We start from the raw sequence: 243,793 nt of genomic DNA, 5'->3' as shown, positions 1-243,793 counted from the left end.
AGTACGAAACCACACTGTGGGTTTAAATGAAAATGTTATTCAAAATATACAGCATTGACCTGAGCACAACGATTCCATTGATTTAGGAGCCGAAGGATTCCTTGTTCCCAGAATTCCTATGGCTGTGGCGAGACCCAGTCTTTCACCGCCTCCTTGAGTTCGCCGTCCGAGTTGAAGCGCTTCCCTTTCAGAAGTTTTTTCAGGTAACCATACACATGAACATCGCAGGGTGACATACCCGGGCTGTAGGGCGGATGATCGAGCTGCTCCCACTTGAACTTGGCCAGTTCCGCATGTGTGACCCTAGAGACGTGTGGACGCGTGTTATCATGGAGAAGAAAAACACCCTCCGTGAGTAGCCCCGGTATTTTGTGCTTGATGGACCTGCGTAGTCTTCGGAGTGTCTCACAGTACACATCGGAGTTAATGGTTTTTGCAATGTGAACGAAATCCTATCTTCACATGCGGACGGTGCTCTTTATAAGAGCCTCTGCTCTCTCCTGCGCATGCTCCGATTTACGCCGGAAACTCCAATCGCATCTCTAGATGTATCGCTGCGTTCTCCCATAGCGGCATAGACAAATATGTTAACGATTACGTTGTTACGACGTTTCGTACCTTTTCATTTGAACACCCCTTGTATGTAAATTTCCACTCTCAACGCTAAAATAAATTTGTATTTATTTTGCCTTTGTATTTATTATGCATTCATAAAAGCTTTTGCTTTTCAAAATTATTAATAGCTTTTGAAAAAATAAGCTTTCCATAATTTTTTTTAAATTATCTGATACAGTTTTAGAAGATTTTACAATGTTGGGTACCGTAGATATTTTTTTAAAAAATAAAGATGTCAGGTACAGAAGAGTTTTGGTTATATTAATAATTTATATTAAAAAAAAATTAACCAGAGGGAGCTTGATGTTCCTTTTAACACTGAATTTGATAAACAATCACTTTCCCCATTATTCTTTTGTTATAAGATTGTTATAGGTACTTCACGTTTTGCTAATAAATACAGAAATATGAAAACTGTTTTAATAAAATTTTTAAGATAATTATTTAATAGTATTAATAATTTTTATTTATTAATATTTAATTAATATTTTATGAGTAAAATGCACGAAATGAACTCGTCCTTGTGTAATGCTATCAATTAGTATTACATATATTTTAATTTTCTCCCTTTTGGCGTTTAAAGTATTCCGCTGATAACAGCTGATTTCAAATATCTTGATTGTAACTTTATCTATGTTGTAAGTACAAATTTTGCTCTCCAAATCACAAAGAAGGTTTTAATAAAAATTTCATTAGCTTAGAATTGCATCCGATTAGAAATTTCATCCGTGACTTTATTTGCCCTGAAGAATAATTACAAACATTTTCAGGAAGGAGAATATCTGAACTGAACTCTGAATTACTGAATATTCTGGCTATCTGAATACTCTGAAGAATATTACATTAATTCAGGAAAATCATGATTTTTTCAATAGAAAATTTAAATTTTCTTCTTGGGTTTTTGCTCATAACACGCAGAGTTTCCATTTACATTACTCGGCACTTGCGTATTATGTCACGATATGCTTGAAAAGTATTAGTATCGCAATTCGAAATAATACTTTAAATGTGTGAATAAATAAGAATACTTGTAGTAGATTTTTAAGTACGCGTACGTGGAACACAGTATACTTTTTGTTCCATCCTTTCGAAGCAAGACATATAAGGCAGTTTATACAAAAAAAAAAAAAAAAAAAAAAAAAGGAGAAAAATCTGTTTAAATTCTATTAGATTAAAGAGATATCGGGCTTTGCAACGAATAGAAATTCAGTTCATCTTTAAAAGAAAACTGAAAAGTGGTTTCCACAAATAGATATTATTAAAACACGCAACTTTATTATAGTTACATTTTCCCGACATTTTTTAAATATATTTTTGAATAAAAGTTTCAATTATTTTCGAAATAAATTTTAAATATATTTTTGAATAAAAGTTTCAATTATTTTCGAAATAAATTTTAAATATATTTTTGAATAAAAGTTTCAATTATTTTCGAAATAAATTTTAAATATAATTTATACCCATTTATTAAATAAAATATTGAATAAAGGCCATTGAAGGTGGAGTTTCTTTCAAATATATTTCCTTTTTTATTTCTTTTTTGGGAAGTAGATGGCAACTGAAGAAAGAGAGCAATCATCTAATGCGACGAAACAGATATTTGCTTCAGATATGAGCATTTCTATAACATCCTCACAGTCCCAAAACAACTCAAAGAAAATGTATTTCTTTCTTCTAACAGTAAATGTAAAAGGAGAAGTGGCGTAAGTGGATCTTGAATCTATGCATATTTATCCACTTTATCACTTTGAAAGAATGTCTCAAACCAAGAGATAAGCATTCTTCAAAAATGGTTTCCTACCTTGAGAGAAATGAGTTTCATTGGAGATCGAAAATGGTTGCAACAAGGTGAAACATCCTTTGAATCATTATCTTTTACCCCTCTTTAATTGCTGGCATACGGCGTTTACATTAGACCCATTATTGCGCGGAGACGCCCAATCTCTGCGACTGCTTCTCTATTGTCCTCATGTAAACACTTCGAGGAACGCTATCAATATAATGGCAATAAGTAATTGTATTTAGAAGGGGACTTAGTACTTGACAGAAGTCGTATTTATGATAAGGAAGATGCCTTGCTAGGATTTTTAAATAGGTAACCGCCTAAGGACCGGTCATTTTGAATAAAGGAATGAGGCCTTGAGCTTTTTTTTATGGTACTTTTTGGAATATAAGTTTGTGCTTTCATTTAACCTATTTCGTAAAATGACGAGTATAGCTCGTTATTGAGTTTTCATGCCATATAACACAGTGACGAGCGATACTTGTTATGCAACTGTAGACATTGCTGAAATAATAATACATTTGGTAAAAAAAAATTGTATTGAATTCGGAAACCTTATTATTATTTGTGTTTATATCATGAATCACTATCATATATTGTTTACCGTCAGAATTTCTTGGTACAAAAGGTGGTCAAATGGTCGTTAGTCAGCAGGATTTCATTCTCATGAACATTTAGAGCGTTCGATCCATATGTATTCTTTACCCAATGCAAAACGTGATGGGAACTAAAGACCTCGATGGATAATAACAGTGTAGTCTATGAAGATCAAAGTGATTGGAAAAATTCTGAAGAAATAAGCATACATTTACCTGATACTGGCAATGAAACTAATGATGAATGTTACCAAGAAAACGAAAACGACTCATAAGTAATTCTCGTGAATGCTTTGTAGTAGTAGACACATCATCAGAAGAATGGATTTGAAAGGAAACGGATAATGCAGCTGAAATAAAGAAAATGACGCGAATGCATGGCTCAATGGCTCTGATTTGCCAAAAATTAAGTTTAATCCGAAGTCATTAGAGGCTTTTGAGGAAGCGTTGAATATGAACTTCGAATGACAATTATATCCATATCAATAATCTAATTAACAATATGTAAAAATTATAAAATGAAACACATTTTATTAAATAAAAAATGAAATGGTTATTTCATGCACAATTTTTCATTATTAAATCTTACCGAAAGGGTTTCACTTACAAAAATCGTGCACTCGAAACTTCAAATAGAAATCACGCGTCAAGAATTTTAGAACACTATTCTAATGCTATTTCTAATTAATAATTTTTACTTTATGTCGTTTCAGAAATCGGAAAATTATGGCAGATGATAATGCTAAAAAATGCCTTGTCATAGTTAAATAGTAATTAGATTATGCTAAAAAATGTTGCTCTTTTTTTAAAAAAAAAACTATTTTATACAAGTTATTTTTAAATTTTAATTTTGCATCTTCATATATGCAAGTTATTGAAATCAAATCTATAAAAAATTACCAGTTACTAAATGTTTTACCGTTTCAACTTGTCGAAATTCGCTATTTGAAACTGCTTATCTAGAACTTAAATTGAAATCAATAAAAAAAGAAGCCTTTGGAAGTTGGACGTATCAATAGCTTCAAATTTTTGATATGAAAAGATTTGCTGCCTTTGTTTACACGGGGGGGGGGGGGGAACCACACAGTGAAACTTCTTTTTTCGTCAAAAATTCATAAATACTGATGACATTGTCAGAAGACTCATTGTCGCTGAGAGCTAGCCACCTTGCAAAATATTCAGCTCGTTTTAGATGCAAAAACTTGTTTAATAAGGCCTCTAATTGTTAAAAAGTAAACTCTAATTGCTATTTTTGTAATCTAATCAGCATGTTGACGACATCTGTTATAGGGCAATTCACTGATGACATATTTTCTTGAAACATGCTATCCCGCTGCTATATACTTGGTGTGGACAAGCATTTCTCTTTAAAGATATTTTGCAGCATTTCGAACATTTTTGTAGCAGAAATTGAATTGTGGAACACATTTTAGTGGACAACTTTTTCTCAATTCAATTCACCATTCTGGAAAAACAGAGTTAAAAGTTCTTATCTCACAAAAAGCATTATAACCACACACACACACACACACACACACACACACACACACACACACACACACATGAATGTGCACTTCGGAGCAATTTTTTAAGTTTTAATTAGAATTAAAATTAATTAAACATCAAGCAAAATTTATTCATTTCCAGGCGATAACAAGCGTTAATATTACAGTACAAAAAAGATTTTAATATTTGCTTAAAATTCAAAAACTTATCTTTTCAGAGTTAATTTTTTAGCATATGAATTTATAATTTTAATTTATTTTGTAAAACATTTTAAGCACATTTTTTATCAATTTATTTCACACAAAAAAAAAATACCGCTTAACTGGTACTAGCACGTACGCGTGCATAGAAAAAGAATTAGCTGTTCAAGCTGTTAAAATTAGCTGTTATCAACGTGTTGCCATTACACTGACAAAAGCTTAAATTAAAAAATTAAATGAACTGCAAACTAAACCTAGGAAAGTGAAATTTTCAGTACGTCTGTGAGAAATGAAATGTGATACCTTCTTAGAAAGATAAGTGTAAGGTTTCTGTGAACTTTTAAAGTATCTAGATTATTATTTCAATAATTCTGTTGTTTTTAAGACAAATATTGTTTATATTTGAACAAGTTATTCACTCTAATCAAATCCAAATGCCTTATTTTTAAACAATTAATATTAGGAATATACATCTAATACGAAAAATGTATTGAATGAAGTAAAAAAAAACCTATTTTATACAATTTGAGTCAATAAATATTATATTCTGATAAATAAAGTTTATATATATATACTTTTTATTTTTATACAGGCCTTTGGTCCTATTAGAAATATTTAGTAAGATATTTTTCCGACTCTTAAATAAAAAGAAAGATCCACTCAGTTGCGATTAAAATTGAATGAGTTATGAAAATTTTTTATATCACTATCTTATAAAAATTCGGGATTTTAGACAATTTCAATGATTATCTCACAGAAGATATACCAATGAGCGCCTGGAATTTCCGAAAGGCTGATTAGTCTAAAATTATAAAACTGTTGATTCTCCTAGAATAGTGATATTCGGAACTTCATGACTCGGCCAGATTAGGTCGATGAATAATTATTTTTTGATTTAAAAATTATTTCCTCATGTAGGATGAAATATCATAATTAACAAAATTAAGTTACTTGTTCGTATACCGTAAGACATGCCAATAGATTGGCATTTTAATCTGCAAACTTTGAAATTCGGCATCTGGCATTTGATTTATTTCATCCAGGAGGCATAATTTATACAGGCAATAGGCGATGTCAATTTACAACACTTAAGACGCAAGTGCGAAAGAAACATAAACTTTTCCATTCAGTGATTTTTACGATGATAGGGATTTCCTTTACACGCGTCGACTTGGGAAATGGAATCTTAGGTATCTTAAAAAGCATGTTTAAGGATTAAAGAGTTTTATCCCTTCACTCGAAGAGTAAGAAAATGCTGAAGTCATCAGTTTTCTGGAGCCCTTGTTAAAAATACTCAAATAAGAAGTGTGAATTGGACCAGGAAATAAGAGAACATTTTGGAATGAAGTCAACATGATCTAATTTAAGATAAAGGCAATTAATTAAGATTTGGATTTTAAAATATCACTATGTATATAGATAGATAGATGTAACTGAATGATAGTTTAAAATTAATTAAGAACCTTACCTCATTTAAATCCTTTTCATAGATTTCAGATTCGGTATCAGCTTTAATTCATTCCTAGCTGGTAAGCTTAACTTTTCCTGGCAAAGATTCATACCAATGAGATTAACACTCCACAAGACCATAAGGATTAGATAAAAAACTAACTACCATCGCACCAGCTTAAACTCTACTGAAATTGATCATCATTTTGAACTTATTAATGAAACAACAAAAATTCGCATTCATAAAATATTTATAGACTATTTTCAATAAAAAATCTAGCACCCTGTCTGAGAATGGTGTCCTTTGACTTGCCCGTATTTCCCTGCTCAAATTTGTATTCATTTTTCGTCAGCAATCCAAAGCAATTTTAACGCAATGCTGTTCTCAAACAGACGATTTTTTTTTCCGATTTGGCGGGAGTCGTATAGTCGTTTGACTTTGGATTTTTACATTTAACAATCAAAACAAAGAAGAAAGGTCTGAATAGAGAATAAGCAAACAGAAGAAATCCGCTGACAGATGAACTTTGCAATATGTATGCAGCATATAAAAGTGCAGTGTGTATATATATATATATATATATATATATATATATATATATATATATATATATATATATATATAACAAATGGTTAAATTTGGAGTAAAAATAAAGAAAAATCAACGAAAAATTTCTAAACTGAAAAGTTTCAGAAGCATTTTAAATAAACATACTCAGATTTTTGCCTCAAAAAATTGAGAGTACATCAATAAAAGTTTTGTAATATCTCGCATAGAGAGAAAGTGTCAGTATTTAGTTGCATGTCTTTTGGCTTTTATAATGGCCTCTAAACGTCGTGGTACCGATTTGACCAACTTTTGAATGGTATCTGAAGATATTTTATCCCATTCTTCTTGCAACACTTGTTTTAAATGGGTCCTGTTTCTAATTTTGTGTTTTTGGACCGATGTTTCGAGTGTGGCCAACAGATATTCAATGACAATGATGTCACATATGTTTCAATAGAAAATACTATTTGAATCTTCCTGCTTTTACGCGCGTGATATAATTATAATGATGTATTCAATTCATTTAGATTACTTATATTAACAAAAAGATAAAAATAAAAGTGTCCTGTGAAGTCATTAAAATCATATTCTTTTAGTGATCAGGCGTATAGTTCTAGAGTATTTGTTCCAATTTCGAATTAAATGTCCCATTTATCTTGCCATTATTTGCTTTTATAAGATTAAACGCGATAAGTTTTTTTCTCAGGTTTTTAATATGTCCAGAAAATGTCTTATTTTATTGAATAATCCTAATCAGGAATGATAACTCGTAATTTTTTTTTAAAAAAAGTTGTTTGAAGTTTTTTTAAAATCTAGTTTCTTAATATAAATGGGACGTTTTTAAGAATATGAAACATTTTATCTTTCAGAAATGGATTCCATAAATCGCTTTAAAATATGTTTAAAAATGATTATGGCAGCAAATAACAAAAATGTTTCGTTGTACATTATCTCGTTCTTCATTCATTCTTCGATTTTGAAAGAAATCATATAAAAAAAACCAATTTTATGCATCAAAAGAGGATTTATTTTTATTATTTTTTTCCAGATAAAATAGCAGGCATACTTCTCTTAGATTTGTCCCTTCCACACAGAAGGGCCGCGTTGGTCTGGTAGTAAGGTCCCGGTTTCGGAACCAGAGGGTTTCAGATTCGAGACCCGATTCCACCGAAGACCCATCGTGTAAGCGAGCCCAATGCACGCTAAATCAGTTGGAACCAGCTGGTGTGGTGTGGAAGCCGTCGGGGCTAAACGTCCTTCCGCTGGTGTAGTGTGGAAGCTTGAAGAGAGAGTACCAGCTCAGGTGTCATCTGATCGGGGTTCAAAATGACGTCCCGAAATAGCCCTAGTGTTACTTAAAAGTGGGACGTTAATGCAATGATACTAAAATAAACCCTTCGGTACAGATGCTCTCCAAAAGAAGCGTTCCCGCAGGAAGAGACCGATTGTACGCACAGGCAGGATCAGTTTCTTCGGATAACATTAACGTGTATCATATTTCATAAAAATGTATATAATGATTCGTATAATTAGAAATAATTGATGCTTAACAATAAAAGAAATCACACATTCTATTGTGATTGTTAATACTTAAAGGCGCATCAGGCTATTGATGCTAAATATAAAAGCATAAGAAAAAGTAAATATTTTAAATAAATATTTTTTTTCTAGATACTTCATAAAAATTGTCATAATTAATACTTAATAGCTGTTACCGAATTTAAATTCCTTATACTTTAACAAAAAAAAAAAAAACTGTTATTCAGAATTTACGCAGAAGCTTAATGAGAACAAGAGCGCACGCCTTTTCTCTACGATCAGTCTATATTTACATAAGACATAAGTATTTAATCAAACTGGTTTCACAAACTATTACAGAAGAACTAGTAAAATCAGGTACCAAAATTCGTGACCTTAAAATATTACCGCGAGACATCAAGCTTTAAACCAATGGTTTTCTTTTGAAGTGACTGGATTGAGTGTGACCTTCAAAATGCGTAACTAGAATGACTTTTGAATATTAATGCCTTTTCTGCGGTGTTTTCAAATACCAACCACCTTTCGCTTGTGGCTACTTTCACGCATACGAAGTTTACAAGCAGAAAGTATTGTTTTCCTTAAAAATGCTGACCTCGAAATATAGATGAATTTCCACATTTCAGGTCTCCATGAATTCGAAAAATATATTTTTCGAATTATGTCTGCCTGCCTACCATTATGTCAGTATGTGATCACAAGTGAACCAGTGGTTAGTGGTTTCACCAAATTTTCTCGCATCCTTTCTAATTAAAGTATTATCCATAGAAAAAATTGCATAGCATTACCGTACAACAGTTATGAAGTATTCAACCTTGGCGTGAATTTAACATTTTTACTAAATACATTTTGATTTTTTTTTAAAGATTAATACGGCATTGGACTAAAATTAACCGAAAATCAGATTTGTGCTTTAAACGCATTTTTTCCATCCGACTGAAACAAAAATGAGACACAAAACTGAATTTGTAATCACAAAATCATATCTAAATTTGATATAGCAAGATTATGCAATAACTTACAAAAATACAATGACTTCATATATTTAAGTCATCGCATTTTTGAATTATCGCATACACATGTATCAGAAATTACAGACAGACGGATAGGTAATCCTTGGTTAGATTTGGCGCGAAATTCGATTTGATTTATGCCACAGAAGTTAAACTGTGTACCAAATTTCATCTATTCTAGCTCTCTTCATTTTGTAGTTGCCCTGGTAACTCATATACGAATAATCAGGCTTCCTCAGAATGGGTTTTGCCCAAAATGCGATCGAAATCTACGAATTTGGTATAAAGACAGTATACCAAATATTCTAGCTGAAAGAGTTTTTTATTTATCTTTGTCACAGATCTGTCGAACAGATCTGATTTATCTTCGTCACAGATAGACGGACGGATAGCCATTTTCCAAAAATGTGTTTCAAACTGATGGAGGTCTTAAGTGTGGAGATTCTTCAAATTTTTTTATTGTTACAATACTTTCTCTATGCTACATATACGAAAAAGTAAAAACCTGTTTCCCGGACAGAACTGAAATGAAAAGAGTCATCAGAATCAAGAGGTTGTATTTTTTGGCCCTTGCAATAGTTTTCTCTTTGCATATTTCGTGCAGAAGAATGCAGAAAACCGCCTGCTGAAGGAAGATTGCCACTTGCCTAGCGCAACACTGCGGCGCACACAAGCGCACGAATCGAAATCCTGGAGGGGAAATTCTGTGGGGAAAGACGCAGGCGAGAGATGGAATTGTCTCGGCAGGTGAAATATTCAGAATCCGACAGCTCTTTCTTCCTTGAAGAATAAGAAAATTCCTTCGGTCCTGCGCTCCATCTGTAGGTAGAAATTTTAACTAAAAGTCAAAGTGAAAATTTGTAATCGATTTAGAAAGTTTTACATATTTATATTTAACACGAATAGTTCCAAGTATTTTAAGATAAATTTTGAAATCATTTTTTTTTTACTCATTATTTTATGTGCTGGTTGTTAAATTTCTTAATTCATGTAATCTTGGTACAACGCAGTGTTTTAATACTTCTCAATTTTATTATTTAATTTAATTGACATTTCATAGAAAAGGTTTCATTTCGAAATAAGTTTGAAAAGAAATAGAGATGATTACGATACATTCAGTGATGCTAGATATAAAATTCTTTTCGTTTTATTGTTTTATGTATTAGGTAATGAATTGTAAATAAAAGTCTAAAAACTGGAAAAATATTGAAACAAATAAATATCTAATTTTTCCGACATTAAAAAGTGTGTTTTTAAAAACTATTTTTACTAAATTTATTTTATAATAAAATATTAAACTATAAGCAAAGTATTTTGTCTTGTCTACTTACGGAGGCAAATTTTTGAAAAATCCCTCTGATCAGCTATTTCAGCTCATTTTCTGGATTATAGTGATTGCAAATAATGAAAAATATTGATCTGAAAATTCTGTGTCAGTTGATATTTTGTAAAATGTGTCAGTCTGGGTAAAAAATAGTGAAAATTGCAACAAAAACCAAAACGCTTTACAAAAAATTCTATTGCACATATTCCAATTATTTTTTGCGCAATATACTTACAGCTATGGTGAAGGGACTGAATAAGAATCTAAGAAATATGTGCATTTTCAAAAAAGTTATAACTAATCGAGTATTTCTATAGTGAAAATTTCACAAAATTCTTTGTTGGAAATTACATCAGGCAGCTTTAAAAGAAAAACTATTCAATTCAAAGTTATATGTCTAGTCCATTGCCTTTGGAACAGTTAAGGTAACATATATGCAAAATTTCAAAGTAATATACAGGGTGTTTATAAAGTCCCGGACCCATTTTGATGTTTAATAACTCATAAAATAATAAAGATATAAACAAACTTTTGGCATTTATTGATGGAATAACTCATATATTTTCCTTTTCAGGTTTGAATATTTTTACTTTTGTAAATATCGTCTGCGCTTGTGGTTAATTTCAGATAATTTCATTTTCCAGTCTAAATATCTGTACTTTTCTAAATATTGTCTGCTTATTAATTGCATTTTTCTCTCTTTTGTTTTTGGCAACTATTGCAATGCTATGTTTACTTTTGATGTGTTTGTTCTATGTAGTACTTTTGTATGTGATGTTTTATTCGAGCGGATATTAAGGAGAATGCATACACCACAAGAGAAAGCACAGATTTTATGGTGGTTCATAGAAATGAAATCGATAGTGCAAGCACAGAGAAATTTCAGAAGAATTTATCAAAAAGATCCTCCATCCAAAAACAGCATCTTGAGGTGGAAAAAGAATTTTCTAGAAATTGGAAGTATCGAAGATAAGAAACGTTCCAGACGTCCTTGCGCAAGTGATTTTGATGTTGAGCGTGTCAGAGAGACATTTTTACACAATCCTAGAATATCTGTGAGATCAGCGGCAACAGAATTGGATATCCCAATTTCGACGGTGTACAAGGTTATTAAGAAAAAATTAAGACTGCATGCATACAAAGTTCAAATTGTTCAAGTTTTGGAACCGAACGATAGGCCTAGGAGGATGGCCTTTGCAACAGATATGCTAAGAAGGATAGAAGATGCTGCTGATTTTCTGAAGAGCATAATGTTCTCCGATGAAGCATCCTTTCATGTTTCTGGCATTGTTAATCGCCATAATGTGCGCAAATGGCTCTGTGGATGCCGACATGCTTGTCGCTACCTGGCGTGAAATTGACTATCGACTTGATATTCTCCGTGCGACGAAGTGGGCACACGTGGAAGTTCATTGACAAGGGTCATGAAACTTTTTGAGTCTATTTAACCATTTATGTTATTAATTTAAATCTATCTTTATTATTTTATGAGTTATTAAACATCAAAATGGGTCCAGGACTTTATAAACACCCTGTATTAATAAGTTTTTAAGATATCACGTTTTGCGTATAAAATTTTTTACGAAATCCAAGTTTTTCAAAAAAATCATTTAAAGTTTTTATTTGTTTTGAACTTGAACTTGGATATAAAGAGTGAGGGATATAGTGACAAAGGCTGTTATCCCATAGGAGCGAAAAAGTTACAGTTAATGAATATCAAAATACTAGAGGGCTTGAATAAAAATGCTTAGATTGTGTTTGCTCTTCATTTGTCTTGTACTAAAAATACTTTGTAAAGCATAAACAATGTTCAAAAGCAGATGTAATTGCCAATCCTTTCAGCATAAAAACTACTCAAAATGTATTCTAATACGCGTAGTTTGCTGATCGAACATATCTTAAAATAAATTATAATTCATAGAGACATGCATTTGATAAAATTTTGAAAATCATTCAACTTCCGGTTTCGTTTTCAGCTACAGTGGTTTATAAAACATCACATATCTCGGTTTCTATTTATCGTAGAATTAAAACGAACACAGATTTGGAAACCCAAATAAAGGAGTTTTAAAATAAAACAATAAAAAAAATTGCGAACTATGACCAAAACTGCCTTTTAAACATAGACAGATGCCTTGACATGTATTTATGTTTATGCATATCAAAATTGGACAGATTCGAAAACATTTTAAAACAACCTTTCAATTCTAAGAAAAATGGAAATTAATTTTTTAATCAAAAATTTTAGAGTCAAAATGAAAATCTTAAATTATATGCTGCAGACAATGCGATGAGGAAATAAAGATACAAAACAAGGAAAATTCTTAAACATTCATTAAAAACTGTAATATATTAGAAACATGATGAAGTTTCAGTTCGTTTAAAATATTTCTATCAGTACTTCTTTTTTTATGATTTTAGTTTTTATCTCCAGATTTTTTTTTTAAATTATGTCCTCATTACTTTTTTTATAACATTATCTTTACTGATAAAATCAAGAATTATTTAGTTACAACAATTTTCTTGAAGCGCAATGTGTGCAATGGTAAAGAATATTTTATAATTAAAACATAATTGTTGATGAAAGATGTCTGACATAAGAAGTATATCGTTACGATATCTGTCAAAGGCAAAATGTTATAAGAGTTTAAAAAATGTCATTTAAAAAATTATTTTATGTTTAAAGAATATTTTTTTCTCTAATACGAAAAAAAAAAAAAAAAATCTTGAACAGAATGAATAAATAAATTCAATTTGCTGCACAGAAACATAACACAAAAACTAAAAACAAATTCAATCTATTTGTCTGTTTATCAAATATTTCACAACAAAGCTATGAAACACATAAACTTTCCAGTGAAATACTAATCGTAGAAAAATAATATAATATACTAATTTTAAAAATAGTAAAAAAAAGGACTAAATACAAATGATACAATATGAAAATCAGAAATAATTATCACGAAAATTGCCCATGCTTTGAAAAAACTAATTAAAGCTAAATGATGCCATTCCCCCGTTTGTTTATGATGCGTTGCGGTAGTTGAAAGTAACAAATAAATTGTATTAAGTAATTTTATCACAAATTCGCTATTACTGGAATATTCTGGAAGACGTATGTGTGGTAAAATCCAGTGAATATAATGCAGCTTCATTTTAAAATTATATTCTAATATTTACAACTTTTTTTGGAGAAACACTAACAATTCGAACGAGTGCGGTTAAAGTCTTATAAGTGCGGTTATGAACGAAACGTCTTTAAAGAATAAACATAAGTTGCATTTTACAAGACTGTGATAATTAAACATAACAAAGAAAATATTCAGAAACACCAAATGACATTCTTGCGATTTTCTCTGGAGCACGATTAATTAATTAAAAGTAAACAACCAAACGATAAATTAAAGTTGCTATATGAAAATCTCAGTTAAATAAAAGTAAAAAACCAAACGATTAATTAGTCGCACTTCTGAAAATGACGTCACTTCGTAAAAACGCCGAACAATCTCCCAAATAAATAATTTTAACAAATATTGTTGTTTAAAATGGTAAAATAGAATCAACTAAAAATAAGAGCTCCTGATTTCCTCAATCACTGCTAATTGCTGCTGTCCGGTATCCCGGATGTCAGGTTCGAAGCGATTGATAAAAGCATGTTTTTAAGATCATTCCTCAAAATTTCGCTCTCCGATACGAGTCTATTCTCGGAATACTCATAAAAACCTCAAAACCGAATTCAGGACACTTCCATTCACCATTTTCAGATGCGCAGAGACAATGCGGAAGGACTTTGGAGCGATTCATACCAAATAAGTGAGATAGCTGCATATTAATACACGTTACTTCCGGCTGAAATTCTCTTTCAAGAATAATCAAAGGAGGCCTTTCAAACTTGGTTGATGTGTTTTTATCGTCCCTGATGTCAGCTGAACACACATCGTCACTGAAGATGAAATTTACCCACAATCTTTCTGACTGATCAGATGAATTCATTAAGATTCCATCTTGCTTGTTCTGGACATCAGTGATACCAGTCTTCTGATTGAACTAGCTGAGTGTTTGAACAAGGTTTGCGGTAGTCGGTGTTTGAGCGGAAAAGCCTGGTCTTTGACCCAAAACATTCGCGGTGGTGAGTGTGCCGGTACTCTCTCTCTTGCTTCACTCGGAGATGGGAAGTGTCATGACACTCTCCCTTTTCCTCCTGCCAAGTATGACATTTGCACACATATACTCCATTCTGTCTCTATTGAAAACTGACAGCTTTATGAAACATTCTTTTTCCCTTCTATAAGTCATAACAGGAGTATTATAACGCTTTCTGTTATCTGTCTTGGAGAATGGAGAATGTCTCGGTAGTTTGCCTTTTCTTTCTGTCAGGTATGGTAAATATGCACAGACACGCTAGTTTGTATCTCTGGAAGATGGACAGCGTTACGCAACATTCTCTTTTCCCTCAATTAAACATAGCAGGAGTGCTATAACACTCTCTGTTATCTGTCTTGGAGAATGGAGAATGTCTCGGCACTTCCCTTTTCTTTTTGCCAAGCCCGACGAATGTGCATAGAAACTCTGTTTTGTCTTTCTTGAAGGTAAACAGCGTTTCGCCACAATTCTCTTTCCCTTCTATCTAGTGGAGCAGCAATGCTGGAGCACTTTTTGGAGATGGTAGCTTCTCGGCACTGTCCCTTTTCTTCCTGTCAAGTTGTGCATTGACACTCTACTTTGTCTCTCTTTAAGAAGAACAGCGTTACGCCACGTCCCCTTTCACTTTTCTCAAGCACAGCAAAAGTACTGGTTCCTCTTGGTCTACCGTCACCGTCACTTGGTTCACCGTCTCTGCTTAAGAGATGATGAACTTCTCAGCAAGCTCCCTTTTCCCATCCAGTAAAATAATTTTACATAGACGCTCTGCTTTTTATTTTTCTTTTGCTGCTGTGCTTTTTATTTTGATAAATCTGATTTTTACTCTGTCGTATATGAAGCATGAAGTACCGTAATCATTAAAAAATTCTTATACCCATCAAAGATTTTGATGAATTTCTATGTTTTAGACCTCTCTCAGTTCCAAAAACACTTTTTTGGAAATGCTTATCTGTGAGCTTTGTCCATTTGCTTTGAGCTAGATATATAGGATTTGGTATACGGTTTGTTAAAATATATTTAAATTTATCTCAAATTTTGATCGAAATTCATTCAGTGGAAGTCTTCCTGTCCTGCCATACGAATATATGTTAAGGCGATAATCAGAAAATGAAAAGACCTAAATAGATAAAATTCGGTACATAGATTTAACATCTATATTGTAGACATTTATCGAAGTTTGAATCAAATCCAACAAGGTGTTAACCATCTGTCGGTTTGTACTTTCAGACACTCGTAAACGCGATGAACTAAAACACGGAAGTTTAAATATATCAAATCTGGAATGTAATTTTGTCACTTCAAGTGTATTTTCATGCCAATTTTTTTCAATGGGTTTGGGAAAAGCGCCTCTAAAACAGAAATTTGGTTTTTGGATGCTATTGATTTGATTTGGAGGCTATAAATTCCCGCCAAAATTTAATGTTTTGCAAATATTGTACGGCAAGGCGTTTTCTGGTTTAACACTTTTATTAGAAAGTATAAAAAAAGGATTATGACAGACCTTTCTAGCTGGCTGTAATTTTCTTTATCCTTTTGCTGGGCGTAGTATAGCCAAATATGGTCATTGTGCCATAAAGCCCTCACTTAATTAAACCAGTCTGCAAAAGTGTGTTTTTAGGTTTCTGAGAGGTCTGATTAATGAAGATTCTACAAACTTCTTTGTTCTAATTTTTTGAAGATTGCAATATAGTCTCTTAGTACAGAATTAAAATGGATCTGAAATTATCAAAAAAGATGGCAGTTGTGAGAGCGTTATTTATTTGTATTTCAGTTGAAGTGTTTAAAAGAAAAAATTTTAAGATAAGATTGCTGTTTGGAAATCACTCCAGAAAACAATTGCTTCCGCTGAGATAGGAATAAATCGGCGATATCCCTGTCTGAAAAGAATATAAAACCGCATTTTCATTTAGACACATTTGGGTCATCAAATGTAACTTTTACAAAAGGAAAAGCTTACCTATTGAAACGTTTTAATCTCAAGAAATAAAAAAAAAGATAATTTGGTTCAAGCGCGACGATTTTCAGAAAAAACCATGCTTTCACACAGAGTTTTCCAGAATGTAGTTGAAAATGTTAGAGGATGATAATTATAGGATCACAATTATAGCTTTTAGTTTAAGGAAAGCGAAATATTCAAAAACAAAGTATTGTCAAAAGATCCAACACCAAATATCACTAATATCTTTACACATTTACGTCCCGAGTCTACAAAGACCATTTTTGCAGTTATGTCTGTCAGTGAACAGGATGACATACGAGACGATGCGAGTTAGAAGGATGCAGTTTGGTATGTTGTCTTTTCTCCAAATTTGCAGGTTTATGCCAAATTTTGATTAAAATCCACTAAGAGACAGACTTGTCAAGTTCAGGTGAATGCGATAACTACAAAATATAAAAAGGAAGTAGACATGTGTGATTTAGGGCACAGTTTCAATACCTAAAGTGTACCTCTACATAAAATTTTGAACCAAGTCGTACGTCTGCCGATCTGTGCTTTCGCATGCGCATAAACTCCATAGCTAAAAAACGTTGCGATTCAGAATGAATACAATTAATGAAGCGATTTTACTGCTGAAATGGTATCTCCGGCCCGAAATTTTCGCTTCAATTTGTTTGAGCAAATAATTGCATTCTCGGCTTCGTTTTCGCTCTTCTACGAAACGCAAAGCGCTTAATTGTGAGATTCTGAAATTAAAAATCTGAGCACGTGGCCTTCATGGTCACAGCTCTTAGGCGGGGGTGGGGGGAGGATTACTTTTTAACTAGGAAATATGCGTTAAAGTTCAGGGGAGACATCCTTAGTTCCAGTGGTTTATCATTAGAATCGCATATTTGCCTTAGATTTTTGTTGTTGCTTATGCCCCTTCGATTGAACTCCAATCCAAGGCAAGTCCAAGAGATCGGAGAAAGAAGGGTGCAGTAGCTTCTGAGGGTAGGGACCCCTGAGTACCAGAGGGTAGAAGTCTGACTTTAGCTCATATGAAACTCACATGCTCGCTTGCACAACCCTATTTTACTGGCAAAAGGGGGGGGGGGTTCTTTCACACACTGCGCAGATAGAACTTAGTGAAGAGAACAAGCCTGCTCGAACTAGGACTCGAATCCGGGACACCCAGATCACGGGGAAGACACACTACCCCTAGGCCAAGAAGCCGGTGCCTTAGATTTTGGTAAAAAGTAGCAGCAATCACCCCAAACATGGAAATGGAAGTGATAGCAGCTGAGAGCCAACGATTCGGGACCATTACATTTCTCGCATTACAGAGAACGCCTCGCATGGCATTGGCGTACAATATTTACAAAATATGAAACTTTAGCATTTTTATTAAATTTATCATGTGATTCTTGGTGAGTTTTGCTACTATTAATCCCTGCAATGCGTTTAAAAGTATCGGAAAATAAAATCTTGTTTTAAGACGCGTTCTTCCAAACGGATCGAAGCAAAATTTGACACGGAATTACATTTATAATCACAAAATATGATTCCAAATTTGATTTATTTAAACCGTTTTGCTTTTGAGTCATTGAGTTTACATATTCCTGAAACTACAGTCAGTGCTTTGTTGAATTTGGATCAAATTTTGATATATGACTGCAATATAGATGTTAAAACTGTTTTCCGAATTTTATCTATCTAGCTGTCTTCGTTTTCTAGTTATCGCGTTGAATTGTATTCGGACAACCGGACAGGCAGATTTCCACTGATCGAAATTCGATAGAAATCTATAACAGTGGTGTAAAGCCCGTTTACCAGATTTCATCTGTTTAGCTCAAGGTGTTTTTGAGACAAACTATCTTTGTCACAGACATGCCAAAAATGTGTTTTTTGAACTCAGGTAGGTCTAAAACGTGGAGAGAGATTCGTCAAAATCTCGAGATCGAATTTTTTAACGATGGCACTATTTCACTGCTGTATTTTCTTTTTGCTGTTCTTCATGCATTAGAAAGTGGAGACAATAAGTAGTCATTTAACTTAGAAATTTAAAGTCAATCTTCCTTCCACCCCCCACCCCCCCATCTCTCAGCACAGTGGTTAAATGGTCCCGAATCGTTTGCTCTCAGCTGCTATCACTTCCATTTCCATGTTTGCAAATACTAAAGATGGCTGACATTAAGAGGGAAATGGAATCGCAATGATTGTTCGATTGAGATGCCACGGTGACACTGGAGTGTGGTACGACAGGGAAAATCTGCACTTCACGCTCCGAGGACTGAGTGAACAGGTGGTTTGTTGATAGCTTATCTGATGCCGCTTTAGAAGCATCATTGTACCCGTTAATGAATGAATCAGTCAAAATGCCATGGGTATGCTACAAAATGGAAGTGTCTTTATAGTTTCAAATACAAAGTTGAGAAAGATCTTGGCGGGAATTTGATTTCGCATTTCGCCAATTATCTCAGCGCTTGTAAGTCGTCGCCAAATTCAAATGTCTTGACGGAAAAAAACTGAGTAGATGGATGGAAAATGGATCTTGTAAGAGTTTTCTATTTTTTTTTTTTTTTCAAACTGTATGTGCGTGTAAGCCTCGCTTAAATTTTAGAAATAAGTTTTTTTATGATTTGATTCATTTTTCATCAATTGCTCGTAAGCATGAAAAGTTTCTGTAATGTTTCCTTTTCTATATAAAACATTGTATCAACTTGTTCCTATTAACTCATATAAAATTAGCCACCTTTGGTGAGCAACTAGTTCACCTATATTATTGAATTTTTCGGCTATTAAACCATTCATATAGAATCATACATATTTTTTAAAAAACTTCATCTTGTTACTTGATACGACTGAAGAAGAGGAATTTAGTTGAATCGGTGTACTGCAAATTAAAAAAAAAGAAATAAAAGGGGAAGTGGAAATCCTACTGAGGAAATAATGATTGGCAAAAACACACAATTGATTGTCTTGAGGGATGAGTTTGAATTCACTCTAGAATTAAAAAAATATTGTATCAAATGGGTTTAGTTTAGTTATATTAACATCCCATTCTTAAGCAACATTAGGGCTATATTTGACGGAGCCTGTAATTTCGAACGGCGGTCGGATGACGAAGACGGCAGCTGTACTAGCGCTGCCCTCTCCACACCACACCAGAGGGAGGACGTTTGGCCGGGGCGGATTTAACGTGCCACAGACTAGCTTACATGATGGTTTGTTGGTGGAATTGGGTCACGAACCTGAAACCCTCCGGTTCCGAAGCCGAGACTTTATAATCAGGAAACCGCGGTCCCTTTCGAGTTTGAGAATTTAGGATTTACATAATAAATGTAGACATTGGCTTCTGAAAATGTAGTTCTTAATAAGAAGTAGCTTGCTTTAAAAAATGTGTTTCAATCGTTCTTAATTATAAGAAAATATTTAATTTAATCAATTACGGAAAAACAGTGAGCCTGAGAAAATACAAACGAAGCTGGAAAAAGTAAGAGGTTCTATATTACAATCGCAGTTAACTTCATGTCTAAGTAGAAGTACTAATAATGCAGCTAACAATGGAAATTTAGTAAAATAAAAATTACATAGTCAATTACATAGTCAAGCAAACAGTTAATGAGTTTTAAAAATTTCCATTTTGTTGCTGCCAATCCGTTATAAAATCGACTGTGAATTGAATCAAAAATATTACTAAAATTGTAGGAAACATTGTGTGGAAATGAAATTGATAACATTAATAAGATAATAAAAGGAGCCTTTAAAAGCTTTCAAATAATACAAGGAAAATTTTTGTAGGATAATCGTTTTAGAAAAAATGAACGTCCCTTTCAGTAGCGATACCCATAATCATAGCGATTATCCATGTGACAATGGTGAAGACTGCTTGCGAGGTCGATTAAGCTTTCGATTTGATTGAATGTACTTTTGGATGACACAGCGAACCATTTCCAGAGCATCTATGATAACATTTTGCAGCTCCATTCATTAGCTCAGCGAAGCATTGGATTCAATGTACTTTGGATGCAATAATCTGAGATTCACACATTGGTTTGTATATATACAGTGAGAGAGAGTAGTTTTGTGGCCGAATAGAGAGACATTTTGGAATTTTTTTAAAACTTCGCTTTATTTCATCCTAGGAGGCATGATGTAGGCACAAAAAGAGATGACGAACTGACGTCCTTTCACAAGCGACATAAGAGCAGAAGAGCGAAAGAGCCCCAGAAATATTTATCCCGATGATTATATAGTATGAAATTCTGATAGGGATTTCTTTACACGTGTCCATAGGTATCTTTTAAAAGAATTTCAAAGCGTATGAACGTTTTGTTCTTCGTAGTATACCGAAAAAAATCGAATATTCATTTTGAGCTATTGATTCTTAATGAAGTGAATCAGAAATGTGACACAGAATTGTAGTTTAATTTTTTTTAACAAGGATATACTTCGAATTCTCCCCTTTTTTTAAAAAGTTATTTCGTTTGCATGCATGAAAATGTGCTGACCAATAGTCTTTACACGATTTTGATCCAGCGTTTTGTACAAATCTAAACATGACACTCAAAACGGTGCTCAAAATATTATTTATTTACCTTTATAAGTTTTATAATTATCTATTCACTTGTATTTGGACAACCAGGCAGACAGATTTCCTTTCAATGGATTTCATTCAAAATTTGACAAAATTCAGCAGATATAATGTAACGACAGCATATCCAATTTCAGTTGTGTAGCTCAAAGCGTTTTACTTATCTTTGCCCCAGACAGATGAGACATTTTTCATAATTTTGTTTTTCGAATTCAGGGAAGTTGAAAGCGTGGAAATTCGTCAACATCTCGAATTCGAATGCCTTTTTTTTTTTGATGATGATGATGATGATTAGAATACTTCCTCTACGTTTCGTATAAAAAAAAACCTTGATGAACGAAGTCCAGAGACTGCTGTCATATGCCCGTGAGGTCAATCAGACTCATTCATCCCATTTAGAGCTGACTCTCTTTGAAATACATGTTTACTTATAAACATTCTTTTTTTTAATTTATTTTCTTATTTATTTAGTTTCTTTCTTTCTCGTCATTTTGCGTTCATTTTATTTAATATTTTGTTTAACAAATGATGTAGACTATGCTGTTGTATCTCTTCAATACGCAGGTCTACACAATACAGGTTTTTTTTATTACCTCATGTTTTATTATGCCATCACATGTTTTTATGTCCTATAGGAAAGGAATGTGTCCCACTGGGGAAACCTCGCATAAGGAAGAGAAGCTTTCGGAATGGTGATTGGTTCTCGCCACCCTTCTGGATACAACAAAAGGTGAGGGATCTGACTCCTCCCATCGATGACAGGAACGTACTTCCTTAGGGAAGGGTTGTGCCGTAGCCGGTAATGGCCCTTAGGACTCAACCACAGATCCCGCCAGTGCTGCTTTCCGGTCATTCAAATTTTTCCTTGCGCCTTCCGGAGAGTCTGCGTAGCCACTTTGTGGTTTGGAAAGGAATGCTCCGTTATCTCTAAATTCTAACTTTGTAATCCTTTTAACCGATTGAGTGCGTTCACGTCAATCAAAATCTCCATTTTGGCGCTGTTGACATGTCATTTTTTTTATCTAAAAAAATGAAATCTTATTCGATAGCTATAATTTTTTAGCCAAATTTATTATACAAACATTTGTATTGTATTCGACTTATCGCTTGATTTTCATTCTGTTCCTCGTCAGGGACTTTTCAAAATAAATGATGCTTAATTGGTTTGTTGAGCTTATTCCGGTGTAACGCCATCGCGTTTGAAACTTTATTTCTGACGGCCGCTGAAACTGTTTGAGCAGGAGTCGATCCTCACCTGAGTCGATGACACCGAAACCCCATTTACGGAAGCCCCACCCAGAGCACGGATTTCAAAAACAAACTTTTAAGAGCTTTCTCGGCGTTTGTTTGTTCAGCGCGGCGCTTGTCAGGAGAGCTTCCCTCTCGCTGGAATTATCAGCCGCTGACAGGACAGGGAAAACAACTCTTTGTTTTCCTCACAGCGACAAACTATTTTTATTATTTTCTCGCATACAAAAAAAGTCAAAAAATTCTGACTAATATTTGAGTTTCTGACCACAGTGAGATTGGAAAACTGTGTGTCTATATGGGACAAAGATAACTCAAAAACTCTCCGGGATGGATGGATAAAATTTGATGTACAGTTTCTACATCATATTTGTAGATTTCTATTAAATTTTGTGCAAAATTTGAACTGAAGAAGCCTGTCTGTCCGGTTGTTCGAATATATGTTAAAACGATAACTACAAAACGCAGACAGCTAGATGGATAAAATTCGGTACACAGATTTAACATCTATGACCTTGATACCTATCAAAGTTTGAGCCAATTCCGACTTGGAGCTGACCGTCTGTCTGTCTCTACTTTCAGGTATTTGTAAACTCAATAACTCAAAGCCGCATTGACTTAATATATCAAAATTGGTACGGAATTCCGTGTCTACAAGCGCATTACAATTATGTGTCCTATTTTTGTTTCAATCGGTTGGAAAACAAGCGTCTAAAACACAAATTCTGTTTTCGGATGCTATTAACCAAGTGCCAGGAATGAGTTGTCAAAAAACTCGCCAAGGATGACACGACAGATTCAGTAAAAATATGAAATCCATGCCGAAGGTTAATATTGCGTAATTATTGCATGCCAATGCCATTAAAGGCGTTATCTGCAATGACACCTTCATTTCGGAATATGCAAGAAAGTTTTGGAGCGATCATTCCAGCTGTTTAAAGAATGTCATTTTTCTTGATTGTATCATTAAATCGATTTAAAAAAATCAGATTTACAAACGTATAAACAATAAGTCATATATCTAATGTAACGAAATGTAACTATCAAAAAATTCGAACTCGAACTTCTGACTAATTTTTGTGTTTCTGCCTTCTCCGAATCCCCCCCCCTCACCAAAACATTTTTGAATTTATGCCTATATGTTTGCCTGTGACCTGCAAACTTGATACCTGAAAAAAAAAAATACTTTAAGCGAGACGGATGAAATTTGGTATGTTGTCTTTATTCCAATTTTGTAGATTTTTATCTCATTTTGAATAAAATCTTTTCAGAGAAAATCAGTTCGGCAGTTCATGTACAAGAAATCTTCAAACATTAGATGAATAAAATTCGGCACACTTATTTATCATCTAAAACATACATTTGCATCAGATATTGAACCAGATCCTTCAACAGTTTGGTTACCTGTAGGTCTATTCATTCTCATGCATATAAATTCGAAATCTCAAAAACGCAGCGAGCTACATAAATAATATTTGGTATGTGATGTAATTAAAATTATAATTCTCTCTCTTATTTTGCTTTTAATTAGTAAAACAAGCATTTCAAATTAGTATGCTGTTTTCTTCACTGTAATACAGAACACACACACTCACAAATGAAATCTGCAATCGCAAATTTCAAGCTATCATGTGAGAGCATTACTTTTTTTTATGTTGCATGGTATCAATCCGGCAGAAAAACATCGCTCTCTCACAGGACTCATATTTCGCAATCACCAACATTTAGAAAAGTGTTGGTTTTTGACCACCTCAAAAATCCAACAGCTTTATGATTTCTTCTCAAGGTCAGAAGTTTTTTTTTTGTGAAAAACCAGTTTAAAAAGGTTTTAAACATTCACGTGACTATCAATTTATGCGTGTATCGATATTTAAAAAAATAATAATGTGTTTTTTTTTTTTTTTCCATTTCAAAATCATTTAAGCTTCAAAACTTTATTTCAAAGCTTTTTTTTTTTTTTTTTTTTTTTTTCAAAAATCCGGTTTAAACTGGTTTGGAATGATCACATGATTATTGTATTGCTCGAACATCAACTTATAGAAATGCGATTGTATGCCCCCCCCCCCTCCTATCTCAAAACCGTTCGAGCTCCAAAACTTTTTTGCCAGCAAGAAGAATTGAAAATTTTAATTCCCGTTTTCTTCTCTGTGCTTCTTCGGGCTATAATTTCTTACGATTCTGCCTCTTATTGGCCAGACAGGAAAATCAGGTACATACTGGACATTCGCACCAACGTGCAACTTTTTGTTGGCTATAAGTCACCAAATGTGACAGCTTTCTTTATCATTTTCTAATAACCCTGAAAGCGAAAGATTAATGCCTCAAAAGCGATAAATCGCCAGTTTTCTGCAAGTGCATTTTGAAGTTTCAAAAACCCCAGAGCAAAACCGCATCATATTCTCACATGATTAAAAAAAATATTCTTTATGTGAGGGATATTAAAAATAAAAATCTGAGCACTTCCGACATTCACGACCTGCACTAGGGCTACAGTTCTAATGTGATGGTTGGGAGGGATTTTATTAGTGAGTAAGTGAGAAAATTCAGAGAAAAGAACTGCAGCTGATTGTACAGGGTGAGTACAAATGATGAACCCGCTTTTGAAAACAATATTTTCGAAACTATTTCATATATTACAATAAGTGATACATGACTTTAAAGAGAAATGTACCAAGGTCTTTTTTTTTTTTTTCAGTTACAAATATCCGATGTGTGGCCCTCTTGTTACACGGCAAGCGTCCAATCTGTAATCCAATTCGTTCCAAACATTTTGTGGCATTTTGTTTTGTTTGTTATCTTTGAAATAACCTCACAAAAAGAAATCATTGAGACAAGACATTGTTTATGTATCACCAATGCCGAAAACACTACCAGAACTTAAAGAACGCATTTGTGCAGTATTCAGAACTCTTGACATACTGATGTTAAATAATGTTTGGTTTAGTTTAGTTATATTAACATCCCGTTGTAAAGCAACACTAGGGCTATTTTGGGACGCACCTCGTAATTTTGAGCCACGGTCAGATGACGAGGATGACACCTGAGCTGGCACCCCCCTCACCACACCCCCGGGAGGACGTTTGGCATAACGGATTTAACGTGCAACAGACCGACGGTTACACGACGGTTCTTCGGTGGAATCGGGTCTCGAACCTGGAACCCTACGGCTCACAAGCCGAGACCTTACCACCAGGCCACCGCGGCTTTTACAAAATGATTGGAGCGAACTGGATTATAGATTGGACGTATGCCGTGTAACAAGAGGGTCAAACATCAAACATTTGTAACTGAAAAAAACTTTGGTAATTTCTCTTTAAATTCATGTATCACTTATTGTAATATATGAAATAGTTTCGAAAATATGAGTTTATAGGTATTAGTCAATAATTTAAAAGAAATTTTAATTAACTAATTCTATAAAAATTACATTCTTTAAGTAAACACGGGTTCCTCAAATGCAGACTGAAGAAAAACTCCGGAAATACTCTGTTTCCGGTGTCAGGGGTTGCCAGAATATTCGCTTAAGGCAGAGATCTGTCATCCCATCCGGTGATGCATTACAGTTCTGGTGCTACAAGTTTTTAAAATCGGTCCATCATTTGTTCTCACCCTGTATTTTCTTGAATACGAAATACAACCCGAGAAAGTAATCTCGCGAAACTCTCCAATAAAGGTCTATCTAGAGACCTTAGGTAAAACCACGAATACCTTGCATGGCATTGGTGGTTTCGTTATAGTTTCGAAATATAGATTTTCAGCATGAATCTAGCATTTTTACAGAATATATCAAAATATGCATTTTGGAAGCCTTTTTGCCGGCCGATTGACATGAATATTTGACACAAAACTGCAACTGTAATCACAAGCTAACATACCAAATTTCAGTGATTTAAGTCACTGATGTCATTTATGAATTAAAACTGTTACGAGCGCCTTTGGCTAAAAACTAATTTTAACTTTAATCATACTAGAGCTATAACTTGCTTTTAGAAAACTAATTTTAATTTGCTTAATTCTAACTTGCTAAAGTCAGAATTAATTGCGCGCGAAACCAATGTATGTTTTTGTATATGGCAACTATACAAAGCAAGCAACTAACTATATATATAACATGTAAATAGAATTGTAGTTTAAAGAGAGAGAGAATAAAATGGAGTCAGATTAACAACGAGTGGATTATTTCACATTACGAACCCACATGTTTGAATCTTATTAGCGGAGAAACGACTGAATGAAATGAAATTCAGGTAGTCTCAACAAAAACGTTTACGTTTGTGCCAAACATTGGATTGACAGACGGTTAGTCTATTGAAAAATTTGATAAATATCTTTATTTTGGATAATAAACCAATGTACCAAATTTTATCTACTCAACAGCTTGCGCTGTGTACTCATCGAGTTCACTTGCATTCGAATAGCTTAACAAACAAGCTCCATGTGATTGGATTTCGTCCACAATTTAATACAAATCTACAGATCTGATCGGGATTCCATTCACCAAATTTCATCTATCTAGCTCACATTTTATATATATTTTTTTTATTTATCAGACTTACAGACAGACATAATGTCAAAATTATGTAGATTCTTCAAGACTTCAAGTTCAAATTTTTGGACGATTGTAACGTATACGAGAAAGTAAACAACCGTCAAAAAATTCAACTTTCAGAATCTGAAGAATTTATAAGTTTAGAACATGCTCAGAACTGCAAAAAGCACTCAGTTAGATGAATGAAATTTATTATATGATTTCGAAATGTTTATATCGAGTGAAAATGAAACAATATGCTGCTATGAACAATATTACTGCTTTCTGCTGTCTATTTGCTTGCTTGCTTGTCAGAAAAACCCATCTTCTGAATCACGGCTCTGCGCCTATTTATTTGTCTATGAACATCATAACCCACAGCACAATGAGCTATGAGAATTTGTGTTAATCTTCTTTATTTATAATAAAGATGAATGTGTTTTAGTGTGTGCGTGCGTGTGTGTATTAGTGTTCTATAGGGCCGACCGTTTGACCTAGAGTTACAAAACTTGGCACCTACATATTTTGCGGAATGGAAATATGCGTTTCGGGGCGATATTTTTTTTAAAAATAAATTAATCAAAATTAATCCACGTTTTGGCATCTTTCCACGATAACTTCTTAAAATGTTACAGTACAAAAATAGTTTTTGCATCATCTTTCAGTTCAGAACATTATCTTTTCAATGATACCAATGTTTTAATTTATAAATTAAGGTTCTGTTTTTAATGAATTAAAAAGAATATCTTAACAATATTTTTCTAAAGATTTATTTCGTTCAAAGTAAAAAATAAAAGTTAACTTACTGACTTAACAATTGTCCAAAAGATCGTAAATTTCGGAAAAATTTGTCTATTTGAATTACTTACTTTGTAATTAGGATAGGATTTAAATTGACAATATATTTGATATTAGCTCTCCACATGTGCAGTTCCAAGCGATGAAGGTTCTTAATAGATTTAATTTCTAAGTGACTGGGGGGGGAGGGGGTAAGCAGGTGCGGGCAGGAGAGGCCTTCGAATACCGCTTACCTCCCCCCCCCCCATTGCCGCCACCCCTGCCTGTTTCATAATCTGCAATATATATATATATCCGAAGTAGAATTAAATCACATTAATAATGTTTGGTGTGATTTTTTTGTCAAAGGATGGCGCCACGTACGAAATTATTTCTGCGGAATCGCATCAACTGAGAGGAGCGTTAATTATTTTGTATTTGCAGTATGTACGGACAACTACAGTCAACTCAATTTATTAAATACACAAAAATAACAGCTACGAATAGGATTCGCAACTTTTGGAGGCCATTAAATTCTTCCTGTGGCATTTTCAGTATAAGTTGCATCCGTTCTTTTGTGCAATTTACAAGTAGTGAAACTTAAAACTCGTCCAAATTAAACTCAAACATCGTTTAAATTTTGGAGCATTATTATAACAACATTACTAATTAATTGCCTTTTGTAAATTTATAATATGTAGCTATACAATTTTAAAAATTTATTTTATACCAAGAAGAAAAGAATACCAAGTTTTATTTTATATAATTAATAATTTTAAAGTACCATTATTGTTTAAGAATTTCTCTTTTGTACTTAAATAATATTTTATGTTAAAAAAATTTTATTTTTAAATTTTTTTTATATGCACGAAACTCAACACAAATCTGTTGTAAGGTAACACGCTATTAAATATTTGTTTTTCAGGAATTACTATTTAAAACCGCTTGCACAGAGATTGAATTAAAATGAGGGAAAATTTTATAATTTTAGAAATTGGGGAATTTTCCATTCCACAGAGGTCGAGAGGTGAAGAGAGGTCGATATTTGTTATGTCTAAAAGCCCTTCGAGGACTAAATCTGGCACTATCTGCTTTCTCCTTAATTGACTTTTTAAGCTTTACCCTGTCGAGTTCATAAGCCACTGACAACACATCCATTAAAAAATTTCAAATAAAAATATCCTAAATTATATTGTTTTAAATATATTTACTACTACTGTGATCAATTCGACAAGTTTTAATTCGAATTTGTCAGAAATTCGAATTTCTTTCTGGTTTCTGGAATTTCCTGGAGCTGCGGTGGCTGGTGGTAAGGTCTTGGCTTCGGAAGTGGAGGGTTTCAGGTTCGAGACCCGATTCCACCAAAGAACCGTCGTGTTAGCGGGTCTGGTGCATGCCAAATCCTTCCGGGCCAAACGCCCTCCCTTTGCTATAGTGTGGTGGGGAGTGGTGGGTGCCAGTTCATGCGTTGTCCTCGTCATCTGACCGTGGTTGAAACTTACGGTGTCCGTTCCCGAAATAGACCTAGTGTTGCTTCAAAACAGGACGTTAGTATAACTAAACTAAACTAGTTTTGAAATTCTCATGAACGTAATATTGAATCCTGGTCTGGAATTCAGATATGTTTATTTGATTCATTTCAAGACAAATCCAGAGACTACACATTTTTTTCTTCCTTAAATTATTTTTAAATACTTAAACATCCCTCATACTTAAATATGTCTTTTCGTGAAATTAAATGAATAATATGTTTTAAGTCCCTTCATTCACTTTCTATACAAAATATATTTAAAAAATGGAATAAAAAAACCTCCTCACTTATGAAACCAGTGTCAGTGGTCCCCAAAACACTTTCTGTCTTTAATGAAGATGCTACCCTAGAGAACGCCTTGCATGGCACTGGAATAAAGAAATATTAACTTTTGGCTTGAATTTAGCACTTTTATTGAATCTTTTAAGTGGTTCTTACGAATTTACTGGAAATTAATACCTGGCATGCAGTTAATGGTTCCTGAAAACTGAATTCGTCTCTTAGACACATTTGTCCCAACGATTAAAATAAAAATTTGAAACAGAAATATACTTGTAGCCGCAAAATCCCATAAAAAAATGTGATATTTTTAAATCAATGAGTTTTCGAGTTATCGCGTTCACATGTGTCTAAAAGACAGAGCGACAGACGGTCAGTTCCTTGTTTGGATTTGGCTCAACATTTGAGAGGTGTCTGCACTGGAGAAGTTAAAATTTGTGTGCCAAATTTTGTCCATCTATTCTCTCTCTCTTATTTATTGTGTTAAATTATATTCGAACAGCAGAACAGATGGACTCTCTCTGAATATATTTTACTCAAAATGTGATGGAAATCTGCCAATTTGGCATAAAGCCCGCATACCAAATTTCATCCGTCTAGATCAAAGCGTTTTTGACAACAGCCGGACATTTTCCAAAATGGCTGAACTCTGGAGTTCGAATTTTTTGATGATTCCAATGCTTTCTCTATACTTCATAGATGAGAAAGTGAACTGCTTCGCGATATGAATTAAACTGCTTACTTCCAAGATTCTCTGTCCAATTCTTGTACTTGTATTGAGTTGTATGCTATACGCCTATTGCAATTGAGTGAAAATCATACATTTCCGAATTATTAAACTTTTTAAATTATAATTATAATGATTATCACTTAAATTATAAAACTTTTAATTATAATTATTAATATTTAAATTAATACTATTTGATGTTCATTTATTAATAATGCGCCACTTATCCCAACCACTAATGCAATTGAATGTGAATGCATGTGTGTGTTTGTTTCAAATGCCAAGAGGCCCTGTGATCTTGAGATTATTTTAGGAATTTTTACTAATATTTTTATTTAGTTTAGGAGGTCCATTCACTGGATCTCATTCAATCCTAAATAATTACTTTTCAGCCAGTTTCATAAAAAGTCGTTTCATAATCCAAAGAAAATAGTTTGCTTTATTAAATGAATGCTTAAAAAAATGTCTGGTTGCATATATTGCAGTTTTTATATGATTTGTTTAATTTTTGTAATTTCTTCATTATTTTGTTAAAAATAATAAATAAGTTTCAATTTTGGGTTTTTTTTATCTGCTAATTATTTATGTTAGTTCGTTTGGAAACGACAAGCAATTATTATTACTGGATTTTTATTACTTCCATTTGTCAGTATTTGCTATTGTATAGCTCCTTATAGCAGCGATTCTCAACCTGTGGGGCACGCCCCACTAGGGGGGCGCGAGCACACTAGAGGGGGGGGCGAGAATATCCAAAAGAAAACAAAAGAAAATATTATTTAAAAAATTGATTAACTGATTAAAAGGAAAGCGCACATACACATAAAAAATAAAATGCATTTCGACCCATTTAATAACTTATTCAAGTAAAACAACTTACTAAATCAAAACATAATAAATTTTTTTAAAAATTAAAGTTTATTAGGGATTTCCTTGGGCCTGTCTTGCAGAGCAAAATTTTTTGAAGGAAGGCTTAATATTAGAAATAGCCACTTTCAGTTCTGTTTCTATATTTATCCGGGATCTATGTTTTGTCTTCAAAGAAGCCACAACAGAAAATCCAATTTCACAAAGGTAGGATGTTGATAATGGTAATAGAATGCGAAATGCCCTTGTTTTTAGTGCAGAAAAATCATCCTTTACTCCTCCCCAAAATTCAAATCGTGATTTGTTATTAAATTGTCTATCAATTGTTGTGAAGTCTTTGAATTTTTCTTCCTCATCATTTGAGAGTCCTTCAGGGGTCTTATGAAATGGATCCCTAACCCACTCGTAACTTGCTATCAGTTTATCGTCAGCAAGAAAACACTTTTTAAAAGTCTTTACCAGCATGGCTAAATGATTTTCACACAACAACTCGGTTTGTGGTTACAAAAACAACTTTTACATGTTCTTCATCAGCCTTGTAAGTGTTAGTACAATCATCCTCATTTGCAAACATTATTAGGTTTTTTTGCTTTAAATTTCTGCTCCACAATTCCAGTTTTTAACAAAAAGCATTAACTTTATCACTCGTATCCAACATATGTGTATTTGCTCCTTGGAGCTGAAGATTCAAGTTATTTAATTTCTCCAATATGTCGACCAAGTAGCTCAATTTCATCACAAATAAACCACCGCGAAAATTCTTGGCCTCTGGTCTGTTTTCTTCTTCAAGGAAAATGGCGATTTCTTCTCTTAATTCATTAAGACGTCTCAAAAATTTCCCACGTGATAACCATCTTGCCTCGCAATAAAATAGTAACGCTGAATGTACTGAACCCAAGTCTTACAAAATGCGGAAAAGATTTTGATTTCAGGGGTCTCATTTTTATATAATTTACTACGGTTACAACCGTAGTAAATACAATAATCACACCAGGACTCATTTGTTTCGAAGCCGAAGCTTCTCTATAGATCATACAAGGTGTCCAAACGCACTCAGGCGATTTTTGTTTTACAAGTGCTTGTAACCTTGGAATCTTCCGGACATTGAACAAACACCATCGGTGCATATTCCGACACAGTTTCTCCAATCAATGTTTGCCTCGTTCATAAAATCATTTAAAATAGCAAATAATGCGAGCTCGGATGTTTTGAGTTCTATTGGATTGCAGAAAAGTAGTTCTTCTACTACTGACATATTATTACAAAATCGAACTTAAGCAATTAAATGAGCATCTTTATTACAATCTGTTGCTTCATCAAGCTGTTTTGAAAACAATTTGTCTCGCAACTTCGGGAAAAGCTGACACCATCTTCAGCTGTATGACCAATTCGACGAGCAATAGCATCATTTGAAAGAGGTATGGGCTGCAATTGTTTTGAAAAATTATCTCCAAAGATAGTTTCTACAATCTCAATTGCTGTTGGTAAAACAAATTCTTCACCAATGATGTGAAGTTTTTTACATCTGGTTATTTTATATGAAACTTTGTAAGATGCAATTAAAGCATTTTTATTCACACACAAAGTTTCTTTAAAAAATGATTTTTGCTTTTTATATGATTTTAATTTAAATTCGAAGAATTATCTGGATTTATTGATGTACTCACTATGAAGCGTTTCCAAATGTCGTTTAAGTTTAGGTTTCATTCTGACTGAGGTCAACATTTTTGAGCAAATGATACTCAGGGGCCTTTCTTCTTCATTTACTTCAGTACTGGTAAACCTAAAATTAAGTATTCTTGTGAATATATTCTTGATTTTATATTCGGAATCACACTAGTCTGTGTACTTGTTGATGCTTCACTATCGTCTAATGCTCTCTTACTTCCGCTTAAAAATTTATCCATGTGTCTGCATAAATTTGCTGCAGTGAATGTTTAATATGGAGAATTGCAGTTAACAAGAAAACATGTATAACATACACATTCACGATAGGTTCGATAGCTATAGAAGGATCGATTCGAACGAGGCTGGCTGGAATTGAAACTTGAGTTATCAAACAATTTCTTTCTTCCTATGATAAAACATTTGCTCTGCGCATGCTCGAGACGGCATCGGTCGTGTGGATTCCCTTCCACAAACATTACTTTTTTTTCTTCTCTCTTTTGTTTAGTCATGCTTCTGTTTTATTTCTTTTATTATTCGAAAAAGTGTATTCCCAGTTTCTAAATTTAGCTCTACCCTTCTAGGTAGCTTTTATTAACGAATTTTTCTACTTTCATATTCTTTTAACGTTACCTCTCTGTTTGGCTTTCATTTGAAATATAATATTTAAATTTTCCCCGTTTTCATTAGCTTCATCTGTTCACCGACCGCTTGGTAAAATGCCAGAAGTGGTTTCCCGCCAACGTTGGCGAGATTTTACTCTTGTTTTGGCAGTTAGTTAAAAATAATTTAAAACAGAATGCAAAATACTCAAAATACATTATTGTTGTATACATTTTATTGTAAGCGGGGGGTGCGATCAAAATTATGATTGCAAACTAGGCCACGAATACTGAAAGGTTGAGAAACGCTGCCTTATAGAGCAATTAAATAAAAATCTATTAATCTATTTAACAGGTCCTAAGTACAAATCTGAATCCTGACATCCAGAGTTTTCTTGTATTTTTAAGGTATTTTTTTATGTTAGTATATATACAAATCAGATAATTCTATCGTAAAAATTTTTCATATTCAATTCAAATATCTGTAATATGCTAAAAAAAATACTTAAAATTAATAATTTTTTTATGCCAGCTTCAGTTACAAGCACAAAATTTGCTTTCATCTTTATAAATTGTGTTTTTAGATTAGATATACCATGAAATATTAAACGAAACCTTTTATTCAAATTAGAAGTTATATGTCAACAGACACTCTAAGCATTTGTGTTGTAGTGGTAAGCTTGCACTTGGTTTAAAAATATGTTTTGGAAGTTCGTCAGAAAAAAGGGGGGCGCTAAGACTTGTAATGTTCTTGGGCTTAAATCCGGCCCTGAAGTGTGTGTGTTGATACTTACCGCATAATGAAGGTAGCAAATTTGACACATGTATATCTTGATAAATAATGAATAATAATAAATTTGGCACAGATATATCTTGAAAATGTACTCCTCAGAATGATTTGTTTGAAATTCTTATCAGAATTTTAATAAATTAAAAATTAAGCTGAATGTTAGTATTTTTTTCCCTTATAACTACAGGAAATATTATTGCCCAAAAATCCATACTATTTCAAAATTTAAAAAACTCTCTTTTAATAGTACCAATTTAACAATCGTGCGAATTTTTCCCAAATTTTAGCAATTAAAAAAAAAATTGTCTAGTTTCGAACAATAGATTTGTTTCAGTATTGCGCAGAAATTCAAATCGTTTATGTCGTTTTTTCAAATATTTAATCATGTGAATTTCTAAGGAACAAAATTTATTTTTAATTCTGTGTTAAAACAAGACTGAAAAAGAATACGAATACGGAAAAAAAAAAGAATTTTTGTTATATTTCTTATAATTTTTCATACAATTCTGAAGATAAAACTATATGTACAATTTCACCAAGCTCTTTTGATTTTTGGGCCATTTTACATGCACACTAATGAATATTGACAGACAGAATTCTTACAGACATGTTTCGTTCAAAATTTAATGAAACTCTGCAATGTAATTAAACTACTACCTAAGGTTTCCATATTTTTAGCTGACATGTTTTTAGACTTATAGACAATGTCAAAAATCTATTTTTAAGAATTATGTAAGTCTAAACAATAGAGATTCATCAAAATTTCAAGTTGAAGTTTTCTTTTTTATTGGAGAAAGTTATTATTAATCCAGAAGCAGATTTTAATTTGAAACTTGAAACATTTTAGCAATGAACAACCCCAACAGAGATCTTCTTGTACTAAAAACATGAAAATTTTTTTGTGATATTTCTAAACTGCTAAAAGCAAGCATAAATCATTGGAACCACAATTCAACAGTCATTATTTCCGAACTAAAATATATGTATTGTAAAATAATGTAGTTGTAATTTAAATAGTGCTAGATTCCTTTGACATGAGTGGTGTTGTTTTGGGAAAGGATAAGGAATAAAAAACAGAAAAGGAAAAAGAAAAAAAAAGCAGGGGATCATTTCACTATAAGATATAATTTACAGTTCAAAATGTATATTTACTTTATCTAGATATTAATATCAAGAAATACTGAAATGCCAAAAAGAAATGATGCCGATTCTGCATTTATTATTTTATATTCTATTTTTTTTATCAGAAACTAACGCAAATTATATTGTAATTTAAAATACGAACAGAATGGAAATTTTAAAGTTATTAAAAAGTTATGTTAATTTCATATCTAACAATTTCATTTCTGAGCGAAAATTCCCGCCTTCAGTAAGTATAACGTCAGTCTGACGATTTGGAGTCTGAGCAGATTAGTGCATTTACTGAAAGTAATAAAAGCGGAACCCGAAGAGATGAGTGTATTTGCTGAAAGTAATGAAAGTAGGAAACGATAACAGATCGAGAAGGAATAACAAAGTTGCAATGAATACGATTGAACTAAAGACACAGTCTCAATCTGTCTACAGTTGTCAAATTTGGATGGAAAAAAAAAAAACTTTTGATTGAAACTGAAACTTTTTTGATTCACGTCAAAATTATAACTTCTTCAAATGAAATTGTTTAAGGCCTTGAATAGTTGTTCCTATGCAATCTTAACACATTATTTTTCAATGCTCTGAAGATAACAGAAAAGCGACGAAGAGCAATTAGATGCGTATTTCTTTCATTCGTTTAAGTATCCAGTTTCACAAATAAAACAAAGTAAATTCATAAAGTCTAATTAAATTTAAATTGAACTGAAATTTTTTTTCAACTTGCAGGAAAACTGCTACTGAACTATTTTATTTATTTATTCTTATCGGAAGAATATACAAAATGAAAGAATTGAAATCATCAAAAAAGTTCGACCTCAATGTTTTGATGAGTCTTTACGTTTAAATCTTCCCTGAATCGGAAGACTTCATTTATGGAATACTGTTTGTTTTTCTGTGAATACAAAAACTGAAAAACAAATTAAGCTAAAACGATGGAAGTTGGTTCGCAAAAAAATTCATCGGGCATTGCCAAAATTTACCTTTCAAAACGAACGGAAATTGGCTCTTCAGTAAGATAGTTAACTGCATAAAAATCCTATTGGTGAAAAAGATTTCGATTTCACTATGGTAGTTCAAATTGCCTGATAATTTTTATTTATTTATACTTTTATGATTGTGTTTCATTTTAAATGCATTAAACTTTTCTTGAATTGATATGCAAATGCATATATCTCCAAAAGTAAGGAAGATTCTGAAATTCTGATTCAATTCATTATATAATGTTTTCAAAACGAATATACTTTAGAAACGGAACCGAAACTGTAATGCATTATTCTTTTGTAATTAATTATATCCGTTGCTATGACAACCAGTTTCATAACCGTTGCCAAAGAACAAGAAGACACACGTGAGGGCATCTTCCTCAAATCCTTTCTGGGATTACGAAATTTTAGTTCAGTGTTCAGTTGTAATTCCGAAGTCCACAGTCGTTGATTGTCTAAAGCAAATAAATATTGAATGACATCTTCTATCAAACCCTCTTCAAAGATTAGTATTATTAGATATTTTAATATGTAAGAAAACAAGGATTTTCAAAGTTCATGGCTACCTATTGAATTAATTTTAAAATTAAAAACAAATTCATATTAGAGTTCGGTACGTATATTTTATTTCCTTGTTTTGTGAGATATTTCTCTTTCTAACACGCAACAAATATTCTTTACATTTTTCATTTCAATTTATTACGATGCCGGTATTGTGGTAAACGATACATAAATATGCTTAATATTATGAATAATATCAAAATAAATAAGGTCTATTTTGAAGAAAACCATGCAAGAACTAAAATAAACACTTATCTGTAAGTTGTTGAAAGCTTCTTCAAATTAGGTGCATTGTTTCCATTTTTTTTCATTAATTTTTATTTAATCTGTATTGTCGAAAATGTTCTATTACTGATTGTATTATATATAAATTGTTTTGAGTACATATAGTAATAAGTTTAATTATTATATATTGCTTCTCTATGTAAAGACATAGAGAATTATAAAGAAAACTATACGTATTTGAACAAAAGTTTCTGTTGTAGTTATTCTTCAGTATATAACAAACACAATTTTGTAATCTAAAAGTTTACTTATAAGATTTCTATACGATGAAGTTATTAACATAAATGCACATTTAATAAATACAATGGAAATATTCTTTATAAATATAAGGAATTTTCAATTTAAAAATTGCAAAGTGCATTTTAATACTACATTGCTATGATTTGGTTAAATTTAAACATGCTTTGTTGTTTATATGCACTGTTTTTATAATTTGACTTCTCATAGGTTCATTCTTATATTTTAGCATATAAAATGCTGCAATTAATTAGCTGCTTACTGTATCAGATATTTCAATGAAGTAATGGAAAAAAGTTTGAATTAATTAAATGTGGTGCAATTTTTTAAAGCTTAATTCTAATATTAAAGTATCGATTGCCTAAAGATAAAGCTGGAAAAAATGTATGCAAACTTATTACATAGATAGAAAGTGTGTGTTTTTTAATGATTTTAAATTAGTATCTCGCATTTTAGGAAAAATGTAAATAATTGATAAATTCAATAAAATTTTTTCTCCTTTAACACAAATAAAATAATTCTTTAACAATTAAAATAATATAATAGTTATATAATTATTTTTTCAATACTGACATAATAGTTTGAAATCCTGTAGTTTTGAATTTGTTCTCTATAATTATGTACTTTTTTTCTGACAATGTGTAACTATACAGTTTATTTTAATTTCCTGTATATCAATAGTCATAATATGTAATGGCAACGTTATGTATTTGATGGTTTAGAGTCACCTGTAAGATTTAAAACATAACAAAGTATGAAGTTGACTTTCTTTGTTGTATCATATTTTTAAATGCTTTTAAGTTTAATTGTAAGTGTTGTAACTTAAAGGCAGATAATAAGATGACTTGAAATATCTATTTTGTATTCATTCAATTGGGTTGATGACATTAGAATTTAGATAACTTTGTACTATATATAGAAACAATTTTTAATCAAGAAAAATGAACTATTGAATTAATTGTTACAAAACCTTCATGATGATTTTTAGTATTTATCCTTGGGAAATTTTATTCAGATAAAATCTCCTGGGTTCATAGATTTCTAAAGCACACAAACTTTTATTAATATTTTATTTTATAGTTATTAATTGTTGGAAGTAAACTTTTATTTTTGGAGTCTTAATTGGTGTGGTATTTCATGTTTCTATATTGGATGCTTTAAAACCAAATCAGTGAAAATTTATTTTGTCTTCAAGTTTTTTAGAGAGTTTAATGTAGAATTCATGTCTTTTAATTAAAAGCATGCTTATTTTTATTATACTTTATAAATTATATTTCTTTCTAAATGCTTTCAAGTTTTTAGTAAATTTTTAGAAGAACATGAACACTTTGAAAAGAAGCAATTCTATGAAGTGCACACAATTACTTGATGTTGGTTAGTGAAAATTTTACTCGGATGCAGAGAGTTGAAGTGTTTTGAACTTTGTATCATATAATAAGAATTTAAAAAAATACACATGCTTTTTTACAAGCATTTTTCGATTATGAATTAATACGTTGTAATAGAATTTTTAAAATTTTTATCTATTGTATTCAATTTTTTTTGTAAATGAAACTTTTGCATGATATTTAAATATGTATTATAGTAAGTAGTTGTAATTTTTCTTGTTGGTAAATATTGGGGTTCATTATTGATGAAGGTCAATATCGAAACTGAGCTTATTTCAATGTACCAATTTTAGTCTTTTAAAATTTAGTCAACTTCACTGTTACTGTGTTCTAAGCTTATGTTTTTAATGAATAGATTGGCTGAAAACCTGATTCATAATGAAAGAATTTGTTGACAGAAAGTAAAAATATTATCCTTTATCAGGAACATATTAATTTTATTTTAACGAAAATTTGCTTAAATTGTCTTATTTGAACTCATTCATGAGATTTCTTTCTCATGAAATACCTAAAAACTGACTATTCTTCAATTGAATATTTAACATAGTATTCTAAAATAAGGTCAGTATGGCTAGTGCTATAAGAGCAAAAAAGTGATATATAATAATAATAATAAATATTGAAAAAATGCTGAAACTATTTTATGTTCATTTTGAAGATTCTTTATTATTATTACTTTTCAAAAATTTAACTATCAAAAATGCTGTAATGCTCTTCTATTGGAGCATATGTGATAAATTGATAACTCTGACTTAATTTTTGTAATTTTATTTGAAAGTAAAGACTCTTACTTTTGTTTGTTGCATCAGATTGAAAGGTTCATCTTCCAGAAACCTAAATAAAAGGAAAGAAAACCATTTTTTATCTATATAAATAAAAGTAAAAATTCATAAATTTTTATGCTCTAGATATCTTAACTATTGAATAAGTTATCTTTAAATTCTGCTTACAAATACTCTGAAACTTAAGGAAAATATCTGTTGTAAAAAAAAAATGAATCGCTTGAGTTAAAACTTAATTTCCTGAATTTGTCAGTATCGACCAATATCAGTTGAGTTTTAAGATAATAATATACAATTATGTCAAGCTCCATTCTATTGGTTTGCTGTATTATTGTGGGCAACTTCCATTGGCAATGTTGTGAATTTTTTGATAATTTATTGCTGGGGTCAGAAATATTAACAAGTGTTGAGATTTAATAACTATTATTAATTGGGACTGAAAATCCTAAATTGTCTTAAGGAATGAATATAAGAATTTGAAAACTTTCAATACAAAAATTTATGTATTTTTTTTATGACTATATGTAGCATAAACAAATGCAGGTAGAATTGTGGCTAGAATACTATGTAAAAGTATTAATTTTTAACTTAAAAATGTTAAATATGAATATATTTTCATCTCAAGTAACACTGTTTGTTTTGCCAGTAAATAATAAATTAATATATATTTATGTATAAAAATAAAATATATACTTTAAAATATAAATATATGTTATGTAATGATTATAATAAATATCGAACATTAGCATTCAATATTAAAAGGATTTCAGAAAACAACTTTTCTGAAAATTTTTTTGTTCCTTTGCATATAAATACTACTTTTTCTTAAACAGAATAAAGATATTTGATTTTAAATGGTAATTTAAAGAAATTGAATTATTGTTATTCCCGTAGATATATGCTGTCTGTTAATTTTCTGATAGCAATAATTATAATAAAGAGAATATTTAATGTATTATCTTGAAATATCTATAATATAAAAATTATATGGGAATATACACAGTATAAAAGTTTTTGAAATTGCATACAAGACATTTAACATGAATAATAACTTTAAAACAATTGAACATTTTTTTAAAAGAAAAACTAAAATCTGTTTCATGTAAATACTTATTCTCACTTGTACATGCTTGTTTGATTTCCTTCATACAAAGCTGCAGCATGGCTAAAACTAATCGGCCAGTTGTATATCTGACATTCAATGGCTAGTGGAGAGCTAACTGAATTACTTTAACATAGAGCAGGAACTATTATGATATGAAATCTAGTAGAATTTATATCTTATGATCTCACTCTTACACACAAAAAAATATTATTACAGTAAATTTGATAATAAATAATAGTTTTCTGTATTAAAAATAGTTTTGAAGTTATTATAAATAATTTCAACTTGAGAAAAATATGCATTTTATATTTAACCTTTTTAAAATATTCTAACTGTGAATAGTATTGAACCCATTCACTAAGATTTCTGTACTCATTCAATTTTTCTTTAATATTTTAATTTATTTACTAAAACTTGAGTATTATGAAATAATTAGATAAAAATGTATGATGAACATATTCTATTCTGATATTAACAAATGCTAGTTTTTATCAAAATTTTTGTTTATATTATTTATATTCTCAACTTGTGCTTTGAATTTCAAAATTCAAAAAGTCCTTATTGCTTACAATTAATGTTATGTGTTAAGTGTCAGATATATTAAAAAAAAATACCATAGTTTATTAACTTATCTGATTTTTGAAGCTTTGAAAATATTAATTGAATATATATTATAAACAAACATGAGTATGAAATTAAAAAAAAAAATTGATATATTTTGATGTGAAGGAAAAATAAAATACAAAATAATAACCTTGCAGATATGAAGGATAAAAGGAAGAATGAAAAGATAAAAATAAAATCAGTTTTTAAAGTGCACTTTTGTTGATATTCTAAAAACAAGATTTTTTTCCCCCTTGTAATTAATTTGGACTGTCATTACTTTGTAATTTTTTTTTTTCACATTTACTATTAGATATCTCTGGTATGAAATAAAACTCCAAAAATTTAAAAATATTGCACTTTTATTAAGAATACATAAATGAACAAATTTGGAATTCTAATGTATCAGAAATGAGTGGAAAATTGATTCAATTTCTTCTTCAGAAACATGAAATAATTCAACTAAATGATAAGCTATTAGTTCAAGGTAACTAGTAATTAAGTTCTGTAATTATTAAAATTGCATATTGTCATTAATAATACAAAAGTGAAAAAAATTAGAATTGTCCATCAAAAAATTAATTTTACAATTCCACTTTTGAAAAGATGAAATGAATCAAGTTAAAAGAATAATAAAAGGAAAGGAACTTCCATGTGAACAAATGAGTCTAGACTTAGATGTAAATAATTAGAGCAACAAGGATGTAGGAAATTAGACAACTGTAGAATATTTCCTAAAGCTTCCATCTGTTTGCTACCTATACATCAGTCTTATTTGTCCTTGCACTGTAATTAATACAGCTTAAATATTCTTAAGTTTGATTTTATTCTTTTCTGTATTTTTTTCGGTGAGGATTTTGTTAAAATAAGTGTCAATTCATGCTCACTTTAATCTGTTTATCACCATTTTTGATTTTTTTGCTCGTCTGGTCTAGTGATTAGACTCGTATCTGATCAAGCAAAGGTAACATTTCAAGGTGCTTGTAAATATAATTAAAATAAAAATCTGAAAAACAATTTTTTTCTTCTAAAATTTACTTCAGGCATTTTTCTGTCTTATTTAGTTAATTGATTGTGCTTAGATTAATCTTTTTAAATAATTAAAATCACAATTTATGGCTGGAAGATGCATTTTTGGTTACTTTTTTAAAACTCAGTGTTTTATCTAATTTATTTAAAAAGTGAAATTCAATTTTATGCTTTATTGGATTGCTTGAATCAAAATGTATTGATGAAGTGATGCAACTTTCAAATACACCAAATACTTCCACAAATAAATGTTAAATTTTCTTTTTTAAATTCTTCGACTGTTTGCAAGACCCCACAAAAAAATCTTCCAAAATTTTAGCAATAAACTTACTGAAACTGGCTACATTTTTTTCTTCTTTTTTACGTTTTTAAATGTATATAATATTATAATATATGTGTGTGTGTTATGTATAAGTTAAGACATATATATCAAAAGCATTTATACATCTTTCTTAAAAAAGCATTTTAGATTCATTGCCACTTTTTTCAGTATTAGCTTTTTCAACTAAATAAATTTTTAACGATCTTTTATGCAATAGTTAAGGTGGAAATTGGATTTTATGCTTCTCAGTGCTTAATTCATAGTAATATTTATAATTGACAGATATAGTAATTTGTTTATGAGAATAGTTGACGCCATATTAACCTGAATTGCTATCAGATTTTTGCTGACAGTAATTCAGTGAAATAATAATTCATAAATAAATCATGATTAACATAATTAATTCCTTATGAATTAATAACATAAATAAGCTATATTATGTTAATAAAAATATATGATCCTAAGTATAAAAATGAATTTCATATGTATTAATGACACCCATGTTATGGATCAAATTTTTTTCCTCTGCAGTTCTAAATCAGAAATATGGGAGGGGGGGGGGACTCAGCTTTTACCAACTGTGAATTAACAGAAAATTAAATAAGTAATATAATAACTTTCTTTTAAAATTTTATTCATTAGATAATTTTTGAGAATAAAAGCCAACTACTATAGAGAAATTTCTGAAATTTGTTGAATGAATTTCTCATTCAAATATAAATAGTTCCATTTAAAGCACTTCATGAAATAAAAACTTTTTTGGCATGGTAGAACAAGAGTTTTCATGCAGCCTGGGAATCTTTGATTTTGTTGTTATTAATTTTTTTTATTATTGATTAATTTACCAAATACATGAATAAACTGCTGCTCATCAATTTCTATTCTTTGATTTCTTGTATTTTTGCAAAGGGTTAAAAATAGGTGTAAAAAAAAAATACTAGAAATGTGACCAGTGGGAATTTTTGATTGTTCTCTAGTGTTTGTGATGGTTTTTTTAAAACATATCTTGATGAGTAAATTCATTTTAAGTGTTTTGAATAAAATTTTAATAGTTTTTTTGTATATTTCTTTATTATTTTTAAATTAATTACATTCATAATCTAAATTGGTTAAAACATATGATCAAGAAATTTTTTAGGGTGCCATTCTTTCACTTTGTACATTGAAAGTTTTTATGCATTTAATATTATAGAAACCTAGAATAGAAATGCTTATAGATTAAATTTCAATTCAGCAAAATAAAATTCTAGAATTGTACAGTTTGAAAACAAGAAAATTAATGAATTGTGAAATTTTATATTGGTAATCAAGATATAAAGCATTGCTAATATCCAAAAATATGTGTTGATATAATGATAAATGTCCCAATTTGAGGGAATTCAAATGAAATTTAAAAAAATGTTCATTGACATTTACTAGTTCCAGTTCCTGTTTTTCTTAATTGACAAAAAAGTTTAAATTCCCTTTTGTGAGCTTGTGGTTAAAATGCTGAAGAATTTCATTCAGAAGGTTATCAGTTCTATATTCTGATTTTGCTCTTTACTAGCATTATTTTGAAGCTGTAAACAGATATACGCTTTAGCTTTGTGTTACTTGTTATGGTCGGACTGGCTATTCGATTTTCTTTCCAAGCCAAACATAAATGTAGACCAGTTTCCTCAGAAAGTCTTCCAGATATGTAAACTACCGTATATAAGAAGTTAAAATCAAATTTCAATATCAGGTGACATGTAACTGTACCAAGGTCATATTTGGATCTGAATATTTGACACGTCTCCGTTTTCATAAATCTTTGACTAAAGGTTTTGGCCATTTATGCTAAAAAAAGGGAAAATAATCACAAAAATTTTTACAAATTTTTAAAAATTATTAGAATTAATGTATCTAAACATTTATATGCCAAATTATTTAAATCTATTTTCTTTTTTCTTTCAACAAAAAATTTTAAATTATTAAAATTGATGTATCTCTTATATGGCAGCTTCATTACTTTCTTAACAAAAAAAATTCTGAATTTCAAATCGATTTTCTTCATATGTATGTTTGCATATACAGTGTAACTTTCATTTAATGTCATTCAAGGGATTGAATAGTTTATGAATGCCATATGCGGGAAAGTCATATCACTGACTCTCCGACCCGTCCGAAGGCACACGGATAAAGAATACTGAATGACTAGACCACCGCAACAGCAACATTGGCGGGAATTATGGTTGTCCTAAGGGTCATCACCGGCCACGGTACAACCCTTCCCGAAGGAAGTACGTCCCGTCTTCGATGGAAGGAGCCAGATCCTCCACCTACTTAGGTACCCACCAGGGTGGCGAGATCCAACCAGCATACCGGAAATATCTCATCCTCATTTCGAGGTATCCCCCCCCCCCGGGAGTCATATATGCGGGAAAGCGCTAAATCGGGATATGACAAAAACAAAACATTGATCATGAAACAGAAGCTAATTTTGGTTACATAGCTTTTATATCTTCCTTCATAATCGGTTAGACGTCAGCTTTTAAAATTAGTCTTTCTCTGAAATGAAGGGGGGGGGGGCTCTTTCCTTTCATTAGAATTTGCATTCTCAAATTTGTTATCTCTGACTCCTGAAAATCATCTGTTACTAAAAGACTTGAAATGCATTTATTCCCGATTCGCTCCGGTGCTGAAGTACTCATAAGAAGAGTTTCTAGTAAATCTACCTACTTTTTCTTGTTTTAAATTCTATATTTAGAAAAGTATTTTTCAGAAGCTGGTTTCACTAATGCACTTTAAACGATGAGATAATTCTCAAATCACAAATTTGAGCTTTTTTTGTGTAATGGTGGGGGGGAGGAGCGATTCCACTCAAGATATTTTGCAGCTTTAAATCTACAAAATTGACTGTGCAATGATCAATAAACAAAAGAATCTTGCGTTTGTGTCGGCGTATTTGTCTGTCCAATTTGGCAAGGTAGGTATTCATTTTTTTCTCCCGTCTGAATTGGTGTATAGCGAAACAATGCACTGCAGTTTCGATAGTTTCCCAACATGGCCGCTTTCACCTTTCACTGCGAAAATCCTATCGGGATGAAGATTGAATGGTGCTTTTTTCCCAGGTAGTACGGCATCTACCACAATATCGTACTGTGTTGAACGATTTTATGTTATTCAATATTTAACAATATTATGCAATATTGCGAATATTATTTATCATGCAATATTTTACAACATAAATGGGGCCGCGGTGGTTTGTTGGTAAGGTTGCGCTTTCGGAACAGGAGGGTTTCAGGTTCGAGACACGATTCCCCTGAAGAACCGTCTTGGAAGCGGATCTGGTGCACGTTAAATCTGTCGGGGCCGAACATCCTCCTGCTGGTGTGGTGCAAGCTTAGGCGTCGTCCTCCGAGACCCGCCTGGTATGACGAGGTATGTTCCAAAATAGCCCTAGTGTTGCTTAAACGGGACGTTAATATAACTAGACTTAACTTTGCAATTTAATTGTGCTGCTGGGGTTTTAAAAGGTCTGTCCAACCACACGCTTAGAAATCTTGAATTCTTGTTTTAGAGGCCATTTTTAATCTTCTTTATTAAAACGGGACATTTATAGGAATGTTTGTTGCATGAACATTTTTGATCCATTGAAACAAGAAATTCTTCCAACTCCTCAAATGGTGACAATTTCGTAGTTATTTGTTAACTTTTCCAGGTTTTCCGAATGATCTCCACAGCATCTGCTTGCTTTAAGATCGTTTGTAAATCTGAATATTGAATTCCAAGTCATTTAGCAAAATCGGCTTTACTACTATTGTAAGTTTCGCCATTTTTTGATGAACAGTTTTTCCAATGCAACAACAAGATTTCTCCCTTTCTGATGCCACAATTTCAGAGATAACTTAAAAGACTTGAAAGATTGTCAAGATCTCAACTTCATTAACTTAACACTACGGTATGGGTTAGCCGGGATTCTAAGAATCCGTCCTTTTCCCCCATATAACCAAGGAGATAAGGGGAGATGTGTCACCTTCCCATTTTTACAACAAAGATAAAAACGAAGGGATGGGTATTCCGAATTCTGTATTACACCGGTTGGCAAGTAAGGTTTGCTTTTCGCTCTCGCTCTTTTTCTCCCATCACAGGTTGCTGACGATTTTTAAGAGTATCACTCTTAATTTTTCCTGCTGGAAGAAAAAATTAAATAAGGAAAATATATCAAAGTTATAAAAAATCCAGGAATTTTTAACTTTATAATTGTAGGGTATTATTTAGGACCAATGAATAATGATGTTATATGCGGAAAAACATTAAATGCAAGAAATATTAAACCAAGATTTCGATGTAACGCATTTTTTTATCTGATTAAATGGATTTATTATGCACTTTTGTTTCGTTTGCGTTATGTTTGAGAAGATGGAATTTTTTAATTTCTACGGTTTATATATATATATATATATATATATATATATATATATATATATATATATATATATATATATATATATATATATATATATGCTGAAGCTCTGAAATTTTGGGAACTTTTCTGCATGATGACGCATTTTAATATATTCAGAAAATAGTCAATTTAATTTTGTTTGAATGTCACCATTTGATAGCGAATTTAATTTAAAAATAACTGATTTCAAGATTCCGTAACATTTATAATATAATAAGATAAAAATTATTTTTATTATTTCTTAAAGTAATAAATAATAATAACGCTGATAAACCCGGTTCTAAAAATTGTTTTTATGAAGTCATTTGAAAAGTATATATTATTTTCAGGTTCCAACTGAGGGAAGATGTATCAGTTCACGGTGAGGAATTCCATTGGAAAGTCTTTTCTTTGGCGTAACCTTGTTTACCAACAAATAAGAGGTAGTCATGGCACGGTCCAAGAAATCCATAAGCCCATCAAGAAAATTTTGGTGGCTAACAGAGGTAAATATTTTTTTTTTCTGCTTCTGTATCTGTATATTTTTATCTTGCAATTACTACGAATTTGGCATATTTCATTGTCATTTGATCTCCCCTCCCTTAGTACATTATTGTTGCCAAGATTTAAGTCTCTAAATATAAGTGATAACTTGTCAAATACTAGTAATAACTTCATAATTTCCATCACGATATTAGTGAGGAAATTTCGTCTTATTTGAATATTGCTAGCGTTTGAGCTTAGCTTATTACATTTTTTAAAAAAAAAAAAATTTTAAATGAGCATTTTCATATTCTTTTTATCATTTGATTTTTTTTTCTGTCCGCTTATTTAATTGCATGCTCTGCATGCTGTGATTTTGTGACTACAAGTGTAGTTCTGTTTCAAATTTTTGTTTCAATCGATTTGGGTTCATAGCCGAGTAACAAGACCACTAGACAAAAGTGTACACTCCTGTCCGGAAATTGTTATCTGGCTTATGAAGTTACCACCACAAACGCGTCTAAAATATAAGTTCGATTTCAGAGACCGATTGCCAAAAAAAAAAAAAAAAAAAAATCGCCATGGATGTCATGATAGATTTAGCAAAAATGCTTAAATTGCGCCAAAAGTTAATATTTCGTAAATATTGTACTCCAATACCATGAAAGATGTTCTCTAAAAATTACATTTTTATTAGAGAGTATGCGAGAAACTTTGCGGAGACAATTCCTTCTGGTTCTTATTTACATAATTTAAGCTTTTGAAGTCAGAATTTTTATTTGTTTGGCATTTTATCTTATTTCAAGACTACATTTATGTATTTTTTTTAGTGCAGCGTTTGTGATTGCAGAAAGAATTTTACATGTTGGAAATTTTCATTGAAATATAATTTTCTCTTTCAGGGGAAATCGCCATCCGCGTTTTCCGAGCATGCACTGAACTTGGCATCCGATCTGTTGCTGTGTATTCCGAGCAGGACAAAATGCACATGCACCGTCAAAAAGCAGATGAATCGTACTTGATTGGAAAAGGCCTACCTCCTGTTCAAGCGTATCTAAATATTCCAGAAATAATTAAAATCGCCCAGGTTCGATATTTTCCACTTCATCTTTCGTATTTAATGGAAGACTTGATGTTAAATTTGGTATAATGAATTATATTTAAATTGTATATATTGACATTAGTCAAAATCATGAATAATATTTAATTGAAAAAAAGCTTACCTTCTTCTCAAACGCACTTTAATAATCTTGAAATAATTAAAAGTGCCTAGGTTTGATTCATTTTCTATAATCTTTCTTCGCCAGCTTATCGACTTTCCAGGTTGTTAAAGGATTGATTTATTTGACACAACTGGAAAACATGAATTCTGTCCATATACTGCAAATTAAAAAAAATTGTACATGTTACAAAATGAAAGTGGAAGTGAAAATTCTATTATTGAGTTAATAACTTCTAAAAACACGCGACTGAATATTTTGATGTACAGTTTGAATTCCTTCATAGCATTTAAAAGCATTTTTTTCTGATCATGTATCAAATTGAATTAAAAATATTATTTCTTTTAAAAGTGGAAATGGTGCAGAAATGAAATGGATATCATTAAAAAGATAATTTTTTGAGTCTTTAGATTATACAAAGATAATTTTCTGTAAGATAATTGTTTTAGAAAATTTGAATATCAATTTCTATAGGGCAGTCATAACGATATAGCTAGACTTAAATTTATTGTACGGTCACCAAAAGTGAAAAGCGATTTGACGCCAATTTTTTTGTAATCTCTGTTGTTGTTGCTAATCTCCATGGCCTGACTTAGTGAGACCAAATCCAAAAATCCGTTGACAAGAAGAAAGTCAAAAACGAGGAAGGGAGAAGAATAAATTTCTCCCCAAAGAAGTCCTAAACAGTCTAGAATATGTTCAGCAGAGGCCTGATGTTGGCAGCATTTCGGGCAAAGAGGGTAAAATTTTTCACCCTGAGAAAAGAGAAGACAATTTTTAAGGTGGCCACTAGCAAGGCGCGACAGGCAAGATACCAATCATGAGTAGGGGGAACCATCCAATTCTTCTTATTTAGGAATTTCGCCTTTTCAAAGTGGATCTTTAATTATAACCACCCTGTATTTTGTGTAGTTTCGACCTTTTCTTTATCTTTCAAATAAACTTAAAATTAGATTGTAAGCTTCCGACTGATGAAAACAGAATATCTGAAGACTAATCTGTGATAACTCCCAAAGGGCTAATCCGCGTCGAAAGTTCATTGTGTATTCTATTCACAGAATTTAGTTTTGTTTTGGTTGCATTACCAAGAACACGTTTTGATAAAACCCGCCCATAAAAACCACCTGTAGATCTTTCTGTCCGTATCTATCCATTAGAATCGTGGGGAATGAGCATCAGTTTGCAGAAAAAAGATTTTGCAATTTCTCTTGTTCCTCATCTCATTTTCGTAGATTGAATGAAGGCTGGAAGCCAACATTGAAAAGTCGTTTTGTTTTCTTGTGAAAATATTAATTAAAAAAAATTAATCTTAATATTAACACATTTTTTTTCTCTATAAAACTGTTTGCAATTTCTTTTCATTTTTTGGTGAAGTTACATTGATTGTTATATTTGCCTTTGTATATGCCTTAATACTGTTTTACATCTTTAAAAGCCATTTTCTCAAATTCTAATATATGAGAAATTTCTTATGGAAAAACCTCATAAATTAAAATCTAAGGCACATTTTTGTGTAAAAATTTGGCATGATTATTTTTCAGTACGTTCTGCAGTTCCTGAACAAGAGAATAAATAATCGAGTCATTCAGAAATGTTCTACAGCATTTTTAATATTTCACAATGCTTAAAAAAAATGAAAATTTCTTATTATTTTATCAGTCGAATCCCAAAATTATAAAGTGGATATAATACTACTTTTCACTTTTTTTAATGCAAAAATTAAAAAATATAACTATTTTAGTGTGTTTTTCAAAACATTTATTTTGAACGCAGTCACATACTTTAAATAACAGCTTACCATTTGATAAATCTGCCTTCTCACAAATAATTCTAAATGGATTCTAAAAAGTAGATAACCTTTTAAATCTTCTCAGAATTCGAAAGTATCTGTATCGTGTAACGTGGATACAAGTTAAGTTTAGGGCAGATTATTCTCATTGGAAATGGCATTCTCGAATGAAGTTTCGTTTATTCATTTTTCTATTTTATTTTACGTGTATTTCTGTATTCTTTAAGTAACTAGTATTATTAGATAATTATTCATGTGACTTTTATACGTTTTTTCGAAAGTTCCCGCCTTTTCCTTCAAGATGTAAAAGCAAATTCTTTGAGATCTCTTTTTTCCTTATGCATTAACGACTCATTTTCTTAGCATCTTGGCGCTGGCTTTTCTTAGCATCTTGGCGCTGGCTTTTCTTAGCAAAATGGCGCTGTATGCAGTATTGACAAACAAAATGAGACATGAAGACATCGGTTTAAAATGTGTTTAATAGTTTCTGAAACGTGTTAAAAAGCACGTTCAAGGTGTGTTATCGCAAAAAGCACTATTTATGGTGATAATCTAAACAATTTGGCGGAATTGAAAGGCGGTACACCGACATGTGCGTAACATTCTTCCTGATAGGCTAAGAGCTACTGTTGAGAATGCAGTAAAGCGATTTCACTTGCTTTCAGAAAATAGTGGACGCCACATTGAAAACATGCTTTGTAACACGCTTCAGAAACGATTAAACACATTTTAAACCGATGTCTTCATGTCGTATTTTGCTTAACAGTATTGCATACTGCGCCATTTCACCCCTGGTGGTGAGTTTTTGAACTTTTTTGGTGGAAAAGAAATTTCCATGACCTCTTTTAAACTATTACCAAGTTAGATAACATTTGGTCCAGTAGTTCTCCTTTTATGACCATTTCAAAGTGGAATTTTAATTATAATCGCCCTGTATATAAATGTGGGAGATCGAAAATGTGCACCTCGGAGCGATTCTTTTTGAAATTTTAATTAATTAAAAATTAAGTTGAATTTTGTCATTTTTCTGCGATAACAACCGAAAATATTATTGCGTAAAAATGCGTCTTGCACCATTTCAAGGTTTAAAAAAATTCTTTTTGATACCAATTTAATAAAGTTGAAAATTTTTGGTTGAATTTTAGCAATTTTTAAAGAGTTTTTTTTTCCTCCTAATTTTCAACAATGTATTACTTTGTTGCTCTGAAGTTCAAATAATTTTCATTGCTTAATCAACTTTGTGATTGCTAGCTTTTCTTCCATTATCGGAAGTTAAAGAAGGATTTATTTAAAATCTGTAATTTACGAGATGCATGAAAAAAAAAAAAAATGAAGTTACAAAATCATGAAATTTAGAAGATAGATGAATCGAATATTTGCGCTTAAAATAGGGTTATGACATTATGGTACTTTCATGTACACAATAAATAAAATTGAAGTAAGACAATTAAAAGAACGACATTAATGTCAATTTATTTGGGCGAAATCATGGACATGACGTTATATCTAAGCGGGTTATCTGAAAAGAAATATTACCAATAATTCTGGCGAACCAACTGGTCGCCTGAGGTGGCTGGTTTATTAATAGTTCTGAAATATGACCATCTTATGACCCAGCAACAGAAATATCAATGAAGTGTTCTCATCAGCCTTTCTTTTCTTTCTTTACCTTAAGTTTTCCGGGCCGCGGTGGCCTGGTGGTAAGATCTGGGCTCGTGAGCCGTAGGGTTTCGGGTTCGAGACCCGATTCTACCCAAGGACCGTCGTGTAAGGGGGTCTGTTGCACGTTAAATCTGCCAGGGCCAAATGTCCTCCTGCTGGTGTGGTGTTGAGAGCTTGGTACAAGCTTAGGCGTCGTTCTCCTCATCTGACCACGGTTCAAAATGACAAGGTACGTCCCAAAATAGCCCCTAGTGTTGTTTTAAAACGGGACGTTAATATGTAACTAAACTAAAAACCTTAAGTTTCCCCCTTATAATTATTAATTTTTGTTGAATGAATATCCTATCCTATTTTGCTGAATGCATTTCCTAACCTTCCAGAATTTTTATTGAATTCAGGTGAAAACTTTCGGAAGTGAGTGTTTTGAAAAACGGCGCATCCAATGTTAAAGGAATCGTATGAATGAACGATGATATTTTGAAAATTATGTATTTCATAACATTTTTCCGTTGATCAAAAAATTTTATTGCATAAAAATCAAGAAGTCAGTTCAAAATTTTTTTACGAATATTTAAATCTGATTGTGAAAACAAAAAAAAAACAGGTTTGTTACATAGTAGAATTTTTGTATAAGAGCAGAACTTATGCACTAAAATGCCGGAATTCTAAACGTTTTGCGCATAACTGTTATCATTTCAGAAATATTTATAAAACCCAAAACTTTCACGCATACTATTCTCTAATATACCAGAGAATGCCTTGCGTGGCACTGACATACAATCGTTACGAAATATTAATCTTTGGCATAAATGTAGCATTGTTGCTGATCGTATACTTCGTTTGCGAGAAGGTAAAAAACAGAAGAATTATAGCGGTGTTCCGATAACCCCTGTTTTTTGAGGGGCAGTAATCATCTATTTTATTTATTGATCACGATAGTTAATAGTTATTAGAGAATTGCTTTTGAGAAAATATTTTTATTTGCTTGATCAGATGGTTTTAACCCTCCCCCCCCCTAACAAAAAAAAATGCCCAATAAAGCACTCAAACAACGCCTATTGTCTTACTTCAATACTTTTATCATCAATAAAAGTATATTTCTTTCATACATTTTTTTATCCGGATATAAAATTTATAGACGCTAGTCGAGTGAACCTTTCATTGGAAGAAGTGGAAAAATGTTGTGGAATTATGAATCCATAATGATGCATGAAATGAAGAAGCTTAATATTTATTGCATAATGGTTTTATTTTTCGGGAGATTTTATTGCGTACTTCCTGTACACGTGATGATATATTAAGAAACTGTTTACGTTTCTATTTTCTTATATACGCAATATATAAAAAATATTGTAATCGTCAAAAAAAAAAAAAAAAAAAAAAAAAAAAAATCGAACTGGACATTTTCACGATTTTCCTAGTTTTAGACTTTTCCGAGTTCGAAAAACACATCTTTGGAAAATGTCTGCCTGAGGCAAAGATAACTCAAACGCAATTTTTATACGGTCTTTGCACCAAATGTGTTGATTTCTACAAAATTTTGAACAAAATCTGTTCAGAGAAAGTATGTCTATCCTGTTGTATACATCTAACTTAACATGATAACTACTAAACGAAGAGAACTAATTGATAAAATTCAGACCACAGTTTTAGTATCTTTTAGGGTAGACAATGATCAAATTTTGAGCCAAATCCAACGAGCGGTCTGTACTTTTAGAAGCATGTAAAGGCGACCACTCAAGCGCAATGCCTTCAATATATGAAATTTGGTTTGTGATTTTGAGACTACAGGTGTCATTCTCTCTCAGGTTTTTGTTTTATTCTGTCGGGAATAACGCCTGTGAAGCGCAAATTCGTTTTTTTAAATACCATTCATTGCAAGTCGGAGACGAATCGCCAAATAACTCGCCAATGATGACACGATAGAATCAGTAAAAATGCTATATTCATTCTGTATGACGTGTGACGTGTATCAATATAAAATTTCTGAATCTGCATATATATATATATATATATATATATATATATATATATATATATATATATATAATATAATAATGCTAATGTACGTGGCACAGAAATAACTTGCCGAATGACAAAAGTCAAATGTCAACCAGTCTCTATGCGAACGTTTCTGGCTGCTTTATTGAATGCCTTTACAACTGCTTTTAATGAACGCTTCGCTAATGAATGCAGCCTATTAGTGACAAATGCTCCGGATAAGGTTAGCTAATAACTCGGTTCACTCAGTGGAAAGAGATGTAAAAGAAATCAATAGACCTCACAGTTAGGGATTGCAATACCGGTATACCGGGATACCGAATACCGGTATTTTGAGCCATTTGTACAATTTTGTAATACCGGTATTCACAAGTTTAAATACCGGTTTTTCGGTATTTATTAGAAATTTTTAAAATTGTCTCCACTATATGTTCAGGTATTGCGAACATAGCAATATAGTATACGTTTTTGTTTTTAGGTCTCCCTAACGGGCGAAATTAATTAGCTAATGAATGGCTTAATTAATTGCTTAAATCTAAAGTAGCGAAACATGGATTATCCCTGAAAGAAAATATTGTATCCATAACGACTGATGGAGCAACAATTATGAAGAAAGTTGGAAAGTTGATTGGTACAAATCAGCAGTTGTGCTTTAGGAATTCAATTAGGAGTAATAGATGTATTATACCAAAAATATAAAGAAGAATCCAAATACTGTGAATATAGAAACTTCGGATTCCAACTATAATAAATTGAAAAATCGCACAGAAGAAAGGCATACCGAAATAGAAAAGGTCTTATGGTATTTACATAATTCTAATGATTTTAAAAATGAAAATGAAAAGAAGAAGAAAAAATAACCAATTCAAATCTGATTAAGTTAGAGTAAAGTTTCTAAAAAACTTTTTCCCACAAACCTATCCACATTCAGAATTCGGTTCAATTATCGAAGATTATGATGTCACTACTGTGGATAGTGAAAAGGAATTGTCTCTTGAACCAAAATTAGAATTAGCAATAAATAAAAAAAATTTCAACGAACCAAAATCCAATACAGAAATCAGCTATATCCAAAACCATCCGAAGAGAAATTGATTTATTTGAAGATGAGGGATTTAGAGGTAAATACTTGGAAAAAGTATATTGCGCATTGCTAACAGTACCACCAACTAGCGTAGATGCCGAAAGAGCGTTTTCGGCAGCTGATAATTTTTACACAAAATTACTTTTCAGGCTTAATGACAGTACAATTGATGCATTACGTTTTTTTAGATCACATTTCAAAAATTTGTAATAGTACCACAAACTGAATAGTGATATTTACACTTTTTTTGTGATTTAAATAAATAAGATGTTTCTTTACTTTTTTGTGATTATATACTGTTATAATTTATAAGTTACAAATTATTTTTTGTGATATTTACACTCTCTAACAAAACTGGCAAATAAAAAAAAAAAACACCTGTGTTTTCTTTCTTTTTCCAAAATTTCCAATACCGGTATTAAAACCGGTATCCCGGTATTAAGATTTAAAAAATACCGAATACAGGTATTGAAATTTTGGTCCGGTATTGCAATCCCTACTCACAGTTCAATCGGGCGCAGAAATGCGCTTAACCATTGCGGTAGGTAACCTCCACGACTTACCTGTGGATACTGATAAACGTATCTCCCAAAACTATTATCTCCTAAAAATGGTTTTTATATTCTTAAAATTTAAATGATCTATTGAACAACATCGATTTCATTTCTATATGATATTGTATTGATTTTAAATAAATTTTGAAATGCAATACGCAATTTGTTACAGTTTTTAAAAGTTAAGAAATTCAAACGCATTTACAAAACATTCAGTCTCGTTTTTTTTTTTTTTTTTTTTTTTTTTTTGCAAATACTGAAATTAAGATTGAAAAATGCTTTTTTTTTGTTTGTTCATTCTGAAATAAAATGATTACTTCTGCTTAATTTCAATAAAAATTCCAACATATACACTATTTAATCTGCATGCGTTACAATTTTTTTGGACTTTTTCATGTTTTTTTTATCTTATCAAATGAAAAGGTGATTTTTTTAAATGTGCATTCCACATTAATATTTGACGAGGCGAAAAATCAGTGTTGACTCATCTGGCGAGTTGGGAGTGGTGCCAATGAAAACGACTTTCAGTTTTTATTTTTAATGCTTCCTCTCTATTTTTTTTTTAATTCATGTATCGAGTTGACTTTTGTATTCCATTCAGTCGCTGAAAAGGCCTGATTCTGAATAGCTTATGATTCGTCCCAATCTTTAATATGTTAGAATCCAAAGCTGTCATTCTTAGGCATCATCGTTACATGAAATGCTTCAAATAACTTGTGAGGCCTGCCTTATTTGCGTCTGTTTCAAATTTATCTTCGGAATGAGGTGAGTAAATTTTAATTATTTCTTAGTCGTTAGTTCTACAGTCAGTAATCTGGTGAACAAACGTGTCACCATAGACGGCTAATGAATCAATAAAACTCAATAAATCTTTTTTCCTGTCATTTATTTTATTATAAGAAATCTTGATTAGGTGATTCATTTATAGACGCCCTGTATATTGCCAAGTTTTTAACTTCGAAATTCCAAACAATCCTAACACAAATGCGTCTAACATTGAGTCTAAAAATGTCGTTTATTCCAAAGTTTAGATTGCTAGTTAATGAGGACTGTGGATTATGAAACCACTTAAGAGTTTTGAATATAAGAACTCGAACCACTGCAGGACATTTTGCTTTTTCTTACTTGTAGAATAAAATACATTCAAAGCCATTTGTTCACGTACTCGTCTTTGCTGAAATTTATCGCTTGGAAAATAGCACCATATGATTTATTTAATTTTTTTTAGAAAATTGATCTTTTCGAAAATGATTTCCGAGTTGTTATTATTACTTCGAGTTATTATTTGTATTTAATCTCTCTCTTTCTCTCTTTTCATTGTTGAAAAAAGCTTGTATAGTATTTTATCATCATTTGATGAACATTTTACGACGGTCATTGATGTTTCATCTGTTTCTGTTAGATCCGAAAAGCTTGTCAGTTATTTAAGATGAATAGTAGGCTATTTTTTTTAGTTATTATGCGTCAGTGCTCGTTTAAGTATAAGTTACTGTACAAACTGTACTATTACTGTTCTTTTACATATTGTTACAAGCCCCCCCCCCTTCTCTTGTCAACAGTGTTATAAAAGCAAATTTAGCTTCCATGTAAAATATTTTCTAAAATGTACCCTCTTGATATCCTGTAAGGTTTTGCCATTGCGGTGAAATGTTTGGCATACTGGATGCGCCTTAATTTTTCAATAGCAGATTTTTATTTCATTTATAATATACCATTTGCAAAAGCACACAGTACACGCGAAGGAAAAAAAAAATTAGTCAAATATAATTATTCTTAATTCCATCTGAAGGGTTAATGTTGCAAAAAGTAATAAGAATTTGGGAAAAAGTTAATTTTGAAAAAAATTATTTAGAATCATGAGAGAAAGAAAGGTTAATAGAAATATTTTTTATCAGTTTGGAATTTTGACCACAATCCTGATGTATTTAAATTTGAACAATAAGATTTGATCGAATTTGAATCATCGTTATTTACCGTTAATTATCGTTATTTTGAATTATCGTATTATTTGATCATCGAAACATGATCGGATAATATTTTCTTGGAAAACTGACAGTAAGTTTGAGATTTAAATTCAGATAACTTTATAAAATTCCTTATATTTTCCATCGATCAAAAGACTGCGTACGTTAGATAATTGTAGAGAACATATATTTATAGGGGAAAACGGAAGAAGAGAAATAGATATCGAAAACTTATGTAGCTATACATTATTTATTTATTACAAATGAAGATTGGCTATGACGCCACTAGATCCCAAACCTTCCGATATTTCTGAAATTTACAGTTTAAAAACACAAGTGCAGAGCACGAGTTAAGATGAGTAGCATCAAAAAAGTTGATGTCCGCACAGAGGGGGAGTCGCAAAGGCCGAGCCAATACAAGTACGCGGGCAAACAGTCATGGCCTGTATTAAGGTGGAAAAGTGTCACAACTGCACTGCTAGGAGAATCTGGTATCAACTGTGTATCCTCAAACCCATGGCTTACAGCAGAGTCACACAGTGCTCTATGCTTTATCCTGGAGGCATATCTTCTTTGTATCAAGAGTTTGACTGAATGAAATGAGAGGCTTTTCAAAAGTCTCCGGAGGATTCTTGCACCCCTTTCGTCATGTGAGAGGCCGCCAGCATTCCACTGAAGCAGTCTCAAAATTTGACACTACATGCAAAAATTCTCCGTAAAATGTCAACGACACAAGGAAGGAGACAAAGCCGTAGTAGATTTAGTATTGACCAGAGTGCACCGCGTGGGAGGTCCGCTACATTACACCCAGCTATATATTATAGAGCCGGGATAGCCTGGTTGGTAGAGCATCGGATTCGCGTCCCTTAGGTTGCGAGTTCGAACCCCGCCGGCCAAAATTCCCCGCGTGCTTTGTGGCTGACGCGCGTTAAATCTGTCTTGTTCACAAAGTCCTCCATGTCGAGAGTAATACCACAGGGGGTACTGGATCAGTGGTGATCGTTCTCTGATTCCCCCGTAAAAAGGATTGTGACGTGTGTGTAGCTAAGTCGTTCTCTTGACCTTAGATTGCGCTACTATAGAAACAAGAGGCGCTCCCCCTCAGGCTAAAATCGGCTGTCTTCGAACAGCGGGCTTGTCCATGGAAAGTGCCATAAGAAACAACAACAACATATATTATAGAAAAAATCGTAATTTCAAGAAAAATGAGAATCGGGAATTTAATAATTGATTGAAGTCACAAAAGCAGTCATTTAACTGCTCTGTTACGTTTCGTGTTAATACTAAATTGCAGCGCTTTTCGCTTTTACGATTTTCCTTTTGACTCTTAGATTTTTTATTAAAAAAAAAATTGGTTCTCACTTTTTCTACAAAAGTTTTTCTTTTTTAAACTTCTTTTAGTATGGCCTATTATGATACGCATAAAATAAATGTAATTTTAATATATAATTATAAAAATAATTAAATTAATACTTGTTAATAGTAGCATATTATTATAAAAAGTTATACAGCATTCTTTTTTCCAAATTATGCGCCTTATAAAAAAATATGATTTAAGATGTGAATTTAATTATACTTTCTTTTTAAAATTTCTGGATCTTGAAATCTAGAATGATTTTTAGCATGAAGTAATAATTTGTCAATATCTACCCAGGCATTAAAAAAAAAAAATGTTTAAAATTTGTAAATTTATTCGATTTTGTTCTTCACATTTTTGGTATAAATCGTTATACTTTTTTTCTTTTATTAATGCTGCAATAAAATATTGCAATGATATTATGTACTCATATATTTAAAATATTTTTGGGTTATTTTTATCATTCTTTCTTCTAATATTATAAATAATAATTTTTTATTTTCAATTTTTTTTGTAAACCGTGATTAGAATAGTTCAGTAATCCATATCAACAATAAAGTTATAATTTCAGGTTAGAAAACATTAACTGTTCTTAAATATTATAAATTTAGAAAAGGAATATTTTTTATTTTTAAATTAAAAAAAAATATTTTAAATCATCTATATTCATATTAATAAATGCGTTTTGAATATAATGAACTTTTCTTATTCAATTTTTTTAACCGAATCAAGGGCTGTTATGGATTTGAAATAATGATTTGTGTAATTTTGCATTGATAATTGATAATTAATTGCTCTTATTTGAATGAGTTGATGATGTATCTAAAGTTGTTTTGGAATGGAAATATTTTCATGCCTGTTTAATAAAAATATATACATTATTTTAATCTTAAAAATACCTTTCATATATATTGTAGTATAAAACAAGAAATCTATGATTAGCAATTTTATGTTTAATTAAAACAAGAATATTAATTACATTAAACATTTTGTTTTTATTTCTGAATGGAGTAGCATTTGGGAAAATGCTAGGTTGTACTGATTATTACAAGTTGTCAAAAATTAAACTTTGCGATGAGTTTTTAATAATTTTTAGAGAATGGTTCAAAATTCCATTAAATATTGTTTGTGACATCTTCGAAAGCAAATAAATATAATAATTTAAAATATCTGCAGTGTTTTTAATCAGTAGGATCCATAACATTAAAAATAAAATAATCTTTCCAATCCATTGGAATCATGATTTTTAATCATTAAAAAATTGTTAACTCTGTAAACTATTTTGAAACTTTCACTAAATTCATAGAATTTTGAATTACAATCTAATGAACATTTTTGTTTTTATAGCATCCAAATGGTTTATAAATATTATTTTTATTTGTAGAGATTTAATGAAAGATGTGTGTTGATTTGCAGGAAAACAGCATTGATGCTATCCATCCTGGATATGGCTTTCTGTCTGAAAGGGCAGATTTTGCTCAAGCTTGTTTGGCAGCTGGTATTCGATTTATTGGCCCGTCTCCTGTGGTTATGGAAAAGATGGGGGATAAAGTTTCAGCTCGGAAATCTGCTATAGCTGCTGGTAGGTGCTCTGAAAACTGTTGTTGCACTTTTCTTACACACATTTATAAGTGCTTGTTGCATTGCCTTAATTGTATGCCTTTGGCGAATTTTAGATTTAATCGCATGTCAATTGATTAACAAAGTCAATACGTTAATACAATGTATTCGGCGTATTTTCAACGATTAATCAGTGGTTGCAGTAAAGATAGTATCGTTGAAGATTAGCCGATGGTATACGTGGTTAATACACAAGTAACCATTTATTTAACTTGACTTTTTTATTTTTTATTTTTCTAAAGACATAATTTTATAATCATGTTCTAATTCATCTTATGGGCTACTATTCTAAAATATACTCCTATGTGTTTTCATTGACAATATACAATTTCAAATTATCTGAAATTTACCATCAGTTAATGGATTACTTAATTTTATTCGGTGCGAGAGATGTCTTCTGATGGTGAATTTTTTTAAAATATTGAATTTTAAGATATTATTTTTATTATAAATTTATATTTATAAAACTGAAAATCTGTTTGTTTGAAACCTATGCAATTACATATTCTTTAACAAATTCAAGCAAAATTTGGCACACATATTCTTTAACACTTAGAAACAATAATCATAGTATTAAAAAGTCTCTGCTACTTTCTAAAAGGGATGAAATAGGAATTGAATGTTCTTATGTTCTGCTAAAAGTTTTGTAGAAAGCGCCTCACAGTAAAATGTCTTCATATTATCTTGGAATTAAAAAATTAGCTTTTTAGTGATATCAATTTCATTCCTGAACTATTGATTTTTAATCATTTTGTCAATGAATTTAAACATAATTTTTATGAGTTTCATTTTTTAAAAACTTATTTCTCTGTTTAAACTCATATATCATCTGTTAAGTTGCTTTCTGCAGACATTTTTATTTTAAATTTATTACATAGAGTAAAATAACATACTAATATTTTTTAAATATATTTATTACATAGAGTAAAAGCAAAAATTTTAATATGCATGTGTGGTAATTAAACACTATCATTTAAAACTGAGGTAATTTCTTTAACTATTTCACTTAATTTTGTCTCGTATGTTAGCATTTTTAAGATTTTAACGTTCCTGACTGACATATTGTATACCTTTTTTACTATTTTTTATTAAATTTGAGTTTATTGAATAAATTCACTTCAGTTTTTTTTACATTATTATGCGAACTTGAAAGCCATACTTTTTAAAATGTGTTAAAAATAATTTCTTTTTTAAGTTTTCATTTTCTAATTGCAAACGTTTGGATTTTCTTTAATATCTGGAGTCTGGATTTTTTTTTGATTGTTCTTATCATTGCTGCCATATCATCTGACTCGAAATCTAAGTATTGAGTTTTGATCATTTGATTACACATTATTGAAAATTAAAATGACAAATCTCTTGAAATTGACCGGTTAAGAATACAGATCCTAAATTCTACTCCTAGTCAAAAATATTTCAGCAAAAATAAATAAGCATAATCAATATTATTTTCTAAATACATATTCTTTTATATATGAATTGGTATTCTTGAGTGCTCATATTGTATTTTACTCCATGTAAATTATTTACTTGCACGCTATCTGAAATTATAGTTGTTGGAATTCTCTTTTTAGTAGCAATATATATTAAGATATATTTACATGTATTATAACATTAAGTATTAACTCATGGACTATTATCTCATATCTAAGAGCTTGTAGGTTGTCTTTTCTTAACCTTTTTAATCTCTTAAAATGAAATTTAATCTCAAACTATGTTATTGCCACAGCCAATTATATACTATTAGCTCCAGACAATCTTTATATACAGATGCACTAAACATGAGGTTGATAATGTTAATAGAAATCTTTAGTTTGCTATTATGCTGAATTGAATATCTTAGAATTTTTGAAGGTGTTTAACATAAAATTGTTCAACTTTAAAGTATTAGTATTTTACTTTTTCCTTCTGTCTCTCGAGATAATGAAAAATTGCAAGTGAAACCTGGGCTAGTGATACTGCAGCTAGTGATTTTAAGAATTGGAGAGCAAAAATTGGCAAAAATTTCAAAAAAAAAAAAAAAAAAATGTACCTTTTGTTGCACTAATAAATATTTTAAATTGTTTTTATTGAAATTATTTTTGATTGTAGGATATTTAATTGAATAATTTTTACAATATGCAGTCCATAGAATTATCATATCAACTAGATAAAGTAACAGGAAGGGCATATCAGTAAAATTATTACTTATGGTTATAAAAGAAATGCGAGGAATTCTATTTTCTGGGCCAAGATTTTAATGGTGAACTTTTATTTATATTTGTATTATGTTTGAATAATTTGTTGTAATTACTCTCTACTAATTCTATCTTCTGCATACTAGATTTGTATCATATCTGCCAGTTATGCAGTAAAAAAAGTATAAATAGAAAGGCTGAATGAATTTGTCAGAAAATTATATGCATTCACTTTGATTAATTGAAATTTTAAACTGTTTTTATTTACCTTAGCAATTTTCATATTTGGAATGGTTTAAAATGTAATTTTGTAATCCATTTTTTATCCACTTTCCATGTGGATAGATCATTGAAATCTTATACATTTGTGTTTGCTCAATGATGATGCACTATTTAAATATTTTCAGAATGAACTGTCACTTAATGGATTGCTTATAATCTTATTTATGGATGGTGTCATTTCATAAGGAATTCAAGGAAAAATGAAACAGTAGAAGATCTCAAATTATGTAGAATATTGAGTTATGATTTGAGAATTAGAAAATAAAAATGAATTAAAATAAAATGCTTTTTAGTTTTTTTTTTATAAAAGAATGTTATTCAATTGTTTTTATTAAATGTGTTTCAGATGTAAAAGTAGTTCCTGGTACTGATACTCCTATCATAGATTTGAAAGATGCCACCAACTTTGTTGAGCAGCATGGACTTCCTATTATCTTGAAAGCTGCTTATGGCGGTGGTGGGAGAGGGATGCGTGTAGTGAAGAATATGGCGGTTTGTTAGAACTTTAAAATACTTCATTATTTAAAATATTATATGCAGTGTGTTGTGTATTTATTATAAAATAAGGGTTCTCAGCTTTAAAAAATTTTTGTGCCTCATTAAAAAGTAGAAATTTTTGTACCAAAAAACATCTTTCAATTTAAAAAAAAATCAATCCATCCTAAATGAAGTTTTTATTGTCTTAGAATAAAATGTTACAAATTATATTCTTTTATATTAATAAATAAAACTTATATAATTGAAAATGCAAATATACTATTTATAAATACCAGTTAACTGTAAATAATATTAAATATTAGTGAATTTTAAGCTTTTGTATTGACGAGTGTAAATGCAATGTTTAAATTTGTTTTATTACAACTAAGGCCTGTTGGGTTGAGCTTTACTTTTATTAATATCAAATGTAATTAAGATTCAGTTTGACACCATGTTCTGTATTTATCATTAAATGCATTATTGAAAATTATTTTGCTACCAAAAATTATATTAGTTATCACTTTTGAACTTTCATAATATTTTTGTCATGTCAAATGTATTTGAAAAGCTGACTCTTTAAGTTTCTAACAATAGAAAACAATACCTTTTATTCAATCTTCTTTTTCTAAATTTTCCAGAAAATTGGAATAAATCTTGATCTTAAGTCTTGCATAGTATTTTCCAGTAGTTTTTCAATGATAGTTTAATTTCCGTAGGATTTTTTTTTTTTGCTTCATAATGCTGTTTTCTTGTCTCTATGTCTTTAATTATGTTTTTTGTTTATTTTTTCCCCTGCTGAATTTATCTTGTCATGTATTGCAAGTGTAGCCTAGCAAAATTATCTTAATTATCCATTATTGATTTTAGTATTAATCCTAGAACTGTAATAATCCAATGCCAATATATATGTTGTTATAGGTACTAATCTAGTTGGGGGGGGGGGGGTGCTAGGTAAACAGAAAAATTCTGCAAATATTTTAGTAATTAGACTATAACCAAAATGTTAAAATGGGTGCCATTTTTTGTTAATCTTAAACATTTATTTAGATCTATCTGTTGCATAAAAATTGTGCCATCAAAAACAATGGAATATAATATCAGTATTGTGTATGAATCATATGTTGAGAACCTTTTCTGTTGCGAATAAATATGCTCATTGGTTGCAAAATGGAATAATTTAATACTGAAAATGCTATTTAGCACTAATATTCCTATTAGTAGTATAGACATAGTAAAAATCAAGCTAATACCTCTCTATATAAAAATTGCACCATTGAAAACAGTGGAATATTACATTTGTGGTATATAAACCATTGTTTGAGAACCTCCTCTGTCTAGGATAAATATGAAGACATTTCTTGATTGTAAAAAAAAAAAAAAAAATCCTTGAAGTGCTATTTAGCTTCAATATTCCTATTAGTTGTACTGATATACTAAGAATCAAGTTAGTATCTCAAGAAATCAAATTACTCTTAATATTTTTATGGGAATAGTTCTATTTCATCTTCTTCATTGTGATTACTATTAACAAATCTCTAGTAAAACTTTCAGCTATTTCAAATTCAGTTTAAATTATATATATATATATATATATATATATATATATATATATATATATATATATATATATATATATCCCCCCCGCGGGTTGATTTGTAATACTTTTGAGAATCGCCAACAAATAAAACTTCAATAAACAAGTCAAAATACATGCTGTACATTTTACTCAGGACTCATTTACAATTTGTAGCATAAACTTACAATTAAAAAAATGTTTTAAATGATGTAAATAATTACAATTTATGTTGTTTGACTCAATATTTAATAAACTGCAGAAAAATTATGATGTATAAATTTTTATGCAATTCTCCTGGCTTTGTTATTTATTTTAGTCAAATATTTAAGACATGGTTGGATTAAAAAAAAAAGTTCTCCTTTGGTCCCTAGCTAATTAAATTTTGAAGGTTTTAATTTTCTCACTTTTGGCCTATCAATGATCTCATTGAGGAAACATCTCATTGAGGATTATCTGTTGATTGGATTTCTTCCATGATTTAATCATTGAAAAGGTTCATAATAGTGGTAACTAAAGCTTCAGAAAAATGAATCTCTCTCTCTTTTTCATTTTGTCTTGCATGTTGTTTCTCAGAAATATTTTGCTAAGTGTAACCAATGTGACTGAGGTTATATGTAAAAAATTTGTATCATAATTTTTTCAGTTCTATTTATTTACTCAAACAACATATAATTTTTTTCATTATTTGGAAAATATATATATATATATATATATATATATATATATATATATATATATATATATATATATTCTCATTTTTATATTTCCAACTGGAAGTATATCCCTATCTCTAAGAATTTAGAATTTATCTATTAAACTAGGATGAAAGTGGACACTTTAAATAAACATCCTTTTGAATTCATCCTTTTCTGTTTGAAAATGTGCATCAAATTGAAGCACTACATAAAAATTATCAAAGACAATGTTACTGAATAGTTAAAAAGCATTGAAATTATTGCCTTTCCCTTTATTGTTTTAAAGGATCCTCTTTCAAAAGGTTATAAAAAAAAATTAAACTTTCTTTTTACTCGCAATAAATTTTAACTATGCTTCTTTTTCAATCGTAGAATTCATTTAAAAAAATGATATATTTTAATATGCTTTAAATGATTTAAGTAAAACAAACGTTTTGAAATATGACCTTAATCTGAATTATTAGGATACTCTTTTAATGAATATAAATAGTTTTATATTTGTAAAGATGTTTTTTTGTTGTTTGTTTTCCATTTATTTCCTAATGTGCTAGATTTTTCATATTTTATTCATTTCTTTATTTTAATAGAACATACTAGCTTAGTATTTTCAAAATAATATATCGGTTACTAATCAGATTAATTGAATTTTGATCTATGTCTCGAACATCCATTACCTAATAGTGAATTGAAGAAAACATAGTTTAATATTTATAACTATCAATAAATTAAATGAAATTATTCTGAATTAATTTCTGTACAGGATTTAGAATACTATAAACTAATAAAAATGTTTTTAAAAACAGATTTTATTGAATTTATTATTATAAATTTTTTTGCATTTTTATATTTAAATTGTTTATTTTGCTTTTTCATACTTGTGTGTGCTTTTGCTTTTCTGATAGGAATTTGAAGAGCTTTTTAACCGTGCTGTCTCTGAAGCTACAGCTGCTTTTGGCAATGGATCTGTGTTTATCGAAAAATTTATAGAAAAACCACGTCATATAGAGGTTCAGATATTAGGTACGATTTCCTTATTATTTGGAAACCTAATAATAGAAACAGAGTCCCATTTAATTTTTATCTTTTCCTGTTTTGTCTGTTGCACATGTTTGATTTCATAACATTTTTACAATTGGCAATTAATACTAAATGGCAATAAAACAACATTTGTATTAAGGTAGCAGAATACCAACTTAACATTTTGCTTTATTTCCGATATTTTTAATCAGATTTTAATTATGTGTATTTTATGTAAGTTAACATTTTATTTATCAACCACAAAATATTTTAGATTTATTGTAAAATATTTCTAAAATTTTGTTGGACTTTTTAAAAATTCTTAAGATTTTTTTTTTAAATATGCATATTTTTTACAATTTTTTTTTCTCCAAATACCTAATAATATAATAACATGAAACTTAGTATGAGTTTTTTTTCTTCTGCTGCTTATATTTATTTTGTTATAAAAAAATTCTTAAATTTGATTTTAAATAAAAAATATCATTTATCTTAGAGTGAATTTCATATCTATTTCTATAAAACGTGCATTTTAGAACATTCATAAACATTTTTATACCTTTATTTCAAATTTTTAAAAAGCCTTAATGTTTCAAAAAATAATATATGAAAAAATACAACATAAGGAGACATTAATTTAAAGTGTAATGACATTATATAAAACCATTTAACTCACCAATAACATACATTAATTAGCTTATAACTTTTAAGAAGTGTTGATAAACTTATTTTAAACTGCTTACCATAAAAATAGCGAACAATTGGGGGAAGTAGAATATTATATTTTATGTGTATATGTTTTATAAATATATTTTTATGAATGTATAAATGAAAAGAAAAGATCAAAATTTCCTAAATACTAATCTTAACAGTTATATAAAAAATAAATATGTACCCTAGTAAAATGTATAAATGAAAAGAAAAGATCAAAATTTCCTAAATACTAATCTTAACAGTTATATAAAAAAATAAATATGTACCCTAGTAAAATGTATAAATGAAAAGAAAAGATCAAAATTTCCTAAATACTAATCTTAACAAATATATATATATATATAAAAAATATGTATCCTAGAGTTGATTTCATGTGCAGTTCTGCTTCTATGATAAATTTACATAATTGGCAAACATATTTACATTTTTATTCCCGTTATTTTTAGAGTTAAATTGAGCATAATTAAATCATACATAAATCCTTAGTTTAAAACTTTTATTCTAATTGAAAATGAAACATTTGAATGGAAAATATAAAAAAAAAATTGAAAAATTCGAACCATAAATTTATTTAAATTAATATCTTTAAAAATTTTATGAATAATTGTGTCTTAAAGTTAAATTTATATCAGATTTTTTTAGCGAAAACATAAAAAGTGGTATGCCGACATTATTTATTCTTCTGTCATGAATCATTGATAGTTAAATAACTAAATAAAAAATACACATCTCTAGAATTATAGCATGTTGCGAATGAAACAAATATGAGCGATTAAATATTATTATAATTTAAAAGTTTATTTTACTAAAATTTAATTTTGCATACCTAAAACTTATTTTAAATAAATATGTAGAAATTGATTCAACAATTTTTATAAATTTATTACAATTTTATATAATATTTGAAATAGATCTAAATTAAAATATCAACTATTTTATTTCATTAATATTTTATCATTCATTTAATGCATGATGAGTTGGATTTAGTTTATTACACAGAAAAGAATATTTCTTAGTCTGAAACAATGATGCTTGTTCATTTTGGATGATGAAATAAGTTTCTAAAACTTATTTGTTTATATACATTGCAATTTAAAATAGCTGCAATGATTACAAATGAATTACTTGTAAACAACAAAACATATTGGAGGAATATTAAAATTATAATAATTGTTCTATGTGACTTAGTCAGATGGGTAATATCTGTGCAGTTATCCATTTCATATCAAATACTTCAAAGCCTGTGCACTGCCATTGATGTGCAATTGATGTACTGCATGCGACTGTCTAAATATTCTGAAATTTCTCTCTTTGCCCTCCAATTTTATTGGCTGATGTAATACCTACTTTGGTTGTATCAGTTAGCAAATTAAAAGTTTTTATAGAGAATGCTTTACCTTATTAGAGGAATGAATTGTTGCATTTCTTGTATGACCAAGGAAATTCACATAAGAAAATTATTGATATGCGAACAAAATTTTAATCTTCCTTTTGTAAGGATTTCATCCTCCCATATCATTTCTTACAATAGAAATTATGCTGTAATCAGTGCAATGGTTTTGAATTTCCCAGTTAAATGCAAATATAGTTTAATTTTCAATAAATAAATAAATGAGGAGAAACAGAAAATAAGTGAAATTGTTAATTAAACGATTCTTAATTTTTTAAATGTATCAGTTTTTGTAAGAATATTTATAATTCAAACTCGGAGATTTTTATTATTTTGAGCTAAAATAATTTATAATTTATCAGTAGGTTTTTAGTTCATAATTTCTTGCATTGATGCTTTGTTCATTATTTTTTAGTCCTGTTTTTTAGAGACTCATACTTTTTTTTGCATAATAGGTGATAATTATGGCAATGTTGTGCATCTGTTTGAAAGAGACTGCTCAGTTCAAAGAAGGCATCAAAAAGTTGTCGAAATTGCACCTGCTCCTAATTTTAGTGCATCAGTAAGTTTATATTTATTTATACTAAGTATTTTTTTTTAAATATTTGAATTTTGTTGCCTATTGCATGGTTGAAATAATAAAAATAAAAGAATTAGCAGTGAGATTAAAGCCTTAGTACTCATATATTTGGCCAATCCTTGAATTTTTGAACTACTTAGCATGATACCATGCACTTTTCATGTTGACAATAGTATAAAGCAAATCTGATCAGACATTTCAACATAAAAAAGTTGTAAAGATGAAAAGAATTTTTTGGAAGTAATGTTTTACCACTTTATTTATGGTTTTACTGATTATTCTACATTTTATTTATTAATACATAATATTTTTTTAAATATAAATAATTTATATATGTAAAATTCAGGCAATTTCAACTAGTTTTTGTTTTATTCTGTGATGGTTCTAAAGGTAGTCAACTGTTCATATATAAGTGAAGTACCTGAGTACTATAACCTTAGTTAGTTCCTTAACTTAGTTGATAGCTTAGTTCTAAGTACCTTAACTTAGTTAACTAACGCATAGTTTAGAAATTATTTTAAAAGTATGGCATGCATAAAAGCATTTAAAGAAGATATAAAAATAATAAATTACAATTACTTATATTAAAAATTGTTTATAAAAACAGATTTCATCATAGAATTACTTGCATATTATATTACTTGTAGTATTTCATTTAGAATAATGGAATGTTACACCATTCCATTTTTGTTTCTTTATAAAAATATTTATTTGCTTGGTGTAAATAATAAATATTTTTTTCTGAGAAGTATTGTTCATGCATTGATGTCTGACTTTTTTTCCTTCATTGTGAAATTATCAAATCCGAGTATAACTTTTTTTAACTGTTGGTAAGAAGCTTTAGACAAAAACAATATTGGGCTGATTACTAGTTTTTGTATTAATGGTACTTATAATTACATTGAGTTTTAAATTAAACATTACTATTTGGAGTGATGTGAATGTTGAACATATGCTTTTCTTATATTAAAGTTTTTATTTATTGACTAACTTTTTCATCGATTTGAAGGGTGTGGGATCTTTCATTCTAATTGGACTGGAAACATCAAAATCCTAGGGAGGGAGGGAGGGAGGGTATGAGTGCTCTAATTTTAATTTCTGTGTAATACATCAAAATTATTTGTAAAATATTTAAATGATGGGTTAAATTCAAAATTTCTAACAAATAAGGTTTCATACACATTTCATGCAAATGGTTATTGCTTGTAATTAACAAGAAAAAAAAAATCAAAAATAATTAGTGTGTTCAAAATTTTTTCTGATTACAAAATCTTAGCAGCAAATGAAATGACCCTGTAGATACATAGAAATGACAATATTTGAAGCAAAGTGAATATGATGAACATGAAATATTGTAAGGATTACTGCAAAGTTGCTTTATTAACAGGAATACAAATAGTTTTATAATGTATAAATTATTAATATTTGATCATTATTAACTAAAATATTTAGGAGAGTGTATTGAATAAAAAAAATATGATGGTTTGTAAAAACATTCACAAAAAGAAAGGTATAAATAGCTACAAGAGAATGATTCTATATTTATTTTAATGATGAAAAAAGGGCATAACACAATTGAAACAAGGAATCTGAAGAATTGCCAACAAAGATAGTATAAAATAAAAGAAAAGAAAACTGAATTACAACACCAAATTTATTGGCAAGATTTTAATAGAAATTGAAAATTAATTGAAATTGAGAACAAAATAGGAAGAACAAATGCAAGAAACAATAAAGAGCTACTAATTAAATAGGTGTGATGCCCCTAATGGTTCATGATAATGAATCATTTAAGTCTTATATAATGTTATATGCTGTGTTGCAAAACAACTGTTGGTCAATATTTAACATTATTCTACAATTTCAATTTCAGTTTTGTATTTATTCAGATTTTTCCCATTTTTACCCTATTTTATAGATCCGACAGAAAATGACTGATGATGCCATTAGGTTAGCCAAATCAGTTGGCTATCAGAATGCTGGAACAGTTGAATTCCTTTTGGATGAAAAAGGAGATCACTATTTTATTGAAGTGAATGCCCGATTGCAAGTGGAGCATACAGTTAGTGAAGAAATTACTGGGTAAGCATTTTTTGATTCTAGAAAAGATAAATTTATAAATTGTTTTATTAATTTGTTTTTATAATTTTAACTATAATTTAAATTTTGCTTCTTTTTAGTTTAGTTAAAAGTTTTTATATTTAATGACTTTTGGTGTAATAGTTCAAATATTATTTGATTTTGTCTGTAAATTACAATTAATAGGAACAGTTTTAAAAACATGGAAGTATAGTAATCAATTCTCAACCTTTTTAAATTTTATACTGTGTAGATGAGAATAAAATGATCTCTGTGCTGTTACAAAAGCATTTCTAAATTAATGCATGCTAAATGGAGTGTTTGTAATCAAAGGGTAAAACATTTAAAATTTGTATTAAATATAATTTGTAAATTAAACTTTTACAGTATATTAAAATCTAAATATATTGTGTATAGTGGTAAACAATGCAGTAAATATTGGTATTAATAGTTGATGAGAATTAATTTTGATAATTTTTCATTGTAGCCAGTTTTAAAATGATGGCTTTATATTCATACATTTCAAGTGTAACTCAGGTATAAATTGTAACCATATCAAGTATTTGTTTAATTTAGCTATTGCTGAAAATACAATTTTACAAAATGTATTGAGCTATATTTTTTTAAAAAATGATGCATTGAGAAACATAAAAAAAATTAAATGCTTTGTGAGAAAAATATTTATATTTTTTGTTTATTTTCAGTCAAAAATTGCATTACTTATTGTTTTTAATTGTAAAAATTATAGATATTAAATATTTCTGACATGAAATATTTAAAATCCAATGTCTTTTTGAATTTGAACATTATCTAGAGGCAATGTCATGGCATATGACTGTGGTCAGTGCTTCCTTTCCTCTCATTCCTAACTGAAAAAGTTAATATGAAGCTGATAACTTAAATATCATAACTATAAAATAACTAAACAAATTTGTTTCAAATACATCAATACCTTTCAAAAGAATATGTTAATCACTATTATTAACATATTCCATATTCGCCCAAGCACATATACACACTTTTTTATTATAAATAGAAATAGTTTGGTTTAAAAATTACAATACCTTAATTTTTATGGAATTCTCATTCAATAATCATGTTTAGGAGAAGTGAGTATTAGGAAAATCACAAGTCACTTTGTTCAAAATTTGTCAGTTGTATATTAAATTTGATATTAATAGATTGCAACTGAAACATTTATTTACTATCATTTCTTCCTTAATATTGTTTTTGATGATTTACCATCTTAAGAATAAATTTGAATTAAATTCTACTTTCAAGTGAAATAAAAAATTAATAATAATAGGTTGTTTTTTTTTGTATTAAACATTATTTAAGACAAAAAAAAAAAAAAAATGTGCATGCAAACATGTTTGTTCATACATATGCATACCCATTCACATATAGACACATTTGCCCAAGCACATGCACACACATATACACACCTTTTTATTATAAATAGAAATAGTTTGATTCAAAAATTACAATACCTGAATTTTTATGGAATTCTCATTCAATAATCATGTTTAATAAAACATTCTAATGTACACATTCTTCTAATGTAATTTTACTCCACAGGATCGATTTAGTACAGTCCCAGATTAAGTTATGTGAGGGCTACAGTTTGCCTGAATTAGGAATGCAGCAAGACCATATTCACATGAAAGGCTGTGCAATTCAATGTAGAGTTACTACAGAAGATCCAGCTAAAAACTTTCAGCCTGACACAGGACGTATTGAGGTTGGTCAATTATGCCGCATGAATAACATTTCCTTCCTTCCTTTCTTTCCAATAGTTCTTCCTTTTTGCCTAAAATTAGAAGTTGACTTTCTGAAGAAAAAACTAGTCTGATTTATTTCTTTTGAATTGCGTCTAAACAATGTATGTGTCCCCTTGGCAGCTTAAACTGTTAGAGATAGGCACATATCTCTAATTGGAAAAATGAGTAATATAAAGAAATACTTTGTGAATAATATTTATCAAAGTCAGTAAATATAATCCTGAACAAATACATCTATTAAGAAAATTTTTATGCAGTTCTAGAGTCCTATTATCAGGTATCCAAAAAAGTTCATGCTACTGAAGGAAAAAGTAAAATTCAAATAACAGGTGTCAATGACTTTGCTGTAATGGCATCAAAAGCTTGACATGTCCCTTCAATCGCCAGTCAGGGCCTATATATATCGGTGTTAATGAATGTTTTATGGAACCTTTCCTTTATAAGTTGATGATGAAGTCGTGTTCATGTTACTATGGAAAGGGGGTGCAGTAGCTTCTGAGGGTAAGTTTCCCTGAGCATCCTAGGGCAGAAGTCTGACTTCTAGTTCATATGAAGATGACAATCACACACTCTCTTGCACAACCCCTTTTTACAAGGAGGCTCTTTCACATACCTCACAGATAGAACACAGGGTGAAGAACAACCATGCCCGAACCAAGACTCGAACCCAGGACATCCAGATCACTGGGAAGATGCACTATCCTTAGGCCAGGATTTATATGGCATTTCCTTTATAAATTGAAATTGGACAACAAAGTTGCTAAATTAGCTGAAAAATATTCTTTACATTTTGAGGGACATCATTGAGTGACTGTATAATGTAAAAGTAGATTCTCTTTAAAAAAATAGTCTCCATGATAAGCCAGAAGATTCATTATTATTGGGGCCATGCTCGAAATTGACATGAATACAATCCTCATCAAAAGTGCAAAAAGCTTGTATCAAAGTGTGGAATAATGGAACAAACTGTCTGATTGCATCTTCGTAATTTTGGAAAGACTTCCAAGCACAGTAAATAAGCTTGTTATGATTTATTCTTCATTACCTCCACATTATAAAAAAACTTCATTCCCTAAAATAATAGGAATAAAAATAGGTATTGTACCTTAAACTCAAAATAAAATACAATTCATTGTCTCCTAATATTTTAAATTTGCTGCCAAATGAAGAGCAGGAATATCTTTTGTTAATGAATGTATTTCATCCACATAAGATATTGCTGTGTGTCTGGTGGACCAATGCTTGTCTTCTGCACATTGAATTTCTTTAGTGTGGCAAAACCATTACAACCTAGATATACCTGTTCCAGTTACAGGAAGTCGGAAGTAAAAAGTACTAGAAGTCAGAAAGTACTGGCCACAAGAAAGCTTCAGTCCTGTACCAGATATTAACATTTGATGAAAAATGATTGTTATGCAATAAATTCAAAAGAAAATACCATTTATCGTTTCATGTTTGCTGCCATTTGCAAGCATTCATCAACATATGGTACTGCTTTGTGCTTAGTGAATCAATGCTGGTCTTTTATATGGTGAATTCCTTAAGCATAGCAAAATTGTCACAACCTAGATGCAATTTGCAGGATGTCAGAAGCAAACTGTATTAGTTAATAGACAAATGAAAAATATTTTCTGAAGACAGAGTATTTCATCTTCTTTGGCAAAAATCCCTCATCGGCCTTTATGTGCAAACTTTCAACTCATTTATTCTTTACTCTGGTTATTATTTTTATCTGTTTATCACATGTTCTTGAACCTATATAACCAGCTACAGAAAGCAACAATTCTGCAAACAAAATGATCTCATACATGCAATTATTCAGTCTTTTAGCTGTAGGGACAAAAATGTTTGAAAAGGCAAATTATATGTTTATGACTCGTTATAAGCATGCAATTCAAGCTACTGGAGCTTACTTTATTAATTGAAATTAATTTGATTGAAATGTTTAAATCAATACTTATCACTGACAACAATGGTATAGACTTTTTGATACTTAGCTGTCATATTGAATAAAAATATTTTGATACAATAAAATTTAAAAAAAAAATTCTACATTTCACCACATTTAAAATTTACTAACGTATGAAGCCTAGAAATTCGTCATTTTAAATGAATTCAAAAACTGCTGTGAGAGAGATTTGCTTATTCACAGATTCTACTTCTTTGAGGTGACCATTTATTGAACTAAAATAGTGAAATTCGAAATTTCATTTATTATTTAGCTTTGATTACTGTAAAATGAAACTTTAGCTCGGAGCTTAAAAATACTTTACTAAATACAACTAATAGGATTGGAGAACAGTTCAAAAATTTTGTCTGCATATTTTTTTATTCATTGACTTAAGCAGTATTTTTTTTTAACATTATTTCCAATTATAAGTATATGCCTGTCTCTAAAGTTTTAGAAAGTAGCTATTGGACTGCGATTAGAATGGACATTTAATAATAGAGATGATCATTTTTTTTTCATGTGAGGTTTTGATTGAATTAAGTTTATTCCTATATACTATAATATCTAAATTATTTTCAATATTTTTGTTTATAGTGTAATCATTTTTTTTTTCATTTGATGGTTTGATGTAATTCAGTGTATTCCTATATACTGTGATATCTAAATTAGTTTGAAATATTTTGTACATAGTTTAATAATTTTTTTTCCTGTGATGTTTTGTTGTAATTTGTTTTATTTCTATATTTAAATTAATTTCAAATATTCTGTACATAGAGATAATCAATTTTTTAATGTGATATTCTGATATGATTCAGTTTATTACTAAATCAGTTTGTAATATTGTTACTTTTTAAATTGCTTAATTGATGTTTTTCTTTAGGTTTTCCGCAGTGGCGAAGGTTTTGGTATTCGATTGGATGGAGCTTCTGCTTTTGCAGGGGCTGTGATTTCTCCCTATTACGATTCTCTTCTAGTGAAAGTAATTGCACATGCAAAAGATCTGACTGCCACTGCTTCCAAAATGAACCGAGCTCTCAGGGAATTTCGTATCAGAGGAGTCAAAGTGAGTCTTGAATTGTTCTTTTTTTTTCTTTACAAATTTGTCTTGTCTCATGTTTATATTGAATCTTTATCTTGAACGTTTAACATTTGAAACCTTGTACATTTGCTATTTTCTCGTATACGAAGTAAAGAGAAAATATTGTAAGCATAAAAAAATTCAAACTCAACATTTTGACGAATCTCCATGCTTTACTCTCTCTCCCCTTAAATTCAAAGAACACATTTTTGAAAAATGTACTGTTTTGTGATAAAGACAACTCAAAAATCCTTTGAGCTAAATGGATGAAATTTCGTATGGTCATTACATCAAATTTGTAGATTTCTGTTAAATTTTGAGCAATATCCATTCAGTGGAAAGTTAACATATTAACTACAAAACAAAGGGAGTTAGATGGATAAAATTTAGTGCATAGATTTAACATCTGTTGTATAGATACCTGACAAATTTTTGTCAATCTTTACTTTCAAAAGCATTAAGTGCTGTCACTCAAAAATACAATGACTTAAATAGGTCAAATTTGGTGAGTAATTTTCTGCCCATGAGTGTAGTTCTATATCAATTTTTTGTTTTAGTTGGTGGGTAAAAAACATTTCTACAATACAAATTCAATTTTTGGATTTTGGATTTTTTTTTAACTGCCTGTTAGAGATTAATTGCCAAAAACCTTATGAAAGATCACTCTTTAGATTTAGTAAAAATGCTAAATTTACGCAAAGATTAATATTTTGTAACTATTGTCATGCAAAGCATTCTCTGGGATGACACTTTTATCAAAGAGTTTGCGAGAATTATTCTTGCTGGTGTATTAGCAATGATTGTATATCATTTTATGTTTTTGATTTTAATTATCAATTTAGTTGATTAATATATCATTTAATTATCCTGTGCATGTTCTTAACTAAATGCAGTTTCAATATCATTCTGATTTTTTATGTGTATTTTACTAGTTAACTCTTATGAAGAGTTAAAAATTATTTACTACACAAACTCATATTTCCATAAATATTCAAATTGTTTACTTTGAATTTATTATAATGCTATACTGATCTATTGTTATTTTGTAAGTTTTGCACAATTTGGTTAAAAACAGAATGTCAGTAAGGGGAAAAAAAAAACCAGCATGGAAAAGTTTGCAATATTTTTTTTATATTGTTGAATATACATACTGTTTTTATGAAAATGCATGTAAGTATTGGACACACCAAACAAAATTATTGATAAAAGGGCCAAATTACTTTATTTCATTTTTGACCCAATCCTTTAAATACCCTCATAATTAAAACTTCAATGTAAAATATGACTTAAAGCATATTCAAAATTCAAAAGCAATTTGTCTGACTGTTCTGGAGTAATTTTAAGAAACATGTAAAGCTGAAAAATTCTGGATACTTTTGATTTATAGTATGGATACACAATACTGAAATGTGAACGAATTTGTTGAATTAATGTCGATTCTGATTAAATTTGTTTATTTTTATAATTAGTAGCATTTGTAATATATTGACACTTCTTTACATTTAATTCTAAACTTTGGATTCACAACTCAATTTAAAATCTTCTCATTTTTAGTTTTCAAATAAATTAATTGTAAGTACCTTAATTAATCACACTTTAATCATTAACTTGGTATTGATGTAAAGATTTCAGATAACTGAATTTATTTTAAATTAAATTAAAATATACATATATAAATATTTTTTATCTCATATTTCATTTTATAGTGTCAATAACTGTTCAGCAAGATGTGATATACTCATTTATCTTATAACATGTTTATTATTATTTCTATATAAATACATTCAAATATGCACCTACAAATTTCCTTCTTAATTATTTTATCAACCTTTCAATTTAATTTTGCTTAGTTTATTTGTAGTAACCTGAATATAACAACACTTGTAATGCCAGACCTATGCATATCTTCTTGATTAAAAAATCTCATATCTGCAGCTATTTTTCAAAACTTTTAAATTTTCTTGCAAGATTTAGTACATAATTGAAATTAAACAAGTTCTATTAACTATATTCAACAATAAAAGTAATTTTCTTATTTGAAAGTAGCTGCCTTCAACAACCAGTCCAGACAAACAAGTCCAGATTGATTTTATAGGCGATTAATATTTAATGCATTTTTAAATTCTAAATTTTCATCTTGTTATCTGATATGACTGAAAGACCTAATTTTATTTGAATCAGTCTATTATAAATTACTATGGGTGTGAATTTAAGTGTATATGCATCAGAACAGAAGTGAAGCTGAAAATTTTATTTCAGGGTTAATGTCAAAAACAGCAATTTTTTAAATATTAATTTAAGCATTCGCAAAAACATGCGATTGAGTTATGTGATGGATGAGTTTGAATTTCATCACAGCATTAAGAACAATCTGTACACTAAATTATATTTTTAAAAAAATCTACAGGAATGAAATTGATATCACAGCATTAAGAACAATCTGTACACTAAATTATATTTTTAAAAAAATCTACAGGAATGAAATTGATATCACAGCATTAAGAACAATCTGTACACTAAATTATATTTTTAAAAAAATCTACAGGAATGAAATTGATTAAAATGGCAATATTTTGAATTTCAAAATCCATTTTTATGAAATAATATTTTTAGAAAATGTGAATGTCAATTTCCATAAACAATTTATAGCAATTATTAACCTATCGGCTGTTAAGCCTATTTTAAATTCGTTAAATATTGTTTGTTGCCTGTTTCAAGTAATTTTTATTTCTTTTACATTTTCCCCCCTCTCTGACTGAATGAAGTTTTTGGTGACAGGGTGAGTTGATAAAATGGCCAAGTCTTCAGAAAATTTCAAATGATATTTTATAGCTCCATTAATTAGCTGAATGAAGTTTAAATTAAATGCAGCTTTAAAAACGTTCAGTGATGAGCTTGAAATGGTTATGGATCGTTGTTAACATATTCAATTTATCAATCACATAAAAAATAAAATTTTTCATTTAAAAAAGGCATTAAGAAAAAGTTTTTACTAGTTAATTGAAAATATATCAAAAATATACTGGTGAACACAGAAACATACAGTTGGCAGGTGCATCGTATGATCAATCCATTGGCATGAGCACCCAGTTAACTGTGAAGTCATCTTGATGAAAGCAGGATCACCATAAGATAGTTTGTTTACATTTAAATTACAAGAGATGAATGGTTATTACACCTCCAGATTCGCAATAATCTGAGTTCACCCTGTTACTAAATGTAAACATCTCTTTTCATCTTTTCTCTCCCCTATTTTGATGAAATCCTGGTGCATGTGAAAAGCACGGAGGGTTTTTAAATCCGAGAATGAAGAATAATAAGAACGATTTCTGTGCCATGTATCTTAGCATTGTGTGTGTGTGTGTGTGTGTAATTATAACATGATTGATTATTATGTTTAACAAATTCTTGCTCATAATTAGTTTGGCTAACTGTCATATCTTTTCAGACAAATATTCCCTTCCTCCTGAATGTTCTGGAAAATCCCAAATTTTTAAGTGGCACCATTGACACCAACTTCATCGATGAAAATCCTCTTCTATTCCAATTCGAAGCCACACAGAACAGAGCCCAAAAATTACTTCGATACATCGGAGAAGTGATGGTGAACGGACCAACCACACCTCTTTCGACGAACTTGAAACCTTCGGACTTGGATCCGCATGTCCCAGAAATACCTGCAGGTATTTTATACTTATAATACATTTTGTTTTTCTGTCAAATTTTATTTTTTTCTGCTAAATTTTATCCCTTGTTTGATTGTGTAATATCTTATTCTAAAGAGTTTTCATAATTAAATATTCAAAAAACAATGGAGTTTGTATAATACTATTTTATGTATGTTTATCTTCAAAACTCTGAGTTTTTGATTTAGAAAATTAATTATTGTATTAAGATTGCTGAAATATAATGAACTTTTTTGTTTTGCATTATAAATCATATAAAGAAATAAAATCTTTGTTGTAACCTATGAGGAGGGGTTAATATATTACATGCAAGGTGCCCTCAATTGAATATGGTGCAGTGGTGTTATGCTATTATTCCATATGTTAAAGCTTTATGGTATTTTTGGTATATGTGGCTGTGTATATAAGGGGAAAAAACTGTTATGAAACAGTATCAATGTGTCATTAAATGAAATATAAAACAAATTATGTCATGTGACGAATACCCCAAAACAGATTGTCATCAGATTCCTGTTGATAGATATGGAGGAAGTCTTTTACAGTGGAATGAAGAATGCATATGGGATTGAGTGCATATCGCAAAGTACAGTTTTCCAATGGCGGATAATGGGTTTTAATCATACAAACTCAACCGATCTCCAAGTCCAGTTTAAACTTTCTATAAACTATGCAAGTTTTGAAACTCTCTTTTCACTTTTGGATATTCAAAACCAGTTATTCTTTGTTTTCAGTTTAATCTGTATGTAAGCAGTTTTTAAATAATGGATATTGTGGTATATTGAAGTCACAAAACATCCTTCATTTTAGTTTCAATATCTTGCATATTAAAATATTTTAATTTAAATGGAATTTTTTTTATTAATTGTAAGAGTTATTTTTAGTCTTGAATAAACTGTAAGAAAGTAATTTAAGGAAAGTAGAGAAAATAATTTAAATTTTTAAGTTAATTTTTAATAAATAATACAAAATTTAACTTTTTTTGATGTAATTGAAATAAGATTTTTATAATAAAATTTTTCTTGTGGTTTTTATGTGGAAGTTATTCAGCCAGCTGGAAGAGCGAAAAAAAGAATGATTTTTAAGCATACAATAATATGAAAAGTTCCAAGATTTGTGTCTTAAACTTTAAATGATACTTAAGTTCTATTTGAGTGTGCTCATTATACTTGTAAATGAAATGAAAATACAAAATGAAATTAGCCTTGAAAATATTGGAGGAAGGGGGAATCAAAGTCTTGGGGGCCCCATTGTGCTTATTTGATAATCATACCCATACACTTTGGGTATAAATTACTAGACCATGGAAAAATTGGGCAGCATGACATGTATTTATCTCCATCATGATCGCATTAAATTCTGTAATGATCTGTTGGCATTGCGAATTTCGGGGACCTCTTTCCTCTGCAATCTTCTAAAACCAGATATTTTTTAATTGATTTTAATTTATTTATGCATGCAGTTTATAAGAAAAAATATTATGAACAAAATGAAATAATGAAACAGCTCATTCCAGTCTATTTTCATAAATGTTGATTTCAATATATCATGCGCGCGCACACATATACGCACGCACGCACAAAAAAAAAAAAAAAAAAAAAAAAAAAAATGTATTCCAAATGCAAATTTTATTAGAATTTGGCTAACACTGATCTGCAAGCAAATTTGGAAACTTCAGAACTAAATATTAAAAAGAATATTCTGAATTTGAAACAAATTTAGATATATTTGAGAAGAACATAGCTGTTGCATATACAGTGGAATCTCGCTTAATTCATTCCCGAATATTACTCGTAATGCGAAACGATTTTGTGCCTAGGAATCAACGTTAAATGGAATAATTAATGTGTTGCATTCTGAAACAAATTTATAATAATACAATTTATAATTAATAATAAATGCATTTTTTGCAAAAAAAAAAAAAAAAAAAAAAAAAAAACATTTGTATTTGGTTACATCTTGAGACCACTAATAGCCTCAGCGAGCGTCAACATGGGTTTAGGGAAGGTAAATCTGTAGACACAGCCACCCATGAGCTGATAAACAAAATTCAAGCTGCAAGAAGAGAGTGCAAGCATGTCTTAGTGCTCTCTATTGATATAAAAGGAGCCTTTGACAACTTGCAACACAAAGAAATTCTCAAAAGTCTGGATGAAAGTCCCTGTCCTTTAAACATCATTTGCCTCTTTCACAGTCTCCTCCAAAACAGGAAAGTGACCCTAATGACTCCAGAAGGTAGGGCCATGAAAGATCAGAAACAAGGCTGCCCTCAAGGATCATGCAGCGGTCCCGCTTTCTGGAATCTCGCAGCCAACGAAATTCTCAAGCAGGTCTGGCCAGAAAATGTACACATCCAAGCCTTTGCAGATGATTTTATACTGGTTATCGAAGCGGACACAAAAAATAGCCTGGAAAGAGAAACTGAACTTGCAATAGCCAAATTTAACTCCTGGTGCTCAAATAATCAACTTTCCATCTCCACGGAAAAAAACAACCCATATTTTATTCAGCAAAATGGCGAGAGGCCCCAGAATCATGTGGAATGGTGACATCATTAAGAGAAACAAATCTATTAAATATCTAGGAGTCCACATTGATGACCAATTAAACTGGCTGGAACACATAGAAAAACAAGGAGAAAAGGCCATTAAAATGCACGAAAACCTCAAAAGAATCGCTGGCAGCACATGGGGAATCTCTCAGGAACACAAAAGAGTTCTTTACAAGACAGTAGTTGAGAGAATGCTCGCCCATGGTTCATCAGCGTGGTGTCTAAACCCAACATATAGAATGAAGAGGAAGCTCTTCACTATTCAGAGACCATTTCTTCTCTACATTTCAGGTGCTTACCGCACAACTCCAACAGCAGCGCTACAAACCATTCTCGGCATTCCACCCCTGCACCTGCAATTACAGTTTGAAGCCAGACTAACGACAATATATCGCCTAAGAATCCCTCTTCCGCATAATATAACAGAAATACAACCAGAAGATCTTGAGAAGAAAGCAACTGGTTGGTCTACTCACCCTTCACAGCATCTCAATCCCAACCAAATTTCATTGGAAGATGAAGGAATAAATTTATCTCAAATAAACAATATCAATATCTTCACAGATGGCTCAAAAACAGAACATGGAGTTGGAGCTGCGTTTTGTGTTCTGTTCAATGATTCCTGGGCCTACCACTGGTCTGCCAAATTAAATGACAACAATACCGTTTTCCAAGCTGAACTCACTGCATTTCATGAAGCAGTAAAATATACATCTTAGTTTTCAAACAACAATACTTTTAAAATACATGTTGACAATAGAGCTAGTATCATGGCATCTTCAAATCCAAAGAGCACAAACCAAAAAGCAAGAGAAATTTTTGGTCTCCTGCTTTCAAAACTAACAATAAAAATTTCATGGGTTAAAGCACATGCGGGCAATATAGGCAATGAAAAAGCAGATCAACTGGCAAAGGACGCAACGTAAAATGGGCAATTTTATATGCAAACAAAGATACCAAAACCACATATAAAAGCTCTCCTCCGGAAAGACATGCTTGAGGAATGGCAAGGATATTGGAGCAATGGTGTCACAGGCAGAAAATTTTTTAACATCCAGCCTTCAGTCAACCTTAATCCCACTACTGGAACAGAGAGGAAATTATTTTCTTCTCCGAACACACCCCTTTTCCTGCCTACCTCAAAAGGTTCAATCTGTCTGAGAGTGACCAGTGCAGTTGTGGTGGGATAGGCACCGCACTTCATTATGCTACGGAATGCATCCTTACTATCTCCTGCCATATGAAAAAACCATCACCAAGCCATGAACAGGAGTGTCGGAAAAGAGTCGCCGGCAACTTCCTTTCCAGGCAAAAAATCCACAGTATAATCAAATTTATAAGTGGAAATAGAGACCTATTCTTGCCTCCATAGCTGTCAACATCAAGTCTCATACCAAAAAAGACTAAGGGAAAAAACAAGCACTGCAGTCTCCTGTCACACACTTCAATGAAACAGAGATTGTCTTCATTTCCATTTCTCAAATTATTTTCCATCTGATTTTTTTTAACTGCATCCTGATCTACTATATCATAAAAAATAAGTGAACACAGGTTATATGTATATTTTTACAAATGTTATCTCTCAATCTGCATTATATTTCTAAGTTTATTACTACAAATTATATTTCTAAGTTGAAAAATTATGTAAACGGTCTCATCAATATATAAATTCTTATATAATTGTAAATTCTGTAAATAGTTATTTTTGTTTCGTTTTCCTACTGTAAATATTTTGTTAATTAAATAAAATTCCCGTAACATGTCTACCAAACCGTTCAGTGACCAGAATGGTCACTTATACGGGGGTATGAGACGGCGTTCTGTTCTGTATTTGGTTACATTTCAAAATTTTGCGAAAATGAGACATAACATTATCGCTAAATGGATTTGTATCGTGCATAGCCGTTACATTAACAAAATGTATGCTTCTCAACGTACAATTCGAAAATTTCGCATGTTTTCAGGAAGGCTGCTGTTGCTGTGTTGCATCTCATTTCTTTCTGTCCTAACCTTATCTTCTCTGCAACTTTTTGCCGTGACACAGAATACAGCTTCATAATCTCTTCTCTTGTTCTGGCTCTGTTCTTCCACCAGCTCATCGATGGCGTTATCCACCTATAGCCCCATAATCTTGGCAAGACTCCACAGGAACTTGCTGAAACCCCTCGGAGTCGCGTTCGACAACGCTATCCGACAAAAAGTTTTTTTTTTTCAAGTAAATATGAGAGTTCTTATTTGGCTAGCGTTCATTTCAGACTGATACAGATCATTCCAGAATGTGCTGTCATGGTGTCCCCTCGTTACTCGTTCTGCTGAACGTCGCACGATAAGCGAGTCATTTTTACATTTCGTTTTCCAAATCATTCATTATATAAGGTACTCTTTCAGTGAGGCTTGACTGTTCTTAAGTTCATAATATTTATAACATTAAATTATAAATGATGTAAAATAATACTAAAAAGTAGAAAATCATTAAAAATCATCAGATAATATTTTTTATTACTTTGTTCAGGTTTCAAGCCATCGAAAGGTTTTCGAGATATCCTACTACGAGAAGGCCCGGAGGCATTCAGTAAAGCTGTGCGCAATCACAAAGGCCTGCTGTTGATGGACACTACATTCCGGGACGCTCATCAGTCGCTGTTAGCCACAAGAGTTCGTTCTTTTGATCTATTGAAAATATCGCCCTACGTGGCTCACAGTTTCAACAATTTTTACAGTCTTGAAAACTGGGGAGGTAAGTAAATTTTTTTCTTTCTGTCTCTCCTGCGCGTTTCTTTGCTGGAAAAGCGTGTTTAAAAATTTAAATATTCATGTGTTGAAGTGGGGAATGGTCTACCAACAACTTCCCCGTATACTCTCCACTAGAGACGTTATCTGGCGCAAAAAAGGATGGTCTTTGGGTAAGGCAGAGAACGTCGTGCGTAGCATTGTTTTACAATAATTGCGAATTATCAACTTTAAGCAGACTTTATCATTTTTACTGAATCTTTCGTGTTATCCTACGGAGAGTTTTAATTCCTGCCAAGCGATTAATGGTATCTCAAGATGGAATTTGTATTTCAGACGCATTTTTTTCGCAGCTTATTAAAACAAAAACTTGATCTAGAACTGTATTAGCAGTAACAAAATCACATTCCAAATGGATATATTTAACTCTTTGCATTTTTTAATTATCGCGTTTACATGCTTCTGAAAGTATAAACTGACAGGCATTCAACCCCTGTCAACCATTTTTACTGAATCTATCGTGTCATCCTTGGCGAATTTTTGGGCGATTCATTCCTGACATGCAGTTAATGGTATCTAAGAAACGAATTTGTTTTAGAGTGAATGTGGTGGGTTTTTTTTTTCTTCCAACCAACTGAAACAAAAATTGGACACAGAATTGCACTTGTAGTCTCAAAGTCATTTTTCATAAATTTAAGCCAAGATAAGTAAGTAAAGTTCAAATTTGATATATTTAAGTCATTGCATTTTTGAGCTATCGTTTTTTCGTGCTTCTGATAATACTGGTCGACAGACTGTCAACCCCTTGTTGCATTTGGCTCAAAATTTGATAGGTGTCTGCACTATAGATGTTAACTATGCGTACCGAATTTTATCCATCTAGCTCTCTTCCGTTTGTAATTATTGTGTCAGCTTATTTTCAAAGGACTGGATACGCAAACTTCCACTGAATGGAGATTGCTGAAAATTTGATAGAAATCTACCAATTTGATGTAACGACCATATACCAAATTTCATCCATGTAGCTGAAAGCGGTTTTCAGTTATCTTTGTCAGAGACAGACGAACTTTCGCCAAAATTGATTTTTCGAGCTCAGGATGGTCTTAAACTTGGAGATTCCCAAAATCTCGAATTCGAATTTTTGACGATCACAATACTTTCTCTATACTACACATACGATTAAAAAAGTAAAGAAGAAAAAAAAAAAAAAAAAAAAAAAAACCACGCTACAACTGCAAAAGTGAAACTTTTTTTAAAAGAGTACAAATATGATACTTTCTTTCCAATTAGATACCAGTTACCACATGTCTCTTAGTTCACTTTTTTTTTCTTTTCTTGAGGGGGAAAAAGTGGTTTTTAATTAGTTTGGCAAATATCTGAGCTAGGGATTACCAGATTAATGAAAGTGAGAGATTTTTAAAAGTTCATTCTACAGCAAAATCCGAGCGTATTATTCAAAAGTGTTCAGCAAATTATATAGGATAAATATTTCAAAATATGATTTAAAATCTGAGAAGCAGACTATTATTCAAATAGTCTGCTGCATCCATTGACTTGTTTCTCCAATCATGGCAGATTGCATAGCGATCATTACAATTCTTTTTTTTTTTTTTAAATTATGTGTTAATACATTTTAATTTCACATTAGTATTCCTTACTTTATATTACAGCTTTCTATTGAAATGAAAGAAAAAAAAAAAAAAACACGCAGCTCGAGATTTAATTTATATTTAGTTTATCTGAATTAGCTACATTCACCAGCCAAATTGATTCACTCTGTTTTTAAATTTTTGTGTTTGAAGGTCCTGGCACTTGCTATACTTCTAAATTTTTATATTCTTTAACAATGAGGATCAAAATCCTTTTAATGAATTATTTTAATTGGGAATTGAAAAACATTATTTCTGAAGCATATATATTTAACTCCGTATATCGGTTGTCCCAAAAATAGCCGATAGATTTCGAAAATCAGGGGAAAAAGAAATGTTTGCAACCCTACACTTGGTAGCATGAAACGGAATTACTAAAAATTCAACCACTTAAATATATCGAATTTGGCATGGGATTTCGTGACTACAATTGCAGGAAAACGTATCTAAAATATAAATTCGATTTTCGGGTACTCTTAATCGTGTGCAAGGATTAATCGCCAAATAAAACGAATCAAGGATCTCACGATAGATTCAGTGAAGATGCCAAATTCACGCCAACATATATTTTGTATTGGCTCACTGGCATAACATCTTTATTAGAGAGTATCGGAAAAAATTCCATGACAACGTCCATCTTGTTTTTTGCTCTGCATTTATTGTTCTTTTAAATTGGAACTCTGCAGGTGCGACGTTTGATGTTGCCATGCGTTTCCTGCATGAATGCCCCTGGGAGAGACTCCAGGCCATGCGGAATCTCATTCCTAACATTCCTTTCCAAATGCTGCTGAGGGGAGCCAATGCCGTGGGCTACACTTCATACCCAGACAATGTTGTCTTTAAGTGAGTCGCTTCCTGTTCTCTTTTGTAATTGTGCATGTGTGCGTTGAAGCTTCCGAGTATCCGGTTCGCGACTATCCGGCCTAGTTTTCTTTTATCGTAATTAAATAGGAAGGCAAGACGCTGCAGTGGCAACATTGTTTATGCGTCCGGAATTTAAGTGAGGCTTTACAGAATTTATATTAAAATGTGAATAGTTTATATCCTTTTTCTCTAATAAATTCTTGAAACGTGCCCCAGTATGAAAAGTTCCCTGTATATAAATTATAAATATATATAAATTACCAGTACAGAGCCCTCTACTTTAACTGTACACGTTATCGTCAACGGCTTCTATGATTCATCAGGTCGTGGTCACGTTCACATTCCACGTGGCTTGCGATAAATGGAGGACTTAGTATATATTAAGAAGTGCGAAAATATGTATTATATCAGTGAGATTTGGTATAATTACTTGGTCTTCTGGTATTGTTTTTGTTGGGGCAAAGAAATGAATTCATAGAACTCCGACCTATTCGTCTTTTTTGTAATCCGGCTTACCCTTCCACCACATTAGATCGGATACTCATGAGTGTACTGTATTACTAATTTTGGCAGATATGCTTCGTAGAATAAAAGTCAAGTGCTTTAAAATAATTTTTTGAAATTATAATTGAAAATGAAAAAAAAAGGTTTTTCAGTTTTTGCCATTGACTTTCAAAAACATTATCATACAAAAAGAATGTAGCTACAAGTTTTATTATTAATATCATTAAAACTATCTGTACAATTTTGTCTTTAAGTGAGTTTCTAAATCAGGTTGTCACGCCACCGGGAAAACTGGGAAAACACAGGAAATTTAAAAATCGTCTAAAAAAACAGAAAAATGCAGGGAAATTTGAAATTTTTTATAAAAACTGGGAAAATAGAGGGAATTTTAAGTTTCTTAGTTATTTTTTTCCCATCTAAAAATGCGATCTCTTAAGATGTAAAAATAAAAGTTCGCAGTCATAACTTCTAAAAACGAAATATCATTCACGATTGTGAAATCTGTAAACTCGCCCCTTTTCTACCTTTTTATGCTCATATCTTCCAAAATAATTGTCTTAAAATGATTTTAAGACTCAAAAAGTTACTTTTTTATGATATTCCGTTTCATTTCAGTACAATTTTCCGCTTTATTTTACTATTTTTTATTCATTCTTATGCACAATCTGTAACAGTGTTTTTAAATGCTATAATGGAATTCAAACTCATTCATCCAAACATTCAATCGCACATTTTTTGTCAATCATTAGATCCATAGTTTGAGTTTTCACTTCCATTTTTATTTCATAATGTATAAATACTTTTTAATTTGCATTGAATGGATTCAATTGAATTCACGTTTCTGAGTCGTATCAAATAACAAGGGGAAATTTTTTAAAAAATGCATTTCATATTATTCATTTGATAGCCTAAAAAGCCCTATTATCTGGATGGACAAATTAGTCAGTATAAAATGTCAGTATTAAACTCATTCTTTATCTCTGACTATCCAGCTGGTTCCTGTTAGTTACTAGTATTATATAATCTTTATAAAATAGTCATTTTTCTTTTACATCTTGAGATGGATGGTATTTTAAAAAATTCAATTATACTCACTGATCATTTAATTCCCCTCCCCTTTCATGTAGGTTCTGTGAGATGGCTAAACAGTGTGGGATGGATATATTCCGGGTGTTTGATTCCTTAAACTATGTCCCTAACCTTCTTCTTGGAATGGAGGCTGCTGGAAATGCAGGTAAAAGGCAATCTTTTTCAGTCCTTTGCACTTTTTTAATTGTATGTTGGATATTCATCGTTAAATGGCGCCATGCAACCATCATCATGAACATAGCAACCATCACCATTCGGCCAATTTTATTAATACTGATAAAAGTAGTCGTTTGATTGTAATTTTGTTAATATTAATAAAACAGATGTTAGATTGTAATTTTGTTAATACTGATAAAAGCAGATGCTTAGTTGTAATTTTATTAATGCTCTTAAAATTATGGGCTGTGATTGTATCTGTAACTGTGTTCCTTTGTTTTTTTTAACTGTGGATGAAAAGTTTCTGGTATGGTGGTTTGGTTCTCACCACCCAGGTGGGAATGAAAATAGTGTGGGGGTCGGCTACCCTCTATCGATGATGGGATGTTCTTCCCACGAAAAAGGGTTGTACCGTTACCGGTGATGACCCTCAGGACTCAACCTCATTTCATGGCGGGTCTGAGTAATCAGCTTGTGATATTTGCTCTTTTGAACTTCATTAAATAAAATCTACATTATATCGCCATTTTAATTGAAGCAATTTAGCCGTCTTTGTTATGCACATTTTCTATTTTGTTTCAGCTAATAGTAAAATTTAATTTTTGAAAATCGAAGAAATTTTATTTACTGCTATTCATAAAACAGATTACTCAAATTTTTAAAATCCTGTTATCCCTTTCATTCTGCCTATAGAGACAATCACCTCTATTTTTCACTTATTCGCTTATCATAAATAATGCTCTCCAAAATCTTTGCAAAAAGCTTTAGGATATATCAGAAGAAGCCGATTTTAAAGTTGTAATAATTTGATTTAAATTTAATAATTTTTTTTGTGTGTTTTTCATCCACCAGGTGGTGTTGTTGAAGCTGCTATCTCTTACACTGGAGATGTTTCTAATCCTAAACGTACAAAGTATGATCTGAATTATTATCTAAATTTGTCTGATGAATTAGTGAAAGCTGGTACGCACATCTTATGCATCAAGGTAGGTTTTATGTGAGCATTCTTCTTGCCATATTACTTTGGTTGCCAGCTGCCACATTTGGTGACCAGCTGGAATATCGGTTGCATTTGGTCTCAATTGAATTTCTTACGTGTAACTTGATATTCCTGGTTACCTTCAGATGGATATAAATATTTCAGTGTCACTTCCATTTCTTAAATGTATGACTCTTTTTAAAGGAATCAAATTACATATCAAAATCTACATCCCTTAGTATCTAGTTGCTGCATCATCTTGCACATTGCTGATACTTGATTTTCATGTCTCTAATGCACTGTTAATCCCAAGATTCCGTTACTTGTATACAGTTTGCATGTATTATCAGATTAAAAAAAATGTAAGAATACCAAGTACAGTAATTTATTATATAATATCTGCCTTTATTTCCTAATCTACTGATTGTGGGCTTTGTTTATGTTCAGCAAAAACTAGCATAAAATAAAACCTTTAAACAATACTTCATAATAGGTATAGTGCATTCGGATAAAAATATAAACAGAATCTTCATTCTTTGGCTTTCAATAATGGCAGAAAAACATGCAATTAAATATTTGATGAAACTGATTTATTAACAATTTAGAAATTTGAATTTCATTTGAAAAAAATAAAAGTGTTGCTGCAAATTATGCACAAAATATTTTATAAATTACCACATTTTGAAGAAAAAAATGGTATAAAAGTTTTTAAAATGCTCTAAAAATTATTTTTCTGTGATACAATTTTTGCGTTATGGGAAAGAAAAAACTTTCAAAACTACTATTAATTTTTAATTAATTAAAATTCTAATACGATTTTAAAAATGATTCTTAGGTTAATTTACCCATCTTTTGAACTTTATTTGTATCAAATTTGTTAGTTCTAGATCAAAACAACCTTTCTTGTAGAATGTGGACATTCTCATTATTATTGAGAAAGACCATAAAAAAATGATTAAATAACTTCTCTTCATTTGTTTAACCATCCTTTTATGCATATAAAAAACTATTGCTTAATATTTTTAAATCTGTATATATATATATATATATATATATATATATATATAGTATAATATCTATTCCTTCTCTTTTAGTCTTTTGTAATCCATACACAAAAAATATTTTAAAAAAGAATTTTTTTTTAATAAAGAATCTTTATATATCTATTTGTAATAAAGAAGAATTTGTGCAGCTCTACAAACCAAACTATTTGATTTAGAGTACCAAATTTTTTCACAAATGCACCTGGAAGAGATTTTTTGGAAGGGGAAGCTTTGAAAATTAATCAAGATGTAAATGATCTTTTGAAACTATTGTAATGCAAATTTAATTTTACACCATTCTGAAATTACTATAAAATTCAAACCCTTTTCATTTTTTCCCTATATTTAATTGTAAGATTTTTTTTCTGTCTTTGAGAACTAGAAAGATAAGTTTTGTTTACTATACAGTTTGCACGAGGAATAAAAAAGTGAGGTATATACATGCATCATGAAAGACAATGTTGCAATTAGAAGACAGATTATTCAAACAGTTATGTTTCAGTTGCACTATGATGTTTTGTGGACTCCACATCATGGAAATTTCTTGTTCACACTAACCATAGCAAGAATGTTGAGTGTTCATATCACGTCCGAGTCACCAATGTACAAGTTTGAGGTTCAAATTCGCTACGTGAGGGTTCATAGCCGAGTAACAAAGCCACTAGACAAAAATGTACATTCCTTTCTGGAGGTTGTTATCTGGCTTATGAAGTTACCACCATAATTTTTTGTATAATAGTAAATAATGTATATAGTAAAAGGAAACAGATTTGATTTTGTGTTACATCTCAATGTCTAAATAAACTTTTCTGTGGGAATTATGAGCATTAAATTATGCATAAGAAATTTAATAAAGAAACCAGTGCTCCCAGTGAAACAGCTGGTTGCCAAAGGCAGCTTGCTCAAAAGCCAAATGTAAACTTTTTAATGATACAACAAATTTTTAGTAGTATTTTTCAAGAACATTTTAATTTTCTGAATTCTGTTTAAAAAGTTTATACTGTATAGTTAAAACTGTTACTGTATTTATTAATTTTATTTGTATTCTAATGAAAATTTTCAGATCTACATTTCCTGTTTATTTTTAATTTCATGAACACATTTGAACTTCACTTAACAAGCGCAATTCCTTCTCGAATCATATTCATAATATGAAATAATCATTAATTGAAGCAGTTTTATTCTATAGAAATCCATGTAAATTAGAACAATGTGTTCCATTTTGACAAAAATGCTCAAGCAGATTTATAATAATTTAATTCATTATTTATAATGCATGCTTCTTTCACGGGAAAATTGTTTAAAGACACTTGTCTTTGGCTTTACATCAAAATTTGTTGAAATGAAATCCAGCATAACTCTGAAATGAATTTGTTGCATAAATAGCTATTACCTTATCAGGGTGATGTTTCTGACATAGTATAAAATAATTTCCAATGCCCTCTGCATCTCCCTTATTTCACTGGAAGATTATTATTTCTTATTCTCTTGATCAAATCTTTTCCGTAGCTTTTAGTTATGACACAGAATGCATAACTGGAATGCTTCATAAATTCTTCAGTAGTTCTGGCTCTGTTCTTCCACTTGCTCATCAATGGTGTTGCTGTCCACTTCTAGTCCCATGATCTCGACCAGAGACAAAATTTCGTGTCTTAAGACTCCACATGCCCTTTCTGAAATCTTCGTGTGACAATGCTATCCAGTTGAAATTCTATGTAATTACAAGGCTTCAAACAAGCATTCAACACTGACTGATAAAAACCAATCAGGCATGTGATATCAAGGTATTTCTTCACCATTCGTTATGCGAAATATCGTTCGTTAAGCGAGTTTGTATTTTGTTTAACTTATTAAACGGGGTTTGACTATTTATAGAAAACTTTTAATGATGGTAAAAAAAAAAGTTCCCCGCTTTGATTGTTTGTGAATGTATTTAATGCTTGGTTTTCAATCTTGCTTGGTCAGGACATGGCAGGTCTTTTGAAACCCCAGGCTGCGAAACTGCTGGTGACCGCCCTCCGAGATCGCCACCCTGATATTCCTATTCACATTCACACCCACGACACGGCCGGAGCAGGAGTTGCCTGCATGCTGGCCTGCGCAGAGGCTTCTGCAGATGTTGTAGACGTGGCAGTTGACTCTATGTCTGGCATGACTTCTCAACCCAGTATGGGAGCTATTGTGGCTTGTTTGGATGGTACAGATCGCGATACTGGTGAGTAAAGTCATCGTTATTTTCTACTAATTAATATATTCTGTGTTATTTTGAGATGAATTTTTTGTGTGCTTTTTACTGATAAAGAATTATTATTTAATTGATCGCCACAAAACTGTAACTAAAATTTCCCTAATCCATTTATATTTACAAGCAAAATTTGAAATACTCGCATATTCTTGTAAATTCCTAATATTTTTGTAATTATTATTGCAACTTATGTTGATATATATGTAAGAAAGCAAAAATATATTTAATATTAGCATTTGGCAGAATGTCAGTATGCTCGTAAATAAGAGAATTCTTGTATAATATTTTTGCGTAAACAATTTATTTATATACATAAAACTAACTTACAGGGCACAGAAATCGCTCTTATTACAGCCGAATGGCAACAGTCATATAGTAAACAAATAAATATGAGTAATTTAGACGACTTCACAAAATATTTTTTACAACTGCACATAATTCAACGCTTCGTTAATAAATGAAGCTGAAAAATTCCCTGGATAAGGCTAATCAAAAACTCTATTCACTTAAAGAAAGGAAGGCATAAAAGAAATCAATAAATATGCATCAAATAAAGTTTAATCGAAGGAGAGTAGGCTTAAACATTGCTAGATGGATAATCACTATGACATACCAATGGCATACCATATCTTCTAAAACTACTCTCTTCCTCAAACGGTTTTTGTATCATCTGAGAGCCCTTTTACTGATATCAATTCCATTTCTATGCAGTGTTTTTAATAATTTTTTAAAAAAGTAATACACAGTTTGTTACAATTTTTAACATTAAGATGAAATTCAAACTCATTCATAAAAACATGCAAGCACATGCTTTTCCCATTGCTACAGTAGGTTTTTTATATCCGTTTTTATTTCGTACTAGCCGCCTTTGGCGACCAGCCGGTTCGCCAATCTTAATGTTCGTTTAAATTTTAATAATTAAATAGGTTGAACCGGAGTTTAACCCCCTTCTTCGCCAAAGTTGCGATAACGCTCCAAAGCTGGCAATCTTTATTATGCACTATAATTGAACATCTGCTCCTTTGCTTTTGAACATTTCGCAAGGTCGTTGTTGGCGATTTTTAAAAATTGCTCCAAGCAGGAGGTTAAACTCCGGTCGTACCATTAAATATTTTACGCAATTCCAAATTTAATAGATTCTTCATCAAAATATTTTAAAACTTCAAATTTTGAGCGTCATATAATTCACTCATAATATTATAAGGGCCTTCAGTCATAGCCTGATATGTATCTCTCTAATTTTCTGTTACCCCTCGTAAAAATTATGCTTTAAATTAAAGTGTAAATGATTAATCTGCAATTAAAATAATAATATTTTTTACTGAAACAAAGCATTTTTTTAATAATATGATTACTGATAATTGAGTCACTGAGCGTTTAGACTTTATGGGCACTAAAGAATATCTTTCTTAATTTATGTAATGTCTCAAGAATTTGTCAACAAAAATTTCTCAGATTCATCATGAACAGATCGATTCATTAACAATGTTTCATTTTAAATGCATCAAACACTAAAAAAATAAAATAAATCGTTTAAAATAATCGGTCGAAAACAGGTTTAAAAAAATACTTAAAAAACGATGTACTTAAAACTATAAGCATATACAAAAAAGTATATAACTAACATAAATATAATTTAATTACAAAAGCATCCAATTAACCTAAAAATAATTTAAATCATTGAAAATAGGTTAAAAAAAAACTACTTAAAAAACGATGTACTTAAAACTATAAGCTTATACAAAAAATATATAACTAACATAAATACAATTTACTTAAAAAAGCATGCAACTAACCTAAAAATAATTTAAATCATCCGTTGGTTGCCATGTCAACAGTCAGAAAACAATGCGCATGCGTGAATTTTCTTCGCCAGTTACGTTAACGCAAGTGCGTGAATTTTTCTACGCCAGTTGGGGTAACGCTATGCAGATTATACATTTTTAATTTCCTTTATTCTGTGTTATTTTAATTCAAAAGTACTTCAGAATGAATGTGAAACATTAATTAATTAACAATGTTTAATTTTAAATGCATAAAACATTAAGAAAATAAACAGAATCGTTTGAAATAATCCGCCGAAAAATGTTAACCCTAGCCTCAATTCTGTTGGGAGAAAAAAATAACTGAAAGTTGGCGGTGGGGAAAATGGAAGATTTTTTTGGCGGGAAAGTTAGTTTTTAACTAATAATTAAAATTCTAATTAAAATTTCAAAAAAAGGGACCCCAGGTGCACATTCCCGACCTCTAAGGTATACATGTACCAAATTTGATAGCTGTATGTCAAATGACCTGGCCTGTAGAGCGCCAACACACACACACACACACACACATTGAGCTTTATTATAAGTATAGACTACACTTTGTAATTTGAAATTAACTGATTCAATTTAATACATATTTTTGAATTGCATCAAATAACCAGTCGTTTTTTTTTTTTTTTTTTTTTTCTCTCTGAATTATTTTTGAGCCAAAAAGAGTCAAATATTAGTGAAGAAATTAATTGCCAAAGATGACCTGCAAGTTAATTTTTTTTAAACTATAATTTTTAAAGCCGACCCAAAATTTAATTGAACTTGGCCACATATTGATGGCTAATAAAATGGTTTAAAATACCCATTCCTATCAATAGAAAAAATAAAAATAATTATGTGTTATTAAATAATTTTTAATGAAATCATAATTTTTTGTGAGTAAAATTTAAAGTGAGTTCTGTAGTTTGGACTTCTGTACAAGTTATTTGAGTTTTTATTTACATATGATTATGTTCATGCTTTCATAGGGAAAGAATTTAAATGTATCATCATTTACAATCTGAATCTTTTTGAATATGCTGCTATACAACTGAAAATATTTTTCAACTTTAAAAGAATTTTATTTTAAAATATGACAAAATTATGTGCCTTTTCAGTCATTTTTTTCATTGAACCGTAAAAATAAACTCGATTCCCCCCTCCTCCCTTCCATAATTTGACATCGATTTTGTTGAAAAGAACCATGATTGTAGATTTTTATAATATTTTCATTCTTTTCTTCGTCCTTAACTTTTTGTATGATCCATTTGTAGGTGGGGATGACCCTCCTATTTTAAAATATGTAAGAAATAAGTCTATAAACATCGTATTGTTGCAGGCATTGCCCTCGAAAAGGTGTCTCAGTACTCCGCATTCTGGGAGCAGACCCGCACCCTGTACGCACCATTCGAGTGCACCGTGACCATGAAGAGTGGGAACGCCGACGTGTACGAGAACGAGATACCCGGCGGACAGTACACCAATCTGCAGTTCCAGGCGTTCAGTCTGGGCCTGGGAGAGCACTTCGAAAAGATAAAAAAAGCGTACGCAGAAGCGAACAAGCTTCTTGGAGATCTCATTAAGGTAAATTATGTGTGAAGTCATAAAGGGGGAAAAAACAACAAAAAACAATACATAACGAAATTTATAAAAATCGGGATGTATTTTTTTATACTTATATATTACTAAAACTTTTACTTAATAATAATGCTCTTAAATCTTTATTTTTTCAAACTATTTTTTCCGAATATTTTTTTAATGGATGATGTATGATGATATTTTAATACGTTGAATGCCATGGGGGGGGGTGCTCACTAGTGACCGGTGAAGCCAAAATTACTAGAAACGTATTGCTGGAGTAAATTTTCGATTTTTTAAATTTTTCAGTATTATCTCCTATGTTGTGAAGAAATGAATGCAATATAGAACCCATAAAAATAATTTTATCTCTCTCTCTATATATATAACATGTAAACTTAAATATTGTGCACATATTTGCTATGTATTGAAAGGTGAACTAATGCAATCATTATAGTATGTCTATTACTATAGTTTTTGCATTTAGGTATCTACCACGAAATATTAGATCTAGTTATGTAATGAACAACTGCATTTCAGCGCCATAGGAACCACCGGTGGCATCAGTAAAAAAGTACTTTACAAGTGATTACATAAATTAACTTGTAATTAATATTTCACCAAAATGTTCAATGCATAACGAGAAATTCTTGTTGGCCAGACAGGCAAGTCGTGTAAAATTAGCTTGACATTCAATGTGTTGATGCGTTACTAAAAGTATCTTTTCTAACACCTAATTAAGACAATAAATCGCAACACGAGTTTTTCGTCATTTTTTATAGATTTGTGCGCAGATTGCCGTCGTTTAAAGTGAAAAATAAACTGAACATGCTCCTAAAAAAAGTTATTCACTAAAAAAAAACTTAAAAAAAAAAAAAAAAAAAAAACTGTTTACGTTAATAATCGAATTCTACATAACATTTCTATTAGTGGAATAGATTCTGAGTAGAAATAGACTGAAATGAGTTATTTTTCTTATTTTTGTTGCTCATACTTTTTCAAATTTCAATATTTGATTTGAATAAGTTTCAGTTGATTAATTTGAATAAATGGACTCTTTTCTTAATGGGAGATTAAATATTGTTTTGAAAACAAAAATTTGATAAATATTTATTAACAACACTTGAGATCATTTTCTACAAAAGGGGCAATTATATTTTATTCATGCAAGGATTCCTAAACTCTTATCTTTCAATAATGCCTACGTCCACAAATTTGAGGCTCGAAAATAAAATTGCTGAATTTAATGCCTTTTAATTATCAGTAACTAATTATAGAAATTGAATAATTTTACTGTTATCTCTATTAATAACTTATGTCTATGTGTGTGTGTGTGTGTGTGTGTGTGTGTTGGCACTCAGTAGGATGGAACTTTTGACTTGGAGTTATCAAATTTGGTACATATATATTTTAAAGACTGGAAATGAAATTTTTTTGATTGAATTAAATTAGATGAATAATTTGATATTAACTTTCAAATTGTGACATGTAATAGCGTGACTTGGCTGCTTTATTGCATTCTTATTGTGTCTTGCACACATTGGATTCCATGTATACAACATCCCTATTGTCTGATTTCAAATCTATTTTAATTTTTCATTGAATATTGAATTATGTGATTTTCTCCTAATGTTGAAAGATAAGGAAATGTACTGCTTATTATATTATTAATGTTTACGTGGAATTAGAAAATTAAATTTTAGCACCAAGAAAGACCGCCTGTAATTAGAAGATAGATTAAATATTGTTTCATTTTTAATGCCATAGAACTCTCCTTGGGAGGTTCATGTGCACAATAAGCATAAAATATGTAAGGGTATTTAAAATAATTCGACTTTAGTGTTTGTCACAGATGTCTAAAAATTGTTGAGGAAGTTATGAACATTGAGATTTATTGGAGGTTTGAAAGAATTATAGTTCCATGTATCAGGTGTATGTTATTTAAAGTACAGTTATACAGTGAAACCTTGCTTAACGAGCGAGACACATTGCAGAATGAGTGGCGTGAAGACGCCATACGAGATTGGCCTGTATCGGTCATTGTCGAGCGCCTGTTTGAAGGGTGCACTTATGTTTACATGGATGGAATTTTAGCCGGATAGCATTGTAGAGTACGATTTTGATGAATTTGAGCAAGTGCCTGCAATGCCTTTTTTTACGAGATTACGTCTCTCGCCAAGAATTATAGGGCTATATTTCGGTCGTTCAGCTGATAGAAGAACGTAACCGAAACTACTGAAAAAAAATAACGCAAGAATTTTCTAGCGAAATATGCTGAAACTATTGCATCGTGTGATGAAAAGTGTCACCCTAATAAGGCACTAACTGTGCGCATTACAAATTCGTTTAATAGTAACGATGTGCCTAATTTCGAAACGTAACCAAAGATCAATGCGTATAGACAATTTCCTTGTTAAAAGGATGCGCATTATAAATAATTTATCAAAATATTATAAATTTGTTTCAATATTTTTTTTTCTTTCGGAATAGTACACTATGTTTAACGAGTGCTTCATATTATGAGTGAAATTTGGGAACCATTCATGCTCGTTAAGCGAGATTCCGCTGTGTATTTCCCTAATTGAATGCTTCCGTTGGAAATATGAAACCACCGTACTTGCAATGAATTGTCTCTTTCTTCTCTAGGTGACGCCCACTTCGAAAGTCGTCGGCGACCTGGCGCAGTTCATGGTGCAGAACAAGCTCTCCGCGAAGGAGATCGAGGAGCGGGCCGAGGACCTCAGCTTCCCCAGTTCCGTGATCGAGTTCATGCAAGGTTACATCGGGATACCCCACGGAGGATTCGTCGAACCTCTCCGCTCCAAGGTGAGACTTCCTCACAGAACGCCACTAAAAATACAAAATGACTAAATGCGAATAAAGGTATTGGGCAGATGCATCTCTTTTTCGTATTTAAATCACTGGAGAGCGATTTAAAAACAAAAACCAGCTCCTTCCTTGAATTTCTTGCCCACACAGATAGTCTATCACCTTTTTTCCGCCTCAGTTCGCCCTGGAAATGCTTCGGGGCTGAGGTAGCCATTACCGGAACCCTCTCCCCGATTCAGCACTTCCGGTATGGGAAATAGAGGGTTGTTACGGATTTTATTTCCTCCTTTGGGATTCTTTTAAGATTTGATGGTCGATGCAGAAATAAACAGTTCTTTAGTGACAAATGATGTCGATTAGACACGACGACACTAACACAAGGACGGCGAATACACAGAGACGACAAATATATACAGCCAAGACGAAGGCAGGCAACACACAGCAGCACACTACAACAAACAGTAGCTTACAAGTCATAAACGGTAGTAATAACAGCCACAGCACACAAAGCGGCCAGACAGAATTCAGCAGGAGAGGGAATCTTCATAGCTTCACTCTACGGTTTCTCCAAACGGCTGCAGTTCTCCATTGTCTTCTCGCTTTAGCTGTATCCAGCTACCGACACACTGCTACACGACTGACTACTCATCACAGGACTCGTTGCTGCTTCCACAATAGACACCCGGATTCGGCAGACAATTCAATTCAACAATAGCTTGGGCTCCACAACAAGCTGATTCTTCGTTGGACTATTCCGCCGTTGCTTCGTTATCCTTCCGCCGACTCGTTTCACGACTCCAACTGACTACAATTTCAACTCCGATTCCGATTCATTGCAGCTTGAGACTGCTGTTCTTTTATAGTTCCCGGCAGGCAGGCCGAGAAGGTTCGGGACCAATCAGGAGTATCTTGGTTCCTATTGAGTGGATCGCTAAAATTCTCGAAGTTTCCAATAATATCTATTTGGTCGCCAAGTACTAAGATCACTGACGCGGCATCCGATCAGCATTCAACAGAGCTGATCGTAAAACGGTCTTTTCAGTAATTCAATTAACCATACTGAGAAGCAACTTTATAGTTTTGTAAGAAATATATATATCCAGTCATGCATGTTGTTACATTTAACTTGAAAAGACGATGTGTTTCTCTTTGGAGCCATTCGACCCCTGTGAAGCCTCCCTTACTAGTTAAGGGGAGACCATCTGTGGAGCCCCCGTTACTTGTTAAGGGGAGTAAGGGTTACTTATTATGGAAATCCTCAATCTCGACGTCATACGACGCTGCTAGGTTTCCTAAGTGTCCAACCGAGGACAACTTATAGGTGTTATATCTCAGGAGCCAGAATTTCACCACTCCATTTCGGCCTAGGATACAGAAAAAAAAAAAAAAAAGTCGAGTTTCCAGTTTTTGATATAAAACCCATATTTTGCCCACGTGAGTCAGTACCAGCCCTAAAAAAATCTCCTCTCCTCTTGTTCTTAAAATCAACACTGAAATCAGGTTTTGTGGTCAATTGCTCTTGTGCGGTTCCGCAGCCCCGACGTCATATGACGCGGCTAGACTTCCTTTCCGCCCAACCGAAGGCGTATTAAAGATCTTTTTTCCTAACAAAGCCAAAGTCCACTTCTACTGTTTGGCCCGGGACCACCAAAAACCGAGCCTCCCCTAACAATATCCGATATATTTATGTCGTGTTTTTAAGTTATTGTATTGACATGTTTCTGAAAAGTCAACATCTTGTCACATTTTGACAGGTATCTATCTACATTAAAGATATTAAAACTGTGTACCGAATTTTATCTATATAGTTTTCTCCATTTCATAGCTATCGTTTTAAGATATATTCCGACAGCCGAGAACTGACCAATTTCCTTTGAACGGATTTTGCTCAACATGGGACTGAAATCCTTGTGTAAACACCGTATACCAAATTTCATCTATCTAGTTCAAATAGTTCTTTGAGTTACCTTTGTCGCAGATTGGCAGACATTTTCTGAAAATGTGTTTTTACATGCTCAGGTGGGTCTAAATTTCGAATTCGAATCTTTTGACGACTACAATCCTCTCTCTATGTATATGAGAAAGTAAAAATGTTATCCTGAATCTGAACCTAAAATCTCCATGTTTCTCGCATGGCTAGTTAAATGTAGTCAGATTCGAGAGAGAGATTCAAAGAAATTATTACATTTATCCGTCAAATGCTGACACTAAATTTATTATTTTTTAGCCGGTTCCTTTACGGTAGTATTTAATTAAGGTTTAGGTTAGTAAATAATTAGGGTCTCCCGGTGGACACCCCCGTCCCGTTTTTTTATGCTGATGTTGCGGGCCTGGGTGTGCCTTGTCTACGCTGGTCCGGAATTAGACTACGCCTTGACCGCTTGAATTATTTTAATCTGTTTTTAGCTTTTAGGGGTGTTGATGTTCCCCATTTTAACGCTTTTAAACCTTCGACGGATCCTGCAGGTCAGGTATCTCATGACTTTATTGCACGGCAGCGGTCTAAGGTCGAACAAAGTCTACTCCTGGACAGAAAACTTTTAGATATCAAGATTAAACAGCGGCAGATGTGGTCTGAGCGGCTCTATGCCTCAGTAGATGGCAATGCACTGAGAGCATCAGGTAAGACCGCTGGACAGCACACTTGGGTTTCAAATGGGACATTCCTTGTCTGCGGGAGAGATTACATTAACATGATAAAGGCCCGCATTAATGCTGTCCCCACTCGGACAAGGACGGCTAGGGGGCGCTCTAATAAACCAAGGAACTGTCGGGCCGGGTGCGCCGCCCTGGAAACACCCGCTCATGTGGTCCAGCAGTGTTTTAGAACATATGGCCTGCGAATAAAGCGGCATAATGCTATCTGTACCTATATCAGCTGCTCCCTTCTACAGAAGGGGTTCCAGGTCACAGAGGAACCCATCTATCCTCTGCCTGCTGGTACCCTTAAGCCCGACTTAGTGGCAAATAAGAACAGCACTGCACTCGTCCTCGACGCTCAAATAGTAGGGGACGGAGTGAAGCTGGACTCCGCTCACACCGCCAAATGTTTGAAGTATGATATTAAACCATTAGAACAGACGGTGAAAGTGCAGACAGGCGCCCAAAAAGTTATTTTCTCCAGTATAACACTAAACTGGAGGGGCGTCTGGTCATCTAAGTCGGCACAACATCTATTGCGACTGGATGTTATTAATAAGAAAGACCTATCCGTCCTCGACACACGCGCCATTATCGGCTCTATGGTGTGTCACTGACGGTTCGGATTTAAGAACACCCACCAAGTGGGGGGAAGTGGAGCAGGACGGGTGTTGGGTGACTGGCTGATCCTTTTAACCTTTGGGGTGCTGCCTAGTCTCTTTTATGTATTATTTTAACTAACATCTTTTTGGTTCTTATTATTATAAACCTAGGCACAATTTTCCTATTTCCATCCTCTGTTCCGTCAGGAAGGGAAAAAAAAAACAAAAAAAACCCCTTTTATGGATTGAATATAAAAACTCTACTACTTTGAAGTATATGTGAACTTTGAAGTACGCTTTTTTATTACATCTATACTAAAGAAATGTACATGAATGGAGCTGCTGGTACTGTCTGTCCACGACAAGAACACTGCTAGACAATCATCTATGTTTACGGCGGGCGTTATAGAAACAGGTTTCGGTAGGGACGATCCATTTTGAATGGGTGGAATCGGACAGAAGTTTGGGGGGTATTCTTTTTCTTGGCGTAAATGTGAAGCGATAAAAGAAAACCTATTTCTCATTCGTCTTCTCGTTTTAGTCGCAGTTGTACGTATCTTTATATTCGCTTAGCTTACTTCTTTTATATTTTATTAATCTTTTCTTTGGTTAATATTAACTGAATTACATTATTTAATATTTTTTTTTTGTCTCTTAAATTGAGAGAAAGAAAACCGTTGTTTTAACCTTTTGCTCTTAGTGTTAAATAATAATTATGAGAAATTGTATTTATAGTTTTAAAAGAAAAAATAATTACTTTGAAATTAAAAATAGTGATTTTATTATGCTATATGAAAATATTTAGAGATTAAAACGATTCAATTTCTTTTCTGGAATTGAATGAGCAATTGTTAAGAAGTAATTCTATTAAATTTTTATTGCGAAATATTATTCAACTATATAATAGTATGAAAAAATATTATATTATAGGTAGCGCATTACTTTTTAAAAAATAAAATGAAGAAAAATAGTCATTTATTCAGGCTTGTTTTCTCGCTTCCCTGTTGTTTCAATAGCTTTCCTTCTAAACTATGATTCCAAGAATCTAAAATTGTATGCACATTAATGTGAGTTAGAAGGATTAAAGTATTTAACGAGATTCCTTTCTACTCAGGTGCACTGATTCTGATAATAAAACGGTAGCTGATAAGTATTCTCAAACGGCGTTGATGGGCTTCGAATAGAAATGTGAAGAATTTTCAACCCCGGAATGATAAAATGCATGCAGGAATTTGGATCCTTTATTGCTTCGAGCTCCTGACTACTGATATACATTGAAAGGAAAGGCTCATTTATCACTCTATTATTTGAATTGACAGTTCGTGAGAAAATTTTTCTTTGAAATAATTGTATTTCTTTTTCAAGCAGGTGGGAATGAATAAATGATAATCTGGAATACAAAAACAAACTTTTACCGCGTTTTTCGTAGAAAAATGTAAAGCGATGTTAGGCTTATTTAGTTGGGTTCCTTTAAGTCTCGGACATCTGGCACGTGCATGAATGAACACTTGAATTATCTTCAAATTCAGAATACTTTTGCATATAAACTTTGCGAAATTAATTATGTTGTAAAAAGCTTGTGCATATTGAAAATAAGTTACAAATCAAAGTTTGATTTTTAAAAATCTGAAAATTGATAGTATGGTAATCATTAGTTTTGTGTTTCGGGAAATAGTATATACCATCAAAAACATAACTTGTAAAAAAAACCAAGTCTCGCAGCTCATTTCTTCTATCGTAAAAAGTTGTGAGATCCATGTAATACCAAGTCGGTCAATTTATTCAGTCCCTACTTAAGGGTCCTTCTGTCTTAAGTTATTACATAATTAGCTAACTTAACAACATCGTATAGTAACCATATCAATATTAAAAATCTTTTATGGTTAAAATAAATAGATTGACTTGGCAATCGCACCAAACAATCTAATTTAATATAATATGTTAATGTAATCTAATTTAATGTATAGATACATTGTGATTTCATGCGATGGTGTCTCATCCCGAAGTTCACCGAGAAGCCAAGTCAATCTATGCGATTGCCAAGTCAATCTATTTATTTTAACCATAAAAGATTTTTAATATTGATATGGTTACTATACGATGTTGTTAAGTTAGCTAATTACGTAATAACTTAAGACAGAAGGACCCTTAAGTAGGGACTGAATAAATTGACCGACTTGGTATTACATGGATCTCACAACTTTTTACGATAGAAGAAATGAGCTGCGAGACTTGGTTTTTTTTACAAGTTATGTTTTTGATGGTATCTCATTTCTTTTTGTATGTAGTCTTCCTCTTTTTCTTCTCCGGTACTACTTCTTGAGCTTCAGCTACATTTTTTCTTAAAGCCCACTCCCTGTCTCTATGGGTTTTTCTCGTAAGCTTTGATGTCACAATTTTTGACAAGTCTGGACGGTAAATGCTTCTTAGTCTGTTGTATTCACAAATTGAGGATTCCTGCGCTTTAATGCTTCCAAAGTCGACATTAATTAGATGTAAGCCATCCAAACTTGTAACTCTCGAAAGTGCCACATAAGCTTGACCGGATGTGAATACTGCAGAACCTATATCCATCAGTGCATTATTTAGACTTAGGCCTTGACTTTTGTGTATGGTTATAGCATAGGCTATACATATGGGAAACTGTTCGCGATGAACATAAGCTCTATTAATAATTTCAAATTTAGTTTTGACCTGACTAAGCTCGTAAACATGTTCTTTATTAAATGTGATGTATATTTTCTTAATTATTTTTGTATTTTCCGGATCAACCTTTACTCTTTGCACTATACCGATAGAACCATTAACTAAACCAAGACTCACGTCAATATTTCGCCTTAACATGACTTTTGCTCCTATTTTTATAATTATGTTCTCTTCGAGGCCTGCAGTCATAGAAGCATCGTCTTCATATTTTTTTATGCATTCACAAGCTCTTTTTGTTAGGTATCTGGGGCAATCTATGCTATCTACAGCTGCAAGTTTTATTTCGGGATGTGGAAGAGATTTAAGCATTGCAGTATTTAATTGTTGACACATGTTTTTTGTAGGTAATAAGCAAACGGTATCATCAGGAAATTTCGAGAGGTGTTCAATTATTTCAATTAATCTGTTTTCATTTGAATTGGATTTGAGAGTTGTTAATCTAGTCAAGAGTAAGTCGCGGTCTTTTTCTGTAGTTACACCTAATCTTATTCTATTTAGCATTTCAACAAAGTTAGAATCATTGAGCTGTCGCATGTTAATAGTAAGTTCATCGTATATGAACAGTTCAATCCACAGATTCGGTATAGTGAGGGAACCTAATAACTTGTTAGTTTCAGCAGTTGATAGTTTTTCAAAAGGTGACTTTTCTCTTACCGGCGGAAGCTGTAAGAGATCTCCGAAAACTACAAGATATTTTTTTCCAAACTACCCATTCTGATCGTCTCTTGTGTCGAATATTTCAGATAAGCGTAAGTAAATATATGTTAAACATTGGATATCATCGACACTTCGTCTATTATAAACAACACTACTTCTTTCAAATCTGATCTCAGAAGGAGCACTTCATCAGAAAGTTGTTTGTACTTCGGTATTTGCTTGTGTTCTACAGGCAGTTGCAATAGTCTATGTATAGTCAATCTATTCTATGTATAGTCAGCTATTCCTGTGGGAGCACTAACTGCCACTTTTTTTGTTTAAATAAGTCTTAACCCAAATTTTCAGAGTTTTTATTAAAACGCTCTTTCCAGTGCCACCAGTTCCACTCACAAAACAACGTCAAAAGTCAGCGTTATTATCGGTTGTGTCCATTTTATTTGTGATCATGTCGAAGACTCTTTTTTGATCGACATTAAGTTTTGCGATCATACTTTGAAGATCAGTTTGCTTTCTTCTCCAGATTGATTTTCTGAAAGTCACCCATTGCGTTTGCAGCTTCCACAGCTTCAAATTGAATTATTTCAAATTAGATATTGTTAGAAACCTGTAATTTTGAGATTTAATTAATTTTTCCCAGCGAGAATAGTGTCATCATATGAAAGACCGTTTTACAGTAATCTGTATTGGATGCTGCCGGATGCCGATCCAGTGATACGAGAGCTTGGCGACCATTTGGCGACTTGGCGACGAATTTGCCGACAAAATGGATAATGCTCGAAACTTCGAAAAATTTATCGATCCGTCCATTATTACATGGATATTTTAGTTTTTCCTTGATTTATACACTAAACACTAATTGTATTCTAAATTTGAAGCTTCTATGTCTGCTAGAAGTGCCTTAGAGTTTTGATGATCTGTCAGTCAGTCAGTCAGTGACAAAATTCACAAAATTTGACTAGTTATAATTTTTAAACTACTGGTTCAAATTTAATGAAATTTGAAATATACCATGTTTATATAATGCCTGCTTGGTTACCGAAAATTCAAGCTTCTAGTTTTATCCACAACGAAGTTATAGGGGGTTGAAAATGGCCTGAACTGCTTCGAGAAAAGGATAGTACGGCCGTGCCGCTTGTTTTTGCTCGACTTGGCGGGGGCACTGCCGTGCCCCCAGATACATCAGAAAAATAAATAAATATAAATTTGGAAAGGATTCAAGCATATTTAACAATGAACATTTCACTTTATAACAGAATAAAAGCAACCTTTTATAAAAATTATGAAATAATTACGATTAATTATGTTATAGTTTTTATGTTAAATTAGATTACCTCGCGTTTGCTGCGGAGAAATTGATAATAACTTATATAAATTTAAAACAAATGAAATGAAGACGATGAATGTTTTTTCATGCATGATTTGACTTCTTAATTATCTTTTATCTTCTTGTGCAATCGTTAGACATACAAATAATTATTCAGTTTTTCTATTCGATTTGTTTTGTTCTTTGTATACATATGACAGGAATAACAGATATTTTCAATATTCCGAGTATGCAAAGGATTTTCAGCTTAGTGAATTATTTTTAAAATTTGTTTTCAAGAATTAAATGCAATAATACCAAATATCGCCAATTTGGCGCTAAACGTGGCAACGTAAGAAACTTGAATTCATTTCTACCTCTGCGAAATGAACTCTTCCTACAGTAACCTGTTTCTATAACGCCCGCCGTAAACATAGACGATTGTCTAGCAGTGTTCTTGTCGTGGATAGACAGTAAAGCATATTGATTGTGTAAAGAAATTTTTTTGGCTGAAAGTTGTTGAAATTGGGCTTCACATATTCTCTATTTCTTCTATTTAAAACATTGAAATTTAATCTCGAAATACTGGAATAGAACTACTCTGAAGCGGCCATCAGCAATGACGGATTTCCAATTCGACATCCGTCTAGAGTCGCGAAGCACAGAGGAAGTGGCTAGTAGGTCGATTAAAAATAAGCTTTCATTTCCTAGTTGCCGAAAAAGAAGTTCGTGAACAATTCCCTGCATTATAAAAATTTTTATGATAATATTAACATTTTGTGAAGGGTCATTGATGAGATTCATTATATTTGCAAAATCGAGCATTTCTTTCAATATTATTGTGTGCTTATATGAATTCAGTTTTGAGCTGCAATAGATAAATGAAAACAATTAAATACTCATGAAGTTAATAAAATAAATATATTAAAGCAAAATAAATCTTGAACATGGTTTATTTTACTTTAATATATTTTTGCTGGTTAATGTGCTGGAATATGAAACTAGTTTGACTATCCTATTAAAAGAGGGACCTTTATGCTTCATATACGAGGAAGTAAAAACTAGGTGTTAATCAAGGATACATTCATTATTTGCACACGCTAAAAGATCGTTATCGTACGTTTCAGACGATTCTTATATAGAGATATCCTCATTGAGGCACACCTGATTGGAAAAAATCGTGTTTTACATATCAGAAAATATTAGTATTGATTCCCCGAGTGATTTGTTTGCAGATTCTGAAAGACATGGTCAGAATCGAAGGGCGTCCCGGGGCCAGTCTGCCTGCCCTGGACTTCGACAAACTGAAAGCTGATTTGGAAGACAAGCACGGAATGGCCGTCGACGACCAGGACGTCATGAGCGCCGCCATGTATCCCAAAGTGTGCGATGACTTCTTACAGTTCCGGAACACGTACGGCCCCGTCGACTGCCTCAACACCAGGATTTTTCTCGTCGGACCCAAAGTGGCTGAAGAATTTGAGGTAGGTGCTGGATAATGGGCTGTAGAGCGATTTTGCTTTTTTATTTTGTTGTTGTTGTATTGAAATATTTGTTTGATTTACAAATGCGGAGTAGAAGCCAAACTTTATTGTAATATGAAGTCTTGCTATCATTCTACCACGACGTTTGGAACGTTTTTGCACTTCTTCGTTTATGGTCTCTGAAACTCAAGATCATTCTGATTCAAAAGTTAAATTATGTATTTGTAACATAATTTTTACAGATATGTGGCCGAAAAAAAAAAATACATTTTTTTAGAATAAACATCTAGCCGGCGTCCTGGCATAGGGGTAGCGGGTCTTCCGCGTGATCTGGGCGTCCCGGTCCAGGCATGGTTGTTCTTCTTCTGTGTTTTATCTTGAGGTGTGTGGATATGCCGTCCTGTGGAAAGGAGTTGTGAAAGCGAATGTGACGCGTGAAGTAGCTAAGTCATACTCTTGGCCTTAGTTAGCGCTACTGAAAAAAACAAGAGAAGCTCATTCAGCTTAAATCGCAGGCAGATAACTGTCGGCGGGTGTGTAAAGTGCCATAAGTCACAACAACAGAATAAACATCTTTTTATTTTTCCTCTGGAGATATTGGTTTACACAAGGAAAGAAGCAATGATACGCCTCAGTTGACATCGCCGCATAATTGCAAAGTAAAAGAAGCCTTTCCTTAGTAATTTTACTAAGAATTTCTTTTAGGTATATTTTTTAAACATATCGATTTATGAATGGGAATCTTAGGATAAAGGGAATGCATAGAAGATTCTTTTAGGTATTTTTATCCTTTCACTCGGAACGTGAGATGTGCATTATTTATCAATTATTTTTGGAGTGCCTGCTAGTGATAATTAAATTAAAAAAAAAAAAAAAGGACTTTGGATTAGGAAATGATAGAACATTTTCGAATAAAGTAATATAGGCTAATTTAAAATTGGAAATGAACTGAGATATAAGTTAAGAAATATCATCACGTAATCTAAAGCTTTGATATGAATTCCGTCATAATATTGAAACTACTCTAAACATTATATGAACAGATGCTTTCAATAGTTTATTAAGCTTAAGGGGAAAAGAATTAAACAAGAATTAACTGATATCGTTGAAAATATAGATTTTTTAAACTATTAAAAAGGTGTAAAACTCATCTTTATATTTACACTTTACCTTCCGGAAACATTATATTATTAAAAAAAAAAAAAAAAAACACTCACCAAAATATTGCGTTTTGTTTTCTAGTTTTTAAAAAATTGTTCCAAAGTGCATATTCTCACTTTCCAATTTGTGTAATGTCAACGATCTGCCCTGCAGAGCGCCAACAGACAAACAAATTTTTGTTTGTTTTTGTTTATTATTTTATTGGTGAAACACAATGCAACCAGACTTTTTTGCTACAATAACTCTAGCTAATATATACTTATAAAATAAGTAGTTGTGTATATCATCACTTTGCAGAACAGGACATTATACCTCCATTATTAAATTCTGTACAAAGGTACAATACTGTAGAAATAAGGTGATGTACTGTACAAATAAGGTGAGGTACAAAGTAAAATGTAACAATTTTTTAAAGGTGCCTGTTTAATTCCATTGGACCTTTATGTAAATTATGACGATTATTTTTAAAATATTTACGTAAGTGTCAATAATAGATAGATTTCATTGTTAAAAGTTAAGGAAGAAAGAGTCAACTAATTTTCTGTACAGCTTACTTGAAGAATGAGAAAATAAAATTTCCTTACTGCAATTGGAAATGAACAATAGGTTAATTACTGGGGCATTGAAGTCTTAAAGGCATTACGATGCCGTGACACATCACTGCCGTAAGAAGGCTCATGTACACAGTAAACTGTGTAATTGTACAGCTGTTAAATAATACGGCTTTAATGTCTATCGCATTTGATGTTTGGTGAAAAATATTTCGTTGGGAATTCGTGAATATCAACTATGCATAACAGATTTAATTCAAATTGAATACAACCAATACTCTCCGAATCAGGGAGTTGCCAAAGGCAACTAGTTAAAAAAAAATTTTGATATAACCCAATTTAATTGTAAAGTCTGAAATATATGTAGATTGTGTGAAACGTTGCAGAACAAAAAATATGATCTTTTAATTATTGTAATTTGCAATTTGAGGCCATTTAGAATAAGCACAAACATTTAAAAAAGAAAAACTGAAGAAATCTGGCTATCTTTTACAGAAATTAAATCTTCAAATATCCAACATCATGGATTTTCATTTCTCCTCTGGCAGGTACCAGAGTCAGCGTATGGTGAATTAAGATCCTTTCTATTCCTCATCTCTTACTGGCATATTTTAATAAATAAGTTTGATGATTGGGTTTAAATTCCTCATTCATTCAAATAATCAACCTTTTAACATGGTATTGTTTCCAGACTGTTGCGCCATTCATGATGTAAAAAATAATTCAAAATAGGTACAGAATGAACCTTTCGACCTAGAACTTCGAAATTGGACGCATAAGCATCTAAGATTTCTCGAATAAGTGTCAACATAATAAAGCAATTTTCTTTTTCATCTTCTTTTCTTTATTTTTTTCAAAATTGTAATTAAGAATGAATCGAATTTAATCTCTCTTTTTAATATTGGGATCCTTTTAATAAAAACATTAAAACGTATAGGAACGGAAATGTAAAAATCAGTGTAACTTCCCCCAAAATGGACTGAAAAACAAAATTCAAACAGTTTCTGAACTGTTCATACATTGAGACTAATAAATTAAAAAGAATTTCATATTTTTGCAAAAAATCACCTTTTTTATAGCGTAGTTAACCTAATAACTTCGGACATTTGCCCTACAAGAACCATTTTTTACGTCTTTATTTTTTTACAGCCATTTCTTACAAATTATAAAATGAGCTTTTCAGTGATACCAGTTTAATTCTCTAGTTTTAATCCATTTTAAAATCTGTTTTAACTATTCATATTTTTAGTTATAGCACGCGTGTGCTTGTAGTTATTGCTCTATTTTTAAAATGAATGTGTGAGGAAAGACAAGAGGCTCGACTTCCTTTTTGTTTGCTATCTCTCTCTCATGTGTTTCTCCTTCCTTCAGGTGAATATCGAAAAGGGCAAAACTTTGCACATCAAGACCCTTGCGGTGTCCGAGGAAAAGAACAGCGCCGGCGAAAGAGAAGTGTTCTTCGAGCTGAACGGCCAACTGCGATCCGTGTTTATCCGGGATAAGTCTGTGAAGGAGGTGCGTATTCTTAATGGCTTTTCCTGAAACTGCGGAAGTTTCATTGCAAATCTCGTCTACATTTGTCAGGTGTTCGATAACGGGGAAAATACATAGCTCGGGTGGCAAAAACGGAGCAAACAAAGAAGCGCATTGCAGAGATCAGTTGCACAGGCAGTTAGTTAGATGCCGCAATGCGATTAAAGACTTCAAACAAGAAATGGAAGTGGCGTGTCATTTAACATATCAAATTGCCCCGATGATCTGAAATATCGAATCATCGAGGCGAATCGCCAAAAAACTCACCAAAGATCTCATGGTAGATTCGGTAAAATGCTAAATTCGAGCCAAAGGTCAATATTTTGTGACTGTGGCGCGCCAGTGCCATACAAGGCATTCTGTGGGATAGCATAACACATCCAACACTTTTCGCATACCTTTGTTAGAAAGTATGCGAGAAAGTTTTAAGGTGACCATGCCTGTTGGTTCGATCTGATTTTAAAACCAACTTGTTTGATAACCATGAAAATGAAATTTTGAAAACGATTTTTCTCCCAATTCTTCATGTAGGAAAGTGTTTTTAAATTTTTTACACCTGTGACGGTATGATAATGTTTTTCAAACTTTCAACTATTAGTGAATCGAATAATTTAATTGATTTTTGATTCCTTACGAAAGGTACTGCCTTGAAGTGAGTTTGAAACCAACAAAAAACATGGAGATTTTTTTTATAGTTGATTTTCTCAATATTTGCTCGAACATTGTTTTTACTGAATTAAAATTCTCGATCGATGATCATTGAATTTAACTTCAGAAATACAGTTTTCATAATAATTTAATTCAATTTTTATTAAAACTCCTTTATGCTATAGATTTTATGAACAAAATGCAGATTACCTACAATAGAACAAAAGTTAGTTATCATCAAAAAATCCAGCTAAATATGATAATAATCATTCACAGTGACAATACTGAAGATTCTTGAAAAATTGGCAATAAACTGATTGAATTGAATTGAATTCGTAGTTTTCAGTCTATCAAATAACAAGGAGAATTTTTTTTTTCCAAGTCAAGAATCGGGGCGAACAAAAACGAGTCGCGAAACGCAGCTAGTAAGTAATAGGAGAGATTTCTCAGCCACGTGCGTTATCATTATATATTTTATTAAATTTAATCTCTCCACCTGCAGGAGGTCCACGTGCGCCCTAAAGCAGACAAGACGAAAAAGGGTTCCGTGGGCGCACCCATGCCGGGCACTGTCATCGACGTCAAGGTCGAAGAGGGCAAACAGGTGAACAAGGGTGACGCCATGATCATCCTGAGCGCCATGAAGATGGAGATGGTCGTGCAGGCCCCCGTCTCCGGGAAAGTCAAGAAAGTGCACGCAGCGAAGGACATGAAGGTGGAAGGCAACGATCTGCTGGTGGACATCGAGGAGTGAGGAGTGCACGTCGTCATTCGGATGGATGATTTCTCCTCTGATGGTAGAACGTGCAGCATTTAAAATTCTTGTTGTACATAATTTTTTCGGGATGATCCTATGTAAAATCTTATGGTTTTTTTTTTGGGGGGGGGGGGCGAATCGCTAATTTGCAGCATGACATGATTCATCTATTTGGTTGATAATTATTTGCCTTTTAATTTTAGAATGGGCAGTATTAAAGTTCCTGTTGTATATGTAAATATTATAAAAAAATGGAGGAGAATGTACTCAATTTCAACTAATGAGGTTATTAATTTGTTTTATAAATGATTTATGATAGCTAGAAATATTTCTATTTTGCACTAAAATGAATACAATTGATCTTTTATTTTAATGATTTTCATGAAATGAAAATCTCCAAGTGATCATGCTAAATGCATAGGAATGAAAAAAAGTATATATATATTAGTTTTGTCTTTTATATTAGTATCTGCTGTTTTTCTTTATACTCTTTTTTTATGTATTGTCTTTTATGTTCTTGCTGATTTTATAATTATATTCTTGGTCAAAGTTATTGCATTAAATTTGTGATACCTTTTGTACACTTAAGTGTGTTTGATTTAAAAAGTATTTTGAAAATTTATTTCTTGACATTTTTATTGAACATGTATGTAATCATTTGATAAGTATTATTCCTTGTTTAAAATGATGGTATGGATTTTGAACACAGTGCATCTTGATGCTCATCATCTTTTTGATGGATGAATATCTGTTGACTTGACTTCTGATTTTAGGATGAGCTGCATTAACGAATCTTATGTAAGAAGGCATAGAGATGATGATTCCAAAGTTTTCTTTATCAAAATGTCCTCTTATTTAAAAATGATTCTTCTCTCCTTTTTATAAAAAGATTGTATTGTGTTTTTACAGATATTTTTCCTCTTATTTTGGTTTTCATGATTTTATGAATCTGTACCTTATCTTATGAACTTAGTACCTGCTTTTTATGCGTTATTTTTATTTTAAAACTGATCATAAAAATTTCTTGTCTGGTGAACATTATTAAACTCATATCACTTTTCAGCTGTAAATAATAATTTAAAATTTTCTCTTGATTTTTTAAAATAATTTTTAATTGCTTTGTAAAAAAAACATTGCCTTTCCTTTTAAATGGTTTGAATGTATTTTGCAGATTGATTTTAATTACTGAATTTATTTTGGATTTGAAGTAATTCTTATTTTTGGGAATGTATTTGAGGCACTGAAAACCAGTTCAACTTATCTTTATTACTTTAAGCAATTAAACAATTATTCACTGATGTCATTTTAATGGTGCCAATTCTAGTGCCAATGCTTGCAGAGATCTCGGATTTAGATACAGAATTTTTCGATTTTGTGAGATGTTCAGATAAATCCATTTATAGTCCTTTCATCGATGACTTCACATTTGAATGAAATAGTGCCCTTGTTTCTATAGTCATATTTTGAATGATTATTTTTTTTGTTCCGATTTTCTATATCTAACACATAATTTTATTTTTAATGAAATCATACATTTATTTTATAATGAAATCATTTCTGCTATCTGTAAATACACTGTAGCCCATCTAACTAGTCATTTTTAAATTTTTCATATTTTTTTATAGTCTTATGATGATCCTCACTAAAAGAAGCTGAAAGTATTGCTTTTTAAGCTATAAATGACTCTTTAACCCTTTGAATCATGTTACATTATTAATGGAAGCTGAAAAATTTTCTAACTGAATTCTAACGTTTTATTGCTTCAATGCACGTGAAATTTTCAAACCGTGTTTCAGACAAACTTTTTTTTATGTATTATTATTATTAGGTCTTGTATATGACTATTCATACAGCATCTTACAGTTGAATAATTTTTATGCATTTATATTGTTAATAGAAACACAAATGCAATTTCCAAAAAAGAATAAAGGATAAAAAAAAGTATATTTTTTAATAGGTGTTTGCTATTATTCCTTTTGTGCCAATTATTTTATTTGTATAAAACTTAATATACGTAAAATAAGTAGTTTTCTGATTAAAAATAGATAAAATATATTATTTATAGATTGACACATTTTCTTATGAAACATGAAATGAATTTGAAGTGCCACCACGATCCCAATCCTGAAAAATATTATAAACTTATTGCATAAAAACTGTAAACATAAACCCATTCCAGTTAAAGGGCACAGTTTCAAATTCAGAAACCAAAGAGATGAAGCGCTTCGTTTTCCCATGTCCATTCATGTACAGGATACAACTGCAGCTTGCATTGAATCTTTTAAAAGAAAAACGATATTGATGTGTAATTAAATTAACATATTTGAACTGTACTTTTTTCACAGCTTTGATTTCAGATTTTTAATTATGTATTCCAATTTTTGTTATTCGACTTTTTTCCCCTTATAAAACATGAATGCTTTTTAACTCTTTAAATACCATCCTGTGCCCAAAAATCTTTTGTATTTGACTTCCATTCTTTCGCACAAGAAGCTGCACATTTGGAAAGATGACCGGAATAAGTTTGTAATTAAAAATATGTTAAAATGAAGAAAAAAATAAGCTGCAAAATCTAAATACATAGGTGTATAAAATCCAACGTTATTCAGAGAATGCTAGGAAATAGACATATCTGTTAAAGAAAATAAACACGGTTCGAAAATATGGTTAGTGCACAACACGAAAATGCAGCTGAGAGAAAGAGAGAGAGAAAATAAATGGAATAAAAAAATACACCGCCTGCTTAAATGTGTTTTTGAATGAAAACTGTACATTTTTTTATTATCTTCACAGTAATGTTCCTCCCCTATCCCACCTAAGGAATGGGCATGCCCCAGACCAACTTCTGATTTCATTGCATTCCAAAGTAGTGGCAACAGACATCCAACAAATGAAAGAACTGCTGAGGAAATGAATGCATAGTCTATGAATCTGAAATAGAGAGCATGGCCCAACAGTTAATTTCTAAATCTTTAGAGATAGGCATATAGTTTCAGTTGGTACGTGGTGCAAAGAATTATATTTTACTTTTTTGTTCGTAGATATGAATCTTGATGCAGTCATTTATCTAATTCTTCTTAGCACACACACACATAATTCTGTTTCTGAAATTTTAATATATTAAGTATGTTTAATAAGAAAGGGGGGGGCTGGAAAAATATTTAGATTTCGTAAATTTGCGGTATAACATGAATCGATTCAAAGAGCACAAAACATAAATCTCTGCCATTTCTCCTTTGGAAGTACATGCCCACTTCTAATGGACATCCCAGTTGTGTATTCAAGCGGCAAGTGAATGGTTTCAATGAATCACTGCTGAGAATTCCAAAATCATTTATTGTCAGTGAACTACTGCTTCCAGAACTCCGTCGATACAATAGTTCTTCCAAAATAAATGCAAAATAGAGGAGTAATTTAATTCTGAAAATAAACGTGAGTGATCTCGAAGTCTACTCTGGTTGTTTGTATAGTGTTAAGCATGAAAGTACTTAAGTGTGTTCTTGTATTATAGAAATGATAGGTCGAGATTGAGAATTTTTCTATTTTTGTACTGTCGTTGAATTATTGAAGTTGTTCATGAGCACATTTAGGATTTTTTTTTTTCTTCCCTTTAGCTTTTTGATATATTTTGTACTGAAGTACATATATTTAGTTTACTATATATTGTCAGAATTGTTGTTGCAAATGATGTATTGTTCAAATAAATAATTTTCAACTTCAGTGTTTTTTTCCCCTTTTTTCGATTGGGTGTTCAGATCAAACTAACAGGTGTTATTCGAAAACCTGATACTGATCCCACAACATCTATTAGCAATCAAATTTTTAGTCAACATTATGAGCTAAATAATATCTGCACACAGTTTACTATTACTATATTATATTATACTATACTACAAAACTATATACAATATTATATAATATAAATTAAAAAAAAATATCTCATAAGGATATCAAGAATGCACTTTTCACTAACATTATTCCAACATAAGAAGCTCAATAGAATTAAATGGAATAAAACTATTTGTATATAAAGCAAAATCTAGCTTATTTTGGTCCATAAATTGATAGAAAGAGAAACAATTAATACTTTCTCATGCACGAAATGTAATATTAAATTGAGACCTGCCTTAAAAATAGAAGTTACATCTCCGGCAAGCGCTCTAACGAAGTGTGGTGTGGAAATATGTTCGCAATAGTTTTTCGCACATTTTTCCCGCCTTCAGTTCGAACCTCCCGACACCCAGAGTTTCTCGTCTTTTCTTAGGTATTTTTTATATTAATGTATAAAAAATTCAAATCATTTCGTCGGAATATTTCATTCATATCATTTTTAATATCTTAAGTATATTAGAAAAAATTCTATACAAAGTCAATAATTTTGGGTTGGCGGTAACTCGCGCAAACTTTACCTTTTTCCAATACAGCGTGCTTTTAGAATAGATATACCATGAAATATTGAACAGAGACCTACCTTCAAAATAGAAGTTGCATCTAAGCTATGAGCTCTAATGAATCGCGGTGTGGTGGCATGCTCGCACTTATTATGCATAGATTTTGCGAGCCTTCGGTTCGAATCTGAATCCCGACAACCAGAGTTTCTTGTCTTTTTTTAGGTGTTTTTTATATTAATGTATATGCAATTCAGATAATTTCATCGGAATATTTCATTTCAAATTTCAGAAATATACTACAAAAAATTCAAAATAAAATGAATCATTTATGGATGTCGGTAATGCGCATGCGAAAAACTTCCTTCTTTCCAATACATTATGCTTTTATAATAAATATACCATGAAATATTAATCTTATATCTAAGCTATGAGATCTAAGGAAGCGAAGTGAAAATCATTTCAGATGAGTGTGATAAATGAAATGAGTTCGTGTGTGAACTGAACTCGGAAAATATGTCATCGGATGATTTCAGCAAAATGAACAGAAGAATCACCAGGCGTCTTAGCTTATTCGGGACACATCTGATATTTCACTTTTGAACCCGGCTTAAAACTTTAAAAATAAATAATTCTGAAAATTAGCTTTTGAACTTTTTCCCACCTTAGTTACAAATACAGTTTGAGAGCCCGAATTTGCCTAGAGAACGAAATTCATTTTTACACCTTTTCGTTTCATTTTCTTCATGCAAGTCGGAAAGAGCGCATTTTCGACATACACATTATTTGCGATGCATTAAGAAATGGAAGAAAGACAAGAATAATAAATGGTTTAGCCTGTGATTTTTCTAGAATAAATTGAGAATAAAGTAATGTTCCGGGATAAGGTATTCGTTTTCATATTTAGCTGCAATTTGAGAACTGTTCCTACAATTCTATTTTTACTTACATGTAAATAGTTTATATTTAATACTTTTATTTAATACTTATAGTTTATATTTAATACTTTTTTTTAATACTTAGATACTTTTATGAACGAATTATTTTAGAACTCAGTAGCAGTTCATTTTCATTTCATTTTTTTTAATAATTTTATTTACCTCCCCATAATTATCACCATCAGTAGTTAAGTCACTTGTATCTGCTATGATCATCCATTTTCAATCGTCTATCCCAATAAAACCCCTTAAAATCGAATCCAAAATCTGTCCATTTAGAATACAGGACAAATATCCTCATTATGCGCAGCTCATATTTCATTCTGTGTGTAACGAAAGTTGAACATGAGATTTCTTCAAAAGTCAACCTTAACCCGTAACTAGAAGCAGGAGTCAAAATGACTCCCGCGTTGTTCAACAGCTCTGATTATAACTTAGTATTTTGTCCTGAATACAATAATCTCCTCAGTACCTTCAAGTTACTGTTTCAGCAGTATATTGGCAAAAGTTCAAGTATGAACATGTGCGTATAACAGAGTTATTCTTTTTCAAATTTTGTTGTTATTTATGGAGTCATTGACTCCATGTTCCTGAAACTACTTTTAATTTGAAAAAGGCAAAAAGAATAAAGAAATATTCTTAAAATATTTTTTTTAAATATTGTATTCTTCATTTTAATTCTAACAATTATTAATATTATTTGTGGTGAAAGCTTATAAGCCAGTTAACAACTACGCTGCACGAGCAATTGCTTTTGTGTCATGGTCATGTTGCTGGCCTGCGAGCCTCAACGTCCCAGGTTCTATTCCCGCTCATCCTAATCCACCACATTGGTGACCTCGGATGATGAACCTTCATCCTTCGTACAGCTGTTGTGGCGCCATCTACCCGCAACCAAAGTCGTCAGATTCACTTGACGTAGCAACCACTCACCCTCGCCATAACGCTTGGCGCTACTCAAATCGATTATACTCAATAGCCAATAAATACATCACCACTCAACAGCCATATCGTTCATCTCACTGGAGGAAGAGTCTGTGGTGAAAGTTTATAAGCCAGTTAACAACTACGCTGCACGAGCAATTGCTTTTATATTGTGGTCACGTTACTGGGCTGCGAACCACAAGGTCCCAGGTTCTATCCTCGCTCATCTCAAATCACCACATATTGTAATACCTAAATGAAGTAAATATTAAAAGATTGTTTAGGCTTTTCTTATAATATTATTACAACATTTAACGTTTTTTATATTAATATTTTTGGTAACTACATGATTTCCAGAATGTGTTGTGTTTCAAAAATAAATTCCAATGCTCTTTACAAAAAAAAAAAAAAAAAAATGGAGTCATTTTGACTCCATGCCTGTGGCCGCGTGAGGAAATTCATGCTTCCAGTGATGGGTTAAAAAGGAGTTATGGTAATTTTATATGAAATATTCAAGAATGAAGAAAAATTATTGTATAATCCCGGACAATGGCAGATTTAGGCATTCTGTGACCCCAGACATAATGAGGTTCTCTTTCAATCATCGATCAAATATACAGTTGGTTATCAAAATAAAGGAAAAAACTTAGATTTATAAAGATTCCTGTATTAGTATGGTGTAGGACCGCCTTTGGTATGTAATATAGCTTGGATTTGCTTAGAAATTGATTACAATCATGCATTATGTAGGGCTTATGTAAATTATGTAGGGATTAAATTGAGAATAAGCATTTAATAAGAATAGATAATCTATACAATACAAGAAATACAACACCCTCTAACAAATGTAAAATTAAGACAAAAAAAAAAGTGTATAATATAATAACGGACAACTAGCAATTCTACAGCACAGCTGTTGGCAATCTTTTTTCCGACGAGGAACTACTGTTAGAATCATTTATTAACATAATAATTACGAAGCCACAAATTAATAATTTGAATTATGAAATGATACTTCCTCAAATTCTGCTATTTCATTTAATGCTGTTTAGTAAAAGATAGCAAAAAAAAAAAAGCTTTAACAAAGAAAAATATTATTGAAAATAAAAAGAAACAACAATAAAATGCAACACAGCAGTTGTGAAGAATCTACTGTTCAAAATATTTTTACACACCATGGGTTGAATACGGTGTCAATCAGGTCTAAAAGCACAATGCTAAGAATACGAATAAATTCTGTGCATATGCGTGAAATAGACTCGCAAAATTTCGAATAAATATAGAAATATTTCGATATTAAATTCTATTTTTGACGTATATGATTTGGAATTATTCAATTTATCTCTAGGAATGATGAAGAAAACTGGCTAAAATAAATTAAAAAATATATATATATATAAATATTTGTCGGCTTCGAGCCTCGAACTGAAGACCTGTAAAACTAAGCGCTACACTCTGCCGATCCAGCCACCAAGCCTCGGAACCCGTGGGCTTCTGAAGGGTATATGAGTCTCATTACGACTGTCCAGTAAAATTTTAAATAGGTGTCAATCTATTCTAAAAGCACAATGCTAAGAATACGAATGAATTCTGTGCATGTGCGTGAACTTGACTCGTAATATTTCGAATAAATATAGAAATAATTTGATATTAAATTCTATTTTTGACGTATATGATTTGGAATTATTCAATTTATCTCTAGGAATGATGAAGAAAACTGGCTAAAATAAATTAAAAAATATATATATATATAAATATTTGTCGGCTTCGAGCCTCGAACTGAAGACCTGTAAAACTAAGCGCTACACTCTGCCGATCCAGCCACCAAGCCTCGGAACCCGTGGGCTTCTGAAGGGTCTATGAGTCTCATTACGACTGTCCAGTAAAATTTTAAATAGGTGTCAATCTATTCTAAAAGCACAATGCTAAGAATACGAATGAATTCTGTGCATGTGCGTGAACTTGACTCGTAATATTTCGAATAAATATAGAAATAATTTGATATTAAATTCTATTTTTGACGTATATGATTTGGAATTATTCAATTTATCTCTAGGAATGATGAAGAAAACAGGCTAAAATAAATTAAAATATATATATATATATATAAATATTTGTCGGCTTCGAGCCTCGAACAGAAGACCTGTAAAACTAAGCGCTACACTCTGCCGATCCAGCCACCAAGCCTCGGAACCCGTGGGCTTCTGAAGGGTCTATGAGTCTCATTACGACTGTCCAGTAAAATTTTAAATAGGTGTCAATCTAGTCTAAAAGCACAATGCTAAGAATACGAATGAATTCTGTGCATGTGCATGAACTTGACTCGTAATATTTCGAATAAATATAGAAATAATTTGATATTAAATTCTATTTTTGACGTATATGATTTGGAATTATTCAATTTATCTCTAGGAATGATGAAGAAAACTGGCTAAAATAAATTAAAAAATATATATATATATATAAATATTTGTCGGCTTCGAGCCTCCAACTGAAGACCTGTAAAACTAAGCGCTACACTCTGCCGATCCAGCCACCAAGCCTCTGAACCCGTGGGCTTCTGAAGGGTCTATGAGTCTCATTACGACTGTCCAGTAAAATTTTAAATAGGTGTCAATCTATTCTAAAAGCACAATGCTAAGAATACGAATGAATTCTGTGCATGTGCGTGAACTTGACTCGTAATATTTCGAATAAATATAGAAATAATTTGATATTAAATTCTATTTTTGACGTATATGATTTGGAATTATTCAATTTATCTCTAGGAATGATGAAGAAAACAGGCTAAAATAAATTAAAATATATATATATATATATAAATATTTGTCGGCTTCGAGCCTCGAACAGAAGACCTGTAAAACTAAGCGCTACACTCTGCCGATCCAGCCAAAAAGCCTCGGAACCCGTGGGCTTCTGAAGGGTCTATGAGTCTCATTACGACTGTCCAGTAAAATTTTAAATAGGTGTCAATCTAGTCTAAAAGCACAATGCTAAGAATACGAATGAATTCTGTGCATGTGCGTGAACTTGACTCGTAATATTTCGAATAAATATAGAAATAATTTGATATTAAATTCTATTTTTGACGTATATGATTTGGAATTATTCAATTTATCTCTAGGAATGATGAAGAAAACTGGCTAAAATAAATTAAAATATATATATATATATATAAATATTTGTCGGCTTCGAGCCTCGAACTGAAGACCTGTAAAACTAAGCGCTACACTCTGCCGATCCAGCCACCAAGCCTCGGAACCCGTGGGCTTCTGAAGGGTCTATGAGTCCTATTACGACTGTCCAGTAAAATTTTAAATAGGTGTCAATCTAGTCTAAAAGCACAATGCTAAGAATACGAATGAATTCTGTGCATGTGCGTGAACTTGACTCGTAATATTTCGAATAAATATAGAAATAATTTGATATTAAATTCTATTTTTGACGTATATGATTTGGAATTATTCAATTTATCTCTAGGAATGATGAAGAAAACTGGCTAAAATAAATTAAAATATATATATATATATAAAAATATTTGTCGGCTTCGAGCCTCGAACTGAAGACCTGTAAAACTAAGCGCTACACTCTGCCGATCCAGCCACCAAGCCTCGGAACCCGTGGGCTTCTGAAGGGTCTATGAGTCTCATTACGACTGTCCAGTAAAATTTTAAATAGGTGTCAATCTATTCTAAAAGCACAATTCTAAGAATACGAATGAATTCTGTGCATGTGCGTGAACTTGACTCGTAATATTTCGAATAAATATAGAAATAATTTGATATTAAATTCTATTTTTGACGTATATGATTTGGAATTATTCATTTTATCTCTAGGAATGATGAAGAAAACTGGCTAAAATAAATTAAAAAATATATATATATATATAAATATTTGTCGGCTTCGAGCCTCGAACTGAAGACCTGTAAAACTAAGCGCTACACTCTGCCGATCCAGCCACCAAGCCTCGGAACCCGTGGGCTTCTGAAGGGTCTATGAGTCTCATTACGACTGTCCAGTAAAATTTTAAATAGGTGTCAATCTATTCTAAAAGCACAATGCTAAGAATACGAATGAATTCTGTGCATGTGCGTGAACTTGACTCGTAATATTTCGAATAAATATAGAAATAATTTGATATTAAATTCTATTTTTGACGTATATGATTTGGAATTATTCAATTTATCTCTAGGAATGATGAAGAAAACAGGCTAAAATAAATTAAAATATATATATATATATATAAATATTTGTCGGCTTCGAGCCTCGAACAGAAGACCTGTAAAACTAAGCGCTACACTCTGCCGATCCAGCCACCAAGCCTCGGAACCCGTGGGCTTCTGAAGGGTCTATGAGTCTCATTACGACTGTCCAGTAAAATTTTAAATAGGTGTCAATCTAGTCTAAAAGCACAATGCTAAGAATACGAATGAATTCTGTGCATGTGCATGAACTTGACTCGTAATATTTCGAATAAATATAGAAATAATTTGATATTAAATTCTATTTTTGACGTATATGATTTGGAATTATTCAATTTATCTCTAGGAATGATGAAGAAAACTGGCTAAAATAAATTAAAAAATATATATATATATATAAATATTTGTCGGCTTCGGGCCTCGAACTGAAGACCTGTAAAACTAAGCGCTACACTCTGCCGATCCAGCCACCAAGCCTCGGAACCCGTGGGCTTCTGAAGGGTCTATGAGTCTCATTACGATTGTCCAGTAAAATTTTAAATAGGTGTCAATCTATTCTAAAAGCACAATGCTAAGAATACGAATGAATTCTGTGCATGTGCGTGAACTTGACTCGTAATATTTCGAATAAATATAGAAATAATTTGATATTAAATTCTATTTTTGACGTATATGATTTGGAATTATTCAATTTATCTCTAGGAATGATGAAGAAAACTGGCTAAAATAAATTAAAATATATATATATATATATAAATATTTGTCGGCTTCGAGCCTCGAACTGAATACCTGTAAAACTAAGCGCTACACTCTGCCGATCCAGCCACCAAGCCTCGGAACCCGTGGGCTTCTGAAGGGTCTATGAGTCTCATTACGACTGTCCAGTAAAATTTTAAATAGGTGTCAATCTATTCTAAAAGCACAATGCTAAGAATACGAATGAATTCTGTGCATGTGCGTGAACTTGACTCGTAATATTTCGAAAAAATATAGAAATAATTTGATATTAAATTCTATTTTTGACGTATATGATTTGGAATTATTCAATTTATCTCTAGGAATGATGAAGAAAACAGGCTAAAATAAATTAAAATATATATATATATATATATATATATATATATATATATATATATATATATATATATATATATATATATATATATATATATATATATATATAAATATTTGTCGGCTTCGAGCCTCGAACTGAAGACCTGTAAAACTATGCGCTACACTCTGCCGATCCAGCCACCAAGCCTCGGAACTCGTGGGCTTCTGAAGGGTCTATGAGTCTCATTACGACTGTCCAGTAAAATTTTAAATAGGTGTCAATCTAGTCTAAAAGCACAATGTTAAGAATACGAATGAATTCTGTGCATGTGCGTGAACTTGACTCGTAATATTTCGAATAAATATAGAAATAATTTGATATTAAATTCTATTTTTGACGTATATGATTTGGAATTATTCAATTTATCTCTAGGAATGATGAAGAAAACTGGCTAAAATAAATTAATATATATATATATATATATATAAATATTTGTCGGCTTCGAGCCTCGAACTGAAGACCTGTAAAACTAAGCGCTACACTCTGCCGATCCAGCCACCAAGCCTCGGAACCCGTGGGCTTCTGAAGGGTCTATGAGTCTCATTACGACTGTCCAGTAAAATTTTAAATAGGTGTCAATCTAGTCTAAAAGCACAATGCTAAGAATACGAATGAATTCTGTGCATGTGCGTGAACTTGACTCGTAATATTTCGAATAAATATAGAAATAATTTGATATTAAATTCTATTTTTGACGTATATGATTTGGAATTATTCAATTTATCTCTAGGAATGATGAAGAAAACTGGCTAAAATAAATTAAAATATATATATATATATATAAATATTTGTCGGCTTCGAGCCTCGAACTGAAGACCTGTAAAACTAAGCGCTACACTCTGCCGATCCAGCCACCAAGCCTCGGAACCCGTGGGCTTCTGAAGGGTCTATGAGTCCTATTACGACTGTCCAGTAAAATTTTAAATAGGTGTCAATCTAGTCTAAAAGCACAATGCTAAGAATACGAATGAATTCTGTGCATGTGCGTGAACTTGACTCGTAATATTTCGAATAAATATAGAAATAATTTGATATTAAATTCTATTTTTGACGTATATGATTTGGAATTATTCAATTTATCTCTAGGAATGATGAAGAAAACTGGCTAAAATAAATTAAAATATATATATATATATAAAAATATTTGTCGGCTTCGAGCCTCGAACTGAAGACCTGTAAAACTAAGCGCTACACTCTGCCGATCCAGCCACCAAGCCTCGGAACCCGTGGGCTTCTGAAGGGTCTATGAGTCTCATTACGACTGTCCAGTAAAATTTTAAATAGGTGTCAATCTATTCTAAAAGCACAATTCTAAGAATACGAATGAATTCTGTGCATGTGCGTGAACTTGACTCGTAATATTTCGAATAAATATAGAAATAATTTGATATTAAATTCTATTTTTGACGTATATGATTTGGAATTATTCAATTTATCTCTAGGAATGATGAAGAAAACTGGCTAAAATAAATTAAAAAATATATATATATATATATAAATATTTGTCGGCTTCGAGCCTCGAACTGAAGACCTGTAAAACTAAGCGCTACACTCTGCCGATCCAGCCACCAAGCCTCGGAACCCGTGGGCTTCTGAAGGGTCTATGAGTCTCATTACGACTGTCCAGTAAAATTTTAAATAGGTGTCAATCTATTCTAAAAGCACAATGCTAAGAATACGAATGAATTCTGTGCATGTGCGTGAACTTGACTCGTAATATTTCGAATAAATATAGAAATAATTTGATATTAAATTCTATTTTTGACGTATATGATTTGGAATTATTCAATTTCTCTCTAGGAATGATGAAGAAAACTGGCTAAAATAAATTAAAAAATATATATATATATAAATATTTGTCGGCTTCGAGCCTCGAACTGAAGACCTGTAAAACTAAGCGCTACACTCTGCCGATCCAGCCACCAAGCCTCTGAACCCGTGGGCTTCTGAAGGGTCTATGAGTCTCATTACGACTGTCCAGTAAAATTTTAAATAGGTGTCAATCTATTCTAAAAGCACAATGCTAAGAATACGAATGAATTCTGTGCATGTGCGTGAACTTGACTCGTAATATTTCGAATAAATATAGAAATAATTTGATATTAAATTCTATTTTTGACGTATATGATTTGGAATTATTCAATTTATCTCTAGGAATGATGAAGAAAACTGGCTAAAATAAATTAAAATATATATATATATATAAATATTTGTCGGCTTCGAGCCTCGAACTGAATACCTGTAAAACTAAGCGCTACACTCTGCCGATCCAGCCACCAAGCCTCGGAACCCGTGGGCTTCTGAAGGGTCTATGAGTCTCATTACGACTGTCCAGTAAAATTTTAAATAGGTGTCAATCTATTCTAAAAGCACAATGCTAAGAATACGAATGAATTCTGTGCATGTGCGTGAACTTGACTCGTAATATTTCGAAAAAATATAGAAATAATTTGATATTAAATTCTATTTTTGACGTATATGATTTGGAATTATTCAATTTATCTCTAGGAATGATGAAGAAAACAGGCTAAAATAAATTAAAATATATATATATATATATACTAGCCGCCTTTAGTGACCAGCCGGTTCGCTAATCTTAATGCTCATTAAAATTTTAATAATTAAATATTTTATGCAATTCTTACTTTAATAGCTTTTTCATCAAAATATTTTAAAACTTCAAATTTTGATAGTCATATAATTCACTCATAATATTATAAACGCCTTCAGCCATAACGTAATATGTATCTCTCTCATTTTCTGTTAGTTCCCGTAGAATTTATACTACAAATTAGAGTGAAAAGGATTAATCTGCAATTAATATAATAATATTTTTTACTGAAACAAAGTATTTTTTTGTAATATGATTACTAAAAACAGTCACTGAGCGTTTAAACTTTATGGGCACTAAAGAATATCTCTCCTAATTTATGTAATATTTCAAGAATTTGTCAACAAAATATTCTCAGATTCATCATGACCAGAACGATGTATTAACAATGTTTAATTTTAAATGCATCAAACGCTAAGAAAATAAAACGAATCGTTTAAAATAATCGGTCGGAAACAGGTTAAAAAACTACTTAAAAAACAAAGTATTTAAAATTATAAGCATATACAAAAAATATATAACTAACATAAATACAATTTAATTACAAAAGCATGCAACTAACCTAAAAATAATTTAAATCACGAATCATCGTTGATAATATTGTCAACAATCGGAACACAATGCGCATGCGTGAATATTCCACGCCAGTTACGGTAACGCAAATGCGTGAGTTTTTCTACGCCATTTGGGGTAACGCTATGCAGATTATACATCTTTAATTTCCTTTATTCTGTGTTATTTTAATTCAAAAGTACTTCAGAATGAATCTGAAAGATCGATTCATTAACAATGTTTAATTTTAAATGCATCAAACATTAAGAAAATAAATAGAATCGTTTCAAATAATCACCGAAAAATCTTAAGCCTAGCCTCATGACTGTTGGGGGGGAAAAACTGAAGCCGTACTCATTTGGCGGTGGGGAAAATGAAGATTTTTTTGGCGGGAAAGTTAGTTTTTAATTAATAATTAAAATTCTAATTAAAAATTCAAAAAAAAGAGCTATCCTATCTTTTAAGTTAGATCAAACTGCACACGGTGTGCAAATTTGATTAAAATCGGTTAAGTAGTTTAGGAGTCCATCGCGGACAAACAACGTGACACGTAATTTATATATATTAAGATATATATATATAAATATTTGTCGGCTTCGAGCCTCGAACTGAAGACCTGTAAAACTATGCGCTACACTCTGCCGATCCAGCCACCAAGCCTCGGAACTCGTGGGCTTCTGAAGGGTCTATGAGTCTCATTACGACTGTCCAGTAAAATTTTAAATAGGTGTCAATCTAGTCTAAAAGCACAATGTTAAGAATACGAATGAATTCTGTGCATGTGCGTGAACTTGACTCGTAATATTTCGAATAAATATAGAAATAATTTGATATTAAATTCTATTTTTGACGTATATGATTTGGAATTATTCAATTTATCTCTAGGAATGATGAAGAAAACTGGCTAAAATAAATTAATATATATATATATATATATAAATATTTGTCGGCTTCGAGCCTCGAACTGAAGACCTGTAAAACTAAGCGCTACACTCTGCCGATCCAGCCACCAAGCCTCGGAACCCGTGGGCTTCTGAAGGGTCTATGAGTCTCATTACGACTGTCCAGTAAAATTTTAAATACTAGGTGTCAATCTATTCTAAAAGCACAATGCTAAGAATACGAATGAATTCTGTGCATGTGCGTGAACTTGACTCGTAATATTTCGAATAAATATAGAAATAATTTGATATTAAATTCTATTTTTGACGTATATGATTTGGAATTATTCAATTTATCTCTAGGAATGATGAAGAAAACTGGCTAAAATAAATTAAAATATATATATATATATATAAAAATATTTGTCGGCTTCGAGCCTCGAACTGAAGACCTGTAAAACTAAGCGCTACACTCTGCCGATCCAGCCACCAAGCCTCGGAACCCGTGGGCTTCTGAAGGGTCTATGAGTCTCATTACGACTGTCCAGTAAAATTTTAAATAGGTGTCAATCTAGTGTAAAAGCACAATGCTAAGAATACGAATGAATTCTGTGCATGTGCGTGAACTTGACTCGTAATATTTCGAATAAATATAGAAATAATTTGATATTAAATTCTATTTTTGACGTACATAATTTGGAATTATTCAATTTATCTCTAGGAATAATGAAGAAAACTGGCTAAAATAAATTAAAAAATATATATATATAAAAATATTTGTCGGCTTCGAGCCTCGAACTGAAGACCTGTAAAACTAAGCGCTACACTCTGCCGATCCAGCCACCAAGCCTCGGAACCCGTGGGCTTCTGAAGGGTCTATGAGTCTCATTACGACTGTCCAGTAAAATTTTAAATAGGTGTCAATCTATTCTAAAAGCACAATGCTAAGAATACGAATGAATTCTGTGCATGTGCGTGAACTTGACTCGTAATATTTCGAATAAATATAGAAATAATTTGATATTAAATTCTATTTTTGACGTATATGATTTGGAATTATTCAATTTATCTCTAGGAATGATGAAGAAAACTGGCTAAAATAAATTAAAAAATATATATATATATAAATATTTGTCGGCTTCGAGCCTCGAACTGAAGACCTGTAAAACTAAGCGCTACACTCTGCCGATCCAGCCACCAAGCCTCTGAACCCGTGGGCTTCTGAAGGGTCTATGAGTCTCATTACGACTGTCCAGTAAAATTTTAAATAGGTGTCAATCTATTCTAAAAGCACAATGCTAAGAATACGAATGAATTCTGTGCATGTGCGTGAACTTGACTCGTAATATTTCGAATAAATATAGAAATAATTTGATATTAAATTCTATTTTTGACGTATATGATTTGGAATTATTCAATTTATCTCTAGGAATGATGAAGAAAACTGGCTAAAATAAATTAAAATATATATATATATATATATAAATATTTGTCGGCTTCGAGGCTCGAACTGAAGACCTGTAAAACTAAGCGCTACACTCTGCCGATTAAGCCACCAAGCCTCGTAACCCGTGGGCTTCTGAAGGGTCTATGAGTCTCATTACGACTGTCCAGTAAAATTTTAAATAGGTGTCAATCTAGTCTAAAAGCACAATGCTAAGAATACGAATGAATTCTGTGCATGTGCGTGAACTTGACTCGTAATATTTCGAATAAATATAGAAATAATTTGATATTAAATTCTATTTTTGACGTATATGATTTGGAATTATTCAATTTATCTCTAGGAATGATGAAGAAAACTGGCTAAAATAAATTAAAAAATATATATAAATATTTGTCGGCTTCGAGCCTCGAACTGAAGAGCTGTAAAACTAAGCGCTACACTCTGCCGATCCAGCCGCCAAGCCTCTGAACCCGTGGGCTTCTGAAGGGTCTATGAGTCTCATTACGACTGTCCAGTAAAATTTTAAATAGGTGTCAATCTATTCTAAAAGCACAATGCTAAGAATACGAATGAATTCTGTGCATGTGCGTGAACTTGACTCGTAATATTTCGAATAAATATAGAAATAATTTGATAATAAATTCTATTTTTGACGTATATGATTTGGAATTATTCAATTTATCTCTAGGAATGATGAAGAAAACTGGCTAAAATAAATTAAAATATATATATATATATAAATATTTGTCGGCTTCGAGCCTCGAACTGAAGACCTGTAAAACTAAGCGCTACACTCTGCCGATCCAGCCACCAAGCCTCTGAACCCGTGGGCTTCTGAAGGGTCTATGAGTCTCATTACGACTGTCCAGTAAAATTTTAAATAGGTGTCAATCTATTCTAAAAGCACAATGCTAAGAATACGAATGAATTCTGTGCATGTGCGTGAACTTGACTCGTAATATTTCGAATAAATATAGAAATAATTTGATATTAAATTCTATTTTTGACGTATATGATTTGGAATTATTCAATTTATCTCTAGGAATAATGAAGAAAACTGGCTAAAATAAATTAAAAAATATATATATATAAAAATATTTGTCGGCTTCGAGCCTCGAACTGAAGACCTGTAAAACTTGGAGAAAAATAGCTAAAATAAATTTAAAAAATAAAGTATATAAAACTATTTGCAAAGTTTCGGGAATCGAACTGACGTCCAGCAGAAAGTAGTGTCACACCCTGCCGATCTTGCCACCCTGCCTCGTACCCTGAGAGCGCCTGCAGGGCCTAAGATTCTCATCACGGCAATCCACTGAAAGTTTTAAATACGGAATCAATCTGGTCAAAAGCGCAATGCTAAGAATATTTATAATATCTGCGCATGTGCGTGAACTTGAATCGTAAAATTACGATTAAATATAGAAATATTTTGAGATTAAATTATATTTTTGAGACACATCATTTGGAATAATTCATAGTAACTGTAGGAATATTGGAGAAAAATAGCTAACATAAATTTAAAAAATAAAGTATATAAAACCATTTGCAAAGTTTCGGGAATCGAACTGACGTTCTGCAAAAAGGAGTGTCACATCCTGCCGATCTTGCCACCCAGCCTCGTACCCTGAGAGCGCTGGAAGGGCCTAAGATTCTCATCACGGCAATCCACTGAAAGTTTTAAATACGGAATTAATCTGGTCAAAAGCGCAATGCTAAGAATATTTATAATATCTGCGCATGTGCGTGAACTAGAATCGTAAAATTTCGATTAAATATAGAAATATTTTGAGATTAAATTATATTTTTGAGACACATCATTTGGAATAATTCATAGTAACTGTAGGAATATTGGAGAAAAATAGCTAACATAAATTTAAAAAATAAAGTATATAAAACCATTTGCAAAGTTTCGTGAATCGAACTGTCGTCCTTCAAAAAGGAGTGTCACATCCTGCCGATCTTGCCACCCAGCCTCGTACCCTGAGAGCGCTGGAAGGGCCTAAGATTCTCATCACGGCAATCCACTGAAAGTTTTAAATACGGAATTAATCTGGTCAAAAGCGCAATGCTAAGAATATTTATAATATCTGCGCATGTGCGTGAACTAGAATCGTAAAATTTCGATTAAATATAGAAATATTTTGAGATTAAATATTATTTTTGAGACATATCATTTGGAATAATTCATAGTAACTGTAGTAATATTGGAGAAAAATAGCTAAAATAAATTTAAAAAATAAAGTATATAAAACTATTTGCAAAGTTTCGGGAATCGAACTGACGTCCTGCAAAAAAATATTGTCACTCCCTGCCGATCTTGCCACCAAGCCTCGTACGCTGAGAGCGAAGGAAGGGCCTAAGATTCTCATCACGGCAATCCACTGAAAGTTTTAAATACGGAATCAATCTGGTCAAAAGCACAATGCTAAGAACATTTATAATATCTGCGCATGTGCGTGAACTTGAATCGTAAAATTTCGATTAAATATAGAAATATTTTGAGATTAAATTTTATTTTTGGGACATATCATTTGGAATAATTCATAGTAACTGTAGGAATATTGGAGAAAAATAGCTAAAATAAATTTAAAAAATAAAGTATATAAAACTATTTGCAAAGTTTCGGGAATCGAACTGACGTCCGGGAAAAAGGAGAGTTACACCCTGCCGATCTTGCCACCAAGCCTCGTACGCTGAGAGCGCCGGAAGGGCTAAAGATTCTCATAACGGCAATCCACTGAAAGTTTTAAATACGGAATAAATCTGGTGAAAAGCGCAATGCTAAGAATATTTATAATATCTGCGCATGTGCGTGAACTTGAATCGTAAAATTTCGATTAAATATAGAAATATTTTGAGATTAAATTTTATTTTTGAAACATATCCTTTGGAATTATTCATAGTAACTGTAGGAATATTGGAGAAAAATAGCTAACATAAATTTAAAAAATAAAGTATATAAAACTATTTGCAAAGTTTCGGGAATCGAACTGACGTCCTGCAAAAAGGAGTGTCACACTCAGCTGATCTTGCCACCAATCCTCGTACGCTGAGAGCGAAGGAAGTGCCTAAGATTCTCATCACGGCAATCCACTGAAAGTTTTAAATACGGAATAAATCTGGTCAAAAGCACAATGCTAAGAATATTTATAATATCTGCGCATGTGAGTGAATTTGAATCGTAAAATTTCGATTAAATATAGAAATATTTTGAGATTAAATTTTATTTTTGAGACATATCATTTGGAATAATTCATAGTAACTGTAGGAATATTGTAGAAAATTAACTAACATAAATTTAAAAAATAAAGTATATAAAACCATTTGCAAAGTTTCGGGAATCGAACTGACGTCCTGCAAAAAGGAGTGTCACATCCTGCCGATCTTGCCACCCAGCCTCGTACCCTGAGAGCGCTGGAAGGGCCTAAGATTCTCATCACGGCAATCCACTGAAAGTTTTAAATACTGAATCAATCTGGTCAAAAGCGCAATGCTAAGAATATTTATAATATCTGCGCATGTGCGTGAACTTGAATCGTAAAATTTCGATTAAATATAGAAATATTTTGAGATTAAATTATATTTTTGAGACACATCATTTGGAATAATTCATAGTAACTGTAGGAATATTGGAGAAAAATAGCTAAAATAAATTTAAAAAATAAAGTATATAAAACTATTTGCAAAGTTTCGGGAATCGAACTGACGTCCGGGTAAAAGGAGTGTTACACCCTGACGATCTTGCCACCAAGCCTCGTACGCTGAGAGCGCTGGAAGGGCCTAAGATTCTCATCACGGCAATCCACTGAAAGTTTTAAATACGGAATCAATCTGGTCAAAAGCGCAATGCTAAGAATATTTATAATATCTGCGCATGTGCGTGAACTTGAATCGTAAAATTTCGATTAAATATAGAAATATTTTGAGATTAAATTATATTTTTGAGACATATCATTTGGAATAATTCATAGTAACTGTAGGAATATTGGAGAAAAATAGCTAACATAAATTTAAAAAATAAAGTATATAAAACCATTTGCAAAGTTTCGTGAATCGAACTGACGTCCTTCAAAAAGGAGTGTCACATCCTGCCGATCTTGCCACCCAGCCTCGTACCCTGAGAGCGCTGGAAGGGCCTAAGATTCTCATCACGGCAATCCACTGAAAGTTTTAAATACGGAATCAATCTGGTCAAAAGCGCAATGCTAAGAATATTTATAATATCTGCGCATGTGCGTGAACTTGAATCGTAAAATTTCGATTAAATATAGAAATATTTTGAGATTAAATATTATTTTTGAGACATATCATTTGGAAAAATTCATAGTAACTGTAGTAATATTGGAGAAAAATAGCTAAAATAAATTTAAAAAATAAAGTATATAAAACTTTTTTGCAAAGTTTCGGGAATCGAACTGACGTCCTGCAAAAAAATAGTGTCACTCCCTGCCGATCTTGCCACCAAGCCTCGTACGCTGAGAGCGAAGGAAGGGCCTAAGATTCTCATCACGGCAATCCACTGAAAGTTTTAAATACGGAATCAATCTGGTCAAAAGCACAATGCTAAGAACATTTAAAATATCTGCGCATGTGCGTGAACTTGAATCGTAAAATTTCGATTAAATATAGAAATATTTTGAGATTAAATTTTATTTTTGGGACATATCATTTGGAATAATTCATAGTAACTGTAGGAATATTGGAGAAAAATAGCTAAAATAAATTTAAAAAATAAAGTATATAAAACTATTTGCAAAGTTTCGGGAATCGAACTGACGTCCGGGAAAAAGGAGAGTTACATCCTGCCGATCTTGCCACCAAGCCTCGTACGCTGAGAGCGCCGGAAGGGCTGAAGATTCTCATAACGGCAATCCACTGAAAGTTTTAAATACGGAATAATCCTGGTGAAAAGCGCAATGCTAAGAATATTTATAATATCTGCGCATGTGCGTGAACTTGAATCGTAAAATTTCGATTAAATATAGAAATATTTTGAGATTAAATTTTATTTTTGAAACATATCGTTTGGAATTATTCATAGTAACTGTAGGAATATTGGAGAAAAATAGCTAACATAAATTTAAAAAATAAAGTATATAAAACTATTTGCAAAGTTTCGGGAATCGAACTGACGCCCTGCAAAAAGGAGTGTCACACTCAGCTGATCTTGCCACCAAGCCTCGTACGCTGAGAGCGAAAGAAGGGCCTAAGATTCTCATCACGGCAATCCACTGAAAGTTTTAAATACGGAATAAATCTGGTCAAAAGCACAATGCTAAGAATATTTATAATATCTGCGCATGTGAGTGAATTTGAATCGTAAAATTTCGATTAAATATAGAAATATTTTGAGATTAAATTATATTTTTGAGACACATCATTTGGAATAATTCATAGTAACTGTAGGAATATTGGAGAAAAATAGCTAAAATAAATTTAAAAAATAAAGTATATAAAACTATTTGCAAAGTTTCGGGAATCGAACTGACGTCCGGGTAAAAGGAGTGTTACACCCTGACGATCTTGCCACCAAGCCTCGTACGCTGAGAGCGCTGGAAGGGCCTAAGATTGTCATCACGGCAATCCACTGAAAGTTTTAAATACGGAATCAATCTGGTCAAAAGCGCAATGCTAAGAATATTTATAATATCTGCGCATGTGCGTGAACTTGAATCGTAAAATTTCGATTAAATATAGAAATATTTTGAGATTAAATTATATTTTTGAGACATATCATTTGGAATAATTCATAGTAACTGTAGGAATATTGGAGAAAAATAGCTAACATAAATTTAAAAACTAAAGTATATAAAACCATTTGCAAAGTTTCGTGAATCGAACTGACGTCCTTCAAAAAGGAGTGTCACATCCTGCCGATCTTGCCACCCAGCCTCGTACACTGAGAGCGCTGGAAGGGCCTAAGATTCTCATCACGGCAATCCACTGAAAGTTTTAAATACGGAATCAATCTGGTCAAAAGCGCAATGCTAAGAATATTTATAATATCTGCGCATGTGCGTGAACTTGAATCGTAAAATTTCGATTAAATATAGAAATATTTTGAGATTAAATATTATTTTTGAGACATATCATTTGGAATAATTCATAGTAACTGTAGTAATATTGGAGAAAAATAGCTAAAATAAATTTAAAAAATAAAGTATATAAAACTTTTTGCAAAGTTTCGGGAATCGAACTGACGTCCTGCAAAAAATTAGTGTCACTCCCTGCCGATCTTGCCACCAAGCCTCGTACGCTGAGAGCGAAGGAAGGGCCTAAGATTCTCATCACGGCAATCCACTGAAAGTTTTAAATACGGAATCAATCTGGTCAAAAGCACAATGCTAAGAACATTTTTAATATCTGCGCATGTGCGTGAACTTGAATCGTAAAATTTCGATTAAATATAGAAATATTTTGAGATTAAATTTTATTTTTGGGACATATCTTATGGAATAATTCATAGTAACTGTAGGAATATTGGAGAAAAATAGCTAAAATACATTTAAAAAATAAAGTATAGAAAACTATTTGCAAAGTTTCGGGAATCGAACTGACGTCCGGGAAAAAGGAGAGTTACACCCTGCCGATCTTGCCACCAAGCCTCGTACGCTGAGAGCGCCGGAAGGGCTGAAGATTCTCATAACGGCAATCCACTGAAAGTTTTAAATACGGAATAAATCTGGTGAAAAGCGCAATGCTAAGAATATTTATAATATCTGCGCATGTGCGTGAACTTGAATCGTAAAATTTCGATTAAATATAGAAATATTTTGAGATTAAATTTTATTTTTGAAACATATCCTTTGGAAGTATTCATAGTAACTGTAGGAATATTGGAGAAAAATAGCTAACATAAATTTAAAAAATAAAGTATATAAAACTATTTGCAAAGTTTCGGGAATCGAACTGACGTCCTGCAAAAAGGAGTGTCACACTCAGCTGATCTTGCCGCCAAGCCTCGTACGCTGAGAGCGAAGGAAGGGCCTAAGATTCTCATCACGGCAATCCACTGAAAGTTTTAAATACGGAATAAATCTGGTCAAAAGCACAATGCTAAGAATATTTATAATATCTGCGCATGTGAGTGAATTTGAATCGTAAAATTTCGATTAAATATAGAAATATTTTGAGATTAAATATTATTTTTGAGACATATCATTTGGAATAATTCATAGTAACTGTAGTAATATTGGAGAAAAATAGCTAAAATAAATTTAAAAAATAAAGTATATAAAACTTTTTGCAAAGTTTCGGGAATCGAACTGACGTCCTGCAAAAAAATAGTGTCACTCCCTGCCGATCTTGCCACCAAGCCTCGTACGCTGAGAGCGAAGGAAGGGCCTAAGATTCTCATCACGGCAATCCACTGAAAGTTTTAAATACGGAATCAATCTTTTCAAAAGCACAATGCTAAGAACATTTATAATATCTGCGCATGTGCGTGAACTTGAATCGTAAAATTTCGATTAAATATAGAAATATTTTGAGATTAAATTTTATTTTTGGGACATATCATTTGGAATAATTCATAGTAACTGTAGGAATATTGGAGAAAAATAGCTAAAATAAATTTAAAAAATAAAGTATATAAAACTATTTGCAAAGTTTCGGGAATCGAACTGACGTCCGGGAAAAAGGAGAGTTACACCCTGCCGATCTTGCCACCAAGCCTCGTACGCTGAGAGCGCCGGAAGGGCTGAAGATTCTCATAACGGCAATCCACTGAAAGTTTTAAATACGGAATAAATCTGGTGATAAGCGCAATGCTAAGAATATTTATAATATCTGCGCATGTGCGTGAACTTGAATCGTAAAATTTCGATTAAATATAGAAATATTTTGAGATTAAATTTTATTTTTGAAACATATCCTTTGGAATTATTCATAGTAACTGTAGGAATATTGGAGAAAAATAGCTAACATAAATTTAAAAAATAAAGTATATAAAACTATTTGCAAAGTTTCGGGAATCGAACTGACGCCCTGCAAAAAGGAGTGTCACACTCAGCTGATCTTGCCACCAAGCCTCGTACGCTGAGAGCGAAAGAAGGGCCTAAGATTCTCATCACGGCAATCCACTGAAAGTTTTAAATACGGAATAAATCTGGTCAAAAGCACAATGCTAAGAATATTTATAATATCTGCGCATGTGAGTGAATTTGAATCGTAAAATTTCGATTAAATATAGAAATATTTTGAGATTAAATTATATTTTTGAGACACATCATTTGGAATAATTCATAGTAACTGTAGGAATATTGGAGAAAAATAGCTAAAATAAATTTAAAAAATAAAGTATATAAAACTATTTGCAAAGTTTCGGGAATCGAACTGACGTCCGGGTAAAAGGAGAGTTACACCCTGCCGATCTTGCCACCAAGCCTCGTACGCTGAGAGCGCCGGAAGGGCTGAAGATTCTCATAACGGCAATCCACTGAAAGTTTTAAATACGGAATAAATCTGGTGATAAGCGCAATGCTAAGAATATTTATAATATCTGCGCATGTGCGTGAACTTGAATCGTAAAATTTCGATTAAATATAGAAATATTTTGAGATTAAATTTTATTTTTGAAACATATCCTTTGGAATTATTCATAGTAACTGTAGGAATATTGGAGAAAAATAGCTAACATAAATTTAAAAAATAAAGTATATAAAACTATTTGCAAAGTTTCGGGAATCGAACTGACGCCCTGCAAAAAGGAGTGTCACACTCAGCTGATCTTGCCACCAAGCCTCGTACGCTGAGAGCGAAAGAAGGGCCTAAGATTCTCATCACGGCAATCCACTGAAAGTTTTAAATACGGAATAAATCTGGTCAAAAGCACAATGCTAAGAATATTTATAATATCTGCGCATGTGAGTGAATTTGAATCGTAAAATTTCGATTAAATATAGAAATATTTTGAGATTAAATTATATTTTTGAGACACATCATTTGGAATAATTCATAGTAACTGTAGGAATATTGGAGAAAAATAGCTAAAATAAATTTAAAAAATAAAGTATATAAAACTATTTGCAAAGTTTCGGGAATCGAACTGACGTCCGGGTAAAAGGAGTGTTACACCCCGACGATCTTGCCACCAAGCCTCGTACGCTGAGAGCGCTGGAAGGGCCTAAGATTCTCATCACGGCAATCCACTGAAAGTTTTAAATACGGAATCAATCTGGTCAAAAGCGCAATGCTAAGAATATTTATAATATCTGCGCATGTGCGTGAACTTGAATCGTAAAATTTCGATTAAATATAGAAATATTTTGAGATTAAATTATATTTTTGAGACATATCATTTGGAATAATTCATAGTAACTGTAGGAATATTGGAGAAAAATAGCTAACATAAATTTAAAAAATAAAGTATATAAAACCATTTGCAAAGTTTCGTGAATCGAACTGACGTCCTTCAAAAAGGAGTGTCACATCCTGCCGATCTTGCCACCCAGCCTCGTACACTGAGAGCGCTGGAAGGGCCTAAGATTCTCATCACGGCAATCCACTGAAAGTTTTAAATACGGAATCAATCTAGTCAAAAGCGCAATGCTAAGAATATTTATAATATCTGCGCATGTGCGTGAACTTGAATCGTAAAATTTCGATTAAATATAGAAATATTTTGAGATTAAATTTTATTTTTGGGACATATCATTTGGAATAATTCATAGTAACTGTAGGAATATTGGAGAAAAATAGCTAAAATAAATTTAAAAAATAAAGTATATAAAACTATTTGCAAAGTTTCGGGAATCGAACTGACGTCCTGCAAAAAAATAGTGTCACTCCCTGCCGATCTTGCCACCAAGCCTCGTACGCTGAGAGCGAAGGAAGGGCCTAAGATTCTCATCACGGCAATCCACTGAAAGTTTTAAATACGGAATCAATCTTTTCAAAAGCACAATGCTAAGAACATTTATAATATCTGCGCATGTGCGTGAACTTGAATCGTAAAATTTCGATTAAATATAGAAATATTTTGAGATTAAATTTTATTTTTGGGACATATCATTTGGAATAATTCATAGTAACTGTAGGAATATTGGAGAAAAATAGCTAAAATAAATTTAAAAAATAAAGTATATAAAACTATTTGCAAAGTTTCGGGAATCGAACTGACGTCCGGGAAAAAGGAGAGTTACACCCTGCCGATCTTGCCACCAAGCCTCGTACGCTGAGAGCGCCGGAAGGGCTGAAGATTCTCATAACGGCAATCCACTGAAAGTTTTAAATACGGAATAAATCTGGTGATAAGCGCAATGCTAAGAATATTTATAATATCTGCGCATGTGCGTGAACTTGAATCGTAAAATTTCGATTAAATATAGAAATATTTTGAGATTAAATTTTATTTTTGAAACATATCCTTTGGAATTATTCATAGTAACTGTAGGAATATTGGAGAAAAATAGCTAACATAAATTTAAAAAATAAAGTATATAAAACTATTTGCAAAGTTTCGGGAATCGAACTGACGCCCTGCAAAAAGGAGTGTCACACTCAGCTGATCTTGCCACCAAGCCTCGTACGCTGAGAGCGAAAGAAGGGCCTAAGATTCTCATCACGGCAATCCACTGAAAGTTTTAAATACGGAATAAATCTGGTCAAAAGCACAATGCTAAGAATATTTATAATATCTGCGCATGTGAGTGAATTTGAATCGTAAAATTTCGATTAAATATAGAAATATTTTGAGATTAAATTATATTTTTGAGACACATCATTTGGAATAATTCATAGTAACTGTAGGAATATTGGAGAAAAATAGCTAAAATAAATTTAAAAAATAAAGTATATAAAACTATTTGCAAAGTTTCGGGAATCGAACTGACGTCCGGGTAAAAGGAGTGTTACACCCCGACGATCTTGCCACCAAGCCTCGTACGCTGAGAGCGCTGGAAGGGCCTAAGATTCTCATCACGGCAATCCACTGAAAGTTTTAAATACGGAATCAATCTGGTCAAAAGCGCAATGCTAAGAATATTTATAATATCTGCGCATGTGCGTGAACTTGAATCGTAAAATTTCGATTAAATATAGAAATATTTTGAGATTAAATTTTATTTTTGGGACATATCATTTTTAATAATTCATAGTAACTGTAGGAATATTGGAGAAAAATAGCTAAAATAAATTTAAAAAATAAAGTATATAAAACTATTTGCAAAGTTTCTGGAATCGAACTGTCGTCCGGGAAAAAGGAGAGTTACTCCCTGCCGATCTTGCCACCAGGCCTCGTACGCTGAGAGCGCCGGAAGGGCTGAAGATTCTCATAACGGCAATCCACTGAAAGTTTTAAATACGGAATAAATCTGGTGAAAAGCGCAATGCTAAGAATATTTATAATATCTGCGCATGTGCGTGAACTTGAATCGTAAAATTTCGATTAAATATAGAAATATTTTGAGATTAAATTTTATTTTTGAAACATATCCTTTGGAATTATTCATAGTAACTGTAGGAATATTGGAGAAAAATAGCTAACATAAATTTAAAAAATAAAGTATATAAAACTATTTGCAAAGTTTCGGGAATCGAACTGACGTCCTGCAAAAAGGAGTGTCACACTCAGCTGATCTTGCCACCAAGCCTCGTACGCTGAGAGCGAAGGAAGGGCCTAAGATTCTCATCACGGCAATCCACTGAAAGTTTTAAATACGGAATAAATCTGGTCAAAAGCACAATGCTAAGAATATTTATAATATCTGCGCATGTGAGTGAATTTGAATCGTAAAATTTCGATTAAATATAGAAATATTTTGAGATTAAATATTATTTTTGAGACATATCATTTGGAATAATTCATAGTAACTGTAGTAATATTGGAGAAAAATAGCTAAAATAAATTTAAAAAATAAAGTATATAAAACTTTTTGCAAAGTTTCGGGAATCGAACTGACGTCCTGCAAAAAAATAGTGTCACTCCCTGCCGATCTTGCCACCAAGCCTCGTACGCTGAGAGCGAAGGAAGGGCCTAAGATTCTCATCACGGCAATCCACTGAAAGTTTTAAATACGGAATCAATCTGGTCAAAAGCACAATGCTAAGAACATTTATAATATCTGCGCATGTGCGTGAACTTGAATCGTAAAATTTCGATTAAATATAGAAATATTTTGAGATTAAATTTTATTTTTGGGACATATCATTTGGAATAATTCATAGTAACTGTAGGAATATTGGAGAAAAATAGCTAAAATAAATTTAAAAAATAAAGTATATAAAACTATTTGCAAAGTTTCGGGAATGGAACTGACGTCCGGGAAAAAGGAGAGTTACACCCTGCCGATCTTGCCACCAAGCCTCGTACGCTGAGAGCGCCGGAAGGGCTGAAGATTCTCATAACGGCAATCCACTGAAAGTTTTAAATACGGAATAAATCTGGTGAAAAGCGCAATGCTAAGAATATTTATAATATCTGCGCATGTGCGTGAACTTGAATCGTAAAATTTCGATTAAATATAGAAATATTTTGAGATTAAATTTTATTTTTGAAACATATCCTTTGGAATTATTCATAGTAACTGTAGGAATATTGGAGAAAAATAGCTAACATAAATTTAAAAAATAAAGTATATTAAACTATTTGCAAAGTTTCGGGAATCGAACTGACGTCCTGCAAAAAGGAGTGTCACACTCAGCTGATCTTGCCACCAAGCCTCGTACGCTGAGAGCGAAGGAAGGGCCTAAGATTCTCATCACGGCAATCCACTGAAAGTTTTAAATACGGAATCAATCTAGTCAAAAGCGCAATGCTAAGAATATTTATAATATCTGCGCATGTGCGTGAACTTGAATCGTAAAATTTCGATTAAATATAGAAATATTTTGAGATTAAATATTATTTTTGAGACATATCATTTGGAATAATTCATAGTAACTGTAGGAATATTGGAGAAAAATAGCTAACATAAATTTAAAAAATAAAGTATATAAAACTATTTGCAAAGTTTCGGGAATCGAACTGACGTCCTGCAAAAAAATAGTGTCACTCCCTGCCGATCTTGCCACCAAGCCTCGTACGCTGAGAGCGAAGGAAGGGCCTAAGATTCTCATCACGGCAATCCACTGAAAGTTTTAAATACGGAATCAATCTGGTCAAAAGCACAATGCTAAGAACATTTATGATATCTGCGCATGTGCGTGAACTTGAATCGTAAAATTTCGATTAAATATAGAAATATTTTGAGATTAAATTTTATTTTTGGGACATATCATTTTTAATAATTCATAGTAACTGTAGGAATATTGGAGAAAAATAGCTAAAATAAATTTAAAAAATAAAGTATATAAAACTATTTGCAAAGTTTCTGGAATCGAACTGTCGTCCGGGAAAAAGGAGAGTTACACCCTGCCGATCTTGCCACCAGGCCTCGTACGCTGAGAGCGCCGGAAGGGCTGAAGATTCTCATAACGGCAATCCACTGAAAGTTTTAAATACGGAATAAATCTGGTGAAAAGCGCAATGCTAAGAATATTTATAATATCTGCGCATGTGCGTGAACTTGAATCGTAAAATTTCGATTAAATATAGAAATATTTTGAGATTAAATTTTATTTTTGAAACATATCCTTTGGAATTATTCATAGTAACTGTAGGAATATTGGAGAAAAATAGCTAACATAAATTTAAAAAATAAAGTATATAAAACTATTTGCAAAGTTTCGGGAATCGAACTGACGTCCTGCAAAAAGGAGTGTCACACTCAGCTGATCTTGCCACCAAGCCTCGTACGCTGAGAGCGAAGGAAGGGCCTAAGATTCTCATCACGGCAATCCACTGAAAGTTTTAAATACGGAATAAATCTGGTCAAAAGCACAATGCTAAGAATATTTATAATATCTGCGCATGTGAGTGAATTTGAATCGTAAAATTTCGATTAAATATAGAAATATTTTGAGATTAAATATTATTTTTGAGACATATCATTTGGAATAATTCATAGTAACTGTAGTAATATTGGAGAAAAATAGCTAAAATAAATTTAAAAAATAAAGTATATAAAACTTTTTGCAAAGTTTCGGGAATCGAACTGACGTCCTGCAAAAAAATAGTGTCACTCCCTGCCGATCTTGCCACCAAGCCTCGTACGCTGAGAGCGAAGGAAGGGCCTAAGATTCTCATCACGGCAATCCACTGAAAGTTTTAAATACGGAATCAATCTGGTCAAAAGCACAATGCTAAGAACATTTATAATATCTGCGCATGTGCGTGAACTTGAATCGTAAAATTTCGATTAAATATAGAAATATTTTGAGATTAAATTTTATTTTTGGGACATATCATTTGGAATAATTCATAGTAACTGTAGGAATATTGGAGAAAAATAGCTAAAATAAATTTAAAAAATAAAGTATATAAAACTATTTGCAAAGTTTCGGGAATGGAACTGACGTCCGGGAAAAAGGAGAGTTACACCCTGCCGATCTTGCCACCAAGCCTCGTACGCTGAGAGCGCCGGAAGGGCTGAAGATTCTCATAACGGCAATCCACTGAAAGTTTTAAATACGGAATAAATCTGGTGAAAAGCGCAATGCTAAGAATATTTATAATATCTGCGCATGTGCGTGAACTTGAATCGTAAAATTTCGATTAAATATAGAAATATTTTGAGATTAAATTTTATTTTTGAAACATATCCTTTGGAATTATTCATAGTAACTGTGGGAATATTGGAGAAAAATAGCTAACATAAATTTAAAAAATAAAGTATATTAAACTATTTGCAAAGTTTCGGGAATCGAACTGACGTCCTGCAAAAAGGAGTGTCACACTCAGCTGATCTTGCCACCAAGCCTCGTACGCTGAGAGCGAAGGAAGGGCCTAAGATTCTCATCACGGCAATCCACTGAAAGTTTTAAATACGGAATCAATCTAGTCAAAAGCGCAATGCTAAGAATATTTATAATATCTGCGCATGTGCGTGAACTTGAATCGTAAAATTTCGATTAAATATAGAAATATTTTGAGATTAAATATTATTTTTGAGACATATCATTTGGAATAATTCATAGTAACTGTAGGAATATTGGAGAAAAATAGCTAACATAAATTTAAAAAATAAAGTATATAAAACTATTTGCAAAGTTTCGGGAATCGAACTGACGTCCTGCAAAAAAATAGTGTCACTCCCTGCCGATCTTGCCACCAAGCCTCGTACGCTGAGAGCGAAGGAAGGGCCTAAGATTCTCATCACGGCAATCCACTGAAAGTTTTAAATACGGAATCAATCTGGTCAAAAGCACAATGCTAAGAACATTTATGATATCTGCGCATGTGCGTGAACTTGAATCGTAAAATTTCGATTAAATATAGAAATATTTTGAGATTAAATTTTATTTTTGGGACATATCATTTTTAATAATTCATAGTAACTGTAGGAATATTGGAGAAAAATAGCTAAAATAAATTTAAAAAATAAAGTATATAAAACTATTTGCAAAGTTTCTGGAATCGAACTGTCGTCCGGGAAAAAGGAGAGTTACACCCTGCCGATCTTGCCACCAGGCCTCGTACGCTGAGAGCGCCGGAAGGGCTGAAGATTCTCATAACGGCAATCCACTGAAAGTTTTAAATACGGAATAAATCTGGTGAAAAGCGCAATGCTAAGAATATTTATAATATCTGCGCATGTGCGTGAACTTGAATCGTAAAATTTCGATTAAATATAGAAATATTTTGAGATTAAATTTTATTTTTGAAACATATCCTTTGGAATTATTCATAGTAACTGTAGGAATATTGGAGAAAAATAGCTAACATAAATTTAAAAAATAAAGTATATTAAACTATTTGCAAAGTTTCGGGAATCGAACTGACGTCCTGCAAAAAGGAGTGTCACACTCAGCTGATCTTGCCACCAAGCCTCGTACGCTGAGAGCGAAGGAAGGGCCTAAGATTCTCATCACGGCAATCCACTGAAAGTTTTAAATACGGAATAAATCTGGTCAAAAGCACAATGCTAAGAATATTTATAATATCTGCGCATGTGAGTGAATTTGAATCGTAAAATTTCGATTAAATATAGAAATATTTTGAGATTAAATATTATTTTTGAGACATATCATTTGGAATAATTCATAGTAACTGTAGTAATATTGGAGAAAAATAGCTAAAATAAATTTAAAAAATAAAGTATATAAAACTTTTTGCAAAGTTTCGGGAATCGAACTGACGTCCTGCAAAAAAATAGTGTCACTCCCTGCCGATCTTGCCACCAAGCCTCGTACGCTGAGAGCGAAGGAAGGGCCTAAGATTCTCATCACGGCAATCCACTGAAAGTTTTAAATACGGAATCAATCTGGTCAAAAGCACAATGCTAAGAACATTTATAATATCTGCGCATGTGCGTGAACTTGAATCGTAAAATTTCGATTAAATATAGAAATATTTTGAGATTAAATTTTATTTTTGGGACATATCATTTGGAATAATTCATAGTAACTGTAGGAATATTGGAGAAAAATAGCTAAAATAAATTTAAAAAATAAAGTATATAAAACTATTTGCAAAGTTTCGGGAATGGAACTGACGTCCGGGAAAAAGGAGAGTTACACCCTGCCGATCTTGCCACCAAGCCTCGTACGCTGAGAGCGCCGGAAGGGCTGAAGATTCTCATAACGGCAATCCACTGAAAGTTTTAAATACGGAATAAATCTGGTGAAAAGCGCAATGCTAAGAATATTTATAATATCTGCGCATGTGAGTGAATTTGAATCGTAAAATTTCGATTAAATATAGAAATATTTTGAGATTAAATTATATTTTTGAGACACATCATTTGGAATAATTCATAGTAACTGTAGGAATATTGGAGAAAAATAGCTAACATAAATTTAAAAAATAAAGTATATTAAACTATTTGCAAAGTTTCGGGAATCGAACTGACGCCCTGCAAAAAGGAGTGTCACACTCAGCTGATCTTGCCACCAAGCCTCGTACGCTGAGAGCGAAGGAAGGGCCTAAGATTCTCATCACGGCAATCCACTGAAAGTTTTAAATACGGAATAAATCTGGTCAAAAGCACAATGCTAAGAATATTTATAATATCTGCGCATGTGAGTGAATTTGAATCGTAAAATTTCGATTAAATATAGAAATATTTTGAGATTAAATTATATTTTTGAGACACATCATTTGGAATAATTCATAGTAACTGTAGGAATATTGGAGAAAAATAGCTAAAATAAATTTAAAAAATAAAGTATATAAAACTATTTGCAAAGTTTCGGGAATCGAACTGACGTCCGGGTAAAAGGAGTGTTACACCCCGACGATCTTGCCACCAAGCCTCGTACGCTGAGAGCGCTGGAAGGGCCTAAGATTCTCATCACGGCAATCCACTGAAAGTTTTAAATACGGAATCAATCTGGTCAAAAGCGCAATGCTAAGAATATTTATAATATCTGCGCATGTGCGTGAACTTGAATCGTAAAATTTCGATTAAATATAGAAATATTTTGAGATTAAATTATATTTTTGAGACATATCATTTGGAATAATTCATAGTAACTGTAGGAATATTGGAGAAAAATAGCTAACATAAATTTAAAAAATAAAGTATATAAAACCATTTGCAAAGTTTCGTGAATCGAACTGACGTCCTTCAAAAAGGAGTGTCACATCCTGCCGATCTTGCCACCCAGCCTCGTACACTGAGAGCGCTGGAAGGGCCTAAGATTCTCATCACGGCAATCCACTGAAAGTTTTAAATACGGAATCAATCTAGTCAAAAGCGCAATGCTAAGAATATTTATAATATCTGCGCATGTGCGTGAACTTGAATCGTAAAATTTCGATTAAATATAGAAATATTTTGAGATTAAATATTATTTTTGAGACATATCATTTGGAATAATTCATAGTAACTGTAGGAATATTGGAGAAAAATAGCTAACATAAATTTAAAAAATAAAGTATATAAAACTATTTGCAAAGTTTCGGGAATCGAACTGACGTCCTGCAAAAAAATAGTGTCACTCCCTGCCGATCTTGCCACCAAGCCTCGTACGCTGAGAGCGAAGGAAGGGCCTAAGATTCTCATCACGGCAATCCACTGAAAGTTTTAAATACGGAATCAATCTGGTCAAAAGCACAATGCTAAGAACATTTATGATATCTGCGCATGTGCGTGAACTTGAATCGTAAAATTTCGATTAAATATAGAAATATTTTGAGATTAAATTTTATTTTTGGGACATATCATTTTTAATAATTCATAGTAACTGTAGGAATATTGGAGAAAAATAGCTAAAATAAATTTAAAAAATAAAGTATATAAAACTATTTGCAAAGTTTCTGGAATCGAACTGTCGTCCGGGAAAAAGGAGAGTTACACCCTGCCGATCTTGCCACCAGGCCTCGTACGCTGAGAGCGCCGGAAGGGCTGAAGATTCTCATAACGGCAATCCACTGAAAGTTTTAAATACGGAATAAATCTGGTGAAAAGCGCAATGCTAAGAATATTTATAATATCTGCGCATGTGCGTGAACTTGAATCGTAAAATTTCGATTAAATATAGAAATATTTTGAGATTAAATTTTATTTTTGAAACATATCCTTTGGAATTATTCATAGTAACTGTAGGAATATTGGAGAAAAATAGCTAAAATAAATTTAAAAAATAAAGTATATAAAACTATTTGCAAAGTTTCTGGAATCGAACTGTCGTCCGGGAAAAAGGAGAGTTACACTCAGCTGATCTTGCCACCAAGCCTCGTACGCTGAGAGCGAAGGAAGGGCCTAAGATTCTCATCACGGCAATCCACTGAAAGTTTTAAATACGGAATAAATCTGGTCAAAAGCACAATGCTAAGAATATTTATAATATCTGCGCATGTGAGTGAATTTGAATCGTAAAATTTCGATTAAATATAGAAATATTTTGAGATTAAATATTATTTTTGAGACATATCATTTGGAATAATTCATAGTAACTGTAGTAATATTGGAGAAAAATAGCTAAAATAAATTTAAAAAATAAAGTATATAAAACTTTTTGCAAAGTTTCGGGAATCGAACTGACGTCCTGCAAAAAAATAGTGTCACTCCCTGCCGATCTTGCCACCAAGCCTCGTACGCTGAGAGCGAAGGAAGGGCCTAAGATTCTCATCACGGCAATCCACTGAAAGTTTTAAATACGGAATCAATCTGGTCAAAAGCACAATGCTAAGAACATTTATAATATCTGCGCATGTGCGTGAACTTGAATCGTAAAATTTCGATTAAATATAGAAATATTTTGAGATTAAATTATATTTTTGAGACATATCATTTGGAATAATTCATAGTAACTGTAGGAATATTGGAGAAAAATAGCTAACATAAATTTAAAAAATAAAGTATATAAAACCATTTGCAAAGTTTCGTGAATCGAACTGACGTCCTTCAAAAAGGAGTGTCACATCCTGCCGATCTTGCCACCCAGCCTCGTACACTGAGAGCGCTGGAAGGGCCTAAGATTCTCATCACGGCAATCCACTGAAAGTTTTAAATACGGAATCAATCTAGTCAAAAGCGCAATGCTAAGAATATTTATAATATCTGCGCATGTGCGTGAACTTGAATCGTAAAATTTCGATTAAATATAGAAATATTTTGAGATTAAATATTATTTTTGAGACATATCATTTGGAATAATTCATAGTAACTGTAGGAATATTGGAGAAAAATAGCTAACATAAATTTAAAAAATAAAGTATATAAAACTATTTGCAAAGTTTCGGGAATCGAACTGACGTCCTGCAAAAAAATAGTGTCACTCCCTGCCGATCTTGCCACCAAGCCTCGTACGCTGAGAGCGAAGGAAGGGCCTAAGATTCTCATCACGGCAATCCACTGAAAGTTTTAAATACGGAATCAATCTGGTCAAAAGCACAATGCTAAGAACATTTATGATATCTGCGCATGTGCGTGAACTTGAATCGTAAAATTTCGATTAAATATAGAAATATTTTGAGATTAAATTTTATTTTTGGGACATATCATTTTTAATAATTCATAGTAACTGTAGGAATATTGGAGAAAAATAGCTAAAATAAATTTAAAAAATAAAGTATATAAAACTATTTGCAAAGTTTCTGGAATCGAACTGTCGTCCGGGAAAAAGGAGAGTTACACTCAGCTGATCTTGCCACCAAGCCTCGTACGCTGAGAGCGAAGGAAGGGCCTAAGATTCTCATCACGGCAATCCACTGAAAGTTTTAAATACGGAATAAATCTGGTCAAAAGCACAATGCTAAGAATATTTATAATATCTGCGCATGTGAGTGAATTTGAATCGTAAAATTTCGATTAAATATAGAAATATTTTGAGATTAAATATTATTTTTGAGACATATCATTTGGAATAATTCATAGTAACTGTAGGAATATTGGAGAAAAATAGCTAAAATAAATTTAAAAAATAAAGTATATAAAACTATTTGCAAAGTTTCGGGAATCGAACTGACGTCCGGGTAAAAGGAGTGTTACACCCCGACGATCTTGCCACCAAGCCTCGTACGCTGAGAGCGCTGGAAGGGCCTAAGATTCTCATCACGGCAATCCACTGAAAGTTTTAAATACGGAATCAATCTGGTCAAAAGCACAATGCTAAGAACATTTATGATATCTGCGCATGTGCGTGAACTTGAATCGTAAAATTTCGATTAAATATAGAAATATTTTGAGATTAAATTTTATTTTTGGGACATATCATTTGGAATAATTCATAGTAACTGTAGGAATATTGGAGAAAAATAGCTAAAATAAATTTAAAAAATAAAGTATATAAAACTATTTGCAAAGTTTCGGGAATGGAACTGACGTCCGGGAAAAAGGAGAGTTACACCCTGCCGATCTTGCCACCAAGCCTCGTACGCTGAGAGCGCCGGAAGGGCTGAAGATTCTCATAACGGCAATCCACTGAAAGTTTTAAATACGGAATAAATCTGGTGAAAAGCGCAATGCTAAGAATATTTATAATATCTGCGCATGTGCGTGAACTTGAATCGTAAAATTTCGATTAAATATAGAAATATTTTGAGATTAAATATTATTTTTGAGACATATCATTTGGAATAATTCATAGTAACTGTAGGAATATTGGAGAAAAATAGCTAAAATAAATTTAAAAAATAAAGTATATAAAACTATTTGCAAAGTTTCTGGAATCGAACTGTCGTCCGGGAAAAAGGAGAGTTACACTCAGCTGATCTTGCCACCAAGCCTCGTACGCTGAGAGCGAAGGAAGGGCCTAAGATTCTCATCACGGCAATCCACTGAAAGTTTTAAATACGGAATAAATCTGGTCAAAAGCACAATGCTAAGAATATTTATAATATCTGCGCATGTGAGTGAATTTGAATCGTAAAATTTCGATTAAATATAGAAATATTTTGAGATTAAATATTATTTTTGAGACATATCATTTGGAATAATTCATAGTAACTGTAGTAATATTGGAGAAAAATAGCTAAAATAAATTTAAAAAATAAAGTATATAAAACTTTTTGCAAAGTTTCGGGAATCGAACTGACGTCCTGCAAAAAAATAGTGTCACTCCCTGCCGATCTTGCCACCAAGCCTCGTACGCTGAGAGCGAAGGAAGGGCCTAAGATTCTCATCACGGCAATCCACTGAAAGTTTTAAATACGGAATCAATCTGGTCAAAAGCACAATGCTAAGAACATTTATAATATCTGCGCATGTGCGTGAACTTGAATCGTAAAATTTCGATTAAATATAGAAATATTTTGAGATTAAATTTTATTTTTGGGACATATCATTTGGAATAATTCATAGTAACTGTAGGAATATTGGAGAAAAATAGCTAAAATAAATTTAAAAAATAAAGTATATAAAACTATTTGCAAAGTTTCGGGAATGGAACTGACGTCCGGGAAAAAGGAGAGTTACACCCTGCCGATCTTGCCACCAAGCCTCGTACGCTGAGAGCGCCGGAAGGGCTGAAGATTCTCATAACGGCAATCCACTGAAAGTTTTAAATACGGAATAAATCTGGTGAAAAGCGCAATGCTAAGAATATTTATAATATCTGCGCATGTGCGTGAACTTGAATCGTAAAATTTCGATTAAATATAGAAATATTTTGAGATTAAATTTTATTTTTGAAACATATCCTTTGGAATTATTCATAGTAACTGTAGGAATATTGGAGAAAAATAGCTAACATAAATTTAAAAAATAAAGTATATAAAACTATTTGCAAAGTTTCGGGAATGGAACTGACGTCCGAGAAAAAGGAGAGTTACACCCTGCCGATCTTGCCACCAAGCCTCGTACGCTGAGAGCGCCGGAAGGGCTGAAGATTCTCATAACGGCAATCCACTGAAAGTTTTAAATACGGAATAAATCTGGTGAAAAGCGCAATGCTAAGAATATTTATAATATCTGCGCATGTGCGTGAACTTGAATCGTAAAATTTCGATTAAATATAGAAATATTTTGAGATTAAATTTTATTTTTGAAACATATCCTTTGGAATTATTCATAGTAACTGTAGGAATATTGGAGAAAAATAGCTAACATAAATTTAAAAAATAAAGTATATTAAACTATTTGCAAAGTTTCGGGAATCGAACTGACGTCCTGCAAAAAGGAGTGTCACACTCAGCTGATCTTGCCACCAAGCCTCGTACGCTGAGAGCGAAGGAAGGGCCTAAGATTCTCATCACGGCAATCCACTGAAAGTTTTAAATACGGAATAAATCTGGTCAAAAGCACAATGCTAAGAATATTTATAATATCTGCGCATGTGAGTGAATTTGAATCGTAAAATTTCGATTAAATATAGAAATATTTTGAGATTAAATTATATTTTTGAGACACATCATTTGGAATAATTCATAGTAACTGTAGGAATATTGGAGAAAAATAGCTAAAATAAATTTAAAAAATAAAGTATATAAAACTATTTGCAAAGTTTCGGGAATCGAACTGACGTCCGGGTAAAAGGAGTGTTACACCCTGACTATCTTGCCACCAAGCCTCGTACGCTGAGAGCGCTGGAAGGGCCTAAGATTCTCATCACGGCAATCCACTGAAAGTTTTAAATACGGAATCAATCTGGTCAAAAGCGCAATGCTAAGAATATTTATAATATCTGCGCATGTGCGTGAACTTGAATCGTAAAATTTCGATTAAATATAGAAATATTTTGAGATTAAATTTTATTTTTGAAACATATCCTTTGGAATTATTCATAGTAACTGTAGGAATATTGGAGAAAAATAGCTAACATAAATTTAAAAAATAAAGTATATTAAACTATTTGCAAAGTTTCGGGAATCGAACTGACGTCCTGCAAAAAGGAGTGTCACACTCAGCTGATCTTGCCACCAAGCCTCGTACGCTGAGAGCGAAGGAAGGGCCTAAGATTCTCATCACGGCAATCCACTGAAAGTTTTAAATACGGAATAAATCTGGTCAAAAGCACAATGCTAAGAATATTTATAATATCTGCGCATGTGAGTGAATTTGAATCGTAAAATTTCGATTAAATATAGAAATATTTTGAGATTAAATTATATTTTTGAGACACATCATTTGGAATAATTCATAGTAACTGTAGGAATATTGGAGAAAAATAGCTAAAATAAATTTAAAAAATAAAGTATATAAAACTATTTGCAAAGTTTCGGGAATCGAACTGACGTCCGGGTAAAAGGAGTGTTACACCCTGACTATCTTGCCACCAAGCCTCGTACGCTGAGAGCGCTGGAAGGGCCTAAGATTCTCATCACGGCAATCCACTGAAAGTTTTAAATACGGAATCAATCTGGTCAAAAGCGCAATGCTAAGAATATTTATAATATCTGCGCATGTGCGTGAACTTGAATCGTAAAATTTCGATTAAATATAGAAATATTTTGAGATTGAATTTTATTTTTGAGACATATCATTTGGAATAATTCATAGTAACTGTAGGAATATTGGAGAAAATTAGCTAACATAAATTTAAAAAATAAAGTATATAAAACCATTTGCAAAGTTTCGGGAATCGAACTGACGTCCTGCAAAAAGGAGTGTCACATCCTGCCGATCTTGCCACCCAGCCTCGTACCCTGAGAGCGCTGGAAGGGCCTAAGATTCTCATCACGGCAATCCACTGAAAGTTTTAAATACTGAATCAATCTGGTCAAAAGCGCAATGCTAAGAATATTTATAATATCTGCGCATGTGCGTGAACTTGAATCGTAAAATTTCGATTAAATATAGAAATATTTTGAGATTAAATTATATTTTTGAGACATATCATTTGGAATAATTCATAGTAACTGTAGGATTATTGGAGAAAAATAGCTAAAATAAATTTAAAAAATAAAGTATATAAAACTATTTGCAAAGTTTCGGGAATCGAACTGACGTCCTGCAAAAAAAAGAGTGTCACTCCCTGCCGATCTTGCCACCAAGCCTCGTACGCTGAGAGCGGCGGAAGGGCCTAAGATTCTCATCACGGCAATCCACTGAAAGTTTTAAATACGGAATCAATCTGGTCAAAAAGCACAATGTTAAGAATATTAATAATATCTGCGCATGTGAGTGAACTTGAAGCGTAAAAATTCGATTAAATATAGAAATATTTTGAGATTAAATATTATTGTTGAGACATATCATTTGGAATAATTCATAGTTACTGTAGTAATATTGGAGAAAAATAGCTAAAATAAATTTAAAAAATAAAGTATATAAAACTATTTGCAAAGTTTCGGGAATCGAACTGACGTCCTGCAAAAAAAGAGTGTCACTCCCTGCCGATCTTGCCACCAAGCCTCGTACGCTGAGAGCGAAGGAAGGGCCTAAGATTCTCATCACGGCAATCCACTGAAAGTTTTAAATACGGAATCAATCTGGTCAAAAGCGCAATGCTAAGAATATTTATAATATCTGCGCATGTGCGTGAACTTGAATCGTAAAATTTCGATTAAATATAGAAATATTTTGAGATTAAATTATATTTTTGAGACACATCATTTGGAATAATTCATAGTAACTGTAGGAATATTGGAGAAAAATAGCTAAAATAAATTTAAAAAATAAAGTATATAAAACTATTTGCAAAGTTTCGGGAATCGAACTCACGTCCGGGAAAAAGGAGTGTTACACCCTGCCGATCTTGCCACCAAGCCTCGTACGCTGAGAGCGCTGGAAGGGCCTAAGATTCTCATCACGGCAATCCACTGAAAGTTTTAAATATGGAATAAATCTGTTCAAAAGCACAATGCTAAGAATATTAATAATATCTGCGCATGTGCGTGAACTTGAATCGTAAAATTTCGATTAAATATAGAAATATTTTGAGATTAAATATTATTTTTGAGACATATCATTTGGAATAATTCATAGTAACTGTAGTAATATTGGAGAAAAATAGCTAAAATAAATTTAAAAAATAAAGTATATAAAACTATTTGCAAAGTTTCGGGAATCGAACTGACGTCCTGCAAAAAAAGAGTGTCGCTTCCTGCCGATCTTGCCACCAAGCCTCGTACGCTGAGAGCGAAGGAAGGGCCTAAGATTCTCATCACGGCAATCCACTGAAAGTTTTAAATACGGAATCAATCTGGTCAAAAGCACAATGTTAAGAATATTTATAATATCTGCGCATGTGAGTGAATTTGAATCGTAAAATTTCGATTAAATATAGAAATATTTTGAGATTAAATTTTATTTTTGAGACATATCATTTGGAATAATTCATAGTAACTGTAGGAATATTGGAGAAAAATAGCTAACATAAATTTAAAAAATATAGTATATAAAACCATTTGCAAAGTTTCGGGAATCGAACTGACGTCCTGCAAAAAGGAGTGTCACATCCTGCCGATTTGGCCACCCAGCCTAGTACCCTGAGAGCGCTGGAAGGGCCTAAGATTCTCATCACGGCAATCCACTGAAAGTTTTAAATACGGAATCAATCTGGTCAAAAGCGCAATGCTAAGAATATTTATAATATCTGCGCATGTGCGTGAACTTGAATCGTAAAATTTCGATTAAATATAGAAATATTTTGAGATTAAATTATATTTTTGAGACACATCATTTGGAATAATTCATAGTAACTGTAGGAATATTGGAGAAAAATAGCTAAAATAAATTTAAAATTAAAGTATATAAAACTATTTGCAAAGTTTCGGGAATCGAACTGACGTCCGGGAAAAAGGAGTGTTACACACTGACGATCTTGCCACTAAGCCTCGTACGCTGAGAGCGCTGGAAGGGCCTAAGATTCTCATCACGGCAATCCACTGAAAGTTTTAAATACGGAATCAATCTGGTCAAAAGCGCAATGCTAAGAATATTTATAATATCTGCGCATGTGCGTGAATTTGAATCGTAAAATTTCGATTAAATATAGAAATATTTTGAGATTAAATTTTATTTTTGAGACATATCATTTGGAATAATTCATAGTAACTGTAGGAATATTGCAGAAAAATAGCTAACATAAAATTAAAAAATAAAGTATATAAAACCGTTTGCAAAGTTTCGGGAATCGAACTGACGTCCTTCAAAAAGGAGTGTCACATCCTGCCGATCTTGCCACCCAGCTTCGTACCCTGAGAGCGCTGGAAGGGCCTAAGATTCTCATCATGGCAATCCACTGAAAGTTTTAAATGCGGAATCAATCTGGTCAAAAGCGCAATGCTAAGAATATTTATAATATCTGCGCATGTGCGTGAACTTGAATCGTAAAATTTCGATTAAATATAGAAATATTTTGAGATTAAATTATATTTTTGAGACACATCATTTGGAATAATTCATAGTAACTGTAGGAATATTGGAGAAAAATAGCTAAAATAAATTTAAAAAATAAAGTATATAAAACTATTTGCAAAGTTTCGGGAATCGAACTGACGTCCGGGAAAAAGGAGTGTTACACCCTGACGATCTTGCCACCAAGCCTCGCACGCTGAGAGCGCTGGAAGGGCCTAAGATTCTCATCACGGCAATCCACTGAAAGTTTTAAATACGGAATCAATCTGGTCAAAAGCGCAATGCTAAGAATATTTATAATATCTGCGCATGTGCGTGAACTTGAATCGTAAAATTTCGATTAAATATAGAAATATTTTGAGATTAAATTATATTTTTGAGACATATCATTTGGAATAATTCATAGTAACTGTAGGAATATTGGAGAAAAATAGCTAAAATAAATTTAAAAAATAAAGTATATAAAACTATTTGCAAAATTTCGGGAATCGAACTGACGTCCTGCAAAAAGGAGTGTCACACCCAGCTGATCTTGCCACCAAGCCTCGTACGCTGAGAGCGAAGGAAGGGCCTAAGATTCTCATCACGGCAATCCACTGAAAGTTTTAAATACGGAATAAATCTGGTCAAAAGCACAATGCTAAGAATATTTATAATATCTGCGCATGTGAGTGAATTTGAATCGTAAAATTTCGATTAAATATAGAAATATTTTGAGATTAAATTTTATTTTTGAGACATATCATTTGGAATAATTCATAGTAACTGTAGGAATATTGGAGAAAAATAGCTAACATAAAATTAAAAAATAAAGTATATAAAACCATTTGCAATGTTTCGGGAATCGAACTGACGTCCTTCAAAAAGGAGTGTCACATCCTGCCGATCTTGCCACCCAGCTTCGTACCCTGAGAGCGCTGGAAGGGCCTAAGATTCTCATCACGGCAATCCACTGAAAGTTTTAAATACGGAATCAATCTGGTCAAAAGCGCAATGCTAAGAATATTTATAATATCTGCGCATGTGCGTGAACTTGAATCGTAAAATTTCGATTAAATATAGAAATATTTTGAGATTAAATTATATTTTTGAGACACATCATTTGGAATAATTCATAGTAACGGTAGGAATATTGGAGAAAAATAGCTAAAATAAATTTAAAAAATAAAGTATATAAAACTATTTGCAAAGTTTCGGGAATCGAACTCACGTCCGGGAAAAAGGAGTGTTACACCCTGCCGATCTTGCCACCAAGCCTCGTACGCTGAGAGCGAAGGAAGGGCCTAAGATTCTCATCACGGCAATCCACTGAAAGTTTTAAATACGGAATCAATCTGGTCAAAAGCACAATGTTAAGAATATTTATAATATCTGCGCATGTGAGTGAATTTGAATCGTAAAATTTCGATTAAATATAGAAATATTTTGAGATTAAATTTTATTTTTGAGACATATCATTTGGAATAATTCATAGTAACTGTAGGAATATTGGAGAAAAATAGCTAACATAAATTTAAAAAATAAAGTATATAAAACCATTTGCAAAGTTTCGGGAATCGAACTGACGTCCTGCAAAAAGGAGTGTCACATCCTGCCGATCTTGCCACCCAGCCTCGTACCCTGAGAGCGCTGGAAGGGCCTAAGATTCTCATCACGGCAATCCACTGAAAGTTTTAAATACGGAATCAATCTGGTCAAAAGCGCAATGCTAAGAATATTTATAATATCTGCGCATGTGCGTGAACTTGAATCGTAAAATTTCGATTAAATATAGAAATATTTTGAGATTAAATTATATTTTTGAGACACATCATTTGGAATAATTCATAGTAACTGTAGGAATATTGGAGAAAAATAGCTAAAATAAATTTAAAAAATAAAGTATATAAAACTATTTGCAAAGTTTCGGGAATCGAACTGACGTCCGGGAAAAAGGAGTGTTACACCCTGACGATCTTGCCACCAAGCCTCGTACGCTGAGAGCGCTGGAAGGGCCTAAGATTCTCATCACGGCAATCCACTGAAAGTTTTAAATACGGAATCAATCTGGTCAAAAGCGCAATGCTAAGAATATTTATAATATCTGCGCATGTGCGTGAATTTGAATCGTAAAATTTCGATTAAATATAGAAATATTTTGAGATTAAATTTTATTTTTGAGACATATCATTTGGAATAATTCATAGTAACTGTAGGAATATTGGAGAAAAATAGCTAACATAAAATTAAAAAATAAAGTATATAAAACCATTTGCAAAGTTTCGGGAATCGAACTGACGTCCTTCAAAAAGGAGTGTCACATCCTGCCGATCTTGCCACCCAGCTTCGTACCCTGAGAGCGCTGGAAGGGCCTAAGATTCTCATCACGGCAATCCACTGAAAGTTTTAAATGCGGAATCAATCTGGTCAAAAGCGCAATGCTAAGAATATTTATAATATCTGCGCATGTGCGTGAACTTGAATCGTAAAATTTCGATTAAATATAGAAATATTTTGAGATTAAATTATATTTTTGAGACACATCATTTGGAATAATTCATAGTAACTGTAGGAATATTGGAGAAAAATAGCTAAAATAAATTTAAAAAATAAAGTATATAAAACTATTTGCAAAGTTTCGGGAATCGAACTGACGTCCGTTAAAAAGGAGTGTTACACCCTGACGATCTTGCCATCAAGCCTCGTACGCTGAGAGCGCTGGAAGGGCCTAAGATTCTCATCACGGCAATCCACTGAAAGTTTTAAATACGGAATCAATCTGGTCAAAAGCGCAATGCTAAGAATATTTATAATATCTGTGCATGTGCGTGAACTTGAATCGTAAAATTTCGATTAAATATAGAAATATTTTGAGATTAAATTATATTTTTGAGACATATCATTTGGAATAATTCATAGTAACTGTAGGAATATTGGAGAAAAATAGCTAAAATAAATTTAAAAAATAAAGTATATAAAACTATTTGCAAAATTTCGGGAATCGAACTGACGTCCTGCAAAAAGGAGTGTCACACCCAGCTGATCTTGCCACCAAGCCTCGTACGCTGAGAGCGAAGGAAGGGCCTAAGATTCTCATCACGGCAATCCACTGAAAGTTTTAAATACGGAATCAATCTGGTCAAAAGCACAATGCTAAGAATATTTATAATATCTGCGCATGTGAGTGAATTTGAATCGTAAAATTTCGATTAAATATAGAAATATTTTGAGATTAAATTTTATTTTTGAGACATATCATTTGGAATAATTCATAGTAACTGTAGGAATATTGGAGAAAAATAGCTAACATAAAATTAAAAAATAAAGTATATAAAACCATTTGCAAAGTTTCGGGAATCGAACTGACGTCCTTCAAAAAGGAGTGTCACATCCTGCCGATCTTGCCACCCAGCTTCGTACCCTGAGAGCGCTGGAAGGGCCTAAGATTCTAATCACGGCAATCCACTGAAAGTTTTAAATACGGAATCAATCTGGTCAAAAGCGCAATGCTAAGAATATTTATAATATCTGCGCATGTGCGTGAACTTGAATCGTAAAATTTCGATTAAATATAGAAATATTTTGAGATTAAATTATATTTTTGAGACACATCATTTGGAATAATTCATAGTAACTGTAGGAATATTGGAGAAAAATAGCTAACATAAAATTAAAAAATAAAGTATATAAAACCATTTGCAAAGTTTCGGGAATCGAACTGACGTCCTTCAAAAAGGAGTGTCACATCCTGCCGATCTTGCCACCCAGCTTCGTACCCTGAGAGCGCTGGAAGGGCCTAAGATTCTCATCACGGCAATCCACTGAAAGTTTTAAATACGGAATCAATCTGGTCAAAAGCGCAATGCTAAGAATATTTATAATATCTGCGCATGTGCGTGAACTTAAATCGTAAAATTTCGATTAAATATAGAAATATTTTGAGATTAAATTATATTTTTGAGACACATCATTTGGAATAATTCATAGTAACTGTAGGAATATTGGAGAAAAATAGCTAAAATAAATTTAAAAAATAAAGTATATAAAACTATTTGCAAAGCTTCGGGAATCGAACTGACGTCCTGCAAAAAAAGAGTGTCACTCCCTGCCGATCTTGCCACCAAGCCTCGTACGCTGAGAGCGGCGGAATGGCCTAAGATTCTCATCACGGCAATCCACTGAAAGTTTTAAATACGGAATCAATCTGGTCAAAAAGCACAATGTTAAGAATATTAATAATATCTGCGCATGTGAGTGAATTTGAATCGTAAAATTTCGATTAAATATAGAAATATTTTGAGATTAAATTTTATTTTTGAGACATATCATTTGGAATAATTCATAGTAACTGTAGGAATATTGGAGAAAAATAGCTAACATAAATTTAAAAAATATAGTATATAAAACCATTTGCAAAGTTTCGGGAATCGAACTGACGTCCTGCAAAAAGGAGTGTCACATCCTGCCGATTTTGCCACCCAGCCTCGTACCCTGAGAGCGCTGGAAGGGCCTAAGATTCTCATCACGGCAATCCACTGAAAGTTTTAAATACGGAATCAATCTGGTCAAAAGCGCAATGCTAAGAATATTTATAATATCTGCGCATGTGCGTGAACTTGAATCGTAAAATTTCGATTAAATATAGAAATATTTTGAGATTAAATTATATTTTTGAGACACATCATTTGGAATAATTCATAGTAACTGTAGGAATATTGGAGAAAAATAGCTAAAATAAATTTAAAATTAAAGTATATAAAACTATTTGCAAAGTTTCGGGAATCGAACTGACGTCCGGGAAAAAGGAGTGTTACACACTGACGATCTTGCCACTAAGCCTCGTACGCTGAGAGCGCTGGAAGGGCCTAAGATTCTCATCACGGCAATCCACTGAAAGTTTTAAATACGGAATCAATCTGGTCAAAAGCGCAATGCTAAGAATATTTATAATATCTGCGCATGTGCGTGAATTTGAATCGTAAAATTTCGATTAAATATAGAAATATTTTGAGATTAAATTTTATTTTTGAGACATATCATTTGGAATAATTCATAGTAACTGTAGGAATATTGCAGAAAAATAGCTAACATAAAATTAAAAAATAAAGTATATAAAACCGTTTGCAAAGTTTCGGGAATCGAACTGACGTCCTTCAAAAAGGAGTGTCACATCCTGCCGATCTTGCCACCCAGCTTCGTACCCTGAGAGCGCTGGAAGGGCCTAAGATTCTCATCATGGCAATCCACTGAAAGTTTTAAATGCGGAATCAATCTGGTCAAAAGCGCAATGCTAAGAATATTTATAATATCTGCGCATGTGCGTGAACTTGAATCGTAAAATTTCGATTAAATATAGAAATATTTTGAGATTAAATTATATTTTTGAGACACATCATTTGGAATAATTCATAGTAACTGTAGGAATATTGGAGAAAAATAGCTAAAATAAATTTAAAAAATAAAGTATATAAAACTATTTGCAAAGTTTCGGGAATCGAACTGACGTCCGGGAAAAAGGAGTGTTACACCCTGACGATCTTGCCACCAAGCCTCGCACGCTGAGAGCGCTGGAAGGGCCTAAGATTCTCATCACGGCAATCCACTGAAAGTTTTAAATACGGAATCAATCTGGTCAAAAGCGCAATGCTAAGAATATTTATAATATCTGCGCATGTGCGTGAACTTGAATCGTAAAATTTCGATTAAATATAGAAATATTTTGAGATTAAATTATATTTTTGAGACATATCATTTGGAATAATTCATAGTAACTGTAGGAATATTGGAGAAAAATAGCTAAAATAAATTTAAAAAATAAAGTATATAAAACTATTTGCAAAATTTCGGGAATCGAACTGACGTCCTGCAAAAAGGAGTGTCACACCCAGCTGATCTTGCCACCAAGCCTCGTACGCTGAGAGCGAAGGAAGGGCCTAAGATTCTCATCACGGCAATCCACTGAAAGTTTTAAATACGGAATAAATCTGGTCAAAAGCACAATGCTAAGAATATTTATAATATCTGCGCATGTGAGTGAATTTGAATCGTAAAATTTCGATTAAATATAGAAATATTTTGAGATTAAATTTTATTTTTGAGACATATCATTTGGAATAATTCATAGTAACTGTAGGAATATTGGAGAAAAATAGCTAACATAAAATTAAAAAATAAAGTATATAAAACCATTTGCAATGTTTCGGGAATCGAACTGACGTCCTTCAAAAAGGAGTGTCACATCCTGCCGATCTTGCCACCCAGCTTCGTACCCTGAGAGCGCTGGAAGGGCCTAAGATTCTCATCACGGCAATCCACTGAAAGTTTTAAATACGGAATCAATCTGGTCAAAAGCGCAATGCTAAGAATATTTATAATATCTGCGCATGTGCGTGAACTTGAATCGTAAAATTTCGATTAAATATAGAAATATTTTGAGATTAAATTATATTTTTGAGACACATCATTTGGAATAATTCATAGTAACGGTAGGAATATTGGAGAAAAATAGCTAAAATAAATTTAAAAAATAAAGTATATAAAACTATTTGCAAAGTTTCGGGAATCGAACTCACGTCCGGGAAAAAGGAGTGTTACACCCTGCCGATCTTGCCACCAAGCCTCGTACGCTGAGAGCGAAGGAAGGGCCTAAGATTCTCATCACGGCAATCCACTGAAAGTTTTAAATACGGAATCAATCTGGTCAAAAGCACAATGTTAAGAATATTTATAATATCTGCGCATGTGAGTGAATTTGAATCGTAAAATTTCGATTAAATATAGAAATATTTTGAGATTAAATTTTATTTTTGAGACATATCATTTGGAATAATTCATAGTAACTGTAGGAATATTGGAGAAAAATAGCTAACATAAATTTAAAAAATAAAGTATATAAAACCATTTGCAAAGTTTCGGGAATCGAACTGACGTCCTTCAAAAAGGAGTGTCACATCCTGCCGATCTTGCCACCCAGCTTCGTACCCTGAGAGCGCTGGAAGGGCCTAAGATTCTCATCACGGCAATCCACTGAAAGTTTTAAATGCGGAATCAATCTGGTCAAAAGCGCAATGCTAAGAATATTTATAATATCTGCGCATGTGCGTGAACTTGAATCGTAAAATTTCGATTAAATATAGAAATATTTTGAGATTAAATTATATTTTTAAGACACATCATTTGGAATAATTCATAGTAACTGTAGGAATATTGGAGAAAAATAGCTAAAATAAATTTAAAAAATAAAGTATATAAAACTATTTGCAAAGTTTCGGGAATCGAACTGACGTCCGTTAAAAAGGAGTGTTACACCCTGACGATCTTGCCATCAAGCCTCGTACGCTGAGAGCGCTGGAAGGGCCTAAGATTCTCATCACGGCAATCCACTGAAAGTTTTAAATACGGAATCAATCTGGTCAAAAGCGCAATGCTAAGAATATTTATAATATCTGTGCATGTGCGTGAACTTGAATCGTAAAATTTCGATTAAATATAGAAATATTTTGAGATTAAATTATATTTTTGAGACACATCATTTGGAATAATTCATAGTAACTGTAGGAATATTGGAGAAAAATAGCTAAAATAAATTTAAAAAATAAAGTATATAAAACTATTTGCAAAGCTTCGGGAATCGAACTGACGTCCTGCAAAAAAAGAGTGTCACTCCCTGCCGATCTTGCCACCAAGCCTCGTACGCTGAGAGCGGCGGAATGGCCTAAGATTCTCATCACGGCAATCCACTGAAAGTTTTAAATACGGAATCAATCTGGTCAAAAAGCACAATGTTAAGAATATTAATAATATCTGCGCATGTGAGTGAATTTGAATCGTAAAATTTCGATTAAATATAGAAATATTTTGAGATTAAATTTTATTTTTGAGACATATCATTTGGAATAATTCATAGTAACTGTAGGAATATTGGAGAAAAATAGCTAACATAAATTTAAAAAATATAGTATATAAAACCATTTGCAAAGTTTCGGGAATCGAACTGACGTCCTGCAAAAAGGAGTGTCACATCCTGCCGATTTTGCCACCCAGCCTCGTACCCTGAGAGCGCTGGAAGGGCCTAAGATTCTCATCACGGCAATCCACTGAAAGTTTTAAATACGGAATCAATCTGGTCAAAAGCGCAATGCTAAGAATATTTATAATATCTGCGCATGTGCGTGAACTTGAATCGTAAAATTTCGATTAAATATAGAAATATTTTGAGATTAAATTATATTTTTGAGACACATCATTTGGAATAATTCATAGTAACTGTAGGAATATTGGAGAAAAATAGCTAAAATAAATTTAAAATTAAAGTATATAAAACTATTTGCAAAGTTTCGGGAATCGAACTGACGTCCGGGAAAAAGGAGTGTTACACACTGACGATCTTGCCACTAAGCCTCGTACGCTGAGAGCGCTGGAAGGGCCTAAGATTCTCATCACGGCAATCCACTGAAAGTTTTAAATACGGAATCAATCTGGTCAAAAGCGCAATGCTAAGAATATTTATAATATCTGCGCATGTGCGTGAATTTGAATCGTAAAATTTCGATTAAATATAGAAATATTTTGAGATTAAATTTTATTTTTGAGACATATCATTTGGAATAATTCATAGTAACTGTAGGAATATTGCAGAAAAATAGCTAACATAAAATTAAAAAATAAAGTATATAAAACCGTTTGCAAAGTTTCGGGAATCGAACTGACGTCCTTCAAAAAGGAGTGTCACATCCTGCCGATCTTGCCACCCAGCTTCGTACCCTGAGAGCGCTGGAAGGGCCTAAGATTCTCATCATGGCAATCCACTGAAAGTTTTAAATGCGGAATCAATCTGGTCAAAAGCGCAATGCTAAGAATATTTATAATATCTGCGCATGTGCGTGAACTTGAATCGTAAAATTTCGATTAAATATAGAAATATTTTGAGATTAAATTATATTTTTGAGACACATCATTTGGAATAATTCATAGTAACTGTAGGAATATTGGAGAAAAATAGCTAAAATAAATTTAAAAAATAAAGTATATAAAACTATTTGCAAAGTTTCGGGAATCGAACTGACGTCCGTTAAAAAGGAGTGTTACACCCTGACGATCTTGCCATCAAGCCTCGTACGCTGAGAGCGCTGGAAGGGCCTAAGATTCTCATCACGGCAATCCACTGAAAGTTTTAAATACGGAATCAATCTGGTCAAAAGCGCAATGCTAAGAATATTTATAATATCTGTGCATGTGCGTGAACTTGAATCGTAAAATTTCGATTAAATATAGAAATATTTTGAGATTAAATTATATTTTTGAGACACATCATTTGGAATAATTCATAGTAACTGTAGGAATATTGGAGAAAAATAGCTAAAATAAATTTAAAAAATAAAGTATATAAAACTATTTGCAAAGCTTCGGGAATCGAACTGACGTCCTGCAAAAAAAGAGTGTCACTCCCTGCCGATCTTGCCACCAAGCCTCGTACGCTGAGAGCGGCGGAATGGCCTAAGATTCTCATCACGGCAATCCACTGAAAGTTTTAAATACGGAATCAATCTGGTCAAAAAGCACAATGTTAAGAATATTAATAATATCTGCGCATGTGAGTGAATTTGAATCGTAAAATTTCGATTAAATATAGAAATATTTTGAGATTAAATTTTATTTTTGAGACATATCATTTGGAATAATTCATAGTAACTGTAGGAATATTGGAGAAAAATAGCTAACATAAATTTAAAAAATATAGTATATAAAACCATTTGCAAAGTTTCGGGAATCGAACTGACGTCCTGCAAAAAGGAGTGTCACATCCTGCCGATTTTGCCACCCAGCCTCGTACCCTGAGAGCGCTGGAAGGGCCTAAGATTCTCATCACGGCAATCCACTGAAAGTTTTAAATACGGAATCAATCTGGTCAAAAGCGCAATGCTAAGAATATTTATAATATCTGCGCATGTGCGTGAACTTGAATCGTAAAATTTCGATTAAATATAGAAATATTTTGAGATTAAATTATATTTTTGAGACACATCATTTGGAATAATTCATAGTAACTGTAGGAATATTGGAGAAAAATAGCTAAAATAAATTTAAAATTAAAGTATATAAAACTATTTGCAAAGTTTCGGGAATCGAACTGACGTCCGGGAAAAAGGAGTGTTACACACTGACGATCTTGCCACTAAGCCTCGTACGCTGAGAGCGCTGGAAGGGCCTAAGATTCTCATCACGGCAATCCACTGAAAGTTTTAAATACGGAATCAATCTGGTCAAAAGCGCAATGCTAAGAATATTTATAATATCTGCGCATGTGCGTGAATTTGAATCGTAAAATTTCGATTAAATATAGAAATATTTTGAGATTAAATTTTATTTTTGAGACATATCATTTGGAATAATTCATAGTAACTGTAGGAATATTGCAGAAAAATAGCTAACATAAAATTAAAAAATAAAGTATATAAAACCGTTTGCAAAGTTTCGGGAATCGAACTGACGTCCTTCAAAAAGGAGTGTCACATCCTGCCGATCTTGCCACCCAGCTTCGTACCCTGAGAGCGCTGGAAGGGCCTAAGATTCTCATCATGGCAATCCACTGAAAGTTTTAAATGCGGAATCAATCTGGTCAAAAGCGCAATGCTAAGAATATTTATAATATCTGCGCATGTGCGTGAACTTGAATCGTAAAATTTCGATTAAATATAGAAATATTTTGAGATTAAATTATATTTTTGAGACACATCATTTGGAATAATTCATAGTAACTGTAGGAATATTGGAGAAAAATAGCTAAAATAAATTTAAAAAATAAAGTATATAAAACTATTTGCAAAGTTTCGGGAATCGAACTGACGTCCGGGAAAAAGGAGTGTTACACCCTGACGATCTTGCCACCAAGCCTCGCACGCTGAGAGCGCTGGAAGGGCCTAAGATTCTCATCACGGCAATCCACTGAAAGTTTTAAATACGGAATCAATCTGGTCAAAAGCGCAATGCTAAGAATATTTATAATATCTGCGCATGTGCGTGAACTTGAATCGTAAAATTTCGATTAAATATAGAAATATTTTGAGATTAAATTATATTTTTGAGACATATCATTTGGAATAATTCATAGTAACTGTAGGAATATTGGAGAAAAATAGCTAAAATAAATTTAAAAAATAAAGTATATAAAACTATTTGCAAAATTTCGGGAATCGAACTGACGTCCTGCAAAAAGGAGTGTCACACCCAGCTGATCTTGCCACCAAGCCTCGTACGCTGAGAGCGAAGGAAGGGCCTAAGATTCTCATCACGGCAATCCACTGAAAGTTTTAAATACGGAATAAATCTGGTCAAAAGCACAATGCTAAGAATATTTATAATATCTGCGCATGTGAGTGAATTTGAATCGTAAAATTTCGATTAAATATAGAAATATTTTGAGATTAAATTTTATTTTTGAGACATATCATTTGGAATAATTCATAGTAACTGTAGGAATATTGGAGAAAAATAGCTAACATAAAATTAAAAAATAAAGTATATAAAACCATTTGCAATGTTTCGGGAATCGAACTGACGTCCTTCAAAAAGGAGTGTCACATCCTGCCGATCTTGCCACCCAGCTTCGTACCCTGAGAGCGCTGGAAGGGCCTAAGATTCTCATCACGGCAATCCACTGAAAGTTTTAAATACGGAATCAATCTGGTCAAAAGCGCAATGCTAAGAATATTTATAATATCTGCGCATGTGCGTGAACTTGAATCGTAAAATTTCGATTAAATATAGAAATATTTTGAGATTAAATTATATTTTTGAGACACATCATTTGGAATAATTCATAGTAACGGTAGGAATATTGGAGAAAAATAGCTAAAATAAATTTAAAAAATAAAGTATATAAAACTATTTGCAAAGTTTCGGGAATCGAACTCACGTCCGGGAAAAAGGAGTGTTACACCCTGCCGATCTTGCCACCAAGCCTCGTACGCTGAGAGCGAAGGAAGGGCCTAAGATTCTCATCACGGCAATCCACTGAAAGTTTTAAATACGGAATCAATCTGGTCAAAAGCACAATGTTAAGAATATTTATAATATCTGCGCATGTGAGTGAATTTGAATCGTAAAATTTCGATTAAATATAGAAATATTTTGAGATTAAATTTTATTTTTGAGACATATCATTTGGAATAATTCATAGTAACTGTAGGAATATTGGAGAAAAATAGCTAACATAAATTTAAAAAATAAAGTATATAAAACCATTTGCAAAGTTTCGGGAATCGAACTGACGTCCTGCAAAAAGGAGTGTCACATACTGCCGATCTTGCCACCCAGCCTCGTACCCTGAGAGCGCTGGAAGGGCCTAAGATTCTCATCACGGCAATCCACTGAAAGTTTTAAATACGGAATCAATCTGGTCAAAAGCGCAATGCTAAGAATATTTATAATATCTGCGCATGTGCGTGAACTTGAATCGTAAAATTTCGATTAAATATAGAAATATTTTGAGATTAAATTATATTTTTGAGACACATCATTTGGAATAATTCATAGTAACTGTAGGAATATTGGAGAAAAATAGCTAAAATAAATTTAAAAAATAAAGTATATAAAACTATTTGCAAAGTTTCGGGAATCGAACTGACGTCCGGGAAAAAGGAGTGTTACACCCTGACGATCTTGCCACCAAGCCTCGTACGCTGAGAGCGCTGGAAGGGCCTAAGATTCTCATCACGGCAATCCACTGAAAGTTTTAAATACGGAATCAATCTGGTCAAAAGCGCAATGCTAAGAATATTTATAATATCTGCGCATGTGCGTGAATTTGAATCGTAAAATTTCGATTAAATATAGAAATATTTTGAGATTAAATTTTATTTTTGAGACATATCATTTGGAATAATTCATAGTAACTGTAGGAATATTGGAGAAAAATAGCTAACATAAAATTAAAAAATAAAGTATATAAAACCATTTGCAAAGTTTCGGGAATCGAACTGACGTCCTTCAAAAAGGAGTGTCACATCCTGCCGATCTTGCCACCCAGCTTCGTACCCTGAGAGCGCTGGAAGGGCCTAAGATTCTCATCACGGCAATCCACTGAAAGTTTTAAATGCGGAATCAATCTGGTCAAAAGCGCAATGCTAAGAATATTTATAATATCTGCGCATGTGCGTGAACTTGAATCGTAAAATTTCGATTAAATATAGAAATATTTTGAGATTAAATTATATTTTTGAGACACATCATTTGGAATAATTCATAGTAACTGTAGGAATATTGGAGAAAAATAGCTAAAATAAATTTAAAAAATAAAGTATATAAAACTATTTGCAAAGTTTCGGGAATCGAACTGACGTCCGTTAAAAAGGAGTGTTACACCCTGACGATCTTGCCATCAAGCCTCGTACGCTGAGAGCGCTGGAAGGGCCTAAGATTCTCATCACGGCAATCCACTGAAAGTTTTAAATACGGAATCAATCTGGTCAAAAGCGCAATGCTAAGAATATTTATAATATCTGTGCATGTGCGTGAACTTGAATCGTAAAATTTCGATTAAATATAGAAATATTTTGAGATTAAATTATATTTTTGAGACATATCATTTGGAATAATTCATAGTAACTGTAGGAATATTGGAGAAAAATAGCTAAAATAAATTTAAAAAATAAAGTATATAAAACTATTTGCAAAATTTCGGGAATCGAACTGACGTCCTGCAAAAAGGAGTGTCACACCCAGCTGATCTTGCCACCAAGCCTCGTACGCTGAGAGCGAAGGAAGGGCCTAAGATTCTCATCACGGCAATCCACTGAAAGTTTTAAATACGGAATCAATCTGGTCAAAAGCACAATGCTAAGAATATTTATAATATCTGCGCATGTGAGTGAATTTGAATCGTAAAATTTCGATTAAATATAGAAATATTTTGAGATTAAATTTTATTTTTGAGACATATCATTTGGAATAATTCATAGTAACTGTAGGAATATTGGAGAAAAATAGCTAACATAAAATTAAAAAATAAAGTATATAAAACCATTTGCAAAGTTTCGGGAATCGAACTGACGTCCTTCAAAAAGGAGTGTCACATCCTGCCGATCTTGCCACCCAGCTTCGTACCCTGAGAGCGCTGGAAGGGCCTAAGATTCTCATCACGGCAATCCACTGAAAGTTTTAAATACGGAATCAATCTGGTCAAAAGCGCAATGCTAAGAATATTTATAATATCTGCGCATGTGCGTGAACTTGAATCGTAAAATTTCGATTAAATATAGAAATATTTTGAGATTAAATTATATTTTTGAGACACATCATTTGGAATAATTCATAGTAACTGTAGGAATATTGGAGAAAAATAGCTAACATAAAATTAAAAAATAAAGTATATAAAACCATTTGCAAAGTTTCGGGAATCGAACTGACGTCCTTCAAAAAGGAGTGTCACATCCTGCCGATCTTGCCACCCAGCTTCGTACCCTGAGAGCGCTGGAAGGGCCTAAGATTCTCATCACGGCAATCCACTGAAAGTTTTAAATACGGAATCAATCTGGTCAAAAGCGCAATGCTAAGAATATTTATAATATCTGCGCATGTGCGTGAACTTAAATCGTAAAATTTCGATTAAATATAGAAATATTTTGAGATTAAATTATATTTTTGAGACACATCATTTGGAATAATTCATAGTAACTGTAGGAATATTGGAGAAAAATAGCTAAAATAAATTTAAAAAATAAAGTATATAAAACTATTTGCAAAGCTTCGGGAATCGAACTGACGTCCTGCAAAAAAAGAGTGTCACTCCCTGCCGATCTTGCCACCAAGCCTCGTACGCTGAGAGCGGCGGAATGGCCTAAGATTCTCATCACGGCAATCCACTGAAAGTTTTAAATACGGAATCAATCTGGTCAAAAAGCACAATGTTAAGAATATTAATAATATCTGCGCATGTGAGTGAACTTGAATCGTAAAAATTCGATTAAATATAGAAATATTTTGAGATTAAATTATATTTTTGAGACACATCATTTGGAATAATTCATAGTAACTGTAGGAATATTGGAGAAAAATAGCTAAAATAAATTTAAAAAATAAAGTATATAAAACTATTTGCAAAGTTTCGGGAATCGAACTGACGTCCTGCAAAAAAAGAGTGTCACTCCCTGCCGATCTTGCCACCAAGCCTCGTACGCTGAGAGCGAAGGAAGGGCCTAAGATTCTCATCACGGCAATCCACTGAAAGTTTTAAATACGGAATCAATCTGGTCAAAAGCGCAATGCTAAGAATATTTATAATATCTGCGCATGTGCGTGAACTTGAATCGTAAAATTTCGATTAAATATAGAAATATTTTGAGATTAAATTATATTTTTGAGACACATCATTTGGAATAATTCATAGTAACTGTAGGAATATTGGAGAAAAATAGCTAAAATAAATTTAAAAAATAAAGTATATAAAACTATTTGCAAAGTTTCGGGAATCGAACTGACGTGCTGCAAAAAGGTCTGTCACATCCTGCCGATCTTGCCACCCAGCCTCGTACGCTGAGAGCGCTGGAAGGGCCTAAGATTCTCATCACGGCAATCCACTGAAAGTTTTAAATACGGAATCAATCTGGTCAAAAGCGCAATGCTAAGAATATTTATAATATCTGCGCATGTGCGTGAACTTGAATCGTAAAATTTCGATTAAATATAGAAATATTTTGAGATTAAATTATATTTTTGAGACACATCATTTGGAATAATTCATAGTAACTGTAGGAATATTGGAGAAAAATAGCTAAAATAAATTTAAAAAATAAAGTATATAAAACTATTTGCAAAGTTTCGGGAATCGAACTGACGTCCTGCAAAAAGGAGTGTCACACCCAGCTGATCTTGCCACCAAGCCTCGTACACTGAGAGCGAAGGAAGGGCCTAAGATTCTCATCACGGCAATCCACTGAAAGTTTTAAATACGGAATAAATCTGGTCAAAAGCACAATGTTAAGAATATTTATAATATCTGCGCATGTGAGTGAATTTGAATCGTAAAATTTCGATTAAATATAGAAATATTTTGAGATTAAATTTTATTTTTGAGACATATCATTTGGAATAATTCATAGTAACTGTAGGAATATTGGAGAAAAATAGCTAACATAAATTTAAAAAATAAAGTATATAAAACCATTTGCAAAGTTTCGGGAATCGAACTGACGTCCTTCAAAAAGGAGTGTCACATCCTGCCGATCTTGCCACCCAGCCTCGTACCCTGAGAGCGCTGGAAGGGCCTAAGGTTCTCATCACGGCAATCCACTGAAAGTTTTAAATACGGAATCAATCTGGTCAAAAGCGCAATGCTAAGAATATTTATAATATCTGCGCATGTGCGTGAACTTGAATCGTAAAATTTCGATTAAATATAGAAATATTTTGAGATTAAATTATATTTTTGAGACATATCATTTGGAATAATTCATAGTAACTGTAGGAATATTGGAGAAAAATAGCTAAAATAAATTTAAAAAATAAAGTATATAAAACTATTTGCAAAATTTCGGGAATCGAACTGACGTCCTGCAAAAAGGAGTGTCACACCCAGCTGATCTTGCCACCAAGCCTCGTACGCTGAGAGCGAAGGAAGGGCCTAAGATTCTCATCACGGCAATCCACTGAAAGTTTTAAATACGGAATCAATCTGGTCAAAAGCGCAATGCTAAGAATATTTATAATATCTGCGCATGTGCGTGAACTTGAATCGTAAAATTTCGATTAAATATAGAAATATTTTGAGATTAAATTATATTTTTGAGACACATCATTTGGAATAATTCATAGTAACTGTAGTAATATTGGAGAAAAATAGCTAAAATAAATTTAAAAAATAAAGTATATAAAACTATTTGCAAAGTTTCGGGAATCGAACTGACGTCCTGCAAAAAAAGAGTGTCACTCCTTGCCGATCTTGCCACCAAGCCTCGTACGCTGAGAACGAAGGAAGGGCCTAAGATTCTCATCACGGCAATCCACTGAAAGTTTTAAATACGGAATCAATCTGGTCAAAAGCGCAATGCTAAGAATATTTATAATATCTGCGCATGTGCGTGAATTTGAATCGTAAAATTTCGATTAAATATAGAAATATTTTGAGATTAAATTTTATTTTTGAGACATATCATTTGGAATAATTCATAGTAACTGTAGGAATATTGGAGAAAAATAGCTAACATAAAATTAAAAAATAAAGTATATAAAACCATTTGCAAAGTTTCGGGAATCGAACTGACGTCCTTCAAAAAGGAGTGTCACATCCTGCCGATCTTGCCACACAGCTTCGTACCCTGAGAGCGCTGGAAGGGCCTAAGATTCTCATCACGGCAATCCACTGAAAGTTTTAAATGCGAAATCAATCTGGTCAAAAGCGCAATGCTAAGAATATTTATAATATCTGCGCATGTGCGTGAACTTGAATCGTAAAATTTCGATTAAATATAGAAATATTTTGAGATTAAATTATATTTTTGAGACACATCATTTGGAATAATTCATAGTAACTGTAGGAATATTGGAGAAAAATAGCTAAAATAAATTTAAAAAATAAAGTATATAAAACTATTTGCAAAGTTTCGGGAATCGAACTGACGTCCGTTAAAAAGGAGTGTTACACCCTGACGATCTTGCCATCAAGCCTCGTACGCTGAGAGCGCTGGAAGGGCCTAAGATTCTCATCACGGCAATCCACTGAAAGTTTTAAATACGGAATCAATCTGGTCAAAAGCGCAATGCTAAGAATATTTATAATATCTGTGCATGTGCGTGAACTTGAATCGTAAAATTTCGATTAAATATAGAAATATTTTGAGATTAAATTATATTTTTGAGACATATCATTTGGAATAATTCATAGTAACTGTAGGAATATTGGAGAAAAATAGCTAAAATAAATTTAAAAAATAAAGTATATAAAACTATTTGCAAAATTTCGGGAATCGAACTGACGTCCTGCAAAAAGGAGTGTCACACCCAGCTGATCTTGCCACCAAGCCTCGTACGCTGAGAGCGAAGGAAGGGCCTAAGATTCTCATCACGGCAATCCACTGAAAGTTTTAAATACGGAATCAATCTGGTCAAAAGCACAATGCTAAGAATATTTATAATATCTGCGCATGTGAGTGAATTTGAATCGTAAAATTTCGATTAAATATAGAAATATTTTGAGATTAAATTTTATTTTTGAGACATATCATTTGGAATAATTCATAGTAACTGTAGGAATATTGGAGAAAAATAGCTAACATAAAATTAAAAAATAAAGTATATAAAACCATTTGCAAAGTTTCGGGAATCGAACTGACGTCCTTCAAAAAGGAGTGTCACATCCTGCCGATCTTGCCACCCAGCTTCGTACCCTGAGAGCGCTGGAAGGGCCTAAGATTCTCATCACGGCAATCCACTGAAAGTTTTAAATACGGAATCAATCTGGTCAAAAGCGCAATGCTAAGAATATTTATAATATCTGCGCATGTGCGTGAACTTGAATCGTAAAATTTCGATTAAATATAGAAATATTTTGAGATTAAATTATATTTTTGAGACACATCATTTGGAATAATTCATAGTAACTGTAGGAATATTGGAGAAAAATAGCTAACATAAAATTAAAAAATAAAGTATATAAAACCATTTGCAAAGTTTCGGGAATCGAACTGACGTCCTTCAAAAAGGAGTGTCACATCCTGCCGATCTTGCCACCCAGCTTCGTACCCTGAGAGCGCTGGAAGGGCCTAAGATTCTCATCACGGCAATCCACTGAAAGTTTTAAATACGGAATCAATCTGGTCAAAAGCGCAATGCTAAGAATATTTATAATATCTGCGCATGTGCGTGAACTTAAATCGTAAAATTTCGATTAAATATAGAAATATTTTGAGATTAAATTATATTTTTGAGACACATCATTTGGAATAATTCATAGTAACTGTAGGAATATTGGAGAAAAATAGCTAAAATAAATTTAAAAAATAAAGTATATAAAACTATTTGCAAAGCTTCGGGAATCGAACTGACGTCCTGCAAAAAAAGAGTGTCACTCCCTGCCGATCTTGCCACCAAGCCTCGTACGCTGAGAGCGGCGGAATGGCCTAAGATTCTCATCACGGCAATCCACTGAAAGTTTTAAATACGGAATCAATCTGGTCAAAAAGCACAATGTTAAGAATATTAATAATATCTGCGCATGTGAGTGAACTTGAATCGTAAAAATTCGATTAAATATAGAAATATTTTGAGATTAAATTATATTTTTGAGACACATCATTTGGAATAATTCATAGTAACTGTAGGAATATTGGAGAAAAATAGCTAAAATAAATTTAAAAAATAAAGTATATAAAACTATTTGCAAAGTTTCGGGAATCGAACTGACGTCCTGCAAAAAAAGAGTGTCACTCCCTGCCGATCTTGCCACCAAGCCTCGTACGCTGAGAGCGAAGGAAGGGCCTAAGATTCTCATCACGGCAATCCACTGAAAGTTTTAAATACGGAATCAATCTGGTCAAAAGCGCAATGCTAAGAATATTTATAATATCTGCGCATGTGCGTGAACTTGAATCGTAAAATTTCGATTAAATATAGAAATATTTTGAGATTAAATTATATTTTTGAGACACATCATTTGGAATAATTCATAGTAACTGTAGGAATATTGGAGAAAAATAGCTAAAATAAATTTAAAAAATAAAGTATATAAAACTATTTGCAAAGTTTCGGGAATCGAACTGACGTGCTGCAAAAAGGTCTGTCACATCCTGCCGATCTTGCCACCCAGCCTCGTACGCTGAGAGCGCTGGAAGGGCCTAAGATTCTCATCACGGCAATCCACTGAAAGTTTTAAATACGGAATCAATCTGGTCAAAAGCGCAATGCTAAGAATATTTATAATATCTGCGCATGTGCGTGAACTTGAATCGTAAAATTTCGATTAAATATAGAAATATTTTGAGATTAAATTATATTTTTGAGACACATCATTTGGAATAATTCATAGTAACTGTAGGAATATTGGAGAAAAATAGCTAAAATAAATTTAAAAAATAAAGTATATAAAACTATTTGCAAAGTTTCGGGAATCGAACTGACGTCCTGCAAAAAGGAGTGTCACACCCAGCTGATCTTGCCACCAAGCCTCGTACACTGAGAGCGAAGGAAGGGCCTAAGATTCTCATCACGGCAATCCACTGAAAGTTTTAAATACGGAATAAATCTGGTCAAAAGCACAATGTTAAGAATATTTATAATATCTGCGCATGTGAGTGAATTTGAATCGTAAAATTTCGATTAAATATAGAAATATTTTGAGATTAAATTTTATTTTTGAGACATATCATTTGGAATAATTCATAGTAACTGTAGGAATATTGGAGAAAAATAGCTAACATAAATTTAAAAAATAAAGTATATAAAACCATTTGCAAAGTTTCGGGAATCGAACTGACGTCCTTCAAAAAGGAGTGTCACATCCTGCCGATCTTGCCACCCAGCCTCGTACCCTGAGAGCGCTGGAAGGGCCTAAGGTTCTCATCACGGCAATCCACTGAAAGTTTTAAATACGGAATCAATCTGGTCAAAAGCGCAATGCTAAGAATATTTATAATATCTGCGCATGTGCGTGAACTTGAATCGTAAAATTTCGATTAAATATAGAAATATTTTGAGATTAAATTATATTTTTGAGACATATCATTTGGAATAATTCATAGTTACTATAGGAATATTGGAGAAAAATAGCTAAAATAAATTTAAAAAATAAAGTATATAAAACTATTTGCAAAATTTCGGGAATCGAACTGACGTCCTGCAAAAAGGAGTGTCACACCCAGCTGATCTTGCCACCAAGCCTCGTACGCTGAGAGCGAAGGAAGGGCCTAAGATTCTCATCACGGAAATCCACTGAAAGTTTTAAATACGGAATCAATCTGGTCAAAAGCGCAATGCTAAGAATATTTATAATATCTGCGCATGTGCGTGAACTTGAATCGTAAAATTTCGATTAAATATAGAAATATTTTGAGATTAAATTATATTTTTGAGACACATCATTTGGAATAATTCATAGTAACTGTAGTAATATTGGAGAAAAATAGCTAAAATAAATTTAAAAAATAAAGTATATAAAACTATTTGCAAAGTTTCGGGAATCGAACTGACGTCCTGCAAAAAAAGAGTGTCACTCCTTGCCGATCTTGCCACCAAGCCTCGTACGCTGAGAACGAAGGAAGGGCCTAAGATTCTCATCACGGCAATCCACTGAAAGTTTTAAATACGGAATCAATCTGGTCAAAAGCGCAATGCTAAGAATATTTATAATATCTGCGCATGTGCGTGAACTTGAATCGTAAAATTTCGATTAAATATAGAAATATTTTGAGATTAAATTATATTTTTGAGACACATCATTTGGAATAATTCATAGTAACTGTAGGAATATTGGAGAAAAATAGCTAAAATAAATTTAAAAAATAAAGTATATAAAACTATTTGCAAAGTTTCGGGAATCGAACTGACGTCCGGGAAAAAGGAGTGTTACACCCTGACGATCTTGCCACCAAGCCTCGCACGCTGAGAGCGCTGGAAGGGCCTAAGATTCTCATCACGGCAATCCACTGAAAGTTTTAAATACGGAATCAATCTGGTCAAAAGCGCAATGCTAAGAATATTTATAATATCTGCGCAAGTGCGTGAACTTGAATCGTAAAATTTCGATTAAATATAGAAATATTTTGAGATTAAATTATATTTTTGAGACATATCATTTGGAATAATTCATAGTAACTGTAGGAATATTGGAGAAAAATAGCTAAAATAAATTTAAAAAATAAAGTATATAAAACTATTTGCAAAATTTCGGGAATCGAACTGACGTCCTGCAAAAAGGAGTGTCACACCCAGCTGATCTTGCCACCAAGCCTCGTACGCTGAGAGCGAAGGAAGGGCCTAAGATTCTCATCACGGCAATCCACTGAAAGTTTTAAATACGGAATCAATCTGGTCAAAAGCGCAATGCTAAGAATATTTATAATATCTGCGCATGTGCGTGAACTTGAATCGTAAAATTTCGATTAAATATAGAAATATTTTGAGATTAAATTATATTTTTGAGACACATCATTTGGAATAATTCATAGTAACTGTAGTAATATTGGAGAAAAATAGCTAAAATAAATTTAAAAAATAAAGTATATAAAACTATTTGCAAAGTTTCGGGAATCGAACTGACGTCCTGCAAAAAAAGAGTGTCACTCCTTGCCGATCTTGCCACCAAGCCTCGTACGCTGAGAGCGAAGGAAGGGCCTAAGATTCTCATCACGGCAATCCACTGAAAGTTTTAAATACGGAATCAATCTGGTCAAAAGCGCAATGCTAAGAATATTTATAATATCTGCGCATGTGCGTGAACTTGAATCGTAAAATTTCGATTAAATATAGAAATATTTTGAGATTAAATTTTATTTTTGAGACATATCATTTGGAATAATTCATAGTAACTGTAGGAATATTGGAGAAAAATAGCTAACATAAATTTAAAAAATAAAGTATATAAAACCATTTGCAAAGTTTCGGGAATCGAACTGACGTCCTGCAAAAAGGAGTGTCACATCCTGCCGATCTTGCCACCCAGCCTCGTACCCTGAGAGCGCTGGAAGGGCCTAAGGTTCTCATCACGGCAATCCACTGAAAGTTTTAAATACGGAATCAATCTGGTCAAAAGCGCAATGCTAAGAATATTTATAATATCTGCGCATGTGCGTGAACTTGAATCGTAAAATTTCGATTAAATATAGAAATATTTTGAGATTAAATTATATTTTTGAGACATATCATTTGGAATAATTCATAGTAACTGTAGGAATATTGGAGAAAAATAGCTAAAATAAATTTAAAAAATAAAGTATATAAAACTATTTGCAAAATTTCGGGAATCGAACTGACGTCCTGCAAAAAGGAGTGTCACACCCAGCTGATCTTGCCACCAAGCCTCGTACGCTGAGAGCGAAGGAAGGGCCTAAGATTCTCATCACGGCAATCCACTGAAAGTTTTAAATACGGAATCAATCTGGTCAAAAGCGCAATGCTAAGAATATTTATAATATCTGCGCATGTGCGTGAACTTGAATCGTAAAATTTCGATTAAATATAGAAATATTTTGAGATTAAATTATATTTTTGAGACACATCATTTGAAATAATTCATAGTAACTGTAGTAATATTGGAGAAAAATAGCTAAAATAAATTTAAAAAATAAAGTATATAAAACTATTTGCAAAGTTTCGGGAATCGAACTGACGTCCTGCAAAAAAAGAGTGTCACTCCTTGCCGATCTTGCCACCAAGCCTCGTACGCTGAGAGCGAAGGAAGGGCCTAAGATTCTCATCACGGCAATCCACTGAAAGTTTTAAATACGGAATCAATCTGGTCAAAAGCGCAATGCTAAGAATATTTATAATATCTGCGCATGTGCGTGAACTTGAATCGTAAAATTTCGATTAAATATAGAAATATTTTGAGATTAAATTATATTTTTGAGACACATCATTTGGAATAATTCATAGTAACTGTAGGAATATTGGAGAAAAATAGCTAAAATAAATTTAAAAAATAAAGTATATAAAACTATTTGCAAAGTTTCGGGAATCGAACTGACGTCCTGCAAAAAAAGAGTGTCACTCCCTGCCGATCTTGCCACCAGGCCTCGTACGCTGAGAGCGAAGGAAGGGCCTAAGATTCTCATCACGGCAATCCACTGAAAGTTTTAAATACGGAATCAATCTGGTCAAAAGCGCAATGCTAAGAATATTTATAATATCTGCGCATGTGCGTGAACTTGAATCGTAAAATTTCGATTAAATATAGAAATATTTTGAGATTAAATTATATTTTTGAGACATATCATTTGGAATAATTCATAGTAACTGTAGGAATATTGGAGAAAAATAGCTAAAATAAATTTAAAAAATAAAGTATATAAAACTATTTGCAAAATTTCGGGAATCGAACTGACGTCCTGCAAAAAGGAGTGTCACACACAGCTGATCTTGCCACCAAGCCTCGTACGCTGAGAGCGAAGGAAGGGCCTAAGATTCTCATCACGGCAATCCACTGAAAGTTTTAAATACGGAATAAATCTGGTCAAAAGCACAATGCTAAGAATATTTATAATATCTGCGCATGTGAGTGAATTTGAATCGTAAAATTTCGATTAAATATAGAAATATTTTGAGATTAAATTTTATTTTTGAGACATATCATTTGGAATAATTCATAGTAACTGTATTAATATTGGAGAAAAATAGCTAAAATAAATTTAAAAAATAAAGTATATAAAACTATTTGCAAAGTTTCGGGAATCGAACTGACGTCCTGCAAAAAGGAGTGTCACACCCAGCTGATCTTGCCACCAAGCCTCGTACGCTGAGAGCGAAGGAAGGGCCTAAGATTCTCATCACGGCAATCCACTGAAAGTTTTAAATACGGAATAAATCTGGTCAAAACCACAATGTTAAGAATATTTATAATATCTGCGCATGTGAGTGAATTTGAATCGTAAAATTTCGATTAAATATAGAAATATTTTGAGATTAAATTTTATTTTTGAGACATATCATTTGGAATAATTCATAGTAACTGTAGGAATATTGGAGAAAAATAGCTAACATAAATTTAAAAAATAAAGTATATAAAACCATTTGCAAAGTTTCGGGAATCGAACTGACGTCCTGCAAAAAGGAGTGTCACATCCTGCCGATCTTGCCACCCAGCCTCGTACCCTGAGAGCGCTGGAAGGGCCTAAGGTTCTCATCACGGCAATCCACTGAAAGTTTTAAATACGGAATCAATCTGGTCAAAAGCGCAATGCTAAGAATATTTATAATATCTGCGCATGTGCGTGAACTTGAATCGTAAAATTTCGATTAAATATAGAAATATTTTGAGATTAAATTATATTTTTGAGGCACATCATTTGGAATAATTCATAGTAACTGTAGTAATATTGGAGAAAAATAGCTAAAATAAATTTAAAAAATAAAGTATATAAAACTATTTGCAAAGTTTCGGGAATCGAACTGACGTCCTGCAAAAAAAGAGTGTCACTCCTTGCCGATCTTGCCACCAAGCCTCGTACGCTGAGAGCGAAGGAAGGGCCTAAGATTCGCATCACGGCAATCCACTGAAAGTTTTAAATACGGAATCAATCTGGTCAAAAGCGCAATGCTAAGAATATTTATAATATCTGCGCATGTGAGTGAATTTGAATCGTAAAATTTCGATTAAATATAGAAATATTTTGAGATTAAATTTTATTTTTGAGACATATCATTTGGAATAATTCATAGTAACTGTAGGAATATTGGAGAAAAATAGCTAACATAAATTTAAAAAATAAAGTATATAAAACCATTTGCAAAGTTTCGGGAATCGAACTGACGTCCTGCAAAAAGGAGTGTCACATCCTGCCGATCTTGCCACCCAGCCTCGTACCCTGAGAGCGCTGGAAGGGCCTAAGGTTCTCATCACGGCAATCCACTGAAAGTTTTAAATACGGAATCAATCTGGTCAAAAGCGCAATGCTAAGAATATTTATAATATCTGCGCATGTGCGTGAACTTGAATCGTAAAATTTCGATTAAATATAGAAATATTTTGAGATTAAATTATATTTTTGAGGCACATCATTTGGAATAATTCATAGTAACTGTAGGAATATTGGAGAAAAATAGCTAAAATAAATTTAAAAAATAAAGTATATAAAACTATTTGCAAAGTTTCGGGAATCGAACTGACGTCCTGCAAAAAAAGAGTGTCACTCCTTGCCGATCTTGCCACCAAGCCTCGTACGCTGAGAGCGAAGGAAGGGCCTAAGATTCGCATCACGGCAATCCACTGAAAGTTTTAAATACGGAATCAATCTGGTCAAAAGCGCAATGCTAAGAATATTTATAATATCTGCGCATGTGCGTGAACTTGAATCGTAAAATTTCGATTAAATATAGAAATATTTTGAGATTAAATTATATTTTTGAGACACATCATTTGGAATAATTCATAGTAACTGTAGGAATATTGGAGAAAAATAGCTAAAATAAATTTAAAAAATAAAGTATATAAAACTATTTGCAAAGTTTCGGGAATCGAACTGACGTCCTGCAAAAAAAGAGTGTCACTCCCTGCCGATCTTGCCACCAAGCCTCGTACGCTGAGAGCGAAGGAAGGGCCTAAGATTCTCATCACGGCAATCCACTGAAAGTTTTAAATACGGAATCAATCTGGTCAAAAGCGCAATGCTAAGAATATTTATAATATCTGCGCATGTGCGTGAACTTGAATCGTAAAATTTCGATTAAATATAGAAATATTTTGAGATTAAATTATATTTTTGAGACATATCATTTGGAATAATTCATAGTAACTGTAGGAATATTGGAGAAAAATAGCTAAAATAAATTTAAAAAATAAAGTATATAAAACTATTTGCAAAATTTCGGGAATCGAACTGACGTCCTGCAAAAAGGAGTGTCACACACAGCTGATCTTGCCACCAAGCCTCGTACGCTGAGAGCGAAGGAAGGGCCTAAGATTCTCATCACGGCAATCCACTGAAAGTTTTAAATACGGAATAAATCTGGTCAAAAGCACAATGCTAAGAATATTTATAATATCTGCGCATGTGAGTGAATTTGAATCGTAAAATTTCGATTAAATATAGAAATATTTTGAGATTAAATTTTATTTTTGAGACATATCATTTGGAATAATTCATAGTAACTGTAGGAATATTGGAGAAAAATAGCTAAAATAAATTTAAAAAATAAAGTATATAAAACTATTTGCAAAGTTTCGGGAATCGAACTGACGTCCTGCAAAAAGGAGTGTCACACCCAGCTGATCTCCACCAAGCCTCGTACGCTGAGAGCGAAGGAAGGGCCTAAGATTCTCATCACGGCAATCCACTGAAAGTTTTAAATACGGAATAAATCTGGTCAAAACCACAATGTTAAGAATATTTATAATATCTGCGCATGTGAGTGAATTTGAATCGTAAAATTTCGATTAAATATTGAAATATTTTGAGATTAAATTTTATTTTTGAGACATATCATTTGGAATAATTCATAGTAACTGTAGGAATATTGGAGAAAAATAGCTAAAATAAATTTAAAAAATAAAGTATATAAAACTATTTGCAAAGTTTCGGGAATCGAACTGACGTGCTGCAAAAAGGTCTGTCACATCCTGCCGATCTTGCCACCCAGCCTCGTACCCTGAGAGCGCTGGGAGGGCCTAAGATTCTCATCACGGCAATCCACTGAAAGTTTTAAATACGGAATCAATCTGGTCAAAAGCGCAATGCTAAGAATATTTATAATATCTGCGCATGTGCGTGAACTTGAATCGTAAAATTTCGATTAAATATAGAAATATTTTGAGATTAAATTATATTTTTGAGACACATCATTTGGAATAATTCATAGTAACTGTAGGAATATTGGAGAAAAATAGCTAAAATAAATTTAAAAAATAAAGTATATAAAACTATTTGCAAAGTTTCGGGAATCGAACTGACGTCCTGCAAAAAGGAGTGTCACACCCAGCTGATCTTGCCACCAAGCCTCGTACGCTGAGAGCGAAGGAAGGGCCTAAGATTCTCATCACGGCAATCCACTGAAAGTTTTAAATACGGAATAAATCTGGTCAAAAGCACAATGTTAAGAATATTTATAATATCTGCGCATGTGAGTGAATTTGAATCGTAAAATTTCGATTAAATATAGAAATATTTTGAGATTAAATTTTATTTTTGAGACATATCATTTGGAATAATTCATAGTAACTGTAGGAATATTGGAGAAAAATAGCTAACATAAATTTAAAAAATAAAGTATATAAAACCATTTGCAAAGTTTCGGGAATCGAACTGACGTCCTGCAAAAAGGAGTGTCACATCCTGCCGATCTTGCCACCCAGCCTCGTACCCTGAGAGCGCTGGAAGGGCCTAAGATTCTCATCACGGCAATCCACTGAAAGTTTTAAATACGGAATCAATCTGGTCAAAAGCGCAATGCTAAGAATATTTATAATATCTGCGCATGTGCGTGAACTTGAATCGTAAAATTTCGATTAAATATAGAAATATTTTGAGATTAAATTATATTTTTGAGACACATCATTTGGAATAATTCATAGTAACTGTAGGAATATTGGAGAAAAATAGCTAAAATAAATTTAAAAAATAAAGTATATAAAACTATTTGCAAAGTTTCGGAAATCGAACTGACGTGCTGCAAAAAGGTCTGTCACATCCTGCCGATCTTGCCACCCAGCCTCGTACCCTGAGAGCGCTGGGAGGGCCTAAGATTCTCATCACGGCAATCCACTGAAAGTTTTAAATACGGAATCAATCTGGTCAAAAGCGCAATGCTAAGAATATTTATAATATCTGCGCATGTGCGTGAACTTGAATCGTAAAATTTCGATTAAATATAGAAATATTTTGAGATTAAATTATATTTTTGAGACACATCCTTTGGAATAATTCATAGTAACTGTAGGAATATTAGAGAAAAATAGCTAAAATAAATTTAAAAAATAAAGTATATAAAACCATTTGCAAAGTTTCGGGAATCGAACTGAAGTCCTGCAAAAAGGAGTGTCACACCCTGCCGATCTTGCCACCCAGCCTCGTACCCTGAGAGAGCCGGAAGGGCCTAAGATTCTAATCACGGCAATCCACTGAAAGTTTTAAATACGGAATCAATCTGGTCAAAAGCGCAATGCTAAGAATATTTATAATATCTGCGCATGTGCGTGAACTTGAATCGTAAAATTTCGATTAAATATAGAAATATTTTGAGATTAAATTATATTTTTGAGACACATCATTTGGAATAATTCATAGTAACTGTAGGAATATTGGAGAAAAATAGCTAAAATAAATTTAAAAAATAAAGTATATAAAACTATTTGCAAAGTTTCGGGAATCGAACTGACGTCCGGGAAAAGGAGTGTTACACCCTGACGATCTTGCCACCAAGCCTCGTACGCTGAGAGCGCTGGAAGGGCCTAAGATTCTCATCACGGCAATCCACTGAAAGTTTTAAATACGGAATAAATCTGGTCAAAAGCGCAATGCTAAGAATATTTATAATATCTGCGCATGTGCGTGAACTTGAATCGTAAAATTTCGATTAAATATAGAAATATTTTGAGATTAAATTATATTTTTGAGACATATCATTTGGAATAATTCATAGTAACTGTAGGAATATTGGAGAAAAATAACTAAAATGAATTTAAAAAATAAAGTATATAAAACTATTTGCAAAATTTCGGGAATCGAACTGAAGTCCTGCAAAAAGGAGTGTCACACCCAGCTGATCTTGCCACCAAGCCTCGTACGCTGAGAGCGAAGGAAGGGCCTAAGATTCTCATCACGGCAATCCACTGAAAGTTTTAAATACGAAATAAATCTGGTCAAACGCACAATGCTAAGAATATTTATAATATCTGCGCATGTGCGTGAACTTGAATCGTAAAATTTCGATTAAATATAGAAATATTTTGAGATTAAATTATATTTTTGAGACATATCATTTGGAATAATTCATAGTAACTGTAGGAATATTGGAGAAAAATAGCTAAAATAAATTTAAAAAATAAAGTATATAAAACTATTTGCAAAGTTTCGGGAATCGAACTGACGTCCGGGAAAAGGAGTGTTACACCCTGACGATCTTGCCACCAAGCCTCGTACGCTGAGAGCGTTGGAAGGGCCTAAGATTCTCATCACGGCAATCCACTGAAAGTTTTAAATACGGAATCAATCTGGTCAAAAGCGCAATGCTAAGAATATTTATAATATCTGCGCATGTGCGTGAACTTGAATCGTAAAATTTCGATTAAATATAGAAATATTTTGAGATTAAATTATATTTTTGAGACATATCATTTGGAATAATTCATAGTAACTGTAGGAATATTGGAGAAAAATAGCTAAAATAAATTTAAAAAATAAAGTATATAAAACTATTTGCAAAGTTTCGGGAATCGAACTGACGTCCTGCAAAAAAAAAGAGTGTCACTCCCTGCCAATCTTGCCACCAAGCCTCGTACGCTGAGAGCGCCGGAAGGTCCTAAGATTCTCATCACGGCAATCCACTGAAAGTTTTAAATACGGAATCAATCTGGTCAAAAGCACAATGCTAATAATATTTATAATATCTGCGCATGTGCGTGAACTTGAATCGTAAAATTTCGATTAAATATAGAAATATTTTGAGATTAAATATTATTTTTGAGACATATCATTTGGAATAATTCATAGTAACTGTAGGAATATTGGAGAAAAATAGCTAAAATAAATTTAAAAAATAAAGTATATAAAACCATTTGCAAAGTTTCGGGAATCGAACTGACGTCCTGCAAAAAGTAGTGTCACACCCTGCCGATCTTGCCACCCAGCCTCGTACCCTGAGAGCGCCGGAAGGGCCTAAGATTCTCATCACGGCAATCCACTGAAAGTTTTAAATACGGAATCAATCTGGTCAAAAGCGCAATGCTAAGAATATTTATAATATCTGCGCATGTGCGTGAACTTGAATCGTAAAATTTCGATTAAATATAGAAATATTTTGAGATTAAATTTTATTTTTGGGACAAATCATTTGGAATAATTCATAGTAACTGTAGGAATATTGGAGAAAAATAGCTAAAATAAATTTAAAAAATAAAGTATATAAAACCATTTGCAAAGTTTCGGGAATCGAACTGAAGTCCTGCAAAAAAGGAGTGTCACACCCTGCCGATCTTGCCACCCAGCCTCGTACCCCGAGAGAGCCGGAAGGGCCTAAGATTCTCATCACGGCAATCCACTGAAAGTTTTAAATACGGAATCAATCTGGTCAAAAGCACAATGCTAAGAATATTAATAATATCTGCGCATGTGCGAGAACTTGAATCGTAAAATTTCGATTAAATATAGAAATATTTTGAGATTAAATTTTATTTTTGAGACGTATCATTTGGAATAATTCATAGTAATTCTAGGAATGTTGGAGAAAAATAGCTAAAATAAATTTAAAAAATAAAGTATATAAAACCATTTGCAAAGTTTCGGGAATCGAACTGAAGTCCTGCAAAAAGGAGTGTCACACCCTGCCGATCTTGCCACCCAGCCTCGTACGATGAGAGCCCTGGGAGGGCCTAAGATTCTCATCACGGCAATCCACTGAAAGTTTTAAATACGGAATCAATCTGGTCAAAAGCGCAATGCTAAGAATATTTATAATATCTGCGCATGTGCGTGAACTTGAATCGTAAAATTTCGATTAAATATAGAAATATTTTGAGATTAAATTTTATTTTTGAGACATATCATTTGGAATAAATCATAGTAACTGTAGGAATATTGGAGAAAAATAGCTAAAATAAATTTAAAAAATAAAGTATATAAAACTATTTGCAAAATTTCGGGAATCGAACTGACGTCCTGCAAAAAGGAGTGTCACACTCAGCTGATCTTGCCGCCAAGCCTCGTACGCTGAGAGCGAAGGAAGGGCCTAAGATTCTCATCACGGCAATCCACTGAAAGTTTTAAATACGGTGTCAATCTGGTCAAAAAGCACAATGCTTAGAATATTAATGATATCTGCGCATGTGCGTGAACTTGAATCGTAAAATTTCGATTAAATATAGAAATATTTTGAGATTAAATATTATTTTTGAGACATATCATTTGGAATAATTCATAGTAACTGTAGGAATATTGGAGAAAAATAGCTAAAATAAATTTAAAAAATAAAGTATATAAAACTATTTGCAAAGTTTCGAGAATCGAACTGACGTCCGGGAGAAAGGAGTGTTACACCCTGCCGATCTTGCCACCAAGCCTCGTACGCTGAAAGCGCTGGAAGGGCCTAAGATTCTCATCACGGCAATCCACTGAAAGTTTTAAATACGGAATCAATCTGGTCAAAAGCACAATGCTAAGAATTTTAATAATATCTGCGCATGTGCGAGAACTTGAATCGTAAAATTTCGATTAAATATAGAAATATTTTGAGATTAAATTTTATTTTTGAGACATATCATTTGGAATAATTCATAGTAACTGTAGGAATATTGGAGAAAAATAGCTAAAATAAATTTAAAAAATAAAGTATATAAAACCATTTGCAAAGTTTCGGGAATCGAACTTAAGTCCTGCAAAAAGGAGTGTCACACCCTGCCGATCTTGCCACCCAGCCTCGTACCCTGAGAGAGCCGGAAGGGCCTAAGATTCTCATCACGGCAATCCACTGAAAGTTTTAAATACGGAATCAATCTGGTCAAAAGCACAATGCTAAGAATATTAATAATATCTGCGCATGTGCGTGAACTTGAATCGTAAAATTTCGATTAAATATAGAAATATTTTGAGATTAAATTTTATTTTTGAGACATAAGATTTGGAATAATTCATAGTAACTGTAGGAATATTGGAAAAAAATAGCTAAAATAAATTTAAAAAATAAAGTATATAAAACTATTTGCAAAGTTTCGGGAATCGAACTGACGTCCTGCAAAAACAGAGTGTCACTCCCTGCCGATCTTGCCACCAAGCGTCGTACGCTGAGAGCGCCGGAAGGGCCTAAGATTCTCATCACGGCAATCCACTGAAAGTTTTAAATACGGAATCAATCTGGTCAAAATCACAATGCTAAGAATATTTATAATATCTGCGCATGTGCGTGAATTTGAATCGTAAAATTTCGATTAAATATAGAAATATTTTGAGATTAAATATTATTTTTGAGACATATCATTTGGAATAATTCATAGTAACTGTAGGAATATTGAAGAAAAATAGCTAAAATAAATTTAAAAAATAAAGTATATAAAAATATTTGCAAAGTTTCGGGAATCGAACTGACGTCCTGCAAAAAAAGAGTGTCACTCCCTGCCGATCTTGAAACCAAAGCCTCGTACGCTGAGAGCGAATGAAGGGCCTAAGATTCTCATCACGGCAATCCACTGAAAGTTTTAAATACGGAATAAATCTGGTCAAAAGCACAATGCTAAGAATATTAATAATATCTGCGCATGTGCGTGAATTTGAATCGTAAAATTTCGATTAAATATAGAAATATTTTGAGATTAAATTTTATTTTTGAGACATATCATTTGGAATAATTCATAGTAACTGTAGGAATATTGGAGAAAAATAGCTAAAATAAATTTAAAAAATAAAGTATCTAAAACTATTTGCAAAGTTTCGGGAATCGAACTGACGTCCTGCAAAAAGGAGTGTCACACCCTGCCGATCTTGCCAACAAGCCTCGTACGCTGAGAGCGCCGGAAGGGCCTAAGATTCTCATCACGGCAATCCACTGAAAGTTTTAAATACGGAATCAATCTGGTCAAAAAGCACAATGTTAAGAATATTAATAATATCTGCGCATGTGAGTGAACTTGAATCGTAAAATTTCGATTAAATATAGAAATATTTTGAGATTAAATATTATTTTTGAGACATATCATTTGGAATAATTCATAGTAACTGTAGGAATATTGAAGAAAAATAGCTAAAATAAATTTAAAAAATAAAGTATATAAAACTATTTGCAAAGTTTCGGGAATCGAACTGACGTCCTGCAAAAAAAGAGTGTCACTCCCTGCCGATCTTACCACCAAGACTCGTACGCTGAGAGCGCCGGAAGGGCCTAAGATTCTCATCACGGCAATCCACTGAAAGTTTTAAATACGGAATAAATCTGGTCAAAAGCACAATGCTAAGAATATTAATAATATCTGCGCATGTGCGTGAACTTGAATCGTAAAATTTCAATTAAATATAGAAATATTTTGAGATTAAATATTATTTTTCAGACATATCATTTGGAATAATTCATAGTAACTGTAGGAATATTGGAGAAAAATAGCTAAAATAAATTTAAAAAAATAAAGTATATAAAACTATTTGCAAAGTTTCGGGAATCGGACTGACGTCCTGCAAAAAAAGAGCGTCACTCCCTGCCGATCTTGCCACCAAGCCTCGTACGCTGTGAGCGCCGGAAGGGCCTAGATTCTCATCACGGCAATCCACTGAAAGTTTTAAATACGGAATAAATCTGGTCAAAAGCACAATGCTAAGAATATTAATAATATCTGCGCATGTGCGTGAACTTGAATCGTAAAATTTCGATTAAATATAGAAATATTTTGAGATTAAATTTTATTTTTGAGACATATCATTTGGAATAATTCATAGTAACTGTAGGAATATTGGAGAAAAATAGCTAAAATAAATTTAAAAAATAAAGTATATAAAACTATTTGCAAAGTTTCGGGAATCGAACTGACGTCCTGCAAAAAGGAGTGTCACACCCTGCCGATCTTGCCACCAAGCCTCGTACGCTGAGAGCGCCGGAAGGGCCTAAGATTCTCATCACGGCAATCCACTGAAAGTTTTAAATACGGAATAAATCTGGTCAAAAGCACAATGCTAAGAATATTTATAATATCTGCGCATGTGCGTGAATTTGAATCGTAAAATTTCGATTAAATATAGAAATATTTTGAGATTAAATTTTATTTTTGAGACATATCATTTGGAATAATTCATAGTAACTGTAGGAATATTGGAGAAAAATAGCTAAAATAAATTTAAAAAATAAAGTATCTAAAACTATTTGCAAAGTTTCGGGAATCGAACTGACGTCCTGCAAAAAGGAGTGTCACACCCTGCCGATCTTGCCAACAAGCCTCGTACGCTGAGAGCGCCGGAAGGGCCTAAGATTCTCATCACGGCAATCCACTGAAAGTTTTAAATACGGAGTCAATCTGGTCAAAAGCACAATGCTAAGAATATCAATAATATCTGCGCATGTGCGTGAACTTGAATCGTAAAATTTCGATTAAATATAGAAATATTTTGAGATTAAATTTTATTTTTGAGACATATCATTTGGAATAATTCATAGTAACTGTAGGAATATTGGAGAAAAATAGCTAAAATAAATTTAAAAAATAAAGTATATAAAACTATTTGCAAAGTTTCGGGAATCGAACTGACGTCCTGCAAAAAGGAGTGTCACACCCTGCCGATCTTGCCACCAAGCCTCGTACGCTGAGAGCGCCGGAAGGGCCTAAGATTCTCATCACGGCAATCCACTGAAAGTTTTAAATACGGAATAAATCTGGTCAAAAGCACAATGCTAAGAATATTTATAATATCTGCGCATGTGCGTGAATTTGAATCGTAAAATTACGATTAAATATAGAAATATTTTGAGATTAAATTATATTTTTGAGACATATCATTTGGAATAATTCATAGTAACTGTAGGAATATTGGAGAAAAATAGCTAAAATAAATTTAAAAAATAAAGTATCTAAAACTATTTGCAAAGTTTCGGGAATCGAACTGACGTCCTGCAAAAAGGAGTGTCACACCCTGCCGATCTTGCCAACAAGCCTCGTACGCTGAGAGCGCCGGAAGGGCCTAAGATTCTCATCACGGCAATCCACTGAAAGTTTTAAATACTGAATCAATCTGGTCAAAAAGCACAATGTTAAGAATATTAATAATATCTGCGCATGTGAGTGAACTTGAACCGTAAAATTTCGATTAAATATAGAAATATTTTGAGATTAAATTTTATTTTTGAGACATATCATTTGGAATAATTCATAGTAACTGTAGGAATATTGGAGAAAAATAGCTAAAATAAATTTAAAAAATAAAGTATATAAAACTATTTGCAAAGTTTCGGGAATCGGACTGACGTCCTGCAAAAAGGAGTGTCACACCCTGCCGATCTTGCCACCAAGCCTCGTACGCTGAGAGCGCCGGAAGGGCCTAAGATTCTCATCACGGCAATCCACTGAAAGTTTTAAATACGGAATAAATCTGGTCAAAAGCACAATGCTAAGAATATTTATAATATCTGCGCATGTGCGTGAATTTGAATCGTAAAATTTCGATTAAATATAGAAATATTTTGAGATTAAATTTTATTTTTGAGACATATCATTTGGAATAATTCATAGTAACTGTAGGAATATTGGAGAAAAATAGCTAAAATAAATTTAAAAAATAAAGTATCTAAAACTATTTGCAAAGTTTCGGGAATCGAACTGACGTCCTGCAAAAAGGAGTGTCACACCCTGCCGATCTTGCCAACAAGCCTCGTACGCTGAGAGCGCCGGAAGGGCCTAAGATTCTCATCACGGCAATCCACTGAAAGTTTTAAATACGGAGTCAATCTGGTCAAAAGCACAATGCTAAGAATATCAATAATATCTGCGCATGTGCGTGAACTTGAATCGTAAAATTTCGATTAAATATAGAAATATTTTGAGATTAAATTTTATTTTTGAGACATATCATTTGGAATAATTCATAGTAACTGTAGGAATATTGGAGAAAAATAGCTAAAATAAATTTAAAAAATAAAGTATATAAAACTATTTGCAAAGTTTCGGGAATCGAACTGACGTCCTGCAAAAAGGAGTGTCACACCCTGCCGATCTTGCCACCAAGCCTCGTACGCTGAGAGCGCCGGAAGGGCCTAAGATTCTCATCACGGCAATCCACTGAAAGTTTTAAATACGGAATAAATCTGGTCAAAAGCACAATGCTAAGAATATTTATAATATCTGCGCATGTGCGTGAATTTGAATCGTAAAATTTCGATTAAATATAGAAATATTTTGAGATTAAATTTTATTTTTGAGACATATCATTTGGAATAATTCATAGTAACTGTAGGAATATTGGAGAAAAATAGCTAAAATAAATTTAAAAAATAAAGTATCTAAAACTATTTGCAAAGTTTCGGGAATCGAACTGACGTCCTGCAAAAAGGAGTGTCACACCCTGCCGATCTTGCCACCAAGCCTCGTACGCTGAGAGCGCCGGAAGGGCCTAAGATTCTCATCACGGCAATCCACTGAAAGTTTTAAATACGGAGTCAATCTGGTCAAAAGCACAATGCTAAGAATATCAATAATATCTGCGCATGTGCGTGAACTTGAATCGTAAAATTTCGATTAAATATAGAAATATTTTGAGATTAAATTTTATTTTTGAGACATATCATTTGGAATAATTCATAGTAACTGTAGGAATATTGGAGAAAAATAGCTAAAATAAATTTAAAAAATAAAGTATATAAAACTATTTGCAAAGTTTCGGGAATCGAACTGACGTCCTGCAAAAAGGAGTGTCACACCCTGCCGATCTTGCCACCAAGCCTCGTACGCTGAGAGCGCCGGAAGGGCCTAAGATTCTCATCACGGCAATCCACTGAAAGTTTTAAATACGGAATAAATCTGGTCAAAAGCACAATGCTAAGAATATTTATAATATCTGCGCATGTGCGTGAATTTGAATCGTAAAATTACGATTAAATATAGAAATATTTTGAGATTAAATTATATTTTTGAGACATATCATTTGGAATAATTCATAGTAACTGTAGGAATATTGGAGAAAAATAGCTAAAATAAATTTAAAAAATAAAGTATCTAAAACTATTTGCAAAGTTTCGGGAATCGAACTGACGTCCTGCAAAAAGGAGTGTCACACCCTGCCGATCTTGCCAACAAGCCTCGTACGCTGAGAGCGCCGGAAGGGCCTAAGATTCTCATCACGGCAATCCACTGAAAGTTTTAAATACTGAATCAATCTGGTCAAAAAGCACAATGTTAAGAATATTAATAATATCTGCGCATGTGAGTGAACTTGAACCGTAAAATTTCGATTAAATATAGAAATATTTTGAGATTAAATTTTATTTTTGAGACATATCATTTGGAATAATTCATAGTAACTGTAGGAATATTGGAGAAAAATAGCTAAAATAAATTTAAAAAATAAAGTATATAAAACTATTTGCAAAGTTTCGGGAATCGGACTGACGTCCTGCAAAAAAAGAGTGTCACTCCCTGCCGATCTTGCCACCAAGCCTCGTACGCTGAGAGCGCCGGAAGGGCCTAAGATTCTCATCACGGCAATAAAGTGAATGTTTTAAATACGGAATCAATCTGGTCAAAAGCACAATGCTAAGAATATTTATAATATCTGCGCGTGTGCGTGAATTTGAATCGTAAAATTTCGATTAAATATAGAAATATTTTGAGATTAAATTTTATTTTTGAGACATATCATTTGGAATAATTCATAGTAACTGTAGGAATATTGGAGAAAAATAGCTAAAATAAATTTAAAAAATAAAGTATATAAAACTATTTGCAAAGTTTCGGGAATCGAACTGACGTCCTGCAAAAAGGAGTGTCACACCGTGCCGATCTTGCCAACAAGCCTCGTACGCTGAGAGCGCCGGAAGGGCCTAAGATTCTCATCACGGCAATCCACTGAAAGTTTTAAATACGGAATCAATCTGGTCAAAAAGCACAATGTTAAGAATATTAATAATATCTGCGCATGTGAGTGAACTTGAACCGAAAATTTCGATTAAATATAGAAATATTTTGAGATTAAATTTTATTTTTGAGACATATCATTTGGAATAATTCATAGTAACTGTAGGAATATTGGAGAAAAATAGCTAAAATAAATTTAAAAAATAAAGTATATAAAACTATTTGCAAAGTTTCGGGAATCGATTTGACGTCCTGCAAAAAGGAATGTCACACACTGCCGATCTTGCCAACAAGCCTCGTACGCTGAGAGCGCCGGAAGGGCCTAAGATTCTCATCACGGCAATCCACTGAAAGTTTTAAATACGGAGTCAATCTGGTCAAAAGCACAATGCTAAGAATATTTATAATATCTGCGCATGTGCGTGAACTTGAATCGTAAAATTTCGATTAAATATAGAAATATTTTGAGATTAAATATTATTTTTGAGACATATCATTTGGAATAATTCATAGTAACTGTAGGAATATTGGAGAAAAATAGCTAAAATAAATTTAAAAAATAAAGTATATAAAACTATTTGCAAAAATTCGGGAATCGGACTGACGTCCTGCAAAAAAAGAGTGCCACACCCTGTCGATATTGCCACCAAGCCTCGTACGCTGAGAGCGCCGGAAGGGCTTAAGATTCTCATCACGGCAATCCACTGAAAGTTTTAAATACGGAGTCAATCTTGTAAAAAAGAACAATGCTAAGAATATGAATGATATCTGCGCATGTGCGTGAACTTGAATCGTAAAATTTCGATTAAATATAGAAATATTTTGAGATTAAATTTTATTTTTGGGACATATCATTTGGAATAATTCATAGTAACTGTAGGAATATTGGAGAAAAATAGCTAAAATAAATTTAAAAAATAAAGTATATAAAACTATTTGCAAAGTTTCGGGAATCGAACTGACGTCCTGCAAAAAGGAGTGTCACACCCTGCCGATCTTGCCAACAAGCCTCGTACGCTGAGAGCGCCGGAAGGGCCTAAGATTCTCATCACGGCAATCCACTGAAAGTTTTAAATACGGAATCAATCTAGTCAAAAAGCACAATGTTAAGAATATTAATAATATCTGCGCATGTGAGTGAACTTGAACCGAAAATTTCGATTAAATATAGAAATATTTTGAGATTAAATTTTATTTTTGAGACATATCATTTGGAATAATTCATAGTAACTGTAGGAATATTGGAGAAAAATAGCTAAAATAAATTTAAAAAATAAAGTATATAAAACTATTTGCAAAGTTTCGGGAATCGATTTGACGTCCTGCAAAAAGGAATGTCACACACTGCCGATCTTGCCAACAAGCCTCGTACGCTGAGAGCGCCGGAAGGCCTAAGATTCTCATCACGGCAATCCACTGAAAGTTTTAAATACGGAGTCAATCTGGTCAAAAGCACAATGCTAAGAATATCAATAATATCTGCGCATGTGCGTGAACTTGAATCGTAAAATTTCGATTAAATATAGAAATATTTTGAGATTAAATTTTATTTTTGAGACATATCATTTGGAATAATTCATAGTAACTGTAGGAATATTGGAGAAAAATAGCTAAAATAAATTTAAAAAATAAAGTATATAAAACTATTTGCAAAGTTTCGGGAATCGAACTGACGTCCTGCAAAAAATAGTGTCACACCCTGCCGATCTTGCCACCAAGCCTCGTAAGCTGAGAGCGCCGGATGGGCCTAAGATTCTCATCACGGCAATCCACTGAAAGTTTTAAATACGGAATAAATCTGGTCAAAAGCACAATGCTAAGAATATTTATAATATCTGCGCATGTGCGTGAATTTGAATCGTAAAATTACGATTAAATATAGAAATATTTTGAGATTAAATTATATTTTTGAGACATATCATTTGGAATAATTCATAGTAACTGTAGGAATATTGGAGAAAAATAGCTAAAATAAATTTAAAAAATAAAGTATCTAAAACTATTTGCAAAGTTTCGGGAATCGAACTGATGTCCTGCAAAAAAAAGAGTGTCACTCCCTGCCAATCTTGCCACCAAGCCTCGTACGCTGAGAGCGCCGGAAGGTCCTAAGATTCTCATCACGGCAATTAAGTGAAAGTTTTAAATACGGAATCAATCTGGTCAAAAGCACAATGCTAAGAATATTTATAATATCTGCGTGTGTGCGTGAATTTGAATCGTAAAATTTCGATTAAATATAGAAATATTTTGTGATTAAATTTTATTTTTGAGACATATCATTTGGAATAATTCATAGTAACTGTAGGAATATTGGAGAAAAATAGCTAAAATAAATTTAAAAAATAAAGTATATAAAACTATTTGCAAAGTTTCGGGAATCGAACTGACGTCCTGCAAAAAGGAGTGTCACACCCTGCCGATCTTGCCAACAAGCCTCGTACGCTGAGAGCGAAGGAAGGGCCTAAGATTCTCATCACGGCAATCCACTGAAAGTTTTAAATACGGAATAAATCTGGTCAAAAGCACAATGCTAAGAATATTTATAATATCTGCGCATGTGCGTGAATTTGAATCGTAAAATTTCGATTAAATATAGAAATATTTTGAGATTAAATTTTATTTTTGAGACATATCATTTGGAATAATTCATAGTAACTGTAGGAATATTGGAGAAAAATAGCTAACATAAATTTAAAAAATAAAGTATATAAAACTATTTGCAAAGTTTCGGGAATCGAACTGACGTCCTGCAAAATGGAGTGTCACACTCTGCCGATCTTGCCAACAAGCCTCGTACGCTGAGAGCGCCGGAAGGGCCTAAGATTCTCATCACGGCAATCCACTGAAAGTTTTAAATACGGAATCAATCTGGTCAAAAGCACAATGCTAAGAACATTTATAATATCTGCGCATGTGCGTGAACTTGAATCGTAAAATTTCGATTAAATATAGAAATATTTTGAGATTAAATTTTATTTTTGGGACATATCATTTGGAATAATTCATAGTAACTGTAGGAATATTGGAGAAAAATAGCTAAAATAAATTTAAAAAATAAAGTATATAAAACTATTTGCAAAGTTTCGGGAATCGAACTGACGTCCTGCAAAAAGGAGTGTCACACCCTGCCGATCTTGCCAACAAGCCTCGTACGCTGAGAGCGCCGGAAGGGCCTAAGATTCTCATCACGGCAATCCACTGAAAGTTTTAAATACGGAATCAATCTGGTCAAAAAGCACAATGTTAAGAATATTAATAATATCTGCGCATGTGAGTGAACTTGAACCGAAAATTTCGATTAAATATAGAAATATTTTGAGATTAAATTTTATTTTTGAGACATATCATTTGGAATAATTCATAGTAACTGTAGGAATATTGGAGAAAAATAGCTAAAATAAATTTAAAAAATAAAGTATATAAAACTATTTGCAAAGTTTCGGGAATAGATTTGACGTCCTGCAAAAAGGAATGTCACACACTGCCGATCTTGCCAACAAGCCTCGTACGCTGAGAGCGCCGGAAGGGCCTAAGATTCTCATCACGGCAATCCACTGAAAGTTTTAAATACGGAGTCAATCTGGTCAAAAGCACAATGCTAAGAATATTTATAATATCTGCGCATGTGCGTGAACTTGAATCGTAAAATTTCGATTAAATATAGAAATATTTTGAGATTAAATATTATTTTTGAGACATATCATTTGGAATAATTCATAGTAACTGTAGGAATATTGAAGAAAAATAGCTAACATAAATTTAAAAAATAAAGTATATAAAACTATTTGCAAAGTTTCGGGAATCGAACTGACGTCCTGCAAAAAGGAGTGTCACACCCTGTCGATCTATCCACCAAGCCTCGTACGCTGAGAGCGCCGGAAGGGCTTAAGATTCTCATCACGGCAATCCACTGAAAGTTTTAAATACGGAGTCAATCTTGTAAAAAAGAACAATGCTAAGAATATGAATGATATCTGCGCATGTGCGTGAACTTGAATCGTAAAATTTCGATTAAATATAGAAATATTTTGAGATTAAATTTTATTTTTGAGACATATCATTTGGAATAATTCATAGTAACTGTAGGAATATTGGAGAAAAATAGCTAAAATAAATTTAAAAAATAAAGTATCTAAAACTATTTGCAAAGTTTCGGTAATCGAACTGACGTCCTGCAAAATGGAGTGTCACACTCTGCCGATCTAGCCTTCAAGCCTCGTACGCTGAGAGCGCCGGAAGGGCCTAAGATTCTCATCACGGCAATCCACTGAAAGTTTTAAATACGGAATCAATCTGGTCAAAAGCACAATGCTAAGAACATTTATAATATCTGCGCATGTGCGTGAACTTGAATCGTAAAATTTCGATTAAATATAGAAATATTTTGAGATTAAATTTTATTTTTGGGACATATCATTTGGAATAATTCATAGTAACTGTAGGAATATTGGAGAAAAATAGCTAAAATAAATTTAAAAAATAAAGTATATAAAACTATTTGCAAAGTTTCGGGAATCGAACTGACGTCCTGCAAAAAGGAGTGTCACACCCTGCCGATCTTGCCAACAAGCCTCGTACGCTGAGAGCGCCGGAAGGGCCTAAGATTCTCATCACGGCAATCCACTGAAAGTTTTAAATACGGAATCAATCTGGTCAAAAAGCACAATGTTAAGAATATTAATAATATCTGCGCATGTGAGTGAACTTGAACCGAAAATTTCGATTAAATATAGAAATAATTTGAGATTAAATTTTATTTTTGAGACATATCATTTGGAATAATTCATAGTAACTGTAGGAATATTGGAGAAAAATAGCTAAAATAAATTTAAAAAATAAAGTATATAAAACTATTTGCAAAGTTTCGGGAATCGATTTGACGTCCTGCAAAAAGGAATGTCACACACTGCCTATCTTGCCAACAAGCCTCGTACGCTGAGAGCGCCGGAAGGGCCTAAGATTCTCATCACGGCAATCCACTGAAAGTTTTAAATACGGAATCAATCTGGTCAAAAAGCACAATGTTAAGAATATTAATAATATCTGCGCATGTGAGTGAACTTGAACCGAAAATTTCGATTAAATATAGAAATATTTTGAGATTAAATTTTATTTTTGAGACATATCATTTGGAATAATTCATAGTAACTGTAGGAATATTGGAGAAAAATAGCTAAAATAAATTTAAAAAATAAAGTATATAAAACTATTTGCAAAGTTTCGGGAATCGATTTGACGTCCTGCAAAAAGGAATGTCACACACTGCCGATCTTGCCAACAAGCCTCGTACGCTGAGAGCGCCGGAAGGGCCTAAGATTCTCATCACGGCAATCCACTGAAAGTTTTAAATACGGAGTCAATCTGGTCAAAAGCACAATGCTAAGAATATTTATAATATCTGCGCACGTGCGTGAACTTGAATCGTAAAATTTCGATTAAATATAGAAATATTTTGAGATTAAATTTTATTTTTGAGACATATCATTTGGAATAATTCATAGTAACTGTAGGAATATTGGAGAAAAATAGCTAAAATAAATTTAAAAAATAAAGTATCTAAAACTATTTGCAAAGTTTCGGTAATCGAACTGACGTCCTGCAAAATGGAGTGTAACACTCTGCCGATCTTGCCAACAAGCCTCGTACGCTGAGAGCGCCGGAAGGGCCTAAGATTCTCATCACGGCAATCCACTGAAAGTTTTAAATACGGAATCAATCTGGTCAAAAGCACAATGCTAAGAACATTTATAATATCTGCGCATGTGCGTGAACTTGAATCGTAAAATTTCGATTAAATATAGAAATATTTTGAGATTAAATTTTATTTTTGGGACATATCATTTGGAATAATTCATAGTAACTGTAGGAATATTGGAAAAAAATAGCTAAAATAAATTTAAAAAATAAAGTATATAAAACTATTTGCAAAGTTTCGGGAATCGAACTGACGTCCTGCAAAAAGGAGTGTCACACCCTGCCGATCTTGCCAACAAGCCTCGTACGCTGAGAGCGCCGGAAGGGCCTAAGATTCTCATCACGGCAATCCACTGAAAGTTTTAAATACGGAATCAATCTGGTCAAAAAGCACAATGTTAAGAATATTAATAATATCTGCGCATGTGAGTGAACTTGAACCGAAAATTTCGATTAAATATAGAAATATTTTGAGATTAAATTTTATTTTTGAGACATATCATTTGGAATAATTCATAGTAACTGTAGGAATATTGGAGAAAAATAGCTAAAATAAATTTAAAAAATAAAGTATATAAAACTATTTGCAAAGTTTCGGGAATCGATTTGACGTCCTGCAAAAAGGAATGTCACACACTGCCGATCTTGCCAACAAGCCTCGTACGCTGAGAGCGCCGGAAGGGCCTAAGATTCTCATCACGGCAATCCACTGAAAGTTTTAAATACGGAGTCAATCTGGTCAAAAGCACAATGCTAAGAATATTTATAATATCTGCGCATGTGCGTGAACTTGAATCGTAAAATTTCGATTAAATATAGAAATATTTTGAGATTAAATTTTATTTTTGAGACATATCATTTGGAATAATTCATAGTAACTGTAGGAATATTGGAGAAAAATAGCTAAAATAAATTTAAAAAATAAAGTATCTAAAACTATTTGCAAAGTTTCGGTAATCGAACTGACGTCCTGCAAAATGGAGTGTAACACTCTGCCGATCTTGCCAACAAGCCTCGTACGCTGAGAGCGCCGGAAGGGCCTAAGATTCTCATCACGGCAATCCACTGAAAGTTTTAAATACGGAATCAATCTGGTCAAAAGCACAATGCTAAGAACATTTATAATATCTGCGCATGTGCGTGAACTTGAATCGTAAAATTTCGATTAAATATAGAAATATTTTGAGATTAAATTTTATTTTTGGGACATATCATTTGGAATAATTCATAGTAACTGTAGGAATATTGGAAAAAAATAGCTAAAATAAATTTAAAAAATAAAGTATATAAAACTATTTGCAAAGTTTCGGGAATCGAACTGACGTCCTGCAAAAAGGAGTGTCACACCCTGCCGATCTTGCCAACAAGCCTCGTACGCTGAGAGCGCCGGAAGGGCCTAAGATTCTCATCACGGCAATCCACTGAAAGTTTTAAATACGGAATCAATCTGGTCAAAAAGCACAATGTTAAGAATATTAATAATATCTGCGCATGTGAGTGAACTTGAACCGAAAATTTCGATTAAATATAGAAATATTTTGAGATTAAATTTTATTTTTGAGACATATCATTTGGAATAATTCATAGTAACTGTAGGAATATTGGAGAAAAATAGCTAAAATAAATTTAAAAAATAAAGTATATAAAACTATTTGCAAAGTTTCGGGAATCGATTTGACGTCCTGCAAAAAGGAATGTCACACACTGCCGATCTTGCCAACAAGCCTCGTACGCTGAGAGCGCCGGAAGGGCCTAAGATTCTCATCACGGCAATCCACTGAAAGTTTTAAATACGGAGTCAATCTGGTCAAAAGCACAATGCTAAGAATATTTATAATATCTGCGCATGTGCGTGAACTTGAATCGTAAAATTTCGATTAAATATAGAAATATTTTGAGATTAAATTTTATTTTTGAGACATATCATTTGGAATAATTCATAGTAACTGTAGGAATATTGGAGAAAAATAGCTAAAATAAATTTAAAAAATAAAGTATCTAAAACTATTTGCAAAGTTTCGGTAATCGAACTGACGTCCTGCAAAATGGAGTGTAACACTCTGCCGATCTTGCCAACAAGCCTCGTACGCTGAGAGCGCCGGAAGGGCCTAAGATTCTCATCACGGCAATCCACTGAAAGTTTTAAATACGGAATCAATCTGGTCAAAAGCACAATGCTAAGAACATTTATAATATCTGCGCATGTGCGTGAACTTGAATCGTAAAATTTCGATTAAATATAGAAATATTTTGAGATTAAATTTTATTTTTGGGACATATCATTTGGAATAATTCATAGTAACTGTAGGAATATTGGAAAAAAATAGCTAAAATAAATTTAAAAAATAAAGTATATAAAACTATTTGCAAAGTTTCGGGAATCGAACTGACGTCCTGCAAAAAGGAGTGTCACACCCTGCCGATCTTGCCAACAAGCCTCGTACGCTTAGAGCGCCGGAAGGGCCTAAGATTCTCATCACGGCAATCCACTGAAAGTTTTAAATACGGAATCAATCTGGTCAAAAAGCACAATGTTAAGAATATTAATAATATCTGCGCATGTGAGTGAACTTGAACCGAAAATTTCGATTAAATATAGAAATATTTTGAGATTAAATTTTATTTTTGAGACATATCATTTGGAATAATTCATAGTAACTGTAGGAATATTGGAGAAAAATAGCTAAAATAAATTTAAAAAATAAAGTATATAAAACTATTTGCAAAGTTTCGGGAATCGATTTGACGTCCTGCAAAAAGGAATGTCACACACTGCCGATCTTGCCAACAAGCCTCGTACGCTGAGAGCGCCGGAAGGGCCTAAGATTCTCATCACGGCAATCCACTGAAAGTTTTAAATACGGAGTCAATCTGGTCAAAAGCACAATGCTAAGAATATTTATAATATCTGCGCATGTGAGTGAACTTGAACCGAAAATTTCGATTAAATATAGAAATATTTTGAGATTAAATTTTATTTTTGAGACATATCATTTGGAATAATTCATAGTAACTGTAGGAATATTGGAGAAAAATAGCTAAAATAAATTTAAAAAATAAAGTATATAAAACTATTTGCAAAGTTTCGGGAATAGATTTGACGTCCTGCAAAAAGGAATGTCACACACTGCCGATATTGCCACCAAGCCTCGTACGCTGAGAGCGCCGGAAGGGCCTAAGAATCTCATCACGGCAATCCACTGAAAGTTTTAAATACGGAATAAATCTGGTCAAAAGCACAATGCTAAGAATATTTATAATATCTGCGCATGTGCGTGAATTTGAATCGTAAAATTTCGATTAAATATAGAAATATTTTGAGATTAAATTTTATTTTTGAGACATATCATTTGGAATAATTCATAGTAACTGTAGGAATATTGGAGAAAAATAGCTAACATAAATTTAAAAAATAAAGTATATAAAACTATTTGCAAAGTTTCGGTAATCGAACTGACGTCCTGCAAAAAGGAGTGTCAAACCCTGTCGATCTATCCACCATGCCTCGTACGCTGAGAGCGCTGGAAGGGCTTAAGATTCTCATCACGGCAATCCACTGAAAGTTTTAAATACGGAATCAATCTTGTAAAAAAGAACAATGCTAAGAATATGAATGATATCTGCGCATGTGCGTGAACTTGAATCGTAAAATTTCGATTAAATATAGATATATTTTGAGATTAAATTTTATTTTTGAGACATATCATTTGGAATAATTCATAGTAACTGTAGGAATATTGGAGAAAAATAGCTAACATAAATTTAAAAAATAAAGTATATAAAACTATTTGCAAAGTTTCGGTAATCGAACTGACGTCCTGCAAAAAGGAGTGTCAAACCCTGTCGATCTATCCACCATGCCTCGTACGCTGAGAGCGCTGGAAGGGCTTAAGATTCTCATCACGGCAATCCACTGAAAGTTTTAAATACGGAGTCAATCTTGTAAAAAAGAACAATGCTAAGAATATGAATGATATCTGCGCATGTGCGTGAACTTGAATCGTAAAATTTCGATTAAATATAGAAATATTTTGAGATTAAATTTTATTTTTGGGACATATCATTTGGAATAATTCATAGTAACTGTAGGAATATTGGAGAAAAATAGCTAAAATAACTTTAAAAAATAAAGTATATAAAACTATTTGCAAAGTTTCGGGAATCGAACTGACGTCCTGCAAAAAGGAGTGTCACACCCTGCCGATCTTGCCAACAAGCCTCGTACGCTGAGAGCGGCGGAAGGGCCTAAGATTCTCATCACGGCAATCCACTGAAAGTTTTAAATACGGAATCAATCTGGTCAAAAAGCACAATGTTAAGAATATTAATAATATCTCCGCATGTAAGTGAACTTGAATCGTAAAATTTCGATTAAATATAGAAATTTTTTTGAGATTAAATTTTATTTTTGAGACATATCATTTGGAATAATTCATAGTAACTGTAGGAATATTGGAGAAAAATAGCTAAAATAAATTTAAAAAATAAAGTATATAAAACAATTTGCAAAGTTTCGGGAATCGAACTGACGTCCTGCAAAAAGGAGTGTCACACCCTGCCGATCTTGCCACCAAGCCTCGTACGCTGAGAGCGCCGGAAGGGCCTAAGATTCTCATCAAGGCAATCCACTGAAAGTTTTAATTACGGAATAAATCTGGTCAAAACCACAATGCTAAGAATATTAATAATATCTTCGCATGTGCGTGAACTTGAATCGTAAAATTTCGATTAAATATAGAAATATTTTGAGATTAAATATTATTTTTGAGACATATCATTTGGAATAATTCATAGTAACTGTAGTAATACTGGAGAAAAATAGCTAAAATAAATTTAAAAAATAAAGTATATAAAACTATTTGCAAAGTTTCGGGAATCGAACTGACGTCCTGCAAAAAAGGAGTGTCACTCCCTGCCGATCTTGCCACCAAGCCTCGTACGCTGAGAGCGGCGGAAGGGCCTAAGATTCTCATCACGGCAATCCATTGAAAGTTTTAAATACGGAATCAATCTGGTCAAAAGCACAATGCTAAGAATATTTATAATATCTGCGCATGTGCGTGAATTTGAATAGTAAAATTTCGATTAAATATAGAAATATTTTGAGATTAAATTTTATTTTTGAGACATATCATTTGGAATAATTCATAGTAACTGTAGGAATATTGGAGAAAAATAGCTAAAATAAATTTAAAAAGTAAAGTATCTAAAACTATTTGCAAAGTTTCGGGAATCGAACTGACGTCCTGGAAAAAGGAGTGTCACACCCTGCCGATCTTGCCAACAAGCCTCGTACGCTGAGAGCGTCGGAAGGGCCTAAGATTCTCATCACGGCAATAAACTGAAAGTTTTAAATACGGAATCAATCTGGTCAAAAGCACAATGCTAAGAATATTTATAATATCTGCGCATGTGAGTGAACTTGAATCGTAAAATTTCGATTAAATATAGAAATATTTTGAGATTAAATTTTATTTTTGAGACATATCATTTGGAATAATTCATAGTAACTGTAGGAATATTGGAGAAAAATAGCTAACATAAATTTAAAAAATAAAGTATATAAAACTATTTGCAAAGTTTCGGTAATCGAACTGACGTCCTGCAAAAAGGAGTGTCAAACCCTGTCGATCTATCCACCAAGCCTCGTACGCTGAGAGCGCCGGAAGGGCTTAAGATTCTCATCACGGCAATCCACTGAAAGTTTTAAATACGGAGTCAATCTTGTAAAAAAGAACAATGCTAAGAATATGAATGATATCTGCGCATGTGCGTGAACTTGAATCGTAAAATTTCGATTAAATATAGAAATATTTTGAGATTAAATTTCATTTTTGAGACATATCATTTGGAATAATTCATAGTAACTGTAGGAATATTGGAGAAAAATAGCTAAAATAAATTTAAAAAATAAAGTATCTAAAACTATTTGCAAAGTTTCGGTAATCGAACTGACGTCCTGCAAAATGGAGTGTCACACTCTGCCGATCTTGCCAACAAGCCTCGTACGCTGAGAGCGCCGGAAGGGCCTAAGATTCTCATCACGGCAATCCACTGAAAGTTTTAAATACGGAATCAATCTGGTCAAAAGCACAATGCTAAGAACATTTATAATATCTGCGCATGTGCGTGAACTTGAATCGTAAAATTTCGATTAAATATAGAAATATTTTGAGATTAAATTTTATTTTTGGGACATATCATTTGGAATAATTCATAGTAACTGTAGGAATATTGGAGAAAAATAGCTAAAATAACTTTAAAAAATAAAGTATATAAAACTATTTGCAAAGTTTCGGGAATCGAACTGACGTCCTGCAAAAAGGAGTGTCACACCCTGCCGATCTTGCCAACAAGCCTCGTACGCTGAGAGCGCCGGAAGGGCCTAAGATTCTCATCACGGCAATCCACTGAAAGTTTTAAATACGGAATCAATCTGGTCAAAAAGCACAATGTTAAGAATATTAATAATATCTCCGCATGTAAGTGAACTTGAATCGTAAAATTTCGATTAAATATAGAAATTTTTTTGAGATTAAATTTTATTTTTGAGACATATCATTTGGAATAATTCATAGTAACTGTAGGAATATTGGAGAAAAATAGCTAAAATAAATTTAAAAAATAAAGTATATAAAACAATTTGCAAAGTTTCGGGAATCGAACTGACGTCCTGCAAAAAGGAGTGTCACACCCTGCCGATCTTGCCACCAAGCCTCGTACGCTGAGAGCGCCGGAAGGGCCTAAGATTCTCATCAAGGCAATCCACTGAAAGTTTTAATTACGGAATAAATCTGGTCAAAAGCACAATGCTAAGAATATTAATAATATCTTCGCATGTGCGTGAACTTGAATCGTAAAATTTCGATTAAATATAGAAATATTTTGAGATTAAATATTATTTTTGAGACATATCATTTGGAATAATTCATAGTAACTGTAGTAATACTGGAGAAAAATAGCTAAAATAAATTTAAAAAATAAAGTATATAAAACTATTTGCAAAGTTTCGGGAATCGAACTGACGTCCTGCAAAAAAGGAGTGTCACTCCCTGCCGATCTTGCCACCAAGCCTCGTACGCTGAGAGCGGCGGAAGGGCCTAAGATTCTCATCACGGCAATCCATTGAAAGTTTTAAATACGGAATCAATCTGGTCAAAAGCACAATGCTAAGAACATTTATAATATCTGCGCATGTGCGTGAACTTGAATCGTAAAATTTCGATTAAATATAGAAATATTTTGAGATTAAATTTTATTTTTGGGACATATCATTTGGAATAATTCATAGTAACTGTAGGAATATTGGAAAAAAATAGCTAAAATAAATTTAAAAAATAAAGTATATAAAACTATTTGCAAAGTTTCGGGAATCGAACTGACGTCCTGCAAAAAGGAGTGTCAAACCCTGTCGATCTATCCACCAAGCCTCGTACGCTGAGAGCGCCGGAAGGGCTTAAGATTCTCATCACGGCAATCCACTGAAAGTTTTAAATACGGAGTCAATCTTGTAAAAAAGAACAATGCTAAGAATATGAATGATATCTGCGCATGTGCGTGAACTTGAATCGTAAAATTTCGATTAAATATAGAAATATTTTGAGATTAAATTTCATTTTTGAGACATATCATTTGGAATAATTCATAGTAACTGTAGGAATATTGGAGAAAAATAGCTAAAATAAATTTAAAAAATAAAGTATCTAAAACTATTTGCAAAGTTTCGGTAATCGAACTGACGTCCTGCAAAATGGAGTGTCACACTCTGCCGATCTTGCCAACAAGCCTCGTACGCTGAGAGCGCCGGAAGGGCCTAAGATTCTCATCACGGCAATCCACTGAAAGTTTTAAATACGGAATCAATCTGGTCAAAAGCACAATGCTAAGAACATTTATAATATCTGCGCATGTGCGTGAACTTGAATCGTAAAATTTCGATTAAATATAGAAATATTTTGAGATTAAATTTTATTTTTGGGACATATCATTTGGAATAATTCATAGTAACTGTAGGAATATTGGAGAAAAATAGCTAAAATAACTTTAAAAAATAAAGTATATAAAACTATTTGCAAAGTTTCGGGAATCGAACTGACGTCCTGCAAAAAGGAGTGTCACACCCTGCCGATCTTGCCAACAAGCCTCGTACGCTGAGAGCGCCGGAAGGGCCTAAGATTCTCATCACGGCAATCCACTGAAAGTTTTAAATACGGAATCAATCTGGTCAAAAAGCACAATGTTAAGAATATTAATAATATCTCCGCATGTAAGTGAACTTGAATCGTAAAATTTCGATTAAATATAGAAATTTTTTTGAGATTAAATTTTATTTTTGAGACATATCATTTGGAATAATTCATAGTAACTGTAGGAATATTGGAGAAAAATAGCTAAAATAAATTTAAAAAATAAAGTATATAAAACAATTTGCAAAGTTTCGGGAATCGAACTGACGTCCTGCAAAAAGGAGTGTCACACCCTGCCGATCTTGCCACCAAGCCTCGTACGCTGAGAGCGCCGGAAGGGCCTAAGATTCTCATCAAGGCAATCCACTGAAAGTTTTAATTACGGAATAAATCTGGTCAAAAGCACAATGCTAAGAATATTAATAATATCTTCGCATGTGCGTGAACTTGAATCGTAAAATTTCGATTAAATATAGAAATATTTTGAGATTAAATATTATTTTTGAGACATATCATTTGGAATAATTCATAGTAACTGTAGTAATACTGGAGAAAAATAGCTAAAATAAATTTAAAAAATAAAGTATATAAAACTATTTGCAAAGTTTCGGGAATCGAACTGACGTCCTGCAAAAAAGGAGTGTCACTCCCTGCCGATCTTGCCACCAAGCCTCGTACGCTGAGAGCGGCGGAAGGGCCTAAGATTCTCATCACGGCAATCCATTGAAAGTTTTAAATACGGAATCAATCTGGTCAAAAGCACAATGCTAAGAATATTTATAATATCTGCGCATGTGCGTGAATTTGAATAGTAAAATTTCGATTAAATATAGAAATATTTTGAGATTAAATTTTATTTTTGAGACATATTATTTGGAATAATTCATAGTAACTGTAGGAATATTGGAGAAAAATAGCTAAAATAAATTTAAAAAGTAAAGTATCTAAAACTATTTGCAAAGTTTCGGGAATCGAACTGACGTCCTGCAAAAAGGAGTGTCACACCCTGCCGATCTTGCCAACAAGCCTCGTACGCTGAGAGCGTCGGAAGGGCCTAAGATTCTCATCACGGCAATAAACTGAAAGTTTTAAATACGGAATCAATCTGGTCAAAAGCACAATGCTAAGAATATTTATAATATCTGCGCATGTGAGTGAACTTGAATCGTAAAATTTCGATTAAATATAGAAATATTTTGAGATGAAATTTTATTTTTGAGACATATCATTTGGAATAATTCATAGTAACTGTAGGAATATTGGAGAAAAATAGCTAAAATAAATTTAAAAAATAAAATATATAAAACTATTTGCAAAGTTTCGGGAATCGAACTGGCGACCTGCAAAAAGGAGTGTCACACACTGCCGATCTTGCCACCAAGCCTCGCACGCTGAGAGCGCCGGAAGGGCCTAAGATTCTCATCACGGCAGTCCACTGAAAGTTTTAAATACGGAAGCAATCTGGTCAAAAGCGCAATGCTAAGAATATTTATAATATCTGCGCATGTGCGTGAACTTGAATCGTAAAATTTCGATTAAATATAGAAATATTTTGAGATTAAATTTTATTTTTGAAACATATCCTTTGGAATTATTCATAGTAACTGTAGGAATATTGGAGAAAAATAGCTAAAATAAATTTAAAAAGTAAAGTATCTAAAACTATTTGCAAAGTTTCGGGAATCGAACTGACGTCCTGCAAAAAGGAGTGTCACACCCTGCCGATCTTGCCACCAAGCCTCGCACGCTGAGAGCGCCGGAAGGGCCTAAGATTCTCATCACGGCAGTCCACTGAAAGTTTTAAATACGGAAGCAATCTGGTCAAAAGCACAATGCTAAGAATATTAATAATATCTACGCATGTGCGTGAACTTGAATCGTAAAATTCCGATTAAATATAGAAATATTTTGAGATAAAATTTTATTTTTGAGACATATCATTTGGAATAATTCATAGTAACTGTAGGAGTATTGGAGAAAAATAGCTAAAATAAATTTAAAAAATAAACTATATAAAACTATTTGCAAAGTTTCGGGAATCGAACTGACGTCCTGCAAAAAGGAGTGTCACACCCTGCCGATCTTGCCACCAAGCCTCGTACGCTGAGAGCGGCGGAAGGGCCTAAGATTCTCATCAAGGCAATCCACTGAAAGTTTTAAATACGGAATCAATATGGTGAAAAGCGCAATGCTAAGAATATTTATAATATCTGCGCATGTGCGTGAACTTGAATCGTAAAATTTCGATTAAATATAGAAATATTTTGAGATTAAATTTTATTTTTGAAACATATCCTTTGGAATTATTCATAGTAACTCTAGGAATATTGGAGAAAAATAGCTAAAATAAATTTAAAAAGTAAAGTATCTAAAACTATTTGCAAAGTTTCGGGAATCGAACTGACGTCCTGCAAAAAGGAGTGTCACACCCTGCCGATCTTGCCAACAAGCCCCGTACGCTGAGAGCGTCGGAAGGGCCTAAGATTCTCATCACGGCAATAAACTGAAAGTTTTAAATACGGAATCAATCTGGTCAAAAGCACAATGCTAAGAATATTTATAATATCTGCGCATGTGAGTGAACTTGAATCGTAAAATTTCGATTAAATATAGAAATATTTTGAGATGAAATTTTATTTTTGAGACATATCATTTGGAATAATTCATAGTAACTGTAGGAATATTGGAGAAAAATAGCTAAAATAAATTTAAAAAATAAACTATATAAAACTATTTGCAAAGTTTCGGGAATCGAACTGACGTCCTGCAAAAAGGAGTGTCACACCCTGCCGATCTTGCCACCAAGCCTCGTACGCTGAGAGCGGCGGAAGGGCCTAAGATTCTCATCAAGGCAATCCACTGAAAGTTTTAAATACGGAATCAATATGGTCAAAAGCACAATGCTAAGAATATTTATAATATCTGCGCATGTGCGTGAATTTGAATCGTAAAATTTCGATTAAATATAGAAATATTTTGAGATTAAATTTTATTTTTGAGACATATCATTTGGAATAATTCATAGTAACTGTAGGAATATTGGAGAAAAATAGCTAAAATAAATTTAAAAAATAAAGTATATAAAAATATTTGCAAAATTTCGGGAATCGAACTGACGTCCTGAAAAAAGGAGTGTCACACCATGCCGATCTTGCCACCAAGCCTCGTACGCTGAGAGCGCCGGAAGGGCCTAAGATTCTAATCACGGCAATCCACTGAAAGTTTTAAATACGGAATAAATCTGGTCAAAAGCACAATGCTAAGGATATTAATAATATATGCGCATGTGCGTGAACTTGAATCGTAAAATTTCGATTAAATATAGAAATATTTTGAGATTAAAATTTATTTTTGAGACATATCATTTGGAATAATTCATAGTAACTGTAGGAATATTGGAGAAAAACAGCTAAAATAAATTAAAAAAAATAAAGTATATAAAACTATTTGCAAAGTTTCGGGAATCGGACTGACGTCCTGCAAAAAAAGAGTGTCATTCCCTGCCGATCCTGCCACCAAGCCTCGTACGCTGAGAGCGCCGGAAGGGCCTAAGATTCTCATCACGGCAATCCATTGAAAGTTTTAAATACGGAATCAATCTGGTCAAAAGCACAATGCTAAGAATATTTATAATATCTGCGCATGTGCGTGAATTTGAATCGTAAAATTTCGATTAAATATAGAAATATTTTGAGATTAAATTTTATTTTTGAGACATATCATTTGGAATAATTCATAGTAACTGTAGGAATATTGGAGAAAAATAGCTAAAATAAATTTAAAAAATAAAGTATCTAAAACTATTTGCAAAGTTTCGGGAATCGAACTGACGTCCTGCAAAAAGGAGTGTCACACCCTGCCGATCTTGCCAACAAGCCTCGTACGCTGAGAGCGCCGGAAGGGCCTAAGATTCTCATCAAGGCAATCCACTGAAAGTTTTAAATACGGAATCAATCTGGTCAAACGCACAATGCCAAGAATATTTATAATATCTGCGCATGTGCGTGAATTTGAATCGTAAAATTTCGATTAAATATAGAAATATTTTGAGATTAAATTTTATTTTTGAGACATATCATTTGGAATAATTCATAGTAACTGTAGGAATATTGGAGAAAAATAGCTAAAATAAATTTAAAAAATAAAGTATATAAAAATATTTGCAAAATTTCGGGAATCGAACTGACGTCCTGAAAAAAGGAGTGTCACACCATGCCGATCTTGCCACCAAGCCTCGTACGCTGAGAGCGCCGGAAGGGCCTAAGATTCTAATCACGGCAATCCACTGAAAGTTTTAAATACGGAATAAATCTGGTCAAAAGCACAATGCTAAGGATATTAATAATATATGCGCATGTGCGTGAACTTGAATCGTAAAATTTCGATTAAATATAGAAATATTTTGAGATTAAAATTTATTTTTGAGACATATCATTTGGAATAATTCATAGTAACTGTAGGAATATTGGAGAAAAATAGCTAAAATAAATTTAAAAAATAAAGTATATAAAACTATTTGCAAAGTTTCGGGAATCGAACTGACGTCCTGAAAAAAGGAGTGTCACACCATGCCGATCTTGCCACCAAGCCTCGTACGCTGAGAGCGCCGGAAGGGCCTAAGATTCTAATCATGGCAATCCACTGAAAGTTTTAAATACGGAATAAATCTGGTCAAAAGCACAATGCTAAGGATATTAATAATATATGCGCATGTGCGTGAACTTGAATCGTAAAATTTCGATTAAATATAGAAATATTTTGAGATTAAAATTTATTTTTGAGACATATCATTTGGAATAATTCATAGTAACTGTAGGAATATTGGAGAAAAATAGCTAAAATAAATTTAAAAAATAAAGTATCTAAAACTATTTGCAAAGTTTCGGGAATCGAACTGACGTCCTGCAAAAAGGAGTGTCACACCCTGCCGATCTTGCCAACAAGCCTCGTACGCTGAGAGCGCCGGAAGGGCCTAAGATTCTCATCAAGGCAATCCACTGAAAGTTTTAAATACGGAATCAATCTGGTCAAACGCACAATGCCAAGAATATTTATAATATCTGCGCATGTGCGTGAATTTGAATCGTAAAATTTCGATTAAATATAGAAATATTTTGAGATTAAATTTTATTTTTGAGACATATCATTTGGAATAATTCATAGTAACTGTAGGAATATTGGAGAAAAATAGCTAAAATAAATTTAAAAAATAAAGTATATAAAAATATTTGCAAAATTTCGGGAATCGAACTGACGTCCTGAAAAAAGGAGTGTCACACCATGCCGATCTTGCCACCAAGCCTCGTACGCTGAGAGCGCCGGAAGGGCCTAAGATTCTAATCACGGCAATCCACTGAAAGTTTTAAATACGGAATAAATCTGGTCAAAAGCACAATGCTAAGGATATTAATAATATATGCGCATGTGCGTGAACTTGAATCGTAAAATTTCGATTAAATATAGAAATATTTTGAGATTAAAATTTATTTTTGAGACATATCATTTGGAATAATTCATAGTAACTGTAGGAATATTGGAGAAAAATAGCTAAAATAAATTTAAAAAATAAAGTATATAAAACTATTTGCAAAGTTTCGGGAATCGGACTGACGTCCTGCAAAAAAAGAGTGTCACTCCCTGCCGATCTTGCCACCAAGCCTCGTTCGCTGAGAGCGCCGGAAGGGCCTAAGATTCTCATCACGGCAATCCACTGAAAGTTTTAAATACGGAATAAATCTTGTAAAAAAGCACCATGCTAAGAACATTAATGATATCTGCGCATGTGCGTGAACTTGAATCGTAAAATTTCGATTAAATATAGAAATATATTGAGGTTAAATTTTATTTTTGAGACATATCATTTGGAATAATTCATAGTAACTGTAGGAATATTGGAGAAAAATAGCTAAAATAAATTAAAAAAATAAAGTATATAAAACTATTTGCAAAGTTTCGGGAATCAAACTGACGTCCTGCAAAAAAAGAGTGTCACTCCCTGCCGATCTTGCCACCAATCCTCGTACGCTGAGAGCGCCGGAAGGGCCTAAGATTCTCATCAAGGCAATCCACTGAAAGTTTTAAATACGGAATAAATCTGGTCAAAAGCACAATGCTAAGAATATTAATAATATCTGCGAATGTGCGTGAACTTGAATCGTAAAATTTCGAATAAAAATAGAAATATTTTGAGATTAAATTTTATTTTTGAGACATATGATTTGGAATAATTCATAGTAAAAGTAGGAATATTGGAGAAAAATAGCTAAAATAAATTTAAAAAATAAAGTATCTAAAACTATTTGAAAAGTTTCGGGAATCGAACTGACGTCCTGCAAAAAGGAGTGTCACACCCTGCCGATCTTGCCAACAAGGCTCGTACGCTGAGAGCGCCGGAAGGGCCTAAGATTCTCATCACGGCAATCCACTGAAAGTTTTAAATACGGAATAAATCTTGTAAAAAAGCACAATGCTAAGAACATTAATGATATCTGCGCATGTGCGTGAACTTGAATCGTAAAATTTCGATTAAATATAGAAATATTTTGAGATTAAAATTTATTTTTGAGACATATCATTTGGAATAATTCATAGTAACTGTAGGAATATTGGAGAAAAATAGCTAAAATAAATTTAAAAAATAAACTATATAAAACTATTTGCAAAGTTTCGGGAATCGAACTGACGTCCTGCAAAAAGGAGTGTCACACCCTGCCGATCTTGCCACCAAGCCTCGTACGCTGAGAGCGGCGGAAGGGCCTAAGATTCTCATCAAGGCAATCCACTGAAAGTTTTAAATACGGAATCAATATGGTCAAAAGCACAATGCTAAGAATATTTATAATATCTGCGCATGTGCGTGAATTTGAATCGTAAAATTTCGATTAAATATAGAAATATTTTGAGATTAAATTTTATTTTTGAGACATATCATTTGGAATAATTCATAGTAACTGTAGGAATATTGGAGAAAAATAGCTAAAATAAATTTAAAAAATAAAGTATATAAAAATATTTGCAAAATTTCGGGAATCGAACTGACGTCCTGAAAAAAGGAGTGTCACACCATGCCGATCTTGCCACCAAGCCTCGTACGCTGAGAGCGCCGGAAGGGCCTAAGATTCTAATCACGGCAATCCACTGAAAGTTTTAAATACGGAATAAATCTGGTCAAAAGCACAATGCTAAGGATATTAATAATATATGCGCATGTGCGTGAACTTGAATCGTAAAATTTCGATTAAATATAGAAATATTTTGAGATTAAAATTTATTTTTGAGACATATCATTTGGAATAATTCATAGTAACTGTAGGAATATTGGAGAAAAACAGCTAAAATAAATTAAAAAAAATAAAGTATATAAAACTATTTGCAAAGTTTCGGGAATCGGACTGACGTCCTGCAAAAAAAGAGTGTCATTCCCTGCCGATCCTGCCACCAAGCCTCGTACGCTGAGAGCGCCGGAAGGGCCTAAGATTCTCATCACGGCAATCCATTGAAAGTTTTAAATACGGAATCAATCTGGTCAAAAGCACAATGCTAAGAATATTTATAATATCTGCGCATGTGCGTGAATTTGAATCGTAAAATTTCGATTAAATATAGAAATATTTTGAGATTAAATTTTATTTTTGAGACATATCATTTGGAATAATTCATAGTAACTGTAGGAATATTGGAGAAAAATAGCTAAAATAAATTTAAAAAATAAAGTATCTAAAACTATTTGCAAAGTTTCGGGAATCGAACTGACGTCCTGCAAAAAGGAGTGTCACACCCTGCCGATCTTGCCAACAAGCCTCGTACGCTGAGAGCGCCGGAAGGGCCTAAGATTCTCATCAAGGCAATCCACTGAAAGTTTTAAATACGGAATCAATCTGGTCAAACGCACAATGCCAAGAATATTTATAATATCTGCGCATGTGCGTGAATTTGAATCGTAAAATTTCGATTAAATATAGAAATATTTTGAGATTAAATTTTATTTTTGAGACATATCATTTGGAATAATTCATAGTAACTGTAGGAATATTGGAGAAAAATAGCTAAAATAAATTTAAAAAATAAAGTATATAAAAATATTTGCAAAATTTCGGGAATCGAACTGACGTCCTGAAAAAAGGAGTGTCACACCATGCCGATCTTGCCACCAAGCCTCGTACGCTGAGAGCGCCGGAAGGGCCTAAGATTCTAATCACGGCAATCCACTGAAAGTTTTAAATACGGAATAAATCTGGTCAAAAGCACAATGCTAAGGATATTAATAATATATGCGCATGTGCGTGAACTTGAATCGTAAAATTTCGATTAAATATAGAAATATTTTGAGATTAAAATTTATTTTTGAGACATATCATTTGGAATAATTCATAGTAACTGTAGGAATATTGGAGAAAAATAGCTAAAATAAATTAAAAAAATAAAGTATATAAAACTATTTGCAAAGTTTCGGGAATCGGACTGACGTCCTGCAAAAAAAGAGTGTCACTCCCTGCCGATCTTGCCACCAAGCCTCGTTCGCTGAGAGCGCCGGAAGGGCCTAAGATTCTCATCAAGGCAATCCACTGAAAGTTTTAAATACGGAATCAATCTGGTCAAAAGCACAATGCTAAGAACATTTATAATATCTGCGCATGTGCGTGAATTTGAATCTTAAAATTTCGATTAAATATAGAAATATATTGAGGTTAAATTTTATTTTTGAGACATATCATTTGGAATAATTCATAGTAACTGTAGGAATATTGGAGAAAAATAGCTAAAATAAATTTAAAAATATAGTATATAAAAATATTTGCAAAGTTTCGGGAATCGAACTGACGTCCTGAAAAAAGGAGTGTCACACCATGCCGATCTTGCCACCAAGCCTCGTACGCTGATAGCGCCGGAAGGGCCTAAGATTCTCCTCACGGCAATCCACTGAAAGTTTTAAATACGGAAAAAATCTGGTCAAAAGCACAATGCTAAGGATATTAATAATATCTGCGCATGTTTGTGAACTTGAATCGTAAAATTTCGATTAAATATAGAAATATTTTGAGATTAAATTTTATTTTTGAGACATATCATTTGGAATAATTCATAGTAACAGTAGGAATATTGGAGAAAAATAGCTAAAATAAATTAAAAAAATAAAGTATATAAAACTATTTGCAAAGTTTCGGGAATCGAACTGACGTCCTGCAAAAAGGAGTGTCACACCCTGCCGATCTTGCCAACAAGGCTCGTACGCTGAGAGCGCCGGAAGGGCCAAAGATTCTCATCACGGCAATCCACTGAAAGTTTTAAATACGGAATAAATCTTGTAAAAAAGCACAATGCTAAGAACATTAATGACATCTGCGCATGTGCGTGAACTTGAATCGTAAAATTTCGATTAAATATAGAAATATATTGAGGTTAAATTTTATTTTTGAGACATATCATTTGGAATAATTCATAGTAACTGTAGTAATATTGGAGAAAAATAGCTAAAATAAATTAAAAAAATAAAGTATATAAAACTATTTGCAAAGTTTCGGGAATCGGACTGACGTCCTGCAAAAAAAGAGTGTCACTCCCTGCCGATCTTGCCACCAAGCCTCGTTCGCTGAGAGCGCCGGAAGGGCCTAAGATTCTCATCAAGGCAATCCACTGAAAGTTTTAAATACGGAATAAATCTTGTAAAAAAGCACAATGCTAAGAACATTAATGATATCTTCGCATGTGCGTGAACTTAAATCGTAAAATTTCGATTAAATATAGAAATATATTGAGGTTAAATTTTATTTTTGAGACATATCATTTGGAATAATTCATAGTAACTGTAGGAATATTGGAGAAAAATAGCTAAAATAAATTTAAAAAATAAAGTATATAAAAATATTTGCAAAATTTCGGGAATCGAACTGACGTCCTGAAAAAAGGAGTGTCACACCATGCCGATCTTGCCACCAAGCCTCGTACGCTGAGAGCGCCGGAAGGGCCTAAGATTCTAATCACGGCAATCCACTGAAAGTTTTAAATACGGAATAAATCTGGTCAAAAGCACAATGCTAAGGATATTAATAATATATGCGCATGTGCGTGAACTTGAATCGTAAAATTTCGATTAAATATAGAAATATTTTGAGATTAAAATTTATTTTTGAGACATATCATTTGGAATAATTCATAGTAACTGTAGGAATATTGGAGAAAAATAGCTAAAATAAATTAAAAAAATAAAGTATATAAAACTATTTGCAAAGTTTCGGGAATCGGACTGACGTCCTGCAAAAAAAGAGTGTCATTCCCTGCCGATCCTGCCACCAAGCCTCGTACGCTGATAGCGCCGGAAGGGCCTAAGATTCTCCTCACGGCAATCCACTGAAAGTTTTAAATACGGAATAAATCTGGTCAAAAGCACAATGCTAAGGATATTAATAATATCTGCGCATGTTTGTGAACTTGAATCGTAAAATTTCGATTAAATATAGAAATATTTTGAGATTAAATTTTATTTTTGAGACATATCATTTGGAATAATTCATAGTAACAGTAGGAATATTGGAGAAAAATAGCTAAAATAAATTAAAAAAATAAAGTATATAAAACTATTTGCAAAGTTTCGGGAATCGAACTGACGTCCTGCAAAAAGGAGTGTCACACCCTGCCGATCTTGCCAACAAGGCTCGTACGCTGAGAGCGCCGGAAGGGCCAAAGATTCTCATCACGGCAATCCACTGAAAGTTTTAAATACGGAATAAATCTTGTAAAAAAGCACAATGCTAAGAACATTAATGACATCTGCGCATGTGCGTGAACTTGAATCGTAAAATTTCGATTAAATATAGAAATATATTGAGGTTAAATTTTATTTTTGAGACATATCATTTGGAATAATTCATAGTAACTGTAGTAATATTGGAGAAAAATAGCTAAAATAAATTAAAAAAATAAAGTATATAAAACTATTTGCAAAGTTTCGGGAATCGGACTGACGTCCTGCAAAAAAAGAGTGTCACTCCCTGCCGATCTTGCCACCAAGCCTCGTTCGCTGAGAGCGCCGGAAGGGCCTAAGATTCTCATCAAGGCAATCCACTGAAAGTTTTAAATACGGAATAAATCTTGTAAAAAAGCACAATGCTAAGAACATTAATGATATCTTCGCATGTGCGTGAACTTAAATCGTAAAATTTCGATTAAATATAGAAATATATTGAGGTTAAATTTTATTTTTGAGACATATCATTTGGAATAATTCATAGTAACTGTAGGAATATTGGAGAAAAATAGCTAAAATAAATTTAAAAAATAAAGTATCTAAAACTATTTGCAAAGTTTCGGGAGTCGAACTGACACCCTGCCGATCTAGCCAACAAGGCTCGTACGCTGAGAGCGCCGGAAGGGCCTAAGATTCTCATCAAGGCAATCCACTGAAAGTTTTAAATACGGAATAAATCTGGTCAAAAGCACAATGCTAAGAATATTAATAATATCTGCGAATGTGCGTGAACTTGAATCGTAAAATTTCGATTAAATATAGAAATATTTTGAGATTAAATTTTATTTTTGAGACATATCATTTGGAATAATTCATAGTAACTGTAGGAATATTGGAGAAAAATAGCTAAAATAAATTTTAAAAATAAAGTATATAAAACTATTTGCAAAGTTTCGGGAATCGAACTGACGTCCTGCAAAAAGGAGTTTCACACCTAGCCGATCTCGCCACCAAGCCTCGTACGGTGAGAGCGGCGGAAGGGCCTAAGATTCTCATCACGGCAATCCATTGAAAGTTTTAAATACGGAATCAATCTGGTCAAAAGCACAATGCTAAGAATATTTATAATATCTGCGCATGTGCGTGAATTTAAATCGTAAAATTTCGATTAAATATAGAAATATTTTGAGATTAAATTTTATTTTTGGAGACATATCATTTGGAATAATTCATAGTAACAGTAGGAATATTGGAGAAAAATAGCTAAAATAAATTTAAAAAATAAAGTATCTAAAACTATTTGCAAAGTTTCGGGAATCGAACTGACGTCCTGCAAAAAGGAGTGTCACACCCTGCCGATCTTGAGAACAAGCCTCGTACGCTGAGAGTGCCGGAAGGGCCTAAGATTCTCATCACGGCAATCCACTGAAAGTTTTAAATACGGAATCAATCTGGTCAAAAAGCACAATGTTAAGAATATTAATAATATCTGCTCATGTGAGTGAACTTGAATCGTAAAATTTCGATTAAATATAGAAATATTTTGAGATTAAATTTTATTTTTGAGACATATCATTTGGAATAATTCATAGTAACTGTAGGAATATTGGAGAAAAATAGCTAAAATAAATTTAAAAAATAAAGTATATAAAACTATTTGCAAAGTTTCGGGAATCGAACTGACGTCCTGCAAAATGGAGTGTCACACCCTGCCGATCTTGCCACCAAGCCTCGTACGCTGAGAGCGATGGAAGGGCCTAAGATTATCATCAAGGCAATCCTCTGAAAGTTTTAAATACGGAATAAATCTTGTAAAAAAGCACAATGCTAAGAACATTAATGATATCTTCGCATGTGCGTGAACTTGAATCGTAAAATTTCGATTAAATATAGAAATATATTGAGGTTAAATTTTATTTTTGAGACATATCATTTGGAATAATTCATAGTAACTGTAGGAATATTGGAGAAAAATAGCTAAAATAAATTTAAAAAATAAAGTATCTAAAACTATTTGCAAAGTTTCGGGAATCGAACTGACGTCCTGCAAAAAGGAGTGTCACACACTGCCGATCTTGCCAACAAGCCTCGTACGATGAGAGCGCCGGAAGGGCCTAAGATTCTCATCACGGCAATCCACTGAAAGTTTTAAATACGGAATAAATCTTGTAAAAAAGCACCATGCTAAGAACATTAATGATATCTGCGCATGTGCGTGAACTTGAATCGTAAAATTTCGATTAAATATAGAAATATATTGAGGTTAAATTTTATTTTTGAGACATATCATTTGGAATAATTCATAGTAACTGTAGGAATATTGGAGAAAAATAGCTAAAATAAATTAAAAAAATAAAGTATATAAAACTATTTGCAAAGTTTCGGGAATCAAACTGACGTCCTGCAAAAAAAGAGTGTCACTCCCTGCCGATCTTGCCACCAATCCTCGTACGCTGAGAGCGCCGGAAGGGCCTAAGATTCTCATCAAGGCAATCCACTGAAAGTTTTAAATACGGAATAAATCTGGTCAAAAGCACAATGCTAAGAATATTAATAATATCTGCGAATGTGCGTGAACTTGAATCGTAAAATTTCGAATAAAAATAGAAATATTTTGAGATTAAATTTTATTTTTGAGACATATGATTTGGAATAATTCATAGTAAAAGTAGGAATATTGGAGAAAAATAGCTAAAATAAATTTAAAAAATAAAGTATCTAAAACTATTTGAAAAGTTTCGGGAATCGAACTGACGTCCTGCAAAAAGGAGTGTCACACCCTGCCGATCTTGCCAACAAGGCTCGTACGCTGAGAGCGCCGGAAGGGCCTAAGATTCTCATCACGGCAATCCACTGAAAGTTTTAAATACGGAATAAATCTTGTAAAAAAGCACAATGCTAAGAACATTAATGATATCTGCGCATGTGCGTGAACTTGAATCGTAAAATTTCGATTAAATATAGAAATATTTTGAGATTAAAATTTATTTTTGAGACATATCATTTGGAATAATTCATAGTAACTGTAGGAATATTGGAGAAAAATAGCTAAAATAAATTAAAAAAATAAAGTATATAAAACTATTTGCAAAGTTTCGGGAATCGGACTGACGTCCTGCAAAAAAAGAGTGTCACTCCCTGCCGATCTTGCCACCAAGCCTCGTACGCTGAGAGCGCCGGAAGGGCCTAAGATTCTCATCAAGGCAATCCACTGAAAGTTTTAAATACGGAATAAATCTGGTCAAAAGCACAATGCTAAGAATATTAATAATATCTGCGAATGTGCGTGAACTTGAATCGTAAAATTTCGATTAAATATAGAAATATTTTGAGATTAAATTTTATTTTTGAGACATATCATTTGGAATAATTCATAGTAAATGTAGGAATATTGGAGAAAAATAGCTAAAATAAATTTAAAAAATAAAGTATATAAAACTATTTGCAAAGTTTCGGGAATCGGACTGACGTCCTGCAAAAAAAGAGTGTCACTCCCTGCCGATCTTGCCACCTAGCCTCGTACGCTGAGAGCGCCGGAAGGGCCTAAGATTCTCATCACGGCAATCCATTGAAACTTTTAAATACGGAATCAATCTGGTCAAAAGCACAATGCTAAGAATATTTATAATATCTGCGCATGTGCGTGAATTTGAATCGTAAAATTTCGATTAAATATAGAAATATTTTGAGATTAAATTTTATTTTTGAGACATATCATTTGGAATAATTCATAGTAACTGTAGGAATATTGGAGAAAATTAGCTAAAATAAATTAAAAAAATAAAGTATCTAAAACTATTTGCAAAGTTTCGGGAATCGAACTGACGTCCTGCAAAAAGGATTGTCACACCCTGCCGATCTTGCCAACAAGCCTCGTACGCTGAGAGCGCCGGAAGGGCCTAAGATTATCATCACGGCAATCCACTGAAAGTTTTAAATACGGAATCAATCTGGTCAAAAAGCACAATGTTAAGAATATTAATAATATCTGCGCATGTGAGTGAACTTGAATCGTAAAATTTCGATTATATATAGAAATATTTTGAGATTAAATTTTATTTTTGAGACATATCATTTGGAATAATTCATAGTAACTGTAGGAATATTGGAGAAAATTAGCTAAAATAAATTAAAAAAATAAAGTATCTAAAACTATTTGCAAAGTTTCGGGAATCGAACTGACGTCCTGCAAAAAGGATTGTCACACCCTGCCGATCTTGCCAACAAGCCTCGTACGCTGAGAGCGCCGGAAGGGCCTAAGATTATCATCACGGCAATCCACTGAAAGTTTTAAATACGGAATCAATCTGGTCAAAAAGCACAATGTTAAGAATATTAATAATATCTGCGCATGTGAGTGAACTTGAATCGTAAAATTTCGATTATATATAGAAATATTTTGAGATTAAATTTTATTTTTGAGACATATCATTTGGAATAATTCATAGTAACTGTAGGAATATTGGAGAAAAATAGCTAAAATAAATTTAAAAAATAAAGTATATAAAACTATTTGCAAAGTTTCGGGAATCGAACTGACGTCCTGCAAAAAAAGAGTGTCACTCCCTGCCGATCTTGCCACCAAGCCTCGTACGGAGAAGCGGCGGAAGTGCCTAAGATTCTCATCACGGCAATCCACTGAAAGTTTTAAATACGGAATAAATCTTGTAAAAATGCACAATGCTAAGAACATTAATGATATCTGCGCATGTGCGTGAATTTGAATCGTAAAATTTCGATTAAATATAGAAATATTTTGAGATTAAAATTTATTTTTGAGACATATCATTTGGAATAATTCATAGTAACTGTAGGAATATTGGAGAAAATTAGCTAAAATAAATTAAAAAAATAAAGTATCTAAAACTATTTGCAAAGTTTCGGGAATCGAACTGACGTCCTGCAAAAAGGATTGTCACACCCTGCCGATCTTGCCAACAAGCCTCGTACGCTGAGAGCGCCGGAAGGGCCTAAGATTATCATCACGGCAATCCACTGAAAGTTTTAAATACGGAATCAATCTGGTCAAAAAGCACAATGTTAAGAATATTAATAATATCTGCGCATGTGAGTGAACTTGAATCGTAAAATTTCGATTATATATAGAAATATTTTGAGATTAAATTTTATTTTTGAGACATATCATTTGGAATAATTCATAGTAACTGTAGGAATATTGGAGAAAATTAGCTAAAATAAATTAAAAAAATAAAGTATCTAAAACTATTTGCAAAGTTTCGGGAATCGAACTGACGTCCTGCAAAAAGGATTGTCACACCCTGCCGATCTTGCCAACAAGCCTCGTACGCTGAGAGCGCCGGAAGGGCCTAAGATTATCATCACGGCAATCCACTGAAAGTTTTAAATACGGAATCAATCTGGTCAAAAAGCACAATGTTAAGAATATTAATAATATCTGCGCATGTGAGTGAACTTGAATCGTAAAATTTCGATTATATATAGAAATATTTTGAGATTAAATTTTATTTTTGAGACATATCATTTGGAATAATTCATAGTAACTGTAGGAATATTGGAGAAAAATAGCTAAAATAAATTTAAAAAATAAAGTATATAAAACTATTTGCAAAGTTTCGGGAATCGAACTGACGTCCTGCAAAAAAAGAGTGTCACTCCCTGCCGATCTTGCCACCAAGCCTCGTACGGAGAAGCGGCGGAAGTGCCTAAGATTCTCATCACGGCAATCCACTGAAAGTTTTAAATACGGAATAAATCTTGTAAAAATGCACAATGCTAAGAACATTAATGATATCTGCGCATGTGCGTGAATTTGAATCGTAAAATTTCGATTAAATATAGAAATATTTTGAGATTAAAATTTATTTTTGAGACATATCATTTGGAATAATTCATAGTAAATGTAAGAATATTGGAGAAAAATAGCTAAAATAAATTTAAAAAATAAAGTATATAAAACTATTTGCAAAGTTTCGGGAATCGGACTGACGTCCTGCAAAAAAAGAGTGTCACTCCCTGCCGATCTTGCCACCTAGCCTCGTACGCTGAGAGCGCCGGAAGGGCCTAAGATTCTCATCACGGCAATCCATTGAAACTTTTAAATACGGAATCAATCTGGTCAAAAGCACAATGCTAAGAATATTTATAATATCTGCGCATGTGCGTGAATTTGAATCGTAAAATTTCGATTAAATATAGAAATATTTTGAGATTAAATTTTATTTTTGAGACATATCATTTGGAATAATTCATAGTAACTGTAGGAATATTGGAGAAAATTAGCTAAAATAAATTAAAAAAATAAAGTATCTAAAACTATTTGCAAAGTTTCGGGAATCGAACTGACGTCCTGCAAAAAGGATTGTCACACCCTGCCGATCTTGCCAACAAGCCTCGTACGCTGAGAGCGCCGGAAGGGCCTAAGATTATCATCACGGCAATCCACTGAAAGTTTTAAATACGGAATCAATCTGGTCAAAAAGCACAATGTTAAGAATATTAATAATATCTGCGCATGTGAGTGAACTTGAATCGTAAAATTTCGATTATATATAGAAATATTTTGAGATTAAATTTTATTTTTGAGACATATCATTTGGAATAATTCATAGTAACTGTAGGAATATTGGAGAAAAATAGCTAAAATAAATTTAAAAAATAAAGTATATAAAACTATTTGCAAAGTTTCGGGAATCGAACTGACGTCCTGCAAAAAAAGAGTGTCACTCCCTGCCGATCTTGCCACCAAGCCTCGTACGGAGAAGCGGCGGAAGTGCCTAAGATTCTCATCACGGCAATCCACTGAAAGTTTTAAATACGGAATAAATCTTGTAAAAATGCACAATGCTAAGAACATTAATGATATCTGCGCATGTGCGTGAATTTGAATCGTAAAATTTCGATTAAATATAGAAATATTTTGAGATTAAAATTTATTTTTGAGACATATCATTTGGAATAATTCATAGTAAATGTAGGAATATTGGAGAAAAATAGCTAAAATAAATTTAAAAAATAAAGTATATAAAACTATTTGCAAAGTTTCGGGAATCGGACTGACGTGCTGCAAAAAAGGAGTGTCACTCCCTGCCGATCTTGCCACCAAGCCTCGTACGCTGAGAGCGCCGGAAGGGCCTAAGATTCTCATCACGGCAATCCATTGAAACTTTTAAATACGGAATCAATCTGGTCAAAAGCACAATGCTAAGAATATTTATAATATCTGCGCATGTGCGTGAATTTGAATCGTAAAATTTCGATTAAATATAGAAATATTTTGAGATTAAATTTTATTTTTGAGACATATCATTTGGAATAATTCATAGTAACTGTAGGAATATTGGAGAAAAATAGCTAAAATAAATTTAAAAAATAAAGTATCTAAAACTATTTGCAAAGTTTCGGGAATCGAACTGACGTCCTGCAAAAAGGAGTGTCACACCCTGCCGATCTTGAGAACAAGCCTCGTACGCTGAGAGTGCCGGAAGGGCCTAAGATTCTCATCACGGCAATCCACTGAAAGTTTTAAATACGGAATCAATCTGGTCAAAAAGCACAATGTTAAGAATATTAATAATATCTGCTCATGTGAGTGAACTTGAATCGTAAAATTTCGATTAAATATAGAAATATTTTGAGATTAAATTTTATTTTTGAGACATATCATTTGGAATAATTCATAGTAACTGTAGGAATATTGGAGAAAAATAGCTAAAATAAATTTAAAAAATAAAGTATATAAAACTATTTGCAAAGTTTCGGGAATCGAACTGACGTCCTGCAAAATGGAGTGTCACACCCTGCCGATCTTGCCACCAAGCCTCGTACGCTGAGAGCGATGGAAGGGCCTAAGATTATCATCAAGGCAATCCTCTGAAAGTTTTAAATACGGAATAAATCTTGTAAAAAAGCACAATGCTAAGAACATTAATGATATCTTCGCATGTGCGTGAACTTGAATCGTAAAATTTCGATTAAATATAGAAATATATTGAGGTTAAATTTTATTTTTGAGACATATCATTTGGAATAATTCATAGTAAATGTAGGAATATTGGAGAAAAATAGCTAAAATAAATTTAAAAAATAAAGTATATAAAACTATTTGCAAAGTTTCGGGAATCGAACTGACGTGCTGCAAAAAAAGAGTGTCACTCCCTGCCGATCTTGCCACCAAGCCTCGTACGGAGAAGCGGCGGAAGTGCCTAAGATTCTCATCACGGCAATCCACTGAAAGTTTTAAATACGGAATAAATCTTGTAAAAATGCACAATGCTAAGAACATTAATGATATCTGCGCATGTGCGTGAATTTGAATCGTAAAATTTCGATTAAATATAGAAATATTTTGAGATTAAAATTTATTTTTGAGACATATCATTTGGAATAATTCATAGTAAATGTAGGAATATTGGAGAAAAATAGCTAAAATAAATTTAAAAAATAAAGTATATAAAACTATTTGCAAAGTTTCGGGAATCGGACTGACGTGCTGCAAAAAAGGAGTGTCACTCCCTGCCGATCTTGCCACCAAGCCTCGTACGCTGAGAGCGCCGGAAGGGCCTAAGATTCTCATCACGGCAATCCATTGAAACTTTTAAATACGGAATCAATCTGGTCAAAAGCACAATGCTAAGAATATTTATAATATCTGCGCATGTGCGTGAATTTGAATCGTAAAATTTCGATTAAATATAGAAATATTTTGAGATTAAATTTTATTTTTGAGAAATATCATTTGGAATAATTCATAGTAACTGTAGGAATATTGGAGAAAAATAGCTAAAATAAATTTAAAAAATAAAGTATCTAAAACTATTTGCAAAGTTTCGGGAATCGAACTGACGTCCTGCAAAAAGGAGTGTCACACCCTGCCGATCTTGAGAACAAGCCTCGTACGCTGAGAGTGCCGGAAGGGCCTAAGATTCTCATCACGGCAATCCACTGAAAGTTTTAAATACGGAATCAATCTGGTCAAAAAGCACAATGTTAAGAATATTAATAATATCTGCTCATGTGAGTGAACTTGAATCGTAAAATTTCGATTAAATATAGAAATATTTTGAGATTAAATTTTATTTTTGAGACATATCATTTGGAATAATTCATAGTAACTGTAGGAATATTGGAGAAAAATAGCTAAAATAAATTTAAAAAATAAAGTATATAAAACTATTTGCAAAGTTTCGGGAATCGAACTGACGTCCTGCAAAATGGAGTGTCACACCCTGCCGATCTTGCCACCAAGCCTCGTACGCTGAGAGCGATGGAAGGGCCTAAGATTATCATCAAGGCAATCCTCTGAAAGTTTTAAATACGGAATAAATCTTGTAAAAAAGCACAATGCTAAGAACATTAATGATATCTTCGCATGTGCGTGAACTTGAATCGTAAAATTTCGATTAAATATAGAAATATATTGAGGTTAAATTTTATTTTTGAGACATATCATTTGGAATAATTCATAGTAACTGTAGGAATATTGGAGAAAAATAGCTAAAATAAATTTAAAAAATAAAGTATCTAAAACTATTTGCAAAGTTTCGGGAATCGAACTGACGTCCTGCAAAAAGGAGTGTCACACACTGCCGATCTTGCCAACAAGCCTCGTACGATGAGAGCGCCGGAAGGGCCTAAGATTCTCATCACGGCAATCCACTGAAAGTTTTAAATACGGAATAAATCTTGTAAAAAAGCACCATGCTAAGAACATTAATGATATCTGCGCATGTGCGTGAACTTGAATCGTAAAATTTCGATTAAATATAGAAATATATTGAGGTTAAATTTTATTTTTGAGACATATCATTTGGAATAATTCATAGTAACTGTAGGAATATTGGAGAAAAATAGCTAAAATAAATTAAAAAAATAAAGTATATAAAACTATTTGCAAAGTTTCGGGAATCAAACTGACGTCCTGCAAAAAAAGAGTGTCACTCCCTGCCGATCTTGCCACCAATCCTCGTACGCTGAGAGCGCCGGAAGGGCCTAAGATTCTCATCAAGGCAATCCACTGAAAGTTTTAAATACGGAATAAATCTGGTCAAAAGCACAATGCTAAGAATATTAATAATATCTGCGAATGTGCGTGAACTTGAATCGTAAAATTTCGAATAAAAATAGAAATATTTTGAGATTAAATTTTATTTTTGAGACATATGATTTGGAATAATTCATAGTAAAAGTAGGAATATTGGAGAAAAATAGCTAAAATAAATTTAAAAAATAAAGTATCTAAAACTATTTGAAAAGTTTCGGGAATCGAACTGACGTCCTGCAAAAAGGAGTGTCACACCCTGCCGATCTTGCCAACAAGGCTCGTACGCTGAGAGCGCCGGAAGGGCCTAAGATTCTCATCACGGCAATCCACTGAAAGTTTTAAATACGGAATAAATCTTGTAAAAAAGCACAATGCTAAGAACATTAATGATATCTGCGCATGTGCGTGAACTTGAATCGTAAAATTTCGATTAAATATAGAAATATTTTGAGATTAAAATTTATTTTTGAGACATATCATTTGGAATAATTCATAGTAACTGTAGGAATATTGGAGAAAAATAGCTAAAATAAATTAAAAAAATAAAGTATATAAAACTATTTGCAAAGTTTCGGGAATCGGACTGACGTCCTGCAAAAAAAGAGTGTCACTCCCTGCCGATCTTGCCACCAAGCCTCGTACGCTGAGAGCGCCGGAAGGGCCTAAGATTCTCATCAAGGCAATCCACTGAAAGTTTTAAATACGGAATAAATCTGGTCAAAAGCACAATGCTAAGAATATTAATAATATCTGCGAATGTGCGTGAACTTGAATCGTAAAATTTCGATTAAATATAGAAATATTTTGAGATTAAATTTTATTTTTGAGACATATCATTTGGAATAATTCATAGTAAATGTAGGAATATTGGAGAAAAATAGCTAAAATAAATTTAAAAAATAAAGTATATAAAACTATTTGCAAAGTTTCGGGAATCGGACTGACGTCCTGCAAAAAAAGAGTGTCACTCCCTGCCGATCTTGCCACCTAGCCTCGTACGCTGAGAGCGCCGGAAGGGCCTAAGATTCTCATCACGGCAATCCATTGAAACTTTTAAATACGGAATCAATCTGGTCAAAAGCACAATGCTAAGAATATTTATAATATCTGCGCATGTGCGTGAATTTGAATCGTAAAATTTCGATTAAATATAGAAATATTTTGAGATTAAATTTTATTTTTGAGACATATCATTTGGAATAATTCATAGTAACTGTAGGAATATTGGAGAAAATTAGCTAAAATAAATTAAAAAAATAAAGTATCTAAAACTATTTGCAAAGTTTCGGGAATCGAACTGACGTCCTGCAAAAAGGATTGTCACACCCTGCCGATCTTGCCAACAAGCCTCGTACGCTGAGAGCGCCGGAAGGGCCTAAGATTATCATCACGGCAATCCACTGAAAGTTTTAAATACGGAATCAATCTGGTCAAAAAGCACAATGTTAAGAATATTAATAATATCTGCGCATGTGAGTGAACTTGAATCGTAAAATTTCGATTATATATAGAAATATTTTGAGATTAAATTTTATTTTTGAGACATATCATTTGGAATAATTCATAGTAACTGTAGGAATATTGGAGAAAATTCCAATATATAAATAAATTAAAAAAATAAAGTATCTAAAACTATTTGCAAAGTTTCGGGAATCGAACTGACGTCCTGCAAAAAAAGAGTGTCACTCCCTGCCGATCTTGCCACCAAGCCTCGTACGGAGAAGCGGCGGAAGTGCCTAAGATTCTCATCACGGCAATCCACTGAAAGTTTTAAATACGGAATAAATCTTGTAAAAATGCACAATGCTAAGAACATTAATGATATCTGCGCATGTGCGTGAATTTGAATCGTAAAATTTCGATTAAATATAGAAATATTTTGAGATTAAAATTTATTTTTGAGACATATCATTTGGAATAATTCATAGTAAATGTAAGAATATTGGAGAAAAATAGCTAAAATAAATTTAAAAAATAAAGTATCTAAAACTATTTGCAAAGTTTCGGGAATCGGACTGACGTCCTGCAAAAAAAGAGTGTCACTCCCTGCCGATCTTGCCACCTAGCCTCGTACGCTGAGAGCGCCGGAAGGGCCTAAGATTCTCATCACGGCAATCCATTGAAACTTTTAAATACGGAATCAATCTGGTCAAAAGCACAATGCTAAGAATATTTATAATATCTGCGCATGTGCGTGAATTTGAATCGTAAAATTTCGATTAAATATAGAAATATTTTGAGATTAAATTTTATTTTTGAGACATATCATTTGGAATAATTCATAGTAACTGTAGGAATATTGGAGAAAATTAGCTAAAATAAATTAAAAAAATAAAGTATCTAAAACTATTTGCAAAGTTTCGGGAATCGAACTGACGTCCTGCAAAAAGGATTGTCACACCCTGCCGATCTTGCCAACAAGCCTCGTACGCTGAGAGCGCCGGAAGGGCCTAAGATTATCATCACGGCAATCCACTGAAAGTTTTAAATACGGAATCAATCTGGTCAAAAAGCACAATGTTAAGAATATTAATAATATCTGCGCATGTGAGTGAACTTGAATCGTAAAATTTCGATTATATATAGAAATATTTTGAGATTAAATTTTATTTTTGAGACATATCATTTGGAATAATTCATAGTAACTGTAGGAATATTGGAGAAAAATAGCTAAAATAAATTTAAAAAATAAAGTATATAAAACTATTTGCAAAGTTTCGGGAATCGAACTGACGTCCTGCAAAAAAAGAGTGTCACTCCCTGCCGATCTTGCCACCAAGCCTCGTACGGAGAAGCGGCGGAAGTGCCTAAGATTCTCATCACGGCAATCCACTGAAAGTTTTAAATACGGAATAAATCTTGTAAAAATGCACAATGCTAAGAACATTAATGATATCTGCGCATGTGCGTGAATTTGAATCGTAAAATTTCGATTAAATATAGAAATATTTTGAGATTAAAATTTATTTTTGAGACATATCATTTGGAATAATTCATAGTAAATGTAGGAATATTGGAGAAAAATAGCTAAAATAAATTTAAAAAATAAAGTATATAAAACTATTTGCAAAGTTTCGGGAATCGGACTGACGTGCTGCAAAAAAGGAGTGTCACTCCCTGCCGATCTTGCCACCAAGCCTCGTACGCTGAGAGCGCCGGAAGGGCCTAAGATTCTCATCACGGCAATCCATTGAAACTTTTAAATACGGAATCAATCTGGTCAAAAGCACAATGCTAAGAATATTTATAATATCTGCGCATGTGCGTGAATTTGAATCGTAAAATTTCGTTTAAATATAGAAATATTTTGAGATTAAATTTTATTTTTGAGACATATCATTTGGAATAATTCATAGTAACTGTAGGAATATTGGAGAAAAATAGCTAAAATAAATTTAAAAAATAAAGTATCTAAAACTATTTGCAAAGTTTCGGGAATCGAACTGACGTCCTGCAAAAAGGATTGTCACACCCTGCCGATCTTGCCAACAAGCCTCGTACGCTGAGAGCGCCGGAAGGGCCTAAGATTCTCATCACGGCAATCCACTGAAAGTTTTAAATACGGAATCAATCTGGTCAAAAAGCACAATGTTAAGAATATTAATAATATCTGCGCATGTGAGTGAACTTGAATCGTAAAATTTCGATTATATATAGAAATATTTTGAGATTAAATTTTATTTTTGAGACATATCATTTGGAATAATTCATAGTAACAGTAGGAATATTGGAGAAAAATAGCTAAAATAAATTTAAAAAATAAAGTATCTAAAACTATTTGAAAAGTTTCGGGAATCGAACTGACGTCCTGCAAAAAGGAGTGTCACACCCTGCCGATCTTGATAACAAGGCTCGTACGCTGACAGCGCCGGAAGGGCCTAAGATTCTCATCACGGCAATCCACTGAAAGTTTTAAATACGGAATAAATCTTGTAAAAAAGCACCATGCTAAGAACATTAATGATATCTGCGCATGTGCGTGAACTTGAATCGTAAAATTTCGATTAAATATAGAAATATATTGAGGTTAAATTTTATTTTTGAGACATATCATTTGGAATAATTCATAGTAACTGTAGTAATATTGTAGAAAAATAGCAAAAATAAATTAAAAAAATAAAGTATATAAAACTATTTGCAAAGTTTCGGGAATCGGACTGACGTCCTGCAAAAAAAGAGTGTCACTCCCTGCCGATCTTGCCACCAATCCTCGTACGCTGAGAGCGCCGGAAGGGCCTAAGATTCTCATCAAGGCAATCCACTGAAAGTTTTAAATACGGAATAAATCTGGTCAAAAGCACAATGCTAAGAATATTAATAATATCTGCGAATGTGCGTGAACTTGAATCGTAAAATTTCGAATAAAAATAGAAATATTTTGAGATTAAATTTTATTTTTGAGACATATGATTTGGAATAATTCATAGTAAAAGTAGGAATATTGGAGAAAAATAGCTAAAATAAATTTAAAAAATAAAGTATCTAAAACTATTTGAAAAGTTTCGGGAATCGAACTGACGTCCTGCAAAAAGGAGTGTCACACCCTGCCGATCTTGCCAACAAGGCTCGTACGCTGAGAGCGCCGGAAGGGCCTAAGATTCTCATCACGGCAATCCACTGAAAGTTTTAAATACGGAATAAATCTTGTAAAAAAGCACAATGCTAAGAACATTAATGATATCTGCGCATGTGCGTGAACTTGAATCGTAAAATTTCGATTAAATATAGAAATATTTTGAGATTAAAATTTATTTTTGAGACATATCATTTGGAATAATTCATAGTAACTGTAGGAATATTGGAGAAAAATAGCTAAAATAAATTAAAAAAATAAAGTATATAAAACTATTTGCAAAGTTTCGGGAATCGGACTGACGTCCTGCAAAAAAAGAGTGTCACTCCCTGCCGATCTTGCCACCAAGCCTCGTACGCTGAGAGCGCCGGAAGGGCCTAAGATTCTTATCAAGGCAATCCACTGAAAGTTTTAAATACGGAATAAATCTGGTCAAAAGCACAATGCTAAGAATATTTATAATATCTGCGCATGTGCGTGAATTTGAATCGTAAAATTTCGATTAAATATAGAAATATTTTGAGATTAAATTTTATTTTTGAGACATATCATTTGGAATAATTCATAGTAACTGTAGGAATATTGGAGAAAATTAGCTAAAATAAATTAAAAAAATAAAGTATCTAAAACTATTTGCAAAGTTTCGGGAATCGAACTGACGTCCTGCAAAAAAAGAGTGTCACTCCCTGCCGATCTTGCCATTAAGCCTCGTACGGAGAAGCGGCGGAAGGGCCTAAGATTCTCATCACGGCAATCCACTGAAAGTTTTAAATACGGAATAAATCTTGTAAAAAAGCACAATGCTAAGAACATTAATGATATCTGCGCATGTGCGTGAATTTGAATTGTAAAATTTCGATTAAATATAGAAATATTTTGAGCTTAAATTTTATTTTTGAGACATATCATTTGGAATAATTCATAGTAACTGTAGGAATATTGGAGAAAAATAGCTAAAATAAATTTAAAAAATAAAGTATATAAAAATATTTGCAAAGTTTCGGGAATCGAACTGACGTCCTGAAAAAAGGAGTGTCACACCATGCCGATCTTGCCACCAAGCCTCGTACGCTGAGAGCGCCGGAAGGGCCTAAGATTCTCATCACGGCAATCCACTGAAAGTTTTAAATACGGAATAAATCTGGTCAAAAAGCACAATGTTAAGAATATTAATAATATCTGCGCATGTAAGTGAACTTGAATCGTAAAATTTCGATTAAATATAGAAATATTTTGAGGTTAAATTTTATTTTTGAGACATATCATTTGGAATAATTCATAGTAACTGTAGGAATATTGGAGAAAAATAGCTAAAATAAATTTAAAAAATAAAGTATCTAAAACTATTTGCAAAGTTTCGGGAATCGAACTGACGTCCTGCAAAAAGGATTGTCAGACCCTGCCGATCTTGCCAACAAGCCTCGTACGCTGAGAGCGCCGGAAGGGCCTAAGATTCTCATCACGGCAATCCACTGAAAGTTTTAAATACGGAATCAATCTGGTCAAAAAGCACAATGTTAAGAATATTAATAATATCTGCGCATGTGAGTGAACTTGAATCGTAAAATTTCGATTATATATAGAAATATTTTGAGATTAAATTTTATTTTTGAGACATATCGTTTGGAATAATTCATAGTAACTGTAGGAATATTGGAGAAAAATAGCTAAAATAAATTTAAAAAATAAAGTATATAAAACTATTTGCAAAGTTTCGGGAATCGAACTGACGTCCTGCAAAAAAAGAGTGTCACTCCCTGCCGATCTTGCCATTAAGCCTCGTACGGAGAAGCGGCGGAAGGGCCTAAGATTCTCATCACGGCAATCCACTGAAAGTTTTAAATACGGAATAAATCTTGTAAAAAAGCACAATGCTAAGAACATTAATGATATCTGCGCATGTGCGTGAATTTGAATTGTAAAATTTCGATTAAATATAGAAATATTTTGAGCTTAAATTTTATTTTTGAGACATATCATTTGGAATAATTCATAGTAACTGTAGGAATATTGGAGAAAAATAGCTAAAATAAATTTAAAAAATAAAGTATATAAAAATATTTGCAAAGTTTCGGGAATCGAACTGACGTCCTGAAAAAAGGAGTGTCACACCATGCCGATCTTGCCACCAAGCCTCGTACGCTGAGAGCGCCGGAAGGGCCTAAGATTCTCATCACGGCAATCCACTGAAAGTTTTAAATACGGAATAAATCTGGTCAAAAAGCACAATGTTAAGAATATTAATAATATCTGCGCATGTAAGTGAACTTGAATCGTAAAATTTCGATTAAATATAGAAATATTTTGAGGTTAAATTTTATTTTTGAGACATATCATTTGGAATAATTCATAGTAACTGTAGGAATATTGGAGAAAAATAGCTAAAATAAATTTAAAAAATAAAGTATATAAAAATATTTGCAAAGTTTCGGGAATCGAACTGACGTCCTGAAAAAAGGAGTGTCACACCATGCCGATCTTGCCACCAAGCCTCGTACGCTGAGAGCGCCGGAAGGGCCTAAGATTCTCATCACGGCAATCCACTGAAAGTTTTAAATACGGAATAAATCTGGTCAAAAAGCACAATGTTAAGAATATTAATAATATCTGCGCATGTAAGTGAACTTGAATCGTAAAATTTCGATTAAATATAGAAATATTTTGAGATTAAATTTTATTTTTGAGACATATCATTTGGAATAATTCATAGTAAATGTAGGAATATTGGAGAAAAATAGCTAAAATAAATTAAAAAAATAAAGTATCTAAAACTATTTGCAAAGTTTCGGGAATCGAACTGACGTCCTGCAAAAAGGAGTGTCACACCCTGCCGATCTTGCCAAGAAGGCTCGTACGCTGAGAGCGCCGGAAGGGCTTAAGATTCTCATCACGGCAATCCACTGAAAGTTTTAAATACGGAATAAATCTTGTAAAAAAGCACAATGCTAAGAACATTAATAATATCTGCGCATGTGCGTGAACTTGAATCGTAAAATTTCGATTAAATATAGAAATATTTTGAGATTAAAATTTATTTTTGAGACATATCATTTGGAATAATTCATAGTAAATGTAGGAATATTGGAGAAAAATAGCTAAAATAAATTTAAAAAATAAAGTATATAAAACTATTTGCAAAGTTTCGGGAATCGGACTGACGTGCTGCAAAAAAGGAGTGTCACTCCCTGCCGATCTTGCCACCAAACCTCGTACGCTGAGAGCGCCGGAAGGGCCTAAGATTCTCATCACGGCAATCCATTGAAACTTTTAAATACGGAATCAATCTGGTCAAAAGCAATATGCTAAGAATATTTATAATATCTGCGCATGTGCGTGAATTTGAATCGTAAAATTTCGATTAAATATAGAAATATTTTGAGATTAAATTTTATTTTTGGGACATATCATTTGGAATAATTCATAGTAACTGTAGGAATATTGGAGAAAAATAGCTAAAATAAATTTAAAAAATAAAGTATCTAAAACTATTTGCAAAGTTTCGGGAATCGAACTGACGTCATGCAAAAAGGGTTGTCACACCCTGCCGATCTTGCCAACAAGCCTCGTACGCTGAGAGCGCCGGAAGGGCCTAAGATTCTCATCACGGCAATCCACTGAAAGTTTTAAATACGGAATCAATCTGGTCAAAAAGCACAATGTTAAGAATATTAATAATATCTGCGCATGTGAGTGAACTTGAATCGTAAAATTTCGATTATATATAGAAATATTTTGAGATTAAATTTTATTTTTGAGACATATCGTTTGGAATAATTCATAGTAACTATAGGAATATTGGAGAAAAATAGCTAAAATAAATTTAAAAAATAAAGTATATAAAACTATTTGCAAAGTTTCGGGAATCGAACTGACGTCCTGCAAAAAAAGAGTGTCACTCCCTGCCGATCTTGCCACCAAGCCTCGTACGGAGAAGCGGCGGAAGGGCCTAAGATTCTCATCACGGCAATCCACTGAAAGTTTTAAATACGGAATAAATCTTGTAAAAAAGCACAATGCTAAGAACATTAATGATATCTGCGCATGTGCGTGAATTTGAATCGTAAAATTTCGATTAAATATAGAAATATTTTGAGCTTAAATTTTATTTTTGAGACATATCATTTGGAATAATTCATAGTAACTGTAGGAATATTGGAGAAAAATAGCTAAAATAAATTTAAAAAATAAAGTATATAAAAATATTTGCAAAGTTTCGGGAATCGAACTGACGTCCTGAAAAAAAGGAGTGTCACACCATGCCGATCTTGCCACAAAGCCTCGTACGCTGAGAGCGCCGGAAGGGCCTAAGATTCTCATCACGGCAATCCACTGAAAGTTTTAAATACGGAATAAATCTGGTCAAAAAGCACAATGTTAAGAATATTAATAATATCTGCGCATGTGCGTGAACTTGAATCGTAAAATTTCGATTATATTTAGAAATATTTTGAGGTTAAATTTTATTTTTGAGACATATCATTTGGAATAATTCATAGTAACTGTAGGAATATTGGAGAAAAATAGCTAAAATAAATTTAAAAAATAAAGTATATAAAAATATTTGCAAAGTTTCGGGAATCGAACTGATGTCCTGAAAAAAAGGAGTGTCACACCATGCCGATCTTGCCAACAAGGCTCGTACGCTGAGAGCGCCGGAAGGGCCTAAGATTCTCATCACGGCAATCCACTGAAAGTTTTAAATACGGAATAAATCTGGTCAAAAAGCACAATGTTAAGAATATTAATAATATCTGCGCATGTGCGTGAACTTGAATCGTAAAATTTCGATTATATTTAGAAATATTTTGAGGTTAAATTTTATTTTTGAGACATATCATTTGGAATAATTCATAGTAACTGTAGGAATATTGGAGAAAAATAGCTAAAATAAATTTAAAAAATAAAGTATATAAAAATATTTGCAAAGTTTCGGGAATCGAACTGACGTCCTGAAAAAAGGAGTGTCACACCATGCCGATCTTGCCACCAAGCCTCGTACGCTGAGAGCGCCGGAAGGGCCTAAGATTCTCATCACGGCAATCCACTGAAAGTTTTAAATACGGAATAAATCTGGTCAAAAAGCACAATGTTAAGAATATTAATAATATCTGCGCATGTGCGTGAACTTGAATCGTAAAATTTCGATTAAATATAGAAATATTTTGAGGTTAAATTTTATTTTTGAGACATATCATTTGGAATAATTCATAGTAACTGTAGGAATATTGGAGAAAAATAGCTAAAATAAATTTAAAAAATAAAGTATATAAAAATATTTGCAAAGTTTCGGGAATCGAACTGACGTTCTGAAAAAAGGAGTGTCACACCATGCCGATCTTGCCACCAAGCCTCGTACGCTGAGAGCGCCGGAAGGGCCTAAGATTCTCATCACGGCAATCCACTGAAAGTTTTAAATACGGAATAAATCTGGTCAAAAAGCACAATGTTAAGAATATTAATAATATCTGCGCATGTAAGTGAACTTGAATCGTAAAATTTCGATGAAATATAGAAATTTTTTGAGATTAAATTTTATTTTTGAGACATATCATTTGGAATAATTTAGTAACTGTAGGAATATTGGAGAAAAATAGCTAAAATAAATTTAAAAAATAAAGTATATAAAACTATTTGCAAAGTTTCTTGAATCGAACTGACGTCCTGCAAAAAGGAGTTTCACATCCTGCCGATCTTGCCACCCAGCCTCGTACCCTGAGAGCGCTGGAAGGGCCTAAGATTCTCATCACGGCAATCCACTGAAAGTTTTAAATACGGAATCAATCTGGTCAAAAGCGCAATGCTAAGAATATTTATAATATCTGCGCATGTGCGTGAACTTGAATCGTAAAATTTCGATTAAATATAGAAATATATTGAGGTTAAATTTTATTTTTGAGACATATCATTTGGAATAATTCATAGTAACTGTAGGAATATTGGAGAAAAATAGCTAAAATAAATTAAAAAAATAAAGTATCTAAAACTATTTGCAAAGTTTCGGGAATCGAACTGACGTCCTGCAAAAAGGATTGTCACACCCTGCCGATCTTGCCAACAAGCCTCGTACGCTGAGAGCGCCGGAAGGGCCTAAGATTCTCATCACGGCAATCCACTGAAAGTTTTAAATACGGAATCAATCTGGTCAAAAAGCACAATGTTAAGAATATTAATAATATCTGCGCATGTGAGTGAACTTGAATCGTAAAATTTCGATTATATATAGAAATATTTTGAGATTAAATTTTATTTTTGAGACATATCATTTGGAATAATTCATAGTAACTGTAGGAATATTGGAGAAAAATAGCTAAAATAAATTTAAAAAATAAAGTATCTAAAACTATTTGCAAAGTTTCGGGAATCGAACTGACGTCCTGCAAAAAAAGAGTGTCACTCCCTGCCGATCTTGCCACCAAGCCTCGTACGGAGAAGCGGCGGAAGGGCCTAAGATTCTCATCAGGGCAATCCACTGAAAGTTTTAAATACGGAATAAATCTTGTAAAAAAGCACAATGCTAAGAACATTAATAATATCTGCGCATGTGCGTGAACTTGAATCGTAAAATTTCGATTAAATATAGAAATATTTTGAGATTAAAATTTATTTTTGAGACATATCATTTGGAATAATTCATAGTAACTGTAGGAATATTGGAGAAAAATAGCTAAAATAAATTAAAAAAATAAAGTATATAAAAATATTTGCAAAGTTTCGGGAATCGGACTGACGTGCTGCAAAAAAGGAGTGTCACTCCCTGCCGATCTTGCCACCAAGCCTCGTACGCTGAGAGCGCCGGAAGGGCCTAAGATTCTCATCACGGCAATCCATTGAAACTTTTAAATACGGAATCAATCTGGTCAAAAGCACAATGCTAAGAATATTTATAATATCTGCGCATGTGCGTGAATTTGAATCGTAAAATTTCGATTAAATATAGAAATATTTTGAGATTAAATTTTATTTTTGAGACATATCATTTGGAATAATTCATAGTAACTGTAGGAATATTGGAGAAAAATAGCTAAAATAAATTTAAAAAATAAAGTATCTAAAACTATTTGCAAAGTTTCGGGAATCGAACTGACGTCCTGCAAAAAGGATTGTCACACCCTGCCGATCTTGCCAACAAGCCTCGTACGCTGAGAGCGCCGGAAGGGCCTAAGATTCTCATCACGGCAATCCACTGAAAGTTTTAAATACGGAATCAATCTGGTCAAAAAGCACAATGTTAAGAATATTAATAATATCTGCGCATGTGAGTGAACTTGAATCGTAAAATTTCGATTATATATAGAAATATTTTGAGATTAAATTTGATTTTTGAGACATATCATTTGGAATAATTCATAGTAACTGTAGGAATATTGGAGAAAAATAGCTAAAATAAATTTAAAAAATAAAGTATCTAAAACTATTTGCAAAGTTTCGGGAATCGAACTGACGTCCTGCAAAAAGGATTGTCACACCCTGCCGATCTTGCCAACAAGCCTCGTACGCTGAGAGCGCCGGAAGGGCCTAAGATTCTCATCACGGCAATCCACTGAAAGTTTTAAATACGGAATAAATCTGGTCAAAAAGCACAATGTTAAGAATATTAATAATATCTGCGCATGTGAGTGAACTTGAATCGTAAAATTTCGATTATATATAGAAATATTTTGAGATTAAATTTTATTTTTGAGACATATCATTTGGAATAATTCATAGTAACTGTAGGAATATTGGAGAAAAATAGCTAAAATAAATTTAAAAAATAAAGTATATAAAACTATTTGCAAAGTTTCGGGAATCGAACTGACGTCCTGCAAAAAGGAGTGTCACATCCTGCCGATCTTGCCACCCAGCCTCGTACCCTGAGAGCGCTGGAAGGGCCTAAGATTCTCATCACGGCAATCCACTGAAAGTTTTAAATACGGAATCAATCTGGTCAAAAGCGCAATGCTAAGAATATTTATAATATCTGCGCATGTGCGTGAACTTGAATCGTAAAATTTCTATTAAATATAGAAATATATTGAGGTTAAATTTTATTTTTGAGACATATCATTTGGAATAATTCATAGTAACTGTAGGAATATTGGAGAAAAATAGCTAAAATAAATTTAAAAAATAAAGTATGTAAAAATATTTGCAAAGTTTCGGG

At 32.5% G+C, this 243,793-nt stretch overlaps 1 protein-coding gene across 3 annotated transcripts; it reads left to right on the top strand.

Moving 5' to 3' along the window:
* The first annotated feature begins 10,050 nt into the window (after window positions 1–10,050).
* Window positions 10,051–118,064, top strand: LOC129957117 (pyruvate carboxylase, mitochondrial-like). Of its 3 annotated transcripts, none has more exons than XM_056069292.1 (21): window positions 10,051–10,069; window positions 47,429–47,584; window positions 48,464–48,648; window positions 60,609–60,774; window positions 63,618–63,763; window positions 66,922–67,039; window positions 69,596–69,702; window positions 71,639–71,802; window positions 73,378–73,540; window positions 76,412–76,594; window positions 80,058–80,292; window positions 85,356–85,580; window positions 87,909–88,065; window positions 89,718–89,824; window positions 90,688–90,821; window positions 93,823–94,072; window positions 97,235–97,479; window positions 100,120–100,299; window positions 109,446–109,694; window positions 112,778–112,921; window positions 114,090–118,064. In XM_056069292.1, exons 2-21 carry the CDS (start codon window positions 47,446–47,448, stop codon window positions 114,339–114,341), a joined length of 3,549 nt encoding a protein of 1,182 aa, XP_055925267.1. In that variant the 5' UTR covers window positions 10,051–10,069; window positions 47,429–47,445; the 3' UTR covers window positions 114,342–118,064. The 3 variants fall into 3 exon arrangements, with proteins under 3 accessions (XP_055925267.1, XP_055925251.1, XP_055925258.1); XM_056069276.1 differs by lacking the exon at window positions 10,051–10,069 and adding an exon at window positions 36,710–36,971; XM_056069283.1 differs by lacking the exon at window positions 10,051–10,069 and adding an exon at window positions 37,059–37,176.
* Window positions 118,065–243,793: the final 125,729 nt, after the last annotated feature.

The sequence above is a fragment of the Argiope bruennichi genome, chromosome 2 (assembly GCF_947563725.1).
Source record: "Argiope bruennichi chromosome 2, qqArgBrue1.1, whole genome shotgun sequence".
Lineage (NCBI taxonomy): Eukaryota > Metazoa > Arthropoda > Arachnida > Araneae > Araneidae > Argiope > Argiope bruennichi.
Note: the sequence above shows the minus strand (reverse complement) of the source record. Positions and strands in the feature narration are given on the sequence as shown.

What these genes read in the sequence shown, in the direction of transcription:
- LOC129957117 (XM_056069292.1), top strand. Translation starts at nt 47,446, where the DNA reads ATGTATCAGTTCACGGTGAGGAATTCCATTGGAAAGTCTTTTCTTTGG. An exon ending in AATTTTGGTGGCTAACAGAG is followed by an intron (nt 47,585 to 48,463) that starts GTAAATATTTTT and finishes TTTCTCTTTCAG; the next exon opens with GGGAAATCGCCATCCGCGTT. An exon ending in CGCACATCTTATGCATCAAG is followed by an intron (nt 90,822 to 93,822) that starts GTAGGTTTTATG and finishes TTGCTTGGTCAG; the next exon opens with GACATGGCAGGTCTTTTGAA.